The 288,358-nt window shown below is 41.8% G+C and overlaps 2 protein-coding genes and 1 pseudogene across 4 annotated transcripts; 2 read left to right on the top strand and 1 right to left on the bottom strand.

The window, feature by feature from the left end:
- The first annotated feature begins 137,529 nt into the window (after positions 1 to 137,529).
- ZC3H12C (zinc finger CCCH-type containing 12C) lies at positions 137,530 to 185,210 on the top strand. The gene is made up of 6 exons (XM_080930324.1): positions 137,530 to 137,786; positions 158,886 to 159,637; positions 175,996 to 176,135; positions 180,802 to 181,036; positions 183,185 to 183,291; positions 183,795 to 185,210. Exons 1-6 carry the CDS (start codon positions 137,763 to 137,765, stop codon positions 185,189 to 185,191), a joined length of 2,655 nt encoding a protein of 884 aa, XP_080786450.1. The 5' UTR covers positions 137,530 to 137,762; the 3' UTR covers positions 185,192 to 185,210.
- A 12,209-nt stretch (positions 185,211 to 197,419) lies between these two features.
- On the bottom strand, positions 197,420 to 251,393 carry RDX (radixin). Of its 2 annotated transcripts, XM_080930373.1 has the most exons (16): positions 250,933 to 251,393; positions 238,526 to 238,597; positions 235,970 to 236,053; positions 234,645 to 234,740; positions 233,978 to 234,252; positions 232,550 to 232,633; positions 231,789 to 231,935; positions 231,196 to 231,292; positions 230,322 to 230,485; positions 227,112 to 227,242; positions 219,741 to 219,901; positions 218,444 to 218,536; positions 215,626 to 215,868; positions 214,588 to 214,748; positions 200,088 to 200,180; positions 197,420 to 197,967 (listed from the first exon to the last, which is right to left on the bottom strand). In XM_080930373.1, exons 2-15 carry the CDS (start codon positions 238,535 to 238,537, stop codon positions 200,114 to 200,116), a joined length of 1,815 nt encoding a protein of 604 aa, XP_080786499.1. In that variant the 5' UTR covers positions 238,538 to 238,597; positions 250,933 to 251,393; the 3' UTR covers positions 197,420 to 197,967; positions 200,088 to 200,113. The 2 variants fall into 2 exon arrangements, with proteins under 2 accessions (XP_080786499.1, XP_080786500.1); XM_080930374.1 differs by lacking the exons at positions 197,420 to 197,967; positions 200,088 to 200,180 and having other exon boundaries at positions 212,391 to 214,748.
- On the top strand, positions 222,164 to 222,596 carry LOC308430837 (small ribosomal subunit protein eS19-like; annotated as a pseudogene). Its single transcript has one exon. The product of its transcript is annotated as a small ribosomal subunit protein eS19-like (transcript).
- Positions 251,394 to 288,358: the final 36,965 nt, after the last annotated feature.

Here is a 288,358-nt window from a genome sequence, read left to right as displayed (position 1 = left end):
AGTTTTGGTATCAGGGCAACTCCGTCTTCGTTAGATGAGCTTGGGAACATCCCTTCCATTTTGATTTCATGAAAAGGGCTTGAGAAGCATTGGCATTAGTTCTTCTCTATTGGCCTGACAAAACTCAGTAGTTGACCCACCAACTACTGGGACGTGCTCGGCTTGCTTGCTTGTTGCAAGATTTCTTTTATTGCCACTTCAATATCTTTACCTGTTGGTGCTCTATTTTAGGGTTTAATTATTGGTTTGGTGTTGGTGGGTATGCGTGTTCAGAAACCTTCCACTTCTTCAAGTAGATTCTCCTGTTCATTAGCATAAGGATTTTAGGAACAGTCACCAATAATCCTTTGGGTTTTAGTTACATATCTATTATGAAGTTTTCTTTTGATGATGTTTTTAAGAAAAGAATTTTATCCTATTCATCTTGCATATTTTATTCAGTATATATATGTGTGTGTATATATGTATATATGTATATATATATATGTATATACTGATTTTGCATTTTGTTTGTTCTTTTTGTTAATTCTTATTGAGATGCTCCTAGGAATCCAATGCCAACGCTCACTTTTGGCCTTCATTGGCACACACACACACACACACACACACACACACACACACACACAATTTAAAAATAAAATCCTTAAGACATACTCATAAAGTAGGCAGAGTTTGGCAAAATACACTCAGCCTTCATATCCTTCTTGTGTGTGTGTGTGTGTGTGTGTGTGTTGTATACACATGCAGTACAGATTGTGTATTCTCATGCATGTGCCATGAGGAGACCAGAGGAGGATGTTGGATGGCTGTGGTTTTCTTTCTTATTTTTTAATGCCAAGTTCTCGCTGAACCTGAAGATTACCACTTCCATGTCAGCTAGGTTAGCAAGCCAGCAAGCTCCCAGAATTCAGCTGTCTCCACCACCAATGCTGGGGTTACAGACATGCATGATGATGTCTGGTTTTTAAGTGGGTGCTAGTGATACACACTCAGGTTCTCACACTTGTGTAGTACACAAGTTGTATCTCCATCCCCATTGTTTCTATATTATATTACATTAAAAACCTATGTTTATATATGCTACTGCATGAAAAGCAACTGAGGACACTTAAAATCAAATGCTTTGGGCTCCAGCAGGTAATGTTGCCTGGTAGGTTTCATAAAGATGTAGTTAGAGATGGGCTGGGGCTGCAGAGTTAGGAATCTCCACCTGTGCTGGAGATCCAAGAGGGCTCTGTTATGTGGCTGTCAGCTAGAAGCTCAGCCCTGGTGTCACTGTACAGCAACAGCTAGGCTTCTCCATATGGCCTGCACTTTGTATCTGTGTCCCCAGAAAGTGTCCCCTCAATGAGCTCACCAAGAGGCCCAAATGGAAGTAACAACATTCTTATGATCAGACATTAGAAGCACCAAAATGACACTCCTGCTGCCATCTCCACTTGGACAGATTTCTAAGGTCAACTCAGATTCCAACTCAGACACAGCTTCCTTTCTTGGTGATAATAGAACAAGACAGAGGTGACCGTATTTCATAGACATTTCTTTCTGTGGGTTTTGCTAGTCTGTAGTTTGGAGAGTCCGATAAGGTAATATGTCTCTTTCAGTTCTATCGTTTCTTAGATCTGTGTTGTAGCATTGATCCCATGTCGCTCAGTAAAAGCTACTTCTTTGTTTCCACTTGGAAATAGGCAGAGGGAAAGGCAAGACACAAAGCAAGAAGTGTGGTGGCGTTTGATGTCTGGTGTCTGTGGTCAGGCCCCTGCGTAAAGACATCAGTTTCTATGCACAGCTCTGGCTGCTTCATCGAATCTAGGTAGCCTTGGAGTGAGTGGTTTACTAAAGGACTGTGCAGAGTATGATAGGATGTATATGAAAATTAGCAGGGTTCAGTAGCGGCCAGTGCTCCTCTTGGGACAAAAAGAGAATTATAAATCTTCCAACAGGCCGAGACTTTAACAATTCATTAAGAATTGCATACACTCCAGGTGGGGCAGTCTCAGGATGGCCTTTGCTTCAGTCTCTGCTTCAAACTTTGTCTCTGTATTTCCTCCTGTGAGTATTTTGTTTCCCCTTCTAAGAAGGACTGAAGCATCTGCACTTTGGTCTTCCTTCTTCTTGAGCTTCATATTGTCTGTGAATTGTATCTTGGGTAACCCGAGATTTTGGGCTAATATCCACTTATCAGTGAGTACATACCATGAGTGTTCTTTTGTGACTGGGTTACCTCACTCAGGATGATAGCTTCTAGTTCCATCCATTTGCCTAAGAATTTCATGAAGTCATTGTTTTTAATAGCTGAGTATTGTATAAATGTACCACATTTTCTGTATCCATTCCTCTGTTGTGGGACATATGGGTTCTTTCCAGCTTCTGACTATTATAAATAAGGCTGCTGTGACACATGGTGGAGCATGTGTCCTTGTTATATATTGGAGCATATTTTGGGTATATATCTGGGAGTAGTATGCCTGGGTCCTCAGGTACTACTATATCCAATTTTTTGAGGAAGGCCATACTGATTTCCAGAATGGTTGTACCATCTTACAACCTCACCAACAGTGGAGGAGTGTTGCTCTTTCTCTATGTTGACAGCATCTGCTGTCACCTAAGTTTTTGACCTTAGTCATTCTGACTAGTGTGAGGTGAATCTTGGGAATGTTTTGATTTGCATTTTCCTGATGACTGAGGATGTTGAACATTTCTTTAGGTGCTTCTCAGCCATTCGCTATTTCTCAGTTAAAATTCTTTGTTTAGCTCTGTCCCCCATTTTAATAGGGTTATTTGATTCTCTGGAGTCCAACTGCTTGGGTTCTTTGTATATATTAGCTATTAGCCCTCTATCATATGTAGGATTGGTAAAGATCTTTTCCCATTCTCTTGGTTGCTATTTTGTCCTAATAACAGCGTCCTTTGCCCTACATAAGCTTTGCAATTTTATGAGGTCCCATTTGCCAATTCTTGATCTTAAAGCATAAGCCATTTGGTGTTCTGTTCAGAAAATTTTCTCCAGTGTCCATGTGTTCAAAGCTCTTCTCCACTTTCTCTTCTATTAGTTTGTGTGTATCTGGTTTTATGTGGAGGGTCTTGATCTGCTTGGACTTGAGCTTTATACAGGGCAATAAGAATGGATTGATTTGCATTCTTCTACATGCTGATTGCCAGTTAGACCAGCACCATTTGTTGAAAATGCTATCTTTTTTCCACTGTATAGTTTTAGCTCCTTTGTCATAGATTAAGTGACCATAGGTGTGTGGGTTCATTTCTGGGTCTTCAATTCTATTTTATTGATCTATCTTCCTGTCTCTGTACCAATACCATACAGTTTTTATCACTATTGCTCTGTAATACAGCTGAGGTCAAGGATGGTGATTCCCCCCAGAAGTTCTTTTATTATCGAGACTAGTTTTTGCTATCATGGATTTTTTGTTATTCCAAATGAATTTACAAACTGCTCTTTCTAACTCTATGAAGAACTGAGTTGAAATTTTGATGAGGATTGCATTGAATCTGCCCCACCTGAATATCCAGCCCATATACAGCCACCAAACCCAGGCAATATTGCTGAGGCCAAGAAGTGCATGCTGACAAAGCCTGATATAGCTGTCTCCTGAGAGGCTCTGCCAGAACCTGACAAATACAGAGGGGATGCTCACAGCCAACCACTGAACTAAGAACAGGGTCCCCAATGGAGGAGTTGGAGAAAGGATTGAGGAGCTGAAGGGGTTTGCATCCCCATAAGAGCTACAATATCAACCAGAGCTCCAGGGACTAAACCACTATCCAAAGAGTACACATGGATGGACCCATCCAGCTACATATGTGACAGAGGATGATCTTGTTGGGCATCAGTGGGAGGATAAGCCCTTTGTCCTGCCAAGGAGAATGCCAGGGCGGGGAGGTGGGATGGTGGAAGGGGCACCCTCAAAGAAGCACAGGGAGGAAGGATGGGATAGGGGGTTTATGGAGGGGAAACCAAGAAAGGGAATAACATTTGAAATGTAAATATAATATATCTAATAAAAAAAGGAAAAAGAAAAAAAAGAATTACACAAGCTCATTAATGTCGTTTTCAGACTAATGTACCTATGGAAACAACATTCTGAGAAAATGTTATCACTTATAAGCTGTTCCAGAAAAGCATATCTTATAGTCCTATGGCAGAGCATAAAACATTTATTACAGTCTCCATTTTTAGGGGCTGTCTATTGAAACTTCAGTAGCATTTGCTATAAACTGACTCTTACTCTTTATTCTTCCCCTAGCTTGCCAATATTAGCCTAAACAGAAGGCAACACAGTTATAAAGAAAATGGGGAAACAGAGGGGTGTCTTCATTGGTAAAGTGCTTGTCATGGAAACCTGGGAACCCAAGTTCAAACCCCAGCATGTCTGTAAAAGCAGAGTGTGGCAGCATACCTGTAATCCCCCTGTTGGGGAGGCAGAGACAGATAGATCCCTAGACATTACTGCTCAGTCAGTCTAGCCAATTGGTAAGATCCAGGTTCAGGTGAGATCCTGTCTGAAAGAGAGGGTTAGGGTGAGAGGGAGAGGGAGAGAGGGAGGGAGGGAGGGAGAGAGGGAGGGAGGGAGGGAGGGAGGGAGGGAGGAAGATGGAGTTAGTGAGCTGGCTCAGTGTTTAAAGGCACTTGCCACCAAACTTCTGGACCTGAGCCCAATTCCTACAATCCACCTTCTAGAAAAAAGAGAAGTGACTCCATACTTTATTTTAAAAATGTCCATGTATTTGCTATGGCATGCACTTTGACCACTGACCTCTGGTCTCCACACACATGTTCATATACAGGAATGCACACCCACATGCATGCACACATACATGTACATTCAAAAGGAAAGGACTAGCCAGCAAAGTGGGACTCTGTGTGCCTTCTAGACTTGTGCTCGAATAGATCTTTTGGAGAACTGACCTGCAGACTGAGGTGAGCATCTCTGAGAAGAACTTAGTGGAGCCAGACAGTGCCCATGTGGTTAACTGCACCACAATCATATCCCTCAGGGGCAAGAAGTAGAAGGGGGAAAGCGCTTATTCCATAGTTGCACCCTATTGAGTATTATAATGTGCTCCTAAATGGACAGGCTTCTAAGTGACCATGTAATCCCATCCCTGGATGGCAGGAATACATGGAAACCGACATGCAGGAAACTGTTCTATGTCATGATTGCATGACTACCAAGCAGACAAGGACATAAGCTCAAAACGGTTCTTTATAAACACTGAGAACCCCCATCACTCCAAACTGGATCCATCTGGCCCGGCCCAGCTCTGTCCAAGAGAGATGGCAGACAAGAGAGAACGGTGGATCTGTGGGTCTAATTACTATAGCATGAGAAATAAAATAGCTCCTTGTCATGTGAACTTCAGATTTTGAACTCTTGTATATGAACCTCAGATGCTGAAGATCTTTGTGTAGTGTGTATAAATGGCCTGTTTAATGACTCCGGCGCGGCTTGCTAACAACTATTTCACATCTATCTAGGGAATGAGAAAATATATGCATGCCACATCCTGGAGTTTTTTTTTAAATGAACTAAAACAGCTTTTGTAAAACTTGGTGTATAATTTCTGCCACGTCGCAGATGTCCAATAATTATAAAAACAGACTTAATAGATTTACTGGGATCATTGCCTTATAGTTACTTGCTCCTCCTGGGAAAGAAATTCTGCCTTTTCTCTTTCCCAGTCTTCCTAGTGTGTTCTTCATTGATCTTTATTTTTCTCTTTCAGTAAAGCCATCGCTCTCCATGGGATGGACTGTTGAGTTTTAGCCTGAAGAGAGCTGATGCCAATGTCACAGAGCATCTCTCTGAAGGAGGTCACTTCCCCTCCTGCCCTCCTCCCACCTGTCAGAAGTTCTTATGGCCTCAAACGTTGCCGGATATGTTTTTTTTCCATAATTACATGTTGCTTATTTAAATAATCTCTGTGTCCTCTAATTTAAGATAATTTAGAGGTCAAAAGACTCACTCTCTCCTCTGCCTCCCCCCCCCTTGTCCATCACCATCTTACTCTCAGTCATACCTCCCTGAGCCCCTGGATTCCACAGAGAACTCCCTCCTATGGAACTCAGAGGGGCAATGTCCCCATGTCAGTGTTCCCCTGCTTTGGCCATTGCCTTTATACATGATCCTCAGCCTGTGGCAGATACCTTTTAAAAACTGAGTGCAAACCTCCCTCCACTCCAGTAGCCTTCTTTCTCACCTCTGGAGAACGGGAACGATACAGGGGCAACCTGACTTCTGTCTCACACAGTGGCCTTCCAGTTGCTTGCAAACACATTTTCCCCTGTCTTCCGTTTTGCTGACCAGGCAGTACCAGATCCCTCCCCTCACATATCAAATAATTCCTGGCCATTTTCTATTCCTATTGCCCCCCCCCCAAATGGACATTTAGTTACAGCAGATATGTTTATGGGCATGAGGTGGGAAAGGGGATAGGTGAGCAAGGCAGAGGAGAGGAGGGAAGATGAGGGATGAAGGGTTTTCAGAAAAGACACTGAAGACATTATTGGTGCTGGGTTCTTCCTGACATGAGACAAAGTGGGTCAATTAGTCTAATGGCCTTCGCCATTCATTCCTTCTCTTCTGCTCTGGATTCCAAGCCATACCCCATGTGTTAATCACCTCAAGCTGCTGTGACAAACCACATTAAACTGGGTGGCTTTGAGGGTCTGGAAAGCCCCAGATCAAGGGGCTCTTGGGTCCAGTGTCTCTTTCTGGTTTGCTGATGGCCATATTCTGGTTGGATCCTAAGATGTATGGAGGAAACAATCTACCTGGTCTCTTGTGCCTCTCTTTACAAGTGCATTAATGCTATCATGGGACTCCAACACTGTGAACTAATTCTCTCTCAAAGGTTCCATTTCCAAATATCATCCCACTGGGGGCTGTGGTGCAATCTGTGATTGAGGTGGACACAACAAACCGTAACACTATGATCCTGTCCACCGCTCCTCGGGGAGCCCTGTTTCAGCTGCACTGAACTTGAAGACTGTGTTTTGAGGATTGGCCCAAGATTTCCATCTTTGCATGCCATCCTAAGATGTGTCCTTGGCCACTGGCACAGGGCTTTCAGAGTTGGAAAGACTTCATGCCCTCGCTTGATCACTTCCTGATTTCAGAGACTTGCTGAGTTTTTTGTTTTGTTTTGTTTTGTTTTGTTTTGTTTTTAACTTTTTTAAATCTTTGGTTTTTCTACTCTGAGTGAAGGAGAGCTTCTAACACTGTCTTCTGATCCTAGCGACCATCCTCAATATCTCAAATACCCAGACTGAGCCCAGTCTCTGGTCCTTTCTATGCAAAGGAGAAAGCAAGAACTGTCCACCTGCATTAGCATAGGCCTGAGGAACAACCACATTTCCTTGCCCACCAGAGACTTCAGTCTCGAAGAGCCAGCCGGGGGGAAGTCTCTGGTGGCAGTCATCTTGAGGCTGATGGAGAAACATAGCATTTCAGGGCTGAGTGGCAGCAAACTTGAGTCCCCAAGTAAGAGTGTCAACTGTGATTATCAGTCTACTGTTCACTGGACCAGTTCACAGTCTGCTGTTAGCAATTATTCCCGCAGACTGTATCCCCAGCCTGGACCTTCAGACAGCCTCTGTGTAATATCTTTACGTTAAAACCCTCCTCTGAAGAATCAGTCTGTGTTGTGATCGTGACCCCTGACTAATACGATAACGTCAAGTGCTTCGATGCAGCTCAGCCCGGAGGTGTGACTGCGATCTTTGTGGCTCGCCCAGACTCCATCAGTGCCCCCTTCCAGAATAAATTGTTTCTGCTGTTCATTCTCTGTGGCTTGTTCTCTGGTGGTGAAAAAAAAAAACAATTTCTCGGGCCCTTTCCGGTGTCCTAGTGACCTTTGGGTCTAGTTATGAGAGCAGTCTCTTTCAACTATTTTAATCTATGTTCATGGACAAGAAGTCCCTCCCATTTGTCCTTGTTTTTCATAATTGCCTTTGTGTGGTCTCAATATTCTTATGTGTGTTTGAATTCACTAAGATTTTCATTGAGAACAACAACCCAAAGTTCTAAGCCAATCTTTAAAATGGGCATCTTTTACATTTCGATCCGTTGCACCCAAAGTCTTGACATAAGTCACAGTTTCTATCACTTACTCTTACCTTGCTCTGCTCAAGCAGGTTCTAGTTCATCTCTGGTGAGCATGCGCATAATCACAGTGTGAGCATGCGCATAATCACAGGGGCAGAGGGCATCATGCCCCAGTTTCCAGCTGTTCACGTCTTCTAGCTAGATGTTTATTTTATATTAGGAATCACCCCCTGCTGAATTTGTTTCTTTCTACTTGATATTTATCGGACACACTTTCCTGCCTGACATCATGATTATATTTCCCCCTGAATGTGTCTAAACCATGTGTTTTGAAAATGTGCCCCCAAAATCTCCTGCTAACCCACATTGTAATGTTTTATTAAAGATTCCAAGCCAGACCCATTCCTCCTTTCTGAGTCCACCACCACACCCCCCCCCCCAGTGATATTTTTTTTCCTCAGGCAGGTGTTATGATTCTTTAATAGCTTGATCGTGTGCTTGCTCGCCTGTGTGTCCTCCTGTTTGATTATCAGGGGAATTGATTATCGGGGGAGTTCCTAGTCATTACAGACAGAATTAATTTCTCTTTTCAGTCTTCCCATGGCAGTGTCTACACACCTCTGCTACACACAGGACACATCATTTCACCTTCTGCCCCATGTTTCTGTCTCCCCTGAAGAGGCTGTGATCAATCAGTACCCTCCTCATCTCTCTATCCCCAGTAATCAATATGTTTTGTAGAATAAATAGTAGAATGATTAATCAGTAACAATTTTTTATGATTTCAACAAAGCCAGTGATTTATTGTTTCTGGAAATGACCATTTTTCCTATTTCATCTTGCTCTCTTCCCGTTCCCTCAAGGTATCTGGTGCTCTCTGTGATTTCTACTATATTATCCTTTGTAATTCTGCTCTTGTGTAGCCTTTTCCTTGGTCTATAAAGCAATGTATTTCAAACGAGAACTCACCTTGAGTTAGAGGCTAAATACCTCCTAACCTCTGCCTCCTCCATCTTTGCTTTAGACATACTGTTTGGAATTATGGAATTGGTATGGAAGTATCTTTTCCTTAATGGGAAAACTATTTCCCATGCTGAACTGGATGTCCGAACCAACAAGTTCATTACTTCTTCAGTAAAAATTACTAGAGTCTAAGCCAAGAGCCAAAGCCACAGGCAAATGCCACGGTGCAGGCAGAACGTGACGGAGCGCGTGCCAGGCGCCTACAGTTGCTACCAGGGGCAAACAGGGAAAGCTCAGCTCCAAAGCTCGGGAAACAGGGAGATTTACTGGAGACCATAGCCCAGATTGGAAAAACCAGGACTAAAAATACTTCAGGAAAAGCAGCCAGGTGTTTCCTCCACTGAAACTACGATTTCTACAAGCATCTTTATTTCTTAGCAGCCTGTTCTTCCTCAGAAAAGTCATCCTTAACAATCTTCTTCCCTTAGGTCTATTCCCAGTCAGCCACTGAGGCCTGCTCAGTCTGGCTCAGTCTGGCTCAGTCTGGCCCAGTCTGGCTCAGTCTGGCTCAGTCTAGCTAAGTCCCTCTGAAAATCACCACCACTTGAGCCCATTTCTTGGTCCTGAACCACTTGACAATGCCACATAGCCAAGGGCCAGACACTGTTCCTACTGACTCCAAACCACTTCCCACACTGTGACCACTACTAACCTTGTAAAACCTTTCTTCCTTCTACACCTCTATGCTTTTGTAGATAAACAAACACAATATTGAACCAACTGCCTCTGAAGGCCATGAGAAATCTTAAAATGTTCCAAAGCTGGAAAGTAGAAGACTCTAGCCTAGGCTCTCATTTAAAATGTGTGTGAGCTTTGGGTAAGTTAGTTAGCCTTTCTGATCCTCTATTTTTTATCAGTAAAACGGCTATTATTATTATTATTATTATTATTATTATTATTATATAACATAGTGTGATAAAGAATGACGGGGATAGTAGATATGGAAAAATCTGTCAACTATAATTCATTATGCAAATAACATTTAGTAAGAACTTCGACACCCAGTAAGAAATACCACCCATCTGACAAACACATACAATACCTCATAGGCATTGAGGTTCAGGCATGAAATAATACTTGGAAAGAACCCAAGTTTGAGTACAGACTGAATTTTTTTTAATATAGTGAATATTCAGGAGATGAGACAGTTCGAGACAACGAGGAAGATTAGGGAGTGACAGCAAACAGGAGTGATGGTTTACCTCTAAAAAAAACACAGAAACCACAGGATGCTTCACCTTTAATGTTCTGTTTCATGGCTTATTTGGAATAGAGGCCAGTGCTGCCGGTATTTTAGAACTGTCTGTAAATATTTATTTATAGGTGTGTAGTTTCGATTGCCGTTATTTTCCTTTTCATGGTCTATTTTTAAAAGATTTGCTGCCTTCCTGGGGGATTGCAATAGTATCAAGGGCAGGCTTCTGTTTCTGAAGGACTAACCCCCTGTGAAATAAGGAAATTCAGTAAAGAAAAATCTAGAGTTTTGAGAAAATTAGTTTCATGGCTTATAAAGAAAATGTGTTCTTACTTTCTCAAACAAGTGCACTCAGGAAACGCGCTGAATGAGCGCCACGGTGCCCAGGTGCCCAGGTGAGCTGATGGGGAGGCTGCTGTAGCTGGTCCACTTCACAGTACCTCTGCCTTCAACTAGGGTACCACAGAAGCTAAACCTCAGACACTTCCCTAAATGGTGCAGGCGCGCTTTCTCCAAGGCACGAAGAAAAACCTCTGCTGCCATCTAGTGCCTCCTCTCTCTCTCTCTCTCTCTCTCTCTCTCTCTCTCTCTCTCTCTCTCTCCCTCCCTCCCTCCCTCCCCCCCTCCTCCCTCCCTCCCTCCCTCCCTCTCTCTCTCTCTCTGTGTCTGTCTGTCTGTCTGTCTGTCTGTCTGCATGGATACTTTCTTTACATTTCAAATGTTAGCCCCTTTCCTGGTTTCCCCACTGGAAACCCCCTATCCCATCTCCCCGCTTCCTGCTTCTATGAGAGTGCTGGCCCACCCACCCACCCATTCCCTCCTGCCTCCCAGCGCTGGCATTCCCTACACTGGAGCACTGAGCCACAGATGCCAGACAGAGCCATCCTCTGCTACATATGCGGCTGGAGCCATGGGTCCCTCCGTGTGTACTCTCTGGGTGGTGGTTTAGTTCCTGGGAGCTCTGGGAGGTCTGGTTGATATTGTTCTTCCTGTGGGGCCGCTTCTTTATAAGGAGTTGAGCCAGATGTGCAGGACAGAGGGATGTGACGCTGAGGGCGGCAGAAAGCTAAGGCTTGGTGTTTTCCGGTTGGTTTGTTTGTTTGTTTGTTTGTTTGTTTGTTTTTGTTTGTTTTGTTTTGTTTTGTTTTTAACCGATCGCGTTAGTTGGTAAGGCGAGCAAGGTCGGGGCCATTCAATATGGGCTCCTGGAGTAGATGCCATGGGGTAGGTGGCAGAAGATCCCGCACCAGGGACTCCGAAGCTCCACCCGGTTCTTAAACTTTCTACAGGAAGGTTTCCTTTGCAGTGATGAGGAGCCCAGCTGAGCACGGAAGGAGAATTCAGATGTCCATACGCTTTGCTACAACCTCAGTTCTGGAAATACTATGACACAGCCCTTCTAGGCCCTTCGGCAAAACTGTTCCCTTGGTCAGTGGAAAGGCCTCCCTCTGATAGCTGCTTGCTGTCTTTTCTCTGCTCCTCCATCTTCTTTTATTATCAGCAACACTAAGAACTCTCCTCCAGACCCTGTCCTTGACAGGACTCTGTGTCCTCCTGAAAACGCTTGGCAAGCTCAGCTACACTGGGGTCTCGGAAGGCATGCTTGAACACCTTCCTAACAGGCGAGTGAAATATCAGGTTCAAAAGAAAGACTGGGGAAATCGAGGTTGGCAACCATTCATTTCTGAAATCATTTCAGATAAGCATTTAATCAGATGGACAGACAGCACTCAATCATAGGGGCTCCCAACCATCTGCAACTCTAGTTCCAAGGATCCATTGCATAGCTGCTAAATCTAAAACTTAAATCATTTTCGACTTTATCTTCTCTCCTGTCTCCATCACCCAACACACTACATTCACACATACACACACATATACACCACACACACACACACACACACACACACAGTGGTACTACCCCTAAAAGTCTCCTAAGTCTGTACTTTCTTTGTCACCATTGACATCACCTGCTACATAACATACACAGGTTATAATCGTTACAGCCATTGTGTGTCCCCCTTTATCCCACATCTATTAATCATCTAGGAGTTGGAATGAATTTTTAATTTAGTAATGTTGCTATTAGGATTCTTCTAAACTCCAACCCACAGTTACCAGGCAACAGCCAGGTATGCTCTGCCCCTGGCACCATAAAAGGGGCTGCTTGCCCCCTCCTCTCTCTTGCTCTCTTCTCTTGCTTTCTTGCTCTTACCCCCTTTGTTCCTCCTCTCCCCATTCCCTTTCCCCTCTCCACCTGCTCATAGCTGGCCTCTAATTCTCTACTCCTCCTCTCCTCCCTTCCCCTTCCCCTTTCCCTTCCCCCCTCCCCCTCCCCCCTGACCCTACAACCCTCTTAACTTCCCTCCCCATTCTCTGAAAAAACTATTCTATACTGTACCGTCTGTGGCTAGTCCCTCAGGGGGAAGGGATGCCCAATATAGGTCCGCCAGAGGCATCCCTCTCCCCCACACCTCACCACACCTCCATAGAACATATCTCCCCAACTCTCTTTATCTTTTTCCTAATATTTGTGCCCAAACCTGGGACATATATTCTTTATCTTTTTATAAACACATCAGTTGTGATCTTAATCGATGTCTTCAGTAATTTCCTTTGGTGTTTAAAACTCAGTGTGCAAATTTAAACACAGTTAAAATGCCCTTGGTGATCTGTGCTAACCACATGCACGTCTTTCTCCCATTCATTGCTTCCTTGTTGCTATACTGGACACAAATCATTTGCATAATTAGTTACACAGCATCTGTCCCTAAGCCCAAATTCTAAGTGCTATAGTCAGATACCATGCTACCTTATTAGGCAATCAACAAAAGCATGTACTGAATGAATCACTGAGGTTAACATTGTCTCCAACAAATTTTGGTTGTTAACATTCTCCTTGTTTAAAAGTTAAACTTCTTTTAAAAACTAATTTGTCCTCCTTCCCTCCCTCCTCCCTGTGTATTTGTGTGTGTGTATATGTGTGTGTGTGTATGTGTGTGTGTGTGTGTGTGTGTGTGTGTGTGTGTGTGCAGGAACCTGTGGAGGTCAGATGACAATGGATCCCTAAAACTAAAGTTACATATGGTTGGACACTACAATGTGAGTGCCAGGAATTAAACCTGGGTCTTCTGCAAGAGTACTGACAGTTAAGCCATCTCTTCAGCCTCAGACACTAAACATCTTAGAGGCAAAGAGTCCTCAAATGTTATGGACACCTAATGTTCAGAGGGCAAAATTACTCAGACATGATATCGTAACTACAGCACAGTGTTTTTTAATCATGTAAAAAAGAGTAACACACTTGAAAATATCATTCACACTATGGTCTTGTTTTCTCCGAATCACAGAGGAAGGGGGTTTTAATAGAAGTTGACTGGATCTGAGTGATCGGAGAAGATCATTTTCAAATTGAAGGTTTAGAGGACAAGAAGGGAGCAGGTAACAAATGCACAGAGCAAATCAAGAGTGGGGTCAGACATAGAAAGATTGCAACGGTTTAATCTAGCAAAGGGGAAGGTGAGCTCTTTCCCCCATGAAAAGCTGCCTCACTGTTAATTAAATGTGCACAGTAGATATTTAATGACTTGACTTTTGGAGAGTGGTGGGAAATGTATGTGGTATCTACCTAGAGTCAGAATAAGAGATTAAGAGGATGGCCTTATCAGGCATCAACGGGAGGAGAGGCCTTTGGTCCTGTGAAGGCTCCCAGAGTAGGGGAGACTGAAGGGAGTGGGTGGGTGGGGAGAGCACTCTCATAGAGGCAGGAGGACCGGGGATGAGATAGGGGTGTCCTGGAGGGGAAACCGGGAAAGGGGATAACATTTGAAATTAAAGTAAAGAAAATATCCAATGAAAAGTGGGTGTTAAGTGGAGTTTTCTTCCATCTTTGCTCTGGGGCAGCACTTGATTAGTTATACTTGATGCTATTTGTGAGCTGGGTTATCATTGTAAACTTGACTGGACAAGACTCACCTGGGAGATAAAGGAAAACTCTGCTAGTATTATCTCTGAGACCATTCCAGAAAGGATTAACAGATGGGGAAGGACCCACCTGAATGTAGGGGCACCATCCTGTGTGCTAAGAGCTTATATTGAGTAAAAGAGAGAGGGAGCTGAGCTGGGAACCATCACTCCTCAGTGTGAGCATCTCAGTCCGGAAGACGTGAGGAGCTACACGCACATGTTCCTACATCCCCTAACACAGTAAACCTGTCTTCCAAACTCCTGAAATGTCTGCCAGAATCAGCCTCTATTAGAAGCCCCTGCAAAGGAGAACTCTGAGCCCTGCTGAAGATTTCCTCACAAAGTTGGATCTAAATCTCTTTTCAGTAAATACCCGTCTCTAAAAATCTCTTCAAGTTGAAATTGCTTTCTTTCCTACTCTTTAGTACCCCTGGTCTGAGAGAAGAGATGGTACCCTCTCTTCTCCTGACCATAAGGCAGTGGTCAGTCACTTGCCTTTGAAACTTTGTTCTTGCCTTACCCAGCATCCACTTTCTGGGTGTGACTTTACTCCACAAGAAAAACCCACATCCGGCTCCTCTATTGTTTGTGACAAAAGATTTCCTTTTTTTTTTTTTTTTTTTTTTTTCAGATTATGGAAATACTTTACCCTCTAGGCCACAATAAAAAGAAAATGAGTTTCTTCAGCACACTTGAAGGCAAGCAGCAGGCACGGTGGTAACTGAAGAACCACCTCTGTGTGACAATGGAATGTGGTGGCTCGCACTTGGGAAGGGCTCTCTGCTTGGTTACAACCAGCCATTCTATGAACGGTTTCCCCTGGCATGAAAGTCCTGCTGTGTAACTGAGGGCAGGCTTCATTTGGCTGACTTGGCAGTCATGGGGAGTCACTATGTATATAATTTCCTATCCTAAGATTCCTTCTGTGGTGCCAGGTTGTGGCTAGTTTTGATTGGTCTGCTCTCTCATTCTTCTACGTCCTCCAGATGCTCTCAGAACCAGCTCAGAAAACCGTCTGTCAGTGATGGTTTTCCGTTCACACCCCTGACCATTTTTGCTTTGTCTTCTCTAAATCGAAACATAAATACAGATGTAACCAGTTAATAGCAATGTAAGAAACCTTGCCTCCTCCTAAATCTTTTGCTTAGAATTAGGTCCCAAGAAGCCAGTGCCTCCTAACTTTCAGAGTATTGACACAAAGGACATCTCACAGTGTCAAGTTAGGATGGAGAAAAGTCGTGGAGTTGTTACATTGTTACAATCAGGGTCCAGTTCTTCCTTCTATTCCTCCTGATGCAAACTAGCCTATTAAAGGTTACTTTATAGCTGCCTACTCCAACTCTAGGCTGAGGCTTAGGACCGGGAGGCAGGGTGCATCGCACCTGCTCAGGTCCTGACACACACAGCACACTCCCTTCCAACTGGGATTTCTTTCCTAATATTGAATGATTATTAGAGGATAACTTGAGGAATTCCCCATCCTTCTCTGACTCTCAGAGAACAACTTAGCATGAGAGGTAGGCTCAGCCTACCACATCTGGCTGTGGAACTTGGGGCAAATTCCTTCAGAAATAGAAGGGATGGCTCCACCACGATTCCCAGCATCAAACTACCACACCAGGAAATATGTGTGCAGTTAGGATTTAGCCGCCAGCTGGAACTGATGGCTTGGATGGAGAAACATTTTAGTGATTTAAGATGTTATTCGCTTGTAATAAAAAAGTAATTTTGTTTCTTCCAAACCTCCTGATTATTATGAGTATTTTTTTTTTCTGACGAGTTTTATTCTAAAAAAGCATCATGAGCATCAAGACTGACATAGCCGTAAGGAATTGTGGAAAGTTTAATATCTGTTGATGGGGATGAGAAGCAAAATTTTCCATTTTTAAAATCATCAGATGTCTTTTAAATGGATAACATTAAATTACTGTCAGAAATGTTCAATATTTTCTCATCTGCATACAATTGTTTCCCAGTGGATGAAAGCCGCAATCTGGTTCATTAGTCTGCCTCGGCCATTTTTCCACTTGGTCCTCTGCTTGCTACCAAGACTGAGGAGATGGTATTAAATGATGTCTGGGAAGGGGTGGGGAGGTCTGCAAGTAGAATAAACCAGATTAAACAATATCTCTGAATAGAATTTCTGTAATAACATTATTGGGCTGAGAAGTTGGCTCAATCAATAAAGTTGTCTGATGGACCAGCAAAAAGACCTGAGTTTAGATCTCAGGCACCCACATGAAAAGCCTGGCATGGTGGCTTTTGCCTGGAACCACCCAAGCACTAGGAAGAAGAGGATAGGGAGGTGGATCCTTGAAGTTCATTGGCCAGCAGGCGACCTAAGTCCATGTGCTTGGATCAGGAGGAGACACTGTCACAAAGAAAAGACAGTGAGTAATGGAGGAAAGATATCACTCTGGTGATCAAAGCCACACATCTGTGCACACTCCCATAGGCACTGTGCACACACCTATGAACAAGTGCACTTGCCACACATGGGTACTACCACACACACATACATACACACTCACACTTTTAAAAAAAGAATAAAATAATAAAAATGTGATTTTTTTCGCTTTAATTGACAAATAAAAAAGATGTTTAAAACGAGGAATGTAAAACAGGCTTGTGGGTTATTCTTGTTGTGTGTTGGGGGGGTTGTTTGTTTTCATCCGAGGGCACGAGAACTGAGACACTTCATAATGTTATCTAAGCTCTCTTGCAGCAAATGCAACCTTAGCTCTCTGCATGCAGAAGGAAGAAGACAGTTAAGCATGTTGGAGCCTAAGGACAACGAAAGCTTTGTGATTTCCGCTGGAAGTGCCATCTTCCGTGCTGTGCCTGCAGTGCTTAGGATAAAAGCCGTCACCTCAGAGATCATTTGCCAAACAGTTCCACTGAGGTGGTCACTTAGTCCTGTGGCGCTTGCAGCCGGCCATCCTTGTCTCTAACAGACCGGGTACCATTCCTAACACAAGTCAGGTTTAAATATTTCTGAGTGAGGGCTTGCTAAAATAAATAAATGAATGAATAAATAAATAAATAAGAAATGCCTGATTATAATTAAGGGGAAGTAATTTATCTAAGCAAGGAAGTTTAGTTTTTTAATAATGTTTAATTGGTTCTTTTTGTAACTTTTTAGGGTGGATTTCACATCATGCACCCCAGTCCCTCTCATCTGCCTCTCCTCCCACACCCACCCTCTACCCTTGCAACCTTCCTCCACAAAAGATAAAATACAGCTCATTGTGGAATCTGTGGTGTGTCACAGCGTGTCCCACAGCACACCCTTTTGATCACACTTCTTTGCTTGCAAATGTTCATTACAACGACTTTGTCTGGTCGGAGTTCTCTGACTTCTGTTTCTCAGTATTGGAAGCTCACTGGGACGACTCTCAGAAATCCCATCGATGCCCTGTGCCATGGAGATCCTGTAGGTTTGGATCTGTGGGACCAGCCCCTTTATGCACTCCAGTAGTTCATAGATGGGGCAGATTTAGGGTGGACTGACTCAAATGCCTGGATCTAGGCCTGAGAGCTATCTGAACTGGTCTTCCATTTTCATGCCCTCACCCCCACTACCAGGGCCAGCTCTACTCTGCTGAGCAGGCAAAGATGCAGGCCCTGCCGTCCCGAGTGTTGCAGCCACTGAAGGACAAGGCTGGGCGTCCCGCTCTCAGGACCCTGTGACCAGTTCTCCTTTCGGCCATAGACAGCAAGGGATGAGGGAGGGGAGGAGGACATCTCTCCCTCATCCTTCCCACACAGCCCAAGCAGACAAGAAGCAGAGCAGGCTCTCCTACACGCTTTCCCTGAGGGCTGGTGCACCTACAACCCCCATACCCAGGGCCTGTTCTACCGTGATGCCCAGGCAAGGTGCAGGGTGTACTCTCCCAAGCGCTACAGCTGATGAGGGGCAGGGCCAGCTCTCCTGCCCTCGTCACCCCCAGTGCCAAGTCTCCCACCAGCCACAGGAGGTGGGGGAAGGGGAAGGAGACTATCTCTGCCCAGTTCATGCCACTGCTCTGAAGACAAATAGGAGGGCTGGGGGGGGGGGCGTCAGCTCTAACCCTCAGACCCAGGGAGCAGCCCTAATCAGGAATACCTGCTTGTTCTGCATTTTTTTTTTTTTTTTTTTTTTTTTTTTTGGTGCTCCCTGGTAACAGACCCCTGCTGCTTCAGGTTCAGGGACGCAGATGCGCCCCCTACCCCCGCCCCGTGACAGCACAGGCCAGGACCCCACCATGGTCCCAGGTGGCATCACCGAGGACTCAACAGCTCCCTGCCCAAACCCCCTGGTGCAGGACTGGTGTTTGTCTCAAGCTCAGTTTTTTTTTTTTTTTTTCAGGGAGTGTTAGGCTACTTATTGTTCAGATGTTTGCAGGTCAAAGCACTGGGCATAGACATAGTCTCTTTCCTCTCTGCCACCTACTGACGCATAGATGACTCAGAAGCCATTCCTGCAACGCCTCTAGCAGGAATTGTTAGTGTCTAATTAATAAAGCCGGTAGAGTGGTAGTGTTGTATAGGAGGTAGGAAGAGGAGGGGGAGGGGGCGGAAGTTCTTTGTTGAATAGGAGAGGACAAATAAGGTAGCATTTGTGTTCCTGGGGTCAGGAGAGAGAACAGAAATAAGAGAAAATAGCACGCATTTGAGTGTCTATCCTGTTCCATGCACTCGTTAAGTTAGTCGATGCTTTTAAGTGGCTTAGAGCTATGCTTAACTTCTTCCTGGTGAAGGATTGCCTTAGAAACATGCTTAGGAAAGGAACCAAGAGGAAAACGGCTCTCCAACCCTAGCATGGGCAGAAGTCTTGCTGTCAGCTGAGCCACAGTCTTCAAAGCTTTCAAATTTTTCTGAAGAGCTTTGGCACCAGTGTGAACTTTAAACAAGAGCCAAAGATTCTTTAATTAGGAAGCTGGATGGATGCTCAGCGGCATTCCCTGGTCTTTCAGACACACCAACAAGGTGGCTCACAACCATCCAAAACTCCATTTCCATGGGCTCTGATGTTCTCTTCTGGTCCCTGGTGGTACCAGGCACATATGTGTTGCACATTCGTGTGTGTAGGCAAACACTCATACATGTAAAGTTTGTAGAAATTATTTAATCAGGCAATTATATGATGTAGTTTTGAAGTTTAAAAAAAATTAAGTACATGGTGGCATATACATTTAATCTCAGCATTTGGTAGGCAGATGCTGGTGGATCTCTGTGAGTTCAAGGCTGACCTGGTCTACATAGTGAGTTCCAGGACAGCCAGAGCTATGTAGAGAAACCCTGCTTCTAAAATATATTTAGAGAAAATATGTAGACTTTTATAGATTACAGTGATATACACGTAATATATTTATCACAGACCATATATTTTCTGAGACACATAGTTCTTTTTTTCTGACAAATAATTCTGTAAAAGTGAATCTATGCTGGTAATTTTAAAGCCAAAATCTTTTAGTAAACTTTGCAAACTATAAAAATGAGGAAGTGCTAACAACTTCCTTAGTCGGTCCACCTACTGTTATGGTACTCTCTCCTTGCCTGGTGGTAAATTACATAGATTATGAGGGAAGGAAAAACAAAGGGGAGTAGAGAAGAGTTTGTGTACTTCAAAGTGATGATAATGCTTATTACTGCACAGTGGGCTATTTGGCATTTAATAATGTTTATTTCACGTACCTGTGCTCCACAATAATTACATATTGGTAAATGAGAACGATAAATATAAGAAATAAATAAAGAGCTAATGTTGAAAGAAAAATAGCATCTAACCTTATTCACCCATGGCCTAGTGTCTGAAAAAAACAAACTGCCAAGTTCTGATTAAACAAAACACACACATACACACACACACATACACACACATATATACATACACACACATATACATATACACACACATATGCATACACATACACACATATATACACACACATACACACACATACACACATATAAACACATATGCATATACATACACACATATACACATATACACACATACACACACATATACAAACATACACACACATATACACACATACACACACATACACACACCACACATACACACACATATATATACATACAAACACATACACACACATATATACATACACACATATACATACATATACACACATATATACACACACATACACACACATACACACACATACACACATATACACACATACACACACATATACACACATACACACACATACACACACATACACACACACACACACACACACACACACACACACACCAATCAGAACCCGGAGAAGAAAAGCCCAGGAGGATGGGTCCAAATGTTTATCCTGCCACATCAGGAAATAGCAGCAAGGAGACCCCGCATACTTTGGTGTAACAGGAAGAAATTCAGCATGGTGCTCCTTTCCCCACACTACCTCAGGACATCCCCTACCATAGTCTCTTGCCACAAAAGCCCACATGCTCTCTCGGAGCTCTCTTAATGGCCCTCTCCTTCCACACTTTCTGTCACCTTCTCCACGAACTACTCACTGGTCTCTACGTGGCAGAATTCCAGGATGTCAGAGCCACAGTCCCCTGAAGAGTATGGTAATCGGCACACATTTTCCAGCAAAGGGGAAAAGCAAAAGAAGGGTCTAAAGGAAAGTACAAATGTTTGGGGTGAGGAGCCATGGTAAAACGGACCCCTGAGGGTCGTTAGACAGAATGTTGCTGGATCTTCCTTATCACAGAACAATCCAGAACCGAGTAGCCTGGTTCTACCGGGCAAACTTCCCTAAATGATTTTTACTTCCCCTCAAACGCTTGAAATGTGACGGCTTTAACTCCACATCAGGAGCCCCAGAGATTCAAATGCAATTCCATTGGGAAGTATCTCAATCCGTAGAAAAGGCGCGCGTTGCTAGGAGATCACACATCTTGATGGCAACTAGAGACTATTTTAATGAGTCTATGATGAGTTGAGCTCAGAACCAGGAGGCTCACTCAAGTGGGTCCAAAGGGAGACAGGAACAGCCAAGGCAAAGAAACAGACGCTGAACCACAAGGTATCTGAATGGCTCTTTACCCAAGTCCCTTCTAAGAGCCGTGGAAGCTGACCCAGTCCTTCAGTTCTGAAAACACCTTATGAACACTTACGGATGTTGTTGTCAAGTTTACGGCTGGTACTAAACGTTTTTTCTTTTTAACTTTTCTCCATTCAGCAAGGCAAACCATGACCACTAGGTGGCAGTGCTCCACAGCTTTGTGACGAAATGGCTTCAGACTTCCACACTTGTATTTCTGACTAAAAGAGTGTGATTTTGAGCTTTTCTCTTAGAAGCATCGACCTTCAACCCAATAATCTTGCCTTCATAGCCTAACTTTGTACGCTTTCCTGGCTTTGGAGCTGTGAAGTTGAAAAGAGATTTGTACAAGGTCCCTTTTTGAAACAATCATGCTTTACCAGGCTGCAGAGATTGTCTCTAGCAATGGGAAACTGAATCCTCCCCGGTGGTTAATTCCGCCAAGCAGGTCAAAAGTATGACCCTCCTCTTTCCTCCAACGAGAAGGAGCAAGGGGATGCATTTCCAAAATGTTCATTGGGTGCTAGTTACAAAAAACAGAAACAAACAAAAAGGGGGGGAGCACAATTATGTGTCAAGTTGGACAAAGCGTGTCAAACTGACACCCACAACAAATTAAAAAAATGAAGAAAAAATTTATTTTGCTTCTGTGAGCACTCAGGTATCTCAAGGAAACATGTTTTCTTTAGCCATTTAAAGCACCCTAAACAAATAAATATAGAAAAGAAGGAAAGAGAAGAAAAGGAGCAGGGCTAAAACTCCTGAGCTCCCTGGGATACCCTCCCTCAGGAGCCCTGTGGTTCCTGGGCTCCAGTGTCTCAGGATGCCTTTCCACTGGGACACTGTTCCATCTTGGAACTGTAAGGTTCCTGGGGTTCAGAGTCCCAGGACACCCTCACATCTGAGCAGAAAGGCCACCATTTAGGACTGATATTCATCCAGGAAAATCAAACGACTTCTATCCACCCAAAACTGGTCTGGTTTGATCTCAGGTACTAAGCAGAGAATCGTTGCTGCCTTTTAAAGTTTTCTCTAGAAGTAAGCTTTTTGTGTTTGTTGTACACTCAAATCCAGTATAAGAAATGATGCCAAGGTCCTTCGTATCCTGCCTACAAGATTCTCTAATATTCATGTCTGGCAAAAACCAGGCTACACCAGCACAACCCAGATATCGGAATGGCACAGGTGTGTCTGTGACAGGAGCTGCTGTTGATGCATTCTTTTACTGCCTTTCCTTTGAAAATGTCACGGTTCCCCCCACCTCATTTCTGAAGCATATTTTTGCTGAACAAAAAAATTCTGGGTTAATTGTTACTTCTTCTAGGATGTGAAAATTGTACCACTTATGACTGACTCATCAGGAGGCTTGTCAGCTTGAATTAGTTTTCCCTCATGAGTAGGGGGTGGGGTTGACCTTCCATCCAAGTCACGAGTCCTTTTGCTTTCTTTCAGCAGTTGGCTGGGAAGTGTCTTGACGGAGATTTCTTTCCATTTATTTACATGTTCAGGGTCTGCCCGGCTTTTTGAACCTGTATGGCTACATCTTTTGCTGTTACTTCATGCCTAGTCTCCGTTCTATTAAAAAGTGGCTTAACCTGTGCTAGTGCCAGCTCCCGAGGGGCCATCTGGCACTTCGGGATGTCTAACTTGGTGGCTCCATGCAGCCTCTAAGAACTCAGGCGTGGCTCACTCCACCACCCCTGTTGCTTCTGTCCTGGGTGGATACAACTGCCCAGCGTGTTGTTTTTAATCACTTTCCTCCATCACCAGTAGAAACATGACTCCACAATGATTAACTTATCAAACAGGTTTATATGTTAAATTCTCAATCCACAAACCCTCTACACAATAAGCTTATAACCAATAGGCAAAGATAGAAACTGCCTATCTATATGAGATAAATTATACCCATAGAAACCCTTAGAAATAGTCATGACAACCTCATCAAGCTAGAGATGCGCCAAGAGGAACATACACATCTGCCTTCATCTCCTCCTCTGTCAATCTCCACCTGCCACCTTCTCTTCTGCTTTTCTTGACCTTTCCTGCCTACCTCTCCACTATCCAATCATGTATCACCTTAACATAAACCTACGCTATTCTTCCATAATCTCAATAATATAAAGTTAATTTCCCACAGGACTGAGATATATTATGTATTTTTTTAATTCTGTATTGGTTTTATTACTTAAGATGGATAATTTTAATCTTGTAGCTTGCTGTTTTTTCCTCTATATGTATTCATTGCATATGGATTTTTTTCATGATCAATATTCTAGTTTTAGTTCCAAAATGCCTATTTTGTTTTATTTTATATTTACACTTCCTCAGTTTGTCTAATTTTATATCTTTGCTTCAAGTATGTTTCTTTTTTAAGACTTATTTTATGTTTATGAGTGCTCTATCTGTAGATATACCTGTCCTCCAAAGAAGGCATTAGATTATGTGAGCCACCGTGTAGTTGCTGGGAATTGAACTCAGGACCTCTGGAAGAGTAGCCGGTGCTCTTAACTGTTGAGCCATCTCTCCAGCCCTCAAGTGTGTTTCTAACTACTCATAAATCATTGTGATCTTAACAAGCTTTTAAATCTTTACCCGATAATAATCCCAGCATCTCTGTCATCTTAAGGCTGTGTCTGTTGAGGACTTTTTTTTTCCATTCACTTTGTTTTCTTAACTCTACTCAAGGTTAGCTATGTTCCTGCATGAATAAGAATTTTAGATGTTGGCCCTTCTACTCAGATGGGAAGGTGTCCTGGGACTTTGTGAGACATTTTGAGTCTTGTGTTGAGACTCTAATTCTTGTTCAAACCTCCTTGCATCCTCTGACACTAGGCTGGCAGAAGGAAAGCATTATGTCCTACTTGGCCTTAATAACCTTGGACAACAGGAAGAACTGTTGATATTGCTGAATGGACACCAGAGTTCCAACTCCCCAGGATCTATTGTGGATGCCGCTGTGTCTGCGAGCGACAGGTATATCCTATCACTGCTACGGGAACTTCACATGACTGAGAGGTAGAAGCTAGAGCTAGCGGTCTATCAACGACAGTAAGAAGCAAGAGCATGAGCCAGTGAGCGGGTCTTAGCTGTTGTGGATCCGACTCTGGTTTTGCTGGCCTTGGGCTCAGCAGAGGTGTTTTCGAGTGTCCCCTCTCACCTGCCTGCAATTAGCTTAAATATTCCATGCTTTGCGTCAGGGACTGTCTGATTTTTACCTTGTTTCTTCTGTGCACACATGATCTCTCCAGGTTGCAGGTTTCTCCGGCTACAAGCTGGGAATATAAAAGGCGAAGAAAAATGTTAACACAAGGAAACCGCCAATGTTGTTTTTAGTTCTTGAGCAACACACACACACACACACACACAGAGCCAATCTCTTTGCTCCTGTACTCCTTCCAGCATCTTCTTTTGTCTGTTTCATATGTAATTCCAGGGAGTTAGTGGGAGAAATAAGGAAAATATATCTTTCCATCTTCCCAGAAGCTGAAACAAGTGGGTGTCTTATAACATTTTGGCACAATAATCAACGTTGGTTTTCTTCTTGTTAATTCTCGGTTCCTATTGTCCCTCCCTTCCTGGAAGCCTTAAGTGTTCTGACATAGCAGCAGGGAACCCAGGTATTTTCTTTCTAATTGGGAGAACCCATACTTGCTTTAAAGACACAAAACCCTTTTACAGACTTCTAAGACTGTTAAGCATAGAATGCTTGCTAAAGACACAGGAAGGTTATGTGATATATGATCTGGACAAATTTTCCAAAAACAAACAAGCCAAAACACACACACACACACACACACACAAGAGAAAGCATTCTTTCTAATACCAGGCAGGTGGGAATAAGGCACTATAAGACAAGCAAGTATCAGACTTGAGCCCCATGGGACGTGTGCACTGTGCAGGCCTCCGAGTAGACGGGGGGGGGGGGGGGGTAATGAAGAAAGATGGAGGGTATCTTACAACAGCAGCAACAAGTGAGATCTCTGTGTGCTCTGAGCCATGGCAGACCACACTCATGGAAGTAGTAGGGATAATGAAGGATATCTAGATAGCACCTTCAGGAGGCTTAGTCATTCCAGGCTCCTCGATGAGACAGACTTCTTATCAGAAGTTAGGGAACAGAAGTCTGAGACGGAACAGAGGGAGAGAGGAGCTATGCAACCTGAAGGTCAGACGCAGGGCTGCAGGTGGGAGCAGCGCATGGCAGAAGAGGAGCGGGGACCAACACACTGGGGAGGGGGCAGAAGCCGACCTAGGTGCGAAGCACCATCTCTCCTTCATGCTTCCCTGTCTTCTCAGAAGCTGCCGTAAGGAATAAATGACGTCATCCAGGAGGGTGACAGCCGAGGAGTGTGGTGGACGCCTGGGAGGAAGGGCTGAACCTAGCTAATCAGCTAGCCATAAGCGCCAGCTAATCACACCAGAAGACTAAATTCAGAACCAGAAGAGAATAAGAAGCAAGATTAGAATTGTTTAGTTTGATTTGTGAGGTATGTTTTTTTTTCTGCCTCCACAGATTCTCTCTGCTGCCAGTGACATTTATAAAGACCTATTTTTTTTTAAGTTGAAAACTGCTATAGAGCTGATAATTTTCTTTTAAAAAGAAATTTTTGTTTTAAAAGAAAATGATCTCATGCTAACACCTATAAGGCTTAGAGGGTGTGTAACTCACCTGCTTAAAATATGGACACTGCCCACTTAGAGGGGTCTAGTCTAACTCGTGATTTTTATGAAGAAGAAAATCCTTATCTCAGAATCACGGAGCCAGTTACTAACAGTTAGGACAAGGTGCCCAGAAATGAGCTCCCAAACTTCACGCACACTGTCCCCTGCAGCGTTAGCTACTTCCTCTGAACTGAGCCAGTCCCTCCTAGAGGAAGTGGCAGGGGGGTGAGGGGGTGTTAAAGGCTCATGAAACTCACAAAAGTTTCCCCGAATCACAAGGTTAGATGAGCAGGCCACAGCTACTGGGGGGAGGGGGAGAAGAGAAGACCTACGAGCTTCACGGGGACACTACTAATGCAGGTTTGTGGAGGTCACCAGCTGAACTGGGACAGGGCTTTCTGGTAGTGTAACTGTCCAGAGTCGGTCATATCCTGTGAGCAAACCCAGGCGACTCTGGTCCATCAAACTGAGGCTGAGCGGAATCATGTCTTCAGCACGGCCTCAGTACCCTGTGTGTCGTGAACAAGTGTTGCTTCACTTCTCCCCGGAAAAAGAAATACAGCATAGGCGTCATAGGCGGTGGACGAAACCACTGGGTTCAGTCGATGTTGAGAGTTTACACACACAACACACTCATTCTTGCACACATACACACCACACACACACCACATACATATACACACACTACACACAGACCACACACATGTACATCACACACCCACCACACACACATACTACATACACACATACTACACACAGAGAACATACACTTTTACACATATCCGCCACGTAAATACACACTCACATATTCACATACACACCACACACATATACACACACTACACACATACCACACACATACATCACACACACACCATACACACATACTACATACACACATACTACACACACAGAACACACACTTGCACACATATACACCACGTAAATACACACATATTCACATATCACACACACACACACATACCACATACCATATGCACACAACACATATACCACATACCACACACACACAAAATTCACACTTGCACACGTATACACCATACACACATACCAAGCATACATGCACACTCACACAAATACAGTCCTCCTCTGCTCTTGGGACCACAAACCAGCCATCAGTGACAGCACAACTGTTCCCTTACTTCCCTCTCACAGTGGCAATTCCCTTTGCTGTGACATTCAATTTTTGCAGTGCCAGCCAGTCGTGACTGGTTGTGGCATCTCGAACAAAACACATTTGGATGCTGTTGTAAAGTCTCGTGGTTGCATTGCAGTCCTAAAAATAGACCCACATTGTATCATCTGGTATTTTCAGTTGGTTGGTGACACCACTCCCCTCTTCTCTGGAAATAACAGAGGTAGGTTTTAAAATCCTGTTACCTAAGCAGTCCAAGTCACCAGCCACTGGGTTGACAAGCAGGCTCGGGGTCGCCTGTGTATGCTCCGTTCTGTGCTCACGAAGCATCGCCTTTTTCTGTGTCTGTGGCAACATTCTTTCACTCTTGTCTCAACGCTTACTTTTACGTTTTGTTTCATTTAATTATAGGTGTGTTCAGGTACATATATGCGCACACACACACACACACACACACACACACACACACTAGTGTGGAGACCCGAGGACAGCTCCAGGAACTGTTCTTCAGCCACTGTCACCTAGTTTCCTGTCTGTGAGTTTTCCAAGCACTGGAGTTTGTCAGGTATATCAGTAGCAGGCCAGCGAGCCCCGCTCTTCCTGTACAGCTGATTTTACAAGCGTATCCCTCCGTACCTGGCGATTTTTTTTTAAACATGGATTCTGAAATCCTGCCCTCATGCTCACAAGGCAAATGTGTTCACTGTCGGAACTAACTCCTCAGAACAAATGCGTGTTTTTGTAAACCAGATGAACAAGGCGTAGGACATGATTCTGTTTCCTCGCTTTTTGCTCCTAGTCATGAGATATGCTCAGACTGTATCTGAAAGGCAAGTGAGAAGAAAGAAGAGAAGACCTTGTACTGAGGATGTAAACACCTCTCACATAACTAGTAGGTTTTTCATTTTACCAGCCAGACATAAGCATAAAATAGAAACTTCAGTGACAAATTTTCCTATTCGGCTTATGTAGTTATGACTCCATAACTTATGGGTCTTGTGGAATGAAAGGGAGATTCAGCTACAGTAAACACAAGCAAACACACATTTTGTTTTGAGCTTAGCTCCCCTGCCCCCCTCTCTCTGCTTAGATAGAGAACTCAGATAATAATACATAGAATTCAAATTATTTTTAAAACCTCAGAGCAACTGTAAGCAATATGGCTGGCTTGCACTCCACCACACCAGTGGAGGTATCAATGTGGATGAAGGAAAGGTTCACAGGGCCCCACCACTAGTCGAAGATTAGTCAGAGGCTATTGGCTGACGGAGAGTCAATGTTCTTTAGGGACCAGCATCTTGATAGGGTGCCCAAGACTAAGTGATCAGCACTCAAGGGACAAATGCACATATGGGCAGTAGTTATTGGACTCAGTAGGTTTGTGTGTGTGTGTGTGTGTGTGTGTGTGTGTGTGTGTGTGTGTGTTTGTGTAAGTGTGACTGTGTGTACAAATGTGTGTGAGGGAGTGTGTGTGTACATATGTGTGTGAGGGAATTATGTGAGAGTGTGTGTACATATTTGTGTGTAGAAATGTGTATGTGTGTGTACATACATGTATTAGTATGTAAGTACATGGGTGTGTGAGTGTGCGTAAGTATATGTGATGAGTATGGGTGCATGTGTGTGTATGTTTGTATAAGTATGAATGTGTGTATATATGATTGTGAGGAACTGTGATTGTGAGTGTGTATACATATGTGTATATGAATGAATATGTATGTATGGGTACGTATGTGTATGTCAGTTTGTATGTCTATATGCATATACACATGTGTGTATAGATGTGTACATATGGGTGTACATATGAGTATGGGTATGTATATGTGTGTATATGTGTGTGCACATATGTGTGTACATGTGTGTGTAATTATAGAAAAGGCATGAGTTGAGAGGGGGATATTTTGAGGGCAGGAGGAATTAGATGGGGGAGAGGTGGGAGGGAAAACATCATGATACAGTATACTTGATATATATACATGATACAGTGTGTGGATTTCTAAAATAAATAACTCATGGATTGCAAAAATCACCATCTACCATCAATCTAAACCCAGGCATGAGATCAGGTATGAGATGGGCCAGCTCTAATGTGAGTAGACCTCTTCCCTTTTGATTGTATCCTCAGCTTGGGGGCCTTGCTTGGACAGAGTTTGCACAAGATAAATGGCATTCTCTGGAACATAGGAGAAACCAACCGTTTATCTATTGTGATTCTTCACACTACAGTGGAAAAAAACAAAACAAAACAAAACCAGATGCAGTTTTAGATTTTTGACTGCTCTGGACTTTGTTTATATCTTTTTTTAAAAGTCCATCTTCTTTGGCTTTTCCTAATCAAGAAACTTAATTGATATCTTAGCCAGAGAGGGGTTTGAGGAAGATCACAAGCATTATACTGTACTGTTGAGTGGGTTTAGAATAGTTTATAATACATTATCATAAGGCAGGTTGACATGAATAGCCAACTATTGAATGATGAATGAATAGTCTCAGAACAAGGGAGACCTTCAAGGCCTTCTCACTATAAACAACCATTGTGCTCTCAAGGCACAGGACAAGTGCCCCTGGGAATTAAAAAGAAGAGAAGACAAGTCTCAGCTTTCTGTGGTCTATATTTCTTCATATCAACGTGAGATCACTAAAGGATAAAAGATTCAGGCTAGTCTACGTACAGGGACAAAGTTGGACACAGTGAGTAGAAGTCTATGCAGTGAGCCTGTGGAAAAGGTTGTGCTTGTAACAAAGCCTTGGTAACAGGTCTCCATTACCATCACAATACCTAGCACCCAGGCTCCATTGCTCTGTCTTCTAACCTTATTCGAATGTAAAGAGCATCTCTGCACTATTAAGACCCCAGGATGGTACTGGATGAAAGGAATAATGTTAACTCGATTTTTACATGTGAGAAACAGACTCAGAGAGATTAAGAAAATGACCCAAGCAGATTTCAAGAAAAAGAAAGTATTCATGAGCCACAATATGTCAATGGTAAAATGCAAAACAGGCTCACGTTCCCAGCTGCAGCTGTGCTGGCGCCTAGTGGCCCAGCGAGCAGGAGCCTGGCAATCAGAGCTTCTGTTCTGTGCAGATGTTTTCCTTCACTTTGCTGCCACGCATCCCCTCCACACTAATTAATTCAGTATTAATTTGCAATTAATGATTGAAAATTAGGAAGCTTTTTCAGCTCCTTTAGGCCCGAAACCAATTCTTCCTTTGTCTGGTTCTCAACGTTTCCCTTGCTCATTTCTATGCAAGGTCCCAGGCAAAAAGCACACAGGGGCCCCAGATTGGATGGACGATTTTATTGGATTTTTTTCCAAGAGTTCTGAGTGTTTGGTGTTTGGGGATGTACACTGTGAAACTCGGAGATGGAAACAGGACTTTCAGATTTACATGGCTACAAACGAAATCTGTGTTTTCAAGGGAGTGGAAGACAGGGTACCTAACCACTGCCATTTTCGGCAAAGTTAAGATTGCTCACTGGTGATCCTGGATTATTTGGGTGAGCCCACTGTGGTCCCAAAGGCACAGGAAATTGAAGTCAGGAAGAAGGGAAGGCTAATTTCATAATGACGCGGAGATAAACTCTACCACATTGCCAGCCTGGAAGAAGGCTGGAAGTAAAGAAGTGTGAGCACCCCAGAGTGGGGAAAAGGAAGAAAACAAATTCCTTCTCACAGCTCTCAGAAGGTGCACAGCCCCACAGAGACACCAGTTCAAGCTTTTCACCTCCAGAGCTGTTATAGCAAGACACTGAGACTGTGACAATTTGTTCCAGCAGCCAGAGACACCTGTTCCTATTTGACAAGCATCGCCCCTCAGTTACAGTTCTTTTTAAAGACCTTTTCAGGAAAGTTGCTGTTCTGCCTTGATGTTCTGCCCACATTAGACATTAGCCAGTACCCATGGTGGAGTGGCCAATGCCTTTCTGTAACATGAGGCTGTACATGTTTGTTGGGCCAGACGGTTTGTTCCCTCCTCAGTTTCACTATCTGACAATCTCAGCATCTTTTACACGAATAGTTTCTACCAGCCACTCAGAAGTCAGGAAAAAGCATGTGATTTATTTTTATGGCAGGACTGGCATGAAAATGGAAAATGAGTCTTTTCTTGTTTTGTTCTTTTTTGTGTGTGTATGTGAGTATGTCTGTGTGTATATATGTATGTATGTGTGAGTGTGTATGGCTATGAATGTGTGTGTGTATTCCCTACAAAAATCTAAAATGGGGCTTTTTCATAAGGCTTAATACTCAGGCATCAATATGAGCAACGTTATGGTGGTCCAATGCGTGTACTCAATGTGGAACACTTTAAATCAGAGCAGCAAGCGTTTTCATTTCTTCAAACAATAATCATTTTATGAATTCAGAATTTTGTACTTTTGCGTTCTAGTCATTTGGAAATATACTTTTGCAGCCAGCTATTACCCTACCATTCTGAGGGAAATCCACAGGTACACCCTCATCTCTCAGTGGGTATTGGGGCTCCCTAGTGAACTTTCCTCCATCCCTCATCCTCATCCTCCCTGTCCTCCTTGTCCTCCTCATCCTCTTCATTCTCCTAATCCCCCTCCTCCTCATGCTCCTCCTCCTCTTCCTCATCTCCTCCCTTTTCTCTGTATCCCCACGAGCATTTTATTTGTTTGTCTTTGTGTCTTTTTTGGTGACCCTCCACCTAATTTGAGGGCAATGTGACTGCTGGTTTTGGTGTGTGTTCCTCTGGTGCTTCCTGAGACTGAGTACTTTTGTTAGCCGTTCCTCTTTCTCCTTTGAGTGCTGTCAGTTCAAATTCTTTGCCTGTTTTGTGATTAAATTGATTTTTTTTTCCTGTTTAGACTTTTTGGTTTCTTGTCTATTTTGCATCCTGATACCTTGTCAGATGAATAGTTTGAAAATATTTTCCCCATCCTTAAGCTAATTTGTAATTTCCATTATTTCCCTCCACTGCATAGAAAACTATTAATTTTCTCAGTTCCATTTATCTATTTTTATTTTTGCTGCCTGTGTTTTGGGGATATTATCCTTAAAAACAAGCACCGTACCTGAGGAAACAGATCATCAGCTAAATCACTTACCATGCAAGCCTAATGGAATCTGATCCCAAGAATACAAGGAAAAAGCTAGGCACAGAGGCATGCATCTGTGATCTCTGCATTACTACTGAGGGATGCTTCTCCTACAGGGAAAGGGGGGTGGAGCTCAAGGCTCATGGGCAGGCTAGCATTACATACAGCAGCAAAAGCAATACAAGGGATCAAGATGGAGGACCCTGGAGTAATGGGAGATAGACATAACCAATATACATTGTAGGTGTGTGTGTGTGTGTGTGTGCTGGTGATGGATGGAAACAGTTACCTTTTCAGTTTAAATAGAACCAGAAGAAGAAGAACTACATCTGGAGCTGTCATAGATCCCAACACACTCGTGTCTACTCGGGGATCATCATCAGGGAATCAGATGTTTTGAGGATATTGGGGAAGACCGGTGGGGAGGGAGGGACATGATGCATGTGAAGGATGGAGAAGAGACTGTTGGGTATAGTAAATGCATTTTCAGCTTACAGTGGGCTTATTAAAATATGACCCATCTTCAGTTAAAGGATCATCCACACAGTACAGTAGGTATAGCAGCTGCAAAGGTCAGCTTACCTGAAGCCCAAAGCATCGCCACGTGTTCAGTAACATTCCATCATGTGTATAAGAAGTAAACATACTTTGTATTGTGTCACATGCCCAACGTCCCGCCAGCAAGAACAACGTGCGACAACAGGATTCTTCTGGGAACAACCTTTATTGTACAGTACTCTTGAACAGGAAACCACGTGGAAGAAAAATGCACTGCTTATATATGCCCAGGAGACTCGTGTTGCTACCTGATTGGTGCGCCCTCCAGTAACTCATTAGCATACCCCGAGAGCGGGCTCTGACATGCGTGGTACATGCGCACTGCGTCCCATGAGCTGGACAACAGCTCTGTTTACTGAGTCATCGGCGGGAAGCCGGCGCCATCTTTGGGTGCGGCACAAACGGCTCCCAACATCTCCCCCTTCTTTCTTAAATAAAACATGGCCGATCAACCATCAGGCCTTGTTGGACCTTTAGGGTTCAAGACCATGATCAGCAATAATTTTGGGTAAGGCACCTTCCTGCATGCAATGGGAACGAGCCCTGCAGGGTGCAAAGGCTGCCTATGTGTAGGACACCCATTCCTGGTGCAATGCCTTAAAGGCTCAGGGTGCAAGGGCTATCCAGACACAGACCCAACACTTCTCCTTAAGCATATCTTGTAATTTTGGGTAAGGCACCTTCCTGCATGCAATGGGAACGAGCCCTGCAGGGTGCAAAGGCTGCCTATGTGTAGGATACCCATTCCTGGTGCAATGCCTTAAAGGCTCAGGGTGCAAGGGCTATCCAGACACAGACCCAACACTTCTCCTTAAGCATACTAAGCCAAACAGAGGGAGAGGTGCCCATTTCGAGTGCAGCAAGAGCTTGTGCTATGACCACTTTGTCACGTTGTTGTTGAATACGGAGTTTGCACACCATCCAGAGCAGAAACACAGTCCCTCTGCACAAAAGCATGCCAAAAACTACCTGATAAGGCAAAAGTTCTATTTTCCCCTAACCCTGCTATCTCAGTGTCTAAGGGCAAGTATGGTACATCAAAGGTTTTATTGGTGCCAAACAAATGAGGAAATAGTTTTGCATTAAGGCGAATGGACATCAGTTTTGGAAACACCGACAGAATCTCCCATCTCGGTTCCACTTGAATCGTCATGCAGGACAGGCTCATCAGAAGCAGGTGGAAAAGCATCTTGTTCTGGTACCACTAGACACGTTAGACGTTCTGGGATCCAAATCGGGCTTTCTTCTCCCTGTGGAAACACACAAATAGCTCCCCTGGATCATATTAAAATAGGATCCGGGCCTTTCCAATCACCAGTGAGGACATCTTTCCATTTTACTAATTCTTTAGGTGGAACGGGCCATTGTCCATGGTGCTCGGCAGCTGAATGGCCATGAGCATCCAAATTTTAAAAATTTAAGGTAAGAAGCATAGTAGAAATGGCCATTTTTGGGTGTAGGGGGCACCTCTTCAATTCCCCCTTTTTGTTTGTTTAAATAAACCTTTAGGGTGCGATGAGCGTGTTCAATGATGCCTTGACCCTGAGGATTATAAGGCAATCCTGTCAGGAGTGAAACTCCCATGTGATGGCAAAATTGCTTGAATTTTGCCGAAGTATAGGCAGGACCATTATCTTTTTTTAACACTTTAGGTATGCCCCATGCACTCCATGCATCAAGACAATGAATAATAACATGAGAAGCCTTTTCTCCTGATAAAGGAGAAGCAAAAATGACTCCTGAACAGGTATCAATGGACACATGTAAGAGATACTGAGATAATTGTTTAGAATAATTTGCAGCTTTAGTAAAATTTTCATACTGAATACTGGTCACACATAATCCTGAAAACTTCTATTGGCAGCCCAGCTGGGCAACCTGCCACAATATATCTATCTGTTCTTGAACCAGATCAATTCTCTAAGGTATTATTATAAACCGTTTTTATATTAGGAGAAAAGGTAAAGAGGCCCTTAACTGCCCAATGTACTCCCGAGATTGACAGCCAGTCTAAGGATGCAGGGCTGAATCTCTTCTTCCTGTACAGAAAGGTGACCACTTAGGTTGGGCTGGAATAGACAAATTACCCTTTGGCTGGGAAATAGGCCAACGACCGGCAATCCAGGTGGCATCAGCCTCCCCAGGTTTTTTGTATAATTAGCAGTGACTCTATAAGTTTGGACTAACTCTGCCAACTCTTTAACTTGCTTATGCTCGAGGTGGTGATCATCCTCGAACACAGGAAATATTTGCCTGATGGCATGGCGTGTCTCCGGCAAACAAAAGAACTCGCACTTCCTCTCTGGATAAAGCGGAAAAGCAGAGGCGGCTGCTTTAAGAGCTTCCGGTTTCACTATAGAAGTCCTCCGCCCCGGCTGATACAGCTCCGCCTCAAATTCTGCTGCCTCCTCCTCTAAATCTTCCTCCTCAGACTCAAATAATTCATCCTCTAACTCCTCTTCTGCCAGCTCTAAAGCTTTTTGCTCTTTTAGCGGATACAAAGTATCCTCTCCGGGAAACTTGTACTTCCTTTTCCGGGGCACAATCGTCTCCTCTCCTGGCAATCTTTCCCGGGGCTCTCCAGGCAGTCCTTCTGCCTTTCGGTTTTCTTTCACTTTCATTTTGAATTTTGCTCCATTTCTGACTTGTTTTGAACATGCCTCTCGGAGCCTACCTGTTTTAATTTTTGTTCCTTGCGTGCTCCCTATTTCATTCCGCTCCGTTTCTGACCTGCCCTCTTGGTGCTGCATGATAACTTTCTGTCTAACTAACTTCCACAACAGTATTGTTACAACAGTTACCACAAATGCAAGCAATAACCCTTCTACTGCCGGAGGGAATCCAAAAAGGGACATGCCTCCGTTTTTGGCACGCTCTCTTGGTGCCCTGTAAAATCCAAAGAGGAACATGTCTCTCATAGCTTACCTATTTACCTTTTCGCAGTTCTGAATCCACTTCGGCGGACTGAAGGGACCCTTGGCACCAGCAGTGTTTAAGGCTTCCCGGGTTTCAGTACCACTTGTCGCGCGCCCCACGTCCCACCAGCAAGAACAACGTGCGACAACAGGATTCTTCTGCGAACAACCTTTATCGTACAGTACTCTTGAACAGGGGACCATGTGGAAGAAAAATGCACTGCTTATATATGCCCAGGAGACTTGTGTCACTACCTGATTGGTGCGCCCTCCAGTAACTCATTAGCATGCCTCGAGATCGGGCTGTGACATGCGTGGTACATGTGCACTGCGTCCCATGGGCTGGACAACAGCTCTGTTTGCTGAGTCATCGGCGGGAAGCCAGCGCCATCTTTGGGTGCGGCACAAACGGCTCCCAACAGTATTGTAACCTAAGCAACCTCAATTGCATGGTTTTCATCCTGTGATGTGTTCAAATCTCGATCCTCCAAGTCTCGGCTCCATTGCATTCTCCAGTTTTCCATCCTCCTAACTCATGTCTATGCCGATCCCTCCCATATGACACTGCATGCTAAAATTATGAATTCCCTATGGAACAACAAACTTAAACAGAATTCTAAACACTGTGTACTTTTAAAAGATCGCACCTACTGTTATCTATATCCTCACGTTCTATTTATATACTTATGTTACATTTCTGTTATCAACAGATGGTTTTTGCAATAGTGAGGTATACTATACAAATATACAAGCCTCATAAGCAATTTTATAACTGACAAATTCCCCTGCCTCTGCCCACACACCCTCCCGTGCAATCTTGAATCCTCTCACCCACATCAGTAGAGACAATCAAAGGTTATGCTTCTATTCCCTACTGTCTAAGAGTTCTCTCTATTACAGCGCCAGCTACCCAAAATGCCAAGATCTTTACTTGTGATTTCTGAGGTTTTTTTTTTTTAAGTCTAGACAGAGGGTGAGGTGGGTGTGGGTTAATTTAGCCCAAAAAGTACAATTTAAAGTGATACAAGTAAAAGTAATGTAATAAAAGTGGGTGACAATAATAAGTTTTTTTTTTTTTCTAGAAAAGGCACTCTGAGGATGAAGCAAGGTAGAAAACGCTCATGAGTGGTTCTGCCTGGTCTAGATTCATGACTATAGAACTAATTTGTCTCAGAGAACCCTATATGTCATTTCTTTAATGACAAGCCGGGACTCTGCTCCTTCTCAGCCACCTCCCACTACACCCAAGGTCCTTGGGGAATTCAGGACAAGTTGAGATGTGATGATTCGTCACAAGTTGTGATGTTTCAAGGGCAAAGGACTCCTCAGCAACACTGGCTGACGTCCACCCTTCAGCCAGTTCCCTGCCTGCTTTCGTAACAATGCATCACACTGCCTTTGAACCTGTTAACTGTTTAGCCCTTCACTGTTCACGCTGGTAGAACAAGATGAGGGAACACTTCCTTCCCACTGAGACTCAGCGAGATGCACACTCATCAGCCACATCGGTCAGGATCTGAATCACTGTATTTTCAAAACATTAGTTATTCTGATGACAGAGTACCATGAAACCAGCTTTTATTCATTGCATAAAAGTCAAATAGAGATTTCCCAAAATACAGTCTGATCCCTGGGAGTAAAGAACTATTGCCTTGTTTCATGCATATTAGGAATTTCTGTGGAGATGCCCAAATATTTTGATTAATTGGAAAGCAGACGAACTGATGTGTAGGTATTTACCATATCAAAGTGTTTTTCTGATTGAATCAAGTTCCGAAAACACAACACAAAAGGAAGAATTTTCATCTTAAGTTGCAGTCTGGAAACAGTGCTTCAGCATTCAGAAGGTCCCAGGCTCAGATTTAAATAACAGAGTGATCAATGCAGTAGGTGTGAGCGAAGGGCCTCACTCTGGATTTAATAGCCAGGCCAAATGTAGAAGCTTTGGCAGTGTCTCTTGGGAACATGATTACAACAGAAAAGATCAGCACCTATCTGAATGGCAGTCCGTGTTCTCTGACCCATACAGCTTCATTTCATCTCCAAAGCATACATCTGGGAGAGAGATATCATTAGTGCTAATTACTGGTGTGGCTGAGGATGAGATTTCCTTTGCAGTTGCTTCTAAAGGCCTAAGAATAACTCATCCTTTTTTGAACTGAGCCTTATCCTTTGGGGCAAATTGAACTAGAGCTATTTTTAGGTGTGGTTTCCAAAGGCAGCTGTAATTCAAGTGCCACCGGGTGCGTCAGCTGACCCATCTAGTTCGTGTCCCTCATTTCTAGACTCCTAGAGCAGTGGCACAGAGGTATTTGTGACATTGCTGTGTTTTGGATCTCAGAAGTGATCCAGAGATGCAGAAAGGAAGGGCCTGGTTTCTGTTAAGGTCTGTAGAGAGACAGTACACCCTTCCCTGATCTTCCCATAGTGGGAAGTCTTTAGGCCATTGTGCTCCTTAACAGGACAGTAGCACTCCAGTCCTTCTTTCTCTTACATTGCCCAGTGGCATGTGGCTGCCATGATGTGATACATTGTTATGAGCCAAAAGAGCAACAACGCCAACCAGTCATGGATTAGAGGTTTTGAAACTGTAAGCCAAAACAAACTCTTGTCTTGAAAAGTTGATTCCCACCAGTGGGATTTGTTTAAAGTAGTGGAACACGGCCTACTATATCCATACCATTCTGGGGGTTTTTCACATACTAGATCCACCCGGCGTGATTGCACACCTCTTGGGTTTTGTATTTGAAACATTAGTGCAAAGCTCTCTGAGCAACCACTACAAACAAAGGTTCATTAATAATGAGCATCTGTGAGATTTCAGAGGCCACTGTGAAATTATAGTTCTGACCTAAAGACCAAAGAGTGGATCTCTTAAGGATGCATAGTCCTGCTGAGCCATTAACAGAAAAGAAGTTGGAGATGAGGAACAGTTAGAACTAGCCTGACAGAGAAGTGAAAATTTTAAGTGGCTAAAAGTTTCAAGACATAGTCAATAGGTGTCAGATGGTAGCTCTCAGTATGGGTCACTATTATTTCTTGAGAATCTTTCCAAATATCTGAGAGCCAGAAGACCTGAGCCTTTCCCCCCAGTATCTGACCAGTCACTACTAATTTCCTGAAAAGAACCCAGCTGGCTTCTTTTATCTTTACAGCACAAACTTTGTCTCCCCTAGCACAGCAGTGCTGTAGACACCAGAGCTGGAAGGCAAGCTTTAGTCTTACATCTCCAAGTCCGTGTCTAATTTTCAAATGCTGTTGGCCAAGAGTGGATAACTTTGTGGGGGCTGCCATCAGGTAGTTCCATGGGCACGTGTTCTTCTGGTCTTTCGCCATCACAGGTAAACTGAGTGATCCTTACTTCACTTGATGCCTCACCGAGGGAGTGAAGCTGGTCAGAAAGCAGAAACTGTCAGCAGCCGCTGTGTGTGTGTGTGTGTGTGTGTGTGTGTGTGTGTGTGTGTGTGTGTGTGTGTGTGTGTGTCTGCCTTTTAAAATGGGGAAATTGGAGCTGGGGGATGACATCAGGACAAAATGCGTAGGAGGTGCATAGGTTTAAAAGTATTCATTTCTTCTAGTCCCTGCCTAGAATAGAATTCTCTAGGTCAGAGGGAAGGAATTTGAAGGGGAGGTGAGAAGAACCCACACAAAGATGGGTCCCAGAAGCCCCGTTTTCTTCTTTCTGGGAAGGTCCCCAGAGAGATGGCTTTATCATGAGTCTAGGCACATTATCAATTGCCTCCTAAAGATCTCTTTCTGTGAAGGGGACCAGAAAATGTGTTGAGCTTACACTCATAAGGATCCAAAGTGTTTTCAGTAGCCAAAGCAGAATGAAATAGCCAATAATCAGAAGTTCCCATCCCCCAACCCACAGTTCACTGTCCAAGGCACTTGGGCAGTGTAAGGCCTTCAAGTTTTTAAAGATCCAAAAGAGACCTGACATTGTTAACCAGTTACACATCCAGTTGAGTAAAACAAATATGACAGCGAATTCCCCAGCTCAAGATAGTGCATGGATTTGGGGTTCATGGATCTTCTATGTATATGAAGCTTTTAAAACAAATTCATTTAAAAAAATGCTCAAAATCCTACCTTTATTAGTGTTGGTGGTGATAACATTAGTAAACTTAAAGTCAACTGAAAACCCAAAAGTTATTTCTCACTACATAATGGTCAGTTCACTCGAATGTAGTTTATCTTATATCCAGATGGAAAATATTGTTGGTTAAGCCCACTCTTCCTTAAAAACCTTATTACAAATTCTCACTAAAATAGATCACTTAAGGGAGGAGAGAAGAGTCAAGATGAGGAACATCTAGAAGTCCATTCCGCACGAATCAACCATCTACATTTTCATTTAGGCCATAGACAAGTTTTTGGCAAAGCAGAGAAAAATATTTGCAACCCTGATAAACTTTCTACCTGACTGGATTTTCCCATCCCTTCCAGCTCTGCTATGCAGCTTTTGAGCCTCAGTGAAGACAGCTAACTCTTTCATTGGCCATGCAACATCCTTTGCTCTTCAATACATAAGTTGACTCTCCTAATGTCTGTTGCTATCACCACCACCTTCCTTATTCTTCTATCTTCCTATCTGGGCAAACTTCTTATTTTTAGACCAGTCTTCTGCATCCTGGGAGATGAGAACTACAGCAGAAAAGAGAAAACAAGATCATGCCTCATTCAACATACCCTCCTGCGAGCTCTCAGTCACTGAGGAAAGTTCCTTGGCCATACAAGTTAATGATTGCCACAGCTACACATCCAGTCCAGAGCCTTCGGAGCTCCATCCATAAACTTCTTCAACCACATCATTAACACGGCTCACTCAGAAGTCTCTAAAATACTGATTTGAGTTCTTTAGCTCCATCTAACAACCCGTGGGTTAGCCATTTTAATGAAAAGTATTACTGGTTTGGTTTTTTTTTTTTGTTTTGTTTTTTTGTTTGTTTGTTTTGTTTTGTTTTGTTTTGTTTTTGGCTCTGACTTGCTCAGGTCTCTACCTCATTCTCTTGCTCAGGTTCTCTACCACATGGATATGTCTCTGATAAGAAAGAAAGAAAAAAAATAAGACAAGCAGTATGTCTTCACCAATTCCTGTTAAGCAACACATTCCCACATATATTTACTGAATGAGTAAACCATGTCCACAACCCCTGGGCTTAATAACCTTCATCAGAATGGAAAAGAGAAGAGAGTTGAAAAGAGTTGCCTCTGATAACCAACACCTATCTCTTGGGATCATCCGTTCCCCTTCTTCATACTATTAACAGCCTATTTCAGACTCCACTTAAATACAAAATTCATGAAAATCTATAAAAGTAGGTACATTCTCTGTATTGGAAATCAGAATAAAGATGAAACTCTGTATTGTCGGGACACTACTTCAGACTGTGTGACTCCTTCTGGGTTCGTACTTGTGGCTATGGACCCACACCTGCCCTTCGCCCGATCTGCAGCTTTTGGCTATTTTATACACAGCTGGTAGGCACTAGCTTAGCCAACTCTTCTTCTAATATGGACTCACCTAGTTTGTCAGGCTGGTTTTCAGATTCCTCTAGATATGTTTCGTATTCTCTTGTAACTAAAAATTCTTCTCTTTGACCAAGAAATAAAACATTACACTGGCCTAATAATTTAGGGTTATTTTCTCATAACATTTCGTGATTTCCTTAAGCAGATGGTCCTGATTTTCTCACTCTGACGGTGGCTTTGAGAATACATTGTCGTCGCTTGTATTTTCTTGAAACCTCTGTCCTCTGAGCTTTGCCTTCTCTCACTCAGCCTTTCCAGGTTCCTGTTTCTCTTTAGATTTTCCTCCGTGTCCAACATCTGGTTGCTTCATTTTAAAATCGACTGTAAAATGCCAGCAATCGTCCTGACAGATGACAGTGGCTGAGAATTCACTGGATTGTTCTGTGCATTTCATTTGATGTTGCATTTCACAGTAACCCACCAGAGCACATAGCGCTGAGATCCCTCTGTTAGACATGAGAAACGAGACGTTTCCCCTCTGTCACAGAGCTACCAAACTCCATATTGAGGGCTAAACCCAAGCCCTAAACCCCAAGTGCCAACACCCACATGTAATCTTTTCTATGGAAGTCCATGAGACCAAGTAACAGAGGGAGGAGTCTCTACAGGCACATAAGGCACAAGCAGCGTGTATTCTTTGCTTGACCAAGGATATAGGCATTTATCCTGTGCTGTTCATTTGTTTTCATTTTTGCTTTCAGGGGAGACTTAAAGGGAAATATCTCTCTATCTTTATGAAATATACTGTAGTGTCAGTATTGTTGAATGCATGTGTCAACGATGTTCAAGTTCAATAAATCCAGGTCTGTGTTTGAATTGGCCTTTTAGAATCTGTTATCCCCGTAGTGTGATTTTGAGCTTTGATCACTGGTACCCAGACCTGGAGTAGGTAAAGAGTTTATATCTCTCTAAATAAGAATGGTGTGAGCTCAGTGATGAGGGGCAGTGGGTGGTGCCCAGAGTGGACAATCCAGGGGAAGTGCTGAGATGAACTGGATGCAGAAAGCACAGTGGGACCCTCAGTAGTCCTCAGGTGTGGGTGCCTCAACATCAGCAGCTTCTCTTGGGAGACTGTTGGAAAAATGACCTGGGGGAACCAGAGAAGACCACAGGACTGGAACCTGGGGACAGGACCCAGGAATCTGTAGCCCGATGAACCAAGGTTGTAGGCTTCCTGGTATAAATTGAAGATCCAGACACTCTACTCTCTCCTGAAGCCACTCAGCTCTAGATGAGTATCACCAAGTGGGGCACATGAACATCAGGTCATCAGAGCCTCTCACATCTGAAGGGAAGTAAATTGTTTCCATTATCCCAATGTTTAAAGACGACCTCAAATAATTATAATTAGAGTTAGAAATAGTAGCAGAACATTGTCTAGTTGAACACATTTTGAAATGGGATGATCGTTTGCAAATTCTCTGCTATCTAAGAACCGTTAATTCAGCCTGTATTGGTTTGTTTATATTTGGGTCTATGTCTTTTGTTTTTATCCCATTAATTTAGTGAATGAAATGTGAATCAGAATTAAGAATAGAAATGAATGCAATGATGCATGTCTGTAATTTCGGTACCCAAGAACATGAAGCAGGAGGACCTCATGTTTAAGGTTAGCCTTGGCTACCTCATTAGAAAGAAAGAAAGAAAGAAAGAAAGAAAGAAAGAAAGAAAGAAAGAAAGAAAGAAAGAAAGAAAGGAAGGAAGGAAGGAAGGAAGGAAGGAAGGAAGGAAGGAAGAGGGAAGGAAGGAGGGAGGGAGGGAAAGGAGGGAAGGAAGGAGGGAAGGAAAGAAAGAAGGATGGAGGGAGGGGGGGAAGTAATAGGGAAGGAGAGAGGAGGGAAGAAGGGAGGGAGGGAAGGAAGGAAGGAAGAAAGAGGGAAGGAAGAAGGGAGGGAGGGAAAGGAGGGAAGGAAGGAGGGAGGGAGGGAGGGAAGGAATAAGGGAGGGAGAGAAGAAGAAAGGAAGGAAGAAGGGAGAGAGGGAGGGAAGGAGGGAGGGAAGGAAGGAAGGAAGGAAGGAAGGAAGGAAGAGTTGTGTAGACCTGTGTGATGGTTTATACTCACACCCATTTCCAACCTCATCTATGTTTTGTGGTATCCTCTGATAGATAAAGCTCAGATCTGTGTGGTAGGTGGAATGGAGGTGCCATGCAGACAGATTTCGTTCAAGTAAAGCAGTCCAATCCAAACTTCTAAGGTGTGTCCTGGAGCTTCTTTCAGTCTTCCAAAGGACTGTAACCATAAAAGAGAGAATGGACCGTGAGAATGGAAGTGGAAGAATCTTCCATGTTCGTCGACGGTACTGTATTTGGTCACTAGTATTTGGTGTGATGAGCTATTGCCCAAGCCATTCTGGCAATGGTTATCTAGTAAGAAGAAAAATTCAAGTAACAGAAGATGCCTTCACACTTTCACAGGAGACTTTATATACATGCCTGTAATTCAAGAACTTGGAAAGAACTGTGTATTTCCAGAACTGAGAGAAGAGGGTTGGATCTCAGAGCCAGCCTTGGGTACAGTCACATTTCAGACCATCCTTGAAGTTCATAAGAATATCTTGTTTCAAGAAAGAAAGGAAAAGCCCAGCCCCTCGTTGCTTGTGGGGCATTGTTTCCTAGAAACCTAGGTGGGCTACCCTGTCTTAGCAGGGCTGGAAGCAAAGTAGAAGACTTCGCAGTCTTCAACCGTTTTCAGGTCGAAACCAGTGACTGTGGTTTTATTATTTCTGTAGTTTCTAGGGTTATGTCTATCCTAAACAAATAGACTTAGTACTTAGAGTTAACATTAGGGCAGTGTTTACTTTATGTTAGACAGGTTTTGATCTTCTGGTCAGTGTAATAGAATACTTGACAGAACAACTTAAAGGAGAAAAGACTTACATGAGCTCATAATCTAAAGTTCCATTCATCATAGTTAAGAAAGGTGTGGTACTAGGAGCATGAAGTGGAGGGTCTTCACATCACGGGTAACAAGGATTCAGGCCAGAACCAGGGGTAGATACAACCTTCTGAGGTCTGTCTCTAAAGATCTAGTTCCAATCACTATGGCCCACCTAAAGAGGTATTACAGCTTTCAAAATACCATTAGAATCTGGGGCCAAGTATTGAAAACATGAGCTTCTGCAGAACATTTCAGGTTAAGCCACAGCATTTTTTCCCTTGTATGCTAAAGGCTCATGGTCATTTTACAATGCAAAAATGCATTCTGTCCAACTATAAGAGTCCAGACAATATTAACAAGTACTACATCACCTAAAAGGTGAACACCTCTACTGGATTTTAAGGTTATCTCTTAGCTGTGAGCCATTGTAAAAAAAAAAAAAGAAAAATAAAAGCACATACTTCTAATACTCAATGGTACAAAGTAAATATTCCTACTCCAAAGAAATGAAAGAATGAAGAGATACCAAAAAAAAATATTAAACCAAAATGAGACCAAAACCCAGCACGTCAAACATTAAATCCTTCAATTTTTCTGTTCAGTGCCTGTAGTGTGTAAGTTCATGATATAAGCTCAGATGGGATCAGTCTTCCCCTATAGCCCTGCTGCCTGGAACACACATTGGTTTTCTCTCAGGCTTGTTCCGTTCAGTACCTGCCAGTTTCCTCTAAGGATACTCCTTATACCTGCCACCAGCAATACACTAGAGTCTCCACTGCAAGTCGGGCTTCACCTTAACAGCCTCATGAGTCAGTGCCCCAGAGCAACCCTCAAAGAATCTCAGCCTACTGCACCCTGCCCCGCCTCAAGTCCTTTCTCTGAAACATCAGCCCAAGGCTTCAGGACTCCTTTACTCTCACATTTGTATACCTTACCAAAAGCACCATTTGGAGGTGAGGAGTTTATGAAGGAGCGGGGCTCCCTTTTACAAATGCTGTAGAAGCCTCTGGTTGCCTGCAGGCTGAACCCAGAAAAGGTTTCCTATTAGCCTTTTACAGATGGGGCCCTGGGCACTCTCTCCTTTCATACCCTCTTCATTCAGGCTTTCTCCTTTCAAATGAATTTGTGATTTGATACCCTGGAACTTTCTGTGGGTGGTTCCCATAAAGTGCCTTTTCATCAGCCCACTGTAATGTATATGGTTTCTGTTAATGGTGGTGATTATTTTAACAACTACAGCTACTTTGCCTGTAACTTCTTAGCACTAAAATAACCTGATAATCACATAATTAGTTTAAGGAAGCCTCCAAAGTGTAGGGTCCCAAGCTCTGTCTCAATGAATAGCTATACATTAGAATAGCAATTCTGAAGCAATGGAGCTTCACATAAGGTCTCTCAGTTGCCCTGTCAATTACATTTTTATTCACCTATCCACTGGGAAAACTACAAGGCAGTTGAAACAAAAGGGGAAACATTTTATTTCCTCTTTGAGTCTACTCTCCTTTGGCCTATGTTCATCTTTCCACGTCACCTCCTCCTACCTTCTCTTGGTCTTCTTTCTAAAATGTGTACTATTTCTAAATTTACACTTGTTTATATATATATATAATTATAGGTTAAAATTGGCCTATGAGAGAGAACACGCAAGATCCTTTTTTTCTGAGTTTGGGTCACTTTACTTAGGATACTTTCCAAAGTAGTTTTTTTTTTTTTTTTTTTCTCTGCAATTTCATGATTTTCTTTTTACCTTACAGCCGAATAATACTCTATTTCATATGTACATCATATTTTTATTATTCATTCATCAGCTGACAGATACCTACTTGGCTGTAATTTTAAATGTAATCCCTTCAATGAAGCACATACATCTTTCTGCTCTGGTTTTTTTTTTTTTTTTTATTTTGCTCTCATGGTAAAGATAGTAAAAGGCAACGAACAGTAACCACATCAAAACCTGAGTGTCGTACTTTGTTAAAATGTCATCTCCCAAATAAATTAATCCATTACCTTTGAATTCAGACTTAGTGGAATCTTGAGAGCATGGGCAAAGTGTGCCCGGATTCCTCTTCTAAATGTCATCTGACTGGATGCTAGCCCAGTTCTTGATGGAGCCCTGGTTCTCACGTGAGAGAAAACGCACCTGGCCATCACTGTTTGCCTTTCTATTCACACTGTCGTCTTCCATGAAGCTCTGCTCACACGGGCTTCTCTACCCTGTGTCTCCAAAGTGTTCTGCATGCTCCCAACCAGTTCCAAAGGCAAAGAAACACCTGGTTCAGCTCATCAGATCATAGCGAGAACTGCACTCCTCTGTCTGAAACTTAAGGCAGGAGGAATCTACTCTAGCTTACATTCTCGGAGGTCTCAGCCCATCATAGCATGGAGCTCGGTGGTGAGGACATTCCTATCTGTAGTAATGGGAGCATGATGCAGACAGTCCAGATAATGTAACAGGCTGGGATGTGAGGGAAGCAACCTAGAACCAGGAGTGTTTAAAATCCTAAAGGTCCACTCTAAGTGACCTACTAATACAAGCCAGGCACCTTCTAAGGACCCCACAACCTTCGAAAGATTGTTACCAGTTGGTGTCCAACCATTCCACACAGGAGCCTAAGGGTGGGGCTTCAGAATCAGAGGATAGCAATATGAAACTACATAATAATGAGGAAATCTGGGGTGAAAATCATCACCTCTGTATATACAGTTCCTTAAATAAACCGTCTTTGGCTAATACATTATCATCAGTAACCATAGCAGCATATGGTTTTGAATGTGTGCAGCTTAGATTCCATGTAACTGTCAAAATGTGAAGCTGAATTAATGTTACTTTGTGTTATTTCTATTTCTCAGCAGGAGCAATTTGGTATGAAGTTTGACTACTCTAAAACAGAACTGGAAATTTTTCTTTTGCAAAAGTGTTAAAAGTGAGAGAACACCAAACAAAGAAATTAAATTTTAGATTTGAAAGAGTTGGATCTAACATGTAGAAAATACTTCAAAGCTTTTTTTTAACCTAAACTAAAATATGTCATTCTTCCCATACCATCAGAATGATGGTAACTCTTGCTATTTATAAATAAATTAAATATTAGAAATTTAAATAGATAACCAAAAGCTATATTGCTCCTATCGAGTGGCGCATGCTGATTGCAAGCATGGGTACCTACATTTCACAGGGACATTCCAGATTCCAAAGTCAGATGCCTTCCTAGGACATAATTGTTATCACTGGGCCATTTTCAAGATAAGAGCACCAGGAATCAGTTTCCTCTTATCATTTTGCCTGTACGAAAATATCAGCTTGGAGTAACAAAGTGTCGTCTAAGTCACAGAATTATATAGTCACAGATCCCAAACCCAAAGAATTTCTAAATGATTCTTTAGGAGTCTCTTTCCCTCTCCTGTGCCTGTGATGTTCCACCAAAGCCATTTGGCACTTATGATGTCCTATGCAACTTTTGTTAGCTGTATAATATAGGTGCCATCTGTGGGTATGTCTTCAAACCCTGGGTTAAGACTGATTCTCATTTCCAACCCACCTGGCACTGATTCACATTTCTCTCCAAATTTTAATGCCTTTGCCCAGAGCTCTTGTCCTCTTGAACCCTCTTCCTTGAGTTGATACCTGATTCTCCACTTGACATCTTGCAATTATTTTCATATTGGCAATACGATCTTAAGTAGTATTTAGTCACTCTTCTCAGTTTTAAACACAATCCACAAAGTCACACACAAACACACACACGCACACACACACAGTCACAGGAGTCAGAGACATTATGAACTAAATGTTAGTGAATAATGGTCACACTGCCTTATGGGTCACTTGTCAGGTCTCTCCCACTGTTCCTTCCTTCCTCCTCCTCCTGTCTCATTTCTCCCCTAAGTAGTCAATATTGTCTTAAATGCACAGTGTCTCTACCCTTTTTTTGTCCCACCCTAAAATTCCCAAATCCTTTGATGGCACTTTCATTTTTCATTCCCAAGTTCCTCATGAAGATCCTTTATTTTCTTGTTCTTCCTCAAGACCAATCATTCCCCAAAATAAATTGACCTGAAATAAAGTCTACTGACAACTGTTAAAAAGGAGATTGACTTGTTATCATACAGCAAGCAGTCCCCATGTTAGAAGGGCTACTGACCTAATAAGGAAATAAATACATATGACTCCAATTTCTCTTGAGCTGTCTCGCCTGTGGAACAGTGAGACCACACAGAATTCACCAGCACTGCTTCTCCAACTCACCCACCTACTTGAGACCCTCACACTCATATCCTCACTGATGGAGGAAGACCAGCCAGACAGATATTCAGCCAACACGACCGTGAAGCCCATCTAATCTAGAGCTGTAAGGGCAAACTCTTCTAAAGGCTGACAAAAGTGGAATAGCCAGGTAACCACAAGGTTTCGGTCAGCTATTTAGGTTTCTGAACTTGAGTCACCAGCATTGAATGGTAACAAGCTGTAAGTGGCTGACTATCTATTTTAGCTTACAAAAACAGAAAGGAAAAAAAAAAAAGAACATATACATAGGGTTTTCTGGGGTTTTCATTTCTGACCGAATGGGAGGTATTAACACTCAGAAAGCAACTGGCTGTAGAAACCTGCTTTGACTTCCTGCTGCTGTGTGACTGGGGTATGTGAGAAGCAGATTTGAAGAACAAATTTTAAAGGCTGTTGCTAACATGCTTGACACCCTAAAAGCAGTGGCCTTTGAGATTTTAGAGTGCTTGACTCATGTAGTTTCGAGGAATGCCATTTGGTTTCAAGATCTGAACAAAATGGACATGCGACTAATTGTAGGGGTTGTTTGTTTGTTTGTTTGTTTTTTTACCTTGCTTCTGGAAGTAGTGCCATGTTTCCCATAGAAACACAAAACCATCTGGTTTGAGTGCTCCACCAAATAAAGGACTCTGACAAGACTATCTATGCTAAGTCTACCCTTCTAAAATCTAAGATACCTTGGAATTGCAGAACACATCTGGATCCCAGGGTTTCAGATGAAAGATTAGAGCCCTGTGGCAGCATGTGCTGGGAGCCCAGTGAGGAAGATGGGAGAAAACACAGTGCACTTGGAGCCCTATTTTCAGAAATACCAGTTGGAACGTGCGGTCTGTCAAAGAGCAGAACGTGAGGCATGTGCTATAGATACTGTAGAGTGTGGAGAAGTGAGGGGAAGGTAAAATGCTGAGAAAATGGCCTGTGAGAAGCCTGCTGCCCACCCACCCATCCACCCTGAAAAGCACAATATACTCAGAACGGTGAAGGCTTTCCAACCTCCTTTTATTTAAAAATTAAGAAAAAAAAATCTAATGACTTCAGGGACTCAATTGTGATCCCCAGAACCTACACTGAAAAAACAAACAAACAAACAAACAAACAAAACAAAGCCAGGTATATTGATAATACTTTGTAGTTCCAGTGCTGAAAGATAGGAGGCAGGCAGATCCCCAGAGCTAGCTGGCTGGTTGGCTTAGCCTATTTGATGAGTTCTAGCCCAGTGAGAGATCTTGACTCAAAACCAGAAGAGGACATCTGAGGAACAACACCCAAAGTTCGTCTCTGGCTTCTACCACATGTGTGCCTCCTGCACACACAGAAAAGCTAATGAATTAAGTTCTTTCATGTTTCTTCGGTGTTGGTTTAGTTTTCAGGGAAAGGGGGATTATCTTTAAAAGAGAGAGTACAAATATGGTTTTATAAAAATGTTTCCCAGGGCTTAGAAATATGGCCCCATGTTAAGAGCCCTGGCTGTTCTTCCAGAGGATTCAAGTTTGATTTCCAGCACCCAGATGGTGGCTCACCATTATCTCTAACTCCAGTTACAAAGAATCTAATGTAGATACTGCATGTATCTGGTACACAGCCAGGCATGCAGGCAAAACACCAATATACATACAATAAAATAGAAACATTTGAAAATTTTCCCAAACTTGACTGCATAGCCCAAATATCCTACCTCTGTTCCCAACTCACCGCACTGAATGAAGAATTCCTTACTTGTTGCCCAGGCATATGGAAGTTTTAAAGAGACCCAGCTAACAGGGATATATGAACAGGGTTCATAACTCAGGGCTCACGACATCATATTTTAACAGACAGGAAGAAAAGATGGTTTCTCCACTCTTCTACAGGATAAAAGCATTTACAAGTCAGAAAAGCCCAAACTGGGAGGCATCGTTTAAATCAATGTGATCTCCTATCTGCCAGAGCTGTCGGTTTCTCTTTGATAGTCCTGTTTACAATCACAGATACATAAAAGCATTTAGGGGCAACAATGTAGTCACCATGCTTTTTATCAGACACACTCCCTACACTTGCACGCCAACAAGGATAAGGGACCGCATCTTCTACTCAGGAGGAAAAGCAGCTTCCAGAACATTCTTTGATGTGTTGAGTGGAACTCAGCAGAACCTGTACCTTGAACAGGAAGTCAATTTCCTCATTCTCTCTTCTGTAAAACGTGTGACAGCGTCGGAGTTCCTTGTTAGCATGATGGCGTGGTTTTGTTCTTGCTCCTTTATTCCGAGCCACTTCAAAGTGCAGAAAAGATCGGTAAATCAGCCTCTTATCTCCCAACGATGGCTTCACAACGGCGATCTGTTTGATCTGACCGCCATGTTTAATCACAGTACATGACTGAGAACGTGTTGGTGGCTAATGATTCCAGATGTGTATCTGCTACTGGAGGGACATCATATGTCCAGCAGGACTTGCATTCTCTGTGTGTTGTCCAATTGCACTTGCCCAGTCCGCTTCTTTCTCCATTTGGAGCTGAAGTTTCCATTTCCCTTACTCAGATCTCCTTTTTGAAGAGGTTGATTGATCCTCAATTTGAATCGCATTCTCTGTGCAAATGTCTCAGACTACCATATGTTTCTTCTTCACGCTCAGCAAATATTACGTTCTCTCTGGGCTTTTATATGTTGATGTCTGTTTTCCTACTCAGTAATATGGTATTTAAGACCAGGATCCAAGACTGGCTTTTGCTGTCATTTAGTTTGATAGTTTTCAGATTTTAATTTTTTTTTTATTTTGTTCCATTTTGTTTTGTTGGTTTTGTTTTGTGGGCTATTGTTAATTTGATTTAATTTTTTTGTTGGTGGTGATGTCATTTCTAAGCACCCAGTCAGTAAGTACCTCATGCTGATACATGAAGATTGATTAAGAAATATCTGTTATTCCAATGTATTAAATATTCCCCAATCTTTACCATGCTGAAGCCACAGGATTTTTAACTGGGTTGTTTGGGATTTTATGAAAAGCGTCAGTGAAAGCAGAAATGACTGTAAAGCAGGAAGCATTAATTGAAGGGCAGGGCCTAGAGCACACACCTTTCAGAGAGGAATTTGGACTAATCGTGGTAAAAAGGAAAGTGTCCGGAATGAAAGCCAGTGAGCTGTCATAAACACCTTAACAGCCCTTTGTTTGCTATGGCAAATGCTTAATTACAACTTGTGTGGTGGAGATTTATTTAATGATCAGTACAAGCCTCTCCCACTGATACTAAACTTTATAATTCATCATCCACCGAGCCTTCTTTAATTAGCTTTTCTTAAGTACTTTAACTTGTTGACAGACCCATTCCTTCCCTCTGCAGTGGTCTAGGGATGGGCTCCAGGTGATATATTGGCTGTGTTCTCTAAAAGCACGGTCTTCCTAAGATCTTGAAAACATCTGTCTACATTAATCTGAGTTATCACTCAGAGAGGCTCAGGCCACGGTAAACAGAGTGATGAGTAGGAGCATCTGTCACCCTTAATGGCAAGAGATGTCAAGGATTCTCGAGCCTCTATGTATTTTTATGACAAATAAAATAAGTTGATCCACATGCTCAGAGAGACGGTCAATCAACATTTGTATGGGTGCCAACCACGAGTTACATCCGGCAGTAAAATGACATATATCACACTATGTTCGGTTTCATGAAGTTTATAGCCCAAGCAGAGGAACATGCATGAAAGCAAATAGAAGCTATAAAAAATTATAATGACTAAGACAGAAGAAGTGCATATAATCGACTAAGGAAAGCTTTGGAGTTTGGGGGTAAGGGAGTCAGAATGGTTTCCTGACTATGTGCTTAAAACTGAACAAATGGGGTTACAGGAGGTAAGGGAACTACCAGGTAGGTATACAAGGGTGAGGGTGAAATGTGATTGAAGGCTGTGTTAGTCAGATTTCAATGACTGTAACTAAATACTTGTGATAACCAGCTTATAAAGAGTGAAGGTTTATCTTGGCTCAAACTCTGGGTCCTAGGGTGAAGTTCTATATCATGGTGGGTAGCATATGACAAAACAAAGTTTAACCATCTGATCAGCATGCAAGAGAGCAGAGAGGGAAGACACCAGGGTCCCACTGTCCCCTTTAAAGTCATGCCCACAAAACATCCTACTAAGTGACATCTCTTAATGTTTCTATCAGCTTCTATCCAATCTGTTTTTAAGCCTTTAATACAAGTGGGCCTTTCAGGGAGTGTTTCAGATTCAAGACATGGGGAGATAGCTCAGTTGATAAAGGGGTTGTCAACAAATAATAACACCTACATTATACACAGAACTCATATAAAAACCAAACATAATGGTGCAAGCATATAATCCCAGCACGGAGAGGTGGAGACAGGGAGATTCCTAGAGTTGACTGATTAGCCAACCTAGGTACCCGGTGAGTTCCAGGCCAGTCAAAGCCATAGTGCTAGCTCAGAAGCAGATCAATAGACACATGCAGGCCCCTAGGCTCAGAAGAGAGAATCAGAAGACAAGGCTTGAGAAACAAGCAGGGGTCAAGTCAAACAGTGGAGGGCCATATGCCAGGCTGAGCAATTTGGATTATATTCTCTTTCTGTTGAGGCTCTAGAAATTTCCTTAAGTGTAGTGTGTCTTGATTAGATGCGTGTTTTAGAGAGTTCACTCCAGCTGCTATTGAGATCTTGAATGATAAACTTTGGGACCTGATCCTCGGGTTACTGTTTGTATGAGGTTTGTGAGTGTGGGAACAAGCGGGGTCTCTGACTCTTGTGCCTTCTCTTGAGCTCTTTTCCCAACATTGGTTAGTCTTGCCCAACTTCAATGTGATAGCTTTTGTTTTATTGTATTTTATTATATATTATAGTTATTATGTTTTTAAAAAATGGATGGATGGATGAATGAATGAATGAATGAATGAAAACCTAGTCACTAGGGTAAAGGTTAACCGCTGAACTGTCCGTTATACGTGCCAGGAGAGGGCAAGTCAGTTTTCTCCAGTGGAGTGACACTGAATATACCGACCTTTCCAGGGCAGGTCTCATGTTCAGGAGTAGCTGACCAAATGTATAATGAACTCTACATTTTTCATGTGATTTTATTTAATTACAGTTTGGTGGGTTGTTGGTTGGGGTTATTTGGTTTGTTTTCTATTTGGGTTTTGTTTTCTTGGTTTTGTTGTTGTATTAGATTTGTGTTGTTTTTTGAGGGAACTTAAAGTTGGATGGACAGGAAGACAGGAAGGATATGGAAGGACTTAAGGAAAGGGAAGCATATGATCAAATACATTTAAGTTAAAATTGTTTTAAATTTTAAAAATATAATAATTAAAAAAAAAAAACCTTGGGCCCTGGAAGCATGTTACTCATGCCTACAGTATTTTAAATGCCCTGTGAATACTCAGTGCTCTTTCAAGCTCTGTAAGTGCAGCAATGACCCAGAGCCACGATTCTCTTCTCAAGGTATATTCTATCAGGGCCAAATAGACATCAGCCAGACAAGTGAAGAGATAAAGAAAAAAAAAAAAAAAGCAGGTACTAATACCAAGTATCATGCCAAACATCATCCGGGCTGATAGAAGCATGTGTTCAGCGGCAACTTATAACCACACACTTAGAGAGACAGCTCTGCAGAATCCGAATGACAAGAAAAAGCAGGCACTCAGCCATTGAAAGGGAAAGAATCCAGGTGAAAAGTCAGCGAGCACTAACACACATAACTGACATTCCGAGGGGAGATCAGAGGTAGCGATAAAGACCTGGAAATCACCATTGAACATTTCTAAAGTGGTGGGACACGGTGAGGCACTAGGGGGAGGGTAAAACCAGAAAAGAGACAGGTGACCAAGAATACAGTTTTTTTTTTTTTTTTTTTTTTTTTTTTTTTTTTTTTTTTTTTTTTCATGCTGGAAAAAGAATGCAAATACATTGCAAAAAAAAAAAAAAAAAAAAAAAAAAAAAAAAAAAAGCCTGGCACCATGAAACTCAAGAGAAGGGAAGGATGAACGGCTTCAGAATGTGATTAAATTATTCATGAAGATGAGCCGGTGCCCGGAACAGGATCACAGGATGGCTAAAAGAGTGCCACAGGGAAGAGAAGACCCTGGTAGTAGATGACAGAACAGTAGGCAGAAAATTTGGTATTAGCAAAAAAAAAAATCATAAGAAGAAAAGAACAAAGCATATGTGGAGCACTCTTTCTGGGAAGGAGATATGTTGGGAAAGTTCAGGAGTACAGGGATGTTTGTGGGAGAGAACCATTTTAAAAAATTACATGACTATAGGTAGACTGTGAAATTGTAGTCACTATGGGTAACACCATGGCGACTCCTCAAATATTTATCATATAATGACTGCACAATCTAACAATCTCTGAACATAGACCCAAAGGAATCCAAAGCAATGTTTTGAGATATCTATATACCAGCATCAATAAACTATTCACAGCAGCCAATACGTGGAAGTAACCAAAGTCCAGTAGATGGAGGAACAAAATGTTCCACCTATGGATACATGCCACAGCGTGGACATGCTTGAAGATGTGCTAAGTATAAACAGGCCGGGCATAAACACTTGGATGAGTATGCTGATCTGAGAGATGGAGTCAAACCCATCTATATGGAATGATGTCGTAGCAGGAGGGACAGGGGGACGGGGAGACATTGTTTAATAGATGCAATGTTCTTATCCGCAGGAGTTTAGAGACTAGTTTCACAATCACGTGAATGGTCATCCTTTTTTTTTTTTTTTTATGCAAGCAAACAGCAAAAGGCTAAACAGTAGAAGAGAGGTCTCTCCTGAGGCTGGAGGGAAGGTGGGGCTGATGCTGAAGAGGGTGAGTTTTCAAACATGCAGGAAGAAAACTGATGGCAACCTGCCTGTGAGCTTGTGAATGGGGAGGTGGCAGGGCGGTGAGAGTCTCTCTATTCTCAGGGATCTACAGGAGATCATCTCCACAGCTTAAGAAATCTCAGGTTTGCTTTCCTGGCTTCTGCTTCCCCCTTTCCCCTACAGGTCCAGGGTATTATGGACATGAATAATTCATCTCATTTCACAAAGAAATGCGGGTTTTTATGTTTGAGAACATTTAGACATGAAGTTCAGCATGCAAACCACTTCTTTTGGCCAGGCTTTACAGTATCTGTAAAGCTGTGAGAGTCCATCTTAAAAGCTGTCTGCTTGTTGATAGCTCACACTGGAACCTCTGGCTGGTTAGAAAGACGCATGAAGGAAGAACAGTGCAAATGTATTTTCCATCTTCACAGATGGGCATTGCGATGGATTCCTGCAATCCCAGCACTTAGAAGACTACGGCAGGAGGATGCAAAGTTGAGGCGAAGTCAGCTAGGGACACTAAGGACCTTATCCTAAGAAAACTAAAAGGGGGGGGAACTGAATCACAATATATAAGAGTGATGTCATTTTTTTTATACACTCCTGATTCACAAAGTGTACCCAAGGTAACTGCAGTGTAATGGGATGCTGTGGTCACTCTCCACCGCTCGCCTCTTCTTCTTGTCACTGAGAACAGAGATGGCTTGCCTGGTGTACACTTTATCCCAATGCACATGGAAAGCAATGTCTGTCAAATCTAATGGGCAGCCATACACATGGGTGTTTATTTTCAAAGGAGAAGTTTGAGGTCCTGACATATTATGGAAGTGGTATGTTTGTTTAATTCAGAAATATTTCTATCTCTATGTAAAATATTTGTAAGTTTTGTTTTGGGAGTCTAACCAAAACCTTGCTAACCAACCCCGGGTTGGTCTCAAACTTCTCAACACCCTACCTCTGTCAACTTGGTACTGGAGTCATGGGTGTATCCCACAACATCCAGCCTCACAGTTCAGCATTTTAAAGTGTTAATAAATCCATAGGAGCACCAAATGGCTCCTTAATACTTGAGCTTCTTCTATTTACTTATTGTGTTTTAGTGAAGGCCCAAATAGCCTCCAATTTACAACCGATTCTTGTGTTCTCTGAGTCTCTCTCTCTCTCTCTCTCTCTCTCTCTCTCTCTCTCTCTCTCTCTCTCTCTCTCTCTCCTTCTCTCTCTCTCTCTCTCTCTCTCTCTCTCTCTCTCTCTCTCTCTCTCTCTCTCTCTCTCTCCTTCTCTCTCTGCCCCATGCCCATGCCTACCCCCACCCTGCTCCTCTTTCTCTTCTGGTGAAATTTACTAATATGTTCTGACCCATGTCGGGGCCTTGTGTTTACTGAAGCTGCCATTAAAAAACTACCACAAGTCAGGTGGGTGGAAAACACCTGCTGTCTTAGCACTCCAAGTCAGAGATCAGGGAGCTGAAGGAAAACCCCAGCTACCCAAACTGGGCTACAGGAAAGCCTGACGAAGCAAAACAAAATCAGAAAAACCAACAAACAAACAAACAAAAACAGAAGCCCATGGTCTGGGTAGTTTAAACAACAAGAAATGTACTTATTTTCTGGGTGACCGGTAGAATTTACTTATACTTAAAGACTACATTTATAAACTCCCAAATCTGGGAGCTACTTTAGGGCAGAAACCAACAGCCAGATTTGATCACAGAAGGTGATCTGTAGGTATTAGGTGTTTGTATGTGGCGGACACAGTATGGGGCACTGCAGAAGGGAGAGAGCAATCCTGGTGCCTCCTTTAGAAATGGCGGTGGGTGGAGGCAGAAGACAGCACAAGGGAATTCTGCAGGCTGACTAGCACCCAGGCAGCCTGCACAGCGTGAGGGCGTGTCTGTCACCCCTCCTCTCAGCCACATCAAAGCCCCAGGTGCTATCTCCAGCCACCTCTGGGGCACAAAGCACATAATGCATGCCAGTTAGAATGTCAAAGCTAAGGAAAAAGAAACTAATCTAAATTAGATCCATACAAAGAATAAATGATCAGAATTACAATGAATAAAATCCAGCACTGAAAAGTGGTTTTCAGTAGTCACTAACTATCCTTTCTGTCCTTAGACCTAAGGTCATTGTACTGTGGGCTGATTGTGCCAAATGTGGATGTTTCAACTTCTGTAGGCTGGGAATCTATCTTGGAATGACATCACAGGCAATACCGCAATATGTCTGGGTTTTTGGAAGTAAAGATGTAAGAGAATTAAACCTTATAGCTATTAGAACTCTCCACCCTTGCTAATAATATCTATAAAAACTGTGTGGCAGGGTCTTGATCCTAAGTGAAATCGGTAGAGTATTGATCAATCATTGGCAATATAATAAAGTAAATTAACAAGCTGAAAGGAAAACACAGAAAGTGAGTAATCACCTCGAGTCTGCCGAAGCAAGTGACTATCAGGAGGAACAAGTACAACTGGCCAGAGGCTCCTCAAGGTTCTTTAAGTGAAAGATAGAAAGTCAGGCCTCTCCTTATGAAATGCCCAGGGCTCATGGGACCTGTGCAAAGCTGCTGATGTCTGTGGCTAATGGAAGCAAACATTCTCTAGGTCCTAAGATTTAGCAGTTTCCCTCTCCTAGCCTAACTCTTCCTGTTAGAAAGCATTCTTCAGGGACTTTTTGTGGAGTTACGTCATGAAGTGGTCCTGTGTTGATGTGAATACCAAACTTCACGATGGTTTGCAAGTATTCTTTACAAAGCTTGACATTGGTGTTGGGGGAGATGACTCAGTAGGTGATCTCATATATGTGAGCATGAGGAACTGAACTTAGAGCTCCAGCACCCGTGTAAAAAACCAGGCACAGTCATACCTGTGTAGAGACAGGAGGATGCCTGGGACTTGTTAAGATGCGTTTATGCCCAAGTTAACCACAAAGGTAGTAAGAGAAGCAAACAGAAGAGTAGTGAGTTAGTCCATCTCTATGGCCTAGAACTAAAGGCTGGGTGCATACTTGCAGTTATTAAAGAGGCCAGAAATTACTGCAGGGATATTCACTTCCTTGCCCTGTGTCTTTTGGCACCTATCAATGGGGTCTTTCTGGCTACACATAGTGTATTGCTGTATGTGTCTTTTACACAAAACCTCTTGAAAGACCTCACTACACACTGCCTCCAATATTCTTCTAATTGTCTGTTACCACAATCTAATTTGATTATTACCACCACTCCTGATGACCATTTTCCAAGTCGATCAGTAATTTCCATTTGGCAGAATTTCCACGTCACTCTTTAGTCCTCATCTACTCAGTCAATTTGCTGGCAGCTTCTGATATATTTGTTCATGTTCAGCTTTTGGAAAACATGCTTTTCAGACGCCATTCATGACTGCACATGGATGGCCCTCTTGACTGCTGTTTTCTCTTCTTCAAGGCCAGGGGTTGTCCTTTGAAGTATTCTAATTTCTATACCTTCTTTTGAGATCTAAGGGTTTTGCATACATGGTGAGTGACCCCTGCCAGGTTTGTCTTGAAATCTTGGCTTCTGTAGCCATCCACTGAGCAGTACTGCGCAGATGTCCAAATGGTCTTTCAAAGGTAATATGGCCCACATTTAGCTCTAGATCTTCTGAACGTCCTCTTCTTCAAACCTTACTGTCTTAGTCAGGGTTTCTATTCCTGCACAAACATCATGACCAAGAAGTAAGTTGGGGAGGAAAGGGTTTATTCAGCTCACACTTCCATATCACTGTTCGTCACCAAAGGAAGTCAGGACTGGAACTCAAGCATCAAGCAGGTCAGGAAGCAGGAGCTGATACAGAGGCCATGGTGGGATGTCACTTACTAGCTTGCTTCCCTTGGCTTGCTCAGCCTGCTTTCTTATAGAACCTGAGCCTACCAGCCCAGGGATGGCACCACCCACAATGGGCTGGGCCCTCCCCCCTTGATCAGTAGTTGAGAAAATACCTTACAGCTGGATCTCATAGAGGCATTTCTCAACTGAGGCTCCTTTCTCTGTGATAACTCCAACTTGTGTCAAGTTGACACAAAACTAGCCAGTACAATTGACCCCTTGTCAACTTGATACACAAACACATCACTCTTAAGCCTCAACCCTCACTTTCTTTTTCATTCCCATGATCTAAATAACCTTAGGAGTCCCACAGTCTTTAAAATTTTTTACATACTAAAATTGCAATCCCTTTAAAATATCCAGTCTCTTTTTAAAAATCAAAATCTTTTTACAATTTAAAGTCTCGTAAGTGTGGGCTCCACTTCTTCCTTCAAGAAGAAAAAATACCAGGACACAGTCACAATCAAAAGCAAAATCAAACTCTAACCATCCAATGTCTGTGATCCATTCACAATTTTCTGGGCTCCTCCAAGGGCTTGGGTCACTTCTCCAGCTCTGCCCTTTGTAGCACACACCTTGTCTTCTGGGCTCCAGCTGCCTGTATTTTATTGCTGCTGCTGTTCTTGGTGGTCATCCCATGGTACTGGCATCTCCAAAACACTACTGTCAGTCCTGGGGCACGAATTGCAACTGATGCTGCATCTTCACCAATGGCCTTCCATGACCTCTCACAGTGCTGAGCCTCAGCTGCTCTTCATGACCCCTTCATTCCTTCAAAACCAGTACCACCTGGATGACTCTTACATGTTACCAAGTCCAGCCACAGCAGGAGGTACAACCTTGGCTATCTCTGGAACACAGCCTCTTTGTGCTCTCCGGAAACATTTCCCAGAAGATTTCTTTTCAATAGTGCTGGCCTCTTCTTAATCACCACTAATTTCTTAGCTCCAGCTGACCAGAATCAATAGTCCCAGAAATGCAAAGGTTTTTCTTTAATAGCTCTGGTGATTCATCAGCCCCAGCTAACCAAAACCACAGTATCTTCACAATCAAAACAGCTACAGCCATGATAAGAGTCTTTAATCTTCCCTCTGAAATCTCACAAGCCAGGCCTCCATCTTCTGCACTGTTCTCAACATTATCTTCCAAGCTCCTACAGAACATCCCACGGAGCTCTTAATATGCCAATGGCTCTTCTAGCTCAAAGTTCCAAAGTCCTTCCACAGTCCTCCCCAAAACATGGTCAGGTTGTCAGAGGAATACCCCATTATGCTAGTACCAATTTGTCTTACTCAGTGTTTCTATTCCTGCACAAGCAACATGAGGACCACTTGGAAGCGTGGATCAGAGGCATCCCAGAGAAGCCCTGGATTAGCACCTTGGGCAGTGTCTTTCCCAGGAGCAAGGACTGATCACTGGACCGCGCTGACTGAAAACAGACTTGCTTCTGTCTGGCTTTTCAGTCACTTGTGTTCATCTTCCTCAGCTTGGCTCTCAAAGGTAGCAAACAGGGAGGGCCCTGCACAGGCAGAAGAAAGTGATAGCACCACTCAGGGACTGGTAAGCAGGTAAAAGGGGAAATTAAGCAGAACGCTGACCCAGGAGGCAGCTGCTTCCAAACTGGGACTGCTACCAAGGAGAGAAACTTTTGGTTTTGAATGAGATAGCAAGTAACTCTCAGGGACGGTCAGCCCCAAGATGATTATCAGTGGGCTCTGGATTTCAAAGAGGCTTAGTGTTATTTCTGTTTATATGATTTTTTTTTAACTTCAGAGATTCCAGAAATAAATCAAGAGGGCCTGGTGGGCACTTGGAGGACCAGGCCAAAGACATCTACCACAGAAAGAAAGGCACAAAGGCATGGAATGGTGAGGGAATGTTAGACTCAGAAGACAGAGGCAGGGGTGCATTCATCAGGAAAGTAATGAAGACATCTCCCTGGATTTAAAGAAAGACTCAGTTCTGTAACTTCTAAAGTGCTCATGTTGCAGACTGTGTCTGTGGAGGTAGGGGGATTGATTTTTTTTTCTTTAAGTGTACTTATTACTTGGGCATATCCTAGCAGACTTTCTAAATTCCAATATAAAAATACTTTCAGGCTGTTTAACATAAAACTCTGCACATACAAAGAACCATCATGAACTGGACTGACACACAAACCAGACAAAAAGAACATTCTCCCAAACTCTCAGGAGTCCAACCACAAACCTCCTACACACAGAACCACACGACACAAAGGCAAGCGAGTCTCAGCACAGAAGGAGCCAGAGATTATGTCACCTACCTATTTCACCCGAGGACATACTCTAGACAGTGATCTGCCACAGACATGAGTCAAAAGAGTCCCCAAAGGGCACAAGGTAGTGAGAAAACAACCATAAAGAGAGACCATGTCTTCATACTTACACGTATGTGTGATTTTCCACTCAGACAAACACATGGATAGGTATGTGCATGCACAAGCACAAATCTAAATTTGAAACAATCGTGTGGTGAGAAACGCTTAAGTACTAACAGATACAAATAGAAGACTCACTTACCAAGAAGATCTAAAAATATCTACAAATATTATTTCGTACGGAGGGGAGACTAGGGGCAGGGGTAAACGTCTCCTTATGTTTTAAGTAGGTTTAGGGGAATGAATGCATTATTAGTGAAAAGGGGCAGGGAGGATGTGGCCCTGTTGGAGGGATGGAGCTGGTATCTCATTTTGATAGTAAATAGTAGGAGCAGAAATAGGTGCTCTTATAGCCGTAAGTAGGATAGGTGGTGTTTGGAAGATTCAGGTAAGGTCTCCACTTACTACAGGAAACACAGATAACAGTACCCCATTGAGTATTTTTAAAAAATGAGTTTTGAAGAAAGAACAAAGAATCAAAGTCAGCTGCTCAAATACCAAGAGGTTGGTATTTGAAACAAAGATTTCTTCTCTTCTTTAAAAGTTCCTGTTTATTTTGGAGATGTTCATACATATGTAACATGTTTTGGTCAACCCCCCACCCCCCCCCCCCGCTCCTTATGCCCCACCCCCACCCCTCTTTCCCCTCCCAAATTCATGGGATCTTTTTCTTAAGTTCACTAGTCCACTTAGAGCTGCCTGCTATCTACAGATTCAATGCAATCCCCATCAAAATTTCAACTCAATTCTTCATACATTTAGAAAGAGCAATTTGCAAGTTTATTTGAAATAATAAAAAACCCAGAATAGCAAAAATTATTCTCAACAATAAAAAAAACTTCTGGGGAAGTAACCATTCCTGACCTCAAATTGTATTACAGATCAATTGTGATAAAAATTGCATGGTATTGCTACAGAGACAGGCAGGTAAATCAATGCAATAGAATTGAGAACTCATAAATGAACCCACAAACCTATGGTCACTTGATCTTTGACAAATTAGTTTAAAACATTCAATGAAAAAAGGACAGCCTCTTCAATAAATTGTGCTTGTTCAACTGGCAGTCAGCATGCAGAAGAATGCAAATTGATCCTTTCTTATCTCCTTGTACAAAGCTGAAGTCCAAGTGGATCAAAGACCTCCACATAAAACCAGGTACACTGAAATTAATAGAACAAAAAGTGGGGAAGAGCTTAGAACACATAGGCATAGGGGAAATTTTTCTGAACAGAACACCAATGGCTTATGCTCTAAGAATCAACAAGTGGGACCTCATGAAATTGCAGAGCTTCTGTAAGGCTAAGGACACTGTCAAAAGGACAAAAAAGTTTGGGAAAGGATCTTTACCAGTCCCACATCTGGTAGAGAGCTAGTATCCAGTATATATAAAGAACTCAAGAAGTTAAATTCTAGAGAATTCAATAATCCTATTAAAACATGGGGGACAGAGCTAAAAAAAAGAATTCTCAACTTAGGAATATCAAATGGCTGAGAAAGGGGATAACATCTGAAATGTAAATGCAGAGAATATCCAGTAAAAAATGAGAAAAAAAGCAGAAAAGACATCAACAATAAGTTCATTTAAAATTAAAATTTGATATATTCTTACAATTTTTTTTGGTCTTGATTGTAGTCCAGCCTAACCTCAAACTCATTATGCAGCTAAGAATGACCTTGGACTCCTGATCACCCTGCTTTGATTCTTGAGGTTCCAAGTGCCACAATGAGACATTGTGCATGCTAGACAGACACTTTGCTAAATGAGCTACATCCTCAGCTTAGATTTTTGAAGGAAAAAATAAAAGAAAGAAAAACTAAGATTAACACTTTTTAGAACTTCATACCTGACCCATCTTAACCACCTGTTTTACAAGAAGTAACTCTAAGGCTTAGGATGTGAGAGGCTGCTGGGAAGAACACAGCTTGAAACAATTTTCAGGCAAGATCCTGGTTCAGATAACCCCTGCTAGACAGACCCAGGTTTCCTACCCCGTGTCTCAGAGGAAAAGCAGTAAGTAGCCGGTCTTAACTGAGCCGCTTGAAATAACAAAATAACAAACACTTTGATGTGTTTGGAAGTCATAGGATTGTCAGGGTCTAATTTTCTCAGGAAGCATACTTAAAAAATAAAATAAAAATGGGGGCTAGAGAGATAGTTCAGTAGTTAAGAGGACACACTCACTACTCTTACTTAGAGCCAGAGTTCAGTTCCCAACACCCAATGGCTCATGAATGCCTTTAACTCCAGCTACAGGGCATCTTCTGGCTTCCATGGGCACCAGAGTTCACATGCACAAACAAACATAGATAATAATAATAAATCATAAGAAAAAATTAAAAATCATATGACTTTTTCTTAATCACCAAAAGGGATACCATTTTTAAAGCTTACAAGTGGAAGGGGATTATACCAATGTAAAAGTGACTCTCAAGATGGACTGGAAATGACATTGATGGTCCACTCTACTGCTGCTGTCTCTAGCTTTGTTCTCAGCCTCATGGGCCTGTGCTACGCATCAGCCTATATTCTTGCCTAACAGTCTCTGGGTGTGCAGCACTATGAAGCCAATCTAGTGCCTTGATTTCTCCGACCTGAGGGAAATCTTGGAAAACTGTGCTCCAAGAAATCAAGTCGCCTAAAGTCGAGCGTGTAGATATTTCTTAAAACATGTTGTTGGGATCATTTCCAGATCATGTCCTAATTCTTGATGGTGGGGTCAGGCAGGGGACAAGACACACAGAGTTTGTCTAGGTTTCCCTTCAGGAAGCAGAACTTCTTTATCTTGCTACATAGCTTTAGACAAACTGGCTCCTTCTGAGCATCTGAACCATGAACCAAATGTTCTCCCTGGTGGTCTTCAGGAAGGGCCCACTCAGGTTACATTCTATCAACAATGGCTGAACATCACCTCACAGGAGCCCCAGGCCTCCCTACTTTGGTTGGGTTTACCTGGTTCATGGAAGGAGGACTGTGCCCCATCTTTGAAGACAACAGCTTGTAATCTTTGTAACTAGACTCAATATCTAAAGGCATCCTTCGCCTGAGAACAGATGGACTTGCAGGGTCTGTTTCTTGCTATAACCCTGACCAGCTGTGCTGAACACTTGAGTAAATCAAACTGTAAGATGACAGCATGAAAGCAATTATTCACGTAGCTCCTCACTCTACAACCAAGGCTTTTTGTGTTAGCTCCTGAAAAGGTTTCTGATGGGTTTCACTTTTGGTGCGACAGATTCACAACTGTCACATCCTTTTCACAGCCATGTCTCTCCGTTTCACTCACTACACTCTGTTTGTCTTCCGGAATGGACCAGTCTCCAATGCTGTTGCTGGCTAATGAAGACACTGACCTTCTTTTCCATCCCTTCTTTTCTAGAAATGTATTTTCCTGCCCCATATTTGCCTCTTTTTTTTTTTTTTCATCTTTTTTTCAACATTGAGAGAAGAATTTTAAATGCTGTTTTGAAAACAATTAGTTTCTGATTGGGAAAACAAATCCAATCTGAAAGTTAATGGGGAGGTAGGTGGGAGGGGAGGGTAAAAGGAAGAATGTGTGGGGATAATTAACACTGGAGAGCTTTGAAAACAGCCCATAAAACTACCGCCTTGTCATCCGTACAAATGTAATAAGACCCTGCTGCTGAAGACATCACATACATAAATCATAGAACATGGAGAAATTGAGTTATAATAACCTGGACCCTCATCCCTACTTTCTGGCATTCGTGGACCTGGGAGGTAAAACTGTCCGCTACACAGGGAAACAATCTCGGAAAACAAAAACAAACATGCCCAAAGAACAAAAACCAAACCCAAAAAACAAACAAAGAAACAAAACCAATAGAACAACAACAAAGGAACAAAAGCAGTCATCCTCATTACCCAGCTGTGAACCCCTGGCGCCACACAATGAGTAGCCTGTGGTACTCCCACTGCTTGAATAGTAGCATAAATGTTACCGGGGTAACAAACCACATTCAGATTAGATTTACAGCCCACACCACAAGAAAGAAACTTGACTTATATTGTTAACTGGGCTAACCACCAGTGTTTGACTAAGTCAGGTCCCTAAGTAGTGCAGTCTTCCCTTTCATTTCTGATTTTGTCAATTTGGATACTCTCTGTGCCTTCTGGTTATTCTGGCTAGGTGTTTATCAATCTTGTTAATTTTTTTTTTTTTCAAAGAAACAGCTCTTGGTTTTGTTGATTCTTTGTATAGTTCTTTTTGTTTCTATTTGGTTGATTTCAGCTCTGAGTTTGATTATTTCCTGCCATCTACTCCCCTTGAGTGTATCTGCTTCTTTTTGTTCTAGAGTTTTTAGGTGTGTTGTCAAGTTGTTAGTGTATGATTTCTCCAGTTTCTTTTTGGAGACTCTCAGAGCTATGAGTTTTCTTCTAAGCACTGCTTCGCTGTATCCTATTATTTTGGGTATGGTGTGCCTTCATTTTCATTAAGTTCTAAAAAGTCTTTGATTTCTTTCTTTATTTCTTTCTTGACCAAGGTATCATTGAGTAGAGCTTTCTGGGTAGGATGTGAGTTCCAATGGCGGTGCCAGGTCCTGATGCAACTGGACTGGGTCTGTCCTTGGGCCTGAAGTGTCTGTTCCCAGGCAACACTGACCTGGGCCCTGAGAGTTCTGGTGGCCTCTGTTGGGATAGACAGTGGGAAGGAAGTGTGGACTCACCTCTGGGCTCAGGAGTGAGAGACCTCCTGCAGCTCTGCCAGGTACCCAGCAACTTGTGGGCAGGCCACCAGTCCTAACAAAACTGTCTTTTCTGATTTAAACACTGAGATAAACACTTGGGCACAGGATGGGGAGGGCAGTGATCAAAGGCTGCTCCTCAGACTTTTGAAGAGGTGTGCAGTTAATTCCAGAGGAAAACCCAGGATATCAAACAAGAACCCAAGACTTCAGTTTTACACTATTGTCATGAGAGTTGAATCACTGCTGACTCAGGTTTATAAATACCACTTCTTGAATCACTTGGAGTTTTCTTTAGTGTGGTTCCCTATCTCCATCTCAGTGTTTCAATTCAGTCTGACCCTGCAAAGGAACTGATAACTGACAAGTTCACTTCACACATTAGTGAGACCGCTAAGAATCTATGACGTGCGTGATGTGCTTATAAGAAAGAACATTCCAAAAATAGGCTTAATGTATTCTTGCTCAGCTCACTCAGTAAGTGATGTAAAAGACAGCAGGCTACATCAGTTCCCTCCAACAGCTCACTAAATGTCAGAAGAGACGGAAATAGTCCAAATAAAGATAGCATTCTAATTCCTTACGAGGTAAGCTAGAAAGCATACTTTTACTGGGGCAGGGCCGGGGGGACTACTTTCTGGGACTGGGGAGATGGCTCAGCAGTTCAGAGTACTGACGACTTTTGCCGAGTTCCTGGGTCCAGTTCCCACGTGGCATCTCACAATCCTCCAGCTCCCAGGGGATCAGATGCCCTCTTCTGTTCTCCACAGGCACTTCGTGTACATGATACACACAAACCCACATAAGCACACACATACATATTTAAACCCAAACCACACAAACAAAAAGCCTGCTTTCAAGGGAAGACAGAAGTAGATAGTGTTCAAAATCTGAACCTGACTTGGTGGGATGATTTAGAGCTAATAGTCAGAAAGGCAGCTAAGATGTCATGGCTGTTTATTACAAGATAGATGGGGAGAAGTACCAAACAGTGCCCACAAGGACACAGAAAAGCCAGGAAGATGGAACCTGTCTAACATCATCTACAAAAGGAATTGAGTCTTTAAGAGAGCAAGAGGCAAGAAGTGTGACCTGAATGTACCCTGTGACCAATGACAGGGCAGTCACATGCTCTGGATTCGCCGAAGTGGCTCCCCTTTCCTTCTTCGGGGTCACTGAGAACTGCTGTGGTCAGAACGGCAGGACAGTAGGACTTACAAAAGGAACGCTTTTCTCTGGGATGAGGAGTCCAAAGCACGTTGCTATTAATGGCAGGCAGAGTTAGCTGAACCATGTCTATAGTGAGCTGAAATGGTGAAGAAAGCTTGTCAAGGGACCACTGTTTTCTGATTCTTAGGATGGAACTGGAATACAAAATGTATAATTTATGCTAAGTTCTCTATAAGCTTCAGAAATTTAAAGAAGCATTGAGCCTGTTTCAAGTTTCTCCCTCAAGTAGACCAAAATCTGAAAAGTAAGACACTGTAACAAATTCTCAGTGCCGAATATAGGCCACTCCCAACATTCTACCTACTGGCAAGAGGCTCTGACCCCGGAAATAAAGGAGGGACAAGCTTAAAAGATCTCATGGAGAGACGCTGCACTTTTATTATCTGAAAATTATCCAGGGCTACCAGACACTGGGCAGGTCTGAACAAAGTTCATCAGACATTTTTGTAATGGGGGACGAGGATAGGGTATGAAGGTATGCACCAGGCAGGTCTTCAGAGCCAGAGCTACGGTGCAGGGCAGGAAAAGCCATTCTCTGGTCTATCAGAAACATTGTGGGAGTTAAGCTGCCTGCCTGCCCACGTTGGCTGAAGGGGGCTAGAGTCATGCTGACTGTGGTCAGGCTGTCGATTCTTTTAATTTTCTTACTTAACAAATGGCTTTCGGTCATTTACTGGTCATCACTGTCTTATCTCTGTTCTGTTTTGAAAATGGCAAGGGAAGAGAAACACAGGGAAACTGTGACCAAAGTAAGGTTCCAATTTCAGGAAGACTGAATACCAAAGGAAAAGCAGACCATGTTAATCAATTCAAAAGATTATTCATGAGCATGCAGATTCCTGGGGACATGATAAGAAGCCATACAATTCAAACAGTGATAGCTTAAATCTCTCTCTGCGTATCTGTCTCTGTCTCTTTCTGTGTGTGTATGTGTGTCTGTATGTGTGTGTGTGTATGTGTGTGTCTGTTTGTATGTGTGTCTGTGTATCTGTGTGCGAGTGTCTTTGTGTCTGTGTTGAGTGTCTCTGTGTGTGTATATGTATCTGTTTTTGTATGTGTCTGTGTATGTCTGTGTGTACACATGTGTGTCTGTGTGTATATGTGTGTGTGTCTGTGTGTCTGTGTGTATGTATGTCTGTATGTGTGTGTATATGTGTGTGTGTCTGTGTGTCTGTGTGTATGTATGTCTGTATGTGTGTGTATCTGTGTGTCTGTTTGTATGTGTGTCTGTGTATCTGTGTGGGAGTGTCTCTGTGTGTGTATATGTATCTGTGTGCGTATGTGTATTTGTCTGTGTATGTCTGTGTGTATGTGTCTGTGTGTATATGTGTGTGTCTGTGTGTACATGTATATGTCTGTGTGTATCTGTGCGTATATGTGTGTATGTATGTGTATGTTTATGTGTGAGTCTGTGTGTGTGTGTATGCATGTGTGTGTGTACCCACGTGCATGTGTAAAGTCTCTGCTTCCTCACAAATGATTGGCTGCAAAAGAAAACAGGCTGGAATAACACCCTACCTCTTAGGGTACACTCACTCTCTAAGGATTTTTCATGGATTAACTTCTTTGAACCTCACAACACAGAGAGAGCTACTGCCCGCTGTTGATGTCTTCTCAAGCTTTGAATTAATTTAGGGCTCCTAGGTTGTATCCTCTGCCTTTACTGGTTACAATTTGGGAAAACAAGTGGCCTTTTCTATTTTGTTTGTTTCATTTGTGACGATCTCACATCCTTCTTGTTTGTTCATTAAATTTGCTCTTTGAGAATTCCACATGGAAATACATTGTTTGCTCTCACTCCCAGCCTTTCTCACCTCCCTCCAACCCCTGTCATTTTCTGGTCTGATAACCGAATAATTAAGCCAGGGAGTCGAAAGTCTCTGTCCTTCCCAGTCTTTACATCCTCAGCCCTTCCGGCATCTCACATGTCCCTCAGAGGCCCACCCCAATACTGCTCTGAGTTCCTGTCATCTAATATAATTAAGAAGAACATGCTTGTTGAAAATATCTGCTTTGGACTTGATAAAAGCCAGCATCTCCTTCCCGCTGATGACATTTTTCTTGGCTGTGATGATGGAGAATGAACTATCATGCTGAACATATGTCCAAATATTAGTATGTCTCCTTTTAACTCGACAATTTTTGGAAGAAAACTGGGCAAAGAGAGCCAATAAATGTGAGAAGCATCATCCGGCTCTCACAAGGTCACAGCTAGCCACGGGGGCAGCTGCAGCGGTGCTTTGAAATGAATCATGCCTTAATATTCTACAGGCAATTATTTAAATTAAAAAAAATAGATGAGTATAGCTAAGCAATCAGAAACCTTCCCATGAAGCTACTACGAATTCAGCCTGAGAGGTCAGCGAAAAGTCTCTCAGCTCTCCAAAGATAATTAGTTTCTTTGAGTAATGCTTAAAGGCAAATAGAAAAATAGTCTCATGGCCCCATGAGTCAGTTCATCTTCTGAGACTTTTATTCTTCAAGCAGGAGCTTTTTCTGAAACAAAGCCCTACAGACCTGCCACGTTTGGAGGGGGGAAGAGTCACCAAGGCAAATGAGCAGATAAGGAATCAAAATGGATTGGTTCCTTGAGATTCATTATCCTTATCATTCCTAGGAGGGGCATCATGCTTTGATTTGGCTGGTGGAAGATCTGTGTGCGGGTGCTAGCCACCCTGACGCACATGGAAGGTCCTAAGACAACTTGGGTCAGTCCTCAGACCAGCAGCGCCTTCCATCTTGTCTCTGAGATGGAGCCTCTCACTGACCCAGAGCCTCACCAGTAAAGCTAGAGAATCCATGAGCTTCCAGGGCTTTGCCTGTCTCGGCCCCCGATGGGTCTAATGCTGGGATTCTAGGCACACGCTGCTGGCATTTTGTGGGAATCTGAGGGCTCCGAGCTAGTTGTCCTCATGCTCACAAGACAAGTGCTTTACAGACGCAGTCATCCCCCTGCCTTGTTGCTTTATTTATTTATTGTTTTACCTGATAGAAATGGGGAAAGTCTCCTAATAGAATCTGTGAATGCCCCCATAAGCTTCTTGTCAGAAACTGAAATGGGTTTCAAATAAGAGGCGTTGTCCTAAAATAGCAAAGGGATGCATAGAGACAGAAAAGAAGCATGCCTTCAGGAAGGGAGTTTCCTCATTCTCCGTACCCATGGCTCACTGGACTTGGATAAAGCTTTGTTTTACATCCATCTGGAGGACTTTTTAAAAATTTGTTATTATTTTTTTACTTTTATTATTTTTTGTTATTATTTCTATTTATTACACAATATACTGGTAAGGTGGTCATCACGCATCACCGGTTATTATATGCTAAGACTATTAGTAAGGAGTGGGTAGTTTCCAGCTTTCTCAGAAGGATCAGCAAAACTAGAAACTGTCTCTGGAGGTTGCCATCAAGATCCTCTTTTCCCAAGAATAAGAAGAATGTTGAATGTGCTACGTTGTGACAATGTTGGCAACAAGGACAAACACGTGGAATCCAGTGCAATTAAACTAAAATATACAAGGTCTTTGCCCTAAGAGGAGATAGTGCAGGTTTTATAAACCATGAAGGTGTTCCCCTAAGACCTAAAGACTGTCCACTCATTTGAGTGTCTGCTCCACTTGGTCTCTGAACTCTGTGCCAGAAACACAGCTGAAAGCACAGGTACATAAGCTGACCACAGGATGATAGGTGTCATCAATGAATTACATCAGCTAGGCCTTGTACATCAGAAACTGTGTCTGTCTTCGTTAAGCTTTCTATTGCTGTGAAGAAACAATCGTGACCAATGGAAATTCTTATTAAGGAAAACATTCAGCTGGGTCTGGCTTACAATTCAGAGGTCCGGCCCATTATCACCATGGTGGGAAACCAGGTGGAGTGCAGGCAGCCGAGGTACTGGAGAGGACACTGAGAATTCTACATCAGATTAGTAGGAAGCAGGAAAAGATAAGGTTTAGCTTGGGCCCTTGAAACCTCAAAGCCCATCTCCAATGACACACTTCCTCCAGCAAGGACACACCTACCCCAACAAAGACACACTTGATAATAGTGCTACTCCTTGATGATTAAGCACTCAAATATATGAGCCTATGGGCATCCTTATTCAACCTCTAACAGTGGCTCATATGAAAGGGAGAAGATTGATTGCAGGAAAGACATTCGTACAAGACAGAAATGGCTAATTATGTGACACACTCCTGTCATCCCTGACTCAACCAGCCAAGTCAGGAAGATAGTGAGTTTGAGGCTAGTTTGGACTAGTCTTATTCGCTCAGACTCTATCTTAAAACAAAAGACAAAACAGAAAAGAATGAAAGCGATAGGGAGAAGAGAGGAGGAGGAGGAGGAGGAGAAGAATATAGTTAGGAGACTAGTAGAGCTATTTTAACATGTGATATGTTTAGGGATCTAAAGAACAATATGGACACAGAGGAGATATATACAATATATTAAAAAGAACCCAGCAGAACAGTCAAAACATGAATAGCGAAAATGAAATTTTTAGATCAGATTAATATGCAATTACACATTCGGAAAGGAAATATTAGTGAACTTGACCACACAATGGAATTGTATCTGAATATTTTAAATATGTAAAAGGATAAATAATCTTTTAAGCCAAAATAATGTTCGGTGTGATAATATATTTAGATATTAAATATAGGAAACAAAGAAAACATAATGAGAATAAAAGAAACATATTATCCAATTCTAAAAATGTTTTTATTGTTTGAGAATTTTATACATGCATGTATTGTGCATTAATACAAAGTCCTGCCCATGAATGCTCACAGTGGTTTTACCCATGTGATTGTTGGTTTCTATGGTCATTTCCAGGAGCAATTAGATCTAATTAGCTCTAATCAGGGTCTGAATGCCAAGGTGGGTTCATATTTCAGTGACATGTTAGGGGAGTGGAGAAAGGCAGGACGTGGGGGCACAGTTGGAGGAAACAGATCTCTGGAGTTTGTCCCTGAAGGCTTTATTCTGCCTTGGCTCCTTCCTGTACTGCCTAGTCTCCATTTTCTGGTGCTATGCTGTGCAACCACATACTCCCCCACGATGATGGATTGAACCCTCTGAATTCATCAACAAAATAAGCCTTCTGTTCTTAGGTTACCTCTCGGGTACTTTGATGAGAACCACACAAAGTTGATGGGTGGCATCCATAATAGTGAAAATGCCAATAATCCATACATCCATCACCAAGAAAAGAAAGAAGTTTGGCATCTTAGGGTAACGGCATTCTAGAAAGCAACCCGAAGGCAGGCCTCTAAAACATCGCAGAGGAAAGTAAGCCACATACAAACAAGCGATTGACATGATTCTGGAGGACTGGGCCTGCACTGCGGTGTACCTGCTAAGCAGGCCCCACCAGTATTGAGGCAGCTGGTCCTGTTTGGATCCACAGTCATCAAACGGGAAGTAACAAATGCTAGTTCTCAGCTCACTTTCTCCTCTGTATCAAGTCCGGGGCATCAGCCTATGAAATGGTAGCACCCATACAAAGGTGTGTCTCCCTAGACTGAATCTAATCTGGATAACCAATCTCTCAGGTACACCCATATTATTGTCTCCTCGGTAAGCCTCAATCTCTGTCCAGTTTACAATATTAACTGTCACAGTCTCTAGTATACTCAAAACACAGTCTCCAATATATTCAAAACAGTTTTCTGGCCACAAACTAGCCCCAGGCATAATGCCAGGTCACATATCGATAAACTAAAAGAATTAATCGATAGAATGTCTTTGTAGCGCTAGAATACAGTCTCACTTGACAATTGCTAAGCCTGGGAAGCTCAACTTTGAGGATGGCATTCTTTTCCTTTCTATAATTATTTTATTTCTAAAATAAGAAGGAGCAACACCAGCTTATGAATAGATCCGTTCTGTTGGTGACAGGGACAGAGAAGACGTGGCAAAGAAGCTAGCCGATGAATAATGACACAATTTTCACTGCTAGCGTACAAAATATGCCCAGGCGACCAATACAATACCCACCTGTCTTCACCGGAGCAAAGGCTCTCCAGAGCTGAAGTGACATTGCTGGTGACATGCCTATAACCACTGCTTCTATAAAATCCCTCCAGTAATTCACCAACTACTTTATTTCCTGTTGTAAATGAGACTACAGGGCAGCCTGTCTTGCACTGGTTAGTCCAGAGCACACAAATGGCTTTCTAATGAGGAGAGGGAAAGAGGGAATGAATGAAATAAATATTGCTTCGGCTCACTCCCTTGGGGATGTCTGCTATTACCCTCTCTCAGAATTGATGTTGAAATGATCATTAAAAATTAAAACAAAACAAAACAAAACAGAAATGAAGGCCCAGACAAGTGAAATGCTGTCCTGTCCATTGTCACATCACATATTTATGGGAGAACTGGGGTTAGAATCCCTCTTGTCCAACTCCCTGCTCAGAGATACATTCATAACATAAAACTTAGTGGGGTAGGGGGGAATCTAAAGAAAGAAATGTTGAACCACAATTAAGGGTTCTCCTTCACAACAGCTTAGAAGACTCCCCCATCCCAAAGTGACTGGAACCTTCTCCCCAGACACTGATTTTCCAAGATGTCCTTGCAGTAGGTCAGTGGGAGTGAAAGAGAAGAATTGATCTAGGTGTGTGTGCCCTGAAGATCACAAACTCCGGGACGTGTCATGGCCAGCTCTGTCTCTCACAATGTTCTGTCCTTAGCTGAGTGTGCCCCAGTTACTGTTGCTGTAAAGGTGTTCTCCGAAGACAAAGGCAAAGAGTCTAGAAAGGGCAAAGATGTCTTGCTCTCCGAATGATTATATTAATACGATCTATACTAAGCACTTACAAAATAAAGGTGTTGTAAGGGTTAAATGAACAGACATTTATAAAGCATTTAGAATAATACTGGAAACTGTATTTGGTCAATAAATAAAAATATCTCTCTGGAGACCTTTGGAAGACTTTTTTTTTTCCTTAAAGCTATCTCTTTACAGTTCCTCAAAATGCTGCATGTGGGCCTGTCTGCTCATATTTGTGTGCAGTGACGTGAATGTGCTCCCTTGTTCCATCTCGACATGACAATAAATGGAAGGCTGACATTTGGAACTGAGAGGCTGCACTTTGCAGCAGCCTCGAGAGCCCATGCTAATGTGGAAGGAACCTGAAAATACAGAAACAGCAAAGTCTGCCCACAGTTCGAACTCTAAGCAGAGGCTCAAGTCACTGACACCAGGATGGTAATTGGGGGATTGATCGGGATCTCCAGTCTCTCAGATATGCCATCTATAAAGGGCAAGTTGTAACATTACTTGACAGATACTCTAACAAAGGGGGCTGGCACGGAATTGACATTCCATAGATCAATAATAGTAATGAATATATTTATGACCTACTTACCCCCGCATAGAACACTTTCTGCCTGCAGTACACTAATTCCAAAAAGGTTATACCTGATTTTATCTCCAATTTAAGAGGCCTACGAGGCACAGCAAGGTTTAAGAAGTTGTCTAAGGTCACACAGTCAGTAAATGGGAAAACTAGAATTCCCACCCAGATCATCTAGACAGGCATGGTGGTTCATACTGTTACCTGGGCTCTTGAGAAGACAGGCATATCAGTGAGAGTTTGTGGCCAGCCTGGGCTCTAAAAGTAAGACCCTGTGTTTTTAAAAAAATTACCTGGACCATTTGGTCCCATTGTGTACATTGAAGGCTCGAGTCATGGGGGAGTTTAGAACACAGTTCAGGAAAAGGTGGAAGCCATGGGAATGCAGATCCTGGAGGTACCTCAAGCATGTCAAGACTGCGATTTTGCAGATCTTGGACAAAGAATGACATTTTCTTGGCAGCCTCCCACCAGTGGCTACATGCTGTGGATGCTACTGTCTGACCACCTCTGACCAGAGCTTCCTTCAGCAGACAAGCTTTGATCTGAAACTCCTCATTGGCTTGGCAGAGACCAGCAGATTGTCCCCATAGCGTAAGGCTCACTACTAGCCAGAGCTGCTTCATCCTTCCCCCTCCCTACTCCCCATCCCTCCCCCTCCCTCCTCCCCATCCCTCCCCCTCTTCCTTTCCCTTTCCCTCCGCTCTCCCTTCCCCTTCCCCTCTCCCTTCCCCCTCTCCCCTCCTCTTTCCCTCTACTCTCCCTTCCCCCTCCCCCACTTCCCTCCCCCTCCCCTCCCCTCCCTCTCTGTATTCATAGTTGTTAGCTTCTTTCAATAGCTACTCTCAGACCCCCACTCACAGATTTCTGTGAGGCATCTCAAAGTTCAGCTATCTAAATAGCATCTGAGCAGTAAGGAACGTGTGTGAAACTTAATGACAAAACTCTTAACAGCCAGATAGGAGGGCAGCTACAACACATCAGAGACAGGTCTGCACCACAGACAAGCTCCATTAAAGTCCCTGCCTCGGCACCTAACCAACAAAGCACTCCTCTGTACCCAGGCTCTCTCTTCAATCTTGTGCCTAGGCACCTGCTTTCCTTATGTCATTTTTCACCACTGATTAGAAGATGAACTCTAACTTCATTGTAAAAGATTGACATTTTGGCAGATGCAAATGTCTGTTCCTCCCCCAGTTTTGCCTAGAAGAGAACATGGAGCCTGTAGCAATTCTGCAGCAGAACTGCCTTCTCCGAATAGAAAATATACACAAGGGAGGAAGATGGTAGGGAAGAAAAGGTCATAGGGAACATACTATTCTACAAGCTGTATATATGTAGGGAGAGACAGAAGGGCAGAGGGAGGGAGGGAGAAGGGGGAGAGAGAAAGAGGGGGAGAAGGAGGGTAGGGGGAGAGAGAGGTGGAGGGAGAGAAGGAGAGAAATGGGGGAGGGGAGAAGAAGAGGAATGGGGGAGGGGAGGAGAGAGGAAAGGTAAGGAGGAGAGGAGAGGAAGGAGGGAGGGAGGGAGGGAGGTGGAGAGAGAGAGAGAGAGAGAGAGAGAGAGAGAGAGAGAGAGAGAGAGAGAGAGAGATGGAAAGTTGCCCCATCAGCAGGTTTTATGCTCAGCCTAGAAGCTATAGGTTGTCAGACAAAAATCCCAACGAAGATGTAGAATACCTCCCTTCAGCCCCTCAAGTTGTTGATCAGGGGTGTCCCAGAGACCACAGAAAAGCATGTAGGCTATTGTCATTGTCCTGGTTTGTCCACCAGAACTTGTTAGGAAGACCCTAATGTTGAAGACACCCATAGGTTTTGGTCACAGAACATGGGGAAAACAAGCTGCTGCCAACCTGGATATTGACTTCTGGGTAACTGGCTTTCACAGAGCCATACACGGGCTGCTGGGGAAGAAAAGGGTGCAAACATTCTTACCCGTATGTGAACCCTCGAGCTGAGATAATGATCAGTCTGACAAGAGATGCCCATGGGCACCGTCGGGGTATAATGGTCATAGGAATTTGCTCCCTGTACTTTCAAATCTGTTCAAAACTCCAGAGCTAGTAAACTCATAGGCTCTAGGGGAGAAACTGTCATTATGATGCTGATCAATTGACCACCTTCCAAAGATTTATCTCTATAACCACAAACTAGACAAGCGCTTGGTCTATCTGAGAGGTCTCTTTCCACAGTGGATGGTGGTGAATCTGGAGACTCACAATTTGCTCAAGTGCAGAAAATAAATGTCTGTGGCATGCTCACCCTAAGACTCTATAAGGTCTGTGTCACATCCCCTCCCCTGAAGAACTAGAGATCAGGGACTGCTGGGGTCAGATGGTGTTGTCTGGGCACTTCACACACGATCCCACAGCAGCCGTGGTTACCTGCACAAGACATGTGCAAGAATAAGCCAATAAACATTCAGAATGAATGTGGGAGGGGCTCACAAAGACCTCCTTCTCCAGCTGAGGAGCTATTGGCAATTGATGTCTCCTGAGAAAGAAAAGTCAGTTTTCTTTAGGGTTATAGCCCCAGGTAGAGTGAGAATGCTCAAGCAGATGGCTTGACACCCATGCACATTTGAAAAGTGCTCAGTTTAAACTAAGCATGTAGAATCTTTTCAAAAGAAAATGAAGTTGGAGTTGGGGAACATGGCAAGGGACCTGGAAGAGTTGAAGGGGGTCTGGGAGTACATATGATTTAAATAACTGCATATGGCTGGGGTGAATGGCTCAGTGGTTAAGAGCACTGACTGCTCTTCCAGAGGACCTGGATTCAATCCACAGCACCCACATAGCAGCCTACAATTGTCTGTAACTCCAGTTCTAGAAAATCTAACATCCAATGCGTATAAAATTTTTGAAAAAAAAATTGCATACATATATTAAATTATCAAGTAATAAATGAGGCCACTTATTTTATGTTCAATCAAAAGTAATATACTTCATTAAGCATTTCCATGAAAATCTGTATTATGGGAAGATAGATAAGACAAGAACAAGTTCACACTTCTCTTCTGTCTTAGTCAGGGTTTCTATTCCTGCACAAACATCATGACCAAGAAGCAAGTTGGGGAGGAAAGAGTTTATCCAGCTTACACTTCCACATTGCTGTTCATCACCAAAGGAAGTCAGAACTGGAACTCAAGCAGGTCAGGAAGCAGGAGCTGATGCAGAAGCCATGGAGGGATGTTACTTACTGGCTTGCTTCCCCTGGCTTGCTCAGCCTGCTTTCCTATAGAACCCAGGTCTACAAGCCCAGGAATGGCACCACCCACAATGGGCTGGGCGCACCCCCTTGATCAGTAGTTGAGAAAATGCCTTACAGCTGGATTTCATGGAGGCATTTCCTCAACCGAGGCTCCTTTCTCTGTGATAACTCCAGCTTGTGTCAAGTCAACACAAAAGCAGACAGTACATCTTCCATGGAATAAACATTCTGGAATAAAGACACACTGTGAGCATATTAAAAGTTACTTTACTTACAACCTCCAAGCCTGCATGAGTATTATAGACCAGTAAGGAAAATATTATGAGAGCCAATACAGTAGATGGCGCATCAGTGCGAATATGTTTTGTATGTGTTAGGATCATATGATGCAGGTAATATAGACCAGCACTGTTTAATGAAAGCAAAAGGAATGCATTAGATGAAGAAAAAAAAAAGAATATATTAGAAGGGCACAAACTTCTCATGAGCATTAGAGATAGGTATCATGACTATAGCAATGTTCTATAACCAGACTGTATGATAAAGGAGCTTTGCTAAGGGAAAAGTCCAATTATCTGTGGCATCATTGTTGCAGGAATGAAACAGCAGATTGGCTTGAGATGCATGCGCATCATTATCAGCCCTTGGGGTCAGTTAATATCACTCTGACCATAGTCCCTGCAGACACTCCCTAGTAAGAAGATAATTCCTAAAAAAGAAAAAGGGGAGGGGGTGGGGAGGGGAAGGGAAGGGGAGGGGAGGGGAGGGGAGGAGAGGGGAGGAGAAAGGAAGGGGACAGAAGGGAAGGGAAGGGGAGAGGAGGGGAGGGGAGGTGAGGAGAGGAAAGGGGAGAGGAGGGGAAGGGAAGGGAAAAGGGGAGGGGGAGGGGAAAGGAGGAAGGAGAGAGAGAAGAGAGGAGAGGAAGAGAAGGGAAGAGAAAAAGAAAGAGGCAAAGATAAATATAATGATAGCTGCTTAATAGGTTAGGTTTCTCTGTTTTTCCTAACGTACAAATTGAGGAAGATAGAGATGACCTCATCTACCTTTCTTTTGCCTCCCTTGAGCTAATCAGCCTTCAACTGGGGCAGGTGGGGGCGGTGTAATAATCCATAGTAACTACCAAAGGATACTTCTATACACAGTGACTATGATGTTACCATGGGTGTGTTCAAAACCAGCACACTGATAAGGGAGGAAGCCTTTTAATCAACTCTTTCAGCTGAGAACATCTCACCTCCTTAGCCCTCAGAACCACCCCAGTGCCTATAACTGAGCGTGAGTGAGCAGCCTAGAGCAAAAGGTCAAGTCAGGTAGATGCTTTCTTTACAAAGCTACTGAAGACCAGAACTCAACAGCTAGGGAGAGTGAGCCAGTTCTAACCAGTTTGCCACTGCATTAAAAATGTTCAGGATCTCACTTTTCCTATTTTTAAGGAGATTAATATGCTTACTGGATTTTTTATCAGTGGGCTGACCAAAAAAATGTTACATTCACTAAATTAGTCTAAGAATGTCAAACCATAACTAGTATTAAAGTTCATCTAGTCCACTCTCCCTCATTTTGCAGCTGAATAAATAAATAAATAAATAAATAAATAAATAAATAAATAAATAAATTCTAATGACAAAGAATGATTTCCCTGGGGGCAACATTGCTTTAGGTTAAGTAGGGCTCAGCCATTTTTGTCCCAGGTCTCCTTTTGCAAATGACAAGGTTGAGCTATAAAGGAAAGAAGAAAGAAGCCTACAGGTGGCGGATTCTGGTGCAAGCACTCCCTCCCTGGCTCTGTGACCTGGGTAAGTTGCTAGTCTTTGCTGACAATCCACATTCTCATCTTACTGTTAGGAAGAAATACACACCGCAGTGGGTTCTTCCGAGGATTCAGAGAGGAAACGTTTGCAAAAGATGTAGGCAGGGCTTCGCCTCTGCGGGCACGGTATGTAACACTCTAGTTTGCAACACTTTTTGTTTGGGTGTTTTCCAAACCTTCCCTCCTGGTGCAGTGGCAGTGGTTTTAGGATCAAAACCAGGCTTTCTTCTCTGCTCCTCAAAAGATGCACAAACTGGGGTGAAGTGGATGCCGTGAAACCCGCAGTTGAAGAAAACGATGCTGTATGCAATTCACACATTTTGTGTTTATTCATGAAACTACCTCAAATAAAAAGGTTGTTTGTTTTTTTTCCCATGGAAAACAAACATGGGTTTTCTTGGGGCCCTTTGGCATAGCTACCTCACAGAGGTCCCTAGGTCACGTGCATCATTACCGGAGTATTAACGAGTGTTCGCGGCCGTCCTCCTGAACTAGGGGAAGTTACCCTGTGATTCCGCTTTCATTTGCTGCGCATATCACAAAGAGGAAGTGAACCCGAGCTTGGTCACCTGCTAGAACTGAAGCCTGAGTGACAACCAACATATGGTCACTGCGTGCCCAACCGCCAATAGGGGGTCATATGGCACATGGGAAAACTCCCAGGGAAAGTAACCGAGAGTAGTCTTACTGTTAGCTGCTCCCGCCCCCACTCTCTCTTCCTCTCTCTCTCTCTCTTGTTCTTGCTCTCACAGAAGGTCTTATTATAAAGCCCAGACTACCCTATGATTTTCTTGGCCTCAACCTCCCCGGGTATCACCATACAGATTCGGGATGTTTTAATAATTCTGTTTGTAATCATTTTATTAACTCTGAAATTACAATAACAATACAGGTATTTCTACTCGTGATCATTTTTCTTAACGGGGAGGAAAATGTCAGACGCAAGGAAGTGGTCACGAGCACAAGGATCTTAGGATATTCGCACAGGTGGGTGGAGGGATGACGTCAGAGCCATGGAAGGGGCGGTCTAGCTGTTAAGGTAAACAGAAGTCAGATACACAAGTTTACCATTCAACCAGCCGTTTCTTGGTATTCCAGATAAGATCTGGGAATGTTGCTACACAGCCTTAGGAGTGTACTGGCCGCCCTCTGTTTCACAACTGCTCTTATCATTTCTTTTAACAATGAGCACATTGAGACCTTGTGAACAGTGCCCAGGGGACGAAAACAAGGCTCAGTATGGAAATTGGCACTTCCAGTGTGAGTCTGGAAGGGGTTTTCGGAGGATTACATCACAAGTTGTAAAATGTAAAGCATCGAAATCCTGGCCAAACTGTAGGTTTGGGAAACAGAAATGGTTCCAGTCCTTCCTCTTCTGTTGTGTGTTGCTATAACATAATGCTTGATGGTGGATAATGAGAGAGAGAGAGAGAGAGAGAGAGAGAGAGAGAGAGAGGGAGGGAGGGAGGGAGGGAGGGAGGGAGGGAGGGAGGGAGGGAGGGAGGGAGGGAGAGAGAGAGAGAGAGAGAAAGAAGGAGAAAGAGGGAGAGGGAGAGGGAAGAGGGAAGGAGAGAACTGTGACTCTAATGGCATATAGTCCTACCAGCATGGCCTCAGCAGCATCTGGGAGCACCCCATCTGTGCTGTAACACAACACAGGGATTGATTCACAGTTGTAGAAGGCACGTGTGCAAGCAAGAAAGCCAAAATATAGGAAGAATCGAGCTATATGCAAAAGTACTCTCCCTGGAACTAACCTGGTCCTTTTAGTAATATTCTCATCCCCTAAAGAGCCTACCACTCAATACTATCGTCATGGCAACCAAGCTTCTGGGACATACATTTTTGGGGATATGCTTAAACAACATCCAATCTAGAAAAAAGTCATCACATGTCATTAGCTTTAACTACAAGAATGTCATCCATGTTATAACATGTAAATAGTATGTACATATCTATAAAGGGTAGAGGAACAATAATGCTATGCTAACAAGGGTCTTTTCTGATCAGAGCAGTTATCAAAGAGAATAATGGTGGACCTCTGATCAGAATGGATGCCAAGGCAGAACCTACTTCCCCAACCCTTAGCATATAATGCATTTATTCACTATTTTACAATATTACAATATTTTACAAAATTACAATATAGGTATGGAGTCCCTCTTCGGTGCTTCTAGTGGCACCAAAGATACAACATTGAACAAGCTGGACAGGGTCCCTGCTGTCACTCCACATACAACCTCAAGGAGAGAGCAAGAAATGAAGAGTCAGGATAAGTATGAAAAGCTATCTGGAAGTACAACCATAAATACACTCAGGAGGGACTTCAGCTCGGGATAAAGGCAGAGTGACTTCCCAAAAGATACTCATCTATAACCTGAAATCTGGAATGTGGGTGAATGAACCAGCTAGAACTTTTTTCCAGCAGAAGTAACAAAAGGTGTGATTTTCCAGAGATTAGAAATTCCCAAGAGCTGAGAGACATAGGACAGGGAGATTGGGGTGAGGAGGGGAAATGGGTCTTGGAGGCAAGTTGAAAATGTGAGTTTTTATGAACATAACCAGCCCACACTCAGTGCCTTAAAAGGCATAGAGTGCAGGGAGAAAGCCTTCACAGCAGAGTTCACATCACTCTTTCTGATATCAAGTCTTTAACAATGCCTGGGAAAATTGGCTTTATACTAATATATTTCTAGGCTTAAATAATATCTACAGAAGGCCTCACCCAGACCTTGCTCTCTTTTAGGAACCTTCCACAAATACCTTATTCTCAGAATATCCCTCTAGATTATCACTATCTTTATCATGAGAAAATGGTGGAGATGTTATTGGAAACCAGTATTACATGAGTTCAAAACTCACCCTCCTAATGGTCATATTTATTTATCTGAATATCCAGTCTATATCCTGTGCCCTGCAAGGTACCTCAAGGAACTGTCTGTGAGCAAGTAAGGTGAGGTCATTATGGACTGAGCACAGCAAGATATTAAAAATGTTATCAGCTTAGTATAAAGTATTAATTGGTACAGTTAGATATACTGAGCGTGAAATTTCAATAGCATCCTCTTTAAAACTGAAAATACCTTTTAGGCCCAAAGCAATGAAGGTATTTATATAGAATGATGGCTGCTGGCCTTGATCTGATGAGTGGTAACCATGGTATCCCTTTAAGTGGTACCATGGCAACACTGCTCCCTTCCTGTCTGTTGCTTTACTGCCCCTTCTTAGGTGAGGCTTCTAAGGTCTTAGCAGAAACACTCTCCAATGCTACACTCTTCCTCCTTGTTTCAAGAGCCAGAGGATCAAAATCAAGCTCTTTCCTCAACCTCACCTAGAACAATAGCCAGGGAATTAGGAAGTTATGGCATTAGTCAAGGAGATTTTACAAGACTCTCATGTTTTTCCAAGTTCTTTAATCTATTGAGCATTTCTTGTGTTTCAATAGACGACCCAACTAGTTATGTGATCTTTGAAAAAAAAATACTTCTTCTCATTTTGAGTCCTAAATTTCTTTTGTTTAAAAGGAGCTTAACAAAAATTACCTCTAGGGACCTCTCTAAGTCCCTGTGCTGACTTATGTCAACCTGACACAGGTTACAGTCAACAGAGAGGCAAGGACCTTAACTAAGAACTGTAGGAAGCCTATAGGACCTTCTCCTAATTCGTGATAGATGCGGGACGACCCCACATATTGTGGGTGGAGCAAGCTCTGGGCTGGTGGTTCAGGGTTCTATAAGGAAGCAGGCTGAGAAAGCCATGAAAAGCAAGTCATTAAGCAGCACCACTCCGTGGTCTCTGCATCAGTTCCTGCCTCCAGGTTCTTGCCCCACTCAAGTTCCTGCTCTGACTTCCTTCGGTGATAGACTATGATATGAAAGTGTAACCTAAATAAACCCTTTCTTCCCCAGGTAGCTCTTGCTCATTGAATTCTATCACAGCAGTGGGAATCCTAACTAAGACAATAGCCAACTGTAAGAAACAAACTGTATCCAATTTTTCTTGGTTTATATCTCAGTACATGTATGTACAGGTTATGGTTGAAAGAAATGTAAGAGAACTTCTAATTCTGCTAGACAGATTTGTTTTCTTGGGTTTCTATAGCTCCTATGTGAAAAGTATTTGATTTGCTATTGTTGAGAACCCTACTAATCTCGAGTGTTCAGAACCCACCCCGAAACCTTGGAAGCTCACCACTTCTAGAGACTTTGAATGAATATATATCCTCTACTGTCCTATCTTTATGCTGAGATGAAAACTCAGTGCCTATAACTCTACTCAACAGAAACTCTACTCAAGCACTTGGAGCATATGGAAGAATGTACTGTATAACAGTTACCGGGCCGTGGATTGTCAGGGGCCCTTAAAGATCGCCCGTGAGCTTCCTTCCTTACTGACACATATGAAAAGTGATCTTTGTGAAAACGGAATGCAAAAATGCTGATCTTGTGAATGAGAAAAGGCTGGTGAAAGTGAAGCAGGCCTACCTATGAACAGTAAGAGTGTCTGTGATTTTGGAAAGATGAGAGGTGATTAGCCCTAACCTATAAACAAGCCAGGATCTCTCCTAATAATGAAAGAGAGAATATGAACAACTCAGCTGAACCCCATGTCTTGATTCAGGCTACCAAGCAGACCTGACAGCAACAAATGTGTCCCTGGTGTGAGGGTCATGCTGCTAAGACAAGTTGGTGTCTCTGTCCTCTGATGAAAAGTCTTGTGGGCTGATGACTCTCTTATAGGGTCTTCCCCATTCACTGCCACATGCCCTGGGAGAAGGAGTTGACACCATATCTGAAAAGACATGTTGTAAGGAAAGTGTAATACAGAGTGACCACCTGCCAAGGGTCAAGGGTCAGTGGTCTAGGGGCATGCTTTCACTGGTTCCTTTTGTTTTATGGGGCATGGATATTTTGAGTAGTGCAAAGGCAAAGATCAGAATAATGCTTCACATCTGCTTAGCTGTAACCTTGAGTAGGTCCCTGAACCTCTCCACAATTGTTTTCCAATTTCCAAACAAAAGCATACAACATATGCCCACTGTCCCAAGTCCCAGATCCTAGTGTGGTAGTACACACCTTTAATCTGGGACACCTTCTGTTAGAGACCTACATAAGGACAATGGAAGAAGGAAGGCTTTCTCTCTTTGCCCGCTTGCCTTGTGAGACTGAGCACCTGCTAGATCCTTAGACTTCTATTCACAGCTGCTGCCAGCCATTGTTGGGGAATTGGACTACAGACTGTAAGTCACCAACAAATTTCCTTACTATATAGAGACTACCATAAGTTCTATGACTCTAGAGAACCCTGACTAATACACTCACTATTGGAGAGAATCTCTCTTACACACATTATTTTTTCTGTCACAGACATACTGCCCTTCAAATTCTGGAACACAATATGCAACCTCTCCTATCCAAATTATTTGGATGCTCACAGCCAACCATTGAAATGAGAATAGGCTCCCCAATGGAAGAAGTAGAAAAAGAATTGAAGGAGCTAAAGGGGTTTGCAACCCCATAAGAACAACAATACCAACCAAGAAGTGCTCCCAGGAACTAAACCACTATCCAAAGAGTACACATGGACGGACCCTGGCTAAAGCTGCACATGTAGCAGAGGATGGCCTTGTTGGGCATCAACTCAAGGAGAAGCCCTTGGTCCTGCCAAGGCTCAGTGCCCCAGTGTAGGGGAATGTCAGGGCAGGGAGGTGGGAAAGGGTGGGTGGGTAGGAGGGGGAGCACCTTAGGGAAGGAGCATGGGATAGGAGGTTTATGGAGGGGAAACCAGGAAAGGGGATAACATTTGAAATGTAAATAAAATATATTCAATCAAAACAAAAACAAAAAATAAAAAGCAATTAGGAAGATTCACTTGCCTGAGAAGATAACTGTATGCTCATGGGCTGAAAAAAAACAGTGTTGATGATGCAGTCACACCCAAAGCATTCGCGGAGCTAGTGCAATTTCTGCCCAAATTTTAATGCATTCTTTTTGCAGAAATATAAAAATTGCCTCTAATATTCATGTAGGCTCTCAAGACCACACTCATAGTCAAAACAGTATCAGTGAAAAGTGAAGTCCGAGGTCTCACAGTTGTTTTCAATTTTAAAATGTAGATGGAGGATGAGGCTCAACAGGGAAAGTGCTTGGCTCGCAAGCATGAAAGCCTCCCTTTAGGTTTCTGATTACGTTTGATGATCACACTTGTCTTTATATATAACCATATAAAATATAAATATTTTATAAGTAAAAATATTTGGAATAAAAAAATACCTAAGGTGCTCGAATATGTAGGGGTCTCCTATGGGTTCTTTCGCAAATCTAGGTCAGGGCTACTAAGAGGGTAAAATTACTCTAGAAACTATGATTCATTTGTGCAACCCATTACCAAGTACTCCCTCCCTGGAAACAAGGCTTCCATAACAACTTTAAAGATATGGCAAACTTTCCTATTTTTAGAACGATCTTACCTAGAGCACACACTGGACCTCACATGAAGACCTAAAAAGAGTTCCCAGTAGCCTCAAAGGTAGAGACTTCATAACTGCATCATGGTGTCTAGAAGTGGCCACTAAACAATCACCTTCGTTGGCTTTCTACGTAGGCATTTGCAGGTAACCATCCAAACTCTCCAACGTGATACTTAAAGCTCTCTTTACTGCCGTTCCAGCAAAGACCTAAAACAATTTCTGCATAAAATAAAATAATCCAAGTAGTTTACATCGAGAGACTCTGTGTCTTCTCCTCGCCTTTGTGTGATGAACCAGAAAACATCAAAAGAATGTTTCACAGCAACCCCAGATGGCCCTGGAGTGGGGCCTCTACTCCATAGCTCTCCGGATTGATAACACGAGGCTGACTGGATGCTTATGAGCCACCAAAATGGGCACGACTCTAAGAAATAGTAGCAAGATATTTGACTTTTATAGACCTACACTGACCGTGGTCTAACCATCCCAATTAAATCAGGCGTTAGGATTTGTGCATGAAGTCAAAGGGAACAGATAAACTATGCTCTCAGGATACCTCCCAAGTCTGTTTGCTGCAGGGTTGTGAATGGAAAACATCTCCTTGCAGACGAGAAAGCTTCCAGGAGAGCCATCCCTTCCCCTGCTGTACTTCAGTGCTCACTTTAGCTTGAGTCTACCTCGCAGTCCGAGTGACCGTTTTCATTAACAGTGGAAGTTCCAGTGAGATCTCACTGCTTGCCCTAAGGACACACTTATAAGAATATCACCTTCAGTAACCGAAAACTCCTTTGGAATTGTGGACTATACCATCTCACGTATGTTCACCACTAAGTAAAAACAATAATATATTAAGTCTAATAGTACTAAAGGCTTCACTCTTCCTTGTTCCTGGCCAAACAGTTCCAAAGATATTCTGTATTCTAAAGAATACCCCCAACAGAGCTATTTTTTCCAATTTGGAGTACAACCTTCCTGTGAGCCCACACTCCACCTATTATTTCTGCATTTTCATTCACCCCCTCGGCTCTGATTTGCACTCCATGCGGCGCCTTTGTGTTCCCTTCCCAATAGTCTCATCTTCTCTCTGCTTCTGATAGTCCCCGCTCTATCCCACTCATAGGCATCCTCATATTCTTCCCAGCTAACACCTGCTGCTTGGAGTTTCTCTTTTTGTTCCCAGGATTCAAAGTGCAGCTTCCCTCCACCTCCCGCCTCCTCCTGTCCCCCCTTGCCTGTGGGCGGGTCCCCCTTTGTCTTTCTGCGCTGCTGATCAGAGGCTGCACAGGCTTTGAGAAGGCCTCCAGGAGTTGGCATTTGGGCCACAGCTAGCCATGATCTAACTATTCTTTAAGTAGCAGGCAACTTACAATATTCTAGAAGAAAAGAGAAACACAAAGAACCCACTCTGCAGCAGTCTTTATCAGTGTTCTGGAAATCCAGGGGCTAAACTCTCTTGTGTGTTCAGACTGGCTTGCCTTTTGATCAGCAGACAGGGCTGTAGGCAGGCTCCTGGAATGACTGCTAAAGGCTACCCCCACTCCTTATTATTTTAATTTTCTTTCATTCTGTCTTGTTGTTGTTGTTGTTGTTGTTGTTGTTGTTGCTATCACTGGTGTTTGTTGTCTTTTGTGAGTGTCATACAATGCAGCCCAAGCAGGCCTCAAATTGGCAATTCTGCTTTATCCTCCAAATTACTGGGATCATAGGAATGCAACACCACACTTGGCAAACCTTTTTCTTTTTATTATTTTCTTTGTGTGTTCATCTGGGTACATATGTGTACGTGCACGTACATGTGTGCTGGGAAGAAGGAATCTCGATTGAGGGATTGCCTAGATCACATTGGCCTCTGGGGCCATGTCTGTAAGAGATTTCTTGACCGCTGATGGATGAATAATGTAGGAAGACCAGCCCAATGTGTCCTGGCCTGTCAAACCAATGAACAGCCTTCCTCCATATTCTCTGCTTTAGTTCCTGTTAGAGTTTCTGTCCTGACTTTCCAGTGATGAACTGTTACCTGGAAATGTAAGCCAAATAAACCCTCCCCTCCAAACTCCTTTTGTTTAGTCATAGCAACAGAAGAAGCTAGAACAACAACAGGTACCCCATACATATGTGTGCAAGCCACAGTTCAACCTTGAGTACCTTTCCCGATCCTCACCTTAGTTTCTGAGGCCCAGAGACTGCTGGGTGCTCTAAGGTGGCTAGACAAAAAGCTCCTAGGGTCTGCTTGTCTCCGCCTTCCCAGAGCTGGGATGACAACCAGAGAGTACCATACCCCGGATATCCCTAGGGGCTCTGAGGATGTAACTCTGGTCCACACGCTTGTGTGTAAAGTACTCCAACTGAGCAGTCTCCAGAGCACAAGCCTCCTTCCTCTTTCTACAGACATGTACTTATCTGTGACCAAAGTCCTTTCACTTCTCTGTGTCTTGCTTTGCCTAACTGCATGTTGGGAAGACGTTCTTTTTCTGGTGCATACTTAATCTTCCAAGTAGAAACAATAGCTAACCCTATCTGAGCATCCTCGTGCAGAAGGCGCACTAGATCTGTGGATCACAAGCCAGCATGGCCTGAAAGGGACATTCCCAAGCAGTTTGTTGGTCAGCGGGCATTCTGAGCACCTAGCAACCACACATTAGGTTTTTCGAGGAAAGACAAGGATTTACCAGATATGTTCTCTGTCCTGGAGGAAGCAAGCTGGCTGGGGAGACAAGACTAATGAACAGGGTAGAGCAAAATGGCCAAGCTTTCATAATGACTCAGAGAGGGAAGCATGCTAGAAGAGAGCTGTGGTAAAGATTAAGGCAAAGTCAGAGCCAGGGGAAAGCTGGGAGCACTCCTGCAGGCTAAGTCAGAGTCCAGGGAAAGCTGGGAGCACTCCTGCAGGCTAAGTCAGAGCCCAGGGAAAGCTGGGAGCACTCCTGCAGGCTAAGTCAGAGCCCAGGGAAAGCTGGAAGCACTCCTTCTTTGCACGGAGCTGGGAAGGTGAGTAGCTTTAGGTAGGATGCCCAGGGGTGAGGAGAACCCAAGGTCCTGGTTGAGGCATCTGTCGCTCAGCTCACATGTTAGAACGCTTCAGGTATCTGTCCTTGGAGCCCCTGCTTTTCTGTCTTCTTTCTTCCCCTTGGCTTTAATACTAACTTATCTAGCAGGTTAAGGACTCTGAAGTCTACGGCTCAAGCCAGGCTCTCCCGGAGTTCCAGGCTTCTACCTCGATTGTTCACCTCCTCCCAAATGGTTGATTGATAAGCACTTCCAACTTAACAATCAAAACAGAATTATTTCCCCTTTGTAAAGTACCACAGGCCAACGGATTTCTGTTTTCTGTCTAAGTAAATAAACACCACTAGGTGATAGATTTCCTATGGAAATCCAGAGTCATCTGTGATTCCCTCCCTTACAGACCACTCAGTTAACACATTCTGTTGTTCAGTTCCAAAGTGTTTCCGCCTCTGTTGCTCTTGTCTCTGGTCCCTTTCCATTTCAACAAAATAAGATGATATTTCTCGGCCTGGTACTGCATGATCTAAAGTCCTCCCCTCCCCCTCCTCTCTTCTTCTCTTCTTTTACTGACCTCATTTCTCACTGCTCTGCCTCAGTCACTTGTCCCAGTCCTTCGAACATCTCGAGTTCAATCAAGCCCTGGCCCTTACATTAGCTGTTGCTTCCATCTATAAAGATCTTCCCACAGAGACTGAGGAAAGGACCAACCAATGACTCACCCAGCTTGAGACCCATCCAATGGGAGAAAGCCAAGCCCTGATGCTATTAATGATACTCTGCTATGCTTGCAGACAGGAGCCCAGCATAACTGTATCCTGAGAGGCTTCATCTCACAGCAGATGGAGGTAGATGCAGAGACCCGCTGCTAAGCATCAGAAGGAGCTTGTGAAGTCATGTGGAAGAGATGGAGATGGAACTGAGCAAGCTGGAGAGGTCAAAAATACTCCAAGAAGACCTACATAGTCAGCTAACCTGGGCCCATGGGGGCTCACAGAGACTGAACAACAAACCAAAGAGAATACAGGAGCTGGACGTAGGCCCCCTACACATTTGAAGCAGATATGCAGCTTGGCCTTCATGTGGGTCCCCAAACAACTGGAGCCAGGGTCTGTCTCTGACTCTGTTTCCTGCCTTTGGATCCTCTTCCCCTAACTGGGCCTACTGGTCAGGCCTCAGTGGGAGAGGATGTACTTAGTCCTTCTGTGACTTGATGTCCAGGTCAGGGGCAAGGTGATACCCAAGAGGGCCTCCCCTCCTCTAGGTAGAAGGGGATGAGAGAGTGATTTGTGTGGGAAGGGACTAGGAGGAGGGAAGTGGGTGTAATCAGGATACAAAGTGAATAAAAAACTAATTTAAGAGGGAAAAGAAAAAAGCCCCTTGTATCCTTTGTTTGTCTCCCATCTCCTTATTCTCTTTAGGAGAAAAAAAAACTCTCATACAAAAATAGTAACAAAAAGTAAAATGAAATCCCTGATTATTTCACTCAAGAAGACATGTCCCTGTCCTTCCTCTCTGTTTTCTTCATGGTGCTTATCTGGGACCATGTGTTTATTTGCTTTTAAGTTTGTGACCTGATGCTCCACCTGCTAGAAGTTTTATGAAAACATATCCTGTTCCCATTGCTGCTTCTCCAGAGCTGGCATAAGCTTTACAGGTGCAGTGACTGACTGTTCAGTGACATGTGATGACGGGAAATAAGGGCAGAGACTCAGTATAAATGGCAGCTCAGTAACAGCACAGAGGCAGAATTCAGGGATGGAATAGACCTCTCAGGGCAGAGAAAATGCATGGGTCTTCACATGTTCCCGTCCCAGCCATTTGGATTTGGGAATTTGGAGACGGCCTCCTAAGAGAAGGGATCAGTCACAAATGCATACACCAGCATCCCTACACGGCCATCCTGTCATTTCTAATTATCCTTGAGCGATTTGCTCTAGGACCCCCTAAATGCTAATGTCTTAATTGGGGTTTCTATTCCTGCACAAAACATCATAACCAAGAAGTAAGTTGGGGAGGAAAGGGTTTATTCAGCTTACACTTCCACATGCTGTTTATCGCCAAAGGAAGTCAGGACTGGAACCCAAACAGGCCAGGAAGCAGGAACTGATGCAGAGGCCATGAAGGGATGTTACTTACTGGCTTGCTTCCCCTGGCTTGCTCAGCCTGCTTTCTTATAGAACCCAGGTCCACCAGCCCAGGAATGGCACCACCCACAATGTGCTGGGCCCTCCCCCCTTGATCACTAGTTGAGAAAAATGCCTTTCAGCTGGATCTCATGGAGGCAATTTCCTCAACTGAGGCTCTTTTCTCTGTGATAACTCCAGCTTGTGTCAAGTTGACACAGAACTAGACAGTACAATTGACCCTTTGTCAACTTGACACACAAATCCAACACTATTAAGTCTCAACCCTCACTTTCTTATTCATCCCCAAGATCTAAATAACCTTAAGAGTCCCACAGTCTTTACAAATTCTTACATATTAAAATTGCAATACTTTAAAAATATCCAGTCTCTTTTAAAAATCAAATTCCTTTTACAATTCAAAGTCTTAACTGTGGGCTCCACTTCTTCCTTGAAGATGGAAAAATATCAGGGCACAATAACAATCAAAAGCAAAATCAATCTCTAGCTATCCAATGTCTGGAAATCTACTTACGAACTTCTGGGCTCCGCCAAGGGTTTGGGTCACTTCTACAGCTCTGTCCTTTGTAGCACACACCTTGTCTTCTAGGCTCCAGTTGCCTGTTCTCCACTGCTGCTTTTGGTGGTCATCTCATGGTACTGGCATCTCCAAAACACTACAGTCCTGGGGCACTAACTGCCACTGAGGCTGCACCTTTACCAATGGCCTTTCATGGCCTCTCACAGTGCCGAGCCTCAGCTGCTCTCCATTCCTTCAAAACCAGTACCACCTGGGTGACTCTTACACATTACTAAGTCCAGCCACAGCACAAGGTTTAACCTTGGCTATCTCTGGAACACAGCCTCTTTGTGCTCTCAGATCAGCATCAATAGTCCCAATAATGCAAAGGTTTTGCTTTAGTAGTTCTGGTATCTTGCTAACCACAGCTGATTCTTCTGCCCCAGCTAACCAAAACCACAGAATCTTCACAATCAAAGTGACAACAACCCTGATAAGAGTTTTTAAATCTTCCCTCTGAAATCTCAAACGCCAGGCCTCCATCTTCTGCACCATTCTCAACATTATCTTCCAAGCTCCCACAGAACATCCCACAGAGATCTTAATATGCCGATGGCTCTTCTAGCTCAAAGTTTCAAAGTCCTTTCACAGTCCTCCCCAAAGCATGGTCAGGTTGTCACAGGAATACCCCTCTATGCCAGCACCACTTTTTCTTAGTCAGGGTTTCTATTCCTCCCCAACTTGTTTCTTGGTCATGATGTTTTGTGCAGGAATAAAAACCCTGACTAAAACAGCTAACATTCATGGATGCTAGAGTACCTTGTATAAAACAACATAGTGTTGCCAACCTAACCTACGTATGTCCCTCTGTATGGTTTAAGTCATCTCTAGATTACTTGCAATGTAATATAAATTACTTACGATACAGTATAAAAATCTATGTGAATAGTTATAGAGTATTTTTGGTGGGTACTGACAAAGAAAAGAGTGTCTAGATGCTCAGTAGAGATCTAAGTTATTTTTTAATTCGAATCTACAGATCCAGAACCCATAGTTATGTAGGGCTGACTCTGGGCATACTGAAGGCACAAGACACATTACAGTAAGGCAGGAGAAAGTCCTTCTTTTTACCAATTTGATAGAAACATGGGTTAGAAGGATGAGGGCTACCATTCACTGAGCACTTACTGAGTTCTGGAATTTTCCCATAAGCATGTTACACTTACATTATTATTTTTTGTCAGTCACACAACTATCATATTATAAAGGAGCCATTGCTGTTCCTGATTTGCAGATAGGAAAAATCGAGGCACCATGAGGCCTTATGATGCCTAAAGGTAAGTGAGCTGCTAAGTGGCAGAAACAACATTCAAACAAAGGGCATCTTCAAGCTAAGCCCAGTGCCCCTGCAGCCTGCTAAATGTCCACAGGAAGAAGGAAGCAGTAACGTTGCCTCAGGGATTGGCCTGGGAGCTCAGAACAGAGGAACATTCTGGGCATTGTGCTTCCCAGGGGACATGAGCATCAGCAGGAAGAGGAACTCTCCTTTTATGTAGGTACCCAAGACAGAGAGTAGTAAAGGGGAGTAAACCAAGGAAGCATGTGCACTTTCTGACCCAGTGCGTCACCCATAATGCAATAAGAGGAAACTCTTCCTCCTCAATCTGGCCTCGTGAGACCCTTCTCCTGAACCAAGTGTCTCTCTCCTTTCGTATGCTTGCCTCCGTTCGAATTTTACTTTAGGTAGAATTTGTTACCATTAGGGACAGTATCTGTTTTTATTTCTGTTTATCTCACCGGACATTCTATCAGATCAAAAGGAACAAAGTGTCTGGTCACTCCGAGCATGAAGAGGCAGAAGCTGACTCCTGGGTTAACATGAAAGGAAGTAGCTCTCTTCATTCTAAAGTACACATCTCCCTTTGTGATTGGCAAAATAAAAAAACTAGATAAAGGATAATCAAGTGTCATTTTGGCTGCGTGTGATGACCCAAGATGAACCTGCTATAGTTTATAAAGACTGGCAGTTCAATGGGAAATCACATCTTTGATGCCCCAGGTTAATTCCTTCTGAATCTTTCCTGGTACTAGATAGGTGTCAAGAGCTTTCAAAGTCCTTCAGGGACACAGTTCACAACCAACCTCAAGAACCGCAGATTTGTCTGCTCTATGGTATCAGCAACCACTAATGAGTTAAAAATCAGTGATCTGCCAACTCTGTAGCTTTTTCTTCCTGCACTAGTGAAAAGCTTCTCTTACTGGCTTCTGTGGTTTCTCCGTATTACACACATCTAAAGATTTGCAGTATGGAGCCTCAGACAAAAGAGACCTGCAGCATTTGATGTAATCATATCTTAACTCAAAACACACTTTAAGAAAAAAAACAAAAAAGAAAAATTCACTTCAATAAAACCATTTGGCTATTTCGTCGAAACACAATTGAACTAAAAGGCACAATAAATTCTTAATTCGATCTTATATACCTTGCTGCTTTGAAGAGAAGCATACGTTCGTGTATCTCAGGCATCAGAGGGCAATGCCAAGAGAGCCAACACTATTCTATAATTCCCAAAACTTCCGTTCAGACGAGGTACACGCAGAAACATGTGGACAGATGGGTGAGTAGTCTCAGGTGTGAGCATGTATTTGTGTCCAGTTTGGCAACCAATCACCTATTAGAATACTATTGGAAAATCACCTTAGGTCCCCCAACATTTGTCTTCAATTTCCCAGACACTCTGTTTTTCTGTATATTTCAAACAGCTTTAAAAAAAAAAAATGTGTTCTCACTTATTTCCTTCTACTCCAAAAGTCCTTTCTCTCCTTACATTTATGTGCATCGTCTTCCATTTCTTAGTTCCCTGAGAGCTGCATTTTTCCACCCTGCCTGGGAAATACTTGCCCAGAAGTAATGTTAGAATGCATCTCATACTGTCCAGTGTTCCTTAATAAAGGCAGACCACGGTAGACTTCCGTCCAAGAAGTAATGTGGTTCTCAGATATCACCCGCTTGACTGTTTGACCTTCCCTTCCTGCACCATGGCGGAGCTCACTAGTTCCACACGCACTTCCCCTACGTGCTTCTCAGATGCCATTTTTAACATCAGCATTTCCCTCTGTGTTCCTGGCAGCAAATGATTCACTATCAACGTTCCTTTGGCCTTGAAGGTCTTCTGTTGTACACTTTGACTATGAAGGGAACAGAAAGCATGACATAGACACAGCCAGTGTGCCAAGAGCCTGCTACACCCCTGTGCCTATCCCTGTGCCTGCGAGTCTTTCCAAGATATTTCACTCACATGGGTTTTTTTTTTTTAAAAAAAAAAAAAAAAAAAAAAGAAAGAAAAAAAGGCTTGGCTTTGCTTTCCAGTTTCCCAAGGAGATGGGTAAACGTCTTCACAGTTTTACGAGGAAACATTATGGGACATGATACTCAGCCAGGCACTGCAGGGAAATCTCTTGTTTATACTGGATTTTAATAGGTCCAATCTTTTCTTTCAATTCAGATGAAGCCTATTTGGAGGCTAGGGTGTGGGTATACTTACTCTTTAGCCGTAGTGCTTAGGAGACAGTGGCAGGCAGAGCTCTGTGAGTGTGAAGCCATTCTGGTCTATACAGTTAGCTCCAGTCATCAAGGCCTACACAGTGAAACTCCATCTTACAAAACAAAAACAAACTATTTTAGCCAGGCCTAGTGGTGCATGCCTGAAATTCCAACAGAATCCTGAACTTAAGGTCTATTTAAGCCTCAAAGCAAGATCTCTCTCTCTCTCTCTCTCTCTCTCTCTCTCTCTCTCTCTCTCACACACACACACACACACACACACACACACACACACACACACACATAAACCCCATACAAGATTTCTCTGTGTAGTCCTGGCTGTCCTAGAACTCAATCTGTAGACAAGACTAATTCAGAGATCCTCCAGCTTCTGCCTCAAGAGTGCTGAGATTAAAGGCATGTGTCACCACTGCCCAGTGACTTTTCAAATCAGGTTCACCAGCCTTTTTAACAAGCCAGTATCCTCCCGTGACTCTCTGCTACTAGACTTAAATTATTTGAAAACCTTGAGAAGTGAGGTAAGGAACTTCATTTTCTAACACCCTACTAAGGTATAGCAGCTGTGTTTTCTACCAGAGCTTCCTGTCTCCTGACCACATCCAGGGGTATCAGCTGACTATAGGGTACCTCATGTACTGACTGACCCATCAACTCTGAACTGGCAGAACTGGTTCAAGAAGACTAAGCCAGGCCAATCAGAGTCCTCTAGAAGAATATGAGCTATATGGAATTTAATGAAATGAGCCACTGGCACTAAAGCAGAGAATTAAAGTTAGGACTATCAGAAGGTAGGGAAAGCTGAGACAATCTTACCAGACCTGATAAAAGAGTCAGGTAAGAGCCAGTCATGAGAAAGCAGAAGATTAAAATCAGTTATGGTTGCAGACTATTTTACAGCATCTGTTTTCACATATGATGTTCAGATGCAGTGCTTATGAGCATGTATGCTTCATGGGCTATGAAAGCCATTGACTGTGCTGATCTGTGCTTAGTCCAGCATACTACATTATTTTTCTAGCTTGATAAAAAAGTTCTATCTCAATTCAAGATGTTCTTTTGTCCAGAGCATGCCTAAACATTTCAGATGGAATTCTTTGACTGGCTGATGAGTTCGGTTATGTTTGGCCCAGGGAGTGGCACTATTAGAAAGTGTGGTTTTGTTGGAATAAGTGTGTCACTGTGGGTGTGGCCTTAAGACCCTCATGCTAGATGCCTGGAAGTTAGTCTTCCACTAGCAGTCTTCAGATAAAGATGTAGAACTCTCAGTTCTGCCTGCTCCATGTCTGCTTAGATGCTGCCATGTTCATACCTTGATGATAATGGACTGAACCTCTGAATCTCTAAGTCAGCCCCAATTAAGTGTTGTCTTTTATAAGACTTGCCTTGGTCATGGTGTCTGTTCATAACAGTAAAACCCTAACTAAGAAAACTGGTGAATATTTTCACCAAGTGTGCAATAGATTTGGCTAGGAACAAGTAGAGAGACATCAGAATTACTCTCACCCATATCTAGAAGGTCCTGAGGCTACCAGGCTTCTGGGATAATCCTTCTCTATAAAAACATGGTCAGTAACTTTAGTTCATTGCCCTTTTTACTGTGAGATGAGCAACCTCCTTCCCAAAAAGTGGTTTATTTGTTCTCATTAGTGCCTTTCACCTTAGTAAGCTTTTCCACTGGGTTCTCAATCTGGAAGTCAAACCCTGTGTGTACAAACAGTGGCGTCCTGACAATGCCAAGTCAAGGATGTGCTCACAAATGAGATGCCATTGTTCCTAACAGTTCCTGGAGGTTTATTCATGGATCCTGTTTGCATCTTAATCCACCCACCACCACCCCTCAGGACCTGCCTATGCAAACTGTAAACTTTTTTATTATTAAACAGAGCAGCTCTCTCTCTCTCTCTCTCTCTCTCTCTCTCTCTCTCTCTCTCTCTCTCTCTCTCTTTAAGATCTCAAATTTAATTTAATTTTTAATTGGATATGTTCTGTATTTACATTTCAAATGTTATCTCCTTTCTCCCCACTCCCATCCCCCTCCCTCTCCACTCGTTTTCATGAAGGTACTCCCTCTCCCAACCACACACTCCCACCTCAATGCCTTGGCATTCTCCTACAATGGGAAAACAAGCCTTTACTGGACTGGCCTCTTCTCCCATTGATGCCAGACAATGTTATCCTCTGCTACATATGCAACTGGAGCCATGGGCCTCTCCATATGAGCTCATTGGTTGGTGTTTTAGTCCCTGGGAGTTCTGGAGGTTTTGTTTGATTGATAATGCTGTTCTTCCCATGTGGTTGCAAACCCTAGCTCCTCCACTGAGGTCCTTGGGTTCATTCCGATGGTTGGCTGCAAGCATCCTCAGCTGGTTCTACTTCTTCACAGTTCCAATCTCTTGTGAGGATCAGAGAGCATCCATTTCAGGCCAATCCATTTTGTGCATTGTGCTAAAGAGACATCAATCAAAGCAAAGGAGAGTTTGAATTATTAATTGGGAGTTGAGCAGGCACCACTGAAAATGTGAGGTTTCAGCAAGGATTTGAAGGGAGCAGAGCCATTAGACTGCTGAGTTTAGCATTAGGTTGTTGTCATACAGAGCATGCTGTTTGGATAGTAAATGTACACTGAAGTATTTGAGTGGAGGAGGGTGAGAGAGAACAGAACAGCAACTTATGGTCAACTTGTCCAGAAAAATAAATTCTTTCTATTGAGTATGCAGCTCTTCTGTAACTTTGTGATAATTTCTAAGTAAAATAAAATAAATGAAGGCTCAAGGCTATAATTTTGATACTAATGATAGAGACACTATTGAAGAGACTATTCGACCTCTGAAAATGAAAAAAAAAAAAGGTGGTATCTTAAAAGCAACATTAGCTTTTACAAGTGATCAGACAAAGATCGGACATATTGGGTGAGGTCCCTTGAGACTTGCTACTGAGTTATATGAGGAATATCAGAGAAAGAAAAGAATTCAAAGATTCCAGGGTTTGGGTCTCAAGCTACTGGGAAGACTGGAGAAACTTTAAATGACAGGAAAAGGTTACAGTTACGTCAGACTGAAGTTCCCAGAGAAAGAACAGGGGTTCCTTTTTAATATGTTCATTGAGCTTTGGCATGTGAGTCTGGAGTTCTGAAGAGGAGTTTAGCATGAGCTATACAGTTGAGAGAAGTTACTATAGCAGTGGCACATAAGCAGCGGTGTGACATGAGCTCAACATGGCTACATGCTTAGAGAGGAGCTCAGTGTGGCTGCGTGTGTAGAGAGGGGAAAGAAGAAAACCCCATCCAGTAGTCAAAGCCCATTATAAAATTCCACACATATCTTTCAATATATTGCAACTTAAGAGAAACAATTTTATTGATAATTGGCAGAGCTTAGAAGCAATCAAAATGTTCTTTGATACATGAATTGATAAGTGCGTGTTTATGTGCAGACAGCGGAACTTTATCTAACACTATAAAGATGTGAGGTCTTGTTCAATGAAAAAACCAAATGAAGAAACTTAAGTGTATTTTATCAAGTAAAATAAGCAGATCCCAAAGAATTTGTATACTCTATGATCCCAATTATCTGATGTTCTTCTGAAGAAGGCAAAACAATCCAGAGAGCAACAGGCTTGGTTGCTAGGGGTTTAAGTAAGCACAGACACACATAGATGGAGCACAGGCTTCTAGGCCAATGAAAATGCTGCCAATATTATGACAATGGAGATGTCATGATACTGTTGTCATGATAATGTTCATAGAGTGTGCAACACAAGACAAACCCTAATCTGAACCTTGAACTCTGGGTGATAATCAAGTGTCAGTATAGAATTTATCAGTCACAATAGACATGCCACCCTGGTAGGGAATCTAGAAGTAGGGAAGGTTTGACAACATAGCTGTTAGCTTCAGCCTTTAGTAAGCATTCCCTAAAGATACCTAGATGACCAGAGAACTGAAACTAGTATTTATTTTGATACCAAATTCCCCATTTTTTCAAAATATCATTTATTTATAAAATAATAGCCAGTATTTCCAAGTGGCCTTTGATCTTACTCTGTTTCAGTTCTGTCTTGGATTTTACCTCTAGATCATGTGTTATGTTCCCTGCCACATCTGTGACACAAATATCAATCTCATCAGGACACTGAAGTCAGAAATAGAGGAGAAAATAAAGATTTCACAGAATAAATGAGCATAGTAGAGGACAGGAGACATGCAACATTTCCCAAGACAACATCTGTGTATGGTTGGTATTAAGAGAATTTTAAAGGAGTTAACATGTTAAGTGACTTGTGGTTAGTAGAGCACTCAGATACCTCACAAAGATTACTAAGTTCTAGCTTTGGAAGTGCCCCTCTAGGCTAACTAATTTCCTATGTAAAAGGACATTTTTGTCAGTGTTTTCTGTTTGTTTGTTTGTTTTTTACTTATTCACTTTACATCCTGCTCACGGTCCCTTTCCAGTCACCCCCTCCCACAATCCCCCCCGCGGCCCCCCCCCCCCCGTTCCCTTCTCCTCTGTTTTAGAAGTATTTTAAGATCTTGTTGATTTTTAACCCTGTTCTGCTTTGTCACCCCGTCCTTACCACAATGCCATCGTCATTCTATTACTGTTTTGTTGCAGTAAATAAATATTAAAAAGTGATTTTGTTGCTATCGGCCCCGCAGTCTCACTCCGAGGGAGCCACTCCAGTGTGACGCCGAGCCCACGGACCCTGTCACATAGCCCGAAAGCCACCCTCTCCACGAGAGAGGTTCCCTTCCCAGGAGGTTCACTCTGCCGGCCCTGTGGCTTCTGTCTTGGGTGGATACAACCACCCAGGCATGTTCCTTTTGTCCACCACCTGCCACAAACATGACTCCAAAGTCTGGGAGCTTACCAAGCAGGTTTATATATTAAATTCTCAATCCACAAACCCTCTACACTATAAGCTTACAACCAATGGACAGAGATATAAACTGCCCTTCTATATGAGATAAAAAGATCCATAGAAACCCTTAGAAATAATAACAACCTCATCAAGAGAAGCACCGAGAGAAACACACATCTGACTCCATCTCCATTCCCCACCCCACCCCCCGAATCTCCTTTCTCTCTCCTGCTCTTCCATTTCCTAGCCTTTTCCCCGCCCACCTCTCCGCTGTCCAATCATGTATCACGTTAACATCAATCCATACTGTGTTATGGTATAGAGCTGCTCTAGCGTTGTATGTCAAAGAATTTGTGAGTTAAACTCAAGATACTGATGAACTGTACACAATCATGTTACAGTCCTAGCCAGCAAAATCTTTACTACAAAAAAAAAAAAAAAAAAAAAAATAGTTTGGTCTGCGACAGAACTCACTAGAAAGTCTGGTGGTTTGAAAGAAAATGGCCCCCATAGTGGGTGGTACTATTAGGCTATATATAGCCTTGTTGGGGTAGGTGGGGCATTGTTGGAGGAAGTGCATCATCATGGGTTTTGAGGACGCAGAAGTTCACTGTCTCTTCCTTGTTTCCTGGAGGTCCAGAGGTGGAACTCCCAGCTACCTCTCTAGCGCTATGTCTGCCTTGCATGCCACAGTGCTTCTCGCTATGATAATAATGGGTTAAGCCTCTGCATTGTAAACCAGCAGCAATGAATGTTTCCTTTATAAAAGCTGCCACGGCCATGGTGTCTTTTCACAGTATAAAACCCTGACTAAGACCGGGGACTGGGGTATAGCTAGGCCTGACCATGCATTTGTTCGGAGGAATGTAGACTTTGGATTTTCAAAGCCGTTGAATGTTTTCAGCGGGCTTCATGGGCCATCATAGTAGGAATGTGGGAAATGGTGGTGCTTTGAACTGTGGAGGTCTGGCTCAAGAGGTTTGAGGGGAGAAGAATGTTAGTATGTAGGCTAGAGACTGTTCTTAAGACATTTTGGTAAAGAACGTGGCTGCTTTCTTCGCCTGCACCCCCCCCCCCAATCTACCCGAGACTAAACTGGAGAGTTTTTAATTAATTGCATTTACAAAGGAGATTTCAGAGCAGCCTAGTGTGAACTGTGTTGTTTGAATATTACTGTTCACTCTTATGCAGATTTCTGGTGAACAGGAGCAAGCCAAGCCAGCTTTTTTTTTTTTTTTTTCAAAATGTACAGATTGAGGAGAAAAGCTATGTCCTGTGTTCACGGAGATAAACAGAATAAGGAAAACCTGGTGTTTATGGAATAAAGGGAGTGGTGACCTCAGGGTAAGACTCCACCCAATTAAACTTCCAATTTGTAAAAAGGAATTAAAGAAAAGCTCAGAGGCTAGTGTGGTGGCACACACCCTTAATCCCAGCACTCAGGAGACAGAGGCAAGCAGATCTCTGAGTTTGAGGTCAGCCTGGTTTATAGATGGAGTCTCAGAACAGCCAGGCTCAGGCAGTGAAGGCAGCCATTTAGAACAGAAAGCTAGTGAAGACATGTTGAACAGGGGGGTGGGAGGCATGTTTTAGCCACAGCAAGGAGCAGAACTTGGCAGATTCGGCCACAGTGGTTCTGGTTTTGAGTCAAGGATACAAGAAAGGGTTGTGGAATCTCCCTCCTCTGCTAAGGAAAGCAGCTGAGGCCAGGTGACTGTCAGGGCAGTCCCTATGTGGAGGCCTAGAGAGGGTATTGCCTGAGGTGTAAAGGTGAAGCCTGGGTTGCCTTGGAGACCCCAAAATACTGAAGATGCCTGAGCGTGGGAAACCTGCTGAGGAAAGATGCTAACAGAGAGCTGAACCAGTCCAAGAGGAAGAAAGAAGTGTGCTGCAGTCAACAAGGCTGAAAAAGTTTGGAGGTCTAAAGCATTCTTTGACATGGAGGTACAGAGTTTGAAGTTTGCCTACTTGGTTTCTGGTCTTGCTTTGGACCATTATTTCCTTACTATGGTCCTTTCCCTCCCTTCTGGGCAAAAAAAAAAAAAAAAAAAAAAAAGAAAAAAAAGAAAAAAAAATCAAAACAAAGCAAAACAAAATGTCTTAAGCCAGGACAGTAGAGAGTGGAGTGGTGTCAAAGAAATTTTGATAATTCCTTCTGGCTTCAATCTGCCCCCTGTTCCTTTCTTTTCTTGGGGCTTCCCAAGAGTTAAGTTAGTCTGAGCTGTAAGAGTCTTGGAACCAAATACAGGGAAAAGCTTCAGGAAACCAGAGTTGGCATCAATTCCTTGCATTGGATGCCAAAAATGCAGGCAGTAGAAGTAAAATTCATAAGCTAGACTTCATCAACACTAAATTATTTTTTGTGCATCAAAGGATATACCATCAACAGATGGAAAGCAGCTCACCTAATGGAAGAAAAATCTGTGTGATTAGTGATCAACATATCTAATATTTAAAATGTCAACAATGTAAAAAAAAAACTCAACCTGATTTAAAAAAATGAGTCAAAAGTTTGAAGAAACATCTTCTGAAAGACAAACAAATAATCATTAAGCTCATGAAAGAATGCATGACATCTCTAGTCGCTGGAGATGTGCAGATCAAACCACAACATGATGCCACTCCATGCATGCTACAGTAATTGATACTAAAAACAAAACCAGCCAAACTGCACCAGGAAGCATGGAGAAACTGGATCTGTGGCATTGCTGGAGGGAGTGTAAGACGATCCAGCTACTGTTTAATATAGCACCGCAACTCCTCAAGAAATTAACATGATCACCAATTACACCTGCATATAATGTGATGATAATTGAAAGCAAGAGTTGGATATGTGTTCAGCTGTTGCTATAGCAGCATTATTCATAATCACTAAATGTGGAAGCCACTCAAGTGCTCATCAATAACTGATGGAGTGCAATTAAACACAGTACATGCATTTGGTGGAACATTATTCAGCCTTAAGTAGAAGGCAGCCAGAAGCTAGTCACCTGCTGGGTGGAGCCTCTCAGAGGACAACATGTTCCTCTCTGCTCCCATAACAGAGTATCATCCAAAGTGTCTGGGATTGGTGCTTGCCCATAGGATGGGTCTCAAGTTGGGTTGGTTATTGGGTGGCCATTCCCTCTGCTCTGCTCCCTCCCCTGTGCCTGCACTACTTGTAGACAGGATAAATTTTGGGTTGAAAGTTTTGTGGGTGGGTTGGTGTCTCTATCACTCCACTGGTGTTCTTTTCTGGATATAGAAGGTTGCATCTTCAGGTTCCATATCCCCAATGTATTAAGTAACAGCTAAGGTCAACCCCATTGATTCTTGGACATCTCCTTTGTCCCGGGCCATGTCTGATCCTGGAGATATCCCCACCCCCTCACCCCTGTCAGTTGTAAATTTCCATTCATTTTCATGGCATCTAGTCATCTCTCCTGTCCCTCCCAGCACCTGATCCTGGATCCCCCATTTCCCTCCCCATCCCACCTCTCTCCATCTGCCTCAGCTGACTCAGACAAATATAGACACCCCCAGGCACACAGTGGATGGAGCTCGGGATGCTTATGGAAGAATAGGAGGAAGGATTGTGGGTCCAGAAGGGGATAGGAACTTCATAGGAAAACCAGCAGTCAACCAACCTGGACCCTTGGGGCTCCCAGTCTGAACCACCAACAAAAGAGCGCATACAAGCTGAGCCTAGGCCTCCCTGAACATACGTAGCAGCTGTGCAGCTTGGTCTTCATGTGGGTCTTGAACAACTGCAGCGGGGGCCATCCCAAAAGCTGTTGCCTGTATGTAGGATATACTACTAGCTGGACTTCCTTGTCTGGCCTTAGTGGGAGGGGCAACAAATACCTAGTCTTACAGAGACTTGAAGTGGCAGGGTTGGAGCAGGGAGAATATGGGGGCAGGGGGAAAGGGTACTCACCCAGAGGAGAAGGGGAGGGGAAGCAGGGAAGGACTGTAGGAGGGAGTGACCAGGAGTGGAGCAGTGAGTGGGATATAAAGAGAATAGGTTAAAGTTTTTAATTAATTTCATTTAACTAAAGACAAAAAGGGGAGCTAGTCACAGAAAAACTAATGTATGGTTTCTCTTACCTAAGCAACCTAGAGTAGTCAACTCACAGAAACTCCAAGTGTCATGCTTGTGTTTGATGCTAGGATAGGGGTGAAAATTTTGGAAGATAGTTGATACAGAAGTTTCATTAAAAATGGTTTAAGCAGACATATTTATGTTATACACATTTCCATGTTAAAGAGCTGCCAACCAGCCTGACGCAACGCAAAACACTGTTGTGAGTTTTCTATTTCTCTCTCACAACCTAAACTGAAATGTGTAAGACCAAGTACTCAGAATATAATAAGGGAGAGGCCTCACTTTTGTGTGAGATGCAGAAAAATGAAACAACAAGCAGAACTATTGGGAAGAAAATAATTAATTTATAAAAAGCATCATTATGAACATAAGAGCCTCTAATGAATCTACAGAAAAGAACAAAAATAACAGTAGAATTAATCAGTAAAGTAGGTCGACTAGAAGAACACAGGAAAAGTCTATTTGTCCTATCTCCCCCAGCAGATGGTTAGACATTACAACTTCTAAAGACAGGTGTTTAAAAGCATAGAAAAGGGCTGGAGAGATGGTTCAGTGCTTAAGAGTACTGACTGCTCTTCCACAGGTCCTGAGTTCAAATCCCAGCAACCACATGGTGGCTCACAACCATCTATAATAGGATCAGATGATTTATTCCGGTGTGTCTGAAGACAGCTACAATATACTTATAAATAAATAAATAAATCTTTTAAAATAAATCATAGAAAAATCAAATTGCTAGAATTATACTTGATAAAAATACACAAGATTCTAACTAAACCAAAAGCTAGAAAACATCAAAAGAAAGTAGTGGGAAGTCAAGTAAAAGTTCTGGAGAAGTATTTGAAGATTATTATTATTATTAAGATATCCATTATTTCAGATAAATTTGGGGATTCAATACAATCTACATCAAAATTAGTTGCATTTCAGTAGAAACGGACCGGTGATTCTAGAACGCAAGAGAACAGAAACAACACTGAAACTATACCCCCTGCTTTGAAGGTTCAGTGTGAAGCAATGTCAACTGAGACAGCTCAGTGCAGAGGTAAGGACAATGGAGTCATCGGAGAAGAGCAAACTTCAGGGAGGATGCCTTACAGCTTACTCAGCTCCTTTCCTACAAAGGTCCTGAGTCCGTTCAGGGGCTCACCAAAGACTTTCAAATGAATGTGTCTGCAACACTGGGATATATTTATGGGAAAAGGGGATCTGTGTCCTATTTACTCTATATTCAATTACTTCCAGGTAGACCATAAACCTAACCATCAAAGCCAGAACTGTAAATTTGCTGGATGAAAACATGGGAAAATGTGTTTGTGACTTGGGCACATGGCCAGTGGTTCTTAGAACACGACAGCATTAATAGGATAGTGACAAATTGGATTTCATCAAAATAGAAAGTTCCTAAACTTCAAAGGGCACTAAGTGTTACACTTCTAGAAAAAAAAACTAAGAGTTATGAAAGAGACACTGACAGAAGCAATGGGAGTGGTCCCTAGCAGCTGCCTGAGCCAGTATGACCTTGCCAGCAACCAAGGGAAAAAATATTGACATAGTTTCCCATCATGTCGCTAAGAACTTAGCACATTTACAATATATAGGACAGCAACAAAAATACATAAAAATGGGCACTGAGAGATAATCAGTTGGAAAATCTTGGGGAAGGAGGTTTGCAATATTTAATAATATTTTAGCTATCTATGGCTGTGGCTGAGCTATTCAAGAAATGCTTATAGTTTGTCTATATGCACAAATATCTGTTAACAGGCCCTTATTAGTTTCGACTAAAGCACTTAAAAACACATCTTCTTAAGGAAATTATAAGCAAATGGTTTCGTAAGCCATGAAACAAGAGCTACATAACCATGGCCAAACTAGACCGGACATCGTGAATTACACACCAAGTTTCTTACATGCACACAAACGTTATAAAACAATGCACACAGAATGGCCCTACCTGTATACATCTTTAGCATGTACAAGTATGTGTGTGTGTGTGTGTTGTATAGTTAGATGCCATTACATAAACATTTAGGAAAAGCCTGGGATACACTTAAAAATTTAACAGTGGTTACTTGCAGGAATAAAAAGGAATGTAACTGAATATAAAATTAACATTTTGCTAAAAGTGTCCACTGGGTGCTTCTTTCTCATCGAACTAGATTACATGGTCTGGCTACTTACCCAGGGTTTTGAGTCACTAATATGGCAAAGTCCTAAGATGCATTTCAGTGGGGTAAGTTTGTGTGTGTGCTGCTGTCATTTAAGCAAATGAACAGAGGAAGGAGAAACACACAGAGAAGATGCATCAGACAGGACTTGAGGGATTTGTGCCCGGCTGTACAGGGATAGGCAACATTTACTCAAGTCTGGCCAGTCGCTGCTGTGTATACCTTTGTAAGTGTTGCAGCATCTCTGTCACAGTGTTACGGAGAAACACAACCCGTGCCCCCTCTGGTTATGGAGTGTGATGGGGTCCTGGAGCTCTGGGCTTCTCTCTGAATATATCATGACATTTTTGCCATCCGGAAATAAAATTTCCACAATTTTCAAGGAACATTGAGAAATGCAATGGTACAAGGTCTGCGTCCCCATTAGTAATTTTCTATAATCCTGATTTCCGGCACACATTACTGTAAAAATAATGACCCAGGTGTCTTTTTCTTTTCCATTACTGAAAACTCCATTAGCAGTTTTATTTCAATGGAAAGAGCTTTTTTTTTCCTGTAAGCATTACAGACTGAAATCAATCTACTTCCCCCCCCACCCCCATAATTGGATATACGGCTGTTAAAAGTTTCATTTAGTTTTTAAAAGGTGTGCTTTCAAATCATCTTTGTATTGATTTCCTAAGAATATATATAATCTTAGTAAAAGATTTAAAATTTTTATTCCATGTGTAAGACAACATTTCACTTTTTAACCACTAAAGCAAGCTAGGCAACATCTGTAAGTTGGCAAGTCTCATTTAGTCGATTTTACTTTCCTGATTTTAATATTTGTACTGTATGTACTTGTTTGTTAAGAAGTATACATTGAAGCATTATGTGTAAAATTTATCATTATATTGTGACACCAACCGTGTCAGACGAAGGTTATATGCATACACATAGAAAGGGAAAACTATACATAAAGCAAACACAGTGATATCAGCAACCATAGTAACTGTGGAGAATAAACAGGAACGTTTACATTATTTTTGCAACTTCTCAGCCTTCCCAGCACGTTCATTTTGTTCTTTCTTCTTTTGGGGAGCCAAACCAAAGGCCTTGTGTGTGCTGGGTGTCTTGGTTAGGATTTCTAATTGCTGTAACGCGAGACCATGACCAAGGCAATTCCTACAAAGGAAAGCATTTGATTGGGACTAGCTTATAGTTCAGGGGCTTAGTCCATTACCACGGTGGAGAGTGTGCAACACACAGGTAGATGTGGTGCTGGAGAGGATGCTGAGAGTTCTGCATCCTAATCTACAGGCAGCCGTCAGAGAGAGCGACTCTGGGCCTGGTTTGAGCATTTGAAACCTCAAAGCCCACCCCTGTGACTCACTTCCTCCAACAATCTACACCTGTTCCTAATAGTGCCATTACCTAAGGGCCTATTCATTCAAACGCCCACACGGCTGAGCTGTACTCCCAGCACTGCTGCAACTTTTGAAGGCCTCAAATTATTTTGGAATAAGATGCTTTCTGCAGTAGCTAGTGATCAGTTCTCTGAACTGTCCCTGTGTGCCTCTCAAGGCTGTATAGAAGCTGGCCTTCTCGGCAAACATGGCTACGCCCCATACTGGTGAACAAGACTGTTACTCTGTCTGTGCTACTGGGCATGTTAGAGTCTCAGCCATTGGACTGCCTGTGCCTGCGTCAGACATTTTGATGGCTCCAGGAGACAGTCTAAGCTTTCTTCCATCTCTTCAAGCCCTCTTCCACACTCTCTGCAATAGCCTGCTTTCCCTCAACACGTTTCTTTACTCATTACACAATCATTCCTTTTGCCTTGTAATTATTCCAAGTATCTTCCTCTCAGCTGACTCTCCTCCGCCCATATGCGTGGTAAACTTAGATGTCTCCTCTTCCCAAAGCCCCCTCTTGGTTCTTTATCACCTACTTGACCTCACACTGTGGTTTTTAAGATGAACCTGTCCCAGTAGCTTTCTTTCCCACTCGTCCCGGCAAAGAGAAGCTGTAACTGTATCAGGCTGTGCGATCGATGACAGGGATGGGGTTGGTGGGATGAAACCAGCGTCCTCCCTTGTCTGTAAGAATGCACAAGGCATATTTCAGGTTTTTAGATCGGATGAGACATTAGCAATGAAGGGCCAGGAATTTGAAATGTCTGCCTGGTAAATCCAAGATCTAATTCTTATATCATCCGTTTTGATGACTGATAGAGAACGGATGAATGTTTATGAATGGAGCTGGAAGTAAACTAGCCATGCAGTGGGATTCCGGGAAGAAGTCCTGGCCCTGTCCTTGTGTCCCTAAGTCTTCCCAGCTCCCTACCCAGCTTGCAGTCTCCTCTTTCCATGGGCGCACTGCAGCCTTTAAAGACATTTGAGGACTTTGCTGAGACTGAAGACCAGAAATTTTCCTAGGATTAACTCAGAGTCAAACACAAGCAAAGGTCAAACAAATAACTTGGATAGCCAATTTAGATGTATTTGGGAGTCGATGGCTGCCTCAATGCATTGTATGATTTTTTTTTTTTTTTTTTTTTTTTTTTTGTTTCTAACTTGGTCTGTTTATTCACTAAGATAATTATTGACAATCTACTATGAGCCAGACAGTGTTCTTGGCATTGGAACTAGAGCAATGGGGCAAGCTAATGAGCTCTCTGTACTTTTGCTCATTTGATCAAATAGCAGGCCTTGACCATCATGTTATCAGGCTTTTGACCGAGAGGTCAACTTGAATGAGGTTAGTATTCTGATGGAGGAAAAATGGAGTAAGTTACATAGAGTATTAGAAGGTGATAAATCTTGGCAGAGATGTGTGGGAGAGGACAAAAACAGAAACCAGACAGGAAGTGTGGATGAAGGTATAATTCAAGGTATATATCACAGAAAAAGTTGCTTAGTACGCAAGTCTTATAGGAGGTGAAGGAGCAGGAAAGAACATTCCAGACAGATGGCAGCAAATGGAAAGGCTATGAAGTAGGAACAGCTTTGGCAGTGGGGTGGTTTGGCGCTAAATTGTCCCCCACAGACTCAAGTGTTTAAACACTTCATGCATAACAGATACTGCTACTTTAAGAAGGTTCTAGAACCTCCCAAATATAGTGTCTAGCTGGCAGATGTAGGCCACTGTGAGACGACTCTAGGTTGCTATTTCTACACAAACCCACAAACTCAGACTGTGTCACTCAATTATTGTGCCTTCCCTTATTGTGTAGGATGTACCCTGTCCCCAAGCTCTGAGCCCAAATAAACCTTAGACATCACAGAAGTAAGAGAAGCAATATGCCATACTTAATAAGCAGAAAGTGAGCAGAGGGAGACATAAGGGGAAGAAGAAACACACTTTGTCAGAGGAAGGCATTTTTTAAAAAGCTCTAATGGAGCAAAGCATGCTGTAACCCAGCTTCTGCATAAGAAGATAAACAATGACAGAGAGGTGGCGTGGGTGACACAGAGGTGGCGTGTGGTGACACAGGTGGTTTGGAGTGATAGAGAGGGGGTGTAGGATGACACAGAGGTGGTTTGGGAGTTTTGGACTTTGTAACCGTTCAAAAATACCAAGACAACTTGTGTTCTATCTGCGGGCAGCCATGCGTTATCACATAGGAGAGTTTAGTTTTTGCAGTATTAGAAATACGTTCTGGAATAGAACATCATTCTAATACCCAACTGAGAGCTAGGAACACATCGATACTCTTGGAGACAGGCCTTATGGACACAGTGGAGAGATGTAGTAGTCTCGGGACTTTGAATTGTGGCTTTCACATCTGCCTTAAAATTTCACTGAAGTAAGATACAGGGCCATCAAGATGGAGTGGGAAGTGTGGGGCTGTTCACCCTCCCTGCACTGGGGTGCCTCTTTAAATAATGCCATCTTTAAAAGCTCCTGAACTGAAATCTTGTGGATGGACCCAGTTTTAGACCCAAAAGACCAGAAAACATTTTTACACAGAGAGCATATGCAAAGCCATCTGAATACCACAACATGTGCAGACGAAGTGTCACGGTTTGGCAGGTGTCCATGATGAAAACTGCAAATTGGTTCTCCAAGTGCTGCTGTGATCTGAATCAGGCTTATGCCTTTGTTCCTGGAAGTCATTTAAATTTAGGTCACTGCATTAGGAGTGAAGCACACAGCATGGAGTGTGTCCAGGGTGAGGTGTCAGCCATCTGACAAACTGGGGAGGGGAAGAGAGCGGGTAAGTAGGTGCGTTTCGTGTTCCCCGCTGCCTTCCGCTCACCTCCTTCCTTCTAACTGCTTACCACGCTGGGGCTTTGGGATTCTCAAGACTTTTCCAGCCTTCTGTCCTCTGGCAATAGCTCAGCCAACAGTTTCCACAACAGAAGAGCACAGACATTAGATGTCCAAGCTTTTCTGCCTAGATTTTATCACCGGGACAGGAGAACAGCCTGGTGCTGCATATAGACAGCTAAGGTGAACAGCAAACCCCAAACACACTGTTGTGGTATGTGCTTTTCGTAAACTGAAATGTTTCGAAACATGATCTGTGATCTGCTGTCGGACACGGACACGTTTGCCACCCAGCATTTGACGATATTACCCGGCACTTTATAATTGTTTCTGTTTTTGCTAAGCTGTGCTGTGCAGAGCTAACTTGAGGAGTAAGGGGGTGTAACTGACCCACCCACGGAGTCTGACTTGCCAAACAGGGCACATGCAGAGCCAGCCCACCAGGGGCAGAGGAGAAGCCTTGTGTTTGGCATATAGCTCTCTGGGAACTTACCTGTGGCCCCACCTTGGAAGACATAGAAATTTGCTCCATCCTGGAGAATTGGAATTTTTTAAAATGTGTTTTCCTTTTTCAACTTTTCCTTCTAACCCAGTCAATATTTTTAATTTACTGAGATGACAAATGATTTAATGGCATTATTTTATCATATTTCATTTGTGCATGTATGCCTTAAATATCTTCTTAGTATATAATTTATCTTAATAATTTGGCCTATTTTGTTTTTACTGTTTAGGTTTCACATTTTGGTTATATTAAAGGGCCTATACTTTACCTAAGTTTCCACACTTAAGTATGTTACTTTCTTTAACAGACACATTTACTTCTGTTTAATTTTTTTTTTAAATCTTCGTTAGCTAGTGGTAGTAAGCTTCAAGATTTTCATTGACAACTTTTACCTACCTTTAAAGCTTACTCTGTAGCCCAGGCTAGCCTCCAACTAATGTTAATCCTCTTCCACAGGCTTCAGGGATTATAGGTAACCAACTTTCATTCTGTTTCAACTAAGTTTAGATAGTTTCTAATCTTCTCCAGCTTCTAAATTGTCAGCAAAAACCATTGACCCAGGGACTAGAAAAATGTCCCTGTGGTTTAGAGTACTTGCTGCTGTCACAGAAGGCCTTGGTTTCCCAGCACCACCACAATAGCTCACAGTCATTATCTATAACCACAGTTCCAGGAGGATGGTGTCTTCTGAATCACCTTGGGCACCAAGAATATATGAATGTGTGTGTGTGTGTGTGTGTGTGTGTGTGTGTATTGTATATACATATATATAGGCAGGCAAACATTCACACATCTTAAAGTAAATCAATTTTTTAAAAAAATAATTTAAAAAAGTCTTTAACCCAGAAAGTTCCAAAGCCACAGTTCTTTCACTGTAATTTCCTAGGTTGTCAAGGGCACATAAACACAGTCGCCCTACTCCACAGAGACTGCTTAATGAAGCAAACCAGTATTTAGAATGGTAACTACAATAGTGATTGTTTCTTCTGCTGTGGTCCAGCAGGATCTTCTGTTACCGTTTTTATGTTCTGCAGCCCACGGGCCCTCAGTATAAAACTGATCTGTGGGGATCACCACTGGGAGGATCTCTGGGAGAGGGAGGTTTCCTTCACACTGTTTCCAAGCATATTTAAGTGAAGGGATTTTTGAAACATTATAGTAATTTTCCTGAAGAGGAGCCACATTGAAGATGCAATGTGAAAACCCCACATGTAAACGGACCCCACTTACACTAATGCAATTGATTGATCTCTTCTCCAGATTTGGCACAAAAGTTTCGCTCATGAGCGGATCTTCCACCTCTTTGCTTTGGGTTAATGTTCAAAAAAAAGTGAGCTAGGACGAGAACGTCCCTACTGAGGATGGAGGTAGACAGACAGACAGACAATAGGGGGAGCACAGATGAATACACAGAATAGAGGTGCTGACAACATAGATAGGTACATATATAAAGAGACCGGAAGGTAAACAGATGCTGATAAACTTAGCATCATCACCAAGCAGGGATTTCCCCTAGAATATTTGCAATCGGATGACATCTAACAAACACATTATCTTCAGGTGTGCTTCAAGATGTTCTTCTACTTACAAATACTAATTCATAGTGACCTTATTGCCAGTCCCTGAAGCCTATGGACGACAAAGAAAATGTCAGCCTATCTGGTTTAAAACCCTTGTTAGATGGGCTGTCACTCAACTCCCAAGGTCAAAGAGTAACAACTTGTTTGTGCATGCCTGATGCTACTCTTTAGAGAGATGAACATGAGATGCGTAGCGATTGTTCTCCTACTCCGGAGTGTGCTGATTGTTCAGGTGTCTGATCTCTAGTAACTGTGATATTCATCTCTGGAAATCACACAGTCAAGGTGAGCAGTACTCTTGCCAAACATTTCCTTTAACCGGTTGGGCCAACAAGACTATTTTCATTTGGCGTGGATACTACTCTGTAGAAAGCTATTTTATCCTAAATGAAAAGATAATCTCTGATCTAATCAGTAAATTTCACCAAACGTTGCTGAATAGAAGACTCTGAAATGAGTCTAAGTTTTATTTCTTTTATAGTTTTCTAGTCATAGTTTCCCCTTCCTTTTTATTATTATTCTTGGAATTCATAATTTAAATAGCATAGAAAAGGACCATTTTGATTTCCTGCAACACGCCAAGTCATTTTCGGATGAGCAGGAAAAGGAAAAATATAAAATATTAAAAGTAATGAAAACATATGATAGGCAAAGAAAAGCAAGCATAAATGGTCAACGACCGTGTAAAAAGGTTTAAATTCACTCAGAGTTGGGTAAATTTAAAGTGAGAATAATCATAATAATCATGTTGTCAACTGAAAAGCCTGAGAAGATTATAACACTTGCATTTGCTGATGGAGAAATTGCTGAGAGACGTGGAAATAAAATTTAGATGGGACAAACTTTTATGGCCCGCAGGACTCATGCGTTGGTCACTCATCGATACTTTATCTCACTCCGGGAGCAAGCCTTATGGGGAAGAGCGCCAAGATGTCAGGACATGTGTAAGACCCAAGAACTGAAAACAACATAGAAGGCCACTAATGGGGGTGGGGTGGGGATGGCTGAATATGGTGGTCCGTCCACAGAACTCCAGAAAGACGCAGGAACAGAAGATGGCCTTGCAGGGGCTACGTGAACTAGCCTCTTCTTGAGGTGGGGGATGGGGTGTGGGGATGGGGACAGGACAACTGTAGAGAAAAGATATTTGAATCTATTTGTAGGTGAAAATACAGGCAGGCAGCCTACCTAGCACTCTTCTCTTCTAAATTAAAAAGCTTGGAACCCCATCCTCCTGAATACCCCCCAAAATCAGAACCCTGAGTTCTGCAGTAGTGTGAACAGCAGTAGCTGGTCCGAAGATGACTCTGCATCTTCCATGCCTCCGCTAAAGTGTTTCTGCATAGAGATTCTGGTGGTAGGAGCTCTCACTGTCTAATCCAAGGTGGTGTGCTAACCAACCAGTGGATAGGCTTCCACTATGTAAGAAGTTGTTCGTGTGCAATAGCAGACACCGTTCCCTGAGACTGTCTCTGGAGTGGTTCATCTTCTTCCCCTTACCAACTCACAGGCACTGAAATCTTGCAGGGCAGGGGGTTGGGGAGATAGGTAACCATGGCATCTATTCACATATTGTAAGGAATTATTTTTTGAGTCTTGACATGCTGAATAGGAAGATGATAGTGATGGTGACACAGTCAGATGATAGATGACAGATGGATAGATAGATAGATAGATAGATAGATAGATAGATAGATAGATAGATAGATAGATAGATAGATATTCCATATAAATAGGCATATAAATAATTATATAAATGTGGGTTCAAACATGTAAAGAATTCACTAGATTTTTAACATGGACCATTTGACATGTCAACTGAAACTGCCCTTGTTCCAAGTTTTCAGAGTTTCAGTCCACAGTTGCTTGTTCTATTGCTTTGGGTCTGTGGCTGCACAGAACGTCATGGTAGGACTATGTGTCACAAGAAATCTTGTTGGTCCTGACCAACAAGAAAGCTCTGAAACCCTGACCATTAACATGATCGTGGTTCATAAATGAGATACTGATACTGAAGTCTTAATGAGGTGGAACAGATATAGCAGGCACCCATGACAATATATATACATACATATATATATATATATATTCCTATTCATATAAAATATACATATAAATTAATTCATAAGTTTAGTTAACACACAATATATTTTTTTTATGTTCTTAATAATATATTTTTAAAATGGTTAGCAAAATTTACTGCTATCTATTTCAATGGAAATTTAGGCAAACTACACATTCTCTTTTATTCTTTAGGTTGGTTGAATTAGTTAAGATAATAATGTTCTGATAATATTTATCTCTTAGCACAGACAGTTGGAATAAGCACACCCCCCTCAAAGAATATTAATATAGTTTTTGCTATGAACCAAGGGAAGGAGCCCATAAACAATTTGTTCTCATGCCTACTGCCAGAACGTCCCTGTATTAAAATGCAAAAGCTAAAAGCATGGTCTCTGGCAATCCTCTAAGTTAAACTGCAACGCTTAACATAAAATCATCCCGTGCACATCAATTTACTTTGTTTCCTCATGCCAGGTCGTTTTACTCGTTTATCCTGGAAAATAGCTCAGGAAGGCAATAGGGAGACCTAAGATCCCTCCCTCCTTCCAAAAAATCTGCCCTCACCTTGACTGGACAGTCACACTTGCACATTAAGTAATCTAGTGTGCACTTTTCTCACTGTAGTTACTTCCAGTACATGTGTTCCACCTGCCTAAACTTGTGAAATCATACATGTAAACAGCAAGTGCAGGCCTCCCTCCCTAGAGCTGGCTCCAGCCACCTCCTGTCTTATTCTTCCCAGACTGTCACTCAGCCCCCATCACTTCAGTTTTGACAGTTCCTTTTGAACAGTCAAACTTGCCATCCATATCTCTCCTGCACATAACCCAGGCTGTCTTCTGGATCCCATGAGAGTAGTCACTGGGTGAGAGGTACCTCTACTGTCCCCTCGTCCCCTGGTACCTGATAACCTCCCTAGGAAAGTTAGAAAGCTCCCAACCACACCTCTTTGTCATCTGTCCTCTAAGTTGAAGCTCAGTGACTCTTCTTAAAATAAAATTCTTATACTACCTCTCCCTTGCTTATAATTCTTTATGGCCCCTACAGCCGCCAATGGCTAAGGGTATTGGTAAGTGTGATAGTGTCTCTTTGCATTCCCACCACCGGTCCAGTCTCCTCTCCTCCGACTCCTTCATCCCTTGCCTTGAGCATGTGATTTACTTGCAGTTCTCCTTCCTGACCATAATGTCATTCCTAGAGTACTCCCTGTAGCATGTAGTAAGTAAATTCTTAATCTTCCAAATTAATGTAGTGTTTTCTTTTCAAGAAAATGCCCCCCTCCCCCCACCTCTTTCTAAGCAGAATTTAGCTTCTCACTCTTGACTGCTTTCTGGCATTTTTCATGAATCTTACTGAAGCTCACGGTGATCACTCTTGTTTAAAGCTAATCTTCCTGATGGTGCCCAGACTCTCAAGAGAGGGGACTGTCTTCTTGCTTTTAATCACACAGTATCTGATTAAGGATGATTGAAGGAATTAGTGAGTGAATGAGTGAGTGAAATTTTTAGCGTAACCTTTGATGTATAACTCCTGCAGCCGAGTAGCAGCACTCACTCATTCATCGTGAAAGAAATGGAAGAGAAGCAACAATCCTGTTCTCAACTCTGGGGCGAAAGGCAGAGTTTCAGAAACTCTGAAATAGCAAATATTGGGGTACAAAAAAAGCAGGGCAGGGAGGGAGTTAGGGTGATGGTTTTGCCAAATGAAAACCAGAAATGATTAAGAAAACAATTAGAAACAATTGAGTTGAAATCATTTTCAAATGTGTACATGAGCAGCAAGGAGAGAAACCATGACCATCCGGGATACTCCTTAGGGAAGACAGGTACTGTACATCTGTTGATGAAAGGTTGTTCTGGTTTGAAGGAGAATGTGCTCCCATATGCTCCTGTTTTTAAACACTTGGTCCCTAGCTGGTGGCATTGTGTAGAGAGGCTATGGAACCTTTAGGATCTGGAGGTTTTCTAGAAGTACGTCACTTGGGGGTGGGCTTTGAGTGATTTTAGCCCCACTCCACTTGGTGCTTGTTTTCTCTGCTCCCTGTATATGGTTAAGATGAGGTCAGTCCACCTTGTGTTCCAGCTGCCTGCTGCCATGCCATTCCTCAAGGCTCTGGGCTCTAATTCCCTGAACCTTAAGCCTGAATAAACTGTTTCTTTATTAAATTGGGTCTATTCCGAGGATTTTATCACAGCAACAGAAAAGTAACCAACACAGCTAAAGGGATGCTGTGAGGGAAGGTAATGTTTCTCAGAAGGAAACATGTTAGCCAGGAAGAGACTATGCCAGAAAAAGACATAGAGATATAGCGAGGTGCTCATAACTAACGTTCTTGATGTTTTCTATCACAACCGAGAAGTTTTGAGATTTTTGTGGGTGATGTTAGAGAATTAGAAAACCCATAAAGTCTGTTAGTTAACAAATACAGAAGCCTTTTCATTATTCCATTGGATCTTTTAATTCTAAAAACATAGAGGAGAAAAACGGTTCTTGGTCCCATGCATCATCTCTTGCTGGGTGTTATACTTTTGATAATCCAGATAATCCAGTGCATTTCCACGAACAGAAAAGAATCAAACAGTCATCCAAGAGTGACCTGAAAGTTCTTCTATATTAATAATACAACAACAGTCCGACCTCTGCTATTTTTATTTTCAAGGCATGCATCGATCAGCCAGCCACAAAGACCACTGGCACATCAGACCCTAGACAGAGAAGGCCACCTCAGCATTATCCACCTCCTGCCAAGATGCCTTTTGCTGACAGAGAGATTACTTACAAACTCTTATGGCCTGTAAACCCTCTGTTCTAGATACTATGTTACAGCCTTGAGTCAAATTAACTTGTCTAGTCTGTGACTTTTCAGCAAAACCTGTAATAAAGAGTCATAAAAAAAAATCTGTTGTTTGATTTTCTACATTAAATACAATTGGAGTCAGTAAAGACTACATTTCACATGAAGCTTTATGCATAATACTTCTTTTATTTTAAAAAATGAGAACGGGACTAGGAAAGTTTGGCTATTCTAAAAGAAATCGTGTGTATTCTTTCTTTTCTAATCAGGTCAAACATAACTCAATGTCAGAGCCTGCTGACTTTTCTGCTCTCAGTAACCTCTGCTCACAGTGCAATGTCTGGCTGCTAGCAGCCAAACTGTAGCATGTTCTAAACTAGGAGTCAACTTACGCCTGACTAGCTTGGGATCCTGTGCAAATGCAGAATTTCAATGTCAACATGTCCGAGCTCCTCTCTGACTGCCGCCCCAGAACTCACTCATCTGGGATATCTTGGAGATGTGGCCAGACAGACCCCAAGCAGGCACAGGAACAGCAAGTAACAAAAATTCCCCATTCATTTGCAACCCCTTGCGAAGGAACAAATTCTTTCAGAAGTGATAGAACTTTGAAGACATTTTAATTCCCATGATGCACTCTTTGTCTTTCCACCCCCTCTGCTCCTTGGTTTCTTTCTTTAACGAATACCAAACTCCCCCGGTTGCCTGACCACATTACATTTCTGAATCCCTTGGGACTTTACCAGTGCGGTTCTCTCTTCCTCTTCTGTTGCCAACTTCATGATCTGACCTCCCACTTGTCATTTTCTCCCTCCCTAACACCCACTGCCATTGCCGCCAATAGCCCCTCCCTCTTCTGTACTGGCTGCTATAGTGCAACAGTCCCCAGCTTGTGCTGTTGTTGTGTAATGCAATTTAATCTGAGCTTGTCACCTGACTACCAACTTTGTCACTCTGTAGTATTCCACAGTTTATTTCATCTTTCTGGGTCTCAGTTTCCCAATCTGGAAAAAAAAAAAAAAAAAGGCAGAAATAGTCTCTATGTCATTATACTGTTAAAATTAATGGACATAAAGAATGCCTCACCCCTTCTAACACATCCATACTTTTATCGTGGTGATCATGTGACCTTAGGTTATAGTTGTTTACCCAGGTTCACTTTTCCCACTAGACTGAAACCAATCCATAACGTTCAGCACCCAGTAAACACAAAGTATGTGCATTCCAAGTTAAACTCCATAATAAAATAGAAAGTGAATGACTTAATCACTATAATGCGACACAAGAAATAACTGATTACAGCTTGTGTGGACAACTGCCTTCTTTCACATGTCCTGTCCCCCAGGAGTCACCATTGGTCACCCATTATCCATCAGTTGGCTCCTGTACGACAAGCAGTGTGCTACGTAAGTATCGAAAAGAAATAAGAAAGCAGTTATTTGAACGAGTCCAATTTCACAATGTGAGTGGGCCATGGTGGGATAGTACACAAAATACCATGGAAAATTTTAGGAGACAACAAACTCATATTTTGAGGTACAGGAATGAAAGTATATACCTGAAACTAGAACCACATGCCTTGGAGATGCACTCTCTGCTCTACTAACGATAACTCACCAATCAGCTTCCCAGCAACTGCCAGAAAACTCTTCCTTTACCAATGGTAAGTCATCCGGGCACATGGAAAGTCCTGCTGTGGTCTTGAGTAACCCTACTTTCGTTGCAGCATTACTTCCTGAAGGATATTCATTCCTTCAAGTTGATGAAGCTAAATGTAAACGTGTTCTTAAAACCATAAGATGCCTGGATGTCTAAGTTAGGGTTTCAATTGCTTGGGCAAAGCACCATGACCAAAAAGCAAGTTCATGCTTCCCCTGGATTGCTCAGCCTGCTTTCTTATAGAACCCAGGTCTACCAGCCCAGGGATGGCACCACCCACAATGAGCTGGGCCCTACCTCATTGATCATTAATTGAGAAAATGCCTTACAGCTAGATCTCATGGAGGCATTTTCTCAATTGAGGTTCCTCCCTCTCTGATGCCTCTAACTTGTACCAAGTTAGACACACAAAAGCAGCCAGCACACTGGGGGCAATATTAACCAGATCCTCCTTGGCCTCATAGAATTCACTGCAATAAATCTTTCTAGGACATGTAACAACACATCTGATTGTAGGATCCAGGTTGTCTCTAAACACTTGTTTAAGTGTGCACCCGTAAACGATGTTGAGGGTGATAGTGATAATGATGGTGATGGTAATTTGAAAAGCTTTGGTTCCAGCTCTTGCAGCCTCTCTGTTACACACACAGCATTCTTAGTCAGTTTCTCTAGTCTTTCATCAGTAAAACATTTGCTGAACACAGAGTGAAGCTGTTATTACCAGCTCATAGGTTAGCAAATCTTAAATATTTAAATCCTTTATTTCCTTCCTTCACTATTACACTATGGAGTTACTTATACGGTAAGATTACAATATGGGGGTGGCGCTAGTACACTGAAGAATGCAGCAGTCAATAAAATCTTTCTGGTTTTAAGCAGCCTCTGGCCATAGGCTGAGTCACTCCAATCTCAGTGTTCCCAGGAGCACACCAGAGGTTCCACAGTTTATCTCAGCACTGTACCCCAGTAGTCTTCTTGAAGTCACCTTCCCTTTTTGTGAGAAATACAGTGCTTTGTCCCTCCCGTTATTCAGATTACATGATTCCAAGTGTTAAATTTGGCTTTACTGGTGAAGTTTAAGAGCTTTGGATGCTGACAGGATCAGGCTTGAACTCTGGCTCCCCCACTAATGACCTGTGTGACCCTCAGCAAGTCCCTGGACATCTTGGGAGCTAGTTTCCTGGTTGGAGCAGAATTGTTGTAAAGATCACATGTTGAGGTGGGAACACAGCTCCACTGGTAAGAGTGCTTGCCTAGCATGCAGGAACCCCTGGGTCCCATCACCAGCATCCCACAAACCGGGTCCCCGCACAAGCCTGGAATCCCAGCAGCTGGAGGCAGAAGCAGGAGTGTCATAAATTAAAGATCTCCTTAGCTATTATGAGTTCAAGGCCAGCCTGGGCTCTATAAGACTCTGACTCATAAAACTAAAACTGAAAAAGACTGCATGGCACAACATTTATAAAAATGCTTTTAACAACTAAGCATTATTCCAAGCGTCTCCGAGGGGATGTGGGGATAAATATCCTAGCAGCATGTAATAGAGACTTCTAACGTGCCCCAAATCTATCTCCCAGTCACAAAGATAAAGGCCTGTTTTCTTTGCAAGTCCAGCCTTGAGGTGTTATTAGCTCCAGGCCTCTAGCCTTCAAAGGCCTCTAAGCATACCATTAACAAGCCCCATGTGACCGGTCCCCTGAAGCAGACTGAAGCTGCAGAGTGCACTAGCTGTGACTGTGCCTCTGTGTCTGAGGCCAGCAGAGCCGGCGGCTGACATGATGAAGGACGTGGTACACAGCGTGTCTTTTTGGTTTCCAAATGAATGGAAAGGGCACACTGAAAGTGAAACTCACCACAGCATCTGGGGACAATAATGACTCACAGGAAAGACAAAAGACTGAGTAAGCACCAACAGAAGGCCACCATCTTCACGTCGCCGCTGCTTGGGAAAGATAGTCTCTGGGAGGAACACGTGGAAATGTGTGGATTAAAAGGTCGCCAGGTTTTTGATGAAAGCCTAATTCCCTTCAGATTTCCCTGAGTAGAGTAGCCATACTAGGTGCTGAGAGAGAATGCAGAGAGGTCATAGAGTTGTCGGAAATGTCTGTGTGTGGTATGCCTCGGCGTTGTAGCCATCATTGCAGGCCAACTGTGAGAACACCAGTAGATGCATCTGATATGAGTTATGACAATCTATGTTTTACCAATGGCCGAAACAAAGTTGGACCTTCTTCACTACGTGTATATTTTGTCATAGGTCTAGACAGAAACCTAAAACAAAAAATTCACGCCAGAGAAAATCTTTAACGCCCTCTTCTGTTGTTACGATCATCCTCACTATGTTATTATTTATCACTCAAAACCACTTAATCTTGGTGTGCCTTAAGTGTGAAAGAGTCCGATTACCTTTACTTCAAAACTATTTATTTCAGTGGGTACTTATTAATATACCTTATACCTTTGTTATATTAATGGGTATATATTTGTACAATGACGTGAGTCCTTGATCTTTTAGAGTGTGTATGCTTGTGTGTGTGTGTGTGTGTGTGTGTGTGTGTGTGTGTGTGTGGAGTATATATATGTACATGGAGACCCCGGGACAGCATTAATGTCCTGGTGCACAATTCTCTGCCTTATTCCCTTGAGAAAGAAAGGGTCTTTCGCTGCACCTGGAGCTAGGCTGGTGGCCCACAAGCCCTAGCAATCCTTTTGTCTCTGCTCTCTACCAGAACCCTAGTTGCAAGCCAATATTTGGCCATACCTGGCTTTCTATGTGGGTGCTGGAATCGAACCCAGGTCCTTCCACTTGCATAGAAAACTCTTTTGCTCATTTCTCCAGTTTTGTCTTGATTTTTGATACTGTGTTCAAACTTTGAACTAAAGTACTGTCTATATAATATTCGGGGGGGGGGGGCAGATGCAATTACCATCCTTCAACACTGTGTACACAGCCTGAGCCCTGAGATCTGCTTTGTTAAGTTACTTTGTGTTTTGTGTATTTGCTGTGATGGCTCAAGGTGTTCAGGTGATCAAATTGTCACTGAGACAGGATACCAAGACGGAGACAAATTAGAAATCATAGGGAACAGAAATCAATCTACATTTCTTTTCAGCCAAGAATCAAGCAAGCAGAAACCCACTCTGAAGGCTGCCTACAAAAACACTGGATGTTCCTGAGACATTGTCAAAGAAAGTGTTTAAGCATCAAGTGAGCAATCTTCCTTGAGCTGAAATCCAGGCGACCTTTGAGTTAGACAGTATCAGCCTTCCTTCCTGATCTGAACAATATATCTCATAAGCCAGTTATAGTTTTATTTACGGAGGGATTCCTCAAGATAAAATGAACGCGTAAACCAGTTCATACTGTTTCACTTAACCTTTGAACTTTGCTTTGGTTTTTAAATTTTGTTGACTCTTTAAATCTGGTTTCAAATTACATTCTTCAGCCAAAGTAGCTTCCAAAGTGGCAGAACTTCAGATACATCTGCTGCTGAGAGTTTAATGTGTGCCTCGCTTAATGCCTACACTAAAATGTGTATTATCTCTCCTTTATCACTTCCTTAATAAAGCCAACCCTGCTTTATTAAGACTGGAGTACTTTCCTGCTGTTAGTCAAGCTCTCAGGAGTACTTGAGTAGAGCTTCCATTGCAAGAAAGTTCATCAGGCTACAACCAGCAGCATAGAGTTGGCTCTCTGTTGGCTGCTGGCAAGATCACCATTGTCTGTGTGTGGTATATTGTTAACCCAAACATCATGAAATCAGTATTTTGTTTACTTTCCTGGAGAATTCTAAAGAACTTCCTAGAAGACTTGAGAGCTAAAATCAAACAGCTTAGAAGTTGTGTGCCAACATATCTTTTCTTTTTCCACCAGAATTAAAGGATTCTTATAAACTGTGCATGCGTATGCCCGCATGTGTTTAGTATTTTTATTTCATGGCCTCTAACCCTGATTACTATGTATATAAAAACTGACCATACTAAATATTAACTAACCATATTCCTGTAGAGCAAAGCTTTTGGAACATGGCCTAGACTCCTCTGACTGGAGGCTCGATCACACCATAGGTTTGAAGCAAGACTCTAATGATACTAGGAAAGGGAATAAACCTCCTCCAATCTGTTCTGGCAAGAGCAGAAACTATCTTTTCATGAGTGGCCACCTCTTACACAGCATCAGGTTGGAGGTAAGACCAGCTTTAGTATCTATGCATGTCAGCGGAGGACATATATGTCTTCTATTTGCCTTGGATCTTTGTGCTTCCAGGTATTAGACATGGTACATGGTTCCACAGTCTCCTGGCCTGATTCTCTGGCACTTCTAGTGATTATAAAAGATAACTGATATTCTTCAATTAATTGTATGAGAGTAAACTCCTGACTTGCTTAAAAATCTATTGAATACATTGTTGTGCTATGTGGGCTTAGATTTTTTAATAAGTGTTCTCACACATTTTGATCCCCCATCTACCCCACTGTCCAGAAGTAGGGGAGAAAAGATGGTAAATAGGACAAGTGGATACAGACCTGTCCAGAAATAGTTCTTTGGGGGCAATTCCAATCTCTGTCAGGATACCAGTAATTCAGTTTAATAGTGTCTAGATACAAAACTTGAATCAGCAGCAGTGGCACAATCTAGCAGAAACAGCCAGGCTTCCGCTAAATCAGAACAAGTCACCAGGAGCAACTAGAACCAGCCAGGATGCCAGAAGTTCTTTGCCATGTGCCTCTCTCAATCACATGAGGTCAGCAAAGACCAATGAAGCATTGCAAGCACCCTGTCACAGTCCCTTGAGTCCTCTTTATACTCCCTCCAAACATCACATGTCCTCTCATGAGACTTGTCTCAGCCATACACCACTTGAGTCTCCCTAAGGAAGATAACATGAGTCTGCATCACATGACACAACCAGAAACCTCCACTTCAGTGTTATAGCTTAAGAAATAAAGCAGTTTTCACTTAAGACTAAAGAAAGGAAAACACCATCACAGTTGGGCAACTTCACAGAGATTCAGCCTTGTGGTAGCAAAAGCACTTGCTTCATTTTGGAAGGTCTCACCCCACTATGTAACTCTAAGAGGTGGTGACTGTGTTCTGACATGCAACAGTAAGCACTTGGCTGTTTCCTTTTACCTAGCCTCAGGTCTTCACACTGTCCTTTGGCTTCCAACCTCCTGCTTAATCTTCATACTTACTGGCCTTTCAGGGAGTTTGGTGTGGGGAGTAACTTCTCATCTACTGAGAAATTCTGGAGTACTAGGCAGACCTCATTGCATTGGATTTCCCCTTATTTTATTCACTTTTTCCTACTTACTTGCCCAAGCTCCTTACCATAATGTTCTACTTCTTTAAAAGGGAGACTTGACAAATACTCTGTGCTTGACAGTCACAGAATATAAAAGTTAAGTTTGTTACTACATTCAGGAGTAGTATAATGAAGTGATGGATAGGCTCGGAGTTCAAAGTATTGAGTTTCATATCATGCGTATATGTTTTATATATATATATATGTACGTTATGACTAACAAAAGGTATTTATAGTATATATAAAATATGTATATAATTAATATATAAAATTATAAATATTATATGTATAATATGTATGTAAAGTATATCTATATTTTTTATCTTATACACTTTTTGTTAGCAATGATTTTTGTGGTGCTAAGGATCAGACACAGACCTGGAGCTTACCCTATGCCACCTAATTCCTTCCCTAACCATGAGTTTCTTTGAGACACTGTCTCACCATGTAGCCCAGATTAGTTTGGAATGCATTATCTAGCCCAAGCTGTCTCTGAACTCATGGATCTCCTGTCTTTGCTTCCATAATTAATGTTTTTAAAAAAAGAATCTTGCCTACTATACTTCATTTCATTTACCTCTTTGGACATTAAATCATAGCAATAAACATCATGCATTTTATCAGTCAGTGAGACAAGTGTTGACTCTTCTTGCTGCAGTTTTTCATATCCTCTCTTCCTGGATGGAAGGAATTTTTCTTTCTTTTTGTACTTCTGAAAGAAGACAAGGTCTTTGGTTAGAATTATATCTGTGTACTATTCCCAGTGTGTAGTGTCCTTTAAAGCAGAATCTTAAGGACCTTTAACAATTAATTTAAATAGTTCAAGTATAACTGTCTCGCCTACTAAACAAGGAAGCTTATTTGTGACCACATGATTTGGTGTAAATGTCATGAACCACAAAACCTAACTCCCTTGGAATTATGAACACAGCAATTTAGCAGAGGAAAGGCATGCATGAGTGAGATTCACTAGCTTGCTCAAGCATGTAGCTTATTACAAATGAAACTAGATTGCTCAGACTCAAAACCAGCCTCCAGACTTCAACTGTGTCTCCTAACTGTAATGTTAACTTCAGTGCTTGTCACCACAGATCCCAAGAGTTTGGATGAATAGAATGGGTAGAGCAGACAGAGTACAGTGCATGGTCCCTAGTTCAGCAGTATTCTGTGTACAGAATGGATGGGTACAGGAACAGGCAATTACAAGAAAGCTAGTCATCAGCCTGACATAAATAGTTTTGACTCAACAGAGGTGATTTGTGTAAACCAGATTCTAGCTCAGTCTTGTTTTTTCTAACAAGAGCTTCCAGTTGACTCAGCTTTTCTGTACATAACGACTGTGTGAACTATTTTGATTGCTGATTGGTTAGAATAACCCTGTCCAGGTTTGTCTTTTACCACTCTTTGTAAAGTACTAACAGGGGAAAAAATGTATATATATATCTGGAAGTTCTCATCTACCTAACCCCTGACAGCTACTTTTTTTCTAGAGACCTTTGTTCCTTAGACTTCATTGCCCCAGTTCAGTCTTGCTTCTTATTCTACTTCTTGTGCTTTCCTTGATCTACATGCTAATGGGAATTCTGAGTCATTTGCACAAATTACCTTAAGTCACACAGAAAAACTCAAGAGATAAACACTATTTGTATACTCATGTGACTGATGAAAAATGTGAGACACAGGGCAAGGCAAGAGTTTGCATCAAGATAATGGTGGAAGAGAAGAGGTTGTACATTGTAATTTGAAATGTCTCTCCCAAGTTTGTACATTGAAAACTTTGTTCCCAATGGAGCAATGTTCTTACCTGGGGTTTTGCATGTGATTGAATCATGAGTGCTCTGATTTGTCAATGCAGTAGTCCATTGGTAGATTCTTACAGTAGTGTTACTGATGAGTAGTGACTGTTTTAGGAGATGGGCATTCCTTTGGGGAAGTTGGTCATTCAAAGAGTACCCTTAAAAGGCACCTTGTAACTCCAGCCTCTTCTCCTCTCTGGCCTTTCTTTCAGGTTGTCAAGAATTGGGCAGATTTTCTCTGTCATGTGCTCCCTGAATAATTTTCTGCTTTGTTATAGGCCTAAAAGCAAAGGATCCAGCCAGCCATGGACTGAAATTATGAACTGAGAAAATCTTTCCAGTGGGAATCCTGGGTAGTTTGTCACAGCAACAGGAGACTGAATAGCACAGTGTTTTATAGAGATAATGTGAAGGCTGAAACAATAATCAAGCAAGATGCCCATGCCACAAGATGAAACAATAATGGGCAAGATGCCCATATCATGAGATTAATTCCGTTGCCATTTGTTTGGCTTCCTGCTCATCTCCAGTTGAAAATTCCAGACACTTCTCAAGTTCAACCTATCTAAAACCCTTCTTCAAAAATTCCTACTATTCCTCTTAATTTTTTTTGAAAGATGTCACTATCATAATTACTAAATGTCTGATACTTTACCAAAAGAGCCTTTTGAGAAACTCAGAAATACTTAAGATTCTCCCAGGTATTCCTTTTGTTTCTCAGTTTTATTCATTTACTAAAACTTCCCATGGTATCTTTTAACCATAAGCCACTCAGTGACCAAGATTTTCTGTCATCAAGTCTAATATTTGTTCAGTATTTTTCTAAAGGTCAAGGTTTGCCCTAAGCACTGTATGTGTGTCATGCTATTTGGCCTGTGAGGCTCAGAAACACACATATGTTTAAATCCTAGCTTTGTTGTGTGATTTTTGTTGAACACATTCAACTTTTATGTGGTTTAATGATCACATGGGACTCCGAGTGCTTAGAAGAGGGGCAGCTAACAGATAGATGAGTTTAATAAGGATGGAATGAAACACTAACATAGATCTTGCCTCACAAAGTTACTAGGAGAAGGGTAGACAGAGAGATCAGCCGGTCCATATAAAAAGGATCTAAAACTTTTTTTTATAACTATGTTTTATTTTATTTTTTTTAATTGGATATTTTATTTATTTGCATTTAAAATGTCATCCTCTTTCCTGGTTTCTCCTCTGCAAATCCCCTATCCCATCTTACCTTATTCTGCTTCTATGAGGGTGCTCCCCACACTCACTCACTCCATCCTCACCACCCTAGCATTCCTCTACACTGGAGCATCAAGCCTTCACAGGACCAAGGGCCTCTCCTCCCACTGATGCTAGATAAGGCCCCTTCAGCTCGTTCAGTCCTTCCCCTAACTCCTCCACTAGGGTCCCTGTGATCAGACCGATGGTTGGCTTTGAGCATCTACATCTGTATTGGTCAGGATCTCGCAGAGCTCTTAGAAGACAGCTGTATCAGGCTCCTGTCAGCAAGCACTAATAATAGTGTCTGGATTTGATGACTGCATGTAAGATGGATCCTCAGGTGGGATAGTCTCTGGATGGCCTTTCCTTCAGTTTCTGCTCCACTCTTTGTCCCTGTATTTTCTTTAGACAGGAGCAATTCTGGGTAATAATTTTGGAGATGGGTGGGTGGCCCCATCCCTCAACAGAGCAGGGAGAGGCAGGGAGCATGCCTAACCTCTGAATATGGCCTCGACAGGTTCTCCCTCCCCTTTGTGGGGTGTTTCAGCTCATGTCATCCTGTGAGGTCCTGGGAGGCTCTTGCTTTCCTGGCATCTGGGACATTGGGGGAACTAGGGGTAACAACCAGGGTCTAAAACTTTTGATAATGACAATACAGTTTTACCAAGAACATTAAAGAGATGCAAACTAAAAAATCTACAAGGGCCAGACAAGTCAGATAAAAAAGGGAAGCTGGGCCAAGATAGGACAAGGGACCATGACCCACTCTAAGAAGCCATCCTGTTCTTGGATCATTTGTGATCTCTCTCTCTCTCTCTCTCTCTCTCTCTCTCTCTCTCTCTCTCTCTCTGTGTGTGTGTGTGTGTGTGTGTGTGTGTGTGTGTGTGTTCCTTACCACAATATACTGCTTCTTTCGAAGGAAGGATCCTTAACAAGTTCATATTCTCTGGAGTCTCTTTCATTTGCCATTGGCTTCACCGCAGCGTACTAAGTGTGGCTAGATCTGTAAAGTAAGTAGCTCAAGGAGGATTTGGAAGAGACAGCTCACCACCAGCCACAAAGCCAGCCTCCGACCCTGATAGTGCTGTGCTTTGTTTCTTCAGAGTACCAGCTGTTTCATAAGTTCCTTCGCTCACTTGTTTATTTGTCCATTCCATGTGTTTGCAGAGTAGATGTAAACCTGAGTGTGATCCCCAGAACCCATGTAAAACTGCTGGGGAGTCGTGGGGCATGCTTGTAATTCCAGTGCTGGGGAGGTGGAGACAGGGGGATCTCTGGGACTTGCCAGCTAGCCAGTCTAACCTAATTAGTGGGTTCTATTTCATCCTTTAGCATGTGTGTAAGTATACTAGCAGAAGAATGCACACACGCGCGCGCGCACACACACACACACACACACACTAGTTTACAAAAAAAAATTAAAAGGAGTAGGCAGTAGAAGCAAAAAAATGAACTAACCTGGAGATGTAAGGTAGGTATTCATAAAGAATTACATCACAGAAGGAGAGTTCATACAGCAACCTGAGACTTGATTGACAGTCTACTTCTAGGTAGGGTGAGGAATGGGGGAGGGCCAGCTGACTGCTTACCCAAGGCATATCTCATTCCTTTGGCTCACTCTTAAGACCTGTCTCATTGCTTTGCCTCATTCTTATGCCCATGGGAGACTTTGCTGAGGAATCCGCCTCTGGATCTATATCTGTCTGGGTTTCCTGTGATGTGTCCTGATCACAATACCATTTGTCTGCTTTCTACCAGACCCAGAGAAGCTTTGCGTCATCTACATCTACAGAGAAGCAAACTTCTACTCACATACGACCAGTCGGCTTCCTATAAAGTTATTTCATCTTTATCAATACCCTTTTTATATTGGTTTTCTTATTCCAGAACTCTCAAAGCATGGTCATATAATGAAAGTGAACAGAGTGTATACAAAGAGAGAGTGTGTGTAATGTTCTAAATAAGGTGCTATACAGAATATCTTCTCTAATCAGAAACATGAAGAATACCTGTAGACATTCAAGAAGAGGTGTTTCAGAGAGAGAAATAGCAGAAATGTGGAGGCCAGCCTGACCGGTACAGAATGACCATGAACGATAGGAAATGAATTGTTCAAACCGACTGAAGCAACTGACTTCCACTTAGAAATTCTCAAGTTGACCCCCAGGGGGCTGTGGTATATATAAACAGAGCTTGGTACATGGTGGATGGTCAACAAATGTTTGGAAACTGAATCACAGGTAACTGAGATAAATGAGACCCTGCTTCTGGTGTTTTCTCTAGGTTTATTTTCAGTTGCGTCTCAGATTTCAAAGCCATAGTTTAAGATATGGAGTGGGTTTTTGTTGTTGTTGTTGTTTAATTTTGTTATTCAGAGCCTAGAGCTGGTGCTCAAGACTGTTTTTATTGAATTAAAGAAGGCCTTGAAATGCAGGTCCAAGACGTGTGAATGGAAAAGTAGGTGATTGGCTATCTGGGTGATGGATAAGACGAGAGTCGTATTTTTTAAACTCCCTACAAGGAGCATGCACCCATTATAATTTAGAATAACAACAGAATGCTTAATGGTCCCAGAGTTTAAAGCAAGTAAGATCCACCCCTACTTTTCCTCTGGCTCCACCACAGCTGAGCTATCTGCTCTCATCTTTACTACAGAGGATCTCCGGAAATGCCAGGTCTTGCCTTTGAACACAAAGAATCAACCAATAAGAAAAGAGAAGTGTTTGTAAAGATGGTCTCCAATGTGTGTGTGGGCCCACAGAAGGATGTTTTATGGAAGAATACCAGGGCAGAAGCTCACTGTCCTCTCAGTGCCTTTGCCAAAGCTTGTGAGTGTTTATCTGTAAGTTGTAGCTATCCAGTCTAGGATGGATGGTTCTTGGATCCCTCTAGCAAGATCTTCATCAGAAAGTATACATTGCCTGAAGCAAACAATGCTCACTTTAAAAAAAGAAAAAGCAAAGAAAAAGGTTTTGTAGGGAAGGAGAGATGGCTCGCCACCAAGCATAAGGCCCTGAGTCTGGATCCCCATCACCCATCTAAAAAGCTGGGGGAAATGTCTAATCTTGATCTCTGGGCTCTACATATACACGCAGGATCACATATATAGCACCGCACAAAGATATTGTAAGGATAGCCCAGAGACCTACCCTTTCTTTGTAAACCTTCAGGGTTCTGTGTATAAAACTCAAAAGCTAGAAGTTGTTTGATGACTGAAGAGCTAGAGAAGCATTTTAGAAAAACACTAATATTAATTCAGGTAAGGAGACCAAAAGGATGGCCCAGAGACATAGGAGTAGGCAAATGGCTCCACCTGTGCCTAACTCTGAGCGCTCAGTGGTTATATAGAAAGGGCAGATAGCAAAGGTCTTCTGAGATCACAGCACCCAATCCCTGACCTGGGACTGACAAAGATTATTAATTCACAAGATATCTTCAACATGTTTATCCCTTTTTAACAGGAATCATTTCCAGCCTAGGGCTGTGGCACATGCTTACTAGACTGATTAAGGTGAGATTAGCATCTTCTGCCTGGCTGGAGTCTTCCTCTCTGATTCCTGGAGAGTTTTACTTTTTGGGACAGTATCTCGATAAGTAGCCCAGGCTGGTCTTGAACCAGAAATCCTGTGGTCTCTGTTTCCTGAGTGTTGGTGGGATATAGATCACTGTACCTGGTTTCTAGACTCTTTTTCCCAGGTAGCTCCTGGAATTTCAGTGCTCAGACTGAAGTAACTGACAGTGTAAATTTCCCACTGACTTCTACGCAGAGGTTGAAAGTGGGCACTCAGAACCATCTAGACTGTTTCCCCCATAGCTGTCCAACATTAGTCCCAAGCTTACTCATCTTCCCACACTCTTAGACTCTGAAGCCAACCTGGACCCTAAGTCAGGGTGACTGGATCCACCCCCACCACCACAGAAGTCTCCCTGTCCCACAGTGACTCAGCAGCCAATATGTTCCACTGATGATAATCCTGTGCTTCCTGACACTGCAGCCTCATTACAAGGCTGACTCCTTATTTCTTGCTGCACTCTTGGTTGCTTGTTTATAAGACAGTTTCTTTTTACTTATCTGCTAGCTGATAGGCATCCTTTTCATTTTCTTTCTCCCCCCCCACCCCATGCCTCTTCCTCCTCCTCTTCTTCTTCCTCCTCCTCTCCCCCCTTCTTCTTCATACCTATACCGTCCCTGATATTTCAATAGTTAACTCCCCCTCTCCCCACGTTTGACGACTCTTCTGATCTCCCACTCAGTTCAGGATTTGAATTTTTTTTTTTTTTTTTTTTTTTTTTTTTTTTTTTTTTTTTTTTTTTACCTTGGCCTCTCTTTTAAGGCTGCCATCCTGAGCCCTAGCTCCTATGGGCACACCTCCACTACCTTCTAACAGATCAAAGAGAAACAAATAGCCACAGATTGGAATATTGGGGTGTCCAACTACCTAGAGCCAAATCGGTTGCCACATTCCTACTGTGACAAAGGGTTGAAGACCTTTGGGGAGTAAGACCGAGAAGTGACACTTCCATAGTGACACCAAAAGCCAAAAGCACGAGCAGACAGGGTTCTGGCATTAGGACTGAGCACTATGGAAGCCCACACATGTTCAGTCTGCTGGTACCTATATCTGACTTGCCAAGAGACCACTCCGGCTTATATAAACACTCCCTCCCAGTCTCTGGCTGTGAGAACATCCCCCAAATGTTTCCCTTAACTAAAGTAGTTCCTTTCAGAAAACCTCATGGAATCTGAGGTTAGAGTTTTAGCAACTAAGTTGTAAGCGCTGTGACTAATGCATTAATTCTGTCTGGGAATCCTTAAGCAATCTTGGGCTCTCCCCTTCCACATGATCATGGAAATCTTTCCCTTGTTGGGAAGCCCCAGACTCCACACGTGCAGCTCACAGGACTTCCTTCACTTCCTCATCCTCGCCACTGAGAACAGTTTCTTTTTTTTTTTAATTTTAACTAATCTATATTAATTGTACCAACCACGTGGTTCCGTTATGCTCTATTCATACATGCATATAATGTACTTTGATCTTACCAATTTCCTCTCTTGTTAACCCCTTGCCTATTCCCACCAGTCTTCTTCTCCCCAAATAGTTCTTCTTCTTCTTCAACCAATCAATCTCTCTCTTCCTCTTCCCCCCCAAACTTGTTTCAGCATATAAGAGAAAAATTCAATATATGTCTTTTTAAGTCTGCCTTGTTTTGTTTGACTTAGTGATCTTGCGTTCCATTTATTCTCTACAAATAATATGATTTGTTCTTCACTTTGTGTGAGTTAATACTCCATTATGGGTACAGCATATTTTTTACCCATTTCATTTCATCTATTGATTTCACCTAGGCTAATTCTGCAGGTATATCAGTATTTCTATAGTGTGCTGACTTCATTTCTTTGGGTGGTTAAATAAGTCATATAGCAGTTCTACTTTTAGTTTTTTTTTTTTTTTTTTTTTTTTTGAGGAACCTTGATTGCCACAGTGGCTATTCTAATTTGCATTCCCACCAACCACGTGTAAAGTTGGAATTATTTCTATTACTTTAAAAACACCTGACTATTTATGGAATTCAACAGAAACGTCTCAGCAAAAAGATACTTTAGCAATAAACGTTGCCTTAAATAGTGTTTTTTTTTTTTTTTTTTTTTTTTTTTTTTTTTTTTTTTTTTGGAACGGTGAATTTACACATACAACTTAAAAGTCAGAAGCTGTAAGTACTCGGAACAACAAACTCTGTCTTCAACCCTTTCCTTGCAGCTCTTCAGCCCTGCCATCCATGGTAAGCAGTGTCTCCAACCTGTTTCGAGTTCATCAGAGCTAGCACATGCTTATGCAAATCATAGTTTTTTTTCCCCCTTACACAAAAGCTAAGCACTCTCTACCACCCCTTTTAGCAAGCGCCACACCTTGAAGTTCATTCCGTAGACATAGAGCAACTCTACTCTTGGACAGCTGCATATTGGACCAATGGATGGGAAACATGTTAATTTCAATAGTCTCCCATCCGTGTGCATTTAAGCCGACTCTATTTTATTTTTGACTGTTTTGTTTTTATATTTACAAATACTGCTAGTCAGTGATCATTCAACAGGACCCTTTGAGGCTAACCGATTCCAGCTAGCTAGACTTTGCATCTTTACAGTTCTAAGAGCGGGTTTCCTACTCGGAGGATAGCAGGTGACTGCAGAGGCGAGGAAGGTGTTTTCATTCACCTGAAATCCCATCTGGAAAGAAAACCTTTACAAAGTTGTGAGCAGTGTAAACTGCAGGGGGGTGAACTTCCACTGTTCTCAGATCCGCCGTGTTTGCCACACATGGTAAAAAGCTGATGCTGCCATTCCAGGCTCACAGAGAAAACCGGCACATGGCTACGGCACTGGCGTACCAAAAACTTTACTCCTGTGGCTCCTCAGTGGCTTTCCTTGATGGGCTCCGTCAAACGCCAGAGGAAATAGTCAAACAGCTGCTATGCAACCTTGTGGTTACCCATCAGAAAAATGAAGTCCTGGGATTGGTCAGCAACACCTATCTCATGTCTCCTAGTTTCCTTCCCTAAGAATGCAGCATTAATAATAGCTGTAGCCACGCCTTGAGACCCACTGGCCGAGAGTATGCTGTATACCCCTGAGAGACTTACACAGGGCATGCGCTTAGTAGGTTTCCTGGAGCAATGAGGGTGAATGCAGCTAGGTTTTATTTATAGGTTGTTGGAATTACAGAATTTTCTAAAGGATATAGAAGCTTCAAACTAAGCCTGTCAGCTAGAGAAAAGGATTGTTGGCTCAAGACCCGAAGAGGAAGCCACACTGAAGGAACTACTGACCTCAGTTCGGCTAAGGTAAGAATTTTGGCAGAAATGGAGGAGGCAAAAGACAGCTCCTGCAACCCCAAGTGTTGCTATAGATCCATAAGAAAAGCCCCACAGACACTACTAAGAAACCTCTGAGTACAGTAGAGGCGTTTGCCAGGAGTATGTGACAGTTTTCAACATGAAACTGTTAGAAGCTTCTGGCACTGTTATGTAAGGGAGAGGGCACCGGAAATTCTTGACGAAGGCAAGCCACGGTGGGGTGGGACGGGCATCTAAAACTGCACCTTTTATGATTCAAGCACCAATCTAGGAATGTGCTAGTCTGTCTGAGATCATACTTTAGGGAGGAGTACGGCTCTCACCACCGTCCTCCCCTATCAGTTCTTTCGAGAAGGTTCTTTTCAAACTCATAAGGCTGTCCCGAGATCTATTTCAATTCCGTGTTGCAATTCCAGGTCCAGACTTGAACTCATAACTAAAATACAGATTCGCTCCTCAGATAGCAGAAGGGTTCCAGACTTGCCGAACGCCCGGGGAAGGTTTACTACTAGACAAGCAGGATTTGATCCCCAACCTCACCAAAAGGACAAGCTCAGATTAAATGATGTTTTATTTCAACATTAGAACTTCCTCTACACCTGAGAAAATCTTCCCGTATACTTCTCTTCCCTTACCAGGAGTACAGCTGGGGGTAAAGGGAGTGATGAATATGGGACGGCAGGAAGCCCATGTAACTCAGAGCCATAGAAGCATTTTATTTTTATTAGGATATTTTCTTCAATGCTGCTTTTTACAAACAAACAAACAGAAATGAACAGCCTTACCTGATAACTTTGTAATGGAGACCATGTTAAATTTCCATTTTTTTTATTCATTAGCATATGAGTCTATTAAACTATGTCCCATAGATAACATCTGACATTCCTATATACAGAGCCTGGTTTTCTCTCAACTGCACATTTAAAACAGAATAATTCTGGATTTTAGACAATGTTCCTTCCCTCCTGCCCTTTGCCTTTCTTTCATCCTATACTCTGGTGACTGCTTGTCCCCCACCCCCAACTCAATCCCATCTCTCTACTGAGTGTATACCCAGATGTATACGAGGCCTCTTCAGTTTACTCTTAACAACAACACGTGTCTTCCTTCCCTCTCTCACCTTGCTGTCTACATCATTAGTTCAGGTTTGTTCTGCCTTTCGAGCTTCAAAATTTGCTATGCTCCATCCACATTCACTGGAACTTGGCGGAGCCAACTGCAGGATAAGAAGGCTGTGTGGGCAGTGCACAGTAGAATGGAGAAACCTCCTGGAGTCACTTAAGTCATGTCATAAGGCTGCTACTTACTGTTGTCTGCCAGCCAAATTCTTGCTAAGTCCCTGCCTCTCGCTTAGTCCTGCTCCAGAGATCGGTAGGTTTGGCGCAGTGTTCAGGGGCGGCTTTCCCAGAGTAGTCTATCCTTCTTGCCAAAAAAAAAAAAAAAAAAAAAAAAAAAAATGACCTGCTGTAGAGAGCAGATTGCTAGTCTTCCTGGGGTCTCCAATGTGATACTAAAACTGTGGTCCACAGATGCCAACCTCCTGTCTGCAATCTTATTGAATAGGCCCCAAAATTGGTCTGCCAAAAGTAGCGAATAGGCTAAGTGTGACACTCTGCTCTCTTAGGCTGAGAGTGTCCATGGGCATCACGTGAAGGATGCTTTCGGCTGGGACCTCCTCGGTGCTTAAACGTGTAAAATAGATGTCATGGGGATAGCGGTGCTGCTCAATAGAGCCATGAAGGCGGGTTTCGGCTTTGTAAAAGGGAAAAGAAACATTATACTATACAGTTTGAGCTTCAGTAAACACCATGAATGCTAGAACATTGAGTCGCCAGAGATCCGGGCTTAAATGATCTACGTCCCATTGAAAACAATTCAGAAAGGCCAGAAACAATTCTACTAAAGGTGAACCGTGTGACCCAAGGCGTCACAGGCCAGTCCTGAGACAAACACATAGGGATCTTTCTTCTCATCTAAGCTGTATCAAATTTTAGAACTTCGATAGTCTGGCAGTAAGGTGGATTCTAATAGCTAGCTCACCTGGCTGTGGTGGCATTTTTCACGAGACAAGTAAACTACTACTGATGGATGGCATATGGACCATTACCTCCCCCCCCCCGCCCCCCCGCGTTTCAGGATTAGATGCAGCCTGCAAGGGCAAGAAGTCAAACTCTGGTAACATTTCTGTAGCAGGTGAGTAAGGCAGTGGGGGCATTTCGGAGAAGTTGATTTAGATTGCTCTAGGTGTAGTTCACTTCTCTGAGACAGGAAAGCTCAGCACTCAGGGCTATTCACCGGTGTCCACCCCGGTGCACAGGGCTGCCTGCTCCCAACCTAAAGAGATCTGCGTTCATCTTGGGTTTAACCTCAGTTCTCACATTGATTGCCATTTCCAGCAAAGCCGGTTTCCTAGCTGAAGGAAACCAAAGGGTGAATTCCCTATCGCTTTATTTGTTTAAATTCCCTTAGTGGTCTTTATTACGCAGGGTGTGGTGTTTTGCTTGCCCTCACCTCCCCACCCCACCCCATTTCACGTTATTAATACTAACTCAACAAACAAGTAACATGCCCTGAGAAAGCAACGCGTCGATTTCCTTGATTGCCCAGGGCATGATCTGGGCTGGTGCAAGGTGGAGATGCTGTGGCCAGCACAAGAGGCGCCATGGGGGCTAGGCTGGGGACCGGAGTTGATGTTAATGAGAGGACTAGGGACCCTAGGGTTGGGCCCGGGAGGGGAATGCACGGGCAGGGAGGAGGCTCGGGTAGAGAGCCCGACAGGTTCCAGCAGCTCCCCTCACCCCTCCCCACGCCTCCCGGGTTTCCCCCCCTGGCTTCGGGTTTCCTGTTTCAGTTCTCGGCGTTCTCCAGCAGCAGGTGCTGGTTTGCCAAGCTCCGCTCCAGTGGCGGCGAAGGAAGTCAAGAGAGCGGAGGGGAGGAACGCGGCACGCAGTGGCTGCAGCGGCTGCAGCGGCTCGGGGCGGGCAGGCGGGCGAGCGAGCGGGCGAGCGAGGAGCGCGGCGGAGGGCGGCGGAGCCCCGGGACGCCTGAGAGCCGCGGCCCTGGCGTGCGGTCCGCCGGGCGTGCGTGCGGGCCGGCGGCATGGGGGAGCGTCCCGCTCGGCCCGAGCCCTAGCGGCGGCCGCGGCGGCCCGGCGCTGAGGGGAGAGGCGGCCGCCTGGCGGAGGGGGCCCGGGGCCGGCCCGGCTTCCAGAGCATGCCGTGATGGCTGCGGAGAAGACATTGCAGGTGGGTGGCGCGGAGGCCCGCGGGGTGTGAGGAGGGCCGGGTGGCCGCGCTAGCCTCTCCTCGCCGCCCTCAGGGCGGCGTGCTCCAGAGCGACTGGCGCGGGAGGCCCGCGGGGCAGGGGAGGCCGCGCCCGAGCGCCGAGCTCAGGATCCGCCGGGGCCGGAGCGGCCGCGCTCAGGGAACTCCAGGCCCAGGCGGCTCCGACCCGACCCCCCGAGGTCGAGTGGCGCAGCGCCCGCCTCCCGGGAACGCGGAGCGGGAAAGCCGAGCGCATCCTGCCCGCGGGCGGCACCAGCCCCGTGGGGAATTGGACGAGGGGAGGCCGGGCCCGGCGGCCTAGAACGCCGGGCCAGCAGCTCCCGCCCGCTCGAGGGCCAGGGCCAGCGAACATGGAGGCGGGACCGGGCGCCGCCGAGGGAAACGGACCCACGGCCGTGATCCTGCCGCTCGGACCCTCGCGCGCTCGTGGGGTGAGGCATCACCCGGCATCTCCATCCACCTCCCCCCACCCCCCGCCATTCGCTTTCATTAGCCATCCCTCCACCCGTCCTCTGGCGAGTCCTAAGGAAACCAACCTTTCGCCCTTCGCCTGGTCCCCGTCCTCAGCCTCCTGCCCAAAGCCCGCGCCCATTTCAGCTGGGCTTCTTTTTAACTCCCTGCGAGCGAGCGACAAGGTGTTACTGAACTTGGAGACGTGAATCCCGCTTTTTCCTCCCTACACCGTTTTATCCTTTATTGTCCCTTAAAAATCCTTACAAACAGCGGTTGCTTCCAAGCACTGATTACTCTAACTGGGTCTCCTGCTGCTTTGGGTATCCGTTAACACTGGGGGTTTGTGTTCTCAGTTTTGTGATAAAGAGACCGAAGCTGGAATCTACATTTAGGGAAAGTTCTCCTATTGGTTGCAGGACTGTCTTGGAGGATCTCCAGCTCCATCAGGCACTTATTGATTCAGTTTTTTTTTTTTTTTTTTAAAGACCGCCTTAGAATAGATGAAAAGATAATTAGACCTAAGCGTTGTATATTTAGAAATCTGAGAAAGTTGTACAGTTCTTCATTCATTTCCTTATTGAGATTTTTCGTCTCTACTTCAAATATAAACAGAAACCAGGTATTTTTTCAAATATAAAAAAAAGCACCTCGGTTTTTTGTTTTTGTTTTTTTTAATTTTGACTTTCCAAGACCTATTTTAAAAGACTGCAGCTAGAAGCAGTGACACATGCCTGTGATCCCAGCACTCAGCTAATGGAACAGGATCCTAAGTTCAAGGCTAACCAGGGCTGGGTAGAAAGATGTATCAAACAAAATCATGGGTACAGGGGTATAACCTAAGTTTATTTAGTCTCTTAACGTGTGTAATTAATTGATTTTGCTTATTTCTTCAATCTTGGTAGTCTCTGACTTCTGAGTAGATGGCCTAAGCCCAGCCCGTGTACTTTTCAGACATCTCCTTCACTAAAGCATCGTAAATCTATCCACTTGAAGGTACCATAAAGACAGCAAAACAACCTGTTTGGATGAATATGAATTCCTGACTTGAAATATTTGAATTTTTTTTTCTTGAGGAACCACTTTTACTTTCAAAATAAGTTGCAGTTCTTCCAATATCTGACCATTTAGAAGAGTAAACGACTCTAGTCCCAACGTTTGGGAGACAGAAGCAGGCAGATCTCTTGAGTTCTAAGGCCAGCTTGGTCTATAGAGCAAGTTCTAGGTTAGTCAGAGCTATAGCGTTTGCATCCTTGTCCCAGATAAGCAACAAAACAATACAACAAAAAAGGAAACATTATAAACAAAATGAGCATTTTCTTTTCTCTTTGATATTTGGGGTTGAAATTGGGATCTACTGTGTGCTAGGGTCTCAAACACTGATTTGTATCCCATGACCCAAGTGAATAACAACAAAGAGACCAATATTTTTTTAACCTCTATTTAATAATGAAAGTCTAATGGAACTATTTTGGTGTAATGGAAAGTAGAAACTTGGAATATTTATGTGCTGGGGGGGCTTTTATTTTTCACTTCCTTTTACCATATTTTTAAACAATCACAATAAAAATATCCAGTTTCATATTTGGGGCCTCTCTGGAGACATCTTAATGGGTTGGAACTGCCAAATTGGACCCCAAGTGGTTAATATAAAATTATCTTTAGAACTTTTTTTTCCTAATTCCAAAATTGAATTACCTTGTTCTTCTAGCGGAGTTCCATGGTTCTTTCATTTAACTACTGTATCTTCTAAACATGTTGCTGTCAGTATATGCCTGCTGATTTGCTCTCTAAGTCTAGAAGAGTTGCAATTCTTTCGCATTCTATTCGAAGTTTTAAAGAAACAAGCTGATGATTGAATTGTTTTAAAAATGTTTTCAATGTTAGAATGTAAAATTATAAACTGGTCTGCCAGTTACTGCTCATTTAAAATCGGTATACTTCTGTTTCATTGTTAAATAATTATTTAGGTGTAGAGTAAGAACCCTAACCTCTGGAGGACTTCTTACTGACGGAGGGAACACAATGCTTAATGGGAATCTCTTAAGCACTGTGAATGAAGAAGTGAAAAGTTCAGATCCCACGTAAAGCTTCCAAATTAGGTTCAAGTAGATAAAATTGAGGGAGAGTCGTGTCCTAGGACTCTGGCTGGAAAGCCAAGTGGGCAGGCCAGTGTCTGTGGCATGTGGCAGTCATATGGTATGGTTTGTACTAAGAAGAAAAGTTATAAACAAGTGAATAATTAACATTTCTTGAAGGAAGATTCCAGGTTTAGTCTTTAACTGTTGAGATCCTGGAGTTTGACCTGCACTGTACCAAACATTGCAGAAAAGCTAAGTGTGTTTTAAGTACTGATAAGCCTCATAGACCTACAGCAAGCAGTTCCTCTCCAGTTAGCAGGGGTGAGGGTATAAAGGTGGCCATGATGCATCCCTGCTGTGATAGTACTAGACTCTCCCTTACTGTTAAGGTGGAACAGTACAGTGGCATCATCCTTTTAGGGAGTTCATTTTTAAGAAGACAGACCACTGGAGCCACATTGTGGAGTTATATTGTTTAAAGAGTTGAATGCCTCCCTCTGGTCCCTAGAATAATGTGCAGCAAGGATTTACTTATGGTATTGACTGTCCTTCACATATTTTCTCTTGAGCAATGTTATTTTATGTAATCATCCTCCTGCTCTCAGGCATTTGTGTTTCCTGATATCAATATCATAATACTTTATTGACTATCTCAGTGAAACCTTGTTTTGTGTCCATGGTTTAAGAATGTGTTTCTAAACATTGTGATGGAAAAGAATGCATTTTTTTTTAACCACGGGTTGAATTGATATGTAAACCCATTAGCAAAGAGTAAGAAGGTTGCTGGGCAGTAGTGGGTGCTCACCTTTAATCCCAGCACTCAGGAGGCAGAGGCAGGTACATCTCTGAGTTCGAGGCCAACGTGACAGTCTCAAAAAACAAACAAACAAATAAGAAGGTTGATTTCATCATGCATTGATTAAAAATTAACTTTTAAAATCTTTGACAGTTGGGCTGGTAAGATTGCTGCCAAGCCTAAAGATCTGGATTTGATTGATAGGACCAACAAGGTGGAAGGAGAGATTGAGCTCTCACAGGCTGTCACGTGGCCTCCCGTGAGCACTGTAATGTGCATGTGTAGATTGATGGTCCAGCTGACTGAGACTTACATAGCTCTGCAGAGTGCTGTTTGTGTGAGGTGTGGGAAATGCCAGGAGTTTTTATGTTGACGTAAGTGACAGGGTCTTCTCTGTCAGTAGCTACTTCTTTTGACACTGCCACTCACTTTCTCTAATTTGCAGATGATATCAGCTCTGCTTTGTGAAACTAGATGATAGCAAGCCAGCCTTGTACCTAGAAAGTCAGTGACTGGGGTGTGTGCAGCCTGCTCCTCATATGAGACCCAGGATGGCTAAGAATGGAGCCCAACACAACACTGTAGACTTGCTTCAAATATGAGGAGTTTTGTTCATTTGTTTTGGTAATTCTGTTGTGTAGTTTTCAAGTTCTGCAAAAATGCTGTTTGTTCCTGTGTCAGAAGTTTGGACACATCTGGTAGAGGAGGTTAAGATATATAGGTTGAAGAATGAGGGTTTGTATTATATGGAAAAGGTATATGAGGCCTCTGACATCAGCTAGCCCTAGTCCTCTCATTTCTGGGACTCATCCTAAAGAATCGTAACTTAATTTCTGTTCCTACCCATCAAACACTGTCTACTTTGTAGCCTTGCTTTTACTGGGTCAAAATAGTCAATGAGGGCTGGTAAGATGCTCAGTGTGCAAAGGCGCTTGCTTCCAAGCCTGATGTCCAAAATCTAGAACCCACAGAGTGGAGGGAGAAAATTCTCTCTCACAGGTTGTCCTCTGACCTCCACAAGCACTAATCAATCAATCAATCTCTGTCTGTCTGTCTGTCTGTCTGTCTCTCTCTCTCTCTCTCTCTCTCTCTCTCTCTCTCTCACACACACACACACACACACACACACACACACACATACTGTTAGACACATTAAAACATACTCAACAGTATCATTGGTTTGATTGGACAAGAGGCTTTTTACTTTTAGTTGTATTGGGAGGAATGGAAGTCGCCAGATGTAAAACTTCTGTAAAACCAAGCTTTTATGGTTACAAATTTGTAAGCTTATATTTTTAGCTTTTTTCAAAAATCCTTTGAATCTATTACTTTCTGTCTTTTAGGATGAAGCTAAAATTAGTTTTTTATTCTTAGTCATCGGTACTCATTTCCTATTCAAAATTATGTAGGCTTCACTTTATCCTCTTCTGAGATTTAGTATGTTTCATATCTTGGCGTTTACTTCACAATTTATTTTAGTTATCTCATACACTTCCATTAAATGGTTTGCTCATATAACTGAAAGCCGTCTCATTGGAGCTTACCCTTTTTAAATACCCGTGTCATTTCTTTGGCCTGACTGAGTTGATCTTAGGCATTACTTAGTTACAATTGTAAGATGACTAGTACAGCTATAAACAACTGGAAATTACAGCACATGGTCTTTATAGATGAAATATTCCTGGGTTTGCTAAGACAAAATATGTGTCTGGAGTAGCCCAGAGATCATAAGTTGAAAGTTGGTCCACACGGAGGACTCAATGAACTAGTATTTTCTAAATGCTATATCAATTCTTTTTTTTTTACTGCTTCAGCCTGTCTTTTAAAATTAAAATTGCAGTGTGGTATTTTGGCATATTTTATCACATTTGTAAGACAGAAAAGGTGTAAAATAATAATAAAAACATCTATACTTCTCACCTAAAGATAACTTAAAATGCTATGTTCCTTTATTTTACTTTAAAATTTCTTTAATCACTGTAAGCACATCTTTTAAGAATGTATGCACATTATAGTTTCTGCTCTTCATATTTCTTTAAGGGATTGTTTTTACTACATGGATGACATTGAACATGTTCAAACATTACAATTTAATTTTTAAAAAGACTCAAATAAGATTAGAAATGAAAAAGAAACATTAAAACTGATATCATGAACAAAAAGAGATTACTTGGGCTTGTTGCAAAAAACTGCATGCTAGCAACTAGGAAAGCCTAAAAGAAATGGACACATTTCTGGACACATAGATTTCTATAAAAAATAAAATTCCCATAATAAACAATTGAGGGACAAGTGTCTCTGTAGAGAGCTCTATGCATTCATTATGAATTTCGTTTTTATTTTTGTCATTTTAAAATCATGTGCGCTTATTTGAGTGTGTGCACACAAGTGTACAGGTGTCTTCAGAGAGCAGAAGAAATGCCAGACACCCTGGAGCTGGAGTTGGAGGCACTTGTAAGTCACCAGAACTGAGCGCTTGAGACTCAGCTCAGTCTTCCAGCTACTGAGGCATCTCTCCAGCCCATATTTTAAACACACTGTCTGACATGTGCTCACGGCAGCTGACCTCTAGAGAAGGTGCACTGTGCACAGATCTGAATGCCCATTTCTATGTGCCTGGCAGTGTTGTGCACAGTCTGGCTGATTTGCTGGACATGAGTGGAATCTGCGCAGGAGCAGATTCACAGTCAGGAGACCAGGCTGAGCTCCTGTCGTGCTGCTGCCTGGCGTGTGCGGGATCTGGGCTGCATTTCATCTTCACTTCCTGAAGGCTCAGTTTTCCAGTCTGTAAAATGGTGATAGTAGCAGCTGTTGGGCTGTGGTTGTGTAATAGGACTTCTGGGAAGGACTGGTGGCTCACACTGAGCTACAGAAGCCCCTAGCTGTCATATTAGAAACAGCTTCTCACTAAAAGTAATTGGGTAATATGGGCACCCCAGAATTTGAAATCAGAAATGCTGCAAAATGCAACACGTTTGAGTGCTAATAGAATACCCCAAATAAGAAATTACATGCCATGAAAGCATACTTGATGAATCAGTCGATAAAGTGATTAGAATGTTATGTAAGTGACTATATGTTCAATATGTAATCGTCCCTTACTCAACTTGTTACATCATTGTCTCTTTAAAGTGAAATTCGCAGTTACCTTAGAAATGCTGGTTCCATACAGACACACCCATGTATTAAATCATTGTTTCCTATAGCCATAGCCACTGTTTACCAAACCCAATGGAAGAGAAAGAAATAGAGTTAGCAGGGGCTGGAGAGATGGCTCAGCAGTTAAGACTCTTCCAGAGGTCCTGAGTTCAAGTCCCAGAAACCACATGGTGACTCACAACCATCTGTGATGGGATCTGATGCCCTCTTCTGGTGGGTATGAAGACAGTGTACTCACATTTTTTTAAAAAGAAAGAAAAAGAAATACCCTTTAATTTTTTACATTACAGGTTCAAATTTCTTTCAAAAGACTGAGCTAAACTAGTTCTCTCTCTCTTTCTCTCTACACACACACACACACACACACACACAAACCCCACAGGGAGTGAGGGGGGAGAATAAAAAAAGACTTTGGAGAGTTATAGCAGCTATGTTCCCCTTTGTAACTGTCTCAGTCACTTAGCATGTCTCCTGGCAGGCATGCAAATTAGTGAATTGGTGAGTCTATTGGACACGGGCTTAAAGCCCCATTGGCTGTGAATTGCTAATCTTGCCCTTTGTTATTTTCTCACTTATTACTTTAAAACCATCACTTGTCCAGACTGGCAATAAAGTTTAACTAACTAGGTAACATAATTTATATGTTCTAAATTTCAGTTAAATGACTATCAGTAAGATAAACTTTTAAATCATTGTTTGATTTCTTGCAAGACCAGATGATTCATTAGGGATATTTTTAAATGTATGGTTTTATCCAGTGGTAATATCTGGGGGATCATTATGACTTTAACTTTTCGATAGTTAATTTGTAGGCTTATGAAGTCAGCTAACTGAAGAGTATGGCAAACAGCGGTGTATTGCTTTAGGAGACATCGTGGGTAGAAATGACAAGGTTAGTGAGACCATACGGTAGGAAGGGATGGCTGTTCTGTCTCCAGTCATGTATTCTACAGGAAACTTTAAACATCTCCCATCTGGGTCATTAAACTGAAAGAAATGGCGCTGTTTAAAGGAAACACTAGCTTCCTCTTGGGCACTTGTTTTATTGCCTTGTAATTGTGATTTCATTTCTTCTCTCCACCAGTTGCCCTGTCCCTCACTAGGCCTTGAGACTCACTGTGTATACCATGCTGGCCTCAAACTCACAGAGATGCAGCTGCCTTTGCCTCCCTAGCACTGGGATCAAAGGCGAGCACCACACCTTGTCCATTCACTGCCTCCTGAGTTCCTGCCCACCTGTAAATCGATGTGTTTCTTCTAAATTGCTGGTTGTCAACAGTTTTCATGCATATTTTTTAAAGTTTTCTAATTAACATCACTAGGTGGAGTCTTTTGTGACATTGTAATCTTGTTTTATCTTACAAAACAATATACTGTGTTTTTGGCTTTTCTAAAGTAAATGCTACCCTTTTCCCTTGAAACATTGCCCTAGATTATTTTTGTTTTAAGGATGATATCACAAACAAAGGAATATAATAGGGCATGTGAACTCTGAAGGTACAATAAATAGGCCTTTACTGAAGGATGTTCTTTTTTCTGTATTAATAAGAAGAAAACTTAGAGTTATATCCACTCGACATAAGTCAATAGTATAAGCAGTTTGATTCCTTGGCTCTGTTGCCTTCATGTTGTTCTTCTATGTTAATAGAGAAAGCCTTTACAGTTATTCTGCTGGGAATATAAAATAAATACTGTAAATCAAGATTTCTACTTCAGTACTGTAGTTTCCCTTAGAAACATTTTTAAGGATATGCTCTGCCTTTCCTGTGTGGCAGGTACTGTTACACGTTACTGTGTGTACTAATCCCACTGGTCCTGAAACCATGCTGAAGAGCTGAGGGAAGATAAGCAGCTTCTCTGGGTACCAGTCTGGGTCCAGGCAGCATGGTGTGATGGTCTTTCTTAAAGTCTAAATTGAAAGTGTCTAGATTATTCTGGCCTTGCTCACCCTCTTCTTACTAGACTCCTGCTGCAGCTAACTGTACCCTAGGACTTACAGTAAGTATTCAGAGACAGAACCAGTGAATCATCTCTAGAAATAGAGGCACCTAAATAGCAACAAGTAATTCCATCTGCTTCTATAGCTTTGAGAGATACTGTTGAATGAAATAACCACATCTCTTCTAAGTCAGCAAATTCTGGGGCCTGTGTGTAACAAGTGGATAAGTTACAGAAAACGACAAGTTCTTCTCTCACAGTTGTATATTAGATAACCTCGTAGCATATTTATATTAAAGTAAACTAAGAACACACAGAATCCTGTTTGGTGCTGAGGTAGGAAGGAGTTCACTATATAGTCTAGGGCACTGGAACTCATGGCCTTCCTCACCTTTGCCTCTAGTATCTGAGCTGCTTAACAGCTCATTTTAATACAACCAACATTCCTGGTTTTCTTCTAAATATATTTCTATAACTGATTTTTGCAAGGTAGTAAATAGTATGGCACACATGAGATGTGGAAGTATAATTAATACTTACTGACTGGTTATTATGCAGTGAATAGTATTCTAAGGGTTTGTTCATTAATTTTCAAAATAACCATATTATATGCCTTTATTTTCCACAACTGGGGATAACCCAGCATGGAGAGATTAATTTACCCAAGACCTTAGGTAGGTCGATACACGGGTAAGTAGACAGACAAATGCACACATTGCTCTCTTAGTGAATTATCAGTAAACATAATCTCCCATCAAACGTGTGCACATTTGTGATCATATTTTCATACCATATGTAGCATTTAAAAACTCAGTCATTCTTCTTACAGTATATCAGGGTCAGCACACACTCATGCATGTGCACATAGGCTTGTGCACACACACACACATTGTTATTTAATATTACAATGTGACTAGTTAAAAGTTACAGTGCAGGTATAAAAGTTGGTTGGGAAGAGGTACTCTGATACTTTTACATTGGGATACATATGTATATATATATGTGCACACACATATACATGCATACACACATATATCTGGAACATTCAAGAGTCTCAGAATAACACTAATGGACAAGTTGAGTTGTAGTTCAATAAAGTTTAATGTCTAACAAGTACTTTTCTAAGGCATTACCAATAGCTAGTCAAAAAATATGTATTAAAGAAATATTCCCTTATATTTCAGTATTCACAGCAATAAAAATAAAACAACAAAGTTCTTTAAGTTTCTTGAGAAATACATGACCCATTAAGACCTCTGCTGAAAGAGTAAGAGACCAGTGGACTCAGTGGGGCTCCTTACAGAAGCCCTGCTGCAGGATCCCCAGCAAGTTCTCAGCAGCGCCGTTGCTGAAGTTTTTGTCAAGACAACTAACACATATCTGGAAGAATGTACATGAAACCACGGCCAGGATATGACTGTGGGAACAGCAGAAAGTATGGTGGTAAAGGACTTGTCCATACAGTGTACCCGGCCTATTATAACCTACAGTGGTTCATTTATGGCTAGGTCCAGAAATAGAGAAAGATCAGTGGAGCATGGCATAAAGAAGTAAGCCCACATTTGTAAGATAACATATAGAACAGGGACCATAGCTGTCAGAACCCTAATAAACCCCTATAGAGTTTCCACTAAAGAGTAAAATCCAGATTCTTTGTATGACCTACAACCTGGGGACTCAGAACCTCTGAGTATGTTAGAAGGTGGACTTTGTAAATCAGAATCTTGAAGACTTTTGTTTGATTCAAATGCAGTGTCAAGTTTTGAGAAGCAGTGCCCTTTAACACTGTGGTTTCTCTGGCCTTTGTTCCTTCCTTGTCACTTCCTCTGCCTGACCCTCCTACACACTGTATGTAAGAGAAGAGGATACCCTTTGACACTTGCAGTGTCCCAGTGCAAGACACCTAGGACATACTCAGTTCAGAGTAGAGCTGGTATTAAACAGTTACAGGTCTAGAAGAGCTTTCAAGAAGGAGCAAAATTACAATGGATTTTTATGATTCACTGTAGCTTTGTCATATAAAGTTCCCACAAACAATTAATTAGAGAACGCTGGATCATTTCCTCCCACAGGGAAGACAGTCCTCTTCCATTGTCTGTGGAAGATACTCTCTAAGACCCTAGTGGATTTTCAGACAGTGTGGATGACAGCTGTGTAGACATCATTCATTAGATCTCGAAGACTGATCTAATGATGGAAACTCCTTTCATTATGATATAGTTAGGGTTATTCTTTTTAGCCTGCTTTACCAAGCAGCTTTAATTAGTTTGCCACATGGAATTAATTAACACATAAGCATAACAGACATTTGTGTAGCTTAAGAAGCTGGACTTGCCTTTACAAGACCTCCTCCTAGATTTACTGATCAAGTAGGTTGCACCCCAGGAAAAAGACAGAGGCAGCAAGTGTCAGCCCATGGGGGCTGCATAACCGAATCCAAAGGAGCACGCAGGGCTTGGAGTCTTGGGCTTCCTTGAGTATTGGCTGAACCAGAAATGCTCATGACTCTGTCAAACAAGATAAACTCTTTAACAGAGTAGCCTTTTTGTATTCAAATTTGCAAGGACCTGTGTGTGTGTGTGTGTGTGTGTGTGTGTGTGTGTGTGTGTGTGTGTGTGTGTGTGTTTAAGCACACCGCTGGATCTGAAGAGAGTAGTTGTGCTCTCAGGAAGCTCATCTGGTTCATAGGTGAGTGCACTTTAGACTACTCATGCTATAGAAGTTCAAAGGAGTTGGGGGCCTTTAAACATTAAAAAGATCTTCTGGAAAGGTGAGCCTTGGATTTGCCTTAGGATGATAAGGATGAGGTCAGGCAGAGCTCTTCTGCACCTCTGTTTTTGCTCTCTTTACTACAAGTGAAACAGGAAGTACGACTGTAGGGCTAGGGGAAGCCCAAATCATAGACAGAAGCTTGAAAACAAGGACAATTAGCATCTCCTGATTTGAAGCTGTTTATCTGTTCAGCCTGAGAATGATGTCATTGGAAATGACTTTGTCAGGAAGACACCTAGGGTTGATTAAGGAGATAAATTAAGAGACAAGTCTTCTAAGCCTGAGGGGACAGTAATCTTTGCCTTCTTGGAGGGTATTCATATCCAGGAGGAGAACTGAGTTGAGAAGAGAAAATAACTAGGATTTAATTGAGAAATGGTCAGAGGGTGAATGGTTTCTAGAAGGCATGGATTGCAGCAGGGAAGAGTTCCTTAATCAGGTGAGAACCACCACACACCACACAGCTCAGATGTGAGTGCAAACCTATGTTGTGTTTTCAAGGCTGAACATTTTTGCATGTGTAGTTTTGTTTTATAAACATGAAAATTAACCTGAAATGTGGCTGTCTTTTGATTTAGTGTTATTACCTACCATTTTCTTCCCTTCTGCTTCTGTTAATATCAACTCATCAAATAACCTTCGGCCCACTCTATGCAACTCCTGAGAGACCTGCCGATTACAGCCCCACATACCTCTGGTCACACAGTTTGGGTGAAAGGATGAGCGCGTGACCAAAACTGCAGGTGTGTGACTGTCTCAGGAATTTGAATAGCCATCCCAGAGTCACCAGATGAAGGCATTCCAGAAACCTGACAGGTCAAACCCTGAGTTCTGTCCTGGTCTTTGGCCTTCCAGAAGGTTTAAAAGTTGAGTTCTTTTTTTTTTTTTCTTCTTTTTGATCCTTGTCTTAGGGTTACTGTCGCTATGATGCAGCAGCATGACCAAAGCAACTTAAGGAGGAAAGGGCTTGTTTTGTTTACATGATATAAGCCAAGGACCACTGAAGGAAGCTAAAGTAGGACTCAAACCAGGAAGGAACTTAGAGTCAGAAGCTGAAGCACAGGCCAAGGAGGGTGCTGCTTACTGCCTTGCTCCAGGACTGGCCCAGCCTGCTTTCTTACAGAACCAAGAACCACTAGTCTGGGGGTGGCACCACCCACAATGTTCTGAGCTTCCCCCCACATCACACGCATCAGTCTTTAAGTAAGAAATGTCCCACAGGCTTGCCTGCAGCCTGATCTTATGGAGGCCTTTTTTCAAACTGAGGTTCCCCTCTCACAAACTACTCTATAGCCTGTATCAGGTTGACATAGAATTAGCCACTGTAAGCTTTTTATAAAATTTATTTTTCTTTAAAAGTTTGTCTTTCCTGTGGATAAAGATTTTTAAAAATTCACATCAGTTATTTCTTATTGTGCTGTTTTCTGAGACTCCATCTATTCTGAAGCCCAAGTCAGCCTTGAGCTCAGCGTGCTCCCGGCACCTTATTTCTTACTCGACTTGCTCTTCCTACTTTTATTTACCGTTGGTATATTGGGGTACTTTTAGGAGCAAAGGGGTCTTATACTAAAGATTTTTGACATTTCATTCTTGGTATGGGTTTAGAAAGATGCTTTTATTATAAAACAGTACTGTTGTTTTTATTAATCATTTTATTCGTTTACATTTCAGACCAGTACTGGTTTTCTAATGGCTTGAAAGGAAAATGTGTCTTGATTATTTTAACCTTCTTCCCTACCCACCAACCATGTTTAACCTAACAGTGAGAACCGTCAAGTACTTCACTGAAGCAGTGGGAGCGGAGGATGTCTGGAATCTGAGCTCTGCACTGTGTTCCAGTGGGCTGTTTGCATTGGGTTTCCGTTATAACGTAGTGTACATCCTGTGGTCTGCTGACTTTGCTGTGTGAGGTGCAGGATTTGTAGGTCCAGCTGGCTCCAGCTTGGGGTTCTCCCACCTGCGGGTCCCACGTGCTGAGACAGTGGGCAGGTGCCACTGCATGTGGCCTTAGTGGATTGATGGCCAGCCAATATGAATATTATTAGATTATGAGCTTTGCTTAATACAAAATTATTTATATGTGATGATTTACCTTACCAGAAGGTTCTGGTCACAGCTCATATTTCTTCGCATATTCAATGTTAAATACAGGATATACTTTATTATATTTTTGGTTGGATTGTATTCAGGGCCAGATCCAAACATAAGCTAATGTTAAAGTTTTCATGCTCTACCTCCTTTTTCTGGTCTTCACTGGGCAAAGGAACTTAGGAGAATGTATATTTCTTCAGAACATTCTAGAATCACCATATAAAAAGTGATATCAGCTCTGTGACTTTCTTTTAACTGATACTATGTAGTAATTTGTATTTAGTTCATATAGTCAGTATTCTTAGCGTTGTGGTTCAAGGCTTCAGACAACACTCAGAAAAATAGATTCATGTGTGGAGGATCTCATGCCTTTGTAACAGAAAAGCTCAGATATGGCTATTAGTACCCAGTTCATGTTTTTAAACTATGTATATAAGTTATCTTTTATTTGAGTGGTTAGTTCATTTTTTTAATACCCTAAGAAATAACAAATTTTGGCTAAAATTTTATCTTGTAACTTTTGGGCACAATTGGGGGATTTTGATAGAATAATCTTCCATGGTACAGCTGCTGGAATCATGAGTGCTCAAATATTAGAGAGAAAGGTAATATGTTAGGGGAAAAATAACAAAAAGTCAATTTGAGACACCTCTGGCCAAGAGATTTGCTTCCAAACACAGCCTTAAGGCACATTTGTATCACTTTCCTGCCTCAGAATGGATACAAGGCCTGATTTTGCTGCCTCCTTTTTGTGATACTTTGTTTTGTCTCTGTCCTATTAGTCTTTTAGGGCTTTGACCCGGCTGTTGTTAATCCTGCAGTGGGAAGTGGACTAGGCCTGTGTGACTGAACACGCCAGACTGGGCCCTTTCCACCTGCAGATGTCTTAATGTGCTTAACATCATCCAACACTGGCAACGGAGAGGGAGGGTATAAATAACACAGCAGGATCTGATTAGTTTTTTCAGATCACCGCCTTTATTTGCTGTTTGGGGGTTGGGAGGGAGCTTAATTCAGTGCTGTAGTTCAGGCTTCCTGCTGTGCTCCTGCGTAGTTTTCCTTCTTTGTGATTCCTCCCCTCTAGCATTAAAGCTATAAACTAATATGTATGGTAGCAAGTGATAGAGAAGAGGAGAAAACTAAGGGGAGTGTAACTGTCTGTTCATACCAGGTAGTTTCCTTTCACAAACAAAAGAAAAAGTCCTCAGCATTAATACTGTCCTCAGTCTTCTACGTGAGTCTGGTTGGAGCAGTAATGACTTTGCATGGATTTATGCTGCTTTCATCATCTCTGAGTTAGGCCTGATTGCTTTCAGAGTTGATACTTTATACCTCACCTTTTAAAAGGACGCTGGGGATGGAAGGAGGTAGAGATAAATTCTGACCGCCCTTATTTCTGTGATACACGTATGTTTACCCCAAAGTGAGGCTTTGTACTTGACCTTGTAATTTGCAATAAATTGTGATGATGAAGACATTTTATCTTGATTTTCAGTGAGCTAATAAATTCAGACCAGAGGTTTAACTGCTTCTGCCACATCACTACAGTGCTTGGCAGAAGAATAGTGACTCTCACTTCAGAAGTTAACACAACCTGCAAAATCTAGCAGTCACTGGGCTAACAAGATGGCTCAGTGAGTGAAGGGGCTTGCCAAACCCGAGTTTGATAACTGTGTCCTACATGGTGGAAGAAGAGAATCACCTGAAGAAAGTTATCCTCGGACCTCCACACGCGCGCGCACACACACACACACACATACTAAGTTCTAGTGAGGGAAAACATCCAAAGACATGATGCCTACAGCGTCATACTATATCCTCTATGCTGGAAGTAGATATCAGGTGTTTAGTCAGCATGGTGAATGAATGTTTTTAGTGAGATAGATGAACATTTTAAGTATATAGATTTTTCCATACACTATATAGAAATAGATTTTTCACTTTACAAATAGAGAAAAATCGGATTTGTATTTGAGTGAAAATAAAAAGGACAAGGGCACAAGTCCCAAAGAGAACTTCCTTGTCCTAGGTTTTCACAAATGCCCTAGGTTTTCACATTGCGTGTGAAAAGAGAAGTTGTTTTTGGGTATTTTAGTTTTATATCTTTTAAAGTCTGGTCTCTACCTGAATTAGTAGTTCTTAGCCTATACCATTTATACCAGCTCTCTTTAAGTTTTATTATCTTATAACACACTAACAGATACCTTTTGTTGTTGTTTTGCTTTTTTCAAGACGGGGTTTCTTTGTGTAGCCCAGGCTGTCCTGGAACCCACTCTGTAGACCAGCTGTCCTCCAACTCAGAGATCTACCTGCCTCTGCCTCCCAGGTGCTGGGATTGAAGGTGAGCACCCCACCCACCACTGCCCATCTAACAAAAACTTGAAAGTACAGATTTTCTACTGTAGCCAGAGAAATAGATTAGCCGTAGTTTCTGCCTCATTTCACCAGTAGCTGTTCTGTTAAAGGAGATTGCTACAATAGTCATCTGCTGTTTGACACACCTCATTCTCTCTCTCTCAAAGAAAGATGAAACACTAATAGACTAATGTACGGCCTCAACTTTTTTGGAAACATGCAACTTTTACAACTTTAAAATATAATTGCTTTCTTTGTTTTCATGCATTAAAAACAGAGGAAAGGCTGAAGTCTGCCCAGGCCAGGTGTTCCTTGTTGGCAGCCTGCTCCCTAATGACTGCTCTCATGGAGCAGCTGCCTACTAGTCGGCTTTGTATGGCCTATTGTTGCTGCACACCCCTCATTTAATACACATGCTGCCCAGGGCCGGCCCAAGAATGACATCAACTTGCTTATCTTAGAAACCTCCAAACCTGACGCAGGGTGCTGAGGTTGTCTTGCATCTGCCTGACTAACTAATTGTGAGCTTTCTGGCCTGTGATTGGCTGTTGCTCCACTCGGTAATAGGTTAAAGCAGAGACATTGCCATTCCATCTGTTCAACCACTCATTGTTCTTCTTGCCTGCCTGGAAGTCTGCAGCTAAAATTGTTGTTACTGCTGGAGCTGCCACAGAAACCAATGTCTTTGTATTTCCCTGCTAACGTGAGTATCTGTACTATTTAGTGCTTTTAGAAGTTTCACTTTGCTGTAAAGACTGTTATCTCAGCTCTGTGAAGAACAGGAGGCACCACAAAAGAAAAGGGAAATGTTAGTGCAGTGTGCTAAAAGAATCTGGTTCTTTCTGTAAGATTATGTCTGTGAAGTAGAGTTTTATATTTTTATGTTTTTGCATATACTTACTTTTAGCCTAGTGAATGCTTGTAAACAATGGGCATGAAACACAATTGGAACTTAAGACAAGTTATAGGAAAGTTCTACTATCCTGCTAAACAACAAACTTAGATTTTCTTTTGTCAAATGCTTTGTTTCTCACGGCATCCCTGTGAAATGCTGGTCAGGTTCGGTGGATTGTTTCTGTTGTGTGAAGAGTCTAGTGTGCAGAGATGGGTTAAGACTGATAGATGTTTTCAACAGCTGTTGTTAAAGATGATGATTAAGCTCAGGTGACTTGTTGAAATTGTCAGTATTTGTGTCCAGTTTATTTCCTTTCTCCCTCTTTTCCCCTGGTGGTAATTTCAGATATTAGGTTGAAGATGCCATTCCAGTTAGTTTCAAGAGTTCTGTAATGGGGAACTGAGGAGGAGACAAAGACTTTCATCTGTCAGTTGGGGGGGGGGGGGGGAGAAAGAACATAAAGGGTTAAAGAGAGGTTTTCATTTCTACCACATGCCCTATTGTGTGAACATATGCATAAGTCTATTGAAAGTTTTCAGAAGATAGGCAGGCCACCAGTTGCTGGTCTCCTGCAGTTCCAGTAGACATCTGTTGCCCCAGAACATTAACCAATCTGCTCAAAGGAACATCCTTCCTTTGTTAGTTAGAGAGATGCAGACAACAGTGCTCTCTCAAATACAATGGTGATTAAATACGAAAAGACCATAGGAGTAGGTATTTATTACATATTCATTATTTTATTCTCATTGTTCTCATGGTATAACCATTTGGGTAGCAACCAGAACCTACTTTCATGCATCGTGATTTTACAAAAGAAGAATTTGATGTAGCAAGTTTATGGTCTAATATTCCTAGTCACTATAATGTTCTTTAGAATTCTAAGAACAAGCTTTAACCTGTTCAAGGTGAGTTGTTATCCAAGTTGGCTATTGAGAACTTTCAAACAATCTTTTCACTAAATAGAGGAATTCCCACAGATGCAATAAATGTCAGATTAGTGTCCTTCCTGTCCTAACCCTGCATTTAGCCACTATAGAGTTTTTTGTTTTGTTTTGTTTGTTTTGACAACTGAAAGGATAAGTCAATCTTCATCATTGTCTATAAAATCAACATCGTTCGAGTTTTTTTCAACAAATACTATTATTTAATTTTTAGATAGTCTTTACCAAGAAAAGGAGTGAGTTTTTGATACATCTAGAGGTAGTCTATAGGTTTTAAAAACTGGATGTGTTTTTTATTGTATTTTTGCCTAGTATTTTTTGTGTTCAAGAACATAGTATCTTTAGTGTGTTCTTGTACAATGTACAAGCCACCATATAGAATGGGTCTGTGAAACAGAGTTTACAGTTTCTTCTCAGAGTTTTCCAGTGACTCTGGATGTACAGATTGATCTGCTTTGTGGTGATGCTTTGACTCTGCTTCTGCATGAAGAGATGAAAATTACCACACTAGTTGATTTTATTTGAGTTTTATGAATTCTTATATAAACTTAGGCTTGACTGAGTAATGCAAAACTTAGCTCTAAACCATGAATGTTTTAGAAATTAACAGATATTATTGCATTACATAAGTAACATTCTATGAACTTTTTTTCTTTTGAAAACGTAGTGGCCATTATTAAAATGCTAAGCAGACATAAACACTGTGGCACTCTTTACACAGCTTTGGATGGTAACTTCTTTACACTCTGTGTGTCCTACTACTGCTATTTGTATCTCTAAATATTCAGGCCTAAATCAAAATTTTTACTGAGTAACTTTAAAATAGTGTCAAATTCTGGATTATTTTTAAATGCCCTATTAAGTCATGACAACTTTTTACTAACTACAACTTGATCAGAAGCATTCTACAAATGGAAATTTTAAAATCCAAATGTTTAGTATTTCAGTCAATACAAATCAAGTTATTTCAAATGTTAATTTAAAACCTAGACATGTTTGAATTTAGTTTTATCATTGAAAAGCATTATTGGCTATTATTGAAAAAAGTATTATGAAATGTTATTTAAATAGTATGTACAAATGAAATTGAAAGTTTTAGTTATATTACTATAAAGAACTATTAAATGGTTTAATATTATAAAAAGCAACCAAATATCCATTTTTCCCAGCCTCATCACTACAGCCATGTGGTAAAGTGTATAGACAGATGCTGGTACCCACCAGTACTGTCCAGATACTAGACTAAAAGGGAAATGGAGGAGCTATTGAACTACAGTTTTAGACTGGTCAGGCTGTTTTGTTTCAAAACTTTGCAGTATCTGGGTTTGCCACTTTGAAAAGTGAAAATTAAGAAAATCTACATATCTTTCTATCAGAAATTTTCATTCTAATGTTTCTCACTGTCTATTTTTCAGAGATATTCATTATATCTGATACAAATCCCCCTAGCTCAAAAGCACAACAGAACTACTCAATATTAAAATAATATTTCCTAGTTCGACTCAGCAATTGGTCAGCAAGTCATTATCTTGAGTTATCTCACAACAGCACTTATACAAAACCCAAACTTTTCAGGGGAGATCAAAAATATTTCCCATTAAATGCACTTCCTGCAGTCAGAACAGATTGTGGGGTTTACAGAACAATGATGTCGGAGCGTCCAGATTGGTTTGGCAGCTGCATTGTTCTCCGAGGGTAAACCAGACGCACTTAAGTCCCAGTCTCTTTTGTAGGCTTTTGTTCACACCAAATTATTCTTTCCCTGTGCTAGCATTCATGATGGCATGTTAAAGGAGTGCAGCTTAGCAACCGTCTTCTGGTTGCCAGGCAGCCCAGCTTCCAATAGATTTTTCTTGTTTAAGATACTTTTGGTGGGAGCTCTACTAAGGCCACGGTGTAGATTTTCTTTTAACTGTATCCCATTATTAGGATGCTGTTGTGATTTGTTACTTGCATTATGTTGTTAGTACATTACTGTAGTTAATAAATCACTGGGTATACAGATTTAGTTTCAGAATCCCTTTCTTAATTCTAAGTAATTGGGCCATGCATATCCATATTAATAGAAAGAGTTGAAATGAACATAGCTTCATAATGAAGCAGATGCTCTTTATCAGTGGGGTTTCCAGGAATTAGGAAATTGGATGTTTCTTCAGTGAGGGTTGTATTAGTGGAACAAACCCTGAAGAAACCTATAGAAATGTATTGGGTTTATTAGATACATTTTTAAATTTCAAAATCATTTTCTTTTAATGTTTATATAATAGGTTTCTTCTGGTATATATGTTTTGTTGAGCTTCAGTTTAAATATTTCTCCAATTTTTTTTTTTTTTTTTTTATCAAATAGGTGACAATGTTAGGCTTAGCTACTTCTGACTTGCTAATTTGGTGGAACTCCTACTGTTGGTTTAGTCCTAATAATGATGTATAAAGAGAAAATAGCCTTATTTTCTGATTTATCCCTAGTAGAGAATTCAGTTATTTGTAGTATATCTTAAGAAAGAGTTGTATTATAGCAGAAAGATTTAAACAGTAAAAATATTCCTACAGGGAAAATGAAAAGATGAGTTTTAATGAAATGCAGGTATGCTGTTAATCTGAGACCAGACAAGGTCAGTTCAAGGTAGTATGATCATAAACTTGTCTGATGTAATAAAAAATACTTTCTATCATAAAAATTAAAAACTGATAGAAGAATATGCCTGCTTGCTTTAAATTTTATATGGAATAAAATCAGTATATCTCTTCTAATTAATTAAGGATCATAATATTTAAAAGTATCTTCTTTTACAGTGTTCAGTATTCAAAAAGTTATAATTATGAAAATTATATTTATATATTTAATTAATGAAATTTAAATAATATATATAGTTAATGAAAAATTATATTCATTTCAAAATGGAAAATAATTAGCTATTTTTCTTCTTGAGGCAGAGTCTCTAATGCTGGCTGGATTGAACCATTATGTAGCTCAAGTTAATTTCAAAGACACCATCTTTACGTGTCGGTGGCCCAGTTGTTGGAATTATAGGCAAATAGCAGGATGCTTGACCAAAGGATGTAATTAGCTTTGTTATTATTCGATACCTTACAGACCATTTTAGAATATGCCCCTCATTTAACTATCTAAATTAACTTTTTATTTTTTAGTCTTTCACATAAGAGTGCGGTATCTCTATCAGTCCTCCTCCCCTCGACCCCTTCCTACTCCATGTGTCAGGCTCCTTTTCAATCAAATTCATGGCCTCTTATTCTTTGTTACACCTACATATGTACATGGGAGCAGGGGGTGAGAAGGAAAGGGAGTGAGGGAGGGAGGAAGGGAAGGAGAAAGAAAGAGAGAAGATAGAAAAAAAAACACAAAGGAGAGAACAAACCTTTGTAAAAACCCAGTTTGGCTTTCTGTTTATTTTGTTGCCTGGGAGGAATTCATGGGAAGGAGTCTTGGCAAGTTTTGCTGTGAGTGCTGAAAGGCTGCAGACAAAATACAAAGTAGCCATTCAGTAGTTTGGCCCTCTGACTTACTGGGGAGAGATTCAAACAGTAAACATGATATGTTAAATATTTTACATTTTTTTCTAGGAATACGGGGTGCTTTGCATTCAAGAATACAGGAAAAGCAGCAAAGTGGAGTCAAGTGCACGGAACAGCTTCATGGGCTTGAAGGATCACCTAGGGCATGACCTTGGCCACCTTTATATGGAGAGCACTGACCCACAGCTAAGGGCAGCTGTGCCTTGGCCTATGGTAGAGAAACCAGCAATGGATACAGTTAATGCAGGGAAGGAAATAAAAGGGGCGTCTGAAGAGAGTGTGAGCTCTGGTGACTCTGAGGAAAGCCCTAATTCTGATCACAAGTCAGAACAACTGAGTAGCCTTTCGGTTGAGCCATGCTTATTAACCAAGGCTCACAGACAGTTATGCCGGTCCCCCTGCTTAGAGCCTCACCTACTGAAACACGGTGATGTTTTGCAAGACTTTAAACCAGAAGAGTCTCAGACTTCATCTAAGGAAGTGAAGAAACCCCCTGATGTGGTTCGAGAATACCAAACAAAACTGGAGTTTGCACTTAAGTTAGGTTATTCTGAAGAACAGGTCCAGCTTGTGCTAAACAAACTTGGTACTGATGCTTTAATCAATGATATATTGGGAGAACTTGTCAAACTTGGAAATAAAAGTGAAGCTGATCAAACAGTTAGTACTGTTAACAGCGTAATGCGAGAAACATCATCCCTGGAATCTCAGCGGCCTGAGTCTCCAATGCAGGAGATTGTAACAGATGATGGGGAGAATCTGAGACCGGTAGTCATTGATGGCAGCAATGTGGCAATGAGGTAAGTTAGAAAATCTTTCTCGAAAATATTCCCAAATCTGTGAAAGTCACTTCCAGATGTTAAATGTACTCTTCTTCATAGTCATTAAAATCAGTCTTACTAAACATCTGTACATCAGCTTTTAGAAAAGATCTGTTTTCTATCTTTGAGTAGACAACTCTTTTCAGATCTTTCTCTTTTTCACCCTCTGACTAAATCGTGATGGCTTAACAATTAGTATATGTTACCAGCATAGATTGTGAGTTTCAAAAGATTCAAGTATGATGGCACTCAGTAATTCCAGAGTACTACTCAAATAGTCTATTTTTATGTGAAAATAACTTAGGAAAACTCAGTTCTTCTAGAAGATAAGAATCTGTTCACTGGTTTGAAAACAAATCTCAGGTATGCATCTCTGCTGTATTAAAGAACTAATTCAAACATAATTCTTTATGATTGGAGGAAAAGGAAAGGAGAACATTTTATTCGGTGAATTTGATGCCCTACAGTTTAAAGTGAATCTGAACTCAGTCTGGTTAACTGCTCACAATGCCATTTGAGATGAAAGGACACAAAAAGACAAGTCCTCAAGAGCTTCAGTGCTTGTCTGTTGTGTATCAGAGCATTGCTTGGAGACACTTAGCCAGTATAAGTTGTTGAAATGCTAATTTTCTAGCAGTGCCTTCAGTGGCAGTACAATGAAAACTACATGTTATTTTACATGTCTCAGTATTTAAAATAACATTCTAACACATAATCCAATTTAAAAAGTTAATAATAAGACATTTGGCATTGTTCTTGTGATAATGAGTTTTTTGAGTGTTAGATATAGTGTATCTCTATTTTAAATTGTTATAGTTAAGTGCTCATAAGGCCACACACATAAGGTGTGAAGAGAAGCAGCTTGTATTCCTCCCAATAGCCCTTCCAAATGGAGGCAGCAGAGTCTTTCCTTCATTTATCAGCAAATTGAACTTATGGGATCTAAAATATTTACCATGGCTAACCATTATTCAAAGCCAAATATGGCTGACTTCAAAGATAAGCTCTTCATCATAGAGGAGAAGAGGAAATGGGGCAAAGGTTAGCTATATCTTACAAGGTTTTGACAGGATTGGGGATGTAGTTCAGTGGTAGTGTACTTGGCTAGGATGTATAATTCTATGAGTTAGCCCCCAACACTGCAACAAGGTCTTAAATGTTTTGCAATCCAAAGATAATTGAAGGGTTTTAAATAGAAGGACAGTTGTACATTTTTGGGGGAGTACCTGTTATCATGGCGATATTGGCAGAGTTATCAGAGTTCTTTAAAAGTACAACTTCTAGTGTTCTACACCTAAAGAACCTAATGATTCAGTCAAGCGATGGGAAAGCCCAATACGCTATACTTTTTGGCACCATTGTTTTGATGGATATTCATTATTGAGAATCATCATTAACAGTTTTGATATCTAGAGATCAGTGTATATAGAAGGAAGGGGTGACCCATGGCTAGTAATACAAAAGAAACTAAAGTTAAAAATACTCATAGTGCTGGAAAAATCAAAAGAAAAAAAAAAAGAAGAGGAAGGCTTTCAGGAGAGAATATCCTGTGTGGTGGGAGAAAAAAGGTCATTTCAGCCAGAAAGTTGTCATCAAAAATGCCATGCAGTATTGCAGTTAGCCCAACTACTGAACACACTGACCTAGACTGCTAGAGCACTGTTCTCAACCTGTGGGTCACAACCCCTTCAGGGATCAAGTAAGCTTTTCACAGGGGGAATCAAATACTCTGCACATTAGATATTTACGTTTGATTCATAACAGTAGCAAGACTCCAGTTACCAAGTGGTAATGAAATAGTCTTGTGGCTAGGGATCACCACAACATGAAAAACTGTATTAAAAGGCCACAGCGTGGGAAGGTTGAGAACCACTGCTCTGGAAGGTTAATAGGAAGGGACAGGCAAGGGGGAAATGTTGGGGAAAGATTTTGTTGAGTTTTCGTATGACATGGTGGGAATTATCTACAGTAAAGTTTTAATGTAAGACACATGACATAATCAAATCATTTCAAACAACTGCTTTTATGTAACTAGACAGACCTCTGCCCAACCTAAGTCAGCCACCATTCTGCAACCCTCACATGTAAAGGGCCATGCACACCCGTTGCTTTTCTGCATCATGTATTGTCATCTGATACCTAAACTGAAGTGCTGAGACATTTTAGAAGAGAATAAGTTGACAAAAATAATTTATTATAGCAGTAAAACATTTTACCATGTCTATAATTTTGAAAGTACCAGAACTCAAGAAAATTTATAGGAAACATTCTGCCAATTATAAGTTTTACCTACAGTTACAAAATCATTTATAAATACTTATTTCTTTCAGGTCCCCAAATTTTCTGTGAGAAATGGAGGTTGCCTCTATTAAATATTATATACCTTAACTTTTACAGTTATTATATACTTATGTTAAGCTTAGCAAACCTACTTTGTATCTAATATATTTACCCATGTAATAGATTATATGTGATAAGTAACTATGGAGCATATTTCATTATCAGTTAAATGCTAACCACAGTCTTGATACTCAACCATGTTTACATGCAGAGTTAAAGTAGAACAGCAGTACCATCTTTATGAAAACAGAATGTGTGGAGGCTTGAACATGACCTGATGCATGTTAGGAAAACTACCATTGAACTTCCCAGCTTCCCTGTGGGCTTCCATGGTGCTAATTCTCTATGGACTGCTCTTGTCAGTTTTCTCCAATTATTTGAAGTCTCCAGGCCCCATTTTCAGATTCGTAAAGGGGAGGTCGTTTTTTTCCCCCGTACTGTTTATTAGGATGAGAGATAACTGTTACCAGTGCTTGATGTCATGCCCTTAAAAACCACCAATCTCTTCTCAGCCAAGAATATAGTAACCATTAAAGTGAGAATTGAACTGGGTCTGTAGCTCAGTGGTACATATGAAATCCTGTGGAGAGGGAGGGGGAGAGGTTAAACTTAGTTTTTATTCCAGTTTTATTTCATTTTATTCATGAGCCATGTTTTGAGAATGTTGTACGCTATATTTTTATAATTTTCCCATCCATCTCTGCTCCCATTTTCCCCAGTAACATCTCCCTCTCAAATTTATATTTTCTTATCCTATGATTATTAGTGTTTTATATATACTTACTTGTATATATATACACATTCATGCACAATCTACTGAGCCTAAATATTGTTACCTGTGTGCATGGGCTTAGGGATGACCTAGAGCTCTTGAACTAGGGGTGTGGCCTCATGAATCTTTTCCCATCCGTGTTGACATACCATCTGGTACTGTCTTTGTGCAGGTCATAACCATTGTAACTTAGTGGTTAATGTTGTTCTTACGATCCGTGAACTGTGTGTTTTAATACTTGTGTTGATTTTGATCACTACCCAGTCAATGGTAGTTTCTACAGTTGCTTTTAGGAAATATGCTTCCTCTTTGAGCTTGGTTAGTGGTTTTCTTTTAACGGTGTTGGGGATTGTTGTTTATTGTTGTTGATGTTTTTAATGCTCTACAATGATAGAAATTGAATACAGTTTGCCACAAACTGAAAGATGAATACTCAACTTAGTCTACCACATTTGTGATAGCTACTTTACCAGCTAGATGTAGAATCTTCAAGACATGGTACATAAAACTTGAAAGGGTGAACTATTTTAAGAGAAATCTGTAAAGTTTCCTGTGAAGTAATGGGAACCAAAGAAGTGCTTGCTGTCTGGTTATGGAACAGAATAGAATTTGTATTTAGTGCAGCTTGTCTGAGAAGCTCTGACAAATGCCAGTAGCTAATATCAATTCTTTTTTTTTTTTTTAATCAGCAAAGTTTTTCACACATTATTCATTCGGCAAATAGACCTCTTTTCTTAATAGTTGTGTTTCATGGTCATGAAGTTTATACATCATTTACAGACAAGGAAACAAAATACAATGTCTACCATAATTGCTAGAATTCTTGTTATGATTCCTGTTTCTTCAAAGTTTGTGATCCCGTTAAATTTGGGCTAGCTCAGCAGTAGAATATAAAATTGTTCTCTCCATACATACCCATTAGCTTATATTAGTGTGTCTCCTTAAACATATCCAACATTTTAATTTTTTTCAGGTTTAGATGACTTATCAAATCATTAAGAAAGTAAAAACGTGAGCTATCAAGAGCAAGAGCTACTGCTGTTAGAACCTGACTGCAAACACGCTGTCTTCCTTTAGTAGGCTTCTCTGGCCTCATCATATGACATTCAAATGAAGTAGATGTTCATATGCTACTTAGGTTTCTTTCAGATTTCACATACAATAAGAAAGACAAATAAGAAAAGAAGCCTAGAGCCTTGTCAATACTGCCACAGAACATTGGAGCACACATTTTCCTGTCACACATTGGAAAGAAAGCTGGGACACCTGTCATCTGTTTGGTATTGAGCCCCACCCCATGGGTGCAAGTCTGTCTTTCTCAGAGAACTCAGGTTTCTAGGTTGGAATAAAACTCCTGACTGATAAGTGGACCAGAATTTCTTAGTACATGTCTATGCCAAGTATCAGGATCAATTTTTTGTTGCCCAATACTCCAACAAAAACTTCTCTTGCCAATAGGCTCTACCTCGTATTACTTCTATTAGTGCTGAAGAGCCACAAAGTGAATATTACCAAGGGAAGAGCAGCATAAAGAGATTTAGAGAATGTGTTTGAGAACTAAGAGTGAAGATAAAATATACAGAACTGTGGACAGCTGGAGAGGAAGATGCACTGATAAAAATCAATACTTTCACATGCCAGTGAAATGGCACAAAACAAAAATTAATCTATTTGCTTAGCAGCTTAGATTCTACCTCCCTGAAGACTCGTATTGGAAAGCAACTGCTATTAGTACAAAGCTGGCATGTAGAAAAGTTTTTAAAATAGAAATTTTCTCACATATGTAATCTATTCTATTACAATTACACAAGCTTGGGAACTCTTATTAAATTTTGGTTGTGAACACCAAGTTTTGCCTAAGCTGAAACTTACCTTCAGTGGTGGGTTAGTTTCTTCTCCTGTTGCTTGTTTACTATTTAAGTATAGATTGTCTTAAAATTATTAAAATTATGATGGTTTGATTAGATTGCAGAAAAAACTATAACTGGTGTGATGGTTGCATATGCTTATCCCAGGGAGTGCCACTATTAGAAGGTGTGGCCTTGCTGGAGGAAATATGTCATTGTGGGGGTGAGCTTGGAGATCTTCCTCCTAGCTGCCTGAGGGTGCTCAGTCTGTTCCTGGCTTCCTTCAGATGAAAATGTAGAACTCTCAGCTTCTCCTACACCACGCCTGCCTAGATGCTGCCATGCCTCCACCTTGATGATAATGGACTGAACCTCTGAACCTCTAAGCCAGCCCCAATGTTGTCTTTTATAAGACTTGTCTTGGTCATGGTGTCTGTTCACAGCAGTAAAACTGTAAAACAGAAGTTAGTACCAGGGACTGGGGTATTGCTGTGATAGGCCTGACCATGCTTTTGTTTGGAAGAATGTGGATTTGGGGGCTTTGGAAAACAGTGGAATGCTTTAAGTTGGGGTTAATGAGCTATTCTAGTAGAAACATAGAAGACTTTGTTGCTGAGTATGATTTGAACTGTATAGACCTGGCACAAGAGGTTTCAGTGGAAACAAGTTTCAGAATGTGGCCTAGAGACTGTTTTTGTGGTATTTTGGCTTTTTGCCCTTGTCTGAAGACCTACCTGAGTCTAAGGTAAAGAGATTTATATTAATTGCATTGACAAAGAAAGTCTCAAAAAAGGCCAGCAGAGACTTTGTTGTGTGGTTAAGTCTAATGAAGAACATTTTGGACAAGCATAGTAACCTTAAAAAGGGAAAACAAAGTATGTGGTACGAGTACTAAAGAGGCACCAGGAAGTGAAATGGAGCTGAATCATATGTTCTAGGAGATAACAGATTATAGGATTTGGGGGCGAGATCCTACCCAGTTAAATTAGATCCAGGCATGGTGGTGCACACCTTTAATCTCAAGAGACAAAGACAAACAGATCTCTGAGTCTAAGGCCACCCTGGAACAAAGCAGGTTCTAGGCGAGGAAAAACTGAAATCCATATTTGGTGACTCATACCTTTAATCTCAGTGTTTAGGAGACAGGGATGCAGATCTCTGAGTTCAAAGTCAGTCTACAGAGCAAGTTCCAGGACAGTCAAGCTTAGGCAGTGAAGGAGTTGGAAGATAGAAAGCTAGTGATAATGTAATAGAACAAGGGGATCATGTTACAGCCCCAGCAAGCAGCAGAACTCAGCATCTTAGGTTCTGGGTTTAGGGTGAAAAATAGAAGAGACCACTGGGACAATTGCTGCTGGTCAGCTGGAGCTAAGAACTTAGTGGTGATTAAGAAGAGACCAGTGTCACTTGATGTGAAATCTTCTGGGAAGTGTTTTCTGAGAGCACAAAGAAGCTGTGTTCTAGAGATAGCCAAGGTTGGACCTTGTGCTGCAGCTGTACTTAGAAATGTGTAAGAGACATTCAGGTGTTCACTTGATTGAACAAGCCTATGAGGGCCAGGGAGTGGAATGTCATGGTTTAAATTCGCTTGACCCAGGGAGTGGCACTATTTGGAAGTGCAACCTTGTTGGAGTAGGTGTGTTACTGTGGGTGTGGGCTTAATACTCTCACCCTAGATGCCTGGAAGTCAGTGTTCCATTAGCAGCCTTCAGATAAAGGTGTAGAACTCTCAGCTCTGCCTGCACTGTGCCTGCCTGGATGCTACTGTGCTCCTGCTCAATGATAATGGACTGAGCCTCTGAACCTGTAAGGCAGTCCCAATTAGATGTTGTCCTTATAAGACTTGCCTTGGTCATGGTGTCTTCATAGCAGTAAAACCCTAACTAAGACAGCTGGTTAGAATTCATTCAGATATATTTTGGCTCCCTCAACGAAACTTTATCGAAGTCATGTATAGTAGACCTTCCTGATATGCTGTAGTAGCACTAGCGGCTTATGGCTATTGAATACAAAATATGTCTAGTTGGAATTGAGCATACAAGGGTATAATACACAGATTTTTCAAAGCTCATTACAAATGATATTTAAATTATTTCAGTGACTTATATTGATTGCATGTTGACATAATTATATGTTAACTGAAATGCATAATAAAATTGATTTCAAGTGGTTTTACCTTTTGTAATATGCTAGGATACGTAAGATTACATATGTGATTCTCATATTTCTGTTGAACAGGCTCTTAGTAAAATGCTTGTAAGTCCAACTTGCAGCATGAGTTCAAGGGCAGCATAATTTCCCTCAAGTATATTGCTGCTATCACTTGCAAGTTAGTTAACAGTGACCCATTTCTCTTTCTCTTTGTATAGAGTGAGATGTGTTTGTGTTGTTTAATTGTAGCAGTGTAGAGAGTCTGACAGAGGAAAGGCCTAATTATGCTCATAATGCCTCTGTCTCTTTAAATACATAATTGATAATCACATTATAAGAAAGCAGTGACTCTTGCCTTACATGTGTTTATTTGAACCATAACCTAAAGCATAGCAAACTAGTAAAAGTTAACCAAAAATCTTCACTTAACTAGCATTACTGTCAAAATGTGGTTAGCGTATACTGTTTTTGATTTTACTAATTTACATGATTATTTTTTCTTAGCAGATATGTTTTCTTTGTCATCTTTAGACCCATGGCCCACTAAGATCTAGATCAGTGAGAAGTGTACTTACATGTTAATCTCACCTCAGACATGGACCTTGTAAAATGCAGAGCTGCCTCCTCCTCCTCCTCTATTTCTCAGGTCTCAGCACTGTCCTTCTTGCTGAATTTATTATCAACTTTGGCTGAATATTTTTATTTTCCTAAATCAGTGACTTTTTCAAAATTTCTTTTCCCTGAAAGCATTATAATCTTGCAAAACTTGCTTGTAAGAGAAGTGGAATTCTGTTTGAGTTGGGGGCATGTATGTGAGACTTTGTGGCCCACCACAAAAATGTCTTTCCCCCAAACAGCCTGTGCCCTGCTGTAGAGTTTCATTTGCATGATGGGTTTGCTGTGACAGCAGCCAGAAAACTAGCCTGAGTCTGTCTCTTGCTGCTGTTGGGAAAGAGGTCAGATAGTGAAGCTGAGGAGCTGTGGAGCAGCAGAGCAGGCAGCTGGTCCTACGGGGAAAATGCAGATGCTTTCCGTCTACAGCATGGTTAATTGTAATTCTCAAGTTCTGTGGGAAAGTTAACTGGACTACAAAATAGCGAGCAAGTTGTTCTTTAACTCTGTATTGGAGGTACTAGTAAATCACATTGTTTAAGACACTGTATAAAGGAAATGCATTTTCTTTAAAAACATAGTCAACATTGACAGGTGGCCTCAATGAAGGCTTTAAAGACATTTTTCAAGTTGCTTTAAAATTACATTTTTATATGTCTAAGATGACTCACTATAAGGTCTAAAATTGAAGAAATCAGTAAAATGAACTCAAATATTTGGAGAACATCTAGGCTTTATCTAAATAAGTTGGTGTTTAGCAAATATTTAATATTATTATATTGCTACTGTTCTGGGGGTTATTCTGTAAACTCTTAATTTTCTGTACTATAGCTCTCCCCATGAAGAACGAGAGCACTAGAGATCACAGTCCTAAGCGCTAACCTGCTCCTCACCTTCTGCCTTGCACTCTCCACACCGTGCAGAGAGGCTCTGCTGTGTAGTTGTCACGGTGACTGCTATGAAGATCCATAAAGTCTGGAGCATTGTGCATACTCATAATTAATCATCCCATGGACACTATCATATATAGGCACATTTTATATATATATATATATATATATATATATATATATATATAAAATGGTAAATGTATAGGTCAAGTTTTTTGATTAAATAAATGAAATAGAGGACTATAGAAAAGCAGTTGTTTTCTTCTTAAGACCTCTAATTACTTTGATCCTTTTTTGTTTCTTTTGAAAATTAAAACTGCTTAATGATGTCCTCAGACTATCATATCTAAGAGTTACACTGCATGGTGAAATTGAAGCTATTAAAATGTTGTTTTTCTATTCTAAACCAAGTGTCTTTTCTAAACATGAGGGCTCATAGCTATGAGAAACTGAGGGAACTGGTGTCTGCTGAACACTCGGGCAGCCTCCTCATGTGTTTCACCTTCTTTGGAGTCTTACAGTCACGTAAGGTTGTAAATACGGCAAATTGATATTCAGGATAGCAATTTGCCCAAGATCATACAGAAAAGTGGCTTAAAAACAGAGACATGCTTTACTCTAGAGACTTGTTATTTTCACTATATTACACTTGAAAATCCATTTCTATTTTAAATTTTCAAACATGCTATTCTGGGTACAATTTTTATAATTAGGTTGTAGATGTTGTGCAAAGGATTTTGAAGAAAAGCTTTTCTTTGATCATATAGTTAGTATATTTATTCAGTAAACATGTTTCTATAATCTATATAAAAAGTCACCTATAATTGGATAAACATGTTTCTATGTTATGTAATAAAGGTCACCTATAATTGGACAGCAACACTTGGTTCTTCCTTGTCGAGGACTGCCTTATAAATCATTAAGAAGCAGTGGTCTCCTTAGTACATACTTTATCCTATTTTAGGTTCTTCTTCATTACTGTCTGTGTATTCCATTGGAAGATGAGAACTATGGTTCTAAAATAAGCTTTCTTTTCCTTGGACTGGCCTAGTTAATGTCATGATGATATAATATAGGAACTTGTATTCACTAGATAAGGCAGATTTGTTGGTCTGTCATGTCCCTTTTATGAAGTATACAAATTATAATTAAATAAGTGGTTTTCTGAATATTCTTTTATATTTAAAAAAAGTACCTTAATAACCTGTTAACTCTCATAAGTAGTTTATTAGCATTAATAGGCAAGTATACTTTAAATCTCCAGTGGTAACTATGATATAAAATATTACAAATAACAAAGTTTGTCATTCATGAAATTGCATCTATATTGAAGACAGAAAAATAAATCTTAGGTGTTTTTCAGATAAATATGAACAAATTACAGATAATCACTTTTACATCTATAAAACATGATCTTGCAGAGTAGTTAAAATAGTAAAAGTCTTATAAAGAGTACATTTATTAGTCAAGATAATTTGTATCCATCTTACCTCCTGCGGCTTTTTAATTCACTAGGCATAGAAAGTTGCATTTGTATCTAAAACCAATTTGGTGGTCCTTGTAAAAGTACTAAGACTCAAATTAACCAACACAACAGTCAGTAGCTCAGTCATAGCTTCATCTGCAAATTTATCTCATCTTCCTTTCCTGCACAGGGTCTGTAATGTACTCTAGTGTATTTGTTTAGGAAGTCTCACTGACTGATAAATGAGTGGATAGTGTTTTTGCCAGTAGTAAAGGAACACAGTGATCCCGTGTTGGTCACAGTGGGTTCTGTGGTACGGAAAACTGTCAGTCTTCACGCTTAGTGAAATGAGCACATATTCAGTTGACTTTTTCCCCAGAATGTAGATGTTCATGCTTGACACAGCAGGTCTGTTTCCCACAGGGTAACGGCCGTGAGAGGGAAGAGAAGAACAGTCGTTCTCCACAGAACTTGGTAGGGACCTCAGAAGGAAGAACAGACAAAAGGCTGTCAAGAGCAGTGACCAGTTATTTTCTCTTATTGCAGAACCTCTAAATTCAGTGTCCATGAGAAAGACAGAAACAGATAAAGGCAGAAGCACCAGCAGGCATGAGGTGCTTTCCTTCCCAGCTCTGAGGTCCGTCATTCTAGCTATATTGTTGCCTTGCTCGTCTGTCAGTTGCTCTCTCTTTCTGGAGGGTGAGTCATCTGACAGCAGCCTCGCTTTAGGGTTGAGCTGTACCCTGTGTCCTCCTGACATTCCTCTTATCAAAGCCCAGGCTTTGTGTCATCTTGGCTTATTGACTTTTTGTTAAAAGTCTCTTCTTGATAGTAGCCCTAGAAAAGGGTTTGTTCCCTGGTTATGTGTGTGTATAGATGTGTGTTTCTTTTAGGGTGTTCTTTTGGGGTTCTGATTATCAAACCAGGGCTTCATATATATACTAAGCAAGTATTCTACCAACTGAGCTACATCTATTTTCCCAGCATCCCCTATGCAGACTTTTAACCAACCAGGTAAGGTTGCAACTTAGGTTCCTTTACCTTCTTTATCTTGCTCCATGTTTTTCTTCTCCTCTTATTTAGGTTTGAATTTCCAATAAGTGTCCATAAAATTCACTAGTTTCCCCAAAGTAGAAAAGAAGAGCCTGTTTGAATCTGCTCCTAAGTCCATCCTCATTCATTTGAAGCAGTTCCCAGTGTACCACTGGTCAAGCCCATTGAGGGATAGAGTAGCACCTACTACAGCTTCTCCCAGGTTACCTCCTACAGAAGGGTTTCCAGGGCTGCTGTCAGCACAGGGGCAGACACAGCAGGGGTGGTGGGGGATAGCTTTCTGGGATCATGGCACAGCTCTATGAAGAGAGCTGTTCTTTACCTCTGCCTTTCCTGTCCCACTGGTCAGGCAAAGTCACTGCATACAGCATCTTTATGCATAGGGCTATAAGCTGAAAATATACCACAAAGCACTTTGCTAAGTTTTTACAAGTTTTTCCAGAGTACTGGAAATTTAACTTTTATGGTGAGTAATGTCATCTGGGAAATAAGACCTGTGAGCTCTTAATGATAGTCTTGGATCGTTATTAAGATTTTTGAGAGCCTGCCATGATGGCATGCCTTTAATCTGAGCACTCAGAAGGCAAAGGGAGGCTGATCTCTGTGAGTTCCAGGCCATCCTCCTCTACAGAGTAAGTTCTAGTACAGCCAGTGCTACATAATACAGAGGCTTTGTCTCAGGAAAAAAAAAAAGACATTTGAGTCCCTGGAGCTCCAGGCTACTAGGCTTGCTTGGTGTTTGACTCCTTGTGGGTCTTCTTGTTCAGGTTACCAGGGAAACCACATGCCAGCCAGCATCTTCATCTCTTGAACAGTCTCTGATTTACAGTGTCAGGCTCCACATTCCTTCCTCCTCCTGTCTTCTTTCCTAACTGTGTTCTGAATGTTCAGCTTTGTGAGAATGAATTCATATGAGAATAATCTGGTAAGGATGCAGTTCTCTCCTGTTGAAGGGCTAGTCATCCATGCACTCTAAAGCCAGTGCAAACGTCTGTGCATCCACCCAACTGTTTTAGGTCTCATACGAGGCAAACAGAGACAATAAGGAATAGAATCAAGAACCAGCATCGAAGCAGGTCAAGAACCTGAATGTCCTCCTCCTCAGTTTGCTTCACTCAGTCTCTAGTTCGTCCTTTCTGTTCTCTGAGAAATAGAATAGTTTCCAGAGACACAGACAATTTGTTTTGTTTTGGATGAAGTTTATCTAAGAATCTTTATAAATACATTACTTTGTTTACTTCAAATGAGCTCTGGCCACTGCAAAGTAGGATTCTCTTAAGTATGCAGCTCCACAACAGAATAAAATGAACCTACTGTTTATAAGAATGACATTTGGGCTTTTCAGACCAACCACCAAGTACTGAGTCCAATGTAACCTTAAGCTCTTACCCATTTTGCTCCACAGAAACTCAGAATTTACAGTGGGGGTTTGGAATTTTTCCTGGAAATCCAATCCCACTAAACCAAAATAGTTGGGGAAGAGATGCTCTTAGTAACTGTTCATGATCCTCCTTAATCCAACATGACTATAAATGTTCACCTAACGTAAGGTTTATACCATAAAAGATATCAACTATACTTATTACTGGGGTATTAAAATAAAAAGAAATTGATACATAAAGAAAATTTAAATTATAAATATAGGATCAGCTTTTCTTGAGTGGGAAGACACTCTGAATGCACACACAAAGTTCATAAATGCTTACAAAGCTATAGTAAATTTTCTGTTCTTTGCATGTAGAATTAGAACTGTACTCTTTTAGTAATCAACAAACAGTTGACTTCTGTCTGTGGCTGTAGTTCACTTCCAAATCTTGCTTTTCGTAATGTTTTGTCTCTTCATCAGCAACCCCTCAGCTGTTCTTTCTGTTCATCACACGTGAGTTGTCATATCTTACTACATGTCTCAGTAAAGAAACTTAGTTCGTCTCCCAATACTCCTTACTATCCAAGTTCCATCTGCAATTTGGAGCCGCCTGGTGGCCATCTGTTCAGACTCATTTGTTACTAGGGTTATTCTGAGACTTGGTTGCTGATAGATAGGGACTTTATCTAAAGGTATTTTGTGGACTGTTTAGTGACCATTCTTCTCTATTATTGCATTTTTCTTAATTCTTTGACAACTTCATACAATATGTTTTTGCCACATCTAGCACTGCTCCAGGGATGGACTTGACCAGGGGCCACAAGAGACTGAAAAAAAGACAAACACAAAAAAGCAAGATCTGGGGGCCTGAGCTCTCGGAGAGAGAAAGTATATTACCCCAGAACTCAGCGTGTTTGTTCTAGAGTTGAACAGTGAGGCAGGGTTATTGCATACAGTTAAATAAGGAGGTGTGGTTATTACATACAGATAAACAAGGAGGCAGAGTTTATGATATACAACTAAATCAAGGAGACAGGTTTAGCTAACTTCAGTAGGAGCAGTCTCTGTAGGGGAGCAGTCTTCAGGCTGTAAATATCAGGCAAGGCAGCTATGGTAGAATTCTTCTACATACACTGTTAGTAGCAGCATTCAGATACACCTCCACCACCACCACCAAAAAAGGCTTTCGGTTTTCCCGTGGGTCTGAGGCTATGGAGTCCTTCACTCAGGGCTTCCTCGGCTCCCTCCTTATTTCTGTTGTGTTCACCCCCCCCAGGCCCAGCCCCATATTCTTCTCCCTTCTAGTTTCTTGTTCGTTTTTGTGTCTACTAACCCAGTGGGTTCAGTCTGTGCTTCTCATATACTGAAGAGTGTAGAACCGTCCACTGGAGCATGGTTGACCTACCGGAGCCACACCCTTAAAGGAAACTGACTCTTCTTCCTCACAAGAAGCCATCAGCTGTCAGTAGCTGCTCAGGGGTGGGAACTTAGGAGCCCTTTCCTTCTCTTGCCATTTATTTTTTATATCCCCTTGCAAAGATAGGAACACTAGTTTATGTCTACTTGAAAAATAAGACTGGTCAGAGGATAGAAGCCAATGGCTAACTGCATTATATTCAGCTTTAGGTTACTCTAGGGGTTTAGTGTACCTGGGTGTAGAATTATTATGTTTTAAAGAAAGTAGGATTTCAACTTTATAATATTGCCAAATTGTTCTTTCAAATAGTTACATCAATTGACATTCCCACCTGTAATGTATGAGTTCCTATTTTCACACATTCTTGGCAACATCTGGTGTTTGCAGATTTTATTTTTACCCATCTGATGGGTGTGAAGTGGTGTCTCATTTTGGCTTTATTTTTAATTTACATTTTTACTACTGAGTATTTCATATGCACTGGTCATTTGGGTCACCTCTTCTGTAAAGTGACTGGTCATGTAGCTCCCATGTGCTCTTGAAAAGATGTCCTCCTGCTTAATCATTACAAGATTATATGTGTCCATTAAATCAGGATTCAAATGATGATTTCTTCCGTGTCTCTTAAGTGTCAGTTAGTATGAATGCAGTTTGCTTGTTTCTTCTAGTAATTCTATGTTCTATTTTACTAATCTAGAGACAGAATCTATAATTACTGAAGTTTTCTATGTATGTTCTTCTTTGTAATAGCTCTTAGATCCCTAATAATGTTTTGCCTACAAGTCACATTTTCTCCTAGAAGTAATAAAGCAATGCCAGTTTTCTTTGGTTTGTAGTATGCCTAGTTCAAGGGCAAATAACAGAAAACTTCACTGGAGTTACATAACTAGAGAATTATTTTTTTCTTAGAGAAGAAAATTAGGCATAGATGTGGGTACGCTGCTCGCCCTTCCTATGGCTAACCGTCCTTCTCTCGGCTGTTTTCTCCCTAAGAAGCTATGGATGGAGAGCAGAGGCTAATGTGACAGATAGTCTTCATTAGCCCAGCTGTGCTTGGGACCTAGTTTCCTCTTCTGGCACCTCTGGAATTTGTGTCCTATGACTGTAAATAATTTACTGTCTATTTGGTATTTTGTAAGTTCTTTATTGATAATCTTACTTTCTTGAGTGAGTGTGACAATTCTTGCCAAATGAAACACCAGAAAGAAAACTTACTTACGCAGGCCCGCCTTGAGAACTGCAAGATACAATGACATTGTTGATTCTCAGATTGCCAGATAAGATAGATTACCAGCAAAGCATAATACAACAGATCTCAAACCATTAAATTAAAGTAACAATGCAGTTAAGGTTTAGCAAGTTGGGTTTATTTGGCAATACTTGCTGCATATATTCTTTCCAGAGATAACAGATTTTTCTAGATTTTTTTCCAGAGAAATGATGAAATTTCAGTCAGTATTTTGTATGAAACCTACTTTCCATTGTATACTTTGCTGTTGTATTAGTCGGTGTCAGGCAGCCCATCTTACATAGAAAATGTGGCCTCAGACTCTGCCTTACTTCATCCTCTGAACATTTTAGTACATCTGTTCCTCTAGCCTAGTCGTCGATCATTAACACAGGCTGTGGGCAATACGCAGTCTACGCTGTACTTCAGCATAGCCTTCAACATCTTCACAGCAAGTAGATTTTATGGCTAATTTATTCTAAGTTGATCTCCATACTTTAGAAGGTTCTAGTGCTTCCAGCTAGGATAGTCTAATAACATGCCTAATAGCTGATACATGCTAAAAGTTAGCAAAGCATTTACTTATTTTACTATGCCTTCCTCTGTTCCAAGAAGAAAAACTATATGAGAAATGAAGCCTTCGGGGTTTATACTGTAAAAGAAAGCAACAAACAGTGCATCCGAAGCAGGAAGCTCTTCTTTAAAGACATTAGAATGTGTCTCGTCTGACTGCTAGGACAAAGGGTATAAGCAGACCTGGCACCAGGCGATGCTAACAGCAGCTCTGAGCGCCCTGAGCCATCATTCATCTTGTCCAACACAACTCAGGGTAGGATACGTAGGCTTGAGTGTGTGTATACACGTGTATGTATGTGTGCCTGTGTATCTGAATGTGTCTGTGTAAGAGGTTTCTCTAATTTTTGGTGAAATTTTTCCTGTTGAGCACTTTGTATTTACCCCATCATCATCAACAACAACAACAACAAAAGTAGCTTAACATTTAAGACTCACTTTCCTTTACTGTCCACAGTATTTTCATTTTCTTTTTTCCACACAGTCAACTGCTTTAGTTTTTCTCAGTTGTGTCACTTTACAGTAAATTTCAAGTTTCTTACTGTTAAAATGTGACTTTCAGTTTGTGAACTTGAGTTTAGGTCTCACTGTGCTTTAAGTATGCTAAACTACACATTTTTCAGCCATGGAAACAAAGAAGTCTTCTCTTGCCGAGGAATAAGATTGGCAGTGGATTGGTTTTTGGAAAGAGGCCACAAAGATATCACGGTCTTTGTTCCCGCTTGGAGAAAAGAACAGTCCCGACCGGACGCCCTTATCACAGGTAAGCGAACTCCTCACACACAGCTGTGGTGCCGTGCAGTGCTGAGGTCTAGGGACGCTTGATCTGTTTCTGTCTACCCAGTCTATGTGACTGCCATTGTCCTGGCTGCAATATTCTTTGGCAGTATGAAAATATTGTGATTGTACAACTAAATACCATATGTAGTAGACACTTTTCTGTTGTTCTGTAAGACACAAGGAGGAATGTGGACAGCAGCAGGAACTGCTGAAAGCTCAGCAAAGTCCTCTTCCTGTGACACACTTCCTCCAGAAGAGCCACACCTCCCGGTGTTCCCCACTGGGGAGAGTGACTCAGACATGAGCTCACAGGGACCATTCTCCTTTAAACCACCACAGCCATTTGTTGGATATGTTCATTTATGTGGAAACTTTTACATGGCATTTTATAAAATCCTGACTTTCTAAGACATACTTAGTAGATTTGTTCTAGCTTTGTCATTTGCTCTGTAGTAATTGGGAGAATGCACTGAAGAAAGGAGTAGGCCAATCAGGGCCATGTTGGGGGATGGGAGGGTGAGAGAGAAAGTGGAAGAGAGAACACAAAACAAGAGAGAGCAAAGAGAGGTAACCAAGATGGTGGAAATTGTATGATTCTGTAGGAATGAGAAGCTGGGGACGGAAAGTCTATAACGTGGACAAGTTTAGGGTGGGCATGAGGTGAGGAGAAGAGGAGCTGCAGGGACTGTGGTGGGGTGGTAGGCAGCGTGTGCTTTGGTATGCTAATAAACACCACAGATAGCCATTTGTCCCCAGTTCCTTTTGGACCTGACAGATCCCATGGCTTTAGCCTCTCACAATATTTGCCTACTCACCATATTCTATTTTAATAATGCCTTAATGGTATTAGATAAAAAGAAAACCTTAAAATAATCTTTCTCATTGGAAGCGTGATAGTCTATACATCTGTCTCAGTCTCCTTCATCCTCTCCCTCCCTCACTTCCTCCCTCCCTAAGAAGTTCTGTAGTTCTGTTTACATAGATCCTTCAAACTTCTGTTGATACGGGAGGGAGGAGGATTTCATGCTGCCTGTGAGTCTCTATAACTGGATCAAATGTTCGATGACAATAGTTAAGGGGGATGTGTTTGTTCCAAAGTCATTCATTTAAAAGTGACAAAGTAATGGGATCTGGTAGTTTCTTCCTTTTTGGCTGGATAAGATATCTCAGGGTCTTAACAAGCCTTTCATGTCCCGTGGCCATAAGAACTTGACAGCTGCCTAGGCTAATTTCAGAGAGATAGGACCTTTCCAGATGCCTCATATCTATAGATAAACACTTTCCCCATCAGCCATATCTTCTTGGAGCGGCCATGACCTCACTGGATACAGGCTCTGAGTAGGTGGGTAAACTGAAGAGTCGGAATACCGGTGTGATCCAGCACAAAGAACCAAACATTGAAATAACTCCAGAAAAAAACACTTGCTTAGATTCTTGTCGTTTGCCCTACCACAGTAATTTTTACATACTTGAAGACTTAGCTGTCAGAATTAAGCCCTCAAAGATTACAGTCCTTGAGTTGGAGGGAGGGAACAGCCTTTCTAAATTTAGAAATTTTAGAAGTGATATGAAGGAAAAATTGATGTAATTAAAGCAAAATTTTAGTTTTAACCTTTTGATAGACTTTCTTAAGACTAACTACCTATTGATTACATTTTAAAAGTACACTAAGAATTTATACCCATGACATAAAAACTTCACACAACTTGACAAACACAAAGCTGTTTCTGACAATGGTGGTTGAAGCAAACAACTCACAGTAGTCAGAAAGCACAGGAATGTAAATAGCCTACTTTTTATCCATCGAATGAACACAAGAGTCGAATAGTATTCAGTGCCGTGAGGAGGCTCCCTTTACACTCAGGAGGCATAAATCACTACAGCCACCTCACGTGCATTTTTTTCTTAGACTGTCGATAGAGAAGTTCATGCTCCATCCAAAGTTTTTAAAATTTGAGTCAGCCAAGGTCTCCTGTGATCCAGAACTATTAAATGGAAGCTTTCAGAAATAAACACGGTAAATTTAGAGTTGTGTAGTGTTTTAAGTCGAGATGAAATACTGTGTTGTCCTACGCTGTTCTAGCCAAGAAAGGAGTCTTCTCTCTGTCCAGCATCTCCCTGCCTGAAAGTTTATTCTAGCATTCTGGTCATAGCCAAATTAAAAAAAAAAAAAGGTATAAAATGCACCACCATTAAATGAAGGTAAAAGTTTTCAAGTTTATAAAGAAGGAAATGTCTATGCTGAGGCTACTAGGCCATGTAGTACAATAAGATATTCTAAAAAGTCAGGCTCAACATCATTTTTGACAGGACAGTGTTATAATTGTTTCATTTTTGTGCTGGCTCATTCTATTCCAACCTGACACCAGCTATGTCATTTGGGAAGAGGGACTCTCAATACCTCAGCTAGATCGACCTGTCGGCAAGCCTGTGAAGCACTTCCTTGATTTATGCTTTGTTCTTGAGGTACCACCCCTGGGCTGGTGGTCAGGGTGCTATATGCAAGCATGTCGAGCAAACTCTGAGGAACAAGGAGCAAACCAGTAAGCAGCATTCCTCCATGACTTCCCTGGAACAGAGACTATAAACTGTAAATGAAATAAACCCTTTCTCCCCATGTTGCTTTTGTTTGTGGTGTTCATCGGCTGTAGACTAAGACAAACTTTCTTGTAAATTAATTTTGCTGTGTTAACTTACAAATTGGGTTTTATCATGTATGTAGAGGAATATATATAGGTGTGTATGTGTATGTATGTGTATGTGTGTGTGTGTGTGTGTGTGTGTGTGTGTGTGTGTGTGTGTAGTTATGTATTCTGTATTGCCTGTGTCTTCACTTGTAACTGTGATGGGCTGTCTTGTAGTCCTTCCCAATGAAGAAAGAGGAGGAATTACTATGCTTTTAGATTTCCAAGTTCCCCTTAAGGAGTGAATCCCAAGAAAATAAGCAGAGATGTAGGTGAAAGTCTAGAATCAAAAATTCAGTATACAATTATTTTCAATAGAAATGAAGAAACAAAAAAACCCACTTGTATATTCACTAGAAGAATAGTTCAATAAATAGAGCATTTTTCAATGATCCAGTGTTTAGGCAGAAGTGTGTGTGTCTGTGTCTGTATATAAGTGTTCCCACTGATGTGTATATAAAAAAAGGAAAGAGACATCCCGCGTTTCAGCACCAATGTTGGAAAAAAGATGAAGAGAGTGGAGGGATGTGCTCCATGGAGGTGTGGTGAGGCCTGGGGGAAATGGGGATACCTCTGGGGACCCATACTGGGAATCTCTTCCTGCTGAGGGACCAGCCACAGAACTGCATAGTATGGAATAGAGTTTATTCAGGGCATGGAGAGGGGAGTTAAGAGGGTAGTAGGGGCAGAGAGAGAGAAAGAGGGAGAGGGAGAGAAGAGAGAAGAGTAGGGAAGTAGAGGCCAGTCATGAGCACATGGGTGGGGGGAATGGGGAGCTGAAGGATAAAGTGGGAAAGGGTAAGAGAAGAGAAGAGAGAAGGGTAAGAGAGAGCAAAAGAGCAACTGAGAGAGAGGAGGGGGTAAGCAGTCCGTCCCCTTTATAGTGTCAGGTAACTGGGGCGGAGCATACCTGGCTGTTGCTAGGTAACCATGGAATTTACAAAATCCCAACACCCACCCCTGCTTGCACATCCCCAGGGGTCCACACTGGATATCCTCTATTGTTTTCTGCCTTGTATATTGTCTAGAGGCTAGATTGGCTGACAGTGAGCTACTGCTTTCTGTCTGACTGTGTTTCTCCAGCATTGGGATCTGGATTCCAGGGATCTGAACTGCTGGCAAATTTAACTCACGCTTGTGCACCAGGCACTGTAACCACTTAACCATCTCCCCAGCCCAAAGACATTTTTTTTTAGAGAATATAGTATTATATGAAACATAATGACTTTATTATATACCTGTGTGTGTAAATTTATGGAGTATGTGTGTATATACATGTATTAACAGTAGAAAAATTCACAAAAAATGACTTAAAGAAAATATGGGAAATGTTAAATAACCTCTAAGTTATGTTTTTATGGGATGTTCATTTCTCCCTATTTCTTTATACTTCTACTTTCCTAATTTTTTCATAAGTACCTGAAAATACCTTGATAAATAGTAGGTAGGGTATGATGGATTAAACTAAAATGGAAAGGCAACAACTGGGCCTGGGGACACAAATCAGCAGTCTCAGACTTTGGGAGACAACATGTCATGTTACCTGGGCTCCTCAACAAGACTGAAAAAAAAGGTTTTACGAAATTTCAGTAATAGAAATTTCTTTTGTTGAGAGTTTAGATTATGCTGCATCGGACAACTGAGAGTCATAATCAATACACTCCAGTTCCTATTAAAGAAAGAAAAAGAAACCCTTACCAGGGAACTGGAGAGAGAACTCATTGCTTAAGAGCACTTGTTCTTTCAACAAACCTTGACGGTGCTCACAACCATCTTTAACTACAGTTAGAGATGACCTCTGGTGACCTCTGTGGGGACCAGACACACATGGTACACAGTCCTACATCAAGCAAAACACTCATATACATAAAATAAATATTTTTAATTTAAAAAATCTCTGATCATATGAAAGTCATCATGTATTTATGTATTTACTCCTGAAATTCCACCCTTTTCTTATTGCAGATCAGGAAATTTTACGTAAACTAGAGAAGGAAAAAATCCTGGTATTCACACCATCGCGGCGTGTCCAGGGCAGGCGCGTGGTGTGCTATGACGACAGGTTCATCGTGAAGCTGGCTTTTGAGTCTGATGGTATAATTGTGTCCAATGATAACTACAGAGATTTGGCAAATGAAAAGCCAGAGTGGAAGAAGTTCATAGATGAACGGCTATTGATGTATTCCTTTGTCAATGACAAGTAAGTAAGCCAATTGTCTCCAGCAGCTGCAGTAATGTCCTTCCCATTTTGTCACTCACCTAATCTGAGACAGGTTTCTTTTGACCACCAGTTTCCCATTAATCCTGATGGGAACCAAAAACCGAACACTTGTACTATGGAAGGGCCAGCGAGAGCTTTGTGCCTTTCTCTGGGGGTTCTTAGACTCTGTTTCACGGACCTGACTGACAGAAACATCTATCCCCTGACCCCCGTCCCCCCAAAAAATGCCTGTCAAGTCCACTTAGACCACAATAGCTAAACACACACACATTTTAAATGTTTTTTATGAGGGAAGACGGTGGTCATGGCTGCAGACTTCAGGTTAGTAAAAGGACAATTGACGTAAACACTCACAAGTTACGAGAAGATATTTGCCTTTGTTTATTTTTCTCACCTGATTATTTCACACAAATCTGAACACTTGTTCTATTAAAAATACATAAAGGGCCAGAGAGATGGCTTTGCAGTTAAGAACACTGCTTTTCTAGAGGACCTAGGTTGAATTCTCAACTTCCACATGGCAGCTCACAACCATCTGTAATTCTAGGTCCAGGGTACCCAACACTTTTTCTGACCTCATTGAACAGTCATACAAATGCTGCAAGACACTTGCAGGCCAAACACCCATGCACAGAAATATAAGCAGACTTAAAACATTTCAATGCATGAAACTTCTTGTACAGTTTAGCAAAAGCTTCAAAAATATACTTTATACTCTCAGCCTTAGAGTTATTTTTTAGAACATATAAGTGAGGAAAAAACAAAAGCCAAATAAGATAATTTCTATATTTAGAATTACAGGGATTCTGAGGTGACTAAGCCCAAGGTAGAGAGACCCAGGGAGCTGCAGAGCTGCTAGCTGTTGACTGCTAATACTTCTAGGAAGACTCCCGAGAAATGTGCCAAGTGAGGGTAGGCACAGGCGTGTGGTCTCAGCACTGCATAGGCTGAGACAGGAGAGTTACAAGTTCAAGACCACCTGGACTACATAGTGAGACTCTGAAAAGGAAACAGAGCCATGGAAACATGAGTAAGCATGGGGAGTATTTTTATCTAGCAATGCTGGGATGCCTCAGGTTAGTCATATGCTGTACCACTGGCCTGCAGCTCTAGCCACTAGTGGTTTTACTGAATTTTTTTGTCATAGTAACACTATTAAGTGTTTCCTTTAGCCATTTTGATTGTTCCTCTTTGAATTTTTATATTACTCATATTCACATTTTGCAGGTAAACACGTGGGCTTATTTCAAACAAATATGTTACAAAGATGTAACAAGTATCCAAATTTATTTCTGTGTGTGATGTATGAATTTTTCTTTCCTCTGTTTAATAGTCAATCCAATGACTGGATTATGTCCATAGATTTAGTTCCTGCGTTTAGTAGTAAAGATCAAAGCCAGGACCTCACATTTGCATGATAGGCGATCATTCTGCTACACTCAATTACAGCCTCAACACTTTTGTTTGTTATTAACTCACTCAGATTGGCCACAAACTCCTTCTATAGTTTAGGAAGCTTGAATGCAATCCTCTCCCCTTAAGCTCTTCCCCTCTGCCAAGTCTAAGAGTCCCGCCCTCCTCCCACAGCCTCAGGCAGCTGGGATCATAGGCTCCCTCCACCTCTGCACCCAGCTGAGAAGCCATTGCTGCTACAGTGGGAAGAGCAGACTTCAGAGTTGGGTACAACTGAGGCTGGACTTTGGATGTCAGATACAAAGTGACTTCATTCCTCTGAACTACAATTATTTATTGATCTGTAAATGGATTTGTACTTGGAAATGCAGTGCTGTGTGAGGCACGTCTGCCTCCTTGCTGCCCCTCCCTTCTCAACTGCTCTCCTTCTCTCCCTGCCCTGCCTGCCCTCGACAGACCTGGCCATTAGAACTCTAATCCTTTCAAACATCCCAAGACTGAGAGGAAGGGGGAAAATGGTAGGACATGCTGTGACAAAAGTTATTTAAGTTAAAACAGATGCAAGTTGAGGTGAAAACTGAATGTTATAGGAGAACGTGCCTTAAAGTTTGGAATAAAATTTCAAAGGAAAATAGAATAAAAGAATATTTATATCTTTAGAATTAAATTAACTTTCTTTTTGTGTGTCATTCTTTATTGTTATCTCTGTGACAGGTTCATGCCCCCAGATGACCCTCTTGGCAGACATGGCCCAAGTCTGGATAATTTTCTGAGGAAGAAACCCATTGTTCCTGAGCACAAAAAGCAGCCTTGTCCCTATGGTAACTGTCCTTATGGATACTTGCATGAGCCTTTAGAGTGCAGTGTGTTGATTAACACTGAAGCCTCACGTGTTACATAGACTGTGTGCTTCTTCTGATTATAAGTAAATCTAATGAAGTGTGCTAGCCTTAATTGTTTTTACCTCTTTGGGTTCAATGTAGGATTTCTCACAGTGAAAACATTGCTACTTCTGTCTGAGTTACTTTTTATGGGAATAAAAATTAGGAATTCTTGTATGTAGGTATGAATCAGATAAGTGTAGCTTTGGTGTGTTACTGCAGTAAGTTGCTCTTCGTAGCAGACTTTCCCACCCAGTTGTAAAGACCTGGAAGAGAGGCAGGTATGATCTGAGAGGTCAACTGAGAGCCTCCTCAGTGTTCTTCCTAGTAAGCAAGAAGGCGGAAGAGAGTGGGGAACGCACTGAGACATAGCCCAGCTCCTATGTCTGCTGTGTTACACATGGTGTGCCGCTTTGCCTGACTGACTGGCTCTGTCTCCGTAGGGAAGAAGTGCACATACGGGCACAAGTGCAAGTACTACCACCCGGAGAGGGGCAGCCAGCCCCAGCGCTCAGTGGCGGACGAGCTTCGAGCCATGTCTAGGAACACAGCAGCCAAAACTACAAACGAAGGGGGACTGGTGAAAAGCAACAGTGTCCCTTGCAGCACCAAGGCTGATAGCACGTCGGATGTTAAGCGGGGTGCTCCAAAGAGGCAGTCAGACCCAAGCATAAGGACTCATGTCTACCAAGACATAGAGGAAAAGCTTCCCACCAAAAACAAATTGGAAACCAGGTCTGTACCTTCCTTAGTTAGTATCCCAGCCACTTCTACTGCAAAACCCCAAAGCACTACATCTTTAAGCAATGGCCTTCCATCTGGAGTTCATTTCCCACCTCAGGATCAAAGACCACAGGGACAATACCCTCCAATGATGATGGCAACCAAAAACCATGGAACGCCAATGCCTTATGAACAGTATCCAAAATGTGACTCCCCTGTTGATGTCGGATATTATTCCATGTTGAATGCATATTCCAATCTGAGTATCTCAGGCCCCCGAAGTCCTGAAAGGCGGTTCTCGTTGGACACCGATTATAGAGTGAATTCTGTGGCTTCAGACTGCAGCAGTGAAGGGAGCATGAGCTGTGGGAGCAGCGACTCCTACGTGGGCTACAATGAGCGGTCCTATGTCAGCTCTCCTGACCCACAGCTGGAAGAGAATCTCAAGTGTCAACACATGCACCCTCACAGCCGCCTTAATTCCCAGCCCTTCCTGCAGAATTTCCACGATCCCTTAACCAGAGTTCAGAGTTACAGTCATGAAGAACCAAAGTTCCATCCTAAGCGTCCTCTTCCACACTTGGCTATGCATCTGCAGCACCCCGCCGTGGGTGCCCGCTCCAGCTGTCCTGGCGATTACCCCTCTCCACCGAGTTCAGCACACTCTAAGGCACCACACCTGGGGAGGTCCTTAGTGGCCACGAGAATAGACAGCATTTCTGATTCTCGACTCTATGATAGTTCTCCTTCAAGACAAAGGAAGCCTTATTCTCGCCAGGAAGGCCTGGGAAGCTGGGATAGGCCAGGCTATGGGATGGATGCATATGGCTATCGGCAGACTTACTCCTTACCCGATAATTCCACACCCCCGTGCTATGAGTCCATCACCTTCCAGAGCCTGCCTGAGCAGCAGGAGCCCACCTGGAGAATCCCCTACTGCGGCATGCCACATGATCCTCCTAGGTACCAGGACAACCGAGAGAAGATTTATATCAACTTGTGCAACATCTTCCCCCCTGACCTTGTGAGGCTTGTCATGAAAAGGAATCCTCACATGACAGATGCCCAGCAGCTTGCCGCAGCCATCTTAGTGGAGAAATCACAGCTGGGTTATTGAAAAGATGATGCATCTTTGTGGTGTTGAGTGGTTTTTTTTGTTCAGCTCAGTTGCTGAGGGAGGTTTGCTACAATAGCACATGTGATCTCCTTCTGGGCAGGGAGGTTATATAGTATCCATTTATGTGAAATACTGTATCATGGAATCTGTATGGAACCCACTTGGCGGACTTATCACGGGATTGCTTTACATTCAAACTTTTTTTTTTTTTTTGAACATTTCCTTTTTAAAGCTATACACTTGGCTGGAAGTTTCTCCAGTTTGATTTAATAGATGTATCTGTGATCTTTGATATTCCTCTTTGGTGCATCAGGGGTTTATATGCAGCACTTTTTATCCTTGTTTCCTGTCGTATTAACTTGGTGTTTGTCTGTCAACTGCAAGCAATTGCAGTGCCTTCAGAACGTGGAGGTACTGACTAGACCTAGCCAACCATTTCCTCAAGTCAGGCTGGACTAGAATCCTTTACAGCTTTTTAAGTTATTTTTATTTGGGGAATGTGGGCTTCTTTGTGCTATAATCATTATTTATAGAAACAAAGATATACTACAGCACTGACTTTATATTTAAAAAATGTAAGTTTCCAGTTATGTTAAAATGGTAATAGTACATATTAGAATGATTCCCAGTATGGCACTTTTTATTATTTTATTTTTGTTTGGATGTTTCCTGGTAAGAAAATTAGTTATTTTAAATGGTCAGTTTAAAGGAAAGCAGATGCAATCAATGGAAAAAATGTTTCCGTTTTCTTTTTTATGAATAAGGCAAAAGCTGTAACTATTACAGGTTAAAGCTTTGCTTTTCAGCTAAAATGTGCTTTTTGACAGTAGGAATGGGAGTGAAATCCTCGATTCCCATTAACATGTATTTTTACTCTGGCTTTTCATGGGAGGGAGGCACAGTACTGGGCGAATAACCCTTTCTCGGTACTTGCCTGTTTTTAATGAATCCAAGTATTCTCAATGCAACTTTTATATTTAATACACTCTAGCTTTCCTGGTATTTATTGAGGCTGGCCTGAGGTGGTCTGATGTGTTGAGGATATGTAGCATTTACTGATGCTGCACTATAGAAACGGCTACAGAGGTCCTGTAAATGCTAACTTAAAGTTTTGTAAGATATTGTATATTTTCCATTTTCCTGGAGGTAGTTTTTTTTGGGGGGGGGGGTGTTATATTATTAAGGCCAGACTCTTGCCACAAATAGTGTAGTTTCAGATACAGACTAAAGTCTGTTCTAGTATTAGTAAGGGATATTTCTGGTTGTAAAGTCATGGGTTTTGCTTGCTGTAGTGACCTTTCTGAGCATCGGAAGATGGATTTATGGGGAATGTAGACAGTGTTGTGTGGACAGAAACTGCCTCTGATTTTACTTGTTGCAAGGACGAGTCCAGTGCTGCCCCTGTAGTCAGCTTGGATGCTCTGGTCTAGATGCTCCTGCAGTCTGAGAGAGGCAAAGCCCTGAAAACCAGAAAGTACCTTTTACTGTTGATACAAATTGTATCTTTTTAACAATAAGAACTATTTTGATTTGTAGATCTAGTTAAAAACACAAATGTGTAACTATAATTAGACTTTTGGGCAACATTTTATCCCTTATTTAAATACAAAATTTTAAAGAAAAATTGAAGTCTAGAATAGGATAGAAAATAAAAGTAACAATTAAGGTAAATAAAGGTGTCTGTCTTAGTTTTATATATTACAATATATTAATTAAATAAATTTATTGGCATTTTTTTCCTAAAACTTACCTAGTGTGAACTTAAAATAAAGGTAAAATGCTGCCTGAAAATAATGTCCAAGCATCTTCGACTAGGATAACATTTTCACTACTTGTGTGACACTGTGTGTTGCATGGAGTAGGATTTGGGTACACAGTAAATGCTTCTAAACGGCATTGTGCATATTAGCATATCCAATAATCTGAACCATGTTCAGCAAACTTAATTCAGGAAAGTGATGTTCTACAGTCACTGCTGTTGTGTTTGAGTGAGCATAGCACACATCTTTACCCAGAGTGCTGCAGGTCTGAGAGTGACACAGCCGACTTGTGAAACTGTCCTTGATTCTGTAGGTCATTATCTGAAGGACAAGTAGAAATGTGGAGGCTGAGTGAATGCCAAAAACAGGGTTGGAAATGTGGGGTTCCTCATACCCCGTTTACCCAGTCACATTGTGAGACTAGGTTAGGAAGTCACTTCAAATGAACATGTCACTTTTGCTTCATATTAGCACTGTGATTGTTTAGAAATGGGCACACTTGGCTAAAATGATTTAGGTGAGAGCTTTGGTAAAAAGGATATGACTTAAAATTTGGCCTTCTTATGTTTTTAGCTGAAGTTGCCCTCTTTTTCACCTTTAATATAATTGCCAGTGTATGTCATGGAGTGGGTAGCTCGACCCACCCATTCCTGCATTTTTCAGTGCCATTTGGCTGTGTGCTAAGAAAAGGTTTTCTTATGACAAGAAGGCAGTCTGTCTGTCCCCTTTGTTGAAGCACCAACGCTGCTTTCAGACATTAATAAAGTTGGCAGATTTTTAGCTACATCAGTTTCTCAAAAAAAAAAAAAAAATCTCAGGTAATAAGTAAAAGGAGTCCATTATGAAATTTATAGCTGATCATAAACCTTCATTTTAGCTGTAATATCTCTTCCCAATCTCTAATTTCTATTTACCAGACTAGCTAAAAATAAATAAATAAAGGGTGTGCTAATGAGTAGTAAAAAGTCAGAATTGGTCAGCTGATTTAAAAGGACTCAGACTGGAATATTCTGCCCCTGAATAATAGACAGTCAACTGTACTTTATGCAGTAATAGCAGCTTGTTGTCCCTGTGTCTTAGTCCAGAGGGAATAGTTCCTAACTGGCCAAAATGGCCCTCAGAATTTCCTCTTTTCTTGCATGTAATACAGACATTTCAGTCTTGTTATCCTAATGGGAGTTTGTCACTGACCCAAACAGTGAGAGTAATGACCACCAGTGTAAAATATTTGACACTGGTGGTAACTTGAATTTTTGTTTTTATGAAAATATGTAATTACCTAAAGAGGGTGTTTTATATATTTACATTTGTTATGAAGTATTAAAAAATATGGGGTTGTCTTTTAATGGATAACATTTTCCTGATTGAACTGTGTCTTTAAGTTGTGAATGACCAAGTCTAGGGTCTGTTTGACCAACAAGATTCAGAACCACTTACATGGAAAGAAACACTTGGTTTTATTCTTGGTATTTTTAAAGATTATTTTGATAATTTTAATAGAATGTGTAACTTTTAAATACACAAAAGTAGTATTGATTATACAAATAATTATTTAACATGTCTTTTATGGATGTATCTATATGTATATAGACAGTAATATATTTATAAAACAAATATACTTTATGTTGTATTTTTTAGTTTGTAATAGATGTAAGTATGACTGTGTATGTGAGCAAGCACACACATGTGTGTACACATGCACACACGTATTGATGTGTCTGTTTGCTTTTCTGTGTTTGAATACTGAAACCTTTTTCCCTGACTTACTGGGATTTACTCTAAAGTGTATTTGGTTTTTGCTCCTTTTACTACCCTTATTCCTTATTCAAGATAATAACAGGTACAGTTTTCTAGTCTGTCTGTTGCCAGATGGCTCTTCCATTTTATCAACGTCTAATTCTTAGAGAATGCCTGACATTAAGCTGGATATAATGATTGTGTTCCAAATATATTAGAAATGGACTCCCAGCTGTGATGTGAAAGTCTCAGGATACACACCAATAACAGAATCAGCCTAGAATATGGAGTCCTCCACATATCAGAATTCGAGGGGCCTGGTACCTGTGAAAGGGAAGAAGCATGTGTTCTAGATGCTCCAGGAGGAAAACTTGAGGGGTGTGCCTGCACCTCTCTCTGTAGGATGTGCTAGTAAAGAATTCGGGCTTCTCGGAGAAGCAGATAGTCTCTTTACTGCATACCTTCCCTTTACAGTGTGAAAGCCTCAGTTAGTGTAGAGGTGAAAATGTGACCTTTTCAATACAACTTTATTTACAGAAACAAGCAACAAGCTAGCTTTTACCTGTGAGCCATTCCTCAGCCCTGTTCATGAGGGAAGAAAGGCAGACGTATTAAGCAGTAAATTCTTGTGCATGTTAATCTAATCAACAATAGCATATCGCTGCAGCCATCTAGAGGAAGTAAGATAGTCACTGCTGTCCTTCAGAAGACAGCTGTGCGACATCGACAGTCATATCAAGTTCCTCGTGCCCACCACTTGAGATGTTACTTGTCTAGCCATCCCCACCCAAAAAAAACCAGGATATCAGTATTGTGAATTTTGCTTAAGTTCTTATTTTTAAATAGGAATCTTTTATCTTTTGTTTCTTAGTGGCCTTATGGGCCCAAAACCAATCTCTTTTAAAACTCAGTCTATAATTAGCCACATTTTTCCAAGATTGCATTTGTCAGTTACATTTTTTCTGTTCCTTTTTGTCTTCTGATACTTAACAGACTTATCCTTCTTTACAAGTGTTTTTAAAGATTAACATACTGTAACTTCACAGTTTCAGATTTTTCTGTAATGTTTAAAACTGACTAGTCCAATGAGTATATTTGTAAGAAACACGTCTGTCTTCTTTCTCTGTGTAGATGTTCACTGTGGTTTTTAGCTACCTTAGGGACTGCCACAGGGCGGTGTTCTCATGATCACCGTAAGGTACACAGCACGCGCATTCACACTGCTTCGTTCACGGTATCTCAGCAATAACACTATCTTTACAGGATTGTTAAATAGCTACGAAAACCACCACCCACTTAAGTAGTTTCACTTTCTTTGAAAACCTGGAGGGCAGTCCTGGCTCTAGCAGTATTGATGTTGTGTCTGTTACACCCTCTCACTTCCTGCCTGTCATCGATGTTATAACCCTGTCGTATCTACACAAGGCTTTCCCCCAGGGTCCTCAGTCCTTCAGACTTGCACATAATTTCGGGTTCTGACCATTTGGCAGTAGGAAATGTCTATGCATGTTTTCAATCCTTATAAGCCTGTAAAGTTTCATTTCTTAATCCATGTACTGAACTTCCTGTCCAGGTATTTCAGGTGAACAAGATGTTTCCCAGAAAAGCTTTTACCACTTCTTTCTAAAGCAGCTCATGTCTTTAAGAAAAAGAAGTACAGTGGTTGTTTTGTAAGGTATAAGCACATGCATTTGTATATGTATGTGTGTGTGCATATATATATATCTCCTCTGGGGTTTTTTAATTCTAAGTTTTCAGCCTTCAATGAAATACTCACAAATGGTCACATACTGCAGACAGGGTGCATCCTCGCTGTCAGGCCTCCTGTTCCTCCCAACTGTGTAGCTGTTTGCTGCTAGAGAATTTCCTTATTCATCCTCCAAGATTTTCTTACAGGAAAAATAAGGGAATGACTATATTTAGAGCAACCACTTTATAAACATATTATTCTGTTTATCTCTGTATGTTTCTGTAATAGGAGTTTTACAATTCCAAAAACAGTGGAAATGGCTGTATGACTGCCATAGAGGGGAAAATACTAACATACCCATTTTTCCTGTGGCAGGTTGTTACGTGAAAAAAAGAATAGACCTCATATGACGGCATAGATGCTAAATAAACAAAGCATTTCCTTCTCTGTTCCCCTGGCTTTCCCCGACTCTGGTTAATGATATTGGGCTACTCTGGAAGTTGTGCACATGTTCAACATTGATGTAAATGTTAGAGCCACAATTAATTCCTATTAAACTGAAATTAAATGTCAAAAACAACTAGTTATGACTCAACACATGGTGAGAGCGTTTTCTTTCTTAGTCTCTAAGATGCTTTATTTCTGGTGAGGCTGAAGTGTCTAGTTGTTTAGCCAAGATTGGTTGTGGATAGAGACCTTATCCACTGAGTTTACAGGAAGGCTAGTTAGTGTCCGTGTGCTAGTTCTGGTGAAGGCCAGCAGGCGGTAAAATGTATTGAGCGGGCTTCTCTTCATGAGGCAGTATGGACTAAGGTGGGAAACCAGCTTGGTGGACTGATACATGTGACCTCTAAACAGGCTCCGTATGCATCCTTCAAGGTCTCTTCTAAGTTAAACTGGAGTCTAAAAGCAACACCATCAATATCTTAACACCATAAGTATTAAAAAAAGAGAAACAAGCGGATCAAACAAATAATAGTTAAGTTTTATTTTGTTGATAGTTGAGGCTCCAAAACCTAGCTCACTATAGAAAATGTTTCCTTTCTTTCAGAGGTTGGGAGAGAGGGCAGGTAGAGATAATAAGGGAACCTCACATGCCCCAGTAGATCTTGCACAAGTTAGTATGACAGACACACGCACACGCACGCACACACGCACGCACAATGCTGAATCAAACAGATCGGCTGAGTTTCCTCAAATCTGCTTGTAAAATGGCATTGACACCTCTTTCCTGTTTCTAGTACATGAGAAGGAGGAAAACTCAAGGGCAGCAGTGCCACCTGGCCCTGCTCATGAGTCTTGAAATGGGGGCCAGGTCCCTGCTGTTCTCCAGAGCTTGTCTTCCTGACCCAATTTTATGATCATTTTTGGTCAGTGGAAATATCCTACTTCTGTGTTCTGGTTAAGTTCTAGTGGGATTTTCCTCCTCTGTCACTTTGCAGACCTTTGCTTTTCCTCCACTGTTGTCCCTAACATTGGTACTTTCCATTGGCCAATGTCAGCTGCTCATCTGTGCCTTCTTCCACTTAATTATCCACATATGAGCTGAGAACCTGCAGTCTCGGACTATGCTCTGGCCAGGCTGCACACACTGATGCTCATAATTGCCAGAGACTCCAACATACCCAAAAGCAATAAATCAAAAGCAACACCTTGTGGGAGAGACTCTCAGCCTTCCCAGGTCTACCTGAGCCCAAAGGGCAGAAGTGGATTGAAGTGCTAACTAGACCTAGTGCTTTCTTTTTCTCGGGTCCAAGCCTGTCTGAAGACAAATGTTAATATACACTGAGTTAATACTTATCACATCAGTACTCATCAATGCATGAAAGAGAAGTGTCATAAAACAGCAATTTAAGGCTACATACAGAAGTCCCTTACACATTGGGTGTCAGTTCCTCCTAGTCCTAACAACCGAGGATCCTAACAATCAAGATATGTCCCCTGAATTTGTTGAAAACAAAGCACCTGGCCCTGGTCCTTTGCCATCCCCCAGTTCAGAGGCAGCTGCAAAGGTGAGGGCATCCTTCACTGCCTCTGGGAGAGAGCTCAACCAATAGCCGGGGCTATTAGGATAAGCTAGCTGCCAGGAACTGTAGGAAGACAGGGAGTAACTGGCTTTGAAAGATTGTCCATCTCTCTCACAAGAGCAAGAAGTCTCTATGGTAACAGACTGTGATAGACCCCCTGGGAAGAGTCTGGAGCAATGAGCTTTGGAGTAGTGCCCCATGTGAACGACTTTGATCTTGGAGCTTGGCTATGCCTTCCATTGAAGATGGAATCATTTCCCACCTCGTGGATCTTCAATTCAGTGATGACAATGTGTAGGGCTCAGGATGTTTGGGCACCACTGGTTCCTCTCCGGGGCAGCCTCTGGTCCAGAGAGTATCTTGTGGAGGGAGGGAGGACTCCTGGGGTGATGAGCCCCACTGATGCTATCTTCTGAGAACATCACAAATCCCTTCGCCCTCACCTGGCCACTGCTGTACTTTAGTCCAGCTAGTCACTTGGCCCCCTTGAAGAAGCCAGGCGTGTAAGCCATAGCCTACCGTCCAGCCCTGCCATTTCAACCTCTCTGTAAAGCAATGGCACACCCACGTACAGACTGGTGAAGGGAAGAAGTAGGTGACAGCCATGAGTGGATATTTAAGGCTTCATACAGAAGTCCCTTACACATTGGGCAGTGTTTTGTGGCACTTCTGGTTTTCTTCCTGGATGCCAGTCCCACCCAGTTCTAACAATCACGTTGTGTCCCCTGGTACCCATGGGACTAGAGGTATGAGCACTGACATGTCCAGCACAGGGATGCTATTCCCTGGCCCTCAAGAGCTAAGTCTAGATGGACATCAGGACACAGCTCGTGCTGTGGTTTGGTTATGATGAGTTTCCGGTGATGGAACCTTAGTCCCTACTTGATAACATGAAGCTAATGTGACTTTTAAGGGGTAGGACTTAATACAAAGTGGTGAGGTCACAGGGCGTTATCCTTAGAAGGGTTGTTTCCGTTCCTATAGAATCAGAAAATGTAGAAAGTGAGCCTGCTCCCAGCCCTTCCTCACTGAGCCAAATCCCCTTCTGTTTCTTCACTTGTGATACAATGAGCACCCCAGCCCTCACCAGGACCACAGAGCCAGAATTTTTGGATAATCAGATTCATAAATCAAACTTCTTTTGTCAAGTACCCATGTCATATAATCTAATACAAGAGATAGACTGATGTCCTCTTAGAATTTCTATTCCTGCAATAAAACACCATTAGCAAGTTGGGGAGGAAAGGGTTATCTGGCTTACACTCTCATATCATTGCCCATCACTGAAGGAAATGAGTTCAGGAACTCAAACTAGGCAGGAACCTAGAGGTAGAAGCTGATGCAGAGGCTGTGGGAGGGTGCTGTTTGCTGGCTTACTCCACTTGGCTTACTCAGCCTGCTTAATAGAACCCAGAACTTACAGCCCAAGAATGACAGCACTCACAATGGGGTGGGCTCTCCCACATCAATCACTAATTAAGAAAAAGATCTTATGGGGGCATTTTTTCAATTGAGGCTCCGCCCTCTCGGATGACTATCTTTCATCAAGTTGACAAAACTAGCCAGCACAGCCCCTCACCAGAGAGTCCCCGATGGAAACTCATGACCCTCACAGTGCCCAGGAAGAAGGGCATCTGAGGCTGTTGGTAGACTATTGAAGGCAACGTATGGAGCCTTTCTGTAATACAAATGGGATGGCTGACGGGAGGCATTTCCACTGGGGTGGACCAGATTGCAGGAAGAACTGCAGGAAGACAGAGGCTTGGCTAGGAAGCCATGCTGGGCTGTGACATTAGGCAGCTTCTTGGCATCTAGCTGCCTTGACAGTAAAGGATGGAGAAACACTTGATATGGTTGTCACAGAAGCCAAAGGGAGGAGAAGCATACGAAGGGATTCTTGTGTTGGTTGAGCAAAGCCAGGCGATGGAGAGTGTATGCAGATTAACTCTAGTCACATGAATCGCAGTCTGTGAAATGTACCAGGGGCGACACCCATTTCAGGCAAGGTCGGGCTATGGGAAATGCCTGTCGGTGTCCCCTCTTCAGTCCCTCAGATGCATTCCCATTATGAGGACATGTCACGTTGTCTCCTGATCTGTGGATGTCTGACCTTTACAATTCTGTGAAAAGCTGAATCATGCAACTCACTTTCTCCTACCCTTGCTGAGAAACCAGGCTGTGTACTTGTTTATCTGTGCACCGGGCTCTCTCTGTCTCTGTCTCTGTCTCTGTCTTGGTCTCTCTGTCTCTCTCTCTCTGGTTTTATTGAGAGAAAATGGGATCCTGAACTTAAATCATCATTCCAGGGTAGAAGTACAGCCATCAACCATTTATCTTGTGTTCTACCCAGTCTGAAGTGAGCGTGATGCAGAGCCACTTGTTTGTCCCCAAGGCCATGGGCAGAGAGGACATTGATTTGTAAGTTACTCATGCTGACCAAGGAATGTTCACTGGCCCCTGTTTAGCAAATGCCACCCAGCTGACTCAGCCTGGAGAACATTTGGTTCTTGCAGTGTCTGAGGAGAACAATAAATACAACTCCTCCTTTCAAACAAGTGCTTCCAGGTCTCCAGTGTAGTTCCTCGGGAAGGAGCCCTGGTCTCACCTAGAAATGTGCTAGAAATGGAGATGCTTGGGGCAGGGCTATGCTCTGTTTGCTCTACCAGGAAATCTGAGAAGATATCCCAGCGTGTTTCTTAGCAAACCGATGCACATTAAATGAGAAACACGGGACTGAGCAAGGAAGCAAGAGATTAATGGGTGGGGTTGAGGATCACAGTAAACCTGACTGAAGCTTACTGGGGTAGCTGGACCCCCTGTCTACCACTGAATCCCAAGAAGGCAGGCCTACCCTCCCAGTAGTCGAGGCTGAGAGGTGGGGGGTAATTGGATTTTCTGCTGACAGCCAGCTCCCTCAAAAAAAAAAAAAAAAAAAAAAAAAAAAAAAAAAAAAAAAAAAAAAAAATCCTGAGAAAGTGTTGTCCACAAACTCCCCAATCAATGCCTGCATCTTCCTGTGAAGGAAGAAGGAGTGCAGAATATATCCTGAGCCAGAGGCTGAGAGCTCATCCTATGTATGGGTTCTCTGGGAAGAAAGGGAGACCTCCCTAGCCATGTGCTCCTTCAGGGAGCGTGTGGGGATGCTGGTACCGGGAAGGTCTTGTCTTCTCCCTCTCTCATGGTGAGACTATAGGCCTTGGGATTCTGAGCCATCAACTTTCAGCCCATTTGTCCAATGATGTAAAGAACCACTAAGCAGGGCAGAGAGCCTAATGTGTTCTGTCTCTGCGCAGGGGCTGGGCTTGGTGAGCTCTGAACATAAACACTTTTTAAAAAAGATTTATTATATATAAGTTCACTGTAGCTGTCTTCAGACACACCAGAAGAGGGCATCGGATCCTATTATAGATGGTTGTGAGTCACCATGTGGTTGCTGGGATTTAAACTCAGGACCTCTGGGAGAGCAGAGCAGTCAGTGCTCTAACCACTGAGCAGTCTCTCTGACTCGAACATAAACACTCTTAATCCTCCTGCCAATCTGTGCTATCCAGCCACCTTCTGTTTAATGTTAAAAGTAGGTGACTTCTTTCCCTTTTCCAACACAGGTTACAAACAGAAATTAAGCATAGGAATGGAGGTATATGACTCAGTCCTTCCATCCAAACACCCCATTTTACAGCCAAGGAGTAAGATCCCTGGCTGGAGCAACTGGTCTGAGGTTCAACCACTAATCCCCACTAATTTACAGCAGATCATACACTGCAGCCCCAGGCTTATCACCTGCTGAGGAAATCCTTTGGCCTCTGCAGCCTCTGCCTCCAAGTAGTCTCCGGAAGGACGATCCCACATCCCACCACTGCCATTGCTTTACAGCCGGACAACCCCCGTATCCCACACAGCCAACGCTTTCCCAAGGGCTTCTGCCCCTGTCAGTCAGTCACTGTAGCCAGGAGGGATCTGTCCAGAAAAGTAACTTTGGCTGCGGGTAGCAAGCTCTCTCTTGGGCAGAAGACTGGAGTCTCTGGAGGGCCTGCTAAGAAATGGAATTCAGGATGGATACGTTCCTACAGCATGGCCATGGGCCATAACTCCCAGCCTCATAAGTCCCACGTGCTTCTGCTCTTCCTTGTGTGTGTGTGTGTGTGTGTGTGTGTGTGTGTGTGTGTGTGTGTGTATATATATATATATATACACATACACACAGAGAGTGGCCTTTCGAGTCCTCCAAAGCCTCCCTTGCCTCAGTGTGTTCTGACCCAGTTGTTTGCCAGTTTCTGTTTATGGCCATGGAGAGGCCTACTGAGAAATTTGATAAGATGTCACCACTACAGCAAAGCTCAGGGTTATCTTTTAAGTTATAAAAAAAAAATGCTGATAACACTAGACTTTGTGTGCAGGAGAGGACAGTGTGAATAGACAACCTCGGTCGGCCTGTCTGCTACTGTGCCCTCTGTGCCGTCCTCAGACCCTGATAAACCTCTGACCAGGAAAAACCATCTATTGTGGCACACTTTGTATGGTTTTTATAAAAACCGTTAAAGTTTACCTTTGAGCCTGGCAAATGCCTGACACGTTCTTTGCAGTACCACACACTCTTAAGGTGACAGTTGGCAATGTGACTCAGCTATCTGAACAGTCACCCTAATGTCAAGACAGCTGAGTCACATTGCAAACTGTCACCCAATGCGTTAGCCCTTGCACATCCAAACCTTGCTCAGCCAGGGCCTGGTGCCACTGCATGAATTACTAATGCGCCTCACATCCCAGCTCTGCTGCTGAGCCCTCCTCACCCCTTCTCCAAACACTCGCCCATGTCTTAGTAACACCCGGTGCAACTGGAGAAGAGAAACTGAGACAGAGCCGGGAGGTCCCAGCGGTGGGGAGGACCTGTTAGCGTGGGTATGATAGCCACAGTCTGCCACGAGATGCAAAGAGAACTGGGAACTCAAGCTCCAGATGACATTAGAATATATTTATTGCTGTATTTATATACAATCATACAAACAGTCCGGAGAGGAGGGGGTGTGTCACATCCATTTCTGCAGGTCCCACAGGAATACACATGGAAGGAGGTTCACACTACCAAGTGTGTTATCAGAGAAAGCCAAAGATAAGTCACATACATTTTTTTTTCTTAAAAAGTTTTAAAGTCTTGAAAATTCTCCCCATATATTCCATCTTGTGAGCTAATTAAATCATGCAGAAAAACAAAGTAGGAGGGGGAATCTGTGGGATTTCCAGAAGCTTATGCCTTCCAGCACGTTTGAGAAAGTGGCATCTGAAAAGCCGAGCTCAGCAGATGTTGGCTTAGCACTACAGGGCTGCAGACATCCTGAGTCCTGGTCTATCTCCTGAGGTCTGATCCTGGGAAAGGCAGTGACGAAGTCTAGGAAACACAGTAACAGGAAGAGGGAAACCCACGGCCAACGGGTGAGGGGAGGAGCATTAGCAAGCGCCCGGGTTGATGGAGATGCCAGAATGTGTGAGTGTATGTGTTCAAGACTCAGGGCTGTCTCAGCACATCCTCAGTCTGAAACCCACCGTGGGTCTGCCACCTGGGACCTGTACAGAAAGATGACAGGACAGTCAGGGAGGAAGAAGAAACTTCAAGTTAAATGTTACCAGGACGGGTTGCCAAGGGCATGGCCTTGGGAGCTCCTGTCCAGTGCTCTGGGGCTGTTCAGTGGGTAGAAGGCTGCAGAGGAGATGCTAGAAGGCACAGACTGCTCTCTGACCTCAGACCAGCTCAAATATCCAGGACCTCAGAAGACATCAACAAAAGGCTTGGGAACATTCTGATCCCAGAATCATGTGCTGGATGTAAAGTTATAGTCACGGGTATTATTTCTGATATGAAAAAGAAGGTAGGGAGGAGAGCCTGAGGAACGGGCCCATCTGCTGGCACTAGCTCCATGTGATACACACCTTGGGTCACTTTCTATTTCAAGCCCCCCCACCCCCACCCCGCACAGAGAAACCTGGGCTTGAGAGTGAGGAGCCCTGGCTGTGATCCACGCTGGCACACCGAGCCAGCAGCTGCTAAACTGATCAGTCATTTGGCTATAATCTGGTTCTGAGACTGTAGGGGGCTCCACCACTCAGCAAACCAGCAAGTGAGTTCCTGTCTCTGGCTTTGGATGTTACGTCTAAATTCTTGCCAACAAAATCCCACAGGCTGGCTGGATGACAGTCCTGGAAGGAAGCCCTAAAGATGGAAGAACCAAGGCCAAAGGGACAACAGAGTCCTTTCCCACTAACAACCGACTGTGAAAGCCACAGCCCTTCCCTTCCAAGGCTGACAACTATATGACATTTCAGGCTGAAAGGAGCAGCGACTGCCAGCTTCCTTTGTCCCTTCATGAATTCAGCTCTGGATAATTCAAAATCTGTCACTTGAGCTTGACAGCTCTGGTGAGTCACACGGGCACCTTTTCTTCTCTTCTTTTGACAACAATCGCTTGGTGACAGCCTTCCTCAAAGGCATCACCTTGAAGGGGCACAGTATCAGCAGGTGAAAGTCAGAGACAGTAGCAGAGCAGCCAGCCTATTTTAATCTGGGGTTTTCACTGTTCAAACAAAACAGGGCAAATGGATTTCTGTACTGGAAGACAGGGTTTCACCGTGAAAGGTTTCGGAGAGTGTTGTCTGTAGCAATCGGGAATGTTTAGGATATGTTTCCAGCAGAGATATTTTTTGTTCAAATACCAGGAATAAGAAGAGCTGAGTTGGCATAGCACCCCCATTTCTAAGTGACTGAGAAAAGGCACAGGTGGGTGCTCTGCAGCCTTCATGTTACCTTTCAAACTGTGACAGTTTCGGTGTCGTCAAGAGGTGTCTGGGAGGCTAGTGTGGCCGGCACCTCACTTCGAAGACTCTAAACCTCAAGGCCAAACAAGTAAGTAGTTTCTAAGCTTCCTCCCCTTGTATGAGCATGTAATACTTGTTCCATCACATCAAAGAGTGTAAAAGACACACGGCTATGCCGGAGCCTATGTCACGTCTTCAAGCATTGCACAGGTAGGTCCATGTGTAACCAGGTGGGGAAACGTTTGGGAAACTCTCCCAGAATGTTTGGGAGCCTCAACCTGGATCCTTCACAGACTCTAAGATAAACCGAAGTGCTGCGGTTTCATTTAGAACTAAGTCACTTTCTAACAATCTGTCATCATGGTGAGCACATTAAAATGATTTTTTAAAGACAGCCAGACTGAGGGAGGGGTGCACGATAACTTTATTATTAACAAGTTCTCTGCTCTTCTGACGCAACATGCGTGTACAGCATAGCTGTGTGACTTTAATGCTCCAGGAACTCGGATGTGACCTGTGAGAGAACATTCTCAACACCTCTTTCTCACTCACCCTCTTTCACAAATGCAAGGGAGCGTCCTCCCTGAAACAGCATTTACAATAATCACAATTGACCACAGTCACAGATAAAAACCTCGCTTTCATAAACTCGAGCTGACAGCGAAGTGATTTATCGGAGGATGGTGTCCTTGCCCGGTGAGGAGCCTGGCGGATGTGGACTACCAAGGTCAAGATGACGCAGGACGGGACGCTATAGCACACTCTGGCTCAGCTCCTTCAACTTGACAGTAGCTAAAGGCTCTGGTGAGCAGGGGAACAGACATAGGTTCTAGAGGATCCCCAGGATCCCTGCATGTCTCCTGGGCTATGCTTACCTCATGAGGAGGGGGGCTTGGTCCTGTTACATCTGCTTGATGCTGCTTTGGCAGGAACGCATCTGGAACAGTGCATACAGTTTGGGTCCCCACCTTTTGAAAGAGACATCCAGAGGTTAGGAAATAGGAGCGCAGAGGGGCACATGGATAAGCGAGGTGGGGATGGAGGTAGCATGCTCAGCAGTTTCAAAGCTAGGATTATCTGAGGGCCAACTAGGAGACTCAGCTGCTAACCTGATGTCCTTTAATTCACCTTTGAAGCTCTGCTAGTGGACCATGGAAATAAGGATAGGGTCCTTCTGAGGCAGGCGCTAGGGTTCTCTGAGAACTGCAGCAGCTATCCACAGATGGATAAGGCTCACAGCAGCCAGGGCTCTAGAGCCATACACACCAGAACCTTTGACAGTGGGTGTCCTTGCCTTACTGTGTAACCTTGACCTTCTGTTCTTCAGGATCTACCTCATAAGTGCTGGATCTATGCGTGTGTGCCACCGTCTGGTTGCACATGGTGCTGGCGATGGAACCCTGGGCTTCCTGCAAGTTAGTCAAGCACTCAGAACAAGTGAGCCACATCCCCAGCCCAGATTTTCTCTCTTCTTTTAACAGTCTGTCCTATGATCTGGGAGCTGTTCACATCCTGGAGGGAACAGCCAGCCTAACGGACCTAACAGATTTTGTGGTGCCCACTTAGAAATCACGAGTTGCTGTCCCTGAATGAACAGGACGTCTCAGTGAACTCTCATGGCTCCCTGGGAGGCTGGTGTTTGAAGAGGAACAACAAGACGTCCTCACGGCTGCACAGACTATGAGGTGTTGGCCCAAGTGAATTCCTCAGTCTCACTTACAGACCAAAAACAAGGTGAGGGTTAGCCCAGCCAAGAAAGGTCTGCACCGGCCACGCCTACTCACCAGCCGCTCCCCAACTAGTATTTGGTGGCATCCCTCTGCATTAATGAGCTAAGCAATTAGGAACAGAAGTCTCTGTCTCCTGTAGGCCTGTCTCCCTAAAACTACTGTGGATGATGGTTCTGCAGGCAGGTCACTGAGTCCATAATGAAAACTGAGCCCTTACAGTAAGATACAGAAGAAACTTTGTCAAATCTGGTAATAAAGGGATAGGAATAACCGGAGTCACTAACAGCTTAATAATTTTCTTTAGTACTTGAGCTTGTTAAACTGAGCAGAATTAATTAGAAAATGATTAGCAATTGAAACATGAGGGCATCTTAAAGGGATTTCAAGCACTTGGAAGATGTTAGGGGTTAGCTGAGCATAGCTGGTACTCGCTCTGTGGTACTGAATGCCCCTTGGAAAATATGCTTGGTAGTATTTTTTCCTTTGGTTGGCAGTTCTACGGTCCCCATCATTAACCACTGTTGGAGGCTCAGACGGGTGAAGAGACAAAAAAAGGAAGGAAAGCAAAGGAATTAAAGAATGATTTAATGTGCATGTTAACGTTTAGACAAAGGAGGGCGGGGAGTGAAGAGAAAGCGGCGCGACTTAGAGAAGACAGCTAGTAAAGGAAGCCCAGAGCAAGAGGGCAGAAATTCCCAAGCTGACCTGCAGATGGCGCTATTACATCGCACTACGTTGAAGACCCGATCCTCTGAAGGGGAGGAGAGGGAGGTATATACTGACCAGACTGGCAGGATAGTCACAGTGCAGGTGGCTCGGGACTTGTGGAGCACTGGCCATAGGACATAGGCTAGGACATATGTTATAGCGAGTTATTTCAAACACATAAATTTGCATTAACATTAGATACATGCTCATCTATAGTTCAGAAGATTAAGCAAAACTATTTGAACACATCTCAATATGCACATAAATTACAATGAGATGAGTTTGAAATCCTCTTTTGTAAACAAACCTCTTAGCAAAACTGTGAATAAGTCTATAAAAAGAATTTTCATTAATCTGGTAAAGGTCATGTCCCCAACCCTAGGACACAGTGTGGTATAATGTTAGAAACTTTGACCTTAAGAGAAATAGAGACCACCAGCATTAAGCATTGAAGGGGAAAAAATCCATCCAATAAGCAACAGGATGGGAAGTGCTGGATGCTGGGAAGACTGAAAATTCAGAATGCCCCGAAGAATCTGCAAGTTATTTTTAAAGACAACAGGAACTCGGGGAATAACCTCCGGGCTAGCAAAGACTAGTTTCATTGCTCCGCCCTTGCCAGAATACTGTCAGTCACAACCCTTAAAAGACTGAGATAAGACTATTAATAATCCCAACAAAAACAGACCTCTGTCATTGGAATAACTTCAGCGACCCTCCCTAACCACACAATGAAAGATGTCAATACGTTGAGATGATGTCATTGTTTCTACAAGTCTTTAATATTGTACCGATGTAATTTCTACCCAGACTAACCTATTCAAACATTTCTCATCAAACCCCTTTTCACCATTAAAAAACTAAACAAAACAAACAAACAAAGAAAAAACCAACCAACCAAACAAACAAAAACTTAACTTCAAGGTTTATACACAAAAGCTGGATCCAACAGGGATTTCTCATCAGGACGAGGAGAAGCAAGTTCAGAAGCAAGCTGCATCAGGCATGAAAACCTGTCAAATTAAAACAGGGTGGCACTGGCCAGTGACAGCCATATTGGTTACCAGAGAGCATCACTGAGATATGGAATTGGAAATAGCAATGGCAGCCAGAAGCCTCCTGTGGCAAGGAAGGGCCCTGGTGCCCATGCCAGGGTCCATCCACACTGCCTGAGAACCAAGTACCAGCTGCCAGCCACAGCCTCCTCAACCAAGCCCACCTGCAGCTCCCAGGGGTTTTGATCCTGGAGCCCAGCACAGGCTCCTGCGTGAGGGGTCTACCTCCCCTTAGAGGCTACCCAGGTCACCCCAGGATGTCCTGCACCAGCCACGAAGGGGAGGGGGAGCTTTCAATCCTACTTTAGGTCCTCTCCTGGACATCGTAAACCACCTCCCCTGAAAGAAGGAGGGAGTTAGAGAGCAAGCTAGTCCAGGTGTGCAGTGTAGAAGCAAAGAGGAGAAAACACAGGACAACGTGCCTCCCAAACAAGTCTCTGGTCCCATAATGGCACCTGACAAAAACGACCTAGAAGAACTACCATACAAAGAATTCAAAAGAATGACTATTACTTTGTTCAAGTTACTCAAGACATGAATATATATCAAGAGGGAAGAAAGAAGAGAGGAAGGGGAAGGTTGGGAGGGAGGGTGGGAAGGAGGAAGAAAAGGAGAGGGGTGACAAGGAAGTTATTCCAGGATATGAAGATAGGAGACAAAAGAATTACTGCAGACGGCCCAACTTAAATGGTGCTGGAAATACAAACTTGAGTGAGCCAAACAGAAACTCAGTGGTAGGCCTCACCAATGGAACGGACCATGCTGCAAACTGGGCAGGAGGGTTCAGTAGAGGAATCAGATTACTCAGCAAAGGGTGGCATCTGTCAGGCGACTGACCCTCAGAAGGGCATGTTGGTTTAAGTCAATTCTAAAAGCTCTTCAAAGAGCAGGGCGTGCCCTTCACTACAGCCAAGTAAACCTCCACTGTGACCCTATCACCTTTCCTGACTGCTGTGAAATCCACACTCACCATCTGGGGGCTTCTCGTCTTTAAGTGCAGGGTCTCACTCTGTTAGCCTGGGCTAGTCAAGAATTTATTATGTAAGTTTGTTATGTAAAACTAGCCTCAAAATTAAGGAGCTCTTCCCACCTCCAACTCCCAAGTGTTGGATAAGGTGGGAGATGGCTACGGATTCTTGGATCCAGCGAGAGCAGCCCGGAAGGTAAGCAAATCTATCTGATCTATCCTCCCACCAGTTTTGGTTCTAACAGTGATCTAAGATTTTCCCCCCTGTTGCTTGCAAATCTAAAGCCTCCCTGACAATGAAAAAAATAAAAAAAATAAAAAAATACATGAAATGTAAATTTAAGTGAGGCTGTGCTAAAGCCCAGGCTTGCTCCCATACGTGCACGCTACCGGCCACACACGTGATAGCAATTAATCAGCTCATGAAGGCAAAAACTTCCATTCTGGCCTTTACGTAAATGATAGCTCACACCCGTGTAATCCCAGCACTCAGGAAAACAAGACCAGCCTGGGCTACACAGTAAGCCCTCGTCTCAAACAACAGGTCATTTGCCAATCCTTACTCTGATTCCATAACCAGCACCTACAAATCTAAATGCATCTCCAGTGATTCTCTCTTAATAGTGTTTTTCACTTCAATTCCCCAAAGTAAAAAACGCTGTAGTTTAAAAAGAACAGAAAGGTAAATTAGATCCATGTTTACCTGGAGACACAGAACATCTGTAAAATGTTACTATGTTGCTTTATTTTCAAATTTCCGAATAAAGCACAGACAACTGATTTTTATCATTGGCTCGGATCTGACAGTTCCTTTACTATCCCTGTTACACACAGCCCTCCACTCCACAGCCACGGGGACCTACTGCCCTGTTCAAGCCACAGTTGACCTCACCCCTCAGGCTGCACACACATCCCCCCCACCCCCGCCCGTCTCCTTCCTTCCTCATGAAGTCACCCCCCAGGCTGCCCTCCTCCCCAGGGCTTCCTTCCTCCCTTGACCTTCCCTCCACTCTCAACCTCTTGCATTCTCTCTAGGCGGATCTTAGCCCTTACGCCCCAATTCCTGCTGAGTCCTGAAACTTTTTACTCAACACCTAGGAATCTGCAGGCGCCTGTTTTTAGCTTCCTCCTCATTCCTGCATCCTCTATAGACTTAACTTTGAAAAGAATTTCATAGGAAGCACTGTATTTACATCCGTTGTTCCCATCTCTCTCCTGCCAGCTTCGTCCTGAGCCCCGCCCACTCCTTCAAATCTGTGACCTACTCTTTAATTACTGCTGCATATGTACACCTAGGTACACAAACATAATGTTCTGAGTACATCTAGTGTTGCTTTAGTGTATGTTTAGGCCGACCTTTGGGGAGGATAAGCTATCAGAGGGCTCGTCCTTGGAAGAGAGAGTTTCCGGCTCTCAGCAGCCATTTGTTGCCTATTGCTCTTCACCTAGACTAAGGCCACCTCTTGGGAGCACGCGCTTCCTGTTGAGTTTAACAGGCAATGAAAAGATGCATTCTCTCCCCAGGCAAGGGCCAATCGCCTATCTCAGTTTGAATGGAAGCCACTTTCCCCTCATCTTGAAGCAGCAGCAGGAGCCTAGTCGCCCACTGATGGTTTTAATTTTCCCTTGCATTTGAACTGAGAGTTCAGTAGTTTCAGCCTGGCCTCTGATGGCTTCTCACTCAGAGGTATGCAAATGAGAAAGGCCTACAAGAGCATCCAACCATCACGACACACAGAATGTACAGATATACAGAAGTGGACAACCACAGCTCCCACTTCAGCACAAACCAAAGTTCACATACAGCCTCTGCCACCGTGGTTGTCTTTGGACAGACTTCGCAGTGCTGAGGAACTCACCTACCTTCAAAACCACCCACCCGCAGCCTTCCTGACACATTTCTGTGGCTAAGGCAGAGGTGCCCTTCCTCCAGGCAGGCACACCCCTGCGCATGGGTCATTAATTACCACTTGTATCTGACCTCTGTCCACTTGTGTCTTCAGCTCTGTCCCTCAAACTTCTGAGACAACACTTAGGGCCTAACTCTGGGAATCATGTTGTCTCTAAGGCAAAACTGCTCAGTGTAAATGCGGCCTAAACACCGGGCACTAGGTAAAAACGTGGTCTGTTCCCTACCCAACTTATTACACCAGTCCTCTCTGACTTTGTTCAGCCATCGGTCATAACCCTTCCCTTCTTTTCCTGAAGCCAGCCCAGCCCTTTCTTGCCTAAAGGCCTTCCGTGTGCTATTCCCTCTCTTCCTGGACTGCTTGCAGCCAGGACTGTGAACTCCTGTCCAGGGGATCCTTCGGGAAAGCAGGTACACTGTGCTGGGCTCGGTAAGCTTTTCAAAACAGTTGTGAAATAAGCAACTGATTTCCCACAGAGTTACATTTACCTCCCATCCACTGATTTATTGACATAACCACCCCCAGGCTGGAGAATCAACGGCCCTCTCCTCCACTCATGTGGTTATGTTACCTGAGGTGAGCCTGTCAGAAGACGGGTGTGACCTCACTTCCCAAGGCCTCCTTCCCTCTTTCCCCTCTGAGCCTAGCTGCTGAAGTACTGTTTCTAGAGGTCTTTCTGACTTATCACGGAAGCATTCGTGTCCCCAGAGACAGCACATGAAATTTCTGGACTAGAGTTCTGGCTAGGCCCCCAGAGCACCTACCATCCTGGTTTAAGTGAAAGAGAGGGAGGGAGATTTCTCTTCCTTCAAGTGACAACCTACATACCACCTCTCCCTGTAGACCTTCGAAGGGATCCTCATGACCTTACAAACCCTGATTATCAGGCCCGAAGTTTTTCCTAATTCAGCCTTATGCTTTCAGAGGTTACGTGGAAATAAAATAGGTCAAGGATTATTGAATACTGGCAACGTCACACAATTAAACCTGGAACTGAAATGTGCAGCACCTTAATTTTGCTTAATGAAGACCTTTGCTTTTCCTCAAGAAAGTTAGGTCATTAAGGCAAGGGCTTACGTCACGATGACAATGACGACCTGAACAGCTAGGATATGGTGTCAGGAAGGGTCTAAGCACCAAAATATTTGAAGGAATGCGAGCAAGTTCTTTCCCTACCAAAGGCCTTCAGCAGTTCCACACTAGATCTTCATCTTCCACCTTGACTAACCATGACCTAAGGCAGCTCAGTACTACTCAGTACTGCCCTTAACCCAGCTCCAGAGCAGGCTTCTGTCCCCAAACCCAGTCCCTGCCCACACAGCTGATGCCCTTTGTCCCAGCATGGAGGATACTCAGAAGTGTAATACTGTTTCCTCTGTGCAAACAGCCAGAGAGAGCATCTCTCCAAATCCACCAGTGTGGCTTTGCCTAAGAGCGGAGGATCGGGGGTGACCACACTGACACCCGTGGTCTAGCTGACAGCAGCAGGAGACTGAATGTGTCAGTCTGCTGGCCGATTATCTCTCTTCTGCTTCCTCCTCTGACTGCGTTGTCTTAACTCCTGTGAACCCACCAGGCCTTGTCATTAGTAAGATTATGAAGGGACACAAGCATTTCAGTGCTGCAGGAATTTGTGAGAAACACCCCCACCAGCTGTCTCCCATGCCAGTGTGGCAACAGATGATAGTGCCCCCATCCTGCGACCATAGAGATTGAGGGGAGTAAATCTTCTGTAGGGTTTGAGCTCTTCCCTCTCCATGTTCCTCTGCTAGGCAGCTGTGTGGCTGCTCCCCAAGGTTCTGCCTAACCCCATTTCCCCCTAGCATTTCCCCTGGATTCCATCAGCACCCCAAACTGCACAACCAGCCTACTTCCCCACATGACTTTTCTGGGTCTCACGCTGCCTTCTGCATTTCAACCTGGAATACTTCAGTGTGAACAGGCAGTAGCAGCCTGTACTGTCTCCAAGTCTAGCTAGGCCTTGATATTTTTACATGTATAGTTTCTTTCATTGCTTGCGCTTATAGAAATTTCCAGAACTAATTGCCCAAAGACACTGCAGCCAGTAAATAACGGTGGCTGTGCCATCGAAGACAATCACCACTGGGCCGCATCCTGATGACAAGGACCCTTTACAGTGACATGCAGAAGCTGGCTCTCTAGTCCCTAGAAACCTGTTGGAGGAACGCCTTCCAGTCATGAGACCATCAGGGTCCTCTGGGAGCACAGAATTACTGTAATATGCGCCACACTGAGGTAACTGCTTTTCAATGACACAGAAGAATTGAAAAGTCCATGGATATTAGCCAATGTTAGCCAGTAGTTTTTAAAAAAACACACCTGAAGTCAAAGTTATCCATTTCTGATTCTAGAAAAGTTCTCTGACAAGGAAATCTGATTCCAAACTATGAACACAGTGGTCAGGATCACAATACAGCTCTTAGACCTGGATTAGAACCCAGAACCTGTAACTTTTGTTCACCAGGAATCCTCCCAGTCATCCAGCCAGCCAAAGGTCCTGTGAGTCACCAGACAGGATGTCTAGCAAAAGAAGAAAAGAGCATTGCTCCATTCAGCAAGGGAGAGGACACATCCACCACGTATTTCTCTGCGTTCAGGCTAACTGCTGAACGCAACCCCAGGCTTTCTTTAACCTCTGCACTGTTTAGTTATGCAGCACATTGCAACATTAGTTATCAAAGCCGGCAGCTGTCCTTGAGTCAAGCCAGCGGACCCTGGCATGCTTCCCGGCTGACGGACCCTGGCAGCATCCTTCCTGGCTCTGCGTCCTACAGTCAGTGCACGGTGACTCACACTTTCCACTCGCTTTTCATGTCTACACACCGGCTCCCATTTTGCCTTTTTTTAGTGATGTCTTCACCAAAGCCTGCTCTTCCTAAGTCAAGCACACAGCGGCCTATACTCCCAGCACTTCAGAGGCAGCTGAGGCAGGGGTATGGACAGGAGTCCAAAGGAGTGAGAGCCTGTCTTAATGTACAAGAATTCCACAACTGTCCCTTTCTTATGAAAAGATAGTGTGACCATTTAAAACACAAAAACAAAAACCAGTCACAGAATTACCATCTGATCCAGCGATTCCACTTATGGAATATAATGTTTTCATGTCAAAGTTCTCAGCACCATTAGTAAAAATGTGGAAATAATATGGTATAATGATAACAAATGTGGAAACTACTCAGATACCAACCGACCAGAAAATGGATAAAATGTGGCATAAACCGTGGGACATTTATTCAAACTCAACAAGATGTAAAACACAGTAAAATATGAATATTGTCTTGGGTGAAATGCACTAAGTATGCCAGACACAATTGAACAGATATGCATGGTTTACTTTGAGGGGTGCCTAGAAACCCCACAGCTCAGAGACAGAGAATACTAACGGTAGCTACCAAGGACTAGGAAGAGCTGTCACTGGGTGGGGACAGCTTCGGCACAGATGGTATTCTGCAGACTGATGTACGTTTGAGATGATGAAAACCACACCCTTCACCTTACACAAGGCTTAACACAAAACCAACCATACATATGCAACTGAAAACTCTAACTCCATTAAACTCTTGCTTATTCCACATACTGCTGACTACGCTGTTTGACAGGGTTATCAGCTGGGTTTGAATCTTCTTATAAAGTTACAGACTTTAAACCCGGAGCTTCATCTCTTAGGATCTCTTTATTAGCCAATGTTTAATGCTCGACCCACGAAATGGACACTGTAATGTATCAAAGAACAAGCACCCCTGGGACCCACACCCAATACTCACTGTCTTGGCCACTGTGTCTAGGTCTCATCACAGGACTACTACCATCTTTTGGCCAATACAGTTAGAACTTAAATGACTATATTAATGGAGCAGTAACATAAGAGATTCAAATGCTACATCTAAGATTCATAGGTTTGTAGTATGGATAGAATGGGTGGAAAGAGACAGCCTTAGGATTCTAAGAAATACATGTATTTCTATGTCTAAGATAACACACAAATTGAGAAAAGGAAAAGGCTATATACATTTTGATAGTGTGAAAAGAATCCACATCTAATCAGGACTGTTTCCAAGTCAACTGAGCATCCCCACCCAAATCCTTACGGCATGTCTGTTACTAGGCATTTGGCTGTGAGAGCAAAGGCTGAATAGAGCCAGTAGTACCATCATCTTTTAGAAACTAATCTGACAACATGCACATATATCAAAATAAAACCCAAGTTTTAAGGTGACTAAGCAAAGGTGAACGATTATGGACATGGAAATGAAACTTCAAAGACTGGAGAGAAACCTGTCAGCTGTAAGCATGGACGAATCTAAGTATGCAAAAGAACAGGGTGCTGACATTTTAAACAAGAACTGATACTATACCTAGAAAGGCAAACTGATGTAAGAGCTAAGATAAATACTTGAAGGCCATGGTCACTCTTATCTTGCTTCAAGTCCTCAAACGTAGTAGGCAATTAATAAAATAATTTTTGATTAAATGAAGGCTACTATATAAGAATGAGGAACCAGTGTGTGCCTAGGAGCTCCGTAGACACAAGGGTGACCTCAAAGAGGCTCTTGTAGATGGGCTATAAAGTGCTATACAAGATGAAGTCAATTCCTCAGTGCTGAAGGCAGTGCGTAAGCACGAAGGACACTTGACCCCTCGAGGCAGTGTGTGTAAGAAGGAAAGTGTCATGCTTAAGGCAGTGCTTCCACGCTTGAGTCAACATGTGGCTCATAGGACAGGGTCAAAGAGCAGAGACAGCGCAGGGGTCACAGCCGTTTCCACCAGGAAATGGCAGCCCTTAAATTCCTCAAAGATGGGCTCATTTAGAGATAATCAGTCTACTCCTAACAACAGGAATTAACAGTATTTAACTGGAAAACCAAGGTTGAAAATGGTAAGCCTTCCACTGTGTAGAAAGCAAGGGGAGTGCTGGTCTGTTTTACTTAGGATGAACAGACAGGGCTGCAGTTAGCCTAGACTGGCCTTGAACAAGTATACCCAAGGATGACTTGCAACTCTGATCCTCCTGCCTCCCCCTCCTGAATTCTGGGACACACCTGGCTTTGGGGATCTGAGGAGACCATCACTGTACCTGACAGGCCACAACTGCCTCACTGGTAACAAATTAATGCAAATTTAATAACCCCTTAATATGTTACTTCAAGTTTTAACATTTAAAGGATGAAATTTCATTGGGTACATATAGATTTAATGTTTATCCTTTTGTTTCTTAAAAGATCCCAAATCTTTAAGGTGATGAAAATTGGGGAAAAAAATAGAAGTTACTCTAAGTTACAAAAGCAGTGTCAAGTAAGTTTTCTATGTACAGTAAAATTTCCAACAATGTGTTAAGTTTAAAAGTAATAATTCTAGTTCTTAAAAAAGGCTCTCTAGATTAAAGTTTTCTGTAAAAAAAAAAAAAAAGTCTTTGCATATCACAGGAGGGGGGAGGGACAGAGGGTCCTGGGTAGGAAAGAGGACAGAGAGGGGAACATAAGGTACTTGGTGGGGGAAAGGACTGAAGCCCCGAGGGCCAACAGAAAAATAAAAACAGGCAACCTTGGGACGTAGGAGGTGAGGGGACCCTCAGAACGTATCAGGAACCTGGGAGGTAAGAGACCCTCAGGACTCAAAGGGAGGGACCTTAGATGAAATGCTCTACAGTGGGGAGAGGGAACTTGTAGAGCCACCTCCAGCAGAAAGACAGGGCATCAAGTGAGGGATGGGGCTGCCATCCCACAGTGAAAATTCTGACCCATAACTGTTCCTGTCTGAAAGAACTGCAGGGATGGAAATGGAGACGAGCCTGAGGAAAAGGAGGTACAGTGACAGGCACAAACTGGGACCCCGCTCAAGGGGAGGCCCCCAGGCCTGACACTATTATTGAAGTTATGGAGCGCTCACAAAAAGGGACCCATCATGGCTGCCTCTGAAAGACCCAACAAGAGCTGAAAGAGTCAGATGCAGATATTTACACCCAACCAATGGACAGAAGCTGCTGACCCTGTAGGAGGAGCAGCAGTCCCAACTAACCTGGGCCCCTGAGATCTCTCAGACACTGGACCACCAACCAGGCAGCATACACCCCCACCACATATACAGCAGAGGACTGCCTGGTCTGGACTCAGAGAAGATGCAACTAACCCTCAAGAGACTGGAGACTCCAGGGAGTGGGAAGGTCATGGGGTGGGGGAGGGAGGCAAAGGATGTGAACAGTCAGAGGATAGACTGGGAGGGGCATAAAATCTGGAGTATGAAAAAAAGATTAAAGGAAAAAGTCTTTGCTTTTCAAGATCAGTGAAATCACTACCTACTCCTGGAGTCAGAAATAAAGTAACAACCATTGGCTTTTTAAGTGTTCTAGTTGAGAGCCATTACTCTTGTATTTACGAATGTATGCTAAGTGTTAGTGACAGACCATGTAAAAGGCAATTCTACATACATGATACCTGCCCCAACACAGCTTTAGTAAGACTGACTTTCTGAATAAAGATACCCGGCATAAAGTATAAAGAGCATCAGAGATTTTAACAGTGAGAAGAATCAAAAAGAGTGAAACCCTGCCCTCCTTGGGAAAAGAATCTGGACATTGTAAAATAAAGCAATGCCTGGAAATTCCAAAGACCCTCGGACGGCTGGAGTTACTTACGAGTCATTATGACCCATAGTGAAAAGGGGATAAAGGTAAATTTTTGAGAATTCAAACTTTGTTCCTATAGATATCATATAGTTCATGGCTCAAATTATAATTTCAAGAGCTTCGTGAGAAAACCACGTTAAATAACAACAGTGGACCTCAAAGGCATGAGCTTTTGTCACTTTATTGTTAACCAATGAATATTATCCAAAATTAGAGATGTAATTTTAATTTACTTGTACAACATGAAATTATGCTAATGGGAAATTACCAAACACTCATTAGTGTGTTTTTACATTACTATATGAACATGTGCTCAACTGCTAATGATAAACGTTATAATTGATTCAATCACTATGAAAACCCATTTTGCAAATGGCCGTTCCTGTTTAGAAAAATTCATACAGCTATAAAAATGGATTAAACCCACTTTAATCCTAATCTACAAATAGACTATTAACAGCAAATATAACTGGTCGCCTCTCAACACTGTAACAATGTTGTGTAGCAATGATAATGTACACAATGCAAGTAGGATAAAAATCAGTAAAAATCCAAGGGAAGCCCATCCTTTTAGTGATGAGGACTGTCGCTCTGACACTTTGGAAAAGTGAACACTCAGACTTCTGTCTGGGTGGTAAGGCCCACCATCTCTCCCTCAGAGAAGGCCTTCCCTCACAAAGGATTCAGCATGTGCACAACCACTGTACAACAGTCACTTCAAGGTTAACCAGTTGTCTTTTGTCCTACAGAGTCCAAAAATATATTAACCCTTTCCTTTTTATAATGTCTGCCCAAATTAATCCTTTTTAAGTCAGCAAAAATCAAAAACAGCACAAAAACAAGTTGAATCTGCTGTGCGTGAAAATTGCTTAATAAAATGGCAATTGTAATAGGTAAATGTTAGGTTTGAGTGCATAATACCGAATGGAAAGTAGCTGAACCACACAGAGAAAACACGGCTTTCTGAATCTTCAAATTCAGGTGCTTCATGATCAGAGAATGTAAGCGCATCTTTCTAACTGGAAAGACTTCTTCAGTAAGACGTAATTGAAATAAATTTGTTTTTAGAGATTGCAAATAAAATAAGCAGTGATTTAGACACCAAATAAACTAAAATGATGTTACCTATCCCATCAAGAACAAAGAATGGGAATGCTTCACCTGCTACAAAGGCAATGTCTTTCTCACAGTCACTCCACTTCCTCAGACACAGAACAGCCCTCAGGGATCAGTATACAACACAAATCAGAGCCCCATAATTCAACAGAGGCATTTAGAACATTAGCACTGCAATCTCACGTATATCCAATGAACGGCATGACCGAGACTGCCCATGGGTAACAGACATGTAGCGTACAGACTGTGTCGACAGTCATGTGTAGAGTGAGGTAGTAGTCTGCTCTCGGAACTGATGTTTCCATATGCTGCCCTTGCAGAAAGGCCAAGGTTTGGTTTGGTTTTTTTCCCCTTCAACAATCAGAATCGGCAGTCATTAACAGTTATCTTCTACTGGACAGCTGTGTTTCTAAATCAACCTAAGAACAAACTTGAATTTTTTTTTAGAGACCATGTACTTGTAGGCAGTGCTTCATCAATTTTCCTAGGAGCAGCTGCCTAGTGGCTACATCTCTAAAGTGACAGGCAAGAAAAGCCACCAGAGGACTACAGGACATGAGACACCATCACTCAAGCTACCAGAGATGGCTGTACTTAAGTAAAGCACACACTCAGCAACATAAGGGATTTCTGGATCAACCATGGCTGCATACTACGCTGCCCAGCGTTCTAACTGCCTCGTGATGTAGCCCATGTCTGTCTACTCCACTACCTCAGGATAAACACCTGCAGGAAGCGATCTGTGTGACACCGATTTACAGCTCTATCATGACAGGGCATGAGGAGGCCACACTGACAAAACATGAGAATGAACATGGAGATGTATGTAGCCTACAACATGGAAAGGGCAACAAAAACTGAGTTCATTAACTAAACATGCACTGAAATGACCACCATTATCATTATCCTAAAATGTACACAGTGCTCAAAGCACATACACACATTTGTCAGACCCGGCCATTAGTGTTAATATTCAACTGAAAAAGATGAAACAAACAAAAAGTGAAAAATGTACAACAAGGTGACAAAATGCCATCATCCATTCCCTGGACAAAAGAAAAATGACCAAACATGACATCACACTGCCTTAGCGCTGAAGCACACCCTTCAGTATTCTGCTAGTGAGCACAGTCAAGTGGTATGAGAGCTTTGGCAAGGTGGGATGTATCCACTGCATCTGCACAGGCCTGCTTTTCTCTGGTGGTAGTTCAGCCTATGAAGGATGGATCACAAGAACAGCTCTCACATTGCTTCAAACTCATCAATGCGCTGCTTTGTGTTGCCTTGTCGGATCTGTCGGAGAGTCTTATACTTATCACGGCCCGCCTTGACATTCTCAGCATGAAGAACATCGTTCTGTGTCTTCTTGGTTTCATCTCTGGCTTGGGCTAATTCTGAACTTAATGCCTGTATTTAAAAAAAATATATTACTATTCTATAAAGTTATAAAAATTAGGACAATAAGTTAAAGATGCAAAAATACATACATAACAAATCTGACCTTAGTATGTTAATCTTTCCACTGTGGAATGGTTTTCTGGGTGATGTGAAAGCTTTTTATTTTGTATTTCATGTGCATTAGTGTTTTCCCTGCATATATGTACATGTATGTGTATGTGTAAGGATCTTGGATCTCACAGAACCAGCTGTGAGCTGCCATGAGTCTGGGCACTGAACCCAGGACCTCTGGAAGAGCAGCCAGGGCCGTCCGTCTCTCCAGCCCACAGCATCTTCTTCAGTAATTCAAGGAAAGGATGCCCAAGGTCTTTCTTTTCTTTAGTCATCAGCCATGGCATTTATATATTCTGAACTACTTGAACTTTCTTATCTAATGAAACAACTGATCAAGTTCAATGAGGTCCCTTTAAAGGGAAGTGACTAGGATTTAAGAACAATGGACTTTTCTCTAGAAATCTCGATACAGTTCATGTAACCGTTCTTTTGCTTTATGAAGATTTCACCAACTTAAAAATTAGGTACTTTTTAAACTGTTGGATAACATTAAAGCTTCCTATTCTGACCTAATAATGTAATTTAATAAATTGAACTTTTGTGATTATAAAATATAAATAACTCCAATGACATAATATTTTAGATAAAGGGTGAAGTATCAGGCATTACATCATTGGTTTAAAGACTTATTCCATTTTACACAGCACTAGAATACTTTCTTCCTTTGAAAATGAGGCAGCCAGCAAAGCCCCTGCTCACAGGGTTGTGTGAGACACAGTAAGGGAGCGTCCGACTGCAGAGTCAGCACAGACTGAGAGCTTCGGCTCTGTACCTGGAGCTGCTTCTTCACGCGCTCATTCTTCTGGGTCTCCGTCACCCGCTCCTCCTCACTTCTGTGGTCCGTCACGCCCTCGCTGGACAGCTCGGCGCTGGCCTCGGCACTGTGCTCGTCCAGCTCATCGTGCTCGTTCTCCGAGGGAGGGACGACGGGGGGCGGGGGCGGGGGAGGGGGCGCACACATCACAGTTTTTAACTCTTCTTTGGTCTTTTCCAAGTCTTCCTGAGCTGCAAAAGCCTGAACATTCAAAGTAAGTGTGTGAAACTAGTAGTAAGAATGATTTATTCTGTCTCTGTAACAAAACTACATTTTGAAGTAATAGGTCCTTTTAATAAAAGCTCCATTTTTTACAGCAGGTGGAAGGCATAAAAATTTAAAGTTATTAATCCAGGTTTATTCTCTGTGCCTGTAACTGTTGTGAAAATGCTTGGTGGAAAACAATGGGTACAATGCTGAGAAATGTCATACTTAATAGATTACACTGAAGCCATAAGCAGAAAAATGTAACCGTCAATGGAGGAATCAGTATCATTACTGTAACACAGCGGTCAATTAAATCACTGACTAATGATGGGTTAACTAGACAGTGTCATCTCACATGATCACATGACAGAACATGAACTGTCCAAAGCACTGGTATCTGGGGGACAAGACTTCCTGGACTGCTTGGGAAAGCCCTGCATCAAAGTCTTTCCTATGTCCTCCCATTAACAACACTAGCCTACTATCCTCAAAGGCTCCCAAACTACGGAGGTCTCCTCTAAGAATTCCTTAAGCTAAGAACCCTATTTCAGTCTATAGGAAATACTCAGGATACCAAGAGAAGGAATGACACCACGAGAAAGCAAAGAGACAAACACACAAGGAAGAGCATCCCACAGGCCCCTTGGCAAACAGTGTCCGTATAGGGTCTATGCCATACCAAGATTCAAAGCAAACAGATTCTAAACTCCTGCTTTGAACATGGCAAAGCAAACTAGCTATAAATTACCAACCCTTATTGGTTCAATTTTGAAATCTAATCTAACATTGATATGAAAATTCAGTTAAATTGAATTATATAAATGGAAAGATTTCACACACACATATGTATATAATACATAAGCAGAAATAGAAAAGCATTGACTCTAATGTTTTAAAATAACAGCATAGCTTATAAAACTATAATTTTCTTTTTATATTAATTTTTGTTGACTATGTGCATTTTTAAATTTTTCATAGAACTCATAGTTGTAATACTTTTTAAGGTTTAAGGAAATTCATAAAGTTTCCTTTAAACCAGATCTCTAAAATCCTAACAAAAGCAATATAATGGAGAGACTAACCATTTCACCCCTTTTCTACTGACATACATTATTTTACATATATACAAATGTAATAGAAAATGTCCCTAAAAACTGGACTTCTACAACAAAATTTGTTCTTTAAGGATTTATTTATTTTTATTTTAGGTGCACTGGTGCTTTGCCTATGTGTGTGTGAGGATGTAGGATCCTCTGGAGTTACAAACAGTTGTAAGCTGCTACGTGGGTGCCATGGATTGAACCCAGGTCCTCCAGAAGAACTGCCAATGCACTTAACCAGAACCATCTTCTCTCCAGCCCTCCACAAAAAAATTAAGGGTAGAACAAAACCATTTCATACAGTAAGAGTATTTTATTATAGAAAAACCACAACATATCTCATGTACCTTCCTTGGGTATAAAAATGTTAACTGTATATACAAGTTGATGTTACTGAATTAAACTCATTTTCTTTTCTATCCCATTCCTCTAATTACAAGCTTGATTTTGCATTGTGAATTCTATTAGAGATCTCAGCAGTATCCACTGCTCCTTTAAGATCTGTAGGCAGTTAAAGGTTGCTGGGAAAAGGAGCTCACAAGGCCCCCCTCTCCCTAGGGAGCAGGAGCTAATGCTCACTGAGACACACTTTCTTCAGGAGTGTAGCTACCAGCAGGCTGTCCTTGCTCCTGTAAGATTTCACCCTAGCCAACTCATTGGTCCAGGAAAAGTAGAAGAGGACACGACACACTAAGTGGGAAGAACAGGAATCAGCGGAAATAGCTGGTTAGACTATAGATGATATGCATGCATGAAAATGCCATGTCCATGTATAATTGAAGCATGTGAACAAAAAACAAAATCTTACTAGTAGCCAAACTACAACCCCTACCTCAACCTTGCCTCCTGTAACTGGCTGTCGTCACTGTTTGTCTATCACAGAGTTTAACTCTGTCCATTTTTATATTTATTACTACAGCCTTTGGACATTTACATATCCAACATCCCGAATCCATACTTCACATTGGTAAGTTTTTGTTGTTAATAAAAATCATACCAAATTGTTCTACTTGTGATCTGAAATCTTCACTGATGTCTACACACATTCCACCTATTTGCATCAGTAGACCATTTATTTAAAGTCCCTTATATCTTGATCTTCTGTTACCTAACTTGTCACCATATCTTCTTTTTTGACCTTATACTTGGTTATTTGCTATTTATTGATTGTCCTCAAATCTGACTTCTTATACCTATTCGATCTTTTCTATCTAGAACAACTGTCAACACTTCAGCCTTTAATCTGATTCCGGCAAAACTAGCTTATTCCCCAAGACCCAACATAAATGCTTATGAATTCCCCAGACACATGTCTAGTTCCCACTGGAACTGATCAGCTCTTACGCATTCCCCTGGGCCTGGGCATATGCTACTCTCACGTCACCTCTATAAGGTCAGCAAATGGACTGCTGGCTCACTAACAGAGCATCTATTCAGGAACAGCGAGCACACAACAAAACAGTCATTACTTTGTGTTGCCACTCGGTAGCTTCCTCTTCCTTTTTCTTCTTGGCTTCTTCTAAAAGTGCGATCTTGGCAGTGAATTCAGCAAGTTCTGCTGCCTAAAATTAAAATATTTATATATTATCAATACTAGAGACAATATTTTTATAATTCTTTTATTTTATTTCTTTTAGTCAAAAACCTTAAGCTTGGGCTATTTTAAGTTGCCTTTTTTTCCTGAAGGTTGTAAGTAGTTTGTTAGTAGGGATTTGCAATAAAGAATAATACAAAGTAAGTAAGCAATGATTTATGGTTCAGCAGTAAGAACTTAAAATGTCTAAGAGCTGTGTTTTAAACCTTTATCACTAAACAAATAATTACATAATGTTCTGCAGTGTTAAAGGCACTGTCAGTGACCTCATCTCATTACTGGGCAGTCTCATTTTCAAAGAGAAAAAACCGAAAGCTCAAAGAGCAACTGACAGGTGTGTGATAGCAGACCTGGAATCCAAACTTGCTTGGTACTTAGGAGGTGGGGGCAAAAGGATCAGGAATTCAAAGCCAGCCCAGAAGCCAGCCCAGGTTAGTAGCAAAACTTTGTCTATAAACAGAATTAGAAGACATGTAGTAAATGAACACCTAAATTAATATGCACATTTAGAAATTTCCCCATGTCACATATACTTTATTCTGAAGCATGTTAAATAAACAAAACTCCAACTAACTACGGTTTATTATAGCTGAAATGCTGTGCCAATTTATCTAAAGCACAAGATGCCTGTGGCCTCTATAGAGGGTCTCAACCAGTGGGTTACAATTCCTTTGAGGACTAAAGAACCCTCTCACAGGGTTATCTGAGACCATTAGAAAACAGATATATACATTACAATACACAATAGTAGGAAAATTAGTTACAAAGTAGCAAAATAATGTTATGCTTTGGGGTCACCACAACATGAGGAACTGTATTAAAGCGTTATAGCTCTAGGAACCTTGAGAACCAATGGTCCAAATGAATGAAATCTTTTCTGGGCCATAGGCTCCATTTAAGAGGAAACCACAAACAAAATATATATTATTGAAAGAAAATTTTCATTAAAAAAAAAAAAAAAACAAAACAAAATATACAAATGCATGCGCCCTTTTATTCTGTTTGGTTTTCCGTTTTGATCTTTAATTTTTTTAGCAGAAATAAAATGTCCAATTTCTGTCACTTTGTTATCCCTGTGGCATGCTTCTGAGAAGGTATTATAAACTTGGGTCTGTGGTCATGCTACATATTTACTTCAGTTTTGCTTTTCCGGAGAATGAACAGAGCCTTACCAGCTGCTCCTGGTTCTTCATCTGGTCAGCAGCTTGCTTGGCTATTGCAGACTTGGCCTCTTCTGCAGCCCGCCGCTCTCTGTCTAGTCGCTCTGCCTCCTCCTTTGCTCGTTGGCGCTCCTGCTCCAGTTCCAGAGCTTTCCGAGTCTGTTCTTCCAGTTCTGTTAAATGTTCCACCCAGCCCACAAACACCGGTTAATTTCCATCATCCTCATTACAAGAAGATACCAAAATGTACAGTTTTAAAAGATCATGTGACTAAACACACAAACACTTCAATTTTAACCTGGTAAACTAATAATTTTTTACAAATTATGTAATTCAAAACTGTGAGAACATGAAAACCCTTATGGTCCTAGTTGTATCAAAAGGATAAAAGCATATACTTAATTTTCTAAGTCTCTAATCTTAAGTTTTGACCTGAAAAGATTAGCAAAGTTAGGAAATTGGGTGGGATAGCTCAGAAGAACAGTTGCCTAGATATACAAGGCCCAGAATACAATCCCTAAAACTGTCCAAAATGTAAAGACTGAGCTGTTCATCTTAAGAGAAATCTATAAATTAACGCATTTTGAGACCTATGATGCTAGCTTAGTGGTACAAGCCTGTCTAGTACACAAGGTGCTCCTAGGTTCAATCCTTAGTACCAGGACAGGCAGAGAAACCCTCATTTGAAATGCATGGGGATTCAAAGCATTTTGGATCTTTTTCAATATTTAATGTATGTAGTGGAAGAATTTGGAGCTAAGGCTCATTCTACCATGAGATTCATTTGTTTCATATGTCCAGACCTGAACGTAGCCTGCAGTGTCTATGCTAAAATAAGATCCGCTGCATGAAGTTAAGTGTGTGACTTTTACTTGTGACATTATGTAAGTTCAAACCATTTCAGATTTATGGAAATCAAGATCTTTAGTTTTTGTTTTTGATAAGTCATCAGCAATCTTGACTGGCTAACTGTTTGATATTAAATTTGAAAAAGACACAAAAGCTCTTATTTTTTCTTATCCCAGTAAATTGAATAAGAAAGGAAAATATCACTAACAAAACCATTAGAATAAAAAAAAGCCTAGATGACTTTGAAACATTGAATTTAAGCATTATCTTGGGAAAGTCTTATAAGAATTCTGTGAGAAGGGAGTATAATATCCTAGGAGACAGGCTCTCCCTTGCTCTGTCCTTTAGAGATGTGAAAGTCAACTGCAGTGACAAGATCTTACATTCTTAATTTTACAGGTCTTTATCAAAACCAGCATAAATAATTTCAGTTAAGAGATTTGGAAGATTTTTGAGAATTTGGGAAGATGACTGATTATTAAGCTTTAAGATTTTTATAAATAGGGCACAAACTCAACACAGCTATCTGGCTACAAATTATAAAAGTACATAATATAGGCTGTTACCACCGCTTAATTATATGGTGATTTATCATAAATTTTCACTCAAAACTCGGGCAAGTTAACCTAGGAATAAAACTGCTCATCATACTTGGCTGTGAGAGCTCTCCAAGCTCATGGCCCCACCATTTCCCTACACAAATGAGTCACGAACTGAAAGCAGGGTTCCAGACAAACATGTATGTATACCCATGATCTTAGCACATACATGTCCATCAACACATGCTCAGCCTCAAAAGCAGGAAATTATGAGGTATGTTCCAGTATGTATGAGTATTATGCTATGTGCAAAAAGCCAGGCACACAAAGATGCTCCTTGATTCTCCTCACATCTAAAACAGCCAAGATCCCAAATAAAGAAGGCTATGTATGCTGGGGGCTATGGGGAAAGGGACTGAGTTACAGGCAGAGGGTTAGCTTCGTAGGTTGAAAAGGTTATAGTGACTCCTGATATCCTTAAACCATACTCTTCAAAATCAGTAGTATACTATTTTTTAATGTTTGCCACAGTTAAATTCATAACAAAATTCTTAGAAGTTTGGAAAACAAGTTAAATTTTAACATAAATAACTCCCTACTTATCAAATCCTTCAGTAGTCTTGACTCATTTATGGTCTGTTTTAGGAAAACAGTTTAGACATTACAACAGCCTGAGTCTCACTCAAGTTGGCTGTTGTATGAAAATAGTCATATTTAACTTCTGAGTCAATTGTTTTCTTTCAGTTTTCTGTGGTATCAATTTTTAAAATGAGGTAGATTTGATAGATTTTTGTGTAATCCTTAAAAATCTATCACCAAAAAAAAAAAAAAAAAAAAGCTATTTTTTAAAATGTTAAAATGAAGCAAGGACTCTGGGTCAAGGCTGTATGCGATACAGCGGAGTTGGGTTATCTGGCCCAAGATCTTGTACCCAGGATGGCGTAGGGTCACTTCACCCCCTGGACCCATGGCCGCATGAGTGGCAGGCCCAGACGTGCCTGATCTCCACAATCCAGGAGCCCAGAGGATTAGGTGGGCAGCGGAGGGATGCCTGGAGTTACTGTAAGAGACCTGAACCAGCAGTAGTTTGTCAGAGCTCTTGCCAGCCTTCCTCAAAAAGTCTAGGAAGCTGAAAGTCCCCAAATGGGTGGATGCGGTCAAGCTGGCCAAAGAGTTTGTCCCATGTGATGAGAACTGGGTCTACACATGAGCATGGCACCTGTACCTCTATGGTGGTTCGGGGGTTGATTCCATAACCAAGATTTATGGAGGACGGCAGAGAAACAGGATTAGACACTTCAGCAGAGGCTCTAAGAGTGTGGCCCACCAAGTCCTCCAAACCCTGGAAGGGCTGAAAAAGGACCAAGATGGGGGCCGCAAGCTAACACCTCAGGGACAGAGAGATCTGGACAGAAAGAAGCTGCCAACAAGAAGCATTAGAACAAAGAATGCCGGGTTAAAAAAAATGCCTCATTCATAAATAAAATGTTAAAATGATTATTATTTTAAATTCATTTACAAAGAAAGAGTTGGGTAGCCTTGAGTGGAAAAGCTGTTTTTATCAGTGCACAAGAACAATAGTTTAACAAACTTTGGCCCATGGACCAAACCCAAAGCTAATTTATTAACATTTTATTGAGATATCACTAACACCCTGACTCAGAAGTTAAAATGACTGCTTTCACACAACAGCCGACTTGGGTGAGACTCAGGCTGTGTATGTCTCAACTATTTACTGAAATTGACCATAAGTAGTCAAACGTGGTGATGGATTTGATAAGAAAGATAAATAAATAACAACTTTTCTTCTGTCTGGCTCATAAAAAATCTAGAACTTTCCATCTTAGGGGTGGGGGCAAGAAGGCAAAGACTATGACACGGCTTATTTAAAATAAACTCAAGACAAAGAAAGTCACAGCAAAGACCTGTTTCTCTCCTACTGCTTACGCAGACTGCCTGATTAGTTATCCTGTTTATCTGGAAGGTGATAGGGAAAGTTAATGTAAATTCAAGCTTATAAAATTTGAGGAAGCTTCTCCTTCTTACTCATATTTAAAACCCAGCACTACATGATTTTGCAAGCCAAATAATTTCTTGCCGCAGAACCAAGTTTAGAAGCTGCAAATATTGCAGTAACAGCATTAAAAACAAAACAAAGCCCTAAATGCCTTAATAGGCAATATAGCCCCCAAAAAGTAAGTTTTTCTTTCTCTTTTCTAAAGCAACAACAGGGGAAAGCATATGATCTCAGAAGAAAAAAATAACAGTTCAATAATGGCAATTTTTAGGAATCACAGAACACTGTAGTTGTACATTACAGACTGAAAAACCAAGTTTAAATTTCTATAGTGCACCTAAGCAATGATCTGGTTATATGTCACCATAAAAGTGAAGGTTTCTATGAGTAGTGTATGGGGAGCTTAGATACAGTGATTGGAACAGTAGAGCACATGCACACATGTAGACACCTGTAGTCCTGGATACTTTGGGAGGAGAAAGCACAATGATCAGGTGACTCTAGGAGTGCAAGGCCAGCCCAGAGAATATGCAACAGATCTCTTACAACAAAACACCCCAGGAAATGTGTCAGATGCCTCTAAGTGTGACAAATAATACACTTTCATGTGTTCTGCGTATTTATTCTGTAAACAAAAAGGTATCTGCTTTCCCCCAAAGTGGAATAATGGCGGAGCAGCACAGCAGCCTGGGGCCAGCATTCTGCTGGGCCAGAAAGACAGATGCAGATCCTGGAACTGAAGAAGTTGGGACTAGGAGGAAAGTTCCTAAACGGGCCAAACAAGGAGAAAGGCCTCTTCAAATCTGTGTGCCACATCCCTTCAATATGTTTGCCAACTCCCCAAAAATACACTTAAATGATACACTAGGAAACATGAAGGAATTCTAAGAATCGTAGAAACTAGGGAAAGGAACCCCTCTCCCGTCAAATGACAGCATTTGAAGCTAACACAGAAAAGCCTATTCATCATTCATTTCACTTAGGAGAAAATATTTGTAAATCAAGTATTTGATAAAGGATTTGTATCCCAGACATGTAAGAACCCTTAGAACAACAAGAAATTACATTAACCAGTGGGCAGAAAATGTGAACACCCCCACTCCCAAAATATAGAAATACCCAGTAAGTACATGAAAAGATAGATGTTCAACACCATTAGGCAGAAGTACCTAAGTCAAAACCAAACACCACACTGTAAATCATTTAGGAAGATGATAACCCAAAACACAGGCACTAACACATCCTGGTGAAGATGGAGCGTTCACATTTTGTTACAGGAACATTGCTCTTTATCTTGTCCTAACAAGCTACAAGTACAGTCTGGAGAGTTTACATCATTTTGGAATAAACTTCCCTGTGACAAACTACTGTGGCTTACCCCCAACAGGTCTATAAGACCTCTGTATCTGTGCTTCACTAAGATAGTATTTAAGTTCTCAGAAAATAAAGCTATTAAAATCAATTTTTTTTAATGGTTTATTTCTATTTCAAAATTTAGGAACCTAAGATGCTAAACCAATTTACTCAGGGTCACAGTCATCTTCAGTGACAGAATTAACCTTTGCTCCTAACTATAAACAGTACTATCTAATATTCACCACATTATCATGCTGACTGCCCCTCCACAGAAATTTAAACTACATAGTGATTAGGTTATTGCTCCATTAATAATGTGTATGCTGCATCAAAGCAGAAACCTTATCTATATCCAGTATCACGTTCCCAGTGCTTATGTGCCCAGAATTAATCAAACCACTAGACCACAGATCCCTCTATAGTTTGTCTTATGGAAGTCCAACTCACTTTAGTATCTGCTAAAACAACAAATGGATGGTAGGTCTGGCAATAGCATCTTTCAGGAATCCCCAATACATATTCTGTATGGTCTAGAACATCTCATTTTGTTCTATTTAATGAGTCATTTGTAAGAACAATGTCAATAAAAATTAAAGAATATGACAACAAAATATAGATTTTTTCCTCAAAAATATTACAGGTTAATTTAAATATGAAATATGGCCAGTTATTGCACTTAAGTGAAAATTTAGGACAAATTACAAGACAACCATGTAGGTTTTAGGACAGCCTGGGAAAGCTTTATTAGGAAAATAACAAATACATGGGATGTTCTTTGCCTTAAGATGACTGATCTGCAACTGTCTTGGTAAAGATGCTCTACAATCTTTATGCGCTATCCCCCTTAGACTCTTCAGTGCTTCTTGGTATGTAAACCATTAATACTTTTAATATATATCCTAAATAAATAAGATTCAAAGATTTAGTAAGTAGCTATTTCCTCAAAACATATAAATTTACTCTTTACTATGAAATTTTTAATTCTTTAAACAACCTCCAGTATAAGGCAGGAGGTCATGTGTGTGGTACTAAGAACCACCCTAAGGGCCTCACACATGTAAGCAAGCATCTGGACCAATGAACTGTGCGAACTATACTTTAAGCCCCTCAAGTCAAACTTCTTCCTAGCATTCTTGAAAGGTGCAACTCATACATGTCATGTGCTCCCTTAACACGCACCATGCCATCCTGTCAATTTTCTACATGGATTTCTATCATCTGCACAGGTTTTACTTCCATGTAGATTCTACTTCTGTAAAGATAAAAATGTGCCTGTACTGGCTGGTTTTATGTCTACTTGACACAAGCTGGAGTTATCACAGAGAAAGGAGCCTCAGTTGAGAAAATGCCTCCATGAGATCCAGCTGTAAGGCATTTTTTTCAACCAGTGATCAAGGGGGGGGAAGGCCCAGCCCATTGTGGGTGGTGCCATACCTGAGCTGGTAGACCTGGGTTCTATAAGAAAACAGGCTGAGCAAGCCAGGGGAAGCAAGCCAGTAAGTAACATCCCTCCATGGCCTCTGCATCAGCTCCTGCTTCCTGACCTGCTTGAGTTCCAGTCCTGACTTCCTTTGGTGATGAACAGCAATATGGAAGTGTAAGCTGAATAAACCCTTTCCTCCCCAACTTGCTTCTTGGTCATGATGATTTGTGCAGGAATAGAAACCCTAAGACAGTGCCTAAAGCAAAATGAACAGCATCAAATTTGGAATTCAAGAATCATTTTGTCTCCATTTTGTGGTCTATAAGCACCTTTTAGTTTTGAAGTAAGTTTCTAGATGTCAGAGGTAAGGCATAGCTAGATTTAGAATAAAACTCAATTTAAAAAAATTAGGCTCTGTGTGTGTATGTGGTACATACACATGCATGGAGGCCAGAGGTCTAGCAAAAGTTATCTCCCTTTTTGAAATGCAGTCTCTTACAGACTGGGTCTGACCTTATCTCCAGCCTTATGCATAGACCTGGTAAGATGGCACATGCCAGTTATCGTAGCATTGGTAAGGATGGAGCCTGGAGTTTCAAAAGGTTTTGGGCCAGCCTGAGCTACAGTGGAAATGTACCCTCCTCAAACCAAGACCGTCTCCACTGGAATACATCTCCAGCAATCTTGGAAGAGCTGCAGATGAACAGTCATTTAAGCGACCACCTCTTCTGTATACCCACTAGAAAATGGTTCCAACTGCTTCAGAAAAATATCTCCTTCACATAGGAAAATGATATAATCAAACCTTAAATAACACTGCCGTTCCCAATAAAAGTGAATGACTATTTCCACTAATTGTTAGGGAAGGGTATTATAGACAGATTAAGTCCACACTACTTGCTAAGATTCTGCTACTTGGGAAGGAACAATTTGATTTGCTTAAGTAACATTTTTTCGTCTGTTCTTTCCACAAATGCTCTATCAAAGTAGTGTATCCTAGAGTTACTCAATGTAAACAGTGCCCTTCCTATACATTGCAGCACTTTGGCTCTAAGTAGAATAGGAAGTTCATCTAAACATGTCAAAAGCAAACGAGCAGCATGGCATGTCTGTGTGAGTGGGTATGGTTCTGGAGCTGTACACCTTATACATACAGCACAGTAATAATCTTGAATTATTGCTCAAAAGAAACCCTTTACCTTTCTGGGCTTTCAGTGTCTGTTCTTCAATCTGCCTTAGACGCTCCATCAACTCTTCTTTTTCACGTTCTATTCTTTCCTTTTCCTTTTCTGCTATTTCTCGTTTCTTCTTTTCATTCTCTAATTGTGCCCTTAAAAAAATGACAAGTCATACGTTACCAATAAATAGGTAGAAATAAATTGATGTTGTTTGTATTAACCCCAAATCAAAACACAGCATAAGTATTAAACGTTTTCAATAGATTTACCATGTATACTTCGGTACCTAGTATGATGTTATACTCCATACACAGCACATGTATTACATCCCTAGAGTTGGGCATGGCAAAAAGGCAGGAGGACCCTGGAACTTGCCGCCAGACTTTGTTCCTCAAGTGTCTTCCCAAGTTGTTCTCAGTCCTGACCTCCACACACATTAATGCATGTTATGTGCCTGCATGAACATACACACATACCACACACAAGTATACAAGCATGTTCTCAAAGCCAGCTCAGGTAGGAAAAAACTCAGAAGATTTAGCTTCTGTGTACAGAAGAAATATTTGTAACATTTTAATAGCTTGTTTCTTCATCCACTGCCACAACTCAAGGGAATTCTTTGAGTTAGCAGGGCCTTCACAGGGAAATAACAAAGCGAACGCACAAGTACCATCAATAGTAAACTAGCATGGGAGGAAATTATTTTCAACCATTAAAATAAATTAATACAAACGTAGTTTCTAGGTACTAGCCATATATGCCTCGACAAAAGATGACAACTCAAGTTTCACCTTTCACAGTTTCATTAGGATGGCCGCTAGTGCTTACAGGGGAAACAATGCCATCAAGATTTAGCTGTCTGTTACAAGTTCTGATAAAAATCATTTAGGAGAAGGGCTGGAGAGAAGGCTCAGCAGTGAAGAGCACTGTATGCTCTTCCAGGGGTCCTGAGTTCAATTCCCACTGACCACAGGGTGGCTCACAACCATCTGTAACAGGATCCAATGCTCTCTTCTGGTGTGTCTGAAGAGAGTATACTCATATAAAATAAACAAATCCTAAAACAAACAAAGAACAGTTTGACTTTAAAAAAATCATTTGGGGGAAGACTTAGGGTCTAATATAGCCATATTTGTCATTAGACATTTAGAAAGAGCCTACATTTGGTCAAATTCCATGTTGGTGACCACAACCAAAAAGATAAATAAAAGACACCAAGTTGTTACTTCATAGGCTTAATTTTAAAATTATTACTTCAATGATAGTATTTATTCACTGATGATTCCATCTCTATCATCTCCTGGCTATTCACAAATGCTACCACTGCCATCTAGTGCTTATTCTCAATTCCAGGCAAATCATAACACTGTACTATCAAGGTACTTTTTCTTAGTAAAAAGGCTTGAATGTGAAACTTTCTGCACATCTTGGGCATTCATCTGTTCCCAAGAGAAGAGTGTGGAACACTGGAGAAGAGCTGTCACAGTCAGCAAGGATTGATGGCGGTAACTTTCCGGTTCACAAAGACTGAAACAGGAAGTTGAAGGGTCAGTATGCCTCCTGCTAATTAATAAACTTCACCCCACTTAAAACCAAAGACCTAGGGTAGAAAGTTTGTAGTGGTGAAGTGCTTGAAGTTCTTGCAGAAGACCAAAGTTCAATTGCCAGCATCCACATGGTAGGCCACAACTATAATTCCTGTTCCAGGGGACCCGATATCCTCTTACCATCTGGGGCATGGTTTTGGTGTACAACATATATGGAGGCAAAACAGTCAACGCACATTTTTTTAAAAAGTCATAATCTTAAGAAAATATTTTAAAAGAACAAGAAAAATTAAAATAAAAATAAAGGTATTGGCTAGGGCTGGAGAGATGGCTCAGTGGTTAAGAGCACTGACTGTTCTTCCAGAGGTCCTGAGTTCAATTTCAGCAACCACATGGTGGCTCAAAACCATCTGTAATGGGATCTGATGCCCTCTTCTGGTGTGTCTGAAGGCAGCTACAGTGTAAGCATATACATAAAATAAATACTTTTTTAAAAAAATAAAAGAGAAAGGAAAGGTATGGGCTGCTCCACTCTGGTTCTAGGTCCTTTTTGATGCACTTCCTTAACACTAGAAGAGGCAATGGATCTGCCCAGCAGGCAGAGGCTCAAGAAGCTGGGAGTTTCTATACCTCTGGAAAACCTCAAGGAGGAGGCAAGTTTGCATTCTCTAGGCTCCTTGGGCAAAAGAAAGGCCCAGTGGCTTTCCTTTTAAAAGCTGTTGTGTTGTCCCGTCCCCTCAGGCTGTTTGTAGAAGCACAAGTACCAGTTTTCAAATAACTGCTTTTCTACAGCATGCTGTCTACAACCCAGGGTGTTCATTAGGCTACTAAGGCCTCTGTACAGTTATGTCTAGTATTACCACAGCTCCTGAAGGCAGCCAGCTACCTTTCTTCCTGCCAAGCACGAAGATCCTTCCATCTTGAGGACTCAGTACAAACCACTTCTCAAGACCTACAGGTTAAAACCTATGCCAAGTGCTTAGAACCTTTTGGGTCCCACTCTGGGACAAACGCCCTCTTTTAGTAAAAGGTGTTGGCTTCACTTAGCTTTTCCCTATTGGTGTCCCATTTGTTCTTCTACAGAGATGGAAAAAAAGATATATAGACAGAAAGAAAAAAAAAATTGTAAGGAACATGGCTATAAGCAAGTTGGGACCAGGTACTGTTATTACTGAAAAGTTAAGTACACAGGAAATCACATGCTCACACCTAGGGTTGCTAGGCCTTTCTTTCTCATCTCCCACATAAAATCAGAAGATACTCTTCTCCTCTGCACACTGCTCAAAAGGATGAGCCTGGCCCACTTCCTGGTCCATAGGCAAATCTGACATGTTCTTATCTCTACACTTTTATGCTGGTTTCCCCTTCTGAATGTGTTTCTCACATCCTATCCAAATCACACTTTACCCAGGAAGCTTTTTGTAATTACTCAAAGTAGATGTTTTCATTTAGAGTTTGGGTTTCTAAATACATATTTCAACCTAATTCTATTTTGAGGACATAAATATACTAAAAGTATAAAGTCTATGCAGTAACATGTAAAGTTAAATTATTTTTTGGAAATCTTTCCGGCCCATCACCAAAGCTGTACTCAAAGTCGAACATTAAAGTACAGCAATAAACCTGAGCAGTCTGTAACTAGTCCTATCCCAAGCAATTAGAAATGAACAGCACACAGGCATACCTTTCTAGCTGCTTCTGATGTTTTTCCTCCCGGGCCTGAGCCTTCATCTGTTGCACTTCAATAGTATCAGGCTTTCTCCTTCGCATGTACAGTTCATGGTTTCCCATACATAAGGCCAAAATTCGCTTATTGATTCTCAGACGAGGTGCATAGAAAACAAAGTCCTGAAAATAAAATATTCAATCTTAAAATCTTCCGGAGTGATAGCATCCTTCACAACTACTCAATTTCAACACGAAGTAGAAATCTGATGTCATTGCACATAAGAGTCTAGGGACCTCCAACATAACTGTTTCCCATTTCTCCACCCCTCCCCTCATCTGTTCTTTACAGATTAACTAAATGTCATTAATTCTTTTTTTATTCAAAGAAACTACAAACAGCTATCCTTATACCCCCAAACTGGTCTTTCTCCATGGTTGTTTTAATCTAGAAATGTTCTTCAAATATTTATCTTTTAGATAACAAAGGTAGAATACTAGATAAAGTATATGTAATATTAATCTTTGAAAATTTATCTCAATAAAAAGGAAGCTTCAGATATTAAAAATAGAAGATCAGAGTGCAAGACTACAGAGTTAATTTTAAAAGGGTTACCCCTACTACATTCTGTGATCAATAAATGTTGTTTAAACTCTTTCTTAGGAATGACTGTTAATACCTTTCTATTATCTACATTACAATTAAATCAGTTAAAATTCTTACATCTTAAGAAAACTGGGAACTTTGGTGTTTTTAATAACTTTTCATCACTGAGGAAGATTTAACTATGGAAAGAGAAATTCCTCAGAAGCAGCTTGAGTGATCAGTGCTCTTCTTTAAGTGATTTCATAGAAAGTAGCAGAAGTTTTAAAAGTTAATAAAATATACTTACAGGTGCCTTTTTGTCAATTGGCTTTATAACAAATTTTTTGTCATTGAATGAAATATTTCGGATTTCACTCCAGGGAAAACCAATTTTAGGTGTTAACCTGGGGGTGGGGTGGGGTGAAAAGAATATTACTTTATAATTAAAGGCAGCAAACAGTCAGAAAATACACAGCCTACAGGGACAGGTTATGTGAATGACCAATCTTAAGAGCTCCAGACTCTCAGAACCTAGGTTACTCACATGACCCACCTGATGCTATCACTGAAAGAAAAATTTAACTAAATCATATAAAATAATAACCACAGACGGTTTTCATAAATGTGCCATTTTTCTAAAGTTAACCTAAGAAAATCTACCTAATAAACAGAAGTATTAGACTGAGCCTTGTTACCAGGCTTCACTCACAGCGAACAAAAGTGGCACATTGCAAATATAGATGCACCCGCTCAGAAATAAGCTCCGGAACTACCAACAAAGCTGGACGTGGGATTAACTAACCCTTCACTGTAAGGATAATAGAAACAACTTTCACAAGCAGAGTGTGTGACAGCCACCAGTCAGAGGGACAGTGAGCTCTCCAGCACCCAGTCACTTACTTGTCATCGTGCTCATAAATATTCAGACCCAAAGCATCAACACCCAGCCACAGCTCAGTGCCCTTCTTATTCTTGATCTCAAAGTAGTTGACACCATACATCTCTAGATCTTGTGCAATCTTCAAGTATTCCATCATCGAATCTTCCCTATTAAATACAGCTCAATGTAATACATTAAAGGAGACACATTTAAGCATTAAATAAAACTAAAAAATACCTAGGGCAAAAAGTTAGTGCTTTATTTTATTCATCCATATCAGAGGTTAGGAAGTGTAACCTGGTCAGGTATCATCACAAACCTTTTAAACATTCATTCATTCATTCATTCACTGATTCATTGGGGGTGGGGGAATGGGGTGTGAACAATAGCACATGTGAAGCACAGTAAATGTGTAGGCTATGTCAGACTCATTATCCTGACTGAAGACTGAAGTCACAGATTACTAGGGAAGGCTAAAACAGTTTTAAATAGCTTAAATTACTTTAACTCACGCTCTAAAATGGGTATTATATAGCTCACAAGAAGTCAAATTTTCAAAATGGCTTCCTAATAACTACTAGAAAATTAAGGAACAGACAGGAAAAGACAGAGGAGAGGGGTGGGGAGGACACAAAACTCTCAAGTTATGTGGGCTCTAGGGATTCGACCTGGGTCCTGGGTGACGCCTTTAGCTACTTGCTGCACCTTCTCAGCAGCTCAGGGCAGTTTTTCTAGATGTAAGCGCCTCTCCTAGAGACACACAGAAAGCCACCACACATACCTCAGCATCCCTCTGTGCTCCTCGTGCCAGCTCTGAATTCTCTCCTCCCACTGCTCTTTGGTCAGTTTGTGTTGTTCCAAAACACTGAAAGAAAAAACATGTAGTTAGCGCCTTTGTAATTCAAAAACCAAAGTACTTCCAGAGTCTAGAGTCCTTCCGTAGCTTGAGTGTGACAGCTACAATACAAATCAGTGCACATGCTACCACTGCCCAGAACTAAAAACACAACTGAAGATATAAAACACCGACTACAACACAGTGCTGTGTCCCAGTCAGTATCCAGGGTGAAGACTCAAGTTGGACAGGTCAAGTCGTGTTCTAGGGGAGGCTACAACAAAGTGTTAGACAGCTTAAGCTACTCTAATTCGTATTTTAAAATGGGTATTACATCGTTTACAAGAATTCAAAGGTTCCAAATGGATCACACCCTGAACTGAAAAAATGGCTGCATCATTAACAGAAAATTAAGGAACAGACAGAAAAACAAACTTCTTGGGTCCTGATTATCCCTTTATCTTCCATATCTACTATTTTTATGAGTAAATCTAATAGTCATTTTAAGGAGATAATATTTTTGATTAAAGAAAGACATACATGAAGCTGAGTCTGATGGAGAACATCTATGATCGCAGTACTTTAGACACTAAGGCAGGACAGTTCTGAATTTGAAGCCAAGATGGGCCAAAGTGTTCAAGGACCACGTGTCCTCTACACCAATCCCTATGCCACCAGAGAAGGCAGACTCTGCAGCACATGTCCACCCCACACACCTCTCCTCTAGTAACCTTTGTATTTCATCTGTCAACAGAGTATTCTCATTTTTCTACCTTTAAAACCAAAGCAGCAAAAGCAATGTACTCATAATATGCTGTGAAGACCATCGACCTGTTAGAATTCACTTCAGCTCAGGAATAATTATCCACTTTGTTTATCGTTGATCCTTAGAGATTGCAAACCTAAGGTCATGTAACTAACATGGAGCAGATTAAGCCTTAGTTTCCAAACCTCTTCGTCCATCATTTGTTTCCCATGCGGGGCTTTGAATGGTACAAAGGTACGGCAGGCTATACCATCAATGCCTCATTTAACTCCTCTGCAAAATACAAAAAAACTCACTCCTCTTGCCACTTAGTATTCTTAGTGTTTATTACACATCTATGTCCATGTAGTCTAATGTTTACAAACAGCAGTAATTCATATCCTTCCCTAAACAAAATCATAACCTCCTTCTGTTGCACATGTTATAGGCACTGAACACAGTGGAACAGAGTTACACAACACATAAATCTGTGTTGTGACTAAGTCATGATCTTTAAAAACTACAGTCTGTGATCCACCTTGCAACTGAAAAAACCTTTTAATAAAATTTAGCATACACTTACAAAATATAACATTACAGCATATTAAATAAAGGTATGATTTACTTACCGCTGTGGTAGGAGTCTGTCATTAGCCAGATAGCCTGGTTTGTGAACCTCTTTATTATAATCTCCATACTTGGCTTGAACAGCGTACGAAGCCAAAAGAACTGCAGTTTCTGGTGGGCAATATATCTCATCATTTAAGATGGCTTCTTTAACTTGCAAGAAGAAAAGTCTCTGTGTTATTTCTTGAATCAATTCCTCAGAAACATCTTCAGGAAAGAATTTAGCTCTAAACTTGAACTGTAAAGGATTTTCTTTTTTAACATCTTGCTGTGTTACCTAGAATAGTAATTTCAAGTATAATCAACAAAACTTTTAATTCACTGTAAATTAATATATTTACAACATATTCCTTTTGGAAGAAAATATGCAGTAATGCTATGTAAGATAGGTCCACAGACAAACGCAGGAGCGAAAGAAGCTCCTGTGGCGTCCTGACTTCTTTTACAGACGTGTGCTCAGTTTTAACGCATGTTAGCACCTGCTTCAAAGTTCCATTTCTCACATGCTCAGCTCACACAGAGTGTGTATGGTCAAAGTTGATGGTGCTTCAATGAATTAAATGTCTTGAGTAATGATTAAGACAGGCAACTGCAGCAGGAGGCCTGCAGTTAGTCAGGTGCCTTTTCAGCAAATTAAAACACATCAAATTAGTATTACACAAATCTTACCTTTTTATTCAGTTTAAGCCATGTAGAATATCCTTTGCTGTCTACATATTGCAGCCCAAAAAACCAGACCTCACGTAAACCAACTGTTTTTACAACCTATAAACAGATAAACTCAGTCAACATTCACACTGTGATAACACTTGACACTACAGATCTCAAGGACAAACCACACAGGTGGCAAAGAGCTTTCTTTCCTTTATCATGGTCTTTCCTTTATGTGCAGAGAACAATTCTGAAAACAACAATTCAGGTTTCCTTTTCTCAATCCTGTTATCACTTCTCTCTTCTTCCTTGACTCAGTATTTTCTATCTTCATTTGGTTAGCTCACATCACAGCCCCAACAAAACAAAAAAACAAAAACAAAACAGTCTGAAGGCTAGCAGCAGAGATGTGGTAAGCCTACACTTCTACTTGATTCTTGCCAAGTGCCCTATCAGTACCTACGGCAAAGCACATCACTTTGGTGACAAAGTATGGTAGCTTCAATGTTCTGCCATCACTGAGCAGAAATCATTCTTGGATCAACCCTAAGTCTCACTAGTCTACATCTATCTATTCATTTATCATGCCTTTATGATAAAAATCCCTTGAGCCCAAATACAACACACATTTGAAGTCAAAGGACAATGTCAGGCATCAGGTCTCTCCTCCCACCACATGGGCTGTGGGAACCAGACTCAGTTTATTGGGCTGGGCAGCAGGTACTTTTGCCTACTGAGCATCTCATGGGCCCCTTTTAGGCTTTTATGTATGTTTTTGAAAATTCACTAAAGAGTTATCCCACAAAAGTAGAAATGATAATATATAAATATACCTATAGTTATTCAAACAACCTGAATATGTACTATCAAAATTCCAAGCAGTACATGGTTGGATTATCAAGGAAGGTACAGAAAACATAAGCTATCCGCAATAGCATGCACATGATGGTATCAAAGTTACATCTCTTGGTCTCGGAGAGATGACTCACTGGTTAACAGTGCTTGCTGCTAACAAAGGAGGGCATGAGCTCAGGTTCTAGGCCCCATGATAGGCTGGACCAGGCCATTCAAACCTGTAATGCCAGTACAGTAAGGGGTAGAAACATGGCTGCTATAGTTTGCTATCCACCAGCCTTAATCCAAGTTCAATGACAGACACTGTCTCAATACAATCAGGCAAAAATGATTTATCTCCTCTGGCCTGAGCATGTTTACCCCATCAAGTACACACACACACACACACACACACACACCACATAAAGACACTCTGTTTATCTAACACACACACTCTCATGTGCATCACACAACACACAGGTTGCATGCTTTGTGGGATGAAGTGATACCTGGTCAAAAAGTTGTTTGCCAGTTGTATTGGGCTGAATGGCAAATTCTAGCTCAGCATCCATTGTAGTTACTCTTACATTGATCTATAAAAAGCCAAAAAAACAAAGTAATTAAGACAGAGAATATATTTACAAAGTAGTAAGCATGAGAAAATTCTTTGTATTTCTGTGGAACAGGATGCTGGAGACCAAATCCAGGGCTTTGTGCATGCTATGCAGATTTCTACTAAGCTACATCCCTAGCACTTGGTTTTTGGGCAAGTCTTACCATGTGACTCAGGCTTGGCCTATTTGAAATGTGCCTCCCTATCTGCTTGGCTTACAGGCATATGCATGTACAGTTAAAAACATGAGGGGAAACAGTGATGGGAAATGAGACAGGCTCACACATGACAGCCAAGTATTTCATAGCTGATCCACACATCATCCCTAACTTTATTAAAAGTGATACTGCTTGATCCTTATTACAGGAAATCTTAGAAATGGAGGGAAAGAAAATCGTATAAACATGTCATTTGAATTACTGGAAGGTCATCAAGATGGCTTAATGAACAAAGGAAGACACCTACTGTCAAGTCTGATGACCCCAGTTCGATCCCTGGAACCCATAGGACAGAAGAGAACCACTTCCCACAGGACACATGGGTATTAAATACAGGAGAGCAGATATTTACACTGAATGTAATTCCTGATTCTTTGAATGTCATCCACTATCTCATGCCATCCTCTACCTCATATTTCTTCATTATAAAACATGTACAATGATGCCATAGGAAGCCTATGACTCTGTATAATTAAATGATAAATTGAACAATATGATCTGAGATTCTAGTGAAAATAGCAACCTTTAAGAAAGTAAATGATTTTAAAAAAATGCTAGTCAGGCTTCGGGGAAAGAGGAACCTCTTCATTGCTGGAGGATGAATGCACCATGGAAATCAGTATGGGGGTTCTTCAGTATAGAATTTATGGTTCAGTTCTATCACTCTTGAGCCTACAATTAAGAATTTGAAACTGGCACACCACACACTGACATGCCACAGGGACACTTATATATCCAGATTTTCTGCTATACAACAGGCAGGAAACAGAATCAGCTTAGGAATCTCTTAATAAATGGACACCCCTACAAAATGTCATACCTATACACAATGGCATTTTATGCAGTCATAAAGAAAAATGAAATCAAGACATCTGTAGGAAAATGGATGCATTAAGTAAGTCAAGACTCAAATATCTCAACCTCATGTCTTCTCTAACATGCAAAACACAAATCTGGGTGTGTTCCTGTATGAGAGAGGGGAAGGAGAGTGGGAGGGATGGGGAGAAAGATCGGTGGGGGGAATATCAAACTAGAGAGTAGACTATGGGAGAGAAGGACCTGTAAGGTGGGGACAGGCTAGGGAACACATGCTTTGGAGGATGAGGACTGACCATAAGAAGAGACACAGAGGCAGCAGGTGGGATTCTGGGTCTGATTTCTTTAAGGGTGTGGTTCATGGTAGGTTGGCCATGATAGAATGGATGGTCCCAGCACAGAGTGGGCTTAGTGAATATCTAAAAAAATTAAAAACGAGAGGACTTAAAGTTCAAAAGGGAGGAAAGGGGGAAAAAAAAGGTAGGGTGGTTAGGGAGCCAAAATAGGGTGGGGTGAATATCATGTATGATAGTATCAAATAATAGAATGTACTTAAAAGAGAAAGATGCATGTATGTGTTCGTGTACTGGTATATACCCTTTATGGGTGCAGGCGCCAAGCAAGTCCCAGAAGAGTGTTAGATCCACTGAAGCTGGAATTACAGAAGGTTGTAAGATGGCTGACATGGATGATGGGAACTAAACTCAGGTCCTCTTCAAGAGCAGTATGTGTTCTTAATCACTGAGCCAAATGACTAGCTCCAAGGACTTCTTCAAGTTTGTGGGAATGTTATGCTTTTTCTTCTATTTTTTTAAATTGTGTTTATTTTACACTCCCAACCACAATTTCCCCTCCCTCCACCCCTCCTAGTGTCTCCCTGCCAATCTCCCCTCTTTCACACCCCCATCCACCCCTCCCCCATTGCTCTTCAGAACAGGGCCTGCCTCCCTTGATGGGTATCAAACAAGGCTAAACAAGGCAACCCAGTTTGGGAAAGAGTCCCAAAGGCAGGCAACAAACAAATGACCACAAGTGTATACACTTAGGCTGTCAGCAATATCACTGTCACAGCATCAAACTAGAATTATGAGAAAGTTAACAGGTATCAGTCCTGCAGACCTCTCACTATTTTCTCCTAATAACTTACAATTATTGAGAACAAAATGTATACTAGATTCTTCTTATATAATCCTTGTCTCCTTGAGTAAATAAAAGTATATTCCTATTTTATATAAAAGAAGTCAAGAGCAAAATGAATTAAACAGAAGTCACACAGATTAACTATGAAAGCCAGAATACAACTAGACAGCTTGGTCCCAAATTTCATTAATTTTAACTTTAACTGTCCTGTCACCCATGATTATCCTTCACAACCAGCGCAATGCTAAGCAGTATCAAAAGAAACAAAACATACTTACTGGTTTCGGCATTTTCCTTTTCTTGTTTGTTACCTTCTTCAGAAACTCTTCACTTCTATAAACAATTACAGCCTGTTAAAGAAAAGGAAGCATACTTACTACCTTTCATGTTAGGTTTTACCTCTACCTTGCAGGAGTAAGATAGAAAGAGTACTTTAAGTGACAGTGTGTCCTTATGCTCACACTCAAAAGTCTTGGGCTAGTATGTCACATCTCCTAAAAAGCCTGATGGCACTGGAAGCACCGCACATCTCAAACAGCACAGCATAAAGTACGCTAATCTAAAGACAGCAAGACAACTGATTGCTACAGACCTAAACACTGCCTCTCCCATTCAAGTTCATCCATGCACCAGCCTTATGTCTAAGGAAAACTCAGTATTTTCCAACCTTTCTTCTGTAGTGTCAGATTTTCTTTAATCTGATGAAAATTGTTTTTCTTAAAAAATATTTTTCTTTTTGAAATTCTAAAAACTGAAAAAACACTATCCAGCAGCTTACTCATCTGAAGTGTGGAAGGCAGCCACAGCTCTGCATAGCAACACCGGTGCTACCCACCCCCCTCCACTGAAACTAGAACAGTCCTAAACTAATGCAGACATGTAACTTTGTTCACTTAGCAGGGAAGGACTGCCCTGTTGCCCAAGGGTAAGCATTCTTACTAAAAACATCAACAAAAATGAGTTTGCCTCTGAAAGATCTACCAAGCCTTTATCAGCTGTCTAGGAAAAGATTCCAGCATCAAACCTTGCTATGACTAATGCTGTATCCAAGACATTAAAACTTATGTAGACACTATCACTGCCAAGATAGCTGTAGGCCCAGCTAAATTCACACATTCAAATAAGGTAATTTCCCTAAATTTTATTCACACACACACAAATAAATGTCTCTGTACACAGAAACATCCTCTGGAGCTCTGTGGGCTGTGTTTCATGTTTTTATCTGAGTCACTGGCAATGACATTCAAGAGGAAGCATACCCCCCCATTTCTGAACTTTTTCTAGCCAATTCCTTATCACCCCTCCTACATTTACAGTCTGACAGGCCACATTTTCTGAATTAAAGGAGTTTCAAGTCAAACTTTCATGTTCAAAACAAAGGTAGCATCTAAGAAATGTCTAAGAACACAGTTCCCCTTTTGGGGGACTATCTTGACAGGAAAAAACATTTGCCATACATTTAAGCTACGCTATTTTTATACATTGCAAAGTCAAGAGATTGTTTGCTGCTGCTGTTTGTTGGTTTTGAGGGTTTTTTTTTGGTTTTATTTTTCCCAGACAGGTTCTTACTCTTTGCACAGAATGACCTAGAACTTCTTGCTCAGGCTGGTCTCAAATCCTGGGCCATTCTTCTGCCCAGTCTCCAACATGACTGGTATGCCTCTGATTTTTATACGTACTTCCCTCGTTCATTATTAAGCTCTTAAATGTTCAGTTTCCAATCATGATTTTTAATAATTTTAAAATGTTTTTGTTATTGTTTTCCTACTTTAAAATTTCAAATTGGAGAGTTTTAGGTCAATAGGTAAAATACCAATTTTGTGTAGCTTCTGCATTTCTTTTAATATTTAAACTTTAGTGCACTGTCACTTATTCCAGATATAAACAAAAATACTACATGGTATGCACTGGGTACATGTTAGATCAAGCTAAGACAAGCGTTTATTTTAATCTGTCATTCTACTCTCACTTTAGTCTGTTTAACCAATCTGACAGAAATACATTAAGTTTTCCAAACTGACTTCTGATAAGATGTCAATGTTTCACTTACATAAATGTGTAGGCTGGTATCGGGTAAGCAGTTCCAGAACTGTTACATCTTTCCAGTAAGAGCCCTCTCCTTAAGTAGTAATTTAACTGTACAGACACCCAAGTGGACTGCTGCCTGCTCAGCATTGGATGTTACTTCTCTTTAATCTAGCAATTGCCAGCATCTTGAGCAGTCAGCTGTCAATTTAATTCATCCCCCCTGGCGTTGATCTGACTTTTACTTTTTACAGTTACTTTCCTGTAGTGTCAGATTCCCTACAAACTGCCAGAAATCTGCTAAGTTTCCTCATTAAAGCCTTAGCTTTGCTTGGATTCTAGCAATCGATTAGTGACCACCTCTTCTTCTGCCAAGGTACTTTTCACTCAGGACTTCTCTCTGGACACATTCTGACACTTTCCTATCTAATCTTTGACCATGTTGTCAAATTTTCCATCCTTTTAACTGAGCAATACTCCTCTAGCCAGCAGATTTCTACAGCTGAGTGTCTATATGTCTTGCATTTTCAGGCAAGGTCTCGAAAAGTGGCTCTGGCAGGCCTAGGATTCACACACTTGAGGTAATCCTCCCATCTCTTCCTCCAGGGTGCTAGAATTATACAGGTGGGAGTCGACAGGTCCAGCTTCTCCAGATTTCAGATTGATGTGTACGTGTGTTTGTGTGGATGTATGCCACATGTGTGCAGGTGCTCACTGAGGCCAAAAGAGGATATCAGATCCCCTGGCACTAGATTTACCGGCAGCTGTGAGCTATTTGATGTGTGTTCTGGGACTCAAACTCCAGTCCTCTGAAAGAGCAAGAAATGCTCCTAATCTCTCTAAGCCCCATTCTCAGTCATTTTCAATGTATTTTATCTATGATTTAAAATTTTGGTGTTTTATTTATAGAAAAATATCTTTAAAGATTTTAAAATTTTCATTTCTATGTATGTGAAGGTGTTTGCTGAGGCCAGAAGGGGATGTCAAATTTTCCTGGAGCTTGAGTTAGAGGTGGCGGTGAGTGGTCCAATTTGAGTGCTAGGAACTTAGCTTGGGTCCTTTGGAAGAGCAGCAATGGTTCTAAGCACTAGGCAATCTATAACATTCCTAGAAAAGTCTTTTTTTTTTTTTTTTTTTTTTGACTGAAAAAAAAAGTTTAATACTTTTATGGTATAATATTTAAATTTCTTTTATTCTTATATTTACTTTATATCTCTTTAAATTAGATTTTTCAGCTCGAAGAGACTTGTTTTTCATAGCTGATCATTTTAGAGAGCTTAAACCCCTAGTGAATTCTCCAAAGTAGGAACCTTGCCAGCCATACTGCACTGCATATCCCTGTGCAGGGGCTTCGGGGGTGTTTCTTTGTGGCCAGCAATATTATAACAGTCCCCATCACAATAATCACAATACTCTCCAGAGGGCTTGTTGGTTTTTTTTGTTTGTTTGTTTGGTTGGTTGTTTTTTTTTTGTTTTGGTTTTTTTGTTTTGGTTTTTGTTTGTTAAGAATTATTTTACTTATATAAGTACACTGTTGCTCTCTTCAAACACTGCAGAAGAGGGCATCAGATCCCATTACAGATAGTTGTAGGCCACTATGTGGTTGTTAGGATTTGAACTCGAAACCCCTGGAAGAGCAGTCAGTTTTCTTAACCACTGAGCCATCTCTCTGGCCCCTAGAAATTTTAAAGTTTTTAAAAGTCACATGTAAAACTCTCTGAAAAGCATATTCCACTAACCTGATACCTTCCACAATATGATATGCACAGGAATTCTACATTTAAAATTTCTAGGACAAACTATGTGTAAGTGGAATTAAAATCTAAGTTTCAGTCAAGTTAGTGATCAATGAACAATGTTCATATCAAGATATTACTTACCACAAATGGTGCATATCCAGTCACTTCTTAGGATCATATATTTTAAATAAAACTACCATTTCCCAATAGCAAAATAGAAAATAAAAGATTACATGAAAAGTCAAGGAACTATTCTACTTCTAACGTGAAACTAACTTGTTTTCAGCATCTTTTCTCCTCTCTATCTGTATATCGCTGCCAAACATACAAACTGGTAACCCAATCATTGGGGAGTTCACTCGCTCCTTTTGTGTAACTATTCATAAAGCAATGACTCTCTTCTCCCCTTTAATTTTAAAAAAAAAATGTTTGCTTTGCAGACTTATTAATGTGACCAATTTCGCCACTCCAGTTTCTCCCACTCCTGCATTCCTTACAGAAGTTCTACCCTATCTCTTTTCCATACCAACTTCCTCAAAAGCACAAAGGCAGCAGCAACCACCTAGTTGTCAGTTTAGGGGCTTCAGTCTGAAGAGATGCTGGCAGCAGCTGTTTCCCACCCCACCACCTTCCCACATGAACAAACAAAATGCCACCAAAAAGAAAGAAAGAAAGGAAAGAAAGAAAAGAAAGAAAGAAAGAAAGAAAGAAAGAGAAAGAAAGAAAGCACTGATATATAACACATAGCATCCCCTGTCCTTCAACTTTGAGGCTAACCTTCGCCACAGTGGCTCTCTGCTGAAGCAGGGGCATGACACACCCACAGGTCAGATTCTGCAACACTGGAGTCTATTAGTGGCTCACACTCAAGCTTCAATAATTAACACCAAACTAATTTTACTCTCAAGTTATTCTTTTCCCACGGACTAATTATAATTATTTTCAGTCTTTTGGGATTTGAACTATGGAAGAGCACAATAGTTGTCTTTATATAAAATTCTAAAAGAACTCTTGGCCAATTCACTGGGAAACTAGGAAGCAATACAACAAAAACAAGTTTAAAATGCATCGATTAAGTAAATGGCAGGAAAATCAACAGTTACAACACTGATAAAGAACTTATCAATTCATTTTCTTCTCCATGTGGGACACTCTATCGAAGCCTATGAACCACCTCCCAGAGGTGTTTAAGCTCATAAAATAAATATATGAAATGCATAACATTACAAGAAACCTATCATGCTTGAATGTAATTATCAAAACTTAAAATAAACAAATCTATGTCAGATATATCCAATACACAAATATATCTGATTCTTTTCCATCACTTTAAATAACAGTACTACTGGATTTAATCACCAGACTTGTAAGTAAAGATCATCATAAATACTATAATGAGGGCTGGAGAGATTCTCAGTGGTTAAGAGCGCTGACTGTTCTTCCTGAGTTCAATTCCCTGCAACCACATGGTGGCTCACAGTCATCTTTAATAGGATCAGATGCCCTCTTCTGGTATGTCTGAAGATAGCAAGTGTACTTATAATAAACAAACAAACAAATGCTTCTCCTTTCTGGTAAAAGTTACGAATATTTAAAAAAAAATACTGTACTAAGATGACTTGAATGTATTACAAAATCCCTGATAAGTCTTATGGAAACAATGTCTCTTATACTGCTGCATTCATAACAGAATATGTGAAAAAGGATACAACTTTATCCAATTCACACAGTGAGGTTTAAAGCCTTAAAAATACCAAGAAATGTTTATTATAAATATCCGCTTAATAGTGCAATAATACCTTTTTTAACTTTTTAATTTCCAAGTGAAGTGCGAGGACAAGGCTATCTTCCCACCTGCAGAATGCTCACTTTCAAAGTACTTACAGATGTGTTCCCTTTTTCATAACTGCCTGCCTTCTTCTCCCCACCCCAGTATTCCAACCCTACACCTCCAAAAAGGAAGGACGGCATGGAACTAGTTAGTGAGGCCAGAGCCCTTCAAAACCTGGACCTGGGTTCTGAAGGTCCTATTCTATTTTCTTCATGCAGTTGCAAACGACAAAAGGGACTTCTATGTTTTCAAAATATTTTTAAGAAAATATTTGCAAGTGTTGGGAAAATTTTATTTTCTGAACTTATATGCAAAACAGAACAGAAAAATAACATATCTTGAATTTTAATTCTGACCTAAAAATTTTTAAATCTTTAAAATTGATACTAAATTAAAGTTATATTTTTTTACACTGGTATAAAATTTATTTTGCTACAGATTTTTCATTGATATATATATATATATCTTATATTGATACAAAAATTGGGATTAATATTGTTACTCTTAGACATTGTGCCTATGCAACTCATTAAAAAAGACAAAGCTCAGACTTAGTCCTTCTACAACTATTACAAATTTGTTTTCAGATGACTGAACAATATGAGTTTAAGATCCAGATAACAAACTTGTGGTTTTGAGTTAATTATAAAAGGGTGTTTGAGATATTTCAATTAGAAATAGCTGAGAGTGTATCTGAGACTTGTTCATGTGGTAGTATTCTATGTTTGGAAGATATTTTAAAAATATTTGCAAGTTTTAAGAAAATTTTAACTTCTAAAACTTTAATGCAAAACAAACTACAAAAATATCTTAAATTTCAATTCTGACCTAAAAAAATTTTGAAATAATCTATATTGTTACTAAGGTGATCAGAATGGCAAATTAATCATTTGTAAATATGTGTTAAAATGTAAGTAAGACAGCCATCTCTAGTTCAACTTCTCCATTTTTACATTTAAGAAAACATTTTTTAGGTGCTGGAGAGATGGCTCAGTGGTTAAGAGCACTGACTAATAAGTTCAATTCCCAGCAACCACATGGTGGCTCACAACTATCTGTAATGGGATCTGATGCCCTCTTCTGCTGTGTCTGAAGACAGTGACAGTGTACTAAGATATAAAATAAGTAAATCTAAAAAAACCAAACATTTCTATGCCATTAGAAATGGTAAGAGGAAAGCAGATTCATGTAGCAGTAAAGAACCAAAGACTCAACTCTGAACTCACAAATATCTCTACGTCTTACATATTTGGAGTCATTAGACATTATTTAGCAGTAGCTGGGTTGTTGCTTTTGATGGTGATCTAGGCTTACAGGTAATGCTTCAGCTGTTGGTGATTTTCAAGGACAACATTTTCTTCTCATCTTAATGTTATAAAATGGCCAAGCTAGTAAGAATCAGCAAGACAACAAACACAACCAACCCACGTCAGTTATTTCACTGAAGTCAAGAATTAAAGTAAATGTCACATTTGATAAGGACTCTAACTATCATGCTGCCTGTTTGAGGTACGCATAGTGATCTTTCCCACCTATACGCCTCTACTTAAAACCAAGCTAACTGTCTAGTTTCTCTAAATATAGAACCTAAAAAAAAAAAATTAAGTATTGATTCTCGTGAATCTAACAAAGTTTAATCCATCCCCATACAAAGAGTGTCCAACTTTTGACACTTCAACATGGTGCTGTCCTCTACAGATGTGTGGGGTGTACATAGCTATCCTAAGAGACATAGTAGCCAACAGACCTAACACACTTGAAAAGACACTGCCAATTACCCATAGCTAAAATGCTGTATGTCCTCACTGTCCATTTTATCAAGGGAGGACTCCTTTTTAAGGACAAATACATCTACCCTGGCTGTCTTTTATTCAAAGATTATTAATTTATAGAAACAAATATTTAAAAATTTTTAAAACTAGAAAGAAATATCCAGAATTGAAAAGATGATCCTTAGAACGTTACACTATCACTAACCCTGCTGACATAGGCTACAATCCACTTAACACACTTAAGCTATTCAATATGGCACATCTTCACCCTGTCAGCTCCTCAGTATCTTTCTCATGTTGAAGGCCATATTGTAACAATTGCCTGCATATATGACTGACACCTTAAAAAAAGTTCAGCAAACTTTCTCTGTAAAGGACCAGGTAAACAAACATGTGGTTTCATAAGCCACAGTCTTACGCTGCAATCATTCAAATAAAACTCTACTTGTAAAAACTGACAGGAGGCTGGATTCAGTCCTGTAGAATAATTTAATAAAGCATTCTAATGGCAATTCATGTTTTTCATTTTAAAATTTAAGTTCTGAACCTGGAGTGTTAGTTACATGCTAACTACATACTTAAGCACTACTAATGTATGAGGTCACTTTAGATCATTTGGGGACAAAAAAAGAATTCATTGTATTTGGAATATTACTAGGAAAATGATGGAACAGAATCAGAAGAAAACAATCTGATCAACATTGGCAAAACAGAGATATGGAACATGCTAGAATCCTGGCCAAGGAGCAGAAAACATCTTGGGAGAAGCTTCTGAAAATGAACCCTCCCCTATCCCTTGGATACTTGTATCTAGACAATGTACTCAACTCATCCCTACAGCTAACCAAAGTAAAAAAAAAAAAATCATCTTAGTCTAAGCTAATGGGAAAGGCCCCAGACCACAGTTGAGAATTTTCTAGTACTTTTACTCAGTGTATCTAAAATGATGTAAAGACACAAAACCTTACAGTAAGCTTATTTCAGCGTTTTAAAAATTAAAAAAAAATAGAAATAACTAAAATTTAGAGAAAAAAATCCTTTAGATTCAATTAGTGGTAGTACAATTTAAAAAGTTACCCCACTATCTCAGACAAAATAATAATGCGATACTCCTTTGCTACTGTATGTAAAAGCATACCCAATCTCCACCCCACCAATGGAGATTGATCCTATTAGATCCTCTATCACCCAACTCTATCTGCTGCTATTTATTTATTGTTGAGATGGGGATCTTACTATGTTGTTCAGACTGACCTTGAACATGCAATCCCCTGCTTCATACCAGGACAATTAGGATCACAGATCTGTGCCACATGGCCCAGTTTAAAACATCTTTCAATACAGTAAAGATTTTTTTGTTCTTGCTTTTTTTTTTTTTCTCTTTCAAATTGGAGATCAGCCAATTCTCTCTGCAAAAAGGCAAAGACTAACTATTTCAGGTTTTGTAAATCAAATGGTTTGCCATCATGAATCAAAAGAAGCCACAGACAGTATGTAAACAACCAGCATGTACAAGCTCCAATAAAACTTTAATTTTTTAATTTTTAGTTTTTCAAGACAGGATTTCTCCATGTAGCATTGACCATCCTGGCCTCAATTTATAGAGGTCCACCTATCTCTGCCTCCCAATTCCTGTTGGGAATAAAGGCCTGTGTTACCACTGCCTGACCAATAAAACTATTTACAGAAATGTGAGCAGGCTAGATTTGTTCTACTGGCTTTGACTGGCCAATACACAAAACAGTTGCCCATCTTTCCAAGTAAATTAACTTGGAAATTAAATTCCAAGTAAAATAACTATTATTTCCAGTGTATATAAAACAAAAAAAAATCAGCATTTTTTGGGGTTATGTCACTCACTAGATGAATAAATTTAGTGACCTTGTTTGTATATATAAAACTCAATACATGTACATTAGAATTATACTTAAAAGATCAACTATAAAAAAAGCTTACTCATACAAATTTATAGCAAATACCTATTCAACAAAACTAAATTATTTAATCAAGGTACGGTGGCATATACCTTTAATCTCAACATTCTGGAGACAGAAAATCTGAGTTCCAGGCCAGCGTGGTCTACATAACAAGTTATAGGACAACCAAGGCTACTACCCTTGTTCGATACAAATAAAAACAAAAGTCCTACTTATTTAAAATTGGCCAATTTGCAAGCACTTCTATACACAATTGTTTAGTATGGAGGAAACCCATAACCCCACTTTTCCCACTAACCCAGTTACTAGCTAGAGTCTATTAAAGACAGAAGAAATTAACCACATAGACAATTATTCCTTTCCATAGTAGTTTCCAGGTTTTAAAAAAAACATATAGATGCTGCTATAAATAATAAACCTGTTTCAGAAGACATTTTATGCTTATGTGTGTGTGAGAGGTATGTATATGTACATGTTTTTGTGTGTGTACAAATTTTTACTGAGAATTTACACTATGGGAAGGAAAAAGTTAAACCTCACCATTAATTATAAAGCAATATATTTACACAATACTTCCGAGAATTAGTATAACAAATTCTATTAATTTCATTGAAATGGTGGGAATTTAAAAAATACAATATACTTGATGTTTAATATAAGTAATAAACAGCATGTGAGGATTTGCTACAGCACAACCTTGTATTAGCAGACTGGAGACCCACAGATGAGAAACAAAGTGTGTTCATCCTCGAAGGAACACTACCACCTTCTACACACAAAGCAATTACTATGAAGAGTGGGGCCATGGGCAGGACTGCAGAGTTTTGGGGCACGAAGATGAGCTTTTGATTCTATGGCTTTACGTCTTTCTGAGTGTTACAGCCTTACCATGTAGTATATTATTTTTATAGTTTTTAATGGTTTAAAACTACATCAAAGCATACAGAACCCTAAAGAATGGGGCAGACTGGATAGCTGTAAAACACATGAGAGAGAACAGAATAATTCTGAGGTCAGACTGGATGAGCTTGCTATTGGAGTCTGAAGACAGGGCTTTCCCAGAACACCCTCTAGTGACACCTATGGTTGAGAAACTTAAAATAACCCTATGGAGCAGCAACTTAATCCATCTCCCTATTCAGGATGCCAACAGGGTAAAGTGGTACCCACCAGTTCTTGATTTGCAGGGGGCCCAAGGAGTGATTTCCTTACTTCCCAGACTGCAGCAATAAGAGGCCCAAGCCATCAGCAAGAGTGACTTACTCTCCCAGGCTTCACCAGTAACAGGAAACTACTGAATATGGATTGGAAACTATGCGTATGCTCTATCTGCATAGTTCGGCCATCTCTACCTCAACAGGACAATATTTTAAAAGTCTTGGTCCTTGGGGGGAAAGTTTAGATTTGCCACCCCATTTTTAAATGGCTTAATTTAAAATATGTTAAGTTTTAAATGAATGAAAATTCTGGAACTCATAGTCACTCAACATTTCAGAACCTACTATATTAGACTATACATAATTTTCTATTAGATTTAAAAAATGAAAATAAAATAAATCTGTAAGTCTTCCAACCACTCACCAGAGATTAAAAACTAGTTAATAAGAATCCATTCTGCTCTTGGGAATGGTGAAGCAAGGAACAAAACTCAGTTGGTGCACCTATCTCCCATCCCCCACCCCCAAATACTGACAGCTACTAAGAGAGGGAGAAAGCAAACCTGTTGTTCCTAAACACTGCACAGAAATGAAGCTGTGTAATTTCCACCCAGGTAATCATAATTCCCACAAAATTAAGCTCCTATGTGTTTTTCTCACAGCAAAATCTACTAAATCTATTCTACAAACACCTGAGCTCCTCCTACATTCTCTCCTGTGTGAAGCTACATTTGAACAAAACAGTATGTAGGGCCCACAGAGGCAAGGGCTTAACATTGAAGTGTCACAACCAAATTCCTCATGTAGACAAGCTAAAGATTTCCTAGTGACAACTCAAGTACCTTCCAAAATACAGTTTCTAAAGGGATTTAGGCAAAGAAAGCCAGTGTGGTTGTTTTCACAGCATACTGACAATTTGAAAAGGAGGCTGAAGAAATTATTATTATGAAAGATAAGGTAGACACTGAATACAAGTGACAAAAATTCTAAAGATTAAAAAAGAAGAAGAAACCACAATCCTAAACATCAGGCTCTCTTTTCAGATCTGATGGGGCTGTTTTGACAAGCAGATTAAGCCATTATTTATGCAGCAAAACGAACAGGGCAATTGTTTATTCTGTGTTCCGTCATAGTCTTATAAGTATTCTATTAAAAAAAAAAAAAAGATGCTCGGTCCACAATAGATTACAGTGTCCAAGTACTCTTTTATCACACGCCCTTGTTATCTTGGGCTTTTACATTTACATCATGCAAATCTTGGTGCCTCCACACAGCCAACAGGGCATCTCCCTCATGTCTCTATTTACAAAATCTCAACTGTACTTTTAAATATATATATATATGTATGTATGTATGTATGTATGTATGTATGTATGTATGCATGCATGTATGTATGAACTTCTTCAAACACATTTCCAATGAATAAGCACTCTTCTAGGGGATGTTGGGGTGGGGGTAGGGGGACAAAACCACCCAAAATCCTGGCAACGTTTACAGAAACATCTGTGTAGGGAACAGGCGTGCTGTTTCAACTGAAATAACGAAACCCTTCCAAACTTAGCTGGGAGATGGGAGTTTGGGAGCCCCGAAAGGTAGAAATGCTTAGTTTCCTGGTGGGGTCTGCTAACGCTGCGCCAGGCGAGCGACTCCACGGTGCGAGCAAGTCGGGGGCCCGGGAGGGCACCGGCAGCGACTGCAGCCCCAGGTAAGGGCGGCCGGGAGCCCGGGCCTGGCCTCGCGGGCTCGAGCGCCGGGACCCGGCAGCGCGACGGCCTTTCCGCTGCTAGGGCGTCCGCACGCTCTCTAGTAATCCAACACCCCGACTTTCAAACGGGAGGCCGGGGGAGAAGTTCTAGCCCCGCAGACCCCCGTCCCCGGGTTGCCGGAGAGCATGCGACCTACGCTCCACGCGGCTCCCGGGGGCGCGCCGGGCCGAGCCCGGGGCCCAGTCCACGGCGGCGGGAACCCGCACCGCCCGACGCCCGGGGCGGCCAGGCCGACGGCGGACGGGGCGGCGCGGCGGGAGACTCCGGGTAAGTGGCGTGGCTCGGCCGTTAACGAGCGCGGCGCCTCTCGGGCGGGCCAGGCACGAGCCCGTCTGTGAGGCGCGCCAGGCCCCGGGCCGCGGCGCCACAGCCCGGCAACTTCTGGCCGCCACCTCAGCGCCTCGGTGGGGAGAGCGGCTCCCGGGCCTGGGACGGGGAGCGCGCCGAGCAGGGCTTACCCCGAAAATGAGAGGCTCCTTCCTTGCCCGCCGCCGGCTGGCTGAGGGGCGGCTCGGCGGGGGCGTCGCGGCTGGCTGCGAGCGAGCGGAGAGCCGGTGGCGGTGCGAGCCTTGGGCCGCCTGAGAGAAGACGCGCCGCAGCCGCCGCAGACAGCTCGGCAATATGGCCGCCCGGCGCCTCCTCGGGGGGGAAGGCGGGGCCGCCCCGCGCCCCCTCCTCCCGCGGCCCGCCAGTGGCGGGGCGAGGCCGGGGCTCGAGCGCCAACACCGCGGCCGCAGCGAGAGCGTGTCTCCCGGCCTCCCTGAGGGGGGCGGGCTCGGCGCCACGGGCGGCGTGGAATGAGCCTCGGGCGGTGGACGCGCTGCGGGGGCCTTCGCGAAGCCTTCCCGAGGGACGAGGACGCCGCGGGCCGGCCCGAGTCCCGAGACCGCAGTGAACGAAGCGGAGCCGCGCGGCCCGAAGCTCGCCGTGCGCCCGCCGCCTGCCCCCGCCCCGCGAGTGGAAACTTGAAACTCCCGCTGGTGCCGGGGAACTCACGGAGGGCGTTTCCAGCGCCCCCGAGGTGGAGCTGTTCCCAAGGAGGAGGGGGACCCGGGGCAGCCGCTGCGGGGGTGTTTGGTGCTAGGAGAGGGAAATGGGCCCAGTGTGTGCAACAGACGAGCATTAATTTATGCGGGTTTTCAACCAGCTAGAAGGGCTGGCTGGTTTTAATTTTGCAGTGTTTCTAAGTTCCCTCAAAACGCCAGTTGGGATGACCCTACAGTGCGATCGGGTTTGTTAGCAGGGATAATCGTTTGGCAGCTAGAAGGAGTAGGCTAAGAAGAGAAAGTTGGAGGTAGGGCCCAAAGAACAACCAAACCTCAATTATTCTAGACTTGGACAGAGTTACCAGTCTGACCCTGATCTCACGGTATCCGCTCACAAGAGAGACAGTGGCTGGCTTCTGGTGGGGTTATCTCGGTGCTGCCAGCCCTCGGTCCTTTCTGCTGGGATTTAGAGTAATTCTTAGTACACACAGCAGCGGTCAAACCTTACTAGCCTGCCGCATTCCGTTGACAGTGCTTTACTCAATATCTCTTTCGTAAACGAACCTTAAATACAAATGTGACGCGAGTGTACTTAATTCTTACAGAATAAATACGTCATCTTGGGGGCAGCCTTAGACTTGCCTTTGCCGAAACAGTAGCTTTTCCAGGGACTCTGCAGATCCTTTTGTTAAGCTTCCTCTCCAGTGAGCTACCACCATGACCCTCAGAGCCCTCACTAAACAATTAAAAAGCCCCCTGAGACTCCAGGTTAATCTCAGAAGTCTTTAGATTGCAAATTCCTCAAGGATGGGAACCAGGTGTGTGCTTTGTAACCAAACAGGTTTATGTTTTGTAGTTCTTTCTCTCCGGGCCAACAGAACACTGGCTGACCCTCTCTCTCCATTTGTTTGGATGCAGCAAAGATAGGGACGGTAAAAATGTTAGGCAAATCCCTAAGTAGTACACTAGTCAAACTAACGTCAGTGGCACACTCTGCAACTGAAAGAGGAGCATTCACTCTTGGTCTTATGTGCAGAACTGTGACGTGCTTTCACATGACTACCTCGTTTAATGATTACAACAACCCCCGGGCTCAGGGTAAAAACTATTAATGGCATTAAAATAAGCTAATGAATAAAGGGGAGTTTCAAAAACAAAGTTGTCAGTGTAACCTGGCTAGGAAATGGCAGAGCCATGACCAAACCCAAATGCGTGTTTGGCTCAAAAGCCTTAATCTAAAAGCCATGATCTCATCCTATGTCCTGCAGTAGCAGATGGGAACCCAAGTTGTAACATTTCAGTTGCTATCATATTAGTAAATATTTAAGTAAAAGATAGAACTCAAGCTGCTAAGATAAAAAGGGTACTCTCGAACGTTATGAATGGCGATGGAAATGGAAACAAATACTTTAGAAAGCAATTTGGTGGGGTGAGTCCACACTAAGGTCCATAACTCAGAACACATAACCCTGCATTTGGGGTTATTTCTGAAGGAAGTACTCTGAAATAGACCAAAAACCCCATCACAGTAATACCTATTAGAAAAATTAAAGCAGAAACACACATACTGTTGCTTTACCTTGTTCTTCCCGTCAGATATTAGCACTTTAAGTACTGAATATTCAATCAAAATATCCCAAAGCCTTCGTTGTTGTGGTGTTAGTATGTGTGTCCCCTGGTGCTGAGAACTGAATTTCCTTGCTGAGCAAATGCTCCTCCACTACTACCCAAAACCTAACCCTAAACAGTTCAGCTTCAGAGGAGGAAAGAACTATACATATTTCCTAAAACAGCCTTGTTCTGGAAAGATACCTGTTGTTATTCAATAGTTTTAAAGACATATTTTAAATTACATGGAAGATGTTTTAGGATCATAGCCAGGTTTAGGGCACATATCTTTAATCCAAACACTTGAGAGGCAGAAGCAGAGTTGAAGGCTAGCCTGGTCTGCAGAGTGAGTTTCAAGATAGCCAGAGGTATGTGCTGATGCCCTGTCTCAAAAGAAAAATGTAAAACAGTATATTGCCAAAATGTCTACACTACACTCTCACTAGACCTCACCACAGTGTTTGTTCATGGTCACTTCTGGAATTCCAATTGTAATTTAATCTGGAGTTTTAGAGCATTGGTCTCACTAGAACGTATAAAAGTACTTCCTGAACCGAACACAGTTTATTTATTAAATGAAGAAAATAATTTGTAAATAAAGGGGTTTTTGTTTTATTTTTTTTGTTTTTTGTTTTGTTTTGTTTTAGAAACAAAGCCACAGGCCCCTTGCTAGTTTAAGTGAGGGTCCTGTCCCTGCTTAGGTGGTGAGGAAAGCAAACAGCGTTGTTTAATGTGGCTGTAATAAAGGTTTAGGCACAGTGTCCAGGGAGACGAAGACGAGAACAGTTAACTCTGTCCAGAGACCACAGAGGAGGTGACAGGAAAGTGCTCCACAGAAGTTCCCTCAGAAGCCAGGAAAGGCAGCAACAATTGCTTGATGTTCTAGGTGGAGTGCGTTGTGCTGTTAAAGTACAAAATCTCTCCTTCCTAAAACTAAGGCATTGAAAAGAGGAATGCCGCATGGGGTAACCCAGTGTCTGATTGGATTTAAGGCCCACTCCAAGACATGGAACTCATCCTTGATTTCTGGTATCAGAGCCTGATACCAGAAAGGACCCAGGGGAAAACCAAGTGCTACTGTTCTGCTAAAGGAATGTAGCTGCAAAGTCACTCCTAACTGTATTGTGCTATACTCATAGATCAGTGTCCTGCTCATCCACCACCAGAGAGGCCTGATGGGGTCCCAGAACAGAGGAGTAATGAACACAAACCACAACTTTTTTTTAACCTTATAGGCCCTTTTTGTATATACTTTGGCTTTCAGTTTTATGTTTTTATAGGGTTCCTGTGTGTAAGAATGTATGTGTTTCTGTGCTTATATATGTTTCTTGTGTTTCTTTGGCTCATTTTCTTTTGTTTGTTTTGCCCTGCTCCAGTTTGTTTTATTTTATTATTATTCTTTAGATGGTTGTTTGTTTTCTAAAAAAGAGACAGAAAGGATGTGGATTTCTGTGGGAGGAGTTAGGGAAGGGGAAACTGTAGTCAGAATATATTATATGAAAAGAATCTGTTTTCAATAAAATTAAAATTTAGAGGGAAAAGAGGAATAAAATGATCCGCTTTGTATTTTAGTAAGACATCTGGCAATGATGTAGACTGTGGTTCTGTGACAATGGACATTTACAAGGGACACCTTAGTTTTGGTTACAATGGCCCACATGGGAGGGCAGGAGCACCTGAATTTGGGAGGTGGTAAGGATTCAGGGGAGAAGTTAGATTTGTTAGAGTTGGGTACAGACTGAAGAGAAAGAAGACAAGCATCAGTGCCTTTAGAGTTTCTGGTGAGTGTCCAGAGGGCAAATGCGCACGAAGAAGAGATGCTTTTACCACTGAAGCGCTGTTTTATTTAACCCATTTTCAACTTGGCTGCTTTAAACATGGAGGATATCGGTGAGCATACCTCCGAGTCTATCCCAGAGGCCTTCCCAGGACGGATTAACAAAGAGGACAAGAGCATCCCAGTGAGACAGCCAGGTGCAATCCCAGCACTTGAGAAGCCAAGGCAGGAGGATCAGGAGTTCAAGACAGCTGATGCTACATGAGATCCTATTTTAAAAGACAAAATAGTGAGAAAATAAATGCGTGCTAAATAAATGCACGTGGTAAGACAAGTCCCTTTCCACTCATTTGGAAATTACAGCTTTGTCAAAGCCAAGAATTTAAATACAAATATTACATATCAAATTAGAGCATATTCATATGCTAAAATGGTTTCCCATTAAAAATTATTCAATATTCTTTTAAAGCTGTAACAATGCAGAAATGTCAGTAGTTTTAAAGCCTGAATATAGAAAATAGCTAAGAGAATTTGCACTGTGAGCAACAGCTCTCACTACTCACATTATCATGACTAAGCACACATAGTCAATGTGTGCACCAATATAATAGCTCTCAGTAAACTCAGACAAAGTAAAGAAAACTGTCTTATCGCTGATGCTGTGTGCAGAGTAAGCCACACAGAGTTAATTGCTGATATGAGCTATAAAATTTCAGTGCAGTCAATAGAAGTATGACAGTTAATGTGCCTAAGTAAGAGTCAGAAAACCATAGGTCTATTCCTACCTTCATTTTCTCCCTATCTTAGGACCAAATTACATAAGTACATAATTCATGTGTTCACAGATATGAACTTATTAGTCAAACAAAGACAAGGTAGAAGTTATAACTTAATTCTCCCTACTTATGTAGCGAAGGCAATAGTTTGTGATAAAAGGCAATAAAATTTCAGAAGTAAGCAATAAATGGAGTGGAAAGAGGCTAAACGAGGGGATGAACAAGCCTGGCTTTATTCCCATTCCCTACCTACAAATTACGAAGTGCCCCTGAAACCTGCTACAGACAATTCTCACACCTACTTGCAAGAAATGTTAAAGAAAAAAGAACAGGGCATTTTCCATATTTAGTTTAAAGATATTGCAGAGTTTTCAGGACTCAAAAAGGTCTCAAAGAGCACTGAACCTTGTCTCCAACAGTATCAGGAAATGGTTATCAACAATGCTCTCTGCCTCAATCCAAGTGAGAAATCTATAAAGGACTGTGCATAAGCCATGCGTGTACAAGAGAGCCAGACTAGAATATCAGAAAGCTTTCTTCAGGATGTAAAGTTCTTTAACTCTCACTCTGACCTAAAATGGGTGACTCATATAAACAATAGAATTTATAGAATAGATAACATAGTTGTATAAAATAATCATATAGATACACAGTCACCTTCCATAAAAATCTCATAAGTGTAGACCAAAAATGGAGACTGGTTGTAACTCTATAAGCTTTGTGCATTATTATACTTTCCTTCCCTTATAAGAGGGAAGGAAAAAGATAAAAGACGAAGCAATAAGTATTCCCTGATTATTGGCATTGAGAATTCTTGACAGCTACTCTCTTGGGTCACGTTTGGCTTCTTTTTAGTTGTTTGGTTCTGTACAGCAGAATTATTTACTACTAAGGAAGGGTCTTAGGACTTTGAAGTGCCAAGTACAGAAGATTGGAGCTTTAATGTAGTGTTTTAAAATATGGGGCTGGAGAGATGGCTCAGCGGTAAGAGCACTTGCTGCTTATCCAGAGGACCTAGGTTTGGTTTCCAGTACCCACACGGGGCATCTAACAACACCAATAACCCCAGCTCCAGGGGATCCAACACTCCCTTCTCACCTCTTTGTGCACCTGTAGACATGTCCTTATAAATGTGAGGACACACAGACATAAAAATAAATCTTTAAAAAATATAGACACAAGTTCTCCACATGTTATTTGATAGTTTCTTTAACAAATAAAGCTCCCTAAGTAGTCTCTATTTGATTTTTTAAAGAAAGTAGACTAAACTAGTATTGGCAGTGTGTAGTGTGATCTGACAGCACTCCGCACACCCATTTATGTGTTAAAACTTGATAGCCAACATGTCAGTATTAAGAGATGGAGCTTTAGGAAATGATTGAGCTGTAAATGTGCTGCTCTCATGAATGGGGTTAATATCCTTATGAGAGTCTTTCTTGCACTATTTGTTTATCTCTTTCCCCTTCTATCTGCATGTGAGGGCACTTAGTTACAGGGCACCATCTTTGAATTAGAGAGACTGAGTTTTTCCCATGCACCAAATCTGCTGTCACCTTGGTAGGAATCCCCAGCTCCAAAACTATAAGAAATACATTAATCATTAATTACCCAGTAATTTTAGTCAGCTTTCTATCACTATAATAAAATACCTGAGGCCGTTAACTTACAAAGAGAAAGGGTTTCTGTTGACTCACTGTTTTTGAGATTGAATCCAAATAAGGTGACTCCAGTGTAGACCCAAGGTCTTGCATAAGCAATCATGTGAACAAGCTGTTCAGAAGTATGCCAGTAGCTTCAGTCAAGCTACCAGATGACTACATCCCCTGATCACAGCCCAAATGTCATCCCAAGAAAACCCTGAATTAGAACTGTCCAACTGTCTTGCTCCAGAATCCCTGACCTATAGAAATTGTGAAATAATTAGTAGTTCTCAGACAGTTTGAATAGGTTTGACCCCCATAGACTCATGTTTTTGATTGCTTGGCCCATCAGGAGTAGCATTATTAGGAGGTATGGCCTTGTTGGGCTGGCTTTGCAGTCTTATGTATGTTCAAATTAGGCTTAGTTTGGCAGTCTCCTGCTGCCTGCAGATTAAGATGTAGAACTCTCAGCTCCTTCTCCAGCATCATGTCTGTATGTATGCTGCCATGCTTCTCGCCATGATGACAATTATTTAAGCCTTTGAAACTGTAAGCCAGCCCCAGTTACATATTTTTCCTTTATAAGAGTTACCTTGGTCATGGTGTCTCTTCCCAGCAATAAAACTCTAAGACAGAAGTTAGTACCAGGAGTAGGATATTGCTGTGAAAGGACTGAGCGAATTTTTGTTTGGAAGAATGTGGACCTTGGGGCTTTGAGTTAGGAGGAAAGCAGTGGGGTGTTTTAAGCATGGACTAATAAGACATACTAGTAGGTCCCTGGAAGAAAGTGGTGCTGAGGGTTATTGGAGGCCTGGTTCAAGGGGTTTCAAAAGAGAAGAATGTCTATATGTGGCGTAAAGACCGTTCTTATGATATTTTGGCTAAGAATGTGGCTACTTTTTGCCCTTGTCCATAAAATTTGTTTGAGGCAGCAGCTCAGCGGGGTTTCGGAAACCCAGGAAGAGGCTAAATTGAAGAGTTTTGGATTCGTTGCATGACAGAGAAAAATCTCAAAACAGCCTAATATCACCTCTGTAGTAGTGTTCACCCTTGTGCAGATTTATATTACGATGAAGCAATCTGAACAAGGAAAATTATAAAATGTACAATTTGAGGAGAAAATGGGTACCAGGTAATGGAATAGAGCTGAGTCCTGTGTTCAAAGAGATAAACGGATTAAAGAAAAGTGTGATATTAAATGGAATAGAGGGAGTAGTGATCTCAGGGCAATACCTCACCCAGCTAAGCTTCCAACTTGTGAAAAGGAATTAAAGAACAGCTTAGGCCCAGGTGTGGTGTTATATGACTTTAATCCCAGAACTCAGGCAATAGAAGCAAGCAGATCTCTGGGTTCAAGTCCAGTCTAGTGTACAGAGCAAGTTCCAGGACAGCCAAGCTTAGGCAGTGAAGGAAACTGTTGAAAACAGAAAGCTGGTGAAGATGTAATTGAATGAGGAGGCCATGTTCCAGCCCCAGCAAGCAGCAGAACTTGGCAGCTTCGGCTACATGGTTCTGGCTTTAGAGTCAAGGATAGTAAAGAAGGGTTATGGAATCTTCCTCTGTGACTAAGGAAAGCTTATGAAGCAAGGCATGTATAAGGGATGTCCCTGCATGGAGGCCCAGAGAGGCCATTGTGTGAAGCTGTGATGATGAAGCTTGGATTGCCTTGGAAACCCCAAAATGTTAGAGATGCCAAAGATGTGGAATGCCTGCTGAGGAGAGCTAAAAGAGTGTGGAAACAGCCCAAGAAAAAGAAGTGTCTTGCAGTCAACAAAGCTAAAGGGAGTTAGAGCTCTAAAGAGCATTTTGGCGTTAGACATAAAGATGCAGAGTTTGGACTTTGCCCAGCTAGTCTTCAGTCTTTCTTGGGTAGATCATCTCCTCACCTTCTCTTTCCCCTTTTGAATGGTAATATATATTTTTGCTCCTTTCCCTACCTTTGGAATGGTTATATGGATCCTGCTCATTGCGTTTGTATATTATATATTGGGAGTATATATTTTTTTTTTCTGCTTTTACTGGAGATTACAGTTAAGAGATTGCATGAATCTCTGAAGGACTTTGAGCTTTGGACTTTTAAACAAAGTTTGAGACTGTTTCAGACTATGGGGACCTTTGAAGTTGGACTGACTGTATTTCTGCATTGTGGTATAGCCTACAAGCCTTTGGGGGCCAGGGAGTGGAATGTGGTAGTTTGAATGGCCCTCATAGACTATTTGAATCCTTATCCAATAGGGAGTAGTATTATTCAGAAGTGTGGCCTTGTTGGCGGAAGTGTGTCACTATGGAGGCAGACTCTGAGGTCTCATATGCTCAAGCTAGGCCTAGATGTAGAACTTTCAGCTCCTTCTCCAGCACCACGCCTGATGCTAAGGGACTAAACCTCTGAAACTGTAAGCCAGCTCCAATCAAATGCTTTTCTTATTAAGAAAGCTATGGTGTCTCTTCACAACCATAACACCTCAAGTTTCTTTTTTAAGTGATTATAGTTTTGGGTATGTTTTATACTGCAAATGATAACCAATGTGTTTACCTGTAAGACATTCTCGCTCACAGCAGGCCACTCTATGGTTTTGAAAAATGACTGAATTATATAGAGCAATTCAGAAGCTTTTCACTGAAGAGTCAAACCCATTGTGCAGAAATAGAAACTAAGACCACGGGAGTGAGATTTACTCAAACCCTTTCCCTCTCTAACTCAGCACAAGAGGTAAGATCCATCCTTCACACATCCCTCTCCTCACAGACACATTATAACCTGTTTCTTGGTCCAAATGATTAGAGCTTTTGCATCTGTCTTGCTATCTACACGACTCCCACCTGGACCCTTTCAGATTCCATTAATAATGTCCTGTTCTTCTATGTTCACTTATGTTCCATTCAATTAACTCTCATCACTGCCTTCATAGTTAATTTGTTGAAAAACAATTATGCTGATCTCACATCTCCTTTGATCACTGCTCCCTCCAGACCCGTTGGTAGGCTTCCCATCACTCACCATTGATTTGCGTTTGCTCTCCAAGCTCAAGTCACCCTTGCCCTCTGTAATCGTTAGGTTACATGCACTTCCACACCACACCAAGACTGCAAGGATCTTCTGCCTCCCCACCCCATTCACCTCGCTGGCAGCTGTTTGTCCTCTAAATCTGAGTTATAACTCAAGGCTGTGCTAAGTGCCCTTGTAAAAAACTCCATGTACCTTTCCTTTATAATATTAAAACTATTCGCCTTGTTAATGTTTAGCTGTGAGTGTTTAAATGCAATGACTCACAATAAAGGCTACTGCAGTTAGCAGCATGTGTTCATTTGGGTTGAAGACATTAGGGTTAGGACAAGCTACTGACTAGGAAGAGTTGTGTTTGTTTTTACTGCACTAGTCCTTAAGAGTTGGCCGTGATGTCTCTTCACAGCCGAAGAACAGCAGTGGGCACCAAGTAAGCAGTCTAGAGCTGGAGCTACCCCAGCGTTCACCACTTCTGTGCTCTTCCACTCTCAATGTGCCTTCTGCTTCATGACCAAAGGTCATGTAAAGCCATTGAGACGAGGGGGGGAGGGGGACAGAGACACTGAGACTCATTCTTTTCAAGACATGTCCCAGATTGTTTTCCTCCATTTATACATATGTGTGTTTATATAGCATAAATTATATAAATATATTATTTATTGGTTTTATCTTGGTAACTGCCAATAAGGTTAGCTTTGTAGCTTTATGTAGGTTTTTCTTCTTATTTGTCTGCTTGTGAAGTATTTTATGTTTGTTTGATTGATTGGTTTTTGTTTGTGTGTGTGTGTGTGTGTGTGTGAGTGTGGGCAAGTTTTTGAGGTAGGGTCTTGATCTTTGAGGTAGGTAAGGCCTAGCCTGGCCTTAAACTTACAATCTTTCTGCTTCAGTCTCTGAGTTTCTGGGATTATAGACATGTACTACCAGTTTTTGCCTTGGAATGACATGGTCTTCACTTTGGATGGTCATACACTTAACTAAAAATTGAAAGCACTATTTGTGACTATATAAGGTGAGGGATCGGATTACACATTTTTGCTTATACATGTGACAACCAGAGAACTTTGGGTATCATCCCTCAGGAGCCATCAACTTTTTTTTTTCTTCTTTTCCTTCCTTTCTTTCTTTTCAATATCGGTGTTTTATTTTGCTATGTATGTATGTTTGTTTGTTTGTTTGACATAAGGCCCCTTCTTCCCTCCCTCTCTCCCTTTTTCCCTCCCTCCCTCACTCCCTCCTCCTCCTCCTCTTCCTCTTCCTCCTCCTCCTCCTCCTCCTTCTTCTCTCTCTCTCTCTCTCTCTCTCTCTCTCTCTCTCTCTCTCTCTCTCTCTCTCACACACACACACACACACACACACACACTGTCCCGAAACTCACCAGTTAGATCTGGCCAGCAAGCTCCAGAGATCCTCAGCCTGTCTTCACCTTCCAAACCCTGGAATTCCGAGCACGCACCACCACTCCTAGCTTCTTACATTCTAGGAATAAGACTCAGGTACTCACGCTTGTCCGGCAAGCATGATGTTTTCACCAATGAGGCCTTCTTCCAACTGAAAAATACTATTTTTAATAGATGGTAGGGAAATAGCAATGCTAAATATATTAACCTGAAGAGCCTGAGGCAAAAGTTTACATATTAGTATTTGTTTACCAGGGACTTAAAAGCCAGGGAAACAGGAGTGAGTGAGGCAGGGGAAATTGAAACAGGGAAGGAAAGAGAGCAGATGCTCAGTTATTTACTGAGCTGGGATATCACTTGAGCCAAGCACAATTGGTTGCTTAATTTTAAAGGCCAGTTCTCAGGAGTGTAGATGGCGCATGTATCAGAACAGTTTGCTCATATGAAGAACAGGGAGAAAACCTTGCACTTCTCCCATCTGCTATCAGTTAAGGGTTACTCTATCAGCCATTCATTTCAGTTGAGCAAACATGGACAATGAGAACCTCCCATGGCATCTCCCCAGGATCCACAGGGAAGCCTCCGAGGAGTCAGTGTGTGGCAGCATTAGAGGAGGATCAACATGTGGCATCTCCAGGAAGTCTGAGTACAAACGGTTGATCCACTGCAGTGGCAGCAAGAGGTGCCCTGAAATCAATGATGCTGGAAGGCACAAAGTGGCACCTCAGAGACACTGTCTACCTCGGACACTCTGCCATAGCTACCACACTACTCCAAAGTCAGTGAGCCCTGCATCCTACATGCTGCCCAACACTTAGATGTGTGCACAAAGAATTAATAACAAGAGCCACAGCAGAATTTGGTGCCCACCTGTCTGAGCCAGGTAGTCAGCTATCATAACGATAATATGAAATGCCTGTCACATAACTCATGGATTTCCAATTGGCTGGGACTTGGTCACCAGTTGGTGGACTTTGGAGAAAGCAATTGAATCCCAAGGGATGTCATCAGTGGATTTATCTGTCAGAGTTATAATACAATGACATTGTTGGGAGGTAGAAGGTAGACTGTGGGGCCTTCTTGGAGAGAAGTTACTGAGGGAATTCCCCAGACAGAAGATGTAGCTTGTCCTTAACACTCTCTTCTTCCTCCTTGTTTCCTGGCCACCATGAGACAAACGGCCCTTTTCTCTACTGTTACCATGATGTTCTGCTTTTCCTAAAGCACAGAGTAACATAGCTCGCTACTCATGGGCTGAAGCCTCAGAAACCATGAATCAAAATGTTTGTCCTCCTTTCCAGTCATTCTTTTAGGTGTTTGTAGGGAAAGGAGGAAATCCTGCTGAATGTGTGCTGTTGACATAAGCCTAGCAGTGTCAAGGACCCCATAGCCCCAGGCACAGAAATGGCAAAGCCTTCCTCTATGGTCCACATGTGGGCATTGATACTGTGTGCAGAAAATGTCTGCCATAGCTCATTCCCCCCAGGTATTTACTGTCTGAAGACTACTACCCTACAGAGACTGCTAAACCTGTCATTTGGATCCATCTGTATACCATAAATTCTGCCCCCATGTTTATCTTAAAGTAATAAGCCCACCGCCTTGTTCGCTTGTGTGCAGTGGCCACTGCTTCTCTTCAGCTCTATGTAATAACCATGCTGAGCTTTGTGGGTGATGGGGTTTCTCTGTCCAAGAGCCTAGATTACACGATCCCAGACTTTCCATGAGTCTGTGTTTATTTTTCTTTTCCTTGCCACTCCAGGCATGTTCTTCTTTCTTTAGTGCTGAGCAAGGGACCAGCAGGTATTTGTCATAGAAATAATGAGTCTAATATATGGATTAATTGACCCATAGGTGTTATTTCATTTAATCTTAAATGAGCCCTGAAGGAAAAGACTGTTTTCTGTTCTCCTTCTCACCTTTCCTGCCTCTTTTTCCCCCTTTCATTCACTTCTTCATTTGTCTATGAAGAAACCAATAGATACTAACATAGTTGGTTCAGGAAGCCAGGACCTAGAGTAAGCAAACACCTATGTTAGAGCTTGCATACTTGCTAAGATGGGAATTGATAATGAAAAAGCTGCAAAATCTGTGTGAGAACATAAAGATATTTGGGGGAGGAAGTGTTCTTAAAGAACGCATCAGCATCTGATGGATAGTCCTGTGAAGCACATCATCTATTCCCATCTAGAAATTAGCAATGCTGTAGGCAGAACCATTCTCTACTGATGAACTCCTGAAGACCTTGCTTCTTTCTTATTTCTAAACTGCCCCCTTATTCATCTTTCCCTCCTAGAAGATATATGTCAGACCCTGTTTTACTTCTAGTAAACACTTTACCTTGGCTCCGTCAACACACACACTTTGGGAAAAACAATGTCAATATTTTCTCTTGCCTTTTCTTGCTCCTATGATAAAAAGACCATTTAGGTATTTCTGAGCCTACAGAATGAAAGGGCATAAGGAAGACTAAACAACACATTTCAAACTTATAAGTAGCTAATAGACTTGATAAACTACTCATGCATTCATATCATCTTGGAATGTTGACTTGCCTATGTCAGCTTTTCTGTGGTTTTTACTTTTCTCTGGCCCATAATTTTGATAAAAATTAGTTCCAGACAATCTGATTTCTTGATGTCATAGTTAGTCTCGGGCTGAAACCTCTAATGTTTGCTCTTAGAAGAAAGGTATCATTCTTCCGTCCTACCAATGTCTAAAAAGAATAGAAGTTCAAAGGAGAGGAAATCAGGCAACTGTGATTTATTTAAATTTCAAGGGAACCTTAAATGCTCACCTTCACAATCATTTCTTCATTCTTCACACAGAAGAAACCCATCAAAGGCATCCATCCTGAGCAGCACCCAAAGCTCAGGGCTTTCTCCTTTGCTGGAGTTCTCTTCTCTACTTTTTTGTTTTAATTCTTAGATAACCATTTAATCATCAAACTATTAATAAACATTTTACAGCACCAAATACCATCAAAGATACAGAGTAATGTAAGATGTGTGTATTTACTGTTCAATACCACTGTTATTTTAATGTGTTTTTAAACCTACTGCAGTATCCAGTGTGCATTTGGTTGTTTGTTCTAATTCACAAGGGAGATCATTTCTCCCAGAGCGATTCCTGTTGACTTCGTCCATTTATATTTACTTACTCTTTGGCCTCAAGCACTGTGACTTTTTATCTGCCTCTTCTCTGTTTTCTTTCTGAATGCCCTACTGAAATCTGGTCTCATGCTGTGCTTATGGACCTTGACCCTCCCTGAATTGTCTTGGGAGGCCCGGGCCCTCCAGCCTCTCAAAATTCCAGAGATTGAATCATCCTTTGTGGGTAGACCAGTGGGGACACATCAATCACTTCTCATGTGGTCAGAATTATCAAATAAAGATCAGGAAGACTCAGAAATCTTCACAAGCATGAAGATACATGGGGCCTGTGTCTCAGTTTTACTAACCCCGGATAAGACAGAAAAACAAGAAACCTATCTAGATGAAAGACAAAGTGGTTCTTCACAGTTTTAAGCCTTCCTAGAACATAAGGTCACACTTGACAATTGTAACTGAGAAGTGATCACTTCTTACCAGGTAATCATCTCTGGTAGGGATCTATAATAAGATAATATGCTAAAGAATGCATTGATCATTCAACGAGCTGTGTCTTATTTTTTTTTTTTTTTTTTTAACAAAGAGTTTTCTTGTACATCAGCATCAGAGAGCCTTTACGGTAGAGAGTAGAAAAAGACATAATTAACATGGTGGTAAGAGTGACAAGGAAATGACGCACAGTTTGATGTAATGAAAATAATTGTGGCACTACATGTCAAGTGAAGGTGATACTTTGGGGCTGGAGACATAGCTTAGCAGTTAAGAGATGTGCTGCTCTTGTGGAGGACTTGACCTCAGTTCCCAGCACTCATGTTGGGTGGCTCACAACCCTCTGTAACTTCCATAGCTGAATTTGGTACCAGGTACAAATATGAGGTAAATTTATACATGTAGGCAAAACACTTACACACATATACATACAATAAAAACAAATCCTTTCTTAAAAAGTGATGCCTTGGTTATTTTTCTTTAAAACTAACTTGTCTTTTAAATAAAATACCAAATACTAATCTGTCTTACAGAATTTCCTCTAAGCGGAGTAGGAAATGGTATCTCTCATGTCTGTGCCCAGGGTCAGTGGCATGCCAGGCATGTGCTCTGCCTCTGATTATACTTCTAGACTGACCTGACCTCTTCCTTTTCGTTTTTGTCCAGACATGTCCAACTCTGTAGTAGTCTGTATGGCTTACAATCTCCTCCCCCAATGCACCCTTGGTGGAAAAGACATTTCTTTCTCTCAATGTATTACATTATGGAAAGTTGCTCAAATCTATTTTTTGATCCATTGTTTAATTCCATTGGCCTAAATATGTGTTCAATGGCTCTTCCCCGCCACTTCATACTCTTCACAGAAGAACTTTAAAATCAAGTCACTGCATCTATTAATTGTCTTTATTTTCAAGTGTTTTGCTATTTAAAATAGTCAGCGTTGTCATATGACTCTTAGGACAGACTTCTGATGACCACATGGGTACAGGGGAAAGCACTGAGGTCTTGGTTGGGATTTAATTAAATATCTATGTCAACTGATACTTTAACAATATTGACTTTTAACTGTGAACAAGTTGCATGTCTTCATACATTCAATTCTCTAATTTTTTCAGCCATATTTCAGCATATAAGAGGTAAAATGCTTAGACAAATTTATCCAGAAGTATTTTATACCTTGAATTATAAACAATATTTTTATTAATATAAACATTTATCTTATTCTTGAGACAGCATCTCTCTATGTAGCCCCAGCTGTCCTGGAACTCTCTATGTAGATAATACTGGCCTGGAACTCACAGAGATCTGCCTGCCTCTGCCTTGCAAATACTAGGGTTAAAGGCATGCAGCATTAAACTTGGCAGTAATTTTTATTTATTTTCAATTTTATTATTAAAAATATCAGTAACAAACATACATCACACACTAAAATTAACCAGACCCAAGGTGTATAACACAGTAAATTTCCACAGTTAAAATATATGGTTGGGCAGCTAGAGAGAGGGCTCAGTGGTTAAGAGCACTGGCTGTTCTTCCAGAGGTCCTGAGTTCAGTTCCCAGCAACCACATGGCAGCTCACAGCTCTCCGTGATGGGATCGGATATCCTCTCTGTCCGATGTTTTCTTCTGTCATGCAAGCGTACATTAGACAGCACTTATACATTAAGAAATAAATAAAAACTTAAAAATATTTTAAAGGAGTAGGTATTCAGAACAGAAGCCGTGGAGCTTCATAAAAACATCTATTTCGTTTAATATATTCAGTAATAAATGGACCTTGAATGATTTAAATGTGAGGACTTCTCACTTTCAACAGTTATATCCAGATATGAGCGATTCTGATAATCGGGCAGTTAAAATTGGAAATGTTGAGCCAAGCGTGACAATATAATGCCAGCAGGACAGAAGCTGAGGCAGGAGGATCTGGAATTCAAGGACAACTTCAGCTATATAGTAAGACTCTATTTTAAAAAAGAAAAGGAAAAAAAGGAAGTGTGTGAATTAAGCAGGAGCTGCTATTTCAGTATGCTAATGAATACAGATACTTGCTCACAAAAATACACGTATAGCTGTGAGGCGTATATTATAGACATGCTTAGGGCGCAGCGCTTGTTGGTGCTGGTCTTTACCCCCTGTGAGAGACTGGAGACTAACTACTGCAAAAGCTGTGCGGCTCCTATGTTGTATAACCCTGCTCCAGCCTTTGTGTAGAATAAAAAAATCAAAAGGGAGCCAGTGAAAATATGATTCTCCACATTTAAAAGGCCCATACAACAGATCCATTGTGCTTTTTTAATATAGGTGCATAATGTACCGTTTGTTGAAAATATACAAAGATCTTATCAACACTTAGATTTCAGGAAATCCTCTCAGTTAAAAAAGAAAAAAGAGCCACACCTAATTTACTATTATTTGGAAAAACCCATTGGTTTGTGTGATAAAAACAAAAATAGGCTGATTATACATCTGGCGAGGTGCCAAGTCCTTCTGTGAACACTAAGATAATGGACCGTCATTGTACTGTTTGTTATGGTTGCCAATTCCTGTCAGACTGGTCCTCGGCAGTCACGTGGGCTGCCACCATTTATCAAGTCTGCTGCTTAAAAATTTCCTTCTATTTGTCTAAAGCAAGAACTCATTTGTTTGTTAAATACACGGTTGGTGGAATTTCCAAGATTCATGGTAAACTTCCACTATTTGTAAGTGGAGGACACATGTGAAACCATCTTACCTTAGGAAAACCAGACAGTCAACCGCGTTGATTTTGATGGAGTCATTTTCTAAGCCTTTGATTAACAATCTTTTTAGATGTCACTGAAACAAAAATTTCCTATTTTCTATGATAATGATCTTCAACAGACAGGAATAGTCATAGCATTACAAAATTATATAACCTTAAAGCAAAAAAGTTGATCTGATTTTAAGAATAAATTCTCATAGAATTCCTGTGTTAGTTTCATCCTCTAGAGACGAAGATCTCATGGAATCCTTTGAACTTTTCATTACATAATTTCTATATTAGAGTGCAAGAAAATTATTTTTGTAGAAATTTGTCTTTTTGTCCATTTTTGTTATAAAATCCTCTTGTCTGTTCTTGCAAACTGGGAAACGTTTTATCAGCAAAGCTATACAGGTGTCGAAGCACGCTTATTTTTACAACCCCTCCAAATATGAGTTCATGAAATAAACATGACATCAGCTCAGGCATTAGCTTGTAGAAATCTAGGCGTGTTTTCTTTTGCATGGATGTGTTGCAGATGATGCTCAGAAAGAACCACCTAAAGCAGGGGATAAAGGCATAAACTGATGCTCAGTTCTGAAATCCTGAGGACTGTAAAGTATCTCCTCAGACACAGACAGTATCAGCCACACTTTGTGAATGCCACATTTGATTTGCAGAGATTCTACAAAAGAGATTAAGGAAAGACAATGTTGAAATCTTAAAGGGAAAAAATTATTTTGAATGAACTTTGCAACAATCCCTGAGATTCTGGGAAATTTCAGAACACGAAAACAGCTGTGTCTTGTAGAACTCACCGGCATTTGTGCCATAGAGACAAGGTGATCTCCAAGGCAGCCCTGGCTGCAGTGACCTTCCCTCGATCCCACATTCCAGGAATTAAAGAAATGGATACCATTTCTCAGCTCCCTGGAAAGGGTGGAGAAGTAATAGGACAGGAAATGGGATACACATCAGCTTAGAAAGTTTGGATTTAAGGTTGTTTTAATCGCATGAACATTGTGATAGTTGGTGTTGAGCTACCTCCTGCCCCTGTCCCCAGAGGCATGTCCTCTAGTGGTCCTGTGCTCTGTTGAAAGCAACAGAGACTACTTCAGGACCAGTTCTAAGATAAGATGACAGGATTTCCTGTGAGACAAGACAAATGCTTTTCTTTAGGATAATAAACATTCCACAATCCCATGGAGGCAATCCTTTATTTGTCCCCCCTGCTCTGACAATGGGAAGTCACAGACCCTTTTTCACCTCTGGCCCAGGGCCACTGTGCTAGCAGGACTTCAAGGAAAAGCATAAAGATAAGGCCCAAATCCCTAGGAAGGAAGATGTTAGCCTAGCCTGCTGTTCAGAGCCCTGCCTTGTCCTACCCTCTCTGCTCTTGGCCTCAGATCCTCTGGCTCCTCCCCACCTTATCTGCCTCTGGAGAATTTCCATTATTTATCCAGATTTAGGTGTGCAAAATCAGCTTTCCTCTTGGTTCAGCTGGGACTTTATTGGAATTTAAAACAGAAAACAGGAGGGAAAGAAAGCAAACATGCGCGATATAGATGGATAAGTTTACAAACCCCAGATTTTTTTTTTTTTTAATTTTAATCTCACTAATGTCTATCTTAAGCCTCGTTGGATGGTTGGATTGGCATAGTATGAGGGTGCCCAGCTCCAGTTCTTTCTCTTGGCCTCCACACTGTCTGGGCTGATGAGACAGAGGCTAGACTCAGCGCCTCAGATTCCTGGCACCCTGTTACTGTGGAACAATTCATCTCTGGTGGAATCTTAGGGAGAATATTTGGTTTCTTTCTAGAATTCGCTCTGTGTTTCTTCTCTGGAGTTAGCACTCAAGTTGTCAGTTCCTGCTGGGCTCAGCTGACTTTCCTTCCCACGGATCCCTGATTCTTTTGGTTCAAGCTTGTTTTTCTGTCTTCCTAACAAGAAAGCCTTTCCCTTAGCATTCATAGTCAGTGCAGGCACTCCAGTGTGTCTGTTGCTCTGCTCCCTGGAAAGATGTCTTTGGGGGACTGGGGGTATGACTCAGTTGGTAAAGTTCCTGCAATCTAGGCATGATTACCTGAGCTCGAGAACCCAGAACCCATTCGGTTTGTGTTGTGGTTGTTGTTTTTTAAAAGGCAGGCATGGTAGTGCACACTTGTAATCCCATTAGGGGAGTGGAGTGAGGGTTCCTAGGCATCACTAGCCAGCCAGCCTAATGTATTTAGCTAGCTCAAGGCAGTGAGACACATATCTTACAAAACAAGGTAAGTGGGGACTGGAGAGGTGGCTCAGTGGTTAAGAGCACTGACTGCTCTTCCAGAGGTCCTGAGTTCAAATTCCAGCAACTACATGGTGGTTCACAACCATCTGTAATGGGATCTGATGCCTTCTTCTGGTGTGTCTGAAGACAGCCACAGTGTACTTATATATAATAAATAAATAAACATTAAAAGGTAAGCACCTGAAGAATGACACTTGACCTCTGACCTCCACATGCACACACACGTACACATGCACTTGTATACATACATGTCCTCCTCTCCTCCCTCTCGTCTCTCCCTCTTTCTGATTTGCTTTCCTATTGGCTTTATCTGATGAGATTTTTGGAGTGGTACATTAGGGTTGGGCTGACCATTTGTGTACAACAGCAGTTTCTTCATTTTTACTCTTAGACTGCATCTCACCTTATACTGTAGAATTTGGGGAGCAGTTCTCCCCTAGAGCCTTGTCTCCCTTGAATGGTGAGCATCAAATAGCTCTTCTACTTTTGTCTAGAAGTACATATCCTGCACTGGGAAATCTACTTTTCTACCTTAGAGTGAGTACCAAACAAGGACAAGTTCCCAATCCATTACTGTTTCCACCGCAGTATAACAGGTTCTCTGAGTAAGTCATCACTCGGGTTCCCGCCTCACTGCTGAGGGTGGCTACATAGACATGACCATTGTAGTATAGCCTTAGCGGTTTTAGAAACAAAAATTAAGCACGCAGACAATAACCAGTTTCTAGTGTACCCAACTTTAGAAAATGGTTCCTTTACTAGGCAATAGCCAAGGCCATTGACAACCTAAGCAAAGGCTCTACCTGAGCTACATCTGCAGTGGGAAACCTCAGAGCAAAGACGTTTTTGAGACTGGTTACAATTTGTACTAAGTGCCTGTCTAGAGACTGGATGAGAGATCAAACACATAGCTGTGGAAGAAGCTGGTAGACTGAAATTCCACTAACCAGCCAACTCTTTGTGGTTCCTTGGACATTCTGTGCCTTGCTCGCTCCACATGAGATATGAAAGGAGAATACAGTGTGTGTGTTTTTGTGACAATGTAACAGTTCAGCACATGTGCAGGTTCACTGTGAGCCCTGGTTTTTCCTATTCTACAGATCTGTTCAATAAAGATACTTTAAAAAGTAATGGATGCTCTATGGTTTTAGCTAATATGGCAACTGAAGTTTAGAAACTAAAAGCAACTCCAGTGCTTACTGCAATGATGACTGCATAAGGCCAGTGAACAAAAGAGACTGACCGTGAGAGAACTTATTGTCCTCTAAGTCATACAGCTACCATTTTCATTTCAGCTGTGTCTGTTTGCAAAAGATCACCACAGCTGTGTTTGTTGACCGTTAACAGTCCTTTATAGAAGAGGTCTGGTATGAGGATCCAGGGACCCTCGTTTGAGTATCCAGCCACTCCTCCCAGCAAACTGTTTGCAATTCTTCCCTAATTGCTTGTGGCCTCAGGGTGTCTGGGAGGGGCTGCTCTATACAGACTGAAGAACTGGGAAGAGGGCTCCATCTCCTCTTCCCATACACAGCAGTGGGAATCACAGCATCTTGTGCTGGGTACAGATCTTCTAGAATGGCTGCCTCAGAGTCACCCAGAACTCCTACCCCTAGTCTCTGACAAATGTTGTAAGTAACTCTAATAGACTCATTAGTTCAATAGATTGAACTTTGGTGAAATAAAATTTTGATTTATCATTTGAATCTTGGAAGAATTTTCACCCTGGGATAGTGCTCCCAGGGTGAAAATTCTCACAATAGAGGGTGATTATTTGAACTGTTAAATGTGTTTCTATTGCAGGATATAAGAACCATCTACTACTTTGCTATATTTTGTATTTGTACTGGTGATGACCCCCATAGGAAAGAACACATCAAATGTTTGTTTTATTAATGACTGACTTTCCAGCTCTCCAAGCTCACTGTGAATCCACATTTTATATAATATGCCACAGAATTTGTCCGTTGCTCGGTGTCAGCCGGCAGGCTAATTGCTATGCCTTTATAATCCCTCTGATCACATTCGGACTTACATAAGGAATTCCTGTAACAGGGATGGCAAGGTGTTTCCAGAGTAAAAGTGCTCTCCATACAAGCCCAGTGGCTTGCATTGGATTCCTGGAATCCATAGCAAGATGGACGTGATGCTTCATGTCTGCATTCCTACAGAAAGACAGGAAGCAAAACCAAGAGAATGACCCAGAAACTTCTGTGCCAGCTGGCCTCACGTACACAGAACAGCCAAAACAGTAAAGTGAGAGAAAGTGACTCAAGAAAGTTGTGCATGTGACATGTATGTGCCCATACTCTCCCACCCACACATCACACACAATAAATAAATAATCTTCAAGAGAACATTCACTATAAAATCTTATATGGGATAGATCCGGTGACAGTGTTTTCTGCCTCCAAAGCAAGTTCAACTCTCTTCATCATTAGATAAGATGACCCCTGTGGAGCGCAGAAACACAGCCTGTAATCTCAGTGCTCTGGAAAGCTAAAGCCGGAAGATTGAGTTTGAAGTCACTCTGAGTCACAACACAAAACCCTTGTCAAAACTAAAACCAAGTGACTCTATTCACAAGGCACCACGAGTCACTAGAAAAAGTGTAAATGAGATATTTCATTGCCTTTGTGGCTTGACTTCTGCAACTAATAATTGTACAGAGCACGTTGCAGCACAAGCATCTAAGCAAGGACAGCACAGAAGCAGAGCAGTTGCCCCTTCACAGGCCCCATGAGCATGTAGACAAGAGTCAGGCTTCCACAGCGGCAGACACAACGTGCAATGAACGTACCTCTGGCTCTTCCTCTCCTAACTTCCTACCCCTTACCCATCCTTACTGTTTCCTACAGTTTCAGCGAGCAACTTGGCCTTACACAGTTCAGTTGTTTCTCCTCAAAACCAACTTAACATTGTTTTAAGAGAAAGTCAACCTAAAAGCACATCTTTCTGCAAAGACTGTCTTGTCTCCCTTCCTTCCTTCTAGCTGTCTTCCTTTGCTTTAATAAACCTACTGGTTTTAAGGAAAACTCAGACTTTTCTCATTACTTGTTAGCTGTAAGCACTTTACAGGTGCTTCTCATCCAGCTAAGGAAATGTGTGTCTTGGTTGTTGGGGGTTTGTATACTGTAGGTGTTCTAAATTTAGATGGTGTTTTCTCTGTCTATCTAGCAAAGTAATTGCATGGTTTTAGAGCCTTGTCTATAAATATGAAATATCACTTCATTAACTTTTTAATGTTAAAGCTATTACACTAGTTTTACGTTCCTGGAATATATCTAAAGAAATATCTTTTCTACATGTTTCTAGATTCTGTTTGCTACTGTTCTGTTAAGCTTTTAATGTCTAAATTCATAAGGAACATTGGTCTGTAGTTTGTTCTTCTGAGGAAAGTTCTGTATGAAGAGAATATTGATAAATCAATACTATTATAAAACTGTTGAAACAAGTATTCTATCCTCTATTTTCTATGGTTTATGTAGGAACAGTGTTATTCCTATTAAAACATGATATAATTCCTTATTGAATTCCATATGTAAAGTCTTTTATTAAATATTTAATGTGTCCCATGTGCCCCAGACACGGAGGCCCCTGTGCTGGAGATGACTTGAATGTCTTTTTCTGGGGACTAGCTTCCATAATACCAGAAGGCGCTGTGCAAGCTTTGAAAGGAGGGAAGCAACCAACAGTCACACCCAGCTGTGACGCCTGTGAGTCATAACAACAGTCAACATAGCACCACAACCCTAAGGATGCAGTAGTGGCACATGTACCTTGGCATTAACCAACAGCTTACTGATTGGACTGAAACAAGTACAGTCCCTGCTCAATAAGAGGGAAATCACACTTGTTACTAGAAACCTAGCCAAACTATGAAAGGGTGGTAAAGTCATAGAACTTGGAGGAGAACATAAAACCATCACTTTATTAAACAAGCATCGTCCCCTAATTACATTCTAAATATTTACCTTTATACCCACAGATAAACGTAGTCCTCACTCTTCATTAAGGAACCCCTCTTTGCAACAGATGGACACCAATATAGAGAATAACAACCAATCAACATGCAGAGTTGTAGAGTCAAGTCTTTCTCTCATATATATATATATATATATATATATATATATATATATATATATATATATACATATACATACACATACACATACACATACACACACACACACACACACACACACACACACACATACACATACACATACACATATACATATACCCTGCACTTAAAACTTAGGGATCATTGCAGAAAAGGAGAAAAGAAAAGCATCAGGGCATCAGTGAAATTAGGAGGCAGAAATGGCAGAATCAGAAATTCCAAGCTATGTTTGGCAAACAGAGCTCCAGGCTAGCCTGGGCTATATGAGATCCTGCCTGTAAAAACTTTGCCTTCTCCATAATTGAATACTTTTTATTAACCACCTTTTATTCTCTTAAATTTTCCTAGTTTCTAAGTGGCCCCTGAGTACTACGGTGTTGGTATCTGAAAGTGTCCCAGGAGAGACCCTCAGAGATGGGTTTGATGATTAAGTAAAATGCTGAGCTTCTTGCCAGTGTGAGTTAGATGCTCGTAAGTTCTGTGCATAGTTGCAATTAAATGCCAATTAAGCAAGTGGTGTGTAGTCTATGCAGCTGCTGCACATGAGTATGACGGACCTCCCAGCATGCTGGGAGCCCTTACAGGAAGGACCAGCTGGCTGGGCCGCTTGAACTTTCAGGTAAAATCATGGTCTTAGTATCATAGTTCCTAGAGCACCCTTAACATTTTTTTAAAAAATTAAAAAACAAACTCAGTTCTGTACCGCTGCAAATACCACAGCAAGACAAGGCTGGATTAAAAAAAGAACAAGAACATGCTATCTCCAAGAAATTTACTTTAAATAGAAAGCCATAAACAAGTTTTAAAAGTTAAACCTGCTTTACTTGCCTATTTATTGCCATAGACAAGAATCCAGGCCCCGTCGCTCCCCTTCTCCTGTGCAGTGAAGTCATGTAAGAAAGTAAAGGCCTTTGGGGACATAGAGGCCTTGTCCTTTGGTGAATATATTTGCCAGAAGCTCACCTGTTCCCTCCACTGCTTCATGGTGCCATTTCTAGAATTACTCCTCATTTATCTTGGAGCACTGCAACTCTGGATAAGAAAAGACCTGTTCTTGACAACCATCCTCCCCTCTGACCAGAGAGTCGCTGTGGGAACTCTTCTACTGTTAAGGCTATAGTGTTTGATGACAGCGGCAACAACACTCTTACCACTGAAGATCCAGCTAGTTGTAGACCTTAATAGCTCCCCATCCTTCCCAAATTAAATTCAACTTTAATTCTCTTCTTAGTCCTAATTTAAAAGAAGCCTCAATCGGTTCTTTACCAAGTTCTGGCTTATTTCTTTAAAGGGAGCTATGACGCTGTGTTAAAGAAGTGACATACATAAATTAGACCTCCATTCACCTGCAAGTGACAGGAAAACCACTCATGGCTACTTGAAAAGAAAAAAGAGATCTGTCTTCCTCAGTGAGAAGTCTATGTAGATTCACTCCTGGGTATACAGTTGATGATGTCGGAGTTCACCTGCTTCTCCTGACCTTTTTCATGGTATAAGTTGTCACTCGGGTCAACCATCAATTCCGTGTTCAGTAGGGAAGGAAGAAGATAAGGGGCGAGAGGCAACAACAGCCTTGTTGGTGTTTATTTTTTCAGGAAGCAGGAGCTTCTGCACAACCCTCCCTCAGCTGTATCTTGTGGTCAGAGCTGGGCCCTAGGACAACCCTGGGAGCTCTTCTGGTTCTACAATGGGAAGCATGATGAATAGAGTTTGTCAAAGATTTTCTTCTGAGTGACCATTCAGTTACCTGCCCTAGACCTCCATTCTCCCCCGATGAGTAGAAAACAAAGAGCAGTTGATTCCATGGACGCAACTTGCATCCCAGCAACTTGTCATGTGAAGTGTAGCACCACAGATAAAAACCACAGACCTTTCGTAGGTCCCAGAGAAGAAAGGGAGGGGCGTGCCGTGTGTGAGGATCAGAGAAACGGAAGTATTGTTAGAGAAGGCACAGTGAAGAGAAGACGAATCAACAATAGGCTGAAGGCCTGGGGCCTGTAGGTTGCTACACATAGCAAAGGGAGCATCCTTACAGGGCTGTGTGGTGGCCAGGGATGCCACCTTTCTGAGAAGTCGAAAACCTCCTCTACAGATACATACAGGAACAGTTCAAACTCTCCTTGCTTTCTTTTAGTTCTTTTGCTCTTACCATGTTACAGTTAGTTGAATATACCCATGACATTGTCCTTGATACATACCAGTTTCTATTACTGTGAAGAAAAACATAGTTTACATAATGGAGCTGAGACTGAAGCAGGGGTCAGGACAGAAGAAGTGGGCATATTTGAACAATGATATATGTGTGGGAATGTCATAATGAACCGATTCTTTTCTGTGCTAACTGGAGTGTTATTTCGTAAATTAAAGTGGCTGGGGAAATGGCTGAGAGGCTAAGGTGCTTTCCTGAGGTCAGTGACTCACTTATACCCCAGGTGAAGCCAGGGGATATCTGGGACAAGCTGGATGGCTAGACTAGTCAGGGATGGCTAACAAAGTCAGTGAGCTTTGTTCAAGCAAGGCACCCTGCCTCAGTCTCTAAGGTAGAAGAAGATACTCAGCATTCACTCTGGCCACCACATGTACAGAACACACGTGTGAATATGCATGTACACATGTATGCCACACAACTCACCGAAATAAAAGTAAACAGAAAATGCAGAGGCCAAAAAAGGGAATAAATTCTCCACTAAATTCCTTATTCCATTTTGTAAATCTCAATTATTTTCAAGCCATTAAATTAAATTCATTTCTATAAGCATAGACCTGAATCATTACAGTTGTGGCTACATGCTTCTGTGAATGCACACACCTACACTCTTTCTCTACCTCTCCTTCTCTTTCTATTTTAAGGGCCTTATGGTTAGAATTAGAGGTGGGAGAATTGGGGCTGATGAACTATGTAAAAAGCGTATTCACTCTGATATGCAGACTACTCAGTCTCACTCATATCCCTTATCTGTCCCTGTCTCCCCGTCTCCCTTCCTTTTTCTCCCATCTCAGGTCCTGGAAGCAAGGTCATAGGCCGGGTATCAGTCACACCCCCAGCTGGGTTGCCACACTGCTTCTCTGTCCTGTTGTGTTTTAAATTAAGACAGAGATGATGCTCCCTCCTTTCCCCTCTCATGTCCAACTCTTAAACATGTCTCTTACACACATAAATCAGAGATGGCTGGTCACATTTCTCTTTGGAAAGTACCAAACTACACTTGATTCTTTTTCAATAGTGCTTACCCACTGCTTGCAGTGTTTCAGGTCACAAGAAACAGTGTGCCACTGTCCAGACAGTGTTACAGAACCCTGCCCTCTTAACCTATGGACATTTACTGAGGGATAGCTTTCTTCGCTACCCAAGATGAGACCAATTTAACATAAAATACCTTATTATAATCTCCCTTTTACCACAGCATTCACTTAGCTTATATTTAAGAGTGACTACTATGTACTGGGCACTTACTGCTTTAGGTATTGCACACAGAGCAATGGGGCGGGTACAGGGAGGAGGAAGGGAGGGAGGAGGAAGGGAGGGAGGGAGGGAGGGAGGGAGGAAGAGGGAGAGGGAGACAGTAAGAACAAGAACCAGGAAGGAAGTAGGGAAGAATGCTGCTTTGAAGGTGTCTCTTCAAATAGCTGACATTTGTACAGACACAGGTAAGAACTAAAGAGAGCCACAGTGATATCTGTGTGAACGGTCTTCTGAGTAAAGGAATGCGGATGACAGAGGAAGTAAAGGAAACTCAGGTGATGAGTGAGGTGAACAAAGAAGGTGAGCCAAGAAGCAGGTAGACTGTAAACAGGAATAGGGTAATCACAAGCAAAAAAGTCTAGGGAATGTTCCAGTATGAAGGAAGTCACTAGAAAGGTACACCAGGAAGTGACGGTATCCGGCTTTAGAGGCTCTCTCTGCTCTAGAGAGGAAAGAGCAAAGGCTGGAGTCTGAGAGACAGGCTGAGACGGTGCCAGTAACATCCAGGTGGAGAAAACCCTGTCTTAAGGGGAGATAGTGGAGATGAACTGTGGATGATGTGGACGTGTGATATGGGATTAAAATAAACCCAGAAGCTTTTCTGGCAAACTGAGTATAAGAAAAATATTTTAAGATCTTAGAGAGTCTGATCAAATACCTTAACAGGGATCCTGTCTAGAGCACTAGCAGGGAATTGAATTTGTGAAGAATGAAGATTCAGAATTCACTCTGGGACATGTTCATTTTAGGTACCCATTAACTACCCCAGAGGGGATGCTTAGGAAGGACATAATACAGAAGCTGAAAATGCTAATCTAGGAACCATGAGCATTTAAAGTACAGAACTAGAAGTCAAGTGAAGAAATGTTTGAAAGTGAAGGGTTCAGTTAAAATCAAATGTAGCTTGGTGCTTCTCTTTCCCAGAGGAATGTGACCAGAAATATCTGATTTATCTGTGTAATATCCAGCCAATGTTTAGAGAAACCATCTATAGCAAACTGAAAATCGCCACTGGGTCATACAGAGCTTAGTGGGACTTTGGTAAGACTGGATTCAGTATAGTCTTCTTATGTGGGAGGACCTGTTGTAGCTCTCTCTTTAGCTGTGTTGCTAATCTGTCATTATACAGAACATAGTAAGTGTTCACTATTACAGTATATTTAGATTACTGATGATAATGATGTTTCCCTCTAGACTGTAGCGTCCTTGGGACTTAGTGATGATTTTTTTAAGGTGACAAGAAAGGAATCTGTAAATTCATCAAAGGCCACTGTCTTAGTTAAGGTTTTACTGCTGTTAACAGACATCATGACCAAGGCAAGTCTTATAAAGGACAAGATTTCATTGGGTTTGGCTTATAGGTTCAGAGGTTCAGTCCATTATCATCAAGGTGAGAACATGGCAGCATCCAGGCTAGTGTGATGCAGGCAGAGCTGAGAGTTCAACTTCATCTGAGGGCTGCTAGTGGAAGACTGACTTCCAGGCACCTAGGGTGAGGGTCTTAAACCCACACCTCCTAATATTGCCATTCCCTGGGCCGAGCACGTGCAAACCATCACAGCCACCATTTTATTGTGATTTCCTTTGAGGTACTGTCTCTATTTAGTCCTATCTGTCCTGAAACTTGATATATAGTTCAGGCTGGCCTCAAACTCAAGAGATCCACCTGTCTCTGCCTCCCAAGTGCTAGAATTAAAGGCATACACCACCACACCTGACCCTTATTATGATAAATATTTAGTACTGACCTACAACTTTCAGGTGGTACAGGATTGAAAACTATGAGGTAAACAAGCACAGGAGGTGTCTGATAGCCCGAGGTTTAGAAGCATACATGTTGTAATTATTACTTCACAAAACAGAATTAATCTTCAGAGAAACCATAGTGGGGAATAGAATGTTCCTGTATGTTCTGATTTATGTATCATTGTTGGTATTTTGAGATGGTCTTCCTATTTAGCCCATTCTGGCTGTGAACTAGCAACCTTCCAGCCTCTGCTTTCTGAGTGCCAGGGCTACAGGCATGAGCTGCTATGTCTGGCCATATGGGTGTGTCCCTGAGAGGAAGATTAAACAGTTAAGTGTCTAGAAAACCGGCCTTGTACTGTTGAGCCTGTTTCCTGTGTCCACTCAATCAGGCAATAAAATTGAGTTTTGGAAAGGTAATGTCTGCGATGCCTAGTTATTCCTGTTCACTCAGACCTTCGTTGGCTTAACCTAGAATCACATTAAATACTGGGAAAAAGAAGCTTTTTCTGCTCCCACCCCTACACCTGCCTCAAAGGAGTGTTCTTATGCTTCTTTAGAATAGCTAAATTAGAATTTATTTAGGATATATAGACTAGCTCCTATCACCAGATTCTTAAATGTAGCTTCCCAGGGATACCCATGTTGCTTTGGGTTTTAAAAATCTGGCTCAATTATCAACTAGACAGAAAAGACACTGGATGTGCATAGCCCTATACCCAGCAGAATCATAATTACCATTAGACTGGCAGGCCGGGTAGAAGAAGGACGGGAATAGACTCAAGACGAATTAGTGTCTGAAACAGAGGCTTGCCCTGTAGCTGTTTGAGGTTCTCACTGGAGTGACTCAAGTTTCATTTCCAAAGGACCTGAGCCCTCAGTGACCCTGCCTTGTTAAATATATTCATGATGACAATGGTGACTAAACACTGGCCTCCTGGGGAGGACATCTTTGAGAAAATAGAAATGGGAGATTTCCAGAACTCACATTTTGGTGTGAAGTTCATTAAGCAAATGGGTTATCCTAGGGAAAAGGAGTAGCTAACATTTGTAACAAAAAAAAACGGAAACCTGAAGTACAGTTGGAAAACCAAGTGTCCCCCTTCCCCCCAGCCTTAATTATCACTGGAGCTGCAGATCCTGAACAATGCAACAGATTCCTGCTCTGTGCTCTTTCCTCTGCCCTTTGGTCAGGAAAGGGAGAGTCACATGGACCAGAGCCAAAGGTAAAAATGGGCTAATTGGTTGTTATTCGGATGGTTTTTGGACTCCCAGGCCTGGATGCTAACTTGACTTTGCAGCTTGTCCATAAATAGTGCTACTGGGGCAAAAAAAAAAAAGTAATATTGTACATGTCCTAGGCCACAGCATCGGCTCCCTGAGAATGTTTGTGAAAGAAGTTTAATGTCTTAGAGCAATCTCAGAGACCACCTTGAGGCCAGTGGCACATGTGAGGTGAGCAGCCATGGGTGACAGTGTGGGGACAAGGGCTCAGGGGCAAGTGGCTGGAGGTGAGAACAGCGTTTGCACTGAAGGACCGTGGGTTGGACAGGAGGGAAGAACTGGAGAGTGTGCTCTCACCGCAGGAGGCATGGGATGGAGGAGCTGGAGATGGGGCACTGCTGATGACAAAGTCTTCTGCAGAACTCTTAGCAGGCAAGACGATCTGCCTTCTTTTCTAACATGTGAACAGAACTTGTGCTTTAAAAGGAGATGCCACACCGAGTTAACACTAGGCAGTCTGCTTGCCGCCTCCAGGCTTCACCTTAGGAGCCAAAACACTTGGATGGAGTCTGTGAGACAACCCAAAACAATGTCTTCCTCTCACTCTGCTTTTACTGGTCCACATTCTGTACCTGTCTGAGAGTCCAAACTTTCATCCCTAAGGAATCCGAGTTCTGCCCTTGCCTGTCTCCCTGTCACTACAGTCCTGGGTTAGATTAGAAAGCCTGTTTGCTACCTAGGAATTACCACCTCTCCTGTCGCGTGGCAGGAGCTGTTTCTAGGGTCTCCCTGTTTCTAGTCTGAATTCATCACCCAGTCCACATGTGAACCTTGTCTTCTGTTTGCCAAGAAATGTCAGAGTCTGAGTTAAATTTCCAGCCCAGTGGTTATTCGTTGTACCCCTTTCCACTGAGTCCTAGGTTTTAGGACTATCTTCCTTGTGGGAAAATAATGAGGATCTGCAAGGACGTCTGCTCACCCTCGCTCATCCTTCAGGGCTTCCTCTAAGGGAGGCAGAACCTACAACAGCAGGCTAGTGATGGTAAGCATCCTCACACCAGAGAGGCCTCCTGAAACCAGTCTTAACCTCTCTTCATTTTTCTACTCTTACTTTAGTTGTGGTCGTTGTCTTTGTTTTGTAGATTGGGTCTCACCCCACAGCTTACTCTGCAGTCCAGATAGCCTTGAACTCATTGCAGTCCTCCTGCCTTGGCCCCTAAGGTGAAGAATACAGGCATGAACCACTATACATACACATTTTCTTCTTGAATCAGGAAACCACACAGGGAATTTTCCATAAGGCCATTATGTGTGCTAAGAGCTTAACTCCTAAAGCTCCCCATCTAGAAGTGGGTGCTGAATCACACCAGCCCCTCTCCCCAGCCCCCACCCCTAGTGGGAATCCTTCCCAGTAAGTTGTGAAGCCAAGAGTGAGGCTTCATGTTCTCCTCCACAGAGGAATATTCAGCTACAAGATTATAATACTTTTTGAAATGTTTGGATGTTTCCACCTTTATTCCATCTGGAAATTGAAGGTACTCAGCCAGCTCTACTCTTTCCTCAAGGGCTAGCCGGTTGTCTTCAGTGACACATTTATTTCCATTGCCTTCTTACTTAACCCAGCTGTAATCTTATTTGGATCCATTTCTGTCCCAACTACAGACCATGAGCAATAAACACTGGACCTCAGCCGACTCACGGTGTCTTCCCTGGTTGCTCTTGGAGACTAGGACCTTCCTGCTTGTTTTGCTGATTGTTTTTATTCATCCAGACAAATGGTCTTTGTTGTTCTTGTTTTTGTTTTTGTTTTGACAAGTACCAAAACAATTCTCTTCATGTCTTAGTTGTTGTGTTAGACTGTGGTAAACAGTTTTTGGTTAGTTTCAGGGAAATTTGACAGACTAACAATGGATATATTGTAAGAATATAACGTGCTTTTGTTCATCCTTAAATTTTTATTTCTATTTTATGTGTATGGGGTTTTGGTCTGCAAATATGTCTGTGTACCACTTGCTTGCCTAGTACCCAAGGGGACCAAAAGAGGGTAGACTAGAGTTATAGATAATTGAGAGAGGCCACGTTGGTGCTAGGGATCTACCCTGTCTCTCTGGAAGAGTTGCCATTTATCTTAGTTATGGTTTTATTGCTGTGAACAGACACCATGTCCAAGGCAAGTCTTATAAATAAAAACATTTAATTGAGACTGGCTTACAGGTTCAGAGGTTCAGTCCAGTATCAAGGCAGAAGCATGGCAGCATCCAGGCATGGTGCAAGAGGAGCTAAGAGTTCTACATCTTCATCTAAAGGAAGCCAGGAACAGACTGAACATCCTCAGGCAGTTAGGAGGAGTGTCTCCAAGCCCATTCCCAGAGTAACACACTTCATCCAACAAGGCCACACCTTCTACTAGTGCCACTCCCTGGACCAAGCATATGCAAACCATCACACCATTGTTCTTAACTTTCCAGCATCTTTCCAGCTCCTATGTCTCTCCTTATTTATGGAGTATTGATAGACACTGACTCTTAGTGACAAGAAGGAGTGTCAGCTCCAGACACATTTTTGGTATGAATCCTGCCTTGACAAACAAATTGAGAAAAGTGTCATAACTTCATGTTGGTTCACTTAGGCCTCTTGACAGCTAGCATAAATCTTTGAGTATATTTCATAGTACTGTGCTATGATCATTAATGCTTAAAATCCTGTGTCAGGAATTATCTTAAACTGCCAATTTGGAAGTTATGCATTGGGAAAAAAAAGTTGCTTAGACCACATTAAATACTCAAGACGTCATTTGTTTAAAAGCAGTGACTTCATCTATTTTAAAAGAGAGATGTCATCTGTTTAGAAATAGTGTCTTTATTTTTAAGCAGAAAGGGAGGAGAGATGGCTATAGCCTTCTCTAGGTTCCATACTCCCAGCATATCTGAAAACTGCATGCATGAAAATGCTGGCTGTATTCACGTCTGCAGGTCCTAAGCCAATCATATTGACAAGACAACAAAGAAGACCGATGTTAAAGCCAGTGAGGCCGCTGTGCTTTCCTTTGCCATTGTTCGCCTAACGCTCTGCCTGACCACTTGATGGACCTGATGCCTGCTTGAAGGAGTAAGTGGAGTTGTCAGGAAGATTTTATATAAGGCTCTCTCTGTGTGTGTGTGTGTCTATCTGTCTGTCTATATGTCTATATGTGTCCCTGTGTGTGTTCTATGTGTTCTATTGATAATACTCATGCTAAGCAAGTACTCAACCACTGAGCTACACACCCCCAAGTCTATATGTGTACTTTTTCTTCATGTTAAAAACTTGAGGATATCTTGCTGCTAATCTGTCTGACCATTTTCCCCATCTCCACTTCTGTAGCAGTAAATATTAAAAAAGAGACCTCCAACCCTCACTATCGCCAGCATTGTAGAGCTATATGGCATCTGCGGGATATTTTCATCTCAGCAATGGCCACCCTCCTGTGACTCTCTGCTGCAAACTATGCTCACAGTCCCAGCAACTGCCCTCTGTGGTTATTGTCACAATTCCCACTAGCCTGACAAAATCAAAACTCTAGAGGCTTGTAATTCATTGATCAGATTTATATCAGTAAATTCTCCACTCCACAAAACATCCACACAGTAAATTCAGATCCAGTTGATATGATATAATCTTCCACCCAGATAAGACAAATTGTCCTATAATAATTCATCCCTTATAAGATATTCGTAGCTACCTGTGGTTATTTAAAGTCACACAGAGATTGATCCTTTTCGTCCTCCTCCATTCTTTGATTTCTCCCTCTCTCTTTGCTTCTCTCCCTTTCCAAAACTTTGCCCCTGCCTTACTTTTTCACTGCCCAATCACAGACCTTGCCTTATCTTGTGCCTGCCCTCACCAATATATCAATCACACACCTCTACCTTGACTGTTCCCCAAGAATGGGTTTTTACTTTCCTTTCTACCAGATAGACTAAACCAAACAGATAGACGGTTTGCTATTGGCACTGGAATAAGAGCCTACCTAGTTATAATTAAGTTTGAAAAGGATGTATTTTGCTCAGTCTCTTCGTAGTGGGTGTATTAGTGCACTAGAACAAGCTTACCTGGGTCAGAACGATACGATAGAAACCCTGATGTATATGTGGTATGTAAGTGTATATGTGTTCATGGGAGTTGCACATGTGTGCATGAATCTGCATGTGTCATGCCTAGATATTAACCTCCAGTGTCTTTATCACTCTCCAACTGTTTTATCTGGAAGGAGGGACAAAGTCTGTCACTAGACTGGAGCTCACCAAGTAGACCAGGCTGGCTTGCCAGCGAGCCCCTAGAACAACCAGCATTGGGTTACAGGCACTTGCCTCCATGCCTGGCCTTTCAGGTGATGATGGCGACAGGAACTTAGGTTCTCATCAACCTCTTCCCTGACTGAGCAGTCCTCCAGCCCTGAAAATGCTTTTTTGCTTTCTTTCATCTAGAAATTAAACTCAGGTCCTCATGAAAGTTAGGCAAAATTTGGACCTTTGAACCATACCTCCTAAATCCCTTCCAATTTAGAAAGCAATGTTGCCACAGTTGTGGATATGAGGAGTTAATGAATAAGAATGATGTTATGTCAGAAAGAGAATATAGAGATTGGGAGATCCCTATACGGGTAATCAAAGGAGAGTCTGTGGCAGGTATTAAGAGTTGGAATAGAAAGCCAAAGAACTGGAGATCAGAGAACATCAAATACAGCCAAGATAGCTGCGGCCAGAAGCTGAGCTTTTAGTGTAGCCTCACAGATAAATGGTCTGGGCAGTCTGGACTCATTTCTGTGTCCCAGGATGCAGTTGGCATAATGGAGAACTATGAGCTAAAAGGGCAGACAGCAGCTCCAGGGAGCTATGGTACCGAACCAAAAAGTATTAAACGAGTGGGAGTCACAAGGAACAGAAAAGCCAGGAACAGAGTCAAAAGCCATTTTGGAAATAGAATTAATGGGAACAAATGGCTTTATAGCCCTGAGCCAAGAATTCTAGTGGTATTAGTTAAAGGGAAGAAGAAGGTATAAACAAAAGAAATTCAATCAATAGAGAATCTGGTATGAGTAAAGTCAAGAAAATTCAGATAGTTGAGTGATCACTTCTGTGGATCCTCTGAAAAGCTGACAATTTAAGTAAGATACATTATAATTATTAGCCATGACAACTTGGTAAGGATGTCAGTTTTTTAGGATTGCCCTGATGTTAAACAATACTGAGAGATGATTACCCAGGATCACACAGCAGCTTGTGGCATAGCTGATACTTAGAATTTAGGACTTTTAAGTTCTGGATGAATCAAATATCCAGAGAAGCAAAACCAACAGGATTTGTATTTACCCCTCTGTACCCATAGATTCAACCAGCTGACCATGGAAAATATTTGAAAATAAATCATATATGTACTATTCAAAATTTCTTTTGTTGTATTGTAAGTAGTACAATATCACCATTTATATTCTATTAGATAGTTTACATATCTAAGATGATTTAAATCATACAAGAAAATGTGTGTAAAAGTCTGGAGAGATAGTTCAGTGGATAAAAGCACTAAACCTCATAATCTGAGTTCTGTACCAGGACCTAAATGCTCAAGTTATCCTCTATTACATTTGTGCGAGGACACACAGCATATTCAAAGGAATCAAGTGATAACAATGTATGTATACTTTTATATAATACTATGTGTCATGCCTAGACATTAATAATATACATAATCAAGTACTATGATTTTATATAAGGGACTTTGGATTCATGAAGGGTCCTGGAGTTAATCCTTCATTAATCCTTCACTTAAGAATGACTGTATACAGAAATGTAAAATTTATTACAGGGATTTGCTCTTGTGATTTTCCGAGGCTGAGAAGCCACATGATATACCACCTTCTTAGTTGGAGAACCCAGAGAGCCAGTCAAGCAATTTCAGTCTGAGTCTGAAGACACAAAACTGTATCCTGGGCTAAGAAGATGAATATCTCAGCTCAGATCCAAGCTCTTTCTCAATTCTCAGCATTCTATCCTGGCCCTCAGGGGATGGGATAACGCCTGCCCACATGGCTGCACAAACCTTCTCTTCTCATCTCTGATTCACAACCTGATCAAATCCAGAAACACCCAAAGGACACCCTTGAGAGCAAGTGCTTCATCATCAGTAGGGCATTCCTTAACTCTGCCAAGTCCGTGCATGTATTCAGCTCTCACACACCTATCTTTCCTGGTGTAAAACTCAGGCCTTTAATTCTGCTTTTAAGGTTCAAAATGTAAATATTCATGATATTAAAACCAAAGAATTTTCAACGACAAATCTTTTCAAGCACAGGCAGGAGAAACAGCTGAGTGAATGTATGAATTCTGTTCAAATGCTAAGTGAACTGACTTTCACATCCTCCTGCGTCTTTCTCTTCCTTTCCCTTTCCTTTATTTACTCTCCCATCTGCCTCTCTATGGTAGCTTGAGTGAGAAATTTGTCCCTAGGCTTACGTATTTGAATAGTTGGATCCACTATTGGTAATACTGTTTGGCATTTGGATTACAGAACTCTCATGATGTGGACCCTTGCAGGAGGAAGCAATCACTGGGCTAGGGCTTTGTCTGACTTTTTTAGTCTTGCCCTACTTGCTGTTCTCTCTCAGTTCCTCTCTCCCTCCCTTCTTTCTGCTCTCTCTCTTTCTTTTTTCTTTGTTTTGTTTGTTTTTGTTTTTTTGAGACAAGGTCTCACTAGTCTATGTAGCTGGCTGTGGTCATTCTGTTTATCACAGCCACAGAAAAGTAGCCAACACACCTTTCATTCCCTCCCTCAGTCCCTCCATCCCTCCCTTTCCTCTTTCCATCTATATTTTCAATACCCCACCCCCAGCAAACATTTATGGGGAGCTAACCATGTATTGAAAGAGTTAAAATTTTAACTTGGCCCCACTAACATTGCCTTGAGGACAAGTATGTCTCAAGGCTGAGAACAAAAACCACAGACCACCTGGTCTCGCTAAGGTCTGACTCTGCAGTCCTGAGAAAAACAAGTACGAAGGTCAGTGTGCCCCAAAACAGGGTGGCCTAGAGTTGAATCGTGTCCCTTAGACAGAGAGTGCCAATTTGAATGAACCAATGAAGTTGCTATGCTCCTGTTGCTAACTGCGTATGTGATTTTCCCTGTAAATACTTCTCCCCATTTGAGTTCAGGGTCGACTCCTCTATCTCCTGCGTGAGATACGTGTCGTCCTCAGAGCTCTGATCTCTTGCCTTATTGCAGCAAGATAGGCTCTTTGTGAGTTCTTGGGTTCTCGTTCTCCTGGTACTTGAGTGAGGGGCTTCCCCAATTCTGGGGTCTTTCAGTATCAGATCACCCTTGGCTCCCAGGGGTTTGAAAAACCCAAGGTTTCCTAGCAGTGAGAATAGGTGAATCCAACGTGGTTGGAGCCTTGTAGAGAAAAGCAAAGATTCATGAGAGAAAGGCATTCGAGTACTGAAGGGCCAGGATGGAGACTTCAGGACGAAAAGGGATAAATGACTTTCCCAGTCTAGATAGAAGCA

Source organism: Micromys minutus (genome assembly GCF_963924665.1).
Source record: "Micromys minutus genome assembly, chromosome: 16".
NCBI classification, from domain to species: domain Eukaryota; kingdom Metazoa; phylum Chordata; class Mammalia; order Rodentia; family Muridae; genus Micromys; species Micromys minutus.
This window is presented reverse-complemented; position numbering and strand designations above follow the sequence as displayed.

What these genes read in the sequence shown, in the direction of transcription:
- ZC3H12C (XM_080930324.1), top strand. Translation starts at nt 137,763, where the DNA reads ATGGCTGCGGAGAAGACATTGCAG. An exon ending in ACCGGACGCCCTTATCACAG is followed by an intron (nt 176,136 to 180,801) that starts GTAAGCGAACTC and finishes TTCTTATTGCAG; the next exon opens with ATCAGGAAATTTTACGTAAA. An exon ending in AAAGCAGCCTTGTCCCTATG is followed by an intron (nt 183,292 to 183,794) that starts GTAACTGTCCTT and finishes CTGTCTCCGTAG; the next exon opens with GGAAGAAGTGCACATACGGG.
- RDX (XM_080930373.1), bottom strand. An exon ending in GACAGACTCCTACCACAGCG is followed by an intron (nt 232,634 to 233,977) that starts GTAAGTAAATCA and finishes TTTTTCTTTCAG; the next exon opens with TGTTTTGGAACAACACAAAC. An exon ending in CAATTGACAAAAAGGCACCT is followed by an intron (nt 230,486 to 231,195) that starts GTAAGTATATTT and finishes TTTTATTTTCAG; the next exon opens with GACTTTGTTTTCTATGCACC.